Consider the following 284,491-nt stretch of genomic DNA (forward strand, 5'->3'; position numbering starts at 1 on the left):
TGCCACCAGCACCCACTCCTGGCTGTCACGTTTCTCCCCTTCTGGGACTCTCGGGTCACAGCTTTCCTCCTCAGTCCCAGCTTCTGGCCATGGGAGAGAGCAGCACCAGGAAGCTTTTACTGGCATGGGATGGCTTCCCTTTCTCTAACCTCTTTTGGCCCTGACATCCCTACAATTCTAAGCCCTCCTCTCATTTTGGAAGTCTGAGCCAACAAACCTTGCCGAAGGAGATAAAATAATAGAATTTTTTAATAAATTTTTTTTTCCCAAACAATTTTTGATCTTCACTGCACAGGAGCCACTGGTGGAGAGGAAAGTCCCTTCCCAGGGCCCTAAAAAGTGTCCAGGGTAGACTTAGGAGAAAAGTACTCCTCCAGTGTCAGGAGGCCGAGGGGGACTAGGATGAGCAGGAGCCTTAAGCCAGCCTGGTCCTGACTGAGGCTTCCCCCCAAGGGCTCATGGGACCGTGCTCCCTTCCTTGGCCGAGCTTCCAAGGGCTCCGCTGGTGGAAGGTGGTCTGCAGGCAAAAGCCCCTCTCAGCCCACGGAAGGCCAGGAGACAGGAGGTCAGCAGCTGCTGGGAGAGGTGGGGGGGGGGCACCCCAGCCTTGGGATGGGGAGGAATTGATGGCCAGAGTCGGGGAGAACAGAATCCAGGGAGCCACCAGATACGCCTTTCCCGGACCGCAATAGGTCAGGGCAGCCCAAGAGGCAGGGAGAGGTGGTCTGGTCCCACGGGAGAAGGGGAACTGGGAACAGAAAGGAAGGCAGCAGGGCTGGAGGCGGGAACTGGGGCCAGAGCCGCAGCTCCGGGGTAGGGGTGGGGGTGGGGGTGGCACTCCCCACCGGCCGCTTTAGTCTCAGCACCGCAGTCAGAGGTGATGGGGCGCCAGGAAGAGGAGGCAAAGCAGAGGGGTGGGGAGCCGGGCGGAGAGCGCCGGGCCGCGCGAGTCCGGGGGCGCCTGGCAGGCAGCGCCGGGGCACGTCTGCTCCCCGCGCCGGTCCTCGTCCCCGTAGCCCCCCCAGTAATCGTCCTCCGTGGGCGCGTCCCCGCCCTGGCGCCCCCGCGGGTCTTCGGCGGGCAGGTCTCGGTAGAGGGTGGAGGGGTCGGCGGGGGGCGCGCCGGCCTCGGCCACCCCGTACAGGTGGTTGGAGGAGCTGTTGCCGCGGGCGCGGCTGCCGGGCCGCGTGGGGGCGGCGGGCGGGCAGGTCTGGAAGTCGGCCTCGCGGAGGGCGCGCAGGTCGCGGCCCTGGCGCTCCGGCGGGGTGGCGCAGGTCACGTCGGAGCTGGAGACGCGCGCGCGCTGGAACCAGGCCCAGAGCGGCCGCGCGCGGCAGTCGCACGCCCAGGGGTTGGCGTTGAGCCGCAGGAACTCGAGCGCCGGCAGGTCGGCGAGCGCCTCGCCCGGCAGCGAGGCCAGGCTGTTGTTGAACAGGTAGAGGATGGTGAGGCGGCTGAGGCCGCGGAAGGCCGCGCGGTGCACGCCCTGCAGCCGGTTCCCATGCAGCAGCAGCCGATCCAGGCTGCCCAGGCCGCGGAACACGTGCTCTGTGAGCAGCCGCAGGCGGTTCCCGTGGAGGAAAAGATGGCTCAGGTTGGCCAGGTCCGCGAACAGGTCATCCTGGGGAGGGGTGGGGGGTAAAGGGGTGGGGGCGAGAAGAGAGTGGTCCTGAGGCAGAGTAGGGCTCCTCCAGGGGCGTGGGGGTGGGTGTGGGGTTCTGGGATCAGGAAAGGGAGGGGAAGCACTGGGGCCGGGAGAAAAGGGTTTGACTTTTCGATTCAGAGTCTTGGGTTCGAATCCTGCCCCTTCTACCTAGTTGCAGTGTGGTTGAAATCAGTGGTCCCAAATTTTAGCATGCATCAGAATCCCCCGGGAGGGATTGTTGAAAACCTAGATTGCTGGGCCCCACCCTCAGAGTTTCCCATGAATGGGGTTAGGCCCGAGAATCTGCATCTCTTTCCAAGTTCCCAGGTAATGCTGCTGCTCAGCGGGCTACACTCTGAGAACCAGCGGCTCTGTTAATCATGCAGACTGGAGAACCAGATTTCCTGGTTTCACATCCCGGATCTGTCATTAACTGTGTTAGGCAGAGTGCTCAGTAGCTCTGTGACTCAGTTTCCTCATCTGTAAAATGTACAATAAATGAAGCAATACGTTTAAGAGTGCTTATAATAAGGTTTCTATGTGACCTAGCCATGCTTGCTGACTCAGCCAGGCCAGGTGGCCTCCCTGCACCTGCTTACTCGTCTTTGAAATGGGGAGGGTATCTTCCTCAAGGATTTGTTCTGAGAACTAAGATAAGGAACATACATGCCACGGGTGAGGCACTGAGCACAGAGCCTAGCACACAAGAGTGAGCTCAGTGGCTAAGCCCACAGGCTCAGTAGCATGAGCTCCAGGTTCAGAGCCAGCTTGCTCTCTTCTTAGTTGTGTTACTTTCAGCAGTTATTTAACCTAGTCAAGCTGTGGTTTCCTCAGTTTGCATAACTGGGATAACAGTATCTCATCCTCAGCAGGCTGAATGAGGGTTAGATAAGACTGTGCCATAGGGAGCCAGGTACAGTATACAGAGGGCATATGGTTGGCTAACAAGACATGCTACTTATTATAACAATAGGGGTGCAGTTAGCATTAGGTCTCAGCCCTTTTTCTCTCAGAGAAGTACCCTGGGACCAAAGGTTCTGCTAATGAGCTGAGTTATAAAGGGGACCCAGTATCTGCTCCAATCCCAGAGGCAGCAAGGCAGGAGAAGGATGCTGCAGAGCTGCCACTGTATATCACTCCATCTCCCCACCCCCCATCTTAGAGGGGTGTCCCATGTCAGTGCCGGAATTTCACTGGAGCTGTGGTTCAGAGTTGATGTGGGGTGGGGGGTGGGGTGTACTGGGGTAGGGGGAGACCCAAACTCTGCATTTTAACCGGTTTACCAAGGTATTCCAATGATCAGCCAGACTTAGGAGCTAGTGCATAGGGACCCACCATTTTTCACAGAAGAGAGCACTGAGACCCAGAGAGGTAAAGGGCTTGCTAGAGAGGGGACCAGCACCCCAGGTCTCAGAGGCCACAACCCTGAGATGCTCTCCTCATGCAGGACACCGCTGTGGTCAGCAGGGCCCAGAAGGTCTGGTTCTCAGGGACCCTCTATGGTCCCGCCAGCTCGGCCTGGGATCCTGTTTTCCTGGGAAGATCCTCCCCTCCCCGCCTCCTGCGGAGTCTGGTTGGAGGCTCTCAGGTGGGGGGAGGACGTTGACTCCCAGCCCACACCCCCAGCCTCCACCTTCCTGTGCTCCTGCGTGTTCTCGCCCCCTCCCATCTGGCTTCCGCCCTCTCTGCTCCAGGAATTGAGTCTGCCAAGCGCCCTCCTCTTGGCCACATTGAGATCCGTCCCCCTCAACCTTCTCAGCTGCCTCTGACACCAGCGTTCTCCGCCCCCTACTGCCACCACCCCGATTCCCGAGGACTCAGGGCTCCAGCTGACTCCCTGCACCTCTCTGTCCCAAGCCTGGACTAACTGGGCCTGGGGACCCGGTCCTTCTCTTCTCACCTTCCAACCTATGTAGGGACTGGGCTCTGAATCCCTTCCACTCAGACACCCAATCAGGATTTCTCTTTTTTATGGCGTGTCAATAAGAGGAGGACACACCCAGAGATACGGGGTCAGAGGATCAATATGGGGCAGGGTAATTTGCATTTTGGGGACTTCAGGATGTCAGCAAAGGTCTGAACACCTAGGGAATTCAGGCACCTTTGACCCACATCTGTAATCTGCAGGCCACAGAATTCCTTGCTTCCAACCTCTTCTCCTCTCCTTTTGTTCTCTCCGAGGGTCCTGACTCTCCCCAATCTGAGCCTCAGACTTAGGGTCCATTCCAGCCAACTCCCATCCCCTCCAAGCTCGTGCCAGGGCTGCTACTTCCTGTGCTGCATCTTGCAAATCTGGTCCTTTCTCTCTCCACCGTTAAAACCCGTTCTCTGTGCATTAATAAGCTCTTGACTTTCACAGCCCTGGCCCTCCCCCCTCTCCCTATCTCCCCTCTCTCTGGACTGAGAGCTTCTGCTAAAGTCATCCTCTTCCATTTCGAAAACCACATTTCCCTCACCTCCCCCGGCCAGTTCACAGCTCTCTGCATCCATTTGGAATCTCAATGCAGAATCCCTGCTCCCTACCCCTCACCCTTCCCCAGACAGCATCCTGTTCTTAACCTTGCCTCCCTCCAACCTCCCAGCTCCTGGCGCAGGCACAAATCAAATTAGCTGCTGGGCTGTGTGACCTTGGGCAGCTCCGTGCACCTCTCTGGGCTTCAGTGTTTTTCATCTGTGAAAAAAGGGACTTGGAATAGTTATCTTTAAAATCCCATCCTCATCTGATATTTATGAGTCGGTGAGTCCTGGAATGTACCTAATTCATTCAACAAAGCTGTACCGAGAGTCTACTATGTGCCAGGCCACCCCTGCTCTCAAAGCTCACCAATCTATGCCGGGTGTCATTGTCCTCACTGGCATCAGCATCATTGAGCAACTGACTTCCTGAGATCTTACTAGGTGCCAACCTCTGTGCTGCATACAGGTCCCAAGTACTAACTAAATCACCATAGCCTTATGAGGTGGGTAATATTATTATCCCCATTTCCGAGATTAGGAGAGGGAGGCTCAGAGAAGTCAAGTAACTTGCCTCAGAGTTCAACAGCCCATGCAATGGAATGGGAATATGAACTTGAGAGGCAGAGCTCTGCACAACACCATTGAAGTCAATATAGAGCCGGGTCAATTATAGGCTGGACTCCTTACTAACCTCCTGACCTTGGGTTGGTTTCTTAACTTTGCAGAGCCTTAGTGTCTTCCACCGTTTCATGGAAGGAAGTAATAGCTACTGTAAACTGGGTTTCAAGCAATATTTCCTTTAAACTTCACAATCAACCCCAGAAGTACAGGTCATTATCTCTATTTTACAGGTGGCTCTATTGAGGCTCAGAGTAGTTAAGTAACTTGCCCAAGGTCACACAGCAGATCGGAAGTAGGGCTGAGATTCAAACTTAGGTCTGTGTGAGTGCAAAGCCTACTCTTTTTTTCTCGCATGGGCAGGCACTGGGCATTGAACCAGGGTCTCTGGCATGCCAGGCAAGAACTCTGCCTGCTGAACCACTGTGGCCCGCCCAAAGCCTACTCTTAAACACCAGGCAGGCTGCTGTAATAATCAACAGGGAGAATGGGTGTCTTTATCATCTGGCTTCACTCAAGTACACTCCATGGCGTCAGGGACACTATTTTGGCCAATCTGAATGAAACACTGTCTTACACGTTATAGGTGCTCAATAAATGCCTGCTATGGAATGAACTCATGTGGCACAGTGCCTAGCCTATAGCAGAGAGCCAGGGAGAGCCCCCGCTCCACCCCATTTCCGCTTCTCCCTGCCGTGTCCTGAAAAGCTTCTTCCAGAGCTCCCTTCTCGGAGCAGGCCTGGCTCCATCTTGGGTCACACCTACACCCTGTGGCTCTCACCCCAGCCCACATGTTTCCGCACCTGCCTGTGGCATCTCCCAGCCTAGTTCCGCCAGGCAGTTCACAGGCAGAGGTTGTCTCTTTCACTCCCCCATATAAAGGGCCAGGTGTGAAGATGCTTCCTTCCCATGATGCCCTGGGCCGTGCACGCCAGGGGTGCCTGGAGTAACCACTTCCCATTTCAGAAGACCCCACCGTCCATCTGAGGTTTACTCTGCCCAGGTCTGCCCTGAACCCAGGTCCTGTCTGCTGTCCATGGCGTGGGAGTCAATGGAGGGTTGCATCATGCAAATCATGAGTGATTCAGCTCTGAACTAGATGCTTTATATATATGTACTCATTGATTTTTTACAGCCCTCCTTTGAAAGAAGGTATTATTTTTATTATTCCCAGTTTAGAGTTGAGGAAACTGAGGTTCAGCAAGAGAATGCAACCTGCCTAAAGTTAAATCCATCAGAAAATAGCAGGATGGGCGCTCTGACTCCAAGTTCTTTCTTCTTGCACAACTATTATCTACTGATAAGGAGGTTAGGGTCCCAGTAGTAGCACTAGTTCTAATAATCCTAGCACCCAGCTATAGGGAGTGCAGCCCTGTGCTAAATAAATGCCTTATAGTTTCAACCTTACAAAACTTCTTAGATAAGTATTATTATTACGTATTCTTATTATTAGCATTTTACACATGAGGAAATGGAGAGGGAGCGAGATCAGGTAATTTGTCTGAAATCCTATAGGCGCCAGCACTGGTCTGGCAGACTCCAAGGTGGATGCTCTAAAAAGCAGGTCCCCTCTGCTGTACCTCCGGGTACCACCCCCTGCACCGCCCAGATAGACCCTGAAATGGCGAGTTTCCAGGGATGAAAATGTCCTGGAATGCGCTCAGACCAGGCAGGCTCCAGCACCAGCTTTTCCCAGCTGTGTGGCCTCAGGCAAGTTCCCAGGCCTCTCGTAACTTCCATTTCCTCTCGTGTCAAATGGGGATAACTGTCCTGACAAGTTGTTCTGAGGCTCAACATCATGAGAAGTGCACAGACAATGGTCAGAGACTGTTATGTTTAGAGGCCACTGTATCTGTACACGGTTTTCAGGGCCCCTGGCCTCAGTTTCCCCATCCAAAAGAAGAAGGTGGAAACAATCTCCTGACAAGACTGTGGCAATGAGACCAGGTGGACGTCTGTCCTTTGTTAAACTGAGGAGTGCTAGGCAAATTTAGGAAGAAAAGAAAACAGAGTGTCCTGGGACCCCCCCCAACCCAGGGGGCTTCAGTGTAATTCTCAGGTATAGGGTCCGAGGCGGGCCGCTGCACCAAGGCAAGTGTTAAATGAGCTCGGTTGGCTGGTTTTAAGTAGCATTTTAACAAACATTGCTACAGTGCTTCTTGTGTGCCAAGCACTAGTCTAAGTGCTTTCCAAATAATTCCACACATTTAATCCTTGTAAAATCCCTATGAGATGGATGCTGTTACTACTTCCCCCCATTTTTTTTTTGTATGCTGTATGGTAGGGGTCACATTTCATTCTTTTTCCATGTGACTGTCCTTTTTCAACCATTTGTTGAAAAAGTTGTGTTTTTTGGGGGGTGGGGGGGGGGGGAGGGCGTGGACCCGGAATTAAACCTGGGTCTCCAACATGGCAGGTGAGAATTCTACACTGGCACTCCCTACCTCCCCCCATTTTACAGCTGGGAAAACTGAGGCCCAGGGAGGTTAAAAAAAATTGTAAATGACAGAGTTGATAGCTGTAAAGCACCTAGTGTGTCCACTAAGTGGCTGCGCCTGCTATTATTATGATTATTTACACAATAATAATGTACGATCTATTTTTCCAACCTGCTACACACTTTACTTCCTGTTTCTGCACTAGAATGCTGGCTCTATGAAGAGCATTCACTCTTGTATTCTCAGAACCCAGCACATAGTGGGTGCTCAGGAAATTATTAATGCTATTGTTAGTACAAAGACCACCATCATCACCCACCTGACTGCCCAACCAGCAGGTTGGTGCTGGTCAGGCACCAGCCCCAGGTGAGGAAGAGGAGGCACCTTCCAGGTTTACGTGAGGAACTGGGGGAATTTGGATACCCTCTTTCCCTCCCAGCCAGAGACCCGCGTAGCCACTGGAAGATTTTTTTTCCCAGAGTGGTTTGGAAGGTGTGTTATTGTTTCCTGGGGAAATGGAACAGGAGGATTTGACTATGAAGCAGTCAGCATCGCAACAACAATAAAGAATAATTAAATCAATAATAATAACAATAAATAACAATTACTATTATTCCTTCTGTTTTTTTTCGAGCGTCCTTTTCTACCGGCTTAACAGGGTTACCTTTTTTTTTTTTCTTTCTTTTCCCCTTGCATGGAGATGACAGATTTAGGGGATAGGAATCTAGAAAGGATAGGGTTTCCCCTTGTCCATTACCCAGTGAGTATGGGTCCCCTGCTCCTGCATTGTTGCCTTCTGGTCTCACTTTCCCCTGATGTGGAAAGATTTGGGGGGGTTGAGTGAGAAAGCAGCCCCAAGGGCCTGTGGGCTGAGTGTCTGGAGAAAGACAGCATCCCCCAGAGGTAAACAAGGGGGAAAGGAGAAATCATAGAAAGAGACACATACATACACCCAGACAGACATGGGGGTGTGTGTGGAGTGGGTGTGTGAAGGGAGACAGACAGAAGAGGAGAGAGACAGATGGGGGAGGCAAGTCAGTGAGAGAGGTAGAGAGGGACCGAATGGGATAGACAGACGGACAGAGGCAAAGGGAGACAGATGGGGGTTTGGGGGAGTATGAAAGAGGCAGAGAGGAACCCAAACAGGGGCAGAGAGACAAGAGAGACCAAGGAAAGAAGAAACCTGGGAAAAGTGAGAGGGTCAGAAACTTAGAGAAGGGGACAGAGAAACAGAGAGATGGTGAGAAGGAATGCCTGGGGAGAGAGAGAGAAGTGTCCTTCAGGGCACGCTGGAGGAGAGGGAGGAAAGCAGGGAGAGGCCTGGGGGTATGGGGGTTTGGTTGGGGTCCCGGGCAGGCTCACCTGTAGGTGGAGCAGGCTGTTCTCCTGGAGGTAGAGGTACTGCAGGCTGACCAGGCCGCGGAAGATGTTGCCCGGCAGGCTGCTGAGCTGGCAGCGGTACAGATGCAGCGACTGCAGCCGCTCCAGGCCCCGGAAGGTGTCGGGCTCCAGAGAGCGCAGATGCCGGTTGTCGCCAAGGTCCAGCTCCTCCAGCGCCTGCAGGTGGCGGAAGGTGCCCGGGTAGATGGTGGAGAGGTTGTTGGAGAACAGCCAGAGGGTGAGCAGGTTGGGCCCGAACGTGCCCGGGCGCAGCGCGCGGATGAGGTTGTTCTGCAGGAAGAGTCGCTGCGTGCTGGGCGGCAGGGACAGCGGCACCGAGGAGAAGTTGTTGGCCTGGCAGCTCACGGTGGGCGGGGTCGAGTAGCAGGTACAGAGCATGGGGCAGCTGGGGGCCACCGGCGGCAGGGCCAGGAGCAGCAGCAGGAGGCACGCCGAGGCGGGACCTGTGGGGAGGGGTGGAGGGAGAGGCCGCGCTGGGGGCTGGGCCAGCGCAGGGACCCGCCCACTCGCTTGAGGACCCCCGCACCCCCAGCTCTAGGGCTCTGTGTTTCACCCGTTGGGGTGGGGTGGGATCCTGGGGGAAACCGCAGCGGCGGGAGAGGCCCCGGCCCCTTCCCCCCCCCCCTTTTTTTTAACATGGGCACGCACCGGGAATCGAACCCGGGTCCTCTGGCATGGCAGGCGAGCATTCTTGCCTGCTGAGCCACCGTGGCCCGCCCTTCTTCCACTTTTTGAGGCTGCTGGCATGTATGTTTAAAAATAAAGGACATTCCCTGAGGACACCATAAAAAAGCACCGTGCTACATTTAAAGTTTGACAAACGATGATCTTTCAATCCTGGCTGTTTCCACTGTGGTGTGTTAGAACTTGCTGGGAGATAATGTCAAAAGAGATGAACAGTTAGGCTTTCTCAAACTCGGCGTTGACATTTTGGCTGGATAGTTCTTTGCTGTGTGCGTGTGTGTATGGGGCCGGGGTGAGGGGTGGGGTGGGGTGGGGTGGGGGAAATCTTATGTAGGGTGTGTAGCAGCATTTTCCCTGGCCTCTCCCCACTGGAATGCCAGCAGCATCTTCCCCTGGTTGTGACGAAATGAAAGGTCTCCAGACATTGCCAAGTGTCCCTGGGGTAAAAATCGTCCCACACTTGCTGGGATGAACTCGAGACCCTTTGTGAATCTAAAACCCCTGCAAAAAGGCCATCCGGCTGCACTGGGTGACCAGAGCCCTCATTCCTCACATTTCTGCAGCTTTCACCCTTGAGGAACCAGAGGGACCCTCTCCAGGCTGGACGGGCCCTTGGAGATCAGGGTCAGTGGATCTAAGTGGGAACACAACCCCTTGCGACAGAATGAGCTGGGGGTCCTGGAAAGAAAGTAGCTTCCTTGGCCCTGCCCGTGCAGTATTAGAATCCCTGCGCATCGACCCTGGAATCTTCATTTTTATACTCCGCTTTCTTTTTATATACAAGGTCACTTAAATATTTTTTTTTTTCCAAATAACTTTCGAGAGTCAGATATGGGCCAACCCTCTTATATAGAGGTAGGGGCCTAGGAGAGCATTAAAAAGGACCCGGGCTCAAAAAGTGGAGTCCTGGCCCCTGTATTCCTGAGCCCTGGCAGCAGAGTGTGGGGACCTCTCCCCTCCCCCCACCCCAGCCCCCACCACCTTCCAGCCCTCTTTGCAGCAGTTAAAGCTTGACCTCTACCCTTTCTCCTGATTTCCCGATGACTCCTGGGGTTTTCTGCCTTAGCACCTTCTGCTCAGGCTATGTGCTAGGCCTGAGAAGGCAGGGGAGTGGGAGACCCCGTGCTTGACCCCAAGGACATGTGGTCCAAGGCCGGGGTGGGGTCAGGCTGAATCCTGGGTGTTTTGAAGTAATCTCTGAGGCTGCGAATAGCACATGCTTCCATGCCTGTTTTGTGTGTGATATCTCTCTGCTGAGGTGGCCGCGCGCGTGTGTGTGTGTGTGTGTGTGTGAGAAGGCGTGCCTGTGTGTGTGATTTAGGATATGGGAGTGAGCCAGGTGTGCACATGGCATCCGCAGGCCCGAGTGTGGGGGGTGATGCCATAGATACTTTGGGGGCCTCCTCGCGTGGGGACACCCCAGAGGCACGGGGCGGGGCACCACCACGCCCAACGGAGGTGGGGTTCCTGGCTGCTGGCACTGCCCGGACGCCCACCGTGCGTGTCCCGGGCCCCTCCCGGCGCCGCGCGTGCGAGCGTGCGCTGGCTGTGCTCCCCGTGTGTGAGTGCCGAGCCCCGTGCGTGTGTAGGCTGGGTGTGATGTAATACTCAGTGACACAGCGGCTGCTGTTCCATTCGTTCACACCACCTCCGCGTTTCTCGGCCCTTCTCACCCCTCCCCCGTGCGGCGTTTCACGATTACTTTCTCCTCCCCAGTTTTCCAGGGCCACGTGGGGTGGAGGAGCATGTCTCTCACCCCTCATCCCTAGCAGGCAGGGGTGGGGTGAGGGATTGTGGTGGTTGACCCTGGGTCGGTTTTGTGATGGCTGGAGGCTAAGGCTCAGAGAGATTTCAGAGCTGGGCAGGTCCTCCCGGTTCATCTGGTTCAACATCTTGTTCTCCTGGGGCCCAGAGAGGGCATGCACTTTGCCCAAGGTCACACAGCAAAGGGTGGCAGGATAAGGACCAGAAAGGAATCTCCTGATGCCCAGTCAGGGCACTTCCCTTCCTGCCTGTCACCCTCTGAGCTCTGCTTCCCCTAGGACTTAACACCAGAGAAAGCTGAATCCTTCTCTGATCCCTTAATCCTACCCTTTATCCACAAGATAAAGAGTGTGAGCTCTGATGGCCGTCAGCCTGCCTGGGAGCATGACAGAGCCCTTCTTTGGGGTCCCAGGGCTGCCTGCTATCCCAGGAGAGACAGAGGAAAGGACGCAATCCCAGAGGCCTCCAGAGTCAGGGACCACTCCCCTGGCTTCTGGATCTTTTCCAGCCTCAAGGATGAGGCAAGGGCTGGCAAGGGCCCCCACTCATCCCTCCTACCCAGACCCCTGGTCCCCCACTTGCCCACATTAGGTGGCTCCTATCCTCTCTCTCTCCTATTCTGCCTCCCTTTTGTCCCAACAGTCTCCCAGCACTGCCCACCTCCCCCAGCCCAGGGATGGTGCTCCCTGTAGGCTATTTGGGGAGGGGGTCCTGAGCTGGGGGGCCCTGCCATGGCAGCTGCTGTGTAACGGTGACTCTGTTGCCATTTCTGGCCCTCGCCGCCTTGCAGAGCAGCTGTAACCCAAGGAGCCTCATCCATAATTCAGGCTGCGGCTCTCACTGGAGGCAAGGAGGAGGGGAAGCTGGGGGGCTCGGGGTTTCTCTGCCCCCAGGCCCAGCTCCGGCGCTCCCAGGCAAGGACAGCGGGGGGGATAGCCTGGCAAGCTGGGCCTTTTTCTCGCCCCCCCCCCCCGCCATGCCCTTCACCCTTTGGGCACTGTCCCTCCTGGGTACCCTTTTCCTCTTGCTACTGTCCCCTCCCCACTCGTGCCCCCCAGGGCTCTCCATCACTGCTCCTCCCTTCAAGTCCTGGTCTTTTTTTCCCTGAGGACCACAGCTCCCATTTTCTGAATTCTTGGGGGAGGCTGGGGCAAGATGCACAGGAAGGCAAAGCAAGAAGGGGAGATAAGAACAAACCTCTCATTTCACCATGGAGGGCTGGCAAGGGGAAAGACTGGTTTCTGGGTGAGCAACCCAGGCCTCCCGACCCAGGCTTGGAAATCTGCCTTCAGTAGCTTTCTCAGAAACTTCATTTCAGCCCCCCACTTTCCAGGCAGGAGGAAGTCCTTTCTAAATTCCTCCTGCACCCCTCTGCTCACCCCATCCTCTTGCTTTCCTTGTCTTCCTATTTTTCTAAAACCGGCAGGTGATGGTCAGAGTTGGAGGGAGTACCAAGCCCGGAAGGGAGGAAACCATCTGTTATTAAGCATCTACTGTGTGCCATTTTTATATCAGTATCCTTACCCATAGAATACAATGTAACATAATATGACCGCCTGTGAGATCAAAATTACAGCCCCAATTTGCAGATGAGGAGAGGTTAAGGAATATAATGCGTTTGCTTTAGGTCGTGTGGCTAGAAGAAGGGGAGTCCCGGATTGGATGGAAGGGGTATCAGGTCCATGTGATAAAGGATTTACTGCCTTTTCTTTGGGAGACCTTGAACTATCCATGGAAACCACCCCTGGGGTGAGAGATGCCTCCATTCAGGTAAAGGAAGGGTGGAAATCGAGCCCAGGTGCATGGGGCTGGGCCAGCCACGCTGCTGGGTCTGTTCAGGGTCAAAGCAGGAAAGAGTCCCAGCCTGCATCTGAGGCTCTCCTCTCCTCGGCTTCAGGTTGTAGCTGTTCCAGGGGACGATTTATTTGGAAGTCAAGAAGAGATGCACAGGGTCCTGAACTTATGGCCAGAACTGACCAGGGAAAGGAGCGGTCAGAAGTCAGAACATGGAATTAATCCCAGATGTCTGCAGGGCCCAGGCCCAAAGAGTATCCATTCCCCGAGAGACCACAGTTAAGGACCCTGAGCTATCAAAACCCTAGATTACCAGGGCTCAGAAACAAAGTTCTCACCCCCAGGAGCTACCCTTTAGGCCAGAGATCTCTGTCAAGGAAGGAGACTTGAAGAGGAGGCAGATGAACCCAGAGTAGAGGGCAGAAGCCAAGTGGCACCCCACACGCAGGGTGACCGGTCACCCGAGTGGGCCCTGTCCAGGGTGCTGAAGGGGTTAAGGCCTCTGGTTCTGGAAGGAGTGGCACAGGGTCCCAGAGGAGAAGCAACAACTCGATGTCCAAAAGGCTGCTTCAGGGAAAGACCAGGGCCTGTTGGGCAGATGCTGAGGGGGTAGGGGCTGAGGAGGTGGGAGCCAAGGCACGGACGGAGGTGGTGGTGATGCCAGTGACGCAGGGGCCTGGGGAGGCACTGACGCGGGCGATGGAGGTTTAGAGCTGCTGCAAACAGCTTCTCACTCCGACAGAATGTAACACCCCAAAATAAGCAGCCACCGTGGCGACGGCGGCGGGATCCGACAGGCCCAGAGATATAAATGGCAGCACGGAACCAGCCGGAGTGCCCACCTTATGAGGCTGCCAGCCCACTTGCATGTCCTCACCCTCGCCCCCTCACAGTTGCTCCCAGGACCTGAGCACAAAGCCCCTGGTCTGACCCACCAGCCACTCCCTGAGAGAAACCATGTGATAGGCAAACACTTTGGGAATGGAGGGCTTTGCACGTGGAAGTGATTACCAGAAGCCTCTTTGTCTTATCCTTGGGCAGATTCCCTCTCCCTATTCCTTTTTCCCACTCCCTCTCTCAGCCTCCAGCCAGATCTACCCATACCCCTATGCCTCTCCCATCTCTAGCTCCCTGGCCCCAATCCTAACCCCAATCCTTGACCCTCTTCCTTTGGTCCCAGCACCTCTCCAGCCACCATCCCCATCTGTCTCTGCTTTCTGGGTTTCTCTTCTTCCCACCCCCTTTTTTCCATTCCAGCTCCCAGGGTCCCAGCCCTGATTCTTTGTCCTGTTGGCCCCACCCGTGGATCGTGGATCTTTGTCCATGGTCCTCCTCCCACATCAGTCCTAAGGTGTGCTCCCTTTTCCTTGCTCCTTCCTCACCTCAATCCCACTTCTCTGCATGCCTCCCCACCCCCAATCTTTATTCCTCATCCTCTTCCCCATCTCCCTCTCCCCTCTCTGCTCCCCTAATCACTTTCTCCATCTTTGACTTCCCCGTCCCAACCCCCACCCCACCCCCAATTTCTGGCCCACACCCTTGTCTGTTAATCTCTGGGACTATCCCCTTTCTAGCGTCCTCCATCTGGCCTGCTAGGAGGGCCATTTGGATTCTTCTCTATACCCCCACCTTCTCTGAAGGCCCCCTACCCACGCCACCTGTCCTCCCAGGTGACGGAAAGTGCTGAGGCACCGGGCTCGAGGAGTTGCTGAATCGGCGCTTCCCCAGCCGGCCTCAGTCTTCTGCGTCTCCCGGAGCAGTTGGAGCCGGGACAGCGGAACCTGAGCCTCCCTGACCGCTCCGAGCTCGGTCCGCCTGTCCCCCGCGACCCCGCTGGGTCCTGAGCTCCCGGGCAGGTTCCGAGCTGGACGTCCCTCTCCAGCTGGCGGGCAGGGGCGGGGCCCGAAGCTCTAAGGTCTCCCCTCCCCAGGCTGCCCCACCCGCATCACTGCCCCACCTTCGCGCCCCGGGGGATGGAGCGCCCTGCTCCCCTCCCCGAGACGCCCATCGCACCCTGGCCTGTCGGGGAGCCTACCTTGCAGCAGGCGATGGAGACCGGGCAGCATCTTGTCTCGACGCTCGGGGGAGGGGGCGGCGGGGGGGAGGGCGCTCCCACTCGCTCCCTGAGCCCGCCAAACGGACGGCGGGGACTCCGCGGGGCTCCGGGAAAGCCCGGGAGTCCCCGGGCGGTGTGGCCGGGCCGCGGCCCTCTATCCTGCGCCCTCCGGGCTGCGGGGTTCGGGAGGAGCCATGGGCCCCGACGGGACGGGGCGGGGCACAGCGGGGGCGGGGAAGGCTGGTGCTGGCGGTCGACACCCGGTGCCCGGGTCCCACAGCAGCGCGGTCCGCGGGGCAAGTCCGTCAGTCCTTGGGTCCGTGCGCTCCGGCCGCTCGCCGAGGGAGAGTGGGGACAGCGAGGAAGCTCTTCCCAACCACCCCCACTCCTTCCCGCACTCTCTGGCTCCTCCCTCGCTTCCTGGCTTCTGACTTAACCCTTTCTTAGCCACTAGGAGGCGGGAGTGGCAGTCTCGCCCCCTACCATTGCAGCCTCCTCCCTTCCTTGGGGAACCCCGGGGGACCGTCTTAGATCATCTTCGTAGTGCCACGCTTCTAGAGAAATCCCTTCTTGAGGGTCATGGTAATGGAAGAGAACCTCGTGGACTTGTCTGGTTTCCCTCTCCCAACTTTCCCAGGAAGATGGGCTCCTGGGTTACCATTTCCCCTGCCCGCCCCCTCCCCCCCCGCCCGCCCCGACGTCTTTGCCCAAACCTCCAATGTGTCCTCCCCCCACCCCCAACATTACCGGAGGGCTCCCGGCCAACCAAGATTCCCTTTTCCCTTCCGTTCTCAACCCCCAAGCCCAGAGTGCGTGTGACTGCAAGAGTAGTATATGCAAGAGTTGTGAGTGCAAGTGCTGTGCATATAAGCGTGCGCGCGCGCTCAAGGACGCGTGTGCAGGTGTGACTCTAGTGCTTGCATGCAACATTTAACGCGCCCAGGGGAGCGGGGGCCACGTGAGTGTGCCCACGGGGAGCTGCTGATTGCCGGTCAGCTTGCATCTCAGCGCTGGTGGGAAACAGGGAGTTGTGCAAGGATTCGGTGCGCGCGAGCTTGGGGATGGGCGGAGAGGGTTTATGTGCAAGGGTGTGTGGACGCCCCTCAATGCATTTGCGAGCGGACGCAAGTTTGGGTGTACTTGCCAGTGTGTGCGGGAAGCGTTCTAGAGAGGGTGTGTCATCGCCAGCGGGTTGGAAATCCCAGGTGGGCCTTCACGCGAGCGGGCTCTACCCCCTCTGAAAAGCGGTGGATTCTGGTCTCACAGGGACCCTTTGCGCCCCTTGTGGACGCGTTCCGCCGACCCAAGATCTGTCCGCCTCGGTACAAAGGCAGCAGTCTCGTTCACTCTGGCCTCGACCCGGCCCAGGGTATCCAGCCTTCGGCCCTCGAGAGCCACCTCGGCGCGGAAAGGCGCGGGGCCCGAGGGGCAACCGCTTCGGGGACGGTCGCCAAGCGGCGCGGGCGGGGTTGGGACTTCTGGAGCGGCGCGTAGGGCTGGTGCCAGGGCCATCTGCACGCAGCCCGGCTCTGCCCGCGGAAGCGTGGAGCTTGGGAGACTACCAAGCAAGGGAGCCACCGCCCCGCCGCCTCGCTCTCAGACCCCTCCTTTCCATTTGTGCCAGGGTCCAGCACAGTGCCTGGCATACAACGGGCGCTTTGTAAATCCTGTCTCATTCTTCCCGTTCATTCTCTGCCGCTTCCATAGTCTCATTCTTCCTTTCTTCTCTCTAGATTTCTCTCATTTTCTACGTCCCTCCATTCTTATTCATATTTCATGGTCTCCCAATTCTCTCCATCCCTCCCTCCCTTCCTTTCTCCCTTCGTCTCTCGCGGTCCCTTTCTCCCTCTATGCATCTGTCTGTCACTGTTTATTTTTTTTCGGTGTCTTTTTCACTCTCTCTCTCTCTCTGTGCATGTCTCCCTCTCTCTTTTTTTTCCTAATCTTTGGGGGTCTGGTCCCCTCTGTCCCTCCGTTTCTGCATGTGTCCCGGTGTATCTCTCTCTCCTCTTCTCCCCCCTTTCTTTGCAAGGTTCGGGCGCTCTTGCACCTCGACTCTCGGGCGCCCCCTGCAGGTTCCAGACCCGCTCCCAAACGCCTAGATTTCCTCTCCCGCCCCTCCTTTTCTAGCTCGGGTAGGAGCAGACAGCGGTGTCTCTGGGGCTCCCGTCCCCCTCCCATCTACAGAAGGCCCGAAGGTGCCCGAGCGTTTCCCCAGGACCCACCCCGGCGGGGCCCGCGCCTGGGGAGCGGGGTGGTGGTGCGGAGGGCTTGGAGGGGGCGGCGGGGAGGGAGTGTTGGGGGTAGCAGGGTGGGATTTGGCGTCCTTCCCCGGAATGAGCCGCGGCACAATCTGTCGCTGGGTTTGTTTGCCGAGCTGCCTCCGGAGCGCAGTGGGGCTGGCTCCCGGGGAGCGAAATATCACAAGATGCGGAGACAGACGCTGAGGGGCGGGTGGGCGGCGGGCTGACTCAGGTGTGCTGTCATCGGCTCCCCGGGCCCATGCTCTTCGGAGAGGGGTGAGGAGGGGGGACCCGGGGCTCCCAACATGGGCGGATATCCCAAGCTGAGAGGGAAGCCCTCGTCCCGGGGTGAGTTTGGGAATGGGGTGCTTCTGCCAACCATCCCTTGCTCCTGCCCTCTCCTTCAGGCCCGGGAGCCCCAGGAGACACCCCCAACTTGTGTACAACCTTCCGCTCATACCCCATTAGGCAGGTGTCACGATTTCCTATAATTATCTGCTGACTCACCACTTCCCCTCCCCACCCCCATTAGACTGCTAGCTTTTTGAGGGCAAGAAACTCCTCTGACCTGTCTTTGTGTCCGCAGCAGATGCTTCGTGGGCACTTTTTTTTTCTTTTAAAATATTTTTATTGAGAAATCTTCACACACACACACACACACACACACACAGTCCATACATGGTGTACAATCAGTGGCTCACAATATCATCACATACTTGTGTATTCATCACCATGATCATTTTTTAGAACATTTGCATCACTCCAGAAAAAGAAATAAAAAGAAAAAACTCATACATACCATACTCCTTACCCCTCTGTCTCATTGACAATTAGTATTTCCATCTGCCCAATTTATTCTACCCTTTATCCCCCTTATTATTTATTTATTTTTATCCCCATTTTAAAAATTCATCTGTCCATACCCTAGATAAAAGGAGCATGAGACACAAGGTTTTCACAATCCCACAGTCATATTGTAAAAGTTATATCTTTATACAATCGTCTTCAAGAAAGAAACATACTGGAACACAGCTCGACAGTTTCAGGTACTTCCCTCTAGCCTCTTCAATACACCCTAAACTAAAAATGGATATCTGTATAAAGCGAAAGAATAACCTCCAGGATAACCTCTTGACTCTGTTTGAAATCTCTCAGCCACTGACACTTTATTTTGTCTCATTTCTCTCACCCCCTTTTGGTCAAGCAGGCTTTCTCAATCCGTTGATGCTGGGTCCTGGTTCATCCTGGGAGTCCTGCCCCACGTTGCCAGGGAGGTTTACACCTCTGGGAGTCATGTCCCATGTAGCGGGGGAGGGCAGTGCCGAGTTGGCTGAGAGAGAGGCCTCCATGGGCACTCTCCCCCATTATTTAGTTATTTTTAATCCGTATTTTTTATTCATCTGTCCATACCACAGATAAAAGAAGCATCAGAACAAGGCTTTCACAATCACACAGTCACTTGCAAAAGCTATATCATTATACAATCTTCTTCAAGAAACATGGCTACTGGAACACAGCTCTACAGTTTCAGGCAGTTCCCTCCAGCCTCTCTAATACACCTTAAACTAAAAAGGGGTTATCTATATAATGTGTAAAAATAACCTCTAGGATAACCTCTTGGCTCTGTTTGAAACTCTCAGCCACTAACACTTTATTTTCTCTCATTCCTGTCTTCCCCCTTTCAGTGGAGAAGGTTTTCACAATATCTTGATGCTGAGTCTCAGCTCATCCTAGGATTTCTGTCCCACATTGCCAGGAAGGTCCACACCCCTGGGAGTCTCCATGGACACTTTTGAATGGATGGAGTGGTCTCAGTTTGCCACATATCTGAGGAAATCCCACAATATCTCACAATACATTTGATTTCCCTGTGGAGCATTATCATAGAGCACTCCAACTTCTTGTCCTCCCTGCCACGCCCCCCATGCATGTTTACAACCCCACTCCACCCTGTACCCCAACATCTCCACCTTCCCCTGGCAATGCCAGGGGTATCAGGCCCCTCTTCCCGGTGTGATGGAAGGCATCCTGGCCTGAATTGCAAGTCCTGAGTTCTCTCCTGGACTCGCCTCTGGTAGCTGTGTAACCTGGGAGAAACCTTTCTCCCCGTGGGCTTCAGGCTCCCTGTCATTGAAAGGCACGTCTTGGACTCGAGGCCCTTGCAAATCCCGTTCTAGGTTTCAGTGGTTTTCTCCTTCCTCTGTGGCCCACAACAGGAAGGTACCTAATACGGACCCTCTGCCCTACAGCCCATGTCGCCCCCACCTGCCATCTCCCTGGGTGTGATGTGGGCCCTGGGGGTGGGATTTCTAGGTAATCCGGCAGACTCTACTCTGGGCCCATCAGTTCTTCTGTTAACCACCGGATCTACCCCTGAGCCTCTGTTACTGAGATCGGTGCCCATCTCTGACAGGTTGGAGGTTGAGTCTGCATACGTCACTCCAGAACCTTCCCGCGGTGAGCTCCATGTCCTGCTCTGTCCAGCCCGAGGGGCACAAGGCTCCTTTCTAAGCCTTTTTCTAAAATAAGGAAGAAAATGTAAACTAGACTCATTTAAAGGGCAAGGGTGACAAAAGATGCTTCTGTTTCCCTCCCTGGCTCCTAGTGCCTCTGTCCATTTAGTCCATCTTTAATAGTAACTGGCATTTATTAAGCGCTTGTTTCATGGCATGAACTTGTAGGCATTGGCTTATTTAACCTTCAGGACACTTCTGGGAGGGAGAGTCTATGAATAGCCCCCTTTTACAGATAGGAAAACAAGCTCCAAGAGACAGCACAGTCCTTAGACCTGAGCAAGTTAGGTCCTCGCTGAGGGTCTCCAGCTTTAGAGGGCTCTGCTGTGCCTTTTCTCCAGCCCCGTCCCTCCCCATGGGGTGGGAAATCCCTTGGACCAAGGGGATGTACTCTCTGAGACCCGGCATCCCTCTTCTCTGCCACACTTTGGGTCTCCAGGACCCTGGAATCTCTTGCTCAGATGGCCGGTTGACTTCCAAAGTCCATGTGGGTCTCTTCTCGGTCCACTTTCCTTCTGTGTGTGCAATCCAGCCGAGGGGTGGCCGAAGGACAGCCCTTTGGAGGGATGTGATTCAAGCTTGGACGCACGTGGGTGGGCTAACCACATGGCCTCTTGTTCAGGTCTACTAGTTAGAAGGCTGTGTTCCCTTGTGTCTGCTGGAGTTCCCTTCCCCGTGAAGAGAGTCTCCATCTCTCTCTAGACGGAGAACTTGCTGAGTGCAGGATCTGTGGTTCCCTAGCCTTTATTTCATGCACCTGACACGGCTCTGGTCTAATGCAGGCACTCAGCAAATGCTGCTGACCTATCAGACATGCGTCTTGTAGGGGAGATGCTAAGCAAACAATAGTGGTACAAGATGCCCAGGATCGTGTCGAGGTCCAGCAGAGGGGATGAGGTCTGGGATAGAGGGAGAAGGGTGGAGCAGGGTTGGAAAGACCAATCGGGAGTGGCTGTGAGATGAGTGCTTAGACTCAATCTGGAGACTAACATTATCAGGCAAAAGACTCGGATAATACCCTCTTCCTTATTGCATGAACACCTCATAATGACGCGTGCTTACGGTACCTCCTTACTGTATGACCCTCTATGGGAGGCATTTTTCTCATTTATATAGTGAGTTGACCTGATGGAACAGTCCTTGTTTCCATCAAATTCTGTGGTTTAAAGTTACTGAATTTGCAAGATAGAATAAGCGCAGGCGTGCGGGGTATTGGGGAGGTAGGGGTGGGAGGAAACCAAAGAGAAGAGCCACAGGCTCCAATAAGGGGGACAGGGACTCCCCTGCCCAGTCCCACCTTCACTGCCCAGTTCATTCTCCTGTGGTACGATCTAGGGCAGTAGCTTAGTGACAGATTTCTCTACTTCCCAGCCCATTTTCCTCAATTAATCTCAAAATTAATCCTCGCAAGCTGTAGTTCTGGCCATGCATCCTCTTTCCCAGAAACCTGCAATGGCCAAATCTGGCTGGCAAATTGTTACTATCCACTGACTCTAAAGTTTTTCTCACTCAACATATAGCAAAAGCCCCAAGGCTTCAACAGATAAATTGGTGAAGGATATCGATAATACGTCCCCCAAGAGGATGAGCAGAGAGTAAACAAACATTTCGGAAATAGTTCAACCTGTTAGCCATCAAAGCGATGGAAAGGAAAGCTGTATTGAAGTAGCAGCTCCTATTTATTAAATGAGCAGCATTTTACAAGCACCATCACCCAGTGCTGGCAAGGTTGGAAGAAGTAAGAGCTCCTACATTTCTAGAAGCAGTGTGCCAAACGGGGAAACAATTTAGTAAAATGTAACAAGAACTTTGGAAATATTATAACCTTTTGACCTGCAAATCTTAGTACTGGGAACCGCTCTTTAGAAAATAATTCGATAGACAAAAAAAGCTCCAGGCATGCCACGGGCATTGTCTGTAAACCTTCTGCATTTTTCCAGGTAGTGAGGTGGTTAAGAAAATCCTGGTTGTTCTAGTCAATGTAATATTATACAGCCACAAAATGATAATTATAAAAAATATGCAGAAGCATGATAACTGTTTATAACATCATGTTTGTGGAGAAAAAGCAGGATACAAAATTTGCATGAGCGCTGTTGTTGCAACCACATAAAATAAGCATTCGTGTTGACAGAGTCTGGGCAAGAAGATGCAAAAATTATTTAAGGCTGAGAGAATGATGGGTGGTTTTTCTTTTTGTTTAGGAGTGCTCTTTGTTAATGTTGTTGGAATACTATTTCCACAACAGAACAAGTTCTAAAAAAAAAAAACCCTCCTTTACTGCTTGTGGAATAAAGGCAAAACTCTTTAGTGTTTTAAAAAGAGTTTTATAAATAATTGCAATGACTATGTTTACTAAGTGCTTACTACACCCCAAGCAGTGAGATGATCACATTAAATCTTCACAACAACCCTGGGAAATGAAAACTAAATTATCCTCATTTAACAGATTAGGAATCTGAGATCTAGTGAGGTCAGCCCATTTGTGTAGTTTTGCACAATTAGCAACTGACAGAGCTGGGCTTCAACCCCTGGCTGTTTGATTCTAGAACTTACACTCATCATCCTAGGTGAGCATTTTAAAACCTTCAGTCATTAATGTATTACTATTATGATTTGGGAGATACCTGCAGCTTTTTTTTTTTTTTTTAACTCAGCTCACTTTTAAACACCTCAATGTCTATTTTAGCATATCTAAAGCAATAATCTTAAATTCTTGGAGGTGTAAATCTCCCTGACATTGTGGGACATGACTCCCGGGATTGAGCCTGGCCCTGGCATTGTGGGATTGACAAAGACATCATGACCAAAAGAGGGAAAAGAAATGGAACAAATAAAATATTCAGTGGCTAAGAGATTTTAAATAGAGTTGAGAGGTCATTTGGGAGATTATCCTTGTACATTATATACATATTCTTTTTTAGGTTCTGTTGTATTAGAATGGCTAAAAGGAAATACCTGAAACTGTTGAACTGTAACCCAATAGCCTTGATTATTGATAATGATTGTATAACTAAATAGCTTTTACAGTGTGACCCTGTGATTGCGAAAACCTTGTGACTGACATTCCCTTTATCCAGTACATGGGCAGAATAGTAATAAAATAAAGATAAAAATAATAAACAATAGGGGAGATGAGAATGGGGTGGGAAGTTTTGGCTGTTCTTTTTAATTTTTTAAAATTTTCATTTGTTTGGAGTAATGCAAATGTTCTAAAATTGTTTGCAGTGAGGTATGCACAACTAAATGATGATACTGTGGGCCACTGATTGTACACTTTGGATGATTATATAGTTTGTGAATGTATGTCAATAAAATTGCATTAGAAAAAGAATCACCTTTGAGTCATCTGCCAACAGTGCAGATTATATTTTTCAACTAAAAACTTTAAAGGTGTTAAAAAGTGACCTAAAAATATCAGACCATACAACACAGTGACCCCTATTGTAAATTATGTACTACTAGTTAATCGAACAATTATAAAAATGTTCTTTCATGAACTGTAACAAATGTACCATGGCTCACGCAAGGTGTTAATGTTAGGGTGCTATACGGGAACTCTGCATTTTATGCATGATTTTTCTGTAAACCTATAGGTTCTCTAATAAGAAAAAGTCACCTGAGATGATCCTGTGCATCTTTCTTTGAGAAAAAATGAGCTACATTATGCCACGATCTGTCTCAATATCCCATTCCAGTCTTACTTCCTCCACAACTCCCTGCTATAGCCATTCCTGAGTTGGGGGACCTAGTCCTCTCTCCCTGAACTTTCTCAGTCCATCCCCAGTGGTACACTCAGATCTATACCCCTTCCCCTTCAGGCTAAGTGGTTTTCCAGGTCTTACGTGAACCAAATCCAGATCGAAGCCATTAATGGAGAGAGGATGCTATTGGGGTACTCCAGTTCAGGAATCTGTCCACCAGAACAATCAATTCTCCTTTATTAAGTTTCTACCATGTGCCAGGCACTATGTTAGAGACTCGGTATATGTTATTCCTGTTGGTTCTTAACTCTGACTCTGTGAAGTAGATAAGATTATTTATTTCTACTTTATATGTTAGGAGGCTGAGGCTGATGGGATGAAGGCATTTGTCCAAGTCACACAGCGTGGAAGTAGCAGAGCCAGGATTCAGATCTAGTTCTCTTTTTGTTTGTTTGTTTTTGTATGCTTATGGCAGGGGTCACATTTCATTCTTTTTCCATCTGAGTATCCTGTTATTGCAGGACCATTTGTTGAATTTTTGTTTGTTTGTTTTTTTTTCTTTTGTTTGTTTGCTTGTTTGTTTTGGGGAAGTGCATGGGCCAGGAATCAAACCCAAGTCTTCCACATGGCAGGTGAGAATTCTACCACCGAGCTACCCTCGAACCCCCAGGTCCAGTACTCTTTAACCTTAAAGAAGTCCTTGACCTCAGCCACTCTGGTTCTAGGTCTTACTAATGATGGAGGTTACTTAACACACTGGCAGCTATCTCCACCTGCCCTTCAAAGAGGGCCTGTGAATTTGTTAAATTAATGCCTGCATATCTGTTCAGGTTTGCTAGCTGCTGGAATGCAATATACCAGAAACAGAATAGCTTTTAAAAAGGGGAACTTAATAAGTTGCTAGTTTACAGTTCTAGGGCTGAGAAAATGTCCCAATTAAAGCAAGTCTATCAAAATGTCCAATCAAAGGCATCCAGGGAAAGATGCATTGATTTAAGAAGGCCGATGAAGTTCAGGATCTGTCTCTCAAGTGAGAAGGCACATGGTGAACAGTCAGGGTTTCTCCCTCGGCTGGAAGGGCACATGGCGAGCACGGTGTCATCTGCTAGCTTTCTCTCCTGGTTTCCGGTTTCATGAAGCTCCCTGGGAGGCGTCTTCCTTCTTCATCTCCAAAGGTCGCTGGCTGGTGGACTCTCTGCTTCATGGTGCTGCAGCATTCTCTGCTCTCTCCGAATCTCCATTCTCCAAAATGTTTCCTCTTCTATAGGATTCCAGAAATTTATCAAGACCCACCAAATGGGTGGAGACATGTCATCACCTAATCCAGTTTAACAACCACTCTTGATTAAATCACATCTCCAGGGAGATGATCTGATTACAGTTTCAAACATACAGTATTGAGTACGGATTATTTTGCCTTTACGAAATGGGATTTTGATTAAAACATGGCTTTTCTAGGGTCCACACATCCTTTCGATCCAGCACAACATCCACATACATGCAAAAGAATGTAGAAGGTGTATCTGTTCTTCTATGGAGCAATATTAAAGCTACCGAGTGATCAAAGCAAGGTGGAAAACAACGTAAGAGTCATTTTCCACTTGTGCAAAAAAACCGGTGGGGTTCTTTTACACACACATGCTGATACATGCATAGATTTTTCTAAGCATACACAAAAGCTGGCAACAGTAGCTGCCCTGCATTTTATACTGGAAGGACTCTGGTTGATAGGGGACGGTGGGTGGGCTGGTTTTGCAGCAGTGTTTGACCAGCTAGAAAACTGCACTTGAGGCTCAGGTTAATTTAAGGTGTCTGGAGACACTAGCAATGGAGATCATGGAAAAGTAAGCTCCTCCCTATATCTCTTCTTACCCACACACCCATACCAGCCACCCATAGGCACTGCCTTCAATGGATGGGTTCACTTACTTTTTTACAGTGTAACCTTTTGAACTGTTTCTCTTATTTTAAATATGTGCCATATATTAACTCTTTAATAATTTAAATTTTAAAATTAAGAAAAGAAAAATTTCTTGCTTGAGGCAAGGCCTACTTAAGAAACAGAAGTATTCAGGGCTGTAGGTGGGGCACCAGCCTCAGGGGACAAAGGTGGGTATAGGTAGGGCTTCAGCATCAGGGGACAGAGGCAGGTGTAGGTGGGACCTCAGCATCAGGGGACAGAGGCAGGTGTAGGTGAGGCTTCAGCATCAGGGGACAAAGGTGGGTATAGGTAGGGCTTCAGCATCAGGGGACAGAGGCAGGTATAGGTGAGGCCTCAGCATCAGGGGACAGAGGCAGGTGTAGGTAGGGCTTCAGCATCAGGGGACAGAGGCAGGTATAGGTGAGGCCTCAGCATCAGGGGACAGAGGCAGGTGTAGGTGGGGCTTCAGCATCAGGGGACAGAGGCAGGTGTAGGTGTGGATTCAGCATCAGGGGACAGAAGCAGGTGTAGGTGTGGATTCAGCATCAGGGGACAGAGGCAGGTGTAGGTGGGGTTTCAGCCTCAGGGGACAGAGGCAGGTGTAGGTGGGGTTTCAGCCTCAGGGGACAGAGGCAGGTGTAGGTGAGGCCTCAGCATCAGGGGACAGAGGCAGGTGTAGGTGGGGTTTCAGCCTCAGGGGAGAGAGGCAGGTCTAGGTGAGGCTTCAGCATCAGGGGAGGCAAGTGTAGATGGGACACCAGCCTCAAGGGACAGAGGCAGGTATAGGTGAGGCCTCAGCATCAGGGGACAGAAGCAGGTGTAGGTGGGGTTTCAGCATCAGGTGACAGAGGCAGGTGTAGGTGGGGTTTCAGCCTCAGGGGACAGAGGCAGGTGTAGGTGGGGCTTCAGCATCAGGGGACAGAGGCAGGTGTAGGTGGGGTTTCAGCATCAGGGGACAGAGGCAGGTGTAGGTGGGGTTTCAGCATCAGGGGACAGAGGCAGGTGTAGGCGGGGCTTCAGCATCAGGGGACAGAGGCAGGTGAAGGTGGGGCTTCAGCATCAGGGGACAGAGGCAGGTGTAGGTGGGGCTTCAGCATCAGGGGACAGAGGCAGGTGTAGGTGTGGATTCAGCATCAGGGGACAGAAGCAGGTGTAGGTGGGGGAATGGCTTAAGGTTCTCTGATATTATTAAATTAATGTATTTTGTATATGGTAAAACATGTCTTTTTTAGGGTCCAGAGGGTAGAATGTGCTGGTTTAACTGTAATCAGGTCATCTCCCTGGATGATGTGATTTAGTCAAGAGTGGTTGTTAAGCTGGATTAGGTGATGACATGTCTCCATCCATTGGGTAGGTCTTGATAAGTTTCTGGAGTCCTATAAAAGAGGAAACATTCTGGAGAATGGAAAAGATTTGGAGAGATCAGAGAATGCTGCGGCACCATGAAGCAGAGAGTCCACGAGCCAGCGACCTCTGGAGATAAAGAAGGAAAACACCTCCCGGGGAGCTTCATGAAACAGGAAGCCAGGAGAGAAAGCTAGCAGATGATGCCATGTTCACCATGTGCCCTTCCAGCTGAGAGAGAAGCCCTGACTGTGTTCGCCATGTGCTCTTCCATTTGAGAGAGAAATCCTGAACGTCGTCAGCTTTCTTCAACCAAGGTATCTTTCCCTGGATGCCTTAGATTGGACATTTCTATAGACTTGTAATTAGGACATTTTCTTGGCCTTAGGACTGTAAATTAAAAACTTACTAAATTCCCAGTTTTAAAAGCGATTCCATTTCTGGTATATTGCATTCCAGCAGCTAGCAAACTAGAACAGGGAGGCTTCTTCCTGGCCTCTTCCTAACCTTTGGTGCTTTGCCCCCAAGCCTTGGTACTTCTCAGGCTGCAGTTGCATCACTTCAACCTCTGCCTCCATTGACACATAACCTCCCATCGTCCGTGTGTCTCTCCTCCTCTTCATAGAAAGCCACCATCGTATTGGATTAGGGCCCACCTTGATTCAGTATAACCTCATCTTAACTCGAATACATCTGCAAAGACCGTATTTCCAAATAAGATCACATTCACAGGTTTCGGAACTTAGGACTTCTACACATCTTTTGGGGAACACAATTCAACCCATAGCAGCTTCAGAAGGAGGTTTTGGTTAAGACATATTTCAGTACCTTTCTTGAGCCCAAATGACTTCAGCTCTCTAGGAATTTGCTTCCTTATCTCTAAGATGTGGATAATACAAACTTCACAGGGTAGCTGTGAGGGGGAATGGAACAAGCACTGGGTGGTATAAAGGGGTAAGATATGACAATGGGGGAGATTCCTCCATGAACTTGGCATGAAGGGAAAAGCTGCCCCTTGAAGGTTAAACATCTAAAATCAACACACAGTGGGAGTAGAGGAAATGTCCCTCATCAGTTGGAATACTAATTGGGTACAAGTTAAAGAAAATCCTATCCCGACTGGCTTAAACAATGAGAAGTATTATTTATCACCCATGGCAGGAAGTTCAGAGGTACAGATCTGCAGGGTTGGTTGATTTGGTATCTTAGTGATGCCATCAAGGACCCAGGAATCTTTCCAGTCTCTTTGCGCTTCTGTCCACAGTGCCAACTTCATTCTTAATCAGATGGTCCCATCCTGATTCTAAGGTGACTACTGAGACAGCAAAAATTGTGTGTCTCCTTGTTCATCCTTAGGAGGAGAAAGTGGAACTTCCTCATCATAGAATAATTCTTTTGCTTCTGTCTGGGATATCTTAGGTCAAAACCCAGAAGAGACAGAGTAAACAAATTCATAGAGTCAGAAACTAGAATATAAGTTACCAGGAGCCAGGATTTGGGAGTAGGGAATGAATGGGAAATTAATGCTTTAAATCCTATGGAGTTTCTATTTTGGGTGTGGTAGTTGGGTTCAGGTGTCAACTTGGCCAGGTGAAGGTGCCTAGTTCTGTTGCTGTGGACATGAGCCAATGGCACATGAACGTCATCTGTTGCTAATTACATCCGCAGTCGGCTAGGAGGCGTGCCTGCTGCGATGAATGATGTTTGATTTAATTGGCTGGTGCTTAAATGAGAAAGCGCAAGATAGCACAGCCTAAGCAGCTCAGCATACCTCATCTCAGCACTCGCAGCTCAGCCCAGGCCTTTGGAGATGCAGAAAGGAATCACCCCGGGGAAAGTTGTTGGAACCCAGAGGCCTGGAGAGAAGGCCAGCAGAGACCATCCTGTGCCTTCCCACGCAAGAAAGAACCTCAGTGGAAAGTTAGCTGCCTTTCCTCTGAAGAACTATACGTCAACTAAATAAATCCCCTTTTATGAAAGCCAGTCGGTCTTTGGTGTGTTGCATTCTGTCAGCCTTAGCAAACTACAATATCGGGTGATGGAAAAGTTTTGCTAATGGATGACAGTGATGGTGGTCCAACACTGTGTATATAATTAACAGCACACACACATATATATTCACTAGTTATTCAATATATATTTGAATGCAGTTACAGGGGAAATTTTAGGTTGTATATATATTACCAGAATAAAAATAGAAATTAAAAAATACGTAGGTCTGTACAACACAGACAGGGAACCTAAATGTAAACCAAGGCTAATGGTGTAATTATATTATATAATACTAGTCTTTCATCAATTGTAACAAATGTACCACACTAATGCAAGGTGTTAATAATGGTGACCAATTGCCACCAGAAGAACCATATGCACCAATTGATTTATGTGGGGGTTTCTGAACCGATCCCTGGCAAGGCGTGTACCCAGTCCTGCAGATGGGATTGAACCCCAAGCCATACTATTGCTGGACAGTGGGGAGGGGTAAGCAGTACTGGGGGGAGGCCACCCACAGTATCCTCTCTCCTAGACCCTGAGGTCCAGGTAACAGGTTCTTGGCCAGTCACTAAACACAGCTAAAGAAAGACCATCCATTCATTGGTTGATTATTTAATACTTTACCAAATGACTACTGGGTGCCAAGATCCAGGTGCTGGAGATTTACCAGTGACAGGACAGATCTCTACCAAGTCCTGGCTTCTTTCAAGGGTTTGCTCAGACCTCCTTTTCAATGAGGATTCCCTAACTCGCCCCCTTAAACTTGTACCCTCTTGTACCCGGCACTCCCAAATGGCAGTCAAGTCCCCCTACATTCTGCTCCATTTTTTCTTTATTTCCACAGCACTTAAACCTTCTAACATATTAGGCTGTTTATTTATTTATTTATTTATTAGGCTTGTTGTTTGTTGTTTGTCTTTCCCTGTTAGAATGTAAACGCCAGGAAAAAAAGGAATTTTATCTTTTTATTCACCTACGTATCTGCAGTCCCTGGGGCAGTCTCTGGCATACAGTAGGCACTCAATAAATGGTTATGGCACTCGTCGAATTCGCCCTCTTTTATGTGACGCGCCTGCACTCGGATACCAACCCCAAAACACACATGTAATTCGTTTATGTAATCCCCCAAACAATTATGCAATTATAGATTTATAATTTTCTATGAAAGGAAATTACTTGCGCAGCTCCCAGGAGTCGGAGACAATGCCCTTCCAGAAGTGACATTTGAACCATGCTGTCAAGGACGAACAGGAGTTGGGTGGGGGTGAGGCAGTGAGGCACAGAGCCTGGGGGGCGGGGGGGGGGGTGCAAGGATTTCTGCTAGAGCTGGTCTTGGGCCTGAGGACACCTGAAGTTTCCTGGGCAGAGGTGGGCCGCCCACGGAGGACCCTAGGGGTCCCTTGCAGAGCAGTGACAACAGATAAGGCCCAGGAGCACAGGCAACCTGTCCAAGACTTCGGATCGCTTTCACAACAAAGGGAGAAGCGTGACAGCTCCTCCTAGGGCCACCAGGAGCTCAGCCCTGCAGTGCAGGCAGCCGTGGTGCGGGTGGGGTGGGAGAGTGTGTTCCCAGAGAGAGTCCCTCCCTCTGTGCCCGGGCGCAGGGGTCCTGCGATGTTAGCGCCGCGCACGCGGCTGCGTGGACTCAGAGCGACAGCTTCCAGATCTCAGCCCCGGGAGGGAACTCAGCGCAATGTCATTTCTCTTCTCCGGTGGAGGAGGGGGCTCCGAGGAGGAGGGGCTTATTCGAGGACACGCAAGGACAGTGTTTTAGAGCTGGACGGAGGGTTGGGGTGGGGGAGTGTTGTGGAGGAGGGGTCGTCACGATCATAATGACCATTGGCCCCTTGGCCTCAATTCTGTAGACTGAGAGGGCCCCCGAGCCCTCCCTAACACATCCCTGACAGGTGCCTCCTTAGCCGTCGTTGTTGCTCACTCTGATGGATGCTCCACCGGCCCCGCCCACCAGGGTGGATCTCCAAGGGGCCTTCTGTCCTTTCCGAGAGAAGTAGGGTACTCTTTTTATCAACACTGACGCACTTTAATAAAGTCCAAGACAGTTTCATCCATTCCATTTTCTTGGAGCTTCCGCTCTCTGAGAGCCCCTCGGGCTAGGTCCCAAGACAGCCTGGATTTTTGCGTCTTTCTCAACAGCCTTCATCAAGCCGGTGTCCCTGCCAGCGGGTCCAGCCTTGCCTCGGGTGCGTTCTCTGCCTCCCTGGACAGTCCCTGCAGATGTGAGGCTTCTGAGACCCACGCTCTTTTCCATGGTCTTAACCCCAGAGTCTTGCAGTCTGACCAGGGTCTCTTCACAGATCTCAGGCTCTCCCTGTCTCCAGCCCTAGAAAACGGTAGGTGGGTCTACAGATGAGTTCAACCACATGTGGGCCAACCCCTGCCCTTTGTGGACCCCAGTCCGTGGACACCACTGCATACAGATCCCACCTTTTGCACTGAGCTCAGCCAGAGATCAGTTCACTCCAGCCCCAGCTGCCTGGCTAAGGTGGTTGTCACTGACCTGTCGCCTGGTGGCACAGATTGCGCTTGGCCCAGGTCTGCTCTTTCAGAAGCCCGGGGTCTCTGCCCTGCACCTGTCCCTCTCACTTACTCAGGTGCTGGGCTGGAGCCTAATCAGATACATGTCAGTGGCACCTTTTCGGTGTGATTTGCCCTGAGTGCAGATACCCATCAGGTATGGGCTAATGAACAGCTGATAACGCTACTACTGTTTCTCTTGGGAGGTATCGTCTCACTGGGGATTCCAAAACCAAACCAAAAGGAACGGCACGCCCAGCCCAAAGCACTCTGCCTGTATCACTTCAGGCTGGGGGTGAGGGGTGGTGAGAAGGGGGAAAGGCACCCAGGGAGGGGACTAGAAGACACGGAAGTGCATTGCAAACTGTAGAGTGCTGTGTAAGTACAAGAAAGTATGCTGCCTCTTCCCTTTCCTCTGCCAAGAAGCAGCATCCCCTGGAACGTTTTGCTCTGAAGGATGGAAACTGAGGCTCAGGAGGGGGTAAGGGGAGAGGCAGGCAGGGGCTGGGGCCCACACTGGACCCTCACCTCCACAGGTGTATTTGGGTTTTAAATGGGAGGAAAGGAAATTATGCTTGCTTTTGAGCTATAGGGAAATTTGTGCAGGGCTCTTGGGAGCTTCATGGGCTTTGCCCAGAGAGGATACCGCATCCCCTCAAGAGGCAGATCCTCCAGGCCCCCCCAAAATGCAGCTCTCGAGAAGAACTGTGCTGGGTTCTCCTTACACTGGAGAGGGTGGGTGAGGGCTCTTTGGGATATAAGGAAGTGTTATGAAAGCAGAGAAGCTCCAATTCCTAGCGGATCCCAAAGGAATGGTCCGTGAAAGTGGGAAACCATTAAGTGACTTGGCATCTTAAAACCAAGAGCGATTCAACTTCAAAGATTGTTAACACACCTTGCAATGCTGTTACTAGGAAGGAGCTCTGTTTAATTAAGTCCCACGCTGTGGGTACATTTCTTAAACAGAACTTTGCTTTTTCAAATCCCAGGGAAGTAGGATTGAAGTTGGCTGCTCTCCACTGGTTTTAGGATGAAGTCAAGGATAACGGTTTATTCAGAATGGGAAGCTAACTCAGTAAGAAGGAAGGAACAGGGCAGGATCTTCCCAAGAGTTGGTCTTGAACAATATCAGAATCATCCGTCTCTAGGAGCAGGGCCTGGTAATCTGAATTTCATTTTAAAACTGAGGTTTATCATACATGTGGAGAAGGGACAGAACGTACGTGTATAGGCTGACGGAGTTTTTTTTCTTTTTAATTTAATTTATTTTGCATTATCCAACCAAAACAGCATACAAACATGAACATTCCTAATATACAAGCATTCCATGTGTGGTGTACAATCAATGGCTCACAATATCATCACATAGTAGTATATTCATCACCATGATCATTTTTTGAAACATTTGCATAACTCCAGAAAAAGAGAAAGAAAAAAGAAAAACTCATACATACCATACCCCTTACCCCCTCCCTTTCACTGACCACTGTATATCCATCTATTCAATAAATTTTAACCTCTGTTCCGCCCATTTTTTTCTATTCCCCTTACCACTCCCTTTCATTGTTCACTAGTATTTCAATCTACTCAATTTATTTTAACATTTGTTCCGCCTATTATTTATTTTTAACCCATATTTTTTATTCATCTGTCAGTATCGTAGATAAAAGGAGCATCAGACACAAGGTTTTCACAATCACACAGTCACATTGAAACTGTGTGACTGTGAAATGAAAGCTATGTCATTATACAATCATCTTCAAGAAACATGGCTACTGGAACACAGCTCTACAGTTTCAGGCACTTCCTTCTAGAGTCTCTAATACACCTTAAACTAAAAAGTAGATACCCATAAAATGTGTAAGAATAACCTCCAGGATAACGTTTTGACTCTGTTTGAGATCTCTTAGCCATTGACACTTTATTTTGTCTCATTTCTCTCTTCCCCTTTTCGGTTGAGAAGATTTTCTCAGTTCCTTGGTGCTGAGTCCCAGCTCATTCTAGGATTTTTGTCCCACATTGCTAGGGAGGTTTACGCCCCTGGGAGTCATGTTCCACATAGAGAGGGGGACGGTGGTGAGTTTGCTTGTCATGTTGGCTGGAGAGAGAGGCCACATCTGAGCAACAGAAGAGGTTCTCTTGGGAGTGACTCTTAGGCCTAATTTTAAGTAGGCTTAGCCTATCCTTTGTGGGGATAAGTTTCATATGAACAAACCCCAAGATTGAGGGCTCAGACTATTGATTTGGTTGTCCCCACTGCTTGTGAGAATATCAGGAATACTCCAAGTGGGGAAGTTGAATTTTCCCTCTTTCTTGTCATTACTCCAGGGGGACTTTGCAAATACTTTTTTTAAAATTTATTTATTTATTAATTTAAAAAAATTAAGAACAAAAACATTAACATATCATTCCATTCTACATATATAATCAGTAATTCTCAATATCATTACATAGTTGCATATTCATTATTTCTTAGAACATTTGCATCAATTCAGAAAAAGAAATAAAAAGACAACAGAAAAAGAAATAAAACAATAACAGAGAAAACAAAAAGATTATACCTACCATACCCCTTACCCCTTGCTTTCATTTAATCACTAGCATTTCAAACTAAATTTATTTTAACATTTGTTCCCCCTATTATTTATTTTTATTCCATATGTTCTACTCGGGCTGACAGATTTTTAAAAAAATATATTTTTATTGACAAATTTTCACACACCTACATTCCATACATGGTGTACAATCAGCGGCTCACAATATCATTACATACTTGTGTATTCATCACCATGATCAGTTTTTAGAACATTTGCATCACTCCAGAAAAAGAAAGTAAAAGAAAAAAGAAAAGACTCCTATATCCCATACTCCTTATCCCTCCCTCTCATTGACCACTAGTATTCTCATCTATTCAATTTATTTTACCCTTTGTTCCCCCATTATTTATTTTTTATCCTCACTTTTTTCTACTTATCTGTCCATACCCTGAATAAAAGGAGCATGAGACACAAGGTTTTAACAATCACACACTTTTACATTGTAAAAGTTATATCTTTATACAATCATCTTCAAGAATGAAGGCTACTGGAACACAGCTCAACAGTTTCAAGTACTTCCTTCTACCCACTCCAACGCACCATAAACTGAAAAAGGATATCTATATAATGCGTAAGAATAACTTCCAGGATAACCTCTAGACTTTGAAATCTCTCAGCCAATGAAACTGTCTCATTTCTCTCTTCCCCCTTTTGGTCAAGAAGGCTTCCTCAATCTCTTGATGCCAGGTCCTGGCTTATCCCAGGATTTCTGCCCCACATTGCCAGGGAGATTTACATCCTTGGGAGTCATGTCCCACATAGGGGGAGGGAAGTGAGTTCAGAGAGAGGCCACATCTGAGCAACAAAAGAGGTTCTCTGGGGGTAACTTTTAGGCATAATTTTAAGTAAGCTTAGCCTACCCTTTGCAGGAATAAGTTTCATATGAGCAAATCCCAAGATCAAAGGCTTGGTTTATTGATTTGGTTATCCCCACTATTTGTGCAAATAGGCTGATGGATTATTATTATTATTATAATTGGCATGGGCAGGCTCTGGGATAGGCTGATGGGTTTTTACATATGGTTACAACTGCACAGCTGCCTCCCAGATGATGATGTAGAACTCTTCCCACCACGCAGAAGACTCCATCGTACCCTCCCCTGACAGAAGTAATTAACCCACCTCTCCCCCACCAGACGTAATTAACCACGATTGTGACTTTTATCACCGTTAATTAGCTTTGCTTGCTTTTGAAATTCATAAGAATACCATCATATATTTTATATTCTTTTTTGTCTGGTTCCTTTTGCTCAACATCCTGTCTGTGAAATTAAACTATGTCGGCATATGAATAAGCTGTTCTAATTGTGGAGCGCCAGTTCAATGTATGGCTAGAAGGCAATTTGCTTATTCATATGCCTGTCGATGGTCATTTGAAAGGATTCCAGTTTGGGGCTTCCATGACTAAAGTGGCCGTGAGCATTCTTGTAATGTCCCCAGGTAAATACAGGCACTCATTTCTCGTGGGCTAACATCTAGGAGTGAGATTAATTGCCTGACAATAGGGTAGGTTTCGGGGTTTTGTAATGTGCCAGTTAGGCTAGGCTGAATTAGCATGTGTGTTTTGGGTTAGGGTGGGCCACAAGGGAGATTTTTGGTGGAATTTGGCAGGGGAAGACAAGCATTCTGTAGCTCACATACCTTATAGGCTCGGAGCAGAAGCTGTTCCTCCTTTGGCTTCTTCCACTGGGCCAGGTGTGTATGTATTTGGCTCCATGGCAAAGGATCGCAGCTTCTGCAAAATACCTACATCACCCATGACAGAGTAACTAAAATGGACTCAAGTCAACACAACAAGCAAACACACCAACCTCCCCCTGTCTACGTGGGACATGACTCCCAGGGGTGTGGACCTTCCTGGCAACGTGGGACAGAAATCCTAGAATAAGCTGAGACCCAGCATCAAGGGATTGAGAAAAACCTTCTCTACCAAAATGGGGAAAGAGTGAAATGAGACAGTGTCAATGGCTGAGAGATTCCAAACAGAGTCGAGAGGTTATCCTGGAGGTTATTCTTACGCATTAAGTAGATATCACATTGTTATACAAGATGTAATGGAGAGGCTGGAGGGGAACTGCCTGAGAATGTAGAGCTGTGTTCCAGTAGCCATGTTTCATAAGATGATTGCATAATGATATAGATTTCACAATGTGACTGTGTGATTGTGAAAACCTTGTGTCTGATGCTCCTTTTATCTACCTTATCAACAGATGAGTAGAACATATGAAGTAAAAATAAATAATAGGGAGAACAAATGTTAAAATAAATTTAGCTTGAAATGCTAGTGATCAGTGAAAGCGAGGGGTAAGGAGTATGGTATGTATAATCTTTTTTTTCTGTTTTTGTTTTATTTCTTTTTCTGTTGTCTTTTTATTTCTTTTTCCGAATTGATGCAAATGTTCTAAGAAATGATGAATATGCAACTAAGTGATGATATTGTGAATTACTGATTATATATGTAGAACGGAATGATCACATGTTAATGTTTTAGTTCGTTTTTTGTTAAATGTTTTTAAATTAATAAATAAATAAATTTAAAAAAATTTTCAGGGCTTTTTGGTCCATCCTCATGGGATTCCAGTTTGTGGGCTCCAGCCTGCTCCCCAACTTTGCTTCCATCTTCTGTCCCCAGTTGTCTGATCTGTGGACTTCAAGTTCTAGCAGTAGATGGAAAGAGCACAGCCTTATGAGACTGCTTCACCATCTCCCACAATTAAGGCCAAGTCCCTGTAACAAATCCATGTATGTAGTGGTTGAACCTGGCTGATAGAGTAGGTGTTTGTTTAACTCTGCTAGAAACTGCCAAACGTCTTTCCAAAGTGGCTGTGTCTCTTTACTCCCTCTAGTTGCCCTGCATCTTTGCCAGAACTTGATATTGCCATTCTTCTCAAGTTTATCCATTCTGATGGGTGAGTATCTGCATTTTTAAACAAACCCCCCTTGTGATTTCTTCTGAAGAATAAAGGTTAAGAAACTGGCTTGGGGAAAGACCTTGGAATTTGAAAGAAACCAGTCAGATTTTGAATTGCATCTTGCCACTTTCTGGCTGTAGGATCTTCGTTTACTTTCTATCTCTCTGGGCTTCAGCTTTTTCATCTATAAAATGAATTATTAATACTTGCTAACAAATATTGAGTGCTTACCAGATGCCAGACACTATTCTAAGCACTTTACATGTATTAACTCATTTAATTCTCTGAACAAATGATGAGTTGGGTGCTATTATTATCCTCAGCTTAGAGATGGGGAAACTAACTTAGGTGATTTGCTCCAGCTTTCAGAGTTTAGAAATAACAGAGCTGGGATTCAAACTCAGATAATCTGGTTTCCAAGTCCATATTTTTCACCATCCTGTTGTCCCTTCATCATAAGGGCATGTGAGAAAGAAATGATTACAAGGCTCTGTAAAGGGCAGTGCAGATAATATGCATTGAGAAATTTATTTCAGTTCTATTAAATAGGCAAAAATCAACCTAAACAAACAGACAAGCCAGTCACGGTCATGACAAATGCATCCAGAGAAGTGGATCTAGAAAAATCCAGCATTGTCCAGAAAAAAGGACACTCATATGGCTCTTTACCTTGGATGGTCTGGTCCTTGGTAGGTGGGAAGCTATGGAAGGATATGCCAGGCTTTACTTAAGTGTCAATCCATCACCTCCCTTCACTCTGACTTTGTACTGAACAAAGAACCTTCTGGTATTGATTTCCTTTCCCAAAAGTCTGTCCTTCCTGAAAGAGATTGTGCTGACCGGTCAACCTCAGGATTCCCGTCTTCTGGGTGGTTTCATTTCTCAGTGTCAATGAATAAATTGCATTTCAGGTTTATCAATCAGTCTCTCATGAATTCGTTTAGTGTAGGTCATTTCCTCAACCCCCAATCAGAACCAGCTGCTATTTCCCCAGAGATGGGCTGCTAAGGAAACACCACCAGGGTAGTATAACATATGTCCAAAGAATGGTAGGTAAAGGAATGCCATGAGAGGCATTAGGAGAGAAAGATAATTTTTGTGCCTGGAAGGCTTCCTGGAGGAGGATGGCATCAATGGAGGGAGAGAGGCACTGGAGTTATCGTAATTAAGACAGAGGCTCTGGAATCTGTTTTCCTGCATTGGAAGTACAGAACTTCCCACCTACTGGCTGTGTGACTTGTGTGACTTCATTTCCTAAGTCTTGGGTTCCTCATTTTGAATTTTAAAGAGTGTGTCATGATAGCACCCCCTTTATGTGCCATGAAGATTCAATGACTGCATATTTACAGAGCAAAGTGCCTCCACAAACAGCACTCAGGAAATCGTGGTAGTTACTGTTGCCTTTATTCATATTCGAAACCATGGGATGTCTTCCTTGAGAATTTTAGGTGGAGGGGGACACAAATTTGAGAACTGCGGTCTCCCTGATGCCCCAGAAACCATTTTGCCTCAAAGCAGGTGGGTGTTGAGTCTGTGCTTGCTTTAAGACTTGGAGGGCAGAAAGCTCTTTGCAGTGTATGGCTCTTTCCTTGAGAATGGTCACAGCCTGTCCTGTGGTTTTGCAGCCCACAAGGAGAGCTGCATATACAATCCATAAGAACCCATCAGCTTCGGGAACTTCCGTGGTTTCTGAGTCACCGTCAGGGCCTTTCAGCTTCCAAGCAGAAACTCCCAGGGCAGACTCGCTGGGTGGACCTTCAATGCCCTCCCCTGTGCAGGGAGGCTGGGGGGAAGTAGCAGCATCTGGGGGCAGCAAGCTGCAGCCCACCATGGCAGATCCCTGCTCGGTTTCAGCCTCTGCTGGAGTTTTGGCACTCCAGTAAGTCAGGGCTGAGAATTTTCAGCAGTTGTTTCACAGAGGAAGGAACTGAGACCTCCGGAAGGAAAGATGCTCAAGATCACCCAGCTAGGCTGGACCCCAGGTTTCCTTCTTCTTTGTGCAGTGCTCCCTCTACAGATCCTCATTTCTTTGCAAACTTGCTTCTGGTTAATGGGCCAATGCAGGAAGGAAGTTGAGCCTGTCCTTAGTGCACCCAGAACATTTTGTTCTAGCAAAATCTATGTGGAGAGTCAAGTTGCCAATACAGAGTTGTTTGATGAACGTGGAATTAGAGCTGGAGGGAGAAGGTGGGTGGGTAGCTCAGAGTGCCAGGCATAGTGGGACCTGGTGCTCCATTTCTATTATAGGGATGGGCATGGAAGCGCCTCATGGCTGATGGGGGCTGGGGGGGGGCATGTTCTCTGGATGGAGGGGGAGGCTGATGTGGTTGCATCAACCAGACTGAGCTGACTGAGCTGCCTGCCCCACTGTCCAGAGCCTCTTTGGGTGTCCTTTCAGATGCTCCTCTGTACTTGCTTGAATCACATCCCCCCCACAAAATATGGTCACATTCCAGTACCTTATTTGGAAACTGAGTCACTGCGGATGGAATTAGTGAAGATGAGATGATCCTTACGTAGGGTGATTCCTTAATGTTATATGACTGGTGTCCTTATAAGAAGAGGAGACAGAGACTGACCCCAGGGTAAGGAAATGTGAAGATGGAGGAGGTAGAGGGTGGAGTGATCCATTTACAAACCAAGGAATGCCAGAAATTGCTGGCACACACTAGAAACTAGAAAAGGCATGGAAAGATTCTCTCCTATGGGTTTCTGATGGAGCATGGCACAGCTCACACCTTGGTTTCAGACTTTTAGCCTACAGAATTATGAAAACATGAATTCCTGTTGTTTTAAGCTGGTCTTTTGTTCCAGCAGTTTTAGGAAACTGAGACACCTTCAAAGAGAAAGGTCTTCTCAAAGTGAGGTTGCCAAATCTTCATTTAGAGCAACATAGTAGCTCCCCATTCGTGTCAGAACTGCTTTGACCGCACTGGCAGACATGCTGAGGAGTTTAGCTCTAAGACCCCTTCTGCTTTCCTGTACGCTTTGGTTCATTTGCAGACTTCCTTTGCGGAGCTCACAGTATGATCAACCAGTCCATGCTGCAGACCAGCCAAGATGGTCATGGATGGAGTGTGTGGGTGTGGGGGGATCATCCAGGATTACCCTGATGAGAGTTTAGGTATTTTCCAGAGATTAATCCTCTAAGACAAAACTTCTTAAACAGATGACTGTTCACCCATTACTCGATGATACAGTGATTCTTCTTTCTTTCTTTTCTTTTTTGTTTTAGGTTAGAAGTAACTTGATATCCTTCTCCCATTTGACATCCTGAGTCACTCTTTGTTTTCCAGTAAGTAAATAGTTTTTGTTAAAAGCAATCACTGCTATTTCTTAAGCAGCTGGTGTTACTAGCTGGGAATTTTCTTGTGCCATCTTTTATCCCTACAACAACCTGATTCTCACTTTACACATAAGGAGGCTGACGCTCAGGGGCATCAGTAATTGGCTCATTATCAGTGTGCTTTTTTTGGGGTGGTGGTGGTGGGCATTTCTTCAAGACGATTGCAAAGCCTTCACCAGCGGAAATGAAATAGAAAATGTTTGCCTTTATCTCTTAACTTCCAAAACGGGTTCTTGAAATTCCTTTCCGGACCGTAGTAGAAAAAAACCAAGCTGTTTTGATTTCCATAAGCCCAGATTTTGAGAGGACAGTTTTTTGTTTGGTTTTGTTTGCTTTTATCTTGACCTATCAGAAGTCAAAGCTCTTTATAGGAATGGCTCACAGTTGATTCACATACGAAGATTTGGAAAGGGATTGAGAGGGAGGAAAGAGCACGTGGACTGTGCTTGGAGAGTGGTGATAGTGGGGCTGGGTCCTGGTAGAGAGGTTATTTGGTGGAGAGAGGACAGTGGCAAGGAGGGGCAGCGTTTGCAGGTGGTGGCACGGAGAGCCAGCTGTTGCTTGTGCAACACGAATACTTGGGTGGGATGGAAGAGACCCAGTTCCATATTCCCTCTTCCCCCAATGCAGTGTCACATTGGTTGGTATCCCCAGAGTCTGGACTGGCCCTCACCATCTGGTTGACTGAACTTCTGGCATCTGCAGAGTTTTTTTTTTTAAATTTATTTATTAATTAAAAAAATTAAGAACAAACAAACAAAAACATTAACATACAATTCTGTTCTACACATATATTCAGTAATTCTCAATATCATCACATAGTTGCATATTCATCATTTCTTGGAACATTTGCATCAATTCGGAAAAAGAAATAAAAAGACAACAGAAAAAGAAATAAAACAAAACAGAAAGAAAAAGATTATACATACCATACCCCTTCCCCTCACTTCATTGATCACTAGCATTTCAAACTAAATTTATTTTAACATTTGTTCCCCCTATTATTTATTTTTATTCCATATGTTCTACTCGTTTCTTGACAAGGTAGATGAAAGGAGCATCAGACACAAGGTTTTCACAATCACACAGTCACATTGTGAAAGCTGTATCATTTATTCAACCATCCTTGAGAAACATGGCTACTGGAACACAGCTCCACATTTTCAAGCAGTTCCCTCCAGCCTCTCCATTACATCTTGACTAACAAGGTGATATCTACTCAATGCATAAGAATAACCCCCAGGATAACCTCTGGACCCTGTTTGGAATCTCTCAGCCATTGACACTTTGTCTCATTTCACTCTTTCCCCTTTTGGTCGAGAAGGTTTTCTCAATCCCTTGATGTTGAGTCTCAGCTCATTCTAGGATTTCTGTCCCACTTTGCCAGGAAGGTCCACACTCCTGGGAGTCATGTCCCACGCAGACAGGGGGAAGGTGGTTCTCTGGAGAGTTTTGATCAGGTAAGTATGTCTTCAACTAGGCACCAAAGAAATAAACTTTAGCAGCAGAAGGCTTGGAAGTAGGTAATGCCCCAGGTGAGACATGAGGAATGTCTGAATAGGGTAGTGGGCAAGGATGGATTGGCAAGATATGCAGGGGGAGATTTGATAAGACACAATTCATTGGTCTAGGCTGAATTCCAAACACCTTCCCCGAGGCTTCTTCTCCAGCTGCCAGTCTTGCTGCTCCCCTCACCAGTCTCTGCACCCAGCTGGTTCTTGAATGTTCTTGTTTGGCTGCAGTGCTGTGCCTTTGAATGAGCTGGCACCGTGCTGGTCTCTGCCTACAAGGCCATTCAGACCGCTTGGGTTTTGGCTGTCTCTGCACACTGGGCAAATCAATCGATCAAAAAGAGCTAGGAAGAGGATGCTGGGGGAGATGGTGGAACAGGATAGGTCAAGTTCACCCCTGTTCCAAGGAACACCTAGAGAAGGGACAGAAAAATGACCGGGACAGCGATTTCAGGGTGCATGTGATCTGAAAGTTCTTCTATACCACACAGGGAGGTCCTGGTGGAAAAAGCTGAGCAACTGACATGCAGAGAACCGGAGGCTATCCAGCTGGTGCAAACAGCTTAGCATACCCCTTTCCAAACAGAGGCTCAGAGCCCTCAGGAGTGCACAGACAGGGAGCTAAGGGCTAGGAAGTAAGCCAAGCTGCATTCCTTGAATGCAACACTCATGGGCACCCCAAACCCGAGACCTGTGCTGTCCCCTGCGACCCCTGCACCCGAGGCCCACACACTCAGGCACCCCAACCACCCTCGCCCCACCCTCTGGGACCCGCCCACTTATGCCCTGTCCCTCGCCCACAGGCACTCTACTGCACATCCATGCCACCACCATCCCCTCCCCCCTTCCTCCCCCCTTCCCCCACGCTGGGCTCACATGCATATCTGCGCCCTGCATCCCCTATCTAGGGCACTTCTGCTCTGGGCCCACCCGGAGACCCACACACGTGCATACCGGCGACCCCCCCTCCCCCGCACCTGCGCATTTGCATCCCGCACCGCACTCCCTCCGCCCCTGTGAACCCTCCATTTCTATGTCCCAGCCCCCCCCAAATTCCCCCTCACCCCACAAGTGTGCCTCCGCACCCCGCCCCTCCCCTCAGCTACACCCATTCGCCCCGCCCCAGCCCCCTGCCCCTTGCGCACTGCGCACCTGCACCCTGTCCCCCACTGTGTCCCGAATTTCGCACCCACGACCCCCACACTCTATACGCACACCCACAACCTGCCTGCGTGCCTGCCGCCATGCACCCCCCCCACAGCCCCCGCTCCACCTCCTGCCATGCCCTGCCTCAGTGTCCCCACGCTGCATCCTGCACCTGTGTTCTGAGGCCTGCTCCAGCTGCCACGGCCCACACGCCAGCCCCCCACAACACCATATCCCACACCCCATGCTCCTGGGCACCAGTGTAGCACCCCTGCCCCATCCGTAGTCTTGTGTCACAACCCACCACTATTCCACCGTGTCCCGCCCCATACCCCGAACCCTGCTGCAGGCCTGACATGCAGATACAAAGCTTTAGACAACTGAAGGAAATCAACTTCCAAAGTAACCCTATCAAGAGAATTGCCTGCATTGACAGCAAGAAAATATCACAAAGTATATGAAGATACAGACAGAGAGAGCCCAGCCTAATGACCAAATTAAAACACCAGAGGAGACACAGACTTTGGAACAACTAATCAAAGATGCTCAGACAATACTAATAAATAAATTCAGTGGGTTGGCTAATGACATAAGAGATCAGGAAGATACTAGAAGAGCATACAGAAGAATTTGAAAGAATAAATAGAAAAATAGCAGATATCACAGAGATAAAAGCTGTAGATCAGATAAAAAATATATCAGAGACACACAACAGCAGAATTGAAGAGGCAAAAGAAAAATAAGCAGACTAGAGGACAGGACAATTGATTTTGAATGCACAAAAGAACAAATGGCAAAAAAGATGAAAAAATTGGAATTGGATCTCAGGGAAGTTATGGACAACGAGAAGTGCAAAAATATAAGAATCACTGGTGTCCCAGAAGGAGAAGTGAAGAGTAAAGGGCTAGGAAGCACAATTGAGGAGATAATGGAGGAAAACTTCCCAACTCTTATAAAAGATACAAATATGCAAGTCAAAGAAGGCTAATGAATCCCAAATAGAATAAATCCAAATAGGCTTACTCCAAGACACATACTAATCGGTCTGTCAAATATTGGAGAGAAGCAGAAAATCCTGAAACCAGCAAGAGAAAAGCTATCTACTATATAAGGGAAACCACATAAGACTGAGATTGGACTACTCAACAGGCACCATGGAGGTGAGAAAGCACTGGCATGATATATTTATGATGCCGAAAGACAAAAACTTCCAGTCAAGAATTCTGTACCCAGCCAAATTGTTCTTCAAAAATGAGGGAGAGATTAAAATTTTTCACAGACAAACAAATGCTGAGAGAATTTGTCAACAAGGAACTGGCTCTGCAAGAAATACTAAGGGAGTACTTAGAAAATCCTGAGCAGTCTACAACAAAGGTTCTTGAGCTAAAAAATAAATTCAGCAAAGTGGCAAGATATAAGACGAATTTGCAAAAATCAGTAATGTTTCTACATGCAAGCAATGACCTAACTGAGGAGTCAATTCAGGAAAAAAATTCCATTCAAAATAGCAACTTAAAAGAATTAAAAAAGAATCAAAAGAATCAAATGTCTAGGAGTAAACTTAAACAGGGATGTAAGGGCCTGTACACAGAAAACTATAAAACATTGCTAAAAGAAATCAAAGAAGATCTAAATAGGTGGAAAGACATCCTTTGCTCATGGATAAGAAGCTTAAATGTAGTTAAGATGTCAATTCGACCCAAATTGATCTACAGATGAAATACAATACCAATAAAAATGCCAACAGCCTTCTTTGAAGACTTGGAAAAGATAGATACTAAATTCATTTAGAAGGGAAAGAGACCTTGGATAGCTAAAAATATCCTGAAAAAGAACGAAGTAGGAGAATTAATACTTTCTGATTTCAAAGCTTATTATAAGCCACAGAGGTCAACATAGTGTGCTACTGGCACAAAGATAGAAGTATTGACCAATAGAATCAAATCGAGAGTGTGGAAATAGAGTATTAAATCTATGGTCAACTGATCTTGACAATGCCCCCAAATCCACTGAACTGTGACAAAATAGTCTTTTCAATAAGTGGGCATGGGAGAACTGGCTATCGATAGCCAAAAGAATGAAAGAGGACCCTTACCTTATACCCTATGCAAAAATTAACTCAAAGTGGATCAAAGACCTAAATATAACAGCCAGTACCATAAAACTCTTGGAAGAAAATATAGGGAAACACTTTCAAGACCTAGTAATAGTAGATGGGTTCCTAAACGTTACACCCAAAGCACAAGCAGGAAAAGTATAATAGATAAATGGGAACTCCTCCCACCAAATACTTTTGTGCTTCAAAAGACTTTGTCAAAAAGATAAACAGGCAGCCAACTCAATGGGAGAAAATATTTGGAAATCACATATCAGATAAAGGCTTGATATCCTGTATACATAAAGAAATCAAATAACTCAACAACAAGAGAAAAAAAACAACCCAATCATAAAATGGCATAAAGATATGAATAGGCATTTTTCCAAAGAGCAAATACAGATGGCTAAGAAGCACATGAAGAGATGCTCATTTTCATTAACTATAAGGGAAATGCAAATCAAGACTACAATGAGATACCACCTCACACCTATAAGAATGGCCGCTATTAAACAATCAGGAAACTATAAATGTTGGAGAGGATGTGGAGAAATTGAGACACTCATGCACTGCTGGTGGGAATCTATAATGGTAGAGCCTCTATGGAAGACAGTTTGGCGTTTTCTTAGAAAACTAAATATTGAGTTGCCCTATGACCCAGCAATACCACCACAAACAGACATTTGCACACTGATGTTTATAGCAGCATTATTCACAATTGCCAAAAGATGGAAACAATGCAAGTGCCCATCAACAAATGAGTGGATTAAAAACAATGCATTATATGCGAAATGATGGAATATTATGCAGCAGTAAGATGAAATAATGCCCTGAAGCATATGGCAACACAGATGAACCTTGAGGACATAATGCTGAGTGAAATAAACCAGACACAAAAGGATAGGTACCATATAATGTTGCTTTTATGTCCATGGTAAAGGTAAAACTCAGAGGCTTATGGTATAGAATATAGAGGACATAGAGATATTCAGAAGCTGGAGATGGGCGAACAGTTAGCTAATGTGGTTGAACTTATATGTAAAGGAACGGACAGAAGTGAAGGCAGTTCATTTGTGGGTCTATAAGTAATATTGCCATTTTGAAGGTGAACATGACTGAAAGGAGTTGCATGGAGCCATGTAGCCCACTGATTAATACTACAAATATAAATAAATTCCTGCATGAACTACTTCAAATATATGATTATTGTACAAAGAGCGTACTAGAGGGTCATGGGAGAAAACTGCTACTGCATGCTATGGACCATGTTTAACAGGAAAACATCAACAGTAGCACAGCAATACTAGAGTTAAGGGGAAGTTTAGATTTTTATTTGTTAAGGGTGTGCTTATTGGTTATTTTTCTCTTTGGAGCCATGAAAATTGTGTAAAACTGAGAGTGTTGATGGACTGTGGACTTTGGACATTATACAGATGCCTCATGGATGCAGGTGGCTGAAGGAAACACGAATACGTGGAAAGGTGAACTGTGGTGTATATGTGTGATTGAATATTCTGCTGTTACAGAAAGGAACGAAGTCATGAGGCATGCCACGTTGTGAATGAACCCGTGGGACATTGTGTGATGCCACAGAAGCCAGAAACAAGAGAGCAAATGTTGTATAGTCTCATATAGAAAATACTTATAAGAAAACCGGGGCCTAGATTGCAAACTCTTATGGCGGTCACATCTAGTCCAGAGCTGAGATTTTTGAGGGGCTGTGCTATCTACATATAACCTGGTAATTCCCCGGAACTTTGGGTAGCTGTGTGACACCCAAGACTCAGAGTAGAAGTTCTGCAGATCTGAAAGTCAGCATTGCCACATATGACAGCTGTTAAAAAACTGAAAAACAGATCTAACTTCAGTTACAGATAAGATTGAACCTGATCAGGTCAGGATTAAGGTAATTCAGAATACAGGGATAAAGAAGACATTTCATTTTAAAGCTTCACCTACTCTAGGAGACCAAAGGAAGAGAGGTTTATTTTGTCAAGAACCTAAATTTTCTGCACATAATCCAACTCAACCTGTTTGGATAGCTCATTTAAATAACCTAAACACAGGAACCCCGGAATGAGAATGAGGGCTTATAAATCTGTATAGATTAATGTAATGCCTGGATGCATCCTAAAAGTAGATTGAGCAGGTAATTTAAAAATATTGACAAAGTCCCTTGAGGGATGGGAGAAAAAATATGGAGCTATTAAACTTTACCACCAAGGAAACCCCTGATACTGTCTCAAACATTAGGAATTCCCAAGTCCAAACCCTTGATCTTGGGGCTTGCTCTTGTGAAGCTTATGTAGGTAGTAGAGAAGCTTAACAGAATATTCTGCTATTACTTTCTGTAACAGCAGAATATTCGATCACACATATACACCACAGTTCACCTTTCCACGTATTAGTCAGTGCATCCTTCAGCCACCTCCATCCATGAGGCATCTGTATAATGTCCAAAGTCCCAACAGTCCATCAACACTCTCAGTTTTACACAATTTTCATGGCTCCAAAGAGAAAAATAACCAATAAGCACACCCTTAACAAATAAAAATCTAAACTTCCCCTTAACTCTAGTATTGCTGTGCTACTGTTGATGTTTTCCTGTTAAACATGGTCCATAGCATGCAGTAGCAGTTTTCTCCCATGCCCTTCTATTATACTCTTTGTACAATAGTCATATATTTGAAGTAGTTCATGCAGGAACTTATTTATATTTGTAGTATTAATCAGTGGGCTACATGGCTCCATACAACCCCTTTCAGTCATGTTCACCTTCAAAATGGCAATATTACTTATAGACCCACAAATGAACTGCCTTCACTTCTGTCCATTCCTTTACATTTAAGTTCAACCACACTAGCTAACTGTTCACCCATCTTCAGCTTCTGTATATCTCTATGTCCTCTATATTCTATACTATAAGCCTCTGAGTTTAATTCTTGTGAAGCTTATGTAGGTAGTACAGAAGCTTAGCCTACCTAGAGGTATGCCTAAGAGTTACTTCCAGATGATTTCTTTTGTTGCTCAGATGTGGCCTCAGTCTCTCTAAGTCCAACCCTGCCAGTGAAATCTACCCCCTCCATGGGACATGACATCCAGGGGTGATAGTCTCCCTGGCAGCATGGGAGATGACCCCAGGGATGAGTCTGGTCTTGGCACCGTGGGACCAACAATTCCATCCTGACGAAAGGGGGTAAAGAATTATAACAAATAAAGTATCAGTGACTGAGAGAGTTCAAATAGACTTGAGAGGTTACTCTGGGGGCTATCCTTACCCAAGCTCCAGCTAGACATTGCTGCTTATCATGGGTTGCCAAACCCCGACCAAAACCATTCCTGCCAACCCGAAGAACACCTAGGGCTTTATTTGAGCATCTGCAAAGGTTCCATGCACTATGGTTACTTTCCAGAAACCTAAAACCTCCAGATGGGTTCCTAGGCCTGAGAAGTCCTGAAACCTTGAGGGGCCAGCCTCTCCAGAGCATCAGCTAGTTCCATCTCCCTTTCCCATATTATTGATAGCCCCTTCCAACATGAAAAAGTTAAAACAAGCATAGTCCAAATACCCCTAGAGAGTGGGAGAAAGATCAAAGGGGAAGATGGAGTTATACAGAGAATATAGGATTTAACAAATGAGTTTGACTGCTGAACCATTATATTGCTATTTCTTTCAGTCTCCAGGGTCTTGGAGCAGCTAGAACTAACAACCTAAAATTGTGGAATTGTGATCCAAACTAAACTCTGAAATCTGTTCTACAACCGATTGTTGGGATGTGCTTTGAAATTTATTGCTTTTTTGTATACATAGCATACACAAAAAGGCAATAAATTTCACAATAAAGTAAATATATGGGTTGAAAAAGAAGGAAGGAAGCGAAGAGACATGGAAAGAAGACATCGATTGCCCCTTCAGTCCTCATTATAATAACTCATCTCCCTGATGTTACTTGTTAATCCTCCTCAGAGCCAGGTATGCGAGGGGACTGAGCAGCATCTGCCTCTGAAAGCTGCTGGAACTTGAACCAAATAAAGCGGGAATGGTTCAGAGATTATCCTAATATTCTATTCCAACAGCTGCAGTCAGTGCAAGAGGCATTACCTTCCGCAGATACTGATGGGGGTGTGGGGTGGGGGAAACTGAGCCGAGAGAGCGCTAAGATGAGGTGGACGGTGCTCTGGACGCCCTGTCCCAAGTCCCGTGCTCCAGGCGTGGATGCACTGATCGCCATGTGCTGGACCTTCCTGACTGCTCCTGCAGATTGACATTCTAAAAATCTCTCTCTCTGCTTTGACTTTTCTCTATTCCATCCTTACTGATCTCCTAGGTCCTCAGGAGACGAAACTGTAAGCTGGAGCAGGAGATGGGGTTTGAATTAATTTCAAGGTCTTTGTGTCTTGCAGTAAAACAGAGAATCTTGCATCTTAGGTCTTGTTTATCCTGGGCTGCTATATTTTTATAGTCTTTTCCATCAATTAATTTTCTGTCTTTTTTTTTTTTTCTTTAAGAGATTTTTCTTTTTTCTCTAAATCCAAATATTCATAATGAAGACTTGGAGGAGCACAGGTTTGGGAGTCAGGCCGACACCTCCACTTTGCAGCAGTGACCTTGGGCAAGCTCCTTTGCAGTCCTTTCCCAAAGCTGCTCCTCAGCTCTCTCTCAGAAAGGAGAGCACACACTACATATGGCAGCATGCCTACTGCAGAGCACGTGCTCCACAGGACATCACAAACCCAACTCACAGGACATCACAAACCCAACTCATATCTCTTTTATGACAAACACTGTGATTAAGATGCTATTATCAATACAGATGGAACAGCCAAAGACCTTGCCTCTGGCCATGTGACCAGTGGCCATCTGCGTATGGAACCAAGGTTTGGTGGTAACACACCCCGATGGTCACAGGCATTCTTTCAGAGGTGATATAGAAAACATTTCTTGGTTCTGGACTTCCACTGTCCTAGCTGGATGACACTGAATCACTGTCCTATCCTCTATTTCTTCCTCTTTTTTTTTTTTTGCATGGACAGGATGCAAAATCAAACCCAAGTCTCTCTCTTTTTCTCTTTTCTTGGACAGGATAGAATCGAACCCGGGTCTCCAGCATGACAGGCAAGAATTCTGCCACTAAGCCACCATTGCACCACTCTTGTTTCTTCCTCTTTCGCACAGATAGGTATTCTTGGAATAGCTTCAGTCCCTGGGCCACTGAAGGGGCTGGGGGTGGGGGGGCAACCAGGAAGCTGGGCAGGGAGGTCTGCAGACTGCATCTAATATTCAAAAAAATCCCCCCACAAATTGAGCTTTTGATGAGGAAACAGACACACAGGCCAATGGGGGGGGGGGGGGTAGGGCGTCAGACTCATTTGCTCAGGGCCGACAAGGTAGCAACACAGCTGGTTAGAGTGGCTATCTCCTGCTGATCAGACGCTCAGATGGGCAATTATATATAGCTTTGATTAATAAAAAATGGGGCAAGGAATGAATACTTAATCAGTGCAGTCTGGGCTGGTGGACTCTCAGAGTCTGAGCCGCGAGTGAGGCAGGGAGCAATCAAAGGGTTCCTTGGGGGTGAGAATGCAGGGCATCTCTTCAAGGGATGCGCCTTTCAAACCGCTTCTTGGCTTTCTCATTCGGTGGTTGGGATTGTCTTTTGGCAGCGCTGGGAGCATGAGGGTTGAGCTGGTGGACCTAAGGGTGGGTGGGTGGGAGGACTACGTTTTGCGCCCACCCAAGCGGTCAAGGTAAGCAAGCGCGTGGAATGGGGAGTGTGTGCGCCCGCGCGCCTGCATGTGGCTGGCTTGTCTGCGCGTGGCGTCTGCTGAGAGTTTGCGGATCTCTCCGGGAGACTGCATGCGCGTGTGAAAGTATCAGAGCCAAGGCAAAGGACAGGCAGGGAAACCGGGAGGGTGAGCGTGAATCGGGGGACATGAAGAACTACTTCGGGAGTTAGAGCGAGAGAAGAAAAAACAAAAAACAAAAAAACAGAAAAAAACAAGACCCAAACTCAGACCGAGCGCGCGAGACCGAGAGCGAGGGAGAAGAAGGAAGTGAGGCAGAGTGAAGGGGAGGGGTGGGGGCCCGAGCCCGCCAGACCTGTCCCGGCCCCTTCCGGGCGGGCGGAGGCGAGGAGGGACCTGGGAGGGGCTGCCAGTGGCGCGAACCTGAACCTGAAGTGGCTGGGGCGAGAGCGGCAGCCGGCGAGGAGCGGGTCCGGTAGGACGCGGGGGCGCCGAGGGTCGCGGGGCCTTGGAGCTGGTAGGGGGGCTATCGCGGCCAGAACCCCCGGGGTGTTTCTGTGGGAAGTGCCCTTGTGTGTGTGTGTGTGTGTGTGTGTGTGTGTGTGTGTGTGTTGGGTGAGTGGGTGGGGTCGTGGGGACAGCCTCTGCGTGCTTTCCCAGAAGCTGATGGGTTCAGGACGTGCGTGGGGAGGCCCGGGCGTGGGTGCCCTAAGTACCACGCTCTAGTTGGGAAACTTCTGGGGACTCAGCTGTCTGGGTGGTGACCAGCCATGTGGCCTTGGACAGGTTGATGAAACCTCCTGCCCAGGCCGGAGACAGCCAGGATTCGGAAGGCTACGGGACCGGAGCAGCCCTTGCCAAGGAATTTTCCAAACTGCGTCAACGCCGAGACCTCGCAGCCCCTGTGCTCAGCCCAGGGGCCCACAAGCGGGACTGAGGGATCCACTGCGCCTCAGGTCATGGCCGGCCAGGGCCTGTGCTTCCACCTGGCCACGCTGCTGACCGGGCTGCTGGAGTGCCTTGGCTTTGCCGGCGTCCTTTTTGGCTGGGCTTCTCTGGTGTTTGTCTTCAAAACAGAGCGCTATTTCGAGGAGCTGTGTGAGCCGAGTGTGGGGCTGACTCACAATGCCACGGGGCTGACGCGCAATGCCACGGGGCTGACGGGCAATGCCACCAGGCAGCCTGGTAAGGGCAAGGATGAGAAGCTTCTAGACAAGCTGAGTCTGGTTCCCAGGCTGTGGGAAGCGAAAGAAAGAACGTGACCCCCCTCTTTGCCCTGCTGGCCCTCTAGGGTGAGAGGCAGGGAGGGTCAGCCCCAGACTTGGTCTGGGAACTGCCTGGGGAGGCAGGCCCAGATCCCATGGGGATGGATAGGGAGACTCATGTTTTAACTCAGCTTAAGGGAGAACTTTCCTCTGGGCAAGCTCTCCAAGATGGAAGAAGCTGCCCTGTAGGGGAGTCTGGACTGGATACCCACCTGGTGGGAAGGCTGGCTAACTGGGAAGTTGGTCGGTGCACACTGGGCTTCTGAGAACCCTCTTTCTCTCCTCAGACTGCAAAGTTCAGGATGAGAGGTTCTCTCTCATCTTTACCTTGGCATCCTTCACGATCAACTTCATGACATTCCCCAGCGGCTACATCTTTGACCGTTTTAAGACCACCGTGACCCGCCTCATAGCCATGTGAGTCCCAAAGGCCCAGCCTGGGCAAGGGATGGGTGAGAGGACTCCTTCCAGAAGCTTAGAGGGAGACCCAGGGCGGGCAACTGGGCAGCCCTGGTGACTCCTGCACCCAAAGCTCCCTCACATGGGAGAGGCTCAGCAGCTTGGTTAGGAACAGCCCCTCGTGTGGACTCTGTCTCTTGGGGCCACCCACTCCCTGCCCCCTCTCACCACCACCTCTCCTTCCTGCTCTTCACCTCCTTCCCTGTTCTAGAAGAATGTGTTTCCTGTATGATATGCTGAACTGAGCAGAAGTCCCGACCTCCATCCTGCGAGGGTTGGCCTGGGACAGAGTTACGAAATTGGCAAAACCTAAAATTACCACCCTGCCTTCACTTGGGGGGTCCTTGTACTTATGGCCTGCAAGTCCTCACTTTCAGGCTGCGTCTTCATCCAGTTCATTCCCTGTCACTCCCCAAGGGCTTAGCAGTTTAAGTTTTCTGGGTGTCTCCAATGGGGGGAATTTGAGGTCAGTGTTTCCCACACAGAGGCATCTCACTCAGGCTGTGCTCCTGCATCTTAATCTTTGGGCTCCACTTGCCAAGGTGCATCAAGAAGCAGCAGCTTGCTGGAGGCTGATAAGACCCAGAGCAGGTGCCCCCTGAGAGGCATGTGAGAGCTTAGGTGTTAGAGAGAGGGGCAAAAGGCCTGGCTGGACAGGGAGTAGCCTGTGCGTAGAGTCACTCTTTAAGCGTTTGGGGACATCATGACTTTGTTTTTTCTCAGTCTCTCTTGGTCTTTGGCCTGCTCTCTCCTCCTTTTGCCTCCCTGTGCCCCCTTCCTCTTCTCCAGCCTTTCTGTGTGAGGGCACTACATGTATTACCCCATGCCTCACCAGCCCCTCAAACCGCTGAGGGCTCCCTGTAACCTTGGGGTGTGGTCCTGAAATCAAAGCATCCTGGAACTTTAGACTTGGGCTCTAGATCAGTCATTTTATAGAAAACCACTGAGGCCCAGAGAGGGACAGCTCCTTGCCCAAGTTCATGTAGCCAGGAGGAAGTAGAACTCAAGCTTTTGATTTGCAGACCAGGCATTAGCCCCCTTCTCCAAGGGCACCACTTTAGGCCTGTTTGGGACTTCCAAGAGGGAAGGTCTTGGCTCCACCGGGTCTGCCTCCAGCTAAGCCCCGCAGGACCTCCTACACCCGTCACTGTCCTCAGCTGAGTTTACTGCTCAGGCCTTCCCAGCCTCCCTGGCCTTGGACCTCGGGTTGGGCAAAATTCCACCAGTCTCTGAGGTCAGGACCACATCTCAGTCCCAGTGGGGCTTTCTCACCTGGTACTGAGTTTGGGGCACAAGAGGCATCAAAGCCCATAGAACTCCCTGGCTGCAAATGCAGGAGGCAGCTCCCAAATTCGGAGCTTGGGCAGGCAGAATGCTTTGTTTTCTCCTTCCTTGACAACATCCTGCTCCTCTCATTCTGTGTTTCAGTGTTCTCTACACCAGCGCAACACTCATTATAGCGTTCACCTCTGCAGGTAATTGTGCTGTCAGGGGCGGGAGGGTGGCATCGGGATGGGAGCTCTGGGGCATCTGGTGGCTGAGGCGGGCTTAGGAACTTCTGGGAAGAACACAGTGACCCCCATGGCTAGCCACAGACTTGAAGCTGGAGACAATTTTGAGACGTATTGAGTTATTGCTGCTCTGGGAAAACAGTTTAGTCTATTGAGAAATGTGAAAAACAAGAACTTTGGAGGGACATTATTCTAGTTTGCTAGCTGCCAGAATGCAACACACCAGAAACACAACAGATTGGCTTTTAATAAAAGGGGATTTATTTAGTTAACATTTAGTTCTTCAGAGGAAAGGCAGCTAACTTTCCACTGAGGTTCTTTCTTATGTGGAAGGCACAGGGTGATCTCTGCTGGCCTTCTCTCCAGGCCTCTGGGTTCCAACAACTTTCCCCGGGGTGATTCCTTTCTGCATCTCCAAAGGCCTGGGCTGAGCTGTGAGTGCTGAGATGAAGAATGCTGAGCTGCTTGGGCTGTGCTACATTGAGCCCTGTCATTTAAGCACCAGCCAATAAAATCAAATGTTCATTGCAGCAGACATAATCAGCAAAAGATTAGGTTCACATGCCATCGGCTCCTGTCCATAGCAATATAACTAGGCACCTTCACCTGGCCAAGTTGACACCTGCATCTAACTACCACAGACATCTTCAGATAATAGAATTTATTCAAAAGATTACTTCTCTTCCCCTTGTATCTGTTAAAATGTTCTTTTATGAATGGAATAAGGATATGAATGAAAGCTGCTTTGAAAACCTCCTTGCTTAGCAGGGTAAACGTTGACAAACCTATTGCAGCCAGAGGTTTTGTTTTCAAATTTTACTGGTCTGTAACATCCCACAGTCTGGGAATTACAGTCCTGTTCACCCCTCCTTCCTCCACCATGTGGAGGAGAAAACAGAGGCCAGAGAGGGTGGCCTTGCACAAACTTGCGCCAGGCTGCAGAACCAGTTAGTGGAAAGTGCAACTGGGGGAGGGGGGCAAGTCTCTTTCCTAACCTCTAGATTAGGCTGGCTGCAGGGTACCTTCCAGTAGTACCCTGCAGTGTCAGGTTACGCGGTTCAGTTTTGGGGTCAGCAATTGAAAGTACAGAACTCTAGTGTACTTGTGGGACTTAGCCTATAGGACGGCGGCTTGGAATCGTCTCCCCTTGTGCTCGGCAAACACTGACAGCGAGTGACCTTGACCAGACAGGTCTGAGGTAGTCTGGCAGCTCAAACCCATTAATGAAAGCCACTTTCCTTAAGCAAGCTTCATGCTTTTCAAATGGCTGGAAGTGGAGGTGGTTGCTGGGTGTGTTTCACTCGACAGTTTTGAATCATTTGAGCCATAATCCCCCACCTTTCTCCATAAAAGAGGGCTTTTTGTTTTTTGGAAAGAGCCTTGAGGCCACAATGACCCTATTTTGGAAGGAACCCTGGCCAACCTTGAGTGCCTTAGGGAGCGTTGTACATTTTCTAAAGATAGAAATTGACTTGCAAACAGTGTGAATGCTCTAAAATTAGCAGTTTATGGGGCTTCTCAGTTATAGAACCGTAGTTACTTAAGAGGACGTGTGAGCGAGGGATATACAGCTGCCAAGTTGACAAACCTTGAATCACCTGGTGGAAAAGTTATCCTCTTTCTATTTCCCTTTCAGTCCTGATTTCATGAAAGAAAGTCTGGATTTGGGGCTAGTTTGACTTTAACACGGCTTGGGAATGGCAAGTCTCAGGGTCTGAACTTTCTAAGGACAACTGTATCCACTTAGTGTTTAGTAACACTGTTTTCCTTTCATTGTTTGTATTTCTATGGTGATTTTCCATTCATGACCAAGCAACACAAGTATTTCCCATTTACAGTAGTGATACAAAGTTTCCTTTAAAGATGGATTTCATTTGGCTGAAAGTGAGTCAAATTAAAGAAGAAAGTTCAATAAGTAATGGGGTGTGGCCAAAATTTTGACAGCAGTGGGTGGTTTGGAAAAAACTAATGACTCAAGGGCTTTCCCAGCCCTGACGCCTTAGCTATTTCTGCTACCACCGAACATTTATGGGATTTAGTGTAGTGATTTGTTTGCATGGCAGGCTTTTCAAGGGTAAGGAGCATGTTACATTCTGTCCTGCATTTCTAGGAAGTGCTCAAAGTTGATTGAAAAAAGGGAAGGCAATGTATGGTCATCTTATCATTCCATTCTCATGGCAACCTCATGAGGTATGGCCAGCCGAGACGGTTGTCCCCATTGAACAGATGAGATGACTGAGTCACAGAGTCAGAAGCCAGCTTCTAGGTCCTGAGCTTGGGGGCTGCGCCTGGGTGTGTCCCCGAGTCCAGGGTTCTCTCCCCTCGACGTCAGGGGTGAATAAGAGGGGCTGCTTGTTGTGCAGCCCGGCCTGCCGTGGGCTGAAGACCCTCTGTGTTGGGGGAGAAGGTGTCTCAGGAGACCTCGCAGGACATTGGGGGGCCTTGGCCCATACCTCAAGACCCCTGAAGGAGATGAGAAGCCTGGCTAGAAGTGTGGCCCTGACCCTCGGGTTGTGGGGGATTTGGAGCAGGTGGGAGCCAAGGCTTCCTGGAGGAAAGGGAGTGCTTGAGTTTGGGGTTCCATGCTTGGATGACACTTGTGACACACCAATCTCCTGGCCACCCCTACCCCACCCCTGTCTTTGATCATTCCAGACACAGCTGTGCTTCTCTTCCTGGCCATGCCCATGCTTAGTGTGGGAGGAATCCTGTTTTTGATCACCAACCTGCAGGTAGGGGCCCGTCCTTATGGGGCAGGGGAGAGGGGAGAGTGGAGGGAGGGAGAAGCCCTTTGCTATGACTGACTTTCTCAGATGGGACTGGCCCGAACCTGGGTGGGAACTTTTGGGGTAGAGGATGGGTTTGGGTGCAATGAAGACCTGACACAAGCTGGATGCTCAAGAAATAATTGTTTCGTGAGTAAGTCAGTCATTCAGCCTGGTTGTGTATTCTCCAGATTGGGAACCTCTTCGGCAAACACCGATTCACCATCATCACCCTGTACAACGGGGCGTTTGACTCTTCCTCTGCAGTTTTCCTTATCATTAAGGTAAAAAAGAGCAGTCGTCAGCATTTGCTGAGCACTTATTGATGCTGGGCGCTTGTATTATGAGCTTTACACGTGTTCTCTCCATCAGCTCTCTAAGGAGGTGTGGTGGTTTGGAGCTGCCCAGACCCCAGGAAAAAAACCACGTTCTTAAATTTAACCCATTCCTGTGGGTGTGAACCCATTGTAAGTAGGCCTTTTTGATGAGGTTGCTTCGGTTAAGGTGTGACCCAACTCCGTCAGGATGAGTCTGAATTCTATTCCTGGAATGAAATTCAGACAGAGAGAAAGCCAGGGGAATCAAGAAGCTGAAGGTCAAGGGAAGTTGGAAGAGAAGGGAGAGGCCAGGAGAAAAACCATATGCATTACCGTGTGACAGAGAAACCTAGAACCAAGCATCACCGGCAGCCAGCCCCAGAATGCCAGTCTTCACGAAGAGAGCATCATCTTGACCTTTGTCTGGGCTTCTAGCCTCAAAACCGAGAGCTTGTCAGTGCCCATTGCTTAAGTCAGCCTATTGCATGGTATTTGCTTGAGTGGAAAGAAAACTAAACAAATAGGTACTATTTTATTTCCATTTTGCAGATGAGACCTCTGAATCTCAGAGAGGATAAGATGCTTTGCTAGGAGATCTTGCAGCTAGTAAACTTGATACTTGAACTTGAACCCAGGCCTGTCTGTTCTATACCCTGAACTGGTGACCATTAAACTCCTTCTTCACACTTACCTAGGATTGGGGTGGAGATTGAGGGAGGACATGGCTTTCAGTGGACCTTCCCTCTCTGGGCAGAGGCTGAGCACGCCTAGGAATGGGGTGGTTGCTGCCATGAGCTTTTGTTTGGACACGGAGGTGGGAGGTAGTGTGAATAGGGTAGCAGGAGCAGACACAGAGGCCTCTCTAGCTCTCCTAAGAACCGATGTTGGGAAACGGGGGGATGGCCTGTGACCAGGGCTGTTGGTGGCTTTCCCAATAGACATTCTACTTTCTTCATTGCTAACAGCGAGCATGCTTTTAGTTTCCTTGCTGCTAAAGCAAATATCATGCAATAGGTTGGCTTAAACAACAGGGATTTTTTGGCTTATGGTTTTGAGGCTGAGAGAAGTCCAAATCAAGGCCTTATCAAGGCAATACTTTTTCTTGAAGACTGGCACTCTGGAGCTGGCTGTTGGTGACCCTTGGCCCTGGGCCATAGTTGCTTCCCCTGGCCTCTCCCTTCTCTTCTGGGTTCTGTCAAACTTCAGCCTCTTGGTTCCCCTGGCTTTCTCTCTCTCTGTGTCTGAATTTCCTACTGTTTCATAAAGGACCCCAGGAATAGGATTAAAGACCCATTCTGATTAGGCTGGGCCATACCTCCATTGAAGTAACCTCATCAAAAGGTCTTACAGAAATGGACTAAGTTTAAGGACATGTTTTTCTGGGGTACACTGGTTCAAACCACCACACATGTAGTGATGTGCCCAGCCCAAGGGGTAAATCCTTATTGATCTAAGCCAACTGTGGCACTCCCTCTCCCCCTTGCCAATGATAGGTAGAGGTAAGCATATGGTCGATTCCTTGTTAATGATGTGAAGGTGGTATATACCAGAGGACTTCAAAAGACACTTCCCTCCCTGATGGAAGGTGAGAGCAGAGCAATACAAAATCCCTCCCCCTGTGTCCTCCTTCCTGCACTCCTTTTTTTAAAGACTGGGGAGAGTGTGATAGCTGGAGCTGTGGTAGCTATCTTGTGATTATGAGGCAACAAGCCAGAGGATAAAAGCCACATACACTGAAGATGGCTGAGTTAAGAAATAAAAACATGAAGGTTCTTGACACCCTAAGCTGCCCAACCTGTAAGTCATTCCCCAGATCTGAGCCAAGTTTAATCCCCAGGAGTGCCCTGGCTTGGAGAGTCACCCAGAGACTGAGCCCTTGGGGCACTTACTCAGTATAAGAGAATCTTTCCAGACTCTTCCTCCTTCCCTGGGGTGTGCTTTCTCATTTCTCTTTTAGAGTTGGAAGGGAAAAGAGCACTGGAGCAGGAGCTGGATTCCTTATTTAATCTTGTTTACTTGCTCTGATTGGGCAATTTAAGTGTCTTTCTGGACCTCACTTTCATCCTCTGTAAAATGAAGAGGTTGAGTTAGATCAGTGGTTTTCAAACTGGGTTCTAAGGGATTCTCAGGGGTCCCTTGGATGTTCTGTGGGTCTCCAAGGGAAATGGGAGAGGATGACTGGGCAGCTGTCTAGTGGTCTGTTGGATGAGTTAAATTTTCGTATAAAATATGGTTTAAGCTAAAGGACTCTGCTCTTACTGAGAAAAAAAAAGTGCTCTGGGCTAGAAGATCTGAGGAGCCATGCTAAAAGCCTCTGCGAGGCTGTGGGAGTAGGTGATGTGATGACGGCACTGCTGCCGGGTGGGATCTGGGGTGAGGTGAGGGTGTGTGTGTGTGTTTGCATGCCAGGTGTCCTAAATCAGCTTCCGGGATAGTTAGCAAAAGCCTGTACTTGGAAACAGGGGTTCCAGTCTATACCTCTTGCACTGAAGTTGCCCAAGTGTATCTTAAAAAACTCTTTTCTCATTGTTTTTAAATTAGAGAGGTTGTAGGTTTCCAGAACAATCATGCACGAAGTATAGAGTTCCCAGATACCCCATACATACTGACTCTCCCCTCTTTTTTCTGCAGCTCCTGTATGAACAGCACATCAGTCTCAGGGCCTCCTTCGTCTTCATCTCTGTCTGCAGTGTCTGGCATGTTGGGCGTACTTTCCTCCTGATGCCCTATGGGCACATCCCCTACCCGCTGCCCCCTGACTACCGCTATGGGTAAGGACCGGGATCTGGTAATCGTGGGCAAAAGCCCCTCATCGGACCTGCGGTGGGAAGAAGGGAATGGGGCAGGCGTGTGTAGGGTTGGGTAGAGGAAACCCGTCACAGGTGAAGGAGACTGGATCAGGTGTGCATCAGTTAGCTAACACTGTGTAACAAACTACCCCCAAACTCGATGCCCTAAAATATTAAAGCATTTAATATTTCCCGTAAGTCTGTAGTTATGGTAGCTGGGTAGGCATCTTGATCAGGGCCCTTCTATGATCTTTTTTTTTTTTTTTTTAAAGGAAAGACAGAGAGAAGGAAGGAAGGATAGAAGGAAGGAAGGAAGGAAGAAAGGGAAACATCTTTAAACATTTTCTTGTTTTATTGTATTCTGTTTCTCCGTATTTGTTACATGGGCTGGGGCCGGGAATCGAACCGAGGTCCTCCGGCATAGCAGGCAAGCACTTTGCCCGCTGAGCCACCGCGGCCCGCCAAATAAATTGTCAATGGCTGAGAGATTCCAAACAGAGTCGAGAGGTTATTCTGGAGGTTATTCTTACGCATTAAATAGATATCTCCTTTTTAGTTAAGGTGTAATGGAGAGGCTGGAGGGAACTGCCTGAAAATGTAGAGTTGTTTTCTTTTTTTTTTAAAGGAAAGACAGAGAGAAGGAAGGAAGGATAGAAGGAAGGAAGAAAGGGAAACATCTTTTAAACATTTTCTTGTTTTATTGTATTTTGTTTTTGTTACATGGGCTGGGGCCGGGAATCGAACCGAGGTCCTCCGGCATAGCAGGCAAGCACTTTGCCCGCTGAGCCACCGCGGCCCCCCTTCTATGATCTTGATAGAGTTTGCTTATGCATCTTGAATCACCTGGTTGGTCAGCTAAGGGGTACCTGGTCTAGGATGCCCTCTCTCCCACGGGGTTTGTCTCTTAGTCATTTGGGGTGATGGGGCTGTCTAAATCGTCTGGCTGTCATCCTCGCAGGCTAGCTTGGACTGGTTTATATGGTGGTTTCAGGATTGGAAGGGAGAGTGCAGAGAGGCACAAGGTTTTGGCTTGGAATTGGCATATCACTTCTGTTGTGTTTCATTAGTCAAAGAAGTTCATGAGGCCAGCCCAGATTCAGGTGGTGGGAGACATAGTGGCCTGATGAGAAGAGCCTCAGAGCCCTATTGCAAAGGGTGGAGATACAGGGGCAGGTGATGGAATGCCACTGATTATTTTTTTATTTAACTTTTTAAATTGTATAATATACGTATATACCAAGCAAAGAAAGAAAAAAGCAACAATTTTCAAAGCATGCTTCAACAAGTAGTCACAGAAAAGATCCCAGAGTTTGTCATGGGCTGCCATTCCATCATCTCAAATTTTTCCTTCCAGCTGCTCCAGAACATTGGAGACTGGAAGGAATATATATATATTATATAGAATATATATATATAGAAGGAATATATATGTATATATTGTTACAATGACTTTCTTTTCTTTTTTGTGGAAAATAACATATATATAAAAAAAGTAATAAATTTCAAAGCACATTGCAACAAGTAGTTGTAGAACAGATTTCAGAGTTTGGTATGGGTTACATTTCCACAATTTGAGGTTTTTACTTCTAGCTGCTCTAAGATACTGGAAACTAAAAGAAATATCAATATAATGATTCAGCAGTCATACCCATTTGTTAAACCCTACCTTCTCTGTATAACTCCACATTCTCCCTTGTTCTTTCTCCCACTTTTTAAGGGTATTTGGGCTATGCCTATTCTAACTTTTTCATGTTAGAGGGGGCTGTCAATAATATTGATGGGGGATGGAACTAACTGATGTTCTGGAGAGGCTGGACCCATCTGGAGGTTGTAGGTTCCTGGAAAGTTGTACTAGTGCATGGACCCTTTGTAGAATCTCATATATTGCCGTAGGTGTTCTTTAGGATTGGCAGGAATGGTTTTGGTTGGGATTTGGCAAGTTATGATAGGTAGCAATGTCTAACTGAAGCTTGCATAAGAGTGACCTCCAGAGTAGCCTCTCGATTCTGTTTGAACTCTCTCAGCCACTGATACCTTATTAGTTACACTTCTTTTCTCCCCCTTGATCAGGATGGCATTGTCGATCCCATGGTGCCAGGGCCAGGTTCATCCCTGGGAGTCCTCTCCCATGCTGCCAGGGAGACTTTCAGCCCTTGGTGTCATGTCCCATGTAGGGGGGAGGATGCCACTGTTTTTGTAGTTGATCACACAAGGAGTAGAGGAAGAGAGTTCATTTGCTGTGCACCAGCGCTGTTCCCAACCCGAGGTGCTCTCTGACTTCATCCTTGCAGTCATCCTCTCAGGTAGATATCTCCATTTTCCAAATGAGAAAGACAAGGCTCAGAAAAGTTAAGTCTGAGCAGCGTTCTCACAGCCAGGGAGCTCTGTTCTATTTGTTCATGTTTCCACTGGTTCCAAAGTCTGCTGCACGTTAGAGTCCCTTGGCGATCTTTCAAAAATGTGGAATTTTGGCTCCCACTCCCGGAACTTATGATTTAGTTGGTCTGAGTGTGACCTGGACTTTGGGATCATTGAAAGCTTCCCAGGTGATGGAATTCTGGAACCACCGCACTGTTTTCTCCAGCCCGAACCTCAGGCTTGGCTTACGGTTCTTGGGCTGAATTGCGGGGTTGGGGTGGGGGCTTCTTGTTTCTCCAGCCTGTGCCCTGGGAATGGTCCTGGACAAGAGAAGAAGGAACCAGTGGAGACCAAGAAAATAGAGCAACAGTCACAGGAGCTCCTTTCATTGAAGGATGGTGAGCTCTGCCCATCAGCCCATCTCTGCTTCCACTCCTGGCCTTTTCCTGTGACTGGCCTGGCATCTCATCTCCAGAACTCCCTCAGGGCCTCAGAACCAGAAAAAGTCAGGCAGAGAAAGAGCTTTAAGGGTCCTTTTGTCAAACCCCCCACTGTGTAGAGGATCCAGAGGAGGGCAGGGCTTGCTGAGGTTTCTACAGAGTTTTTAGCAGAACTGGCAGCAAAACTAAGTTCCTGGGTGCACACTTTCTTTTCTCTGCCTCCTCTGTTTTCTTTCCCTCTTTTCTTTTTCTCACTTCATCATATCCCCCTGAAGTATGCCTTCCACTATTTGCCTTCCCTTTCCTCTTTCCCACTCCTCCCTGCGTGTCATTGCACTAAATCTGGCATACTTGTCCCATTTAGTCTCCTGTGTCTTCCCTCGCTCACTGTTCTATCTCCATCACTGCCTCCTTTCTCTCCCCTATGTGTTTTGGGTCTTTGCCTTCAAACACCACAAACCACTGCTGGCTAATTAAAGGAGAAGTCATGCTAGGACTCAAACACTGCCCCAAATCAAGGGAAAACTACCTTGCCAGGCCCTGGGAAGAGTAGAACAAGGATGCCTCTGGGATTGCCATTTAAAATCACGACCAGTCTACCACTTTAGGGAGAATGACCTCATTGGCTGGTCATGGATCTCGAGGTCCTGCTCCAGGGTGAGTGACAGAGCTTAGTTTACTCTCCCCTGTGGGCTGGGTAGAAGAGGGCAAGCAGATTTCTAGAGGAAACTTGGAGTGCTGTTACCAAAAGAAAGGCAGGGGGTGGGGAGGAGCCCAAAACAAGAACTGCCCATCCCAAATCCTCATCTCCCTTGATCTAACTTTCTCCTCTCCTTGTCTTTTCTTTTCACCATTCTGGCTGAGAAAGTATTAAGGGAAGACATGTCTTTGAGTCCAGGGTGGAAAAGGCAGATTGGATTTTGGTGGACAGGGTGGGTGTGGGGTGACGGTGACATGATAGTGAGAAGTAGCAGGCAGTTTGGAGAGCAAACAGATGAGTCCTGAGAGACATGGATAAAAGACAGACCCCGGACTGACCCGTTAAAAGACATGTACACTCTTACCCCCTGCTCTGGTTTGCTAGCTCCCGGAATACGATAGGTCAGAGTTAAAAAAATTCACCTTTTAAAAAGGGGGAATTTATTAAGTTGTTAGTTTACGGCTCTATGGCCTGGTAAATGTCTCAGTTAAAGCAAGTCTATAAAAACGTCCAAATTAAGGCACCCAAAAGAGGTTACCTTCACTCAAGAAAGGCCGATGAAATTCAGGGTTCCTCTCCCAACTGGAAAGACACACGGTGAACATGGCAACATCTGCTAACTTTCTTTCCAGACTTCTTATTTCATGAAGCTCCCCCAGGGGGGCGTTTTCTTTCTTCATCTCCAAAGGTCTCTGGCTGTGTGGGCTCTCAGCCTCGTGGCTCTCCTGTGGCTTTCTCATTTCTGTAGGCTCTGACTCTCTCCAAAATGCTTCCTCTTTTATAGGATTCCAGTAAACTAATCAAGACCCACCTGGCAAGCCCCATCCCCATGGAGATAATCTCATCAAGTTTCCAACCTACCATGCTAAATAAGGTTTAAAAGAAACAGCTGCTCCCAAAACATTGGATCAGGATTAAAACATGGCTCTTCTAGGGCACCTAATCTTTTCAAACCAGCACATACCCAATCCCACTTTTCCTTGTAATTCATGCCAGTTCTTCTTCTCCCCAACAGAGATGCCAGGAAAGCAGCTGGAAGCCGGCTCTTTCTGGAGGTATGCTTTCTCTCGGCGCTTTGCCTGGCACCTAGTATGGCTGTCTGTGATACAGCTGTGGCACTACCTCTTCATCGGCACTCTCAATTCTCTGCTTACCACCTTGGCCGGTGGGGACAGGAAACTAGGTATGTGATGGGGCTGACTCCCCCTCTGCATATCTGCTGGAGACTGAGTGTCTCCAGGGGCACCGGGAATGGGTACTGAGCCCCTCAGGACCATATGCTTTAGAGAGGGGTCTGGCTGTACGGGCGAAGGGACGGCCAGGGCAAGGGCAGGCTGGGAGAGTCCTCCCCTATAAGACAGCCCTAGTAATTTTGTTCCCATCACCCAACCCCTCTCTGCCTTCTGCAGTCAGCACCTACACGAATGCATTTGCTATCACTCAGTTTTTCGGAGTGTTATTTGCCCCCTGGAATGGTTTGCTTATGGACTGGCTTAAACAGAAGTACCAGAAGGAAGCAAGAAAGACAGGTGAGACCTGGGTCCCAGAGCATTTTCCTTTACCTCCATGCCCAGCTTCTTCTCTGTTACTCTTCTCAGTGCCAATGATGTGACAGTTGTAGTACCAGGTATAGGGTGGGGACTCAACAACAGACAAGCCAGATAGTCCATGGCAGGCAGTGGAGAAGACCAGCAATCAGGTTATTGCAATCATGGAATAAACCTTCAGGGACCTGTGAGGGCACAGAGAAGAACATGTACGCTGTTCTAGGTAAGGATGGTGTTGGCATCAGGGAAGGCTTCCAGGTGGAGGTGGCATCAAAGCTGAGACCTGGAGGATGGGTAAGATGAAGGGGAGGGGTCTGAGAAAAAGGAGCCAGGAATGCAGTGGGGCCATGTGATGAAGAAGAGAGCAAAACACTGAGGAATTGGAAAGGGGTTCAGGCTGGCCAAGGCACAGAGTGGCGGGAGTAGGGGTGGTAGAGAAGAGACTGGGGGTCAAGGGGCAAAGATGTGTCTGTCCATGCACCATGGCAACGTGTGTCTTTGATCCTTGGAGGAAAAGAGGGATGCTGAGATAGATATTTTAACTCGTGGGGATAGGAGAGTGGGGCCAAAAGTAGATAGCTATCACCATATAATTTCATCTGTATATGTATGTATATCAATCAGTGTATCTTTAACAAATACATCTTTTTTTACTTAAACATAACCATAAAAAATCATCACACTTAAAAAAGCCACAATGATTCCTTTTTTGTTTTTTTTTAAAATAATTTTCACTGAGAAATCTGTACCCACATACATTCCATACATGGTGTACAGCCAAAGGCTCACAATATCATCACATAGTTGTGTATTCGTCACCATGATCATTTTTTTTAGAACATTTGTATCGCTCCAGACAAAGAAACAAAAAGAAGAAAGAAAAGCGTACACATACCATACTCCTTACCCCTCCCTCTCATTGTACTTAGAGCAATTCCATCTACCCAATTTATTTTACCCTTTGTTCCCCCTATTGTTTTTTTATTATCCATACTTTTTCGCTCATCTGGATAAAAGGAGTATCAGACACAAAGTTTACACAATTACACAATCCCATTCTAAAAGTTACACCATAATGATTTCTTAATATCATGTGCTATATAGTCACTGCTCATATTTCCCCATTTGTTTCAAATCCGTCTCTTTCCAATACATACAAATATGTCTCTTTACAAATTAGCACCCACACACAGTCCACACAAAGTATTTGATCATGCGTTTCCTATCTTTTAAAATCTGTAACTGTGTCCCCCTTTTTTTCTTGACATCCATTTGTTGAAGAAACTGGGTCTACTGTCCCATCGAGTTTCCCACATTTTGGATTTGGCATCCTTTTGGTGTTCATGTGAAAAATATGTCTTTGGGTATTTCCCGCAAATGAGAAGTAAGATTGAGGGCCACAGAGACTCAGTTTATTATTATTATTATTGGGAGAAAATCATTCAGAGGTGGAGCTGTGGGCTTCCTAGGGTCTCCCATTATCAGATATCTCCCTGGTATCTGTTGTCTGTCTTTTTATGATGTTGGGATTGATCAGTGGGTTCAGGCAGTACCAGTCTGAGCCATTCGTTATAAAGTGTCCCGTCACCCGTATCCCTGATGATTTTAGCAGCCATTGATGCTCAGTGCCTAGACCCATTATTTCATTAGGGTTGCAAAATGGTGATTTTTTTTGCTATTTCTATCTTTCCTTTTGTATTTAATAGCTGGAATTCCCCCAGAGAGAAAAGACTCTTCCTCACTATTTTTTTTACCCTAAATCACAACTCAGACAGGAAAGACAGAACAAAGGCTTGATTTTCTTCTCTATTTACCAGTTTGCAGAATAATGAATTGGTGCCCTAGCAACCTCCAGTGGTGGCTACTAGCTGTTTCTTTTTGAAAGTCTCATTTTAAATATATTGGGTGTGTTCCGGTCCATTGCCAGCATGATTCTTTTAATATATATATAATAAATATATTAACTTTTAAAAATTGCATAATATGGCATATATACAAAATGAAGAAAGAAAAAAGCAACAGTTTTCAAAGCACTCTTCAGCAAGTAGTTACAGAACAGATCCCAGAGTTTGTCATGGGCTACCATACCATCCTCCCAGATTTTTCCTTCCAGCTGCTCCAGAACATAGGAGGCTGTGCATAACTCCACCATCACCTTTGATTTTTCTGTCCCACTCTTTAGGGGTATTGGGGCTATCCCCATTCTAACTTTTTCATATAGGAAGGGGCTGTCAATAATATGGGATAGGGGGATGAACCTAGCTGATATTCTGGAGAGGCTGGCCCCTCTGCATTTCAGGACTTGTCTAGTCCAGGGACCCATCTGGAGGTTGTAGGTTTCTGGAAAGTTACCCTAGCACATGGAACCTTTATAGAATCTTATATATGGCCCTAGGTGTTCTTTAGGATTGGCTGGAATGGTTTTGGCAAGTTAAGATAGGTAGTAATTTCTAACTGAAGCTTGCATAAGAGTGACCTCTAGAGCAGCCTCTTGTTTCTATCTGAACTCTCTCAGCCACTGATACTTCAATAGTTACACTTCTTTTCCCCCTTTTGGTCAGGATGACATTGCTGAACCGATGGTGCCAGGGCAGGACTCATCCCTAGGAGTCATCTCCCACACCGCCAGGGAGACTTTCACCCCTGGATATCATGTCCTTATAGGGGGAGGGCAATGATTTCATTTGCAGAGTTGGACTTAGAGAGAGTGAGGCCACATCTGAACAACAAAAAGAGGTCCTCTAGAAGTAACTCTTAGGCATACCTATAGGTAGGTTAAGCTTCTCTCCATACATAAACTTCACAAGAGTAAGCCTCAAGATCAAGGGCTTGGCCGATTGATTTGGGTGTCCCTAATGTTTGACACAGTATCAGAGGTTTCCCCAGTGGAAAGTTTAATAGCTCCATATTTTTTCTCCCATCCCTCAAGAGACTTTGCCAATACTTTCTGATTATCTGCCAGCATGATTCTTGATGCTCAAATTGTCCCATCTTTGGCCATTGGGAGCTGTGTCAATCTGGCCTTGTGTCCTTTTGATATCATCCCATTCGTTTAACATGTAATCTTTTCTTTCTAGCACAATAAGATGTTCAGGTTCACTTCTCTGGGGATATTTCCTGCCCCAGAGCTTAAATCAGCCATTTCTCCAAATAGCCTTACGTCCCTTCAATGGGAAATGATAGTTCGAGACTACAATCTGGATGCCAGGGTTTCTAACTGCTCTTGGGTTGTCATTACTTCTAGGGCTTGGATAGAGTTAAGTTACACATAATTTTTCGGAAGGGAAAAAGACATCAGGGATAGTTAGCATTGATTTTTTTTTCTTTTAAAAAAACCTTTTTATTGTAGTAGCATACATGCAACTCAAAAGTTCCCATTTTAACCACTTTCAAGTGGACAATTCAGTGGTATTAATTACATTCACAATACTGCATGACCATCACCTATATCTGTTATCCCAACTTTTCCATCACCTCAAATGGGAACTCTGCATTTGTTAAGCATTCACTCCCTGTTCTAGTTTGCTAGCTGCTGGAATGCAACACACCAGAGTCGGATTGGCTTTTAATAAAAGGGGATTTATTTTGTTAGTTCTTCAGAGGAAAGGCAGCTAACTTTCCACGGAGGTTCTTTCTTACGTGGGAAGGCACAGGGTGATCTCTGCTGGTCTTCTCTCCAGGCCTCTGGGTTCCAACAACTTTCCCCGGGGTGATTCCTTTCTGCATCTCCAAAGGCCTGGGCTGAGCTGCCAGTGCTGAGATGAGGAAGACTGAGCTGCTTGGGCTGTGCTACGTTGAGCTCTCTCATTTAAGCACCAGTCAATTAAATCAAACACCATTCATTGCAGCAGGCACGCCTCCTAGCTGACTGCAGATGTAATGAGCAGCAGATGAGGTTCATGTACCATTGGCTCATGTCCACAGCAACAGAACTAGGTGCCTTCACCTGGCCAAGTTGGCAACTGAATCTAACTGCCACACTCCCCATCCCTCCCTGCCCCCTGGTAACTTGTAACTACTTTCTGCCGCTATGAATTTGCTTATTCTAGGTATTTCATTTATGCAAGATCATACAATATTCATCTTTTAGTGTCTGGTTTATTTCATCCAACATGATGCTTTCAAGGTTTATTCATGTTATAGCATGTCTCAGAACTTCATTCCTTTTAAAATCGGAATAATACTCCATTGTGTGTATATGCCACATTTTGTTTATGCATTCATATGTTGATGGACCCTTGGGTTGTGTCCACCTTGTGGCTATTATGAATAATGCTGCTACCTATCTAGCTATGTGGTTACTGTGAAGAGATGGGCCTTTGTCTTTCAACCTGGGAAAATTGTGACGTATTTAAACAAAAACACCAAAACTACTCTTTTTTTCAAAACTACTCTTTGAAAAGCAGAGTTTTCCATCAAGTGGCTTTGGCTGGATTCCAAATAGCTTCTGTAGGACTGGAAAGGACACTTGGTATAAATGCCATTTGCAGACCTCACGTTTGTTTCTGCTCACTCCCTTGTCATTTTAACCAGCACAGTAAAAGTAGCATTGATATTTTAATTCAGACTTTACTTCCTTGATTTTACATGTGTATTTCTTTTCTTTTACTCTGAAAATATTCTGTCTTAATAATAGAGTATATATTGTAGTATACATATAGTAAAATAATATATGTAGCATGTGTATATTTATGTATTTATCATTCTATATTCATATACTATATATTTATACTTTATATATTACTAGTATCAACAATATCATTATTATTAATAACAATATGATTGCTGAATGCTGTTTTTCCTTCCTTCCTTCCCCCTCAGGGTATATCCTACAAGACATGTACAGTCAAATTACTGTTAAGAACCATCAATCTGATATAGAGTTATATTTATTGGTTTTATTTTATTTTGTTTCTGATTTCTGGGATTGCCTTGCTTCCTTTTTTTCCCCTATTATTTTTATTTAATTTTTTTCCTTCAATATTTGCATGCCAGTCGTTTACATTGTTCCAAAGCCAAAACCATGAAGCAAGATATATTCAAAAGAAGTTTGGCTTCCAGCTGTGTCCCTGCTCTCCTTTCCTTCTTTCTTTCTTTAGGTAACCATTTTTATTATTTTTGACATGAATATTATATATATATTTATATGTAGAATATTTTCAGAGTAAAAGAAAAGAAATACACATGTAAAAATCAAGGAAGTAAAGTCTGAATTAAAATATCAATGCTCCTTTTATTGTGTAAATATATATATATACCTTGTTTCCCTGTTTCTCAGATAAGAGGAAGCATACCGTGCACGTTGTTTTGCAACATTCTTTCTTTTTTATAGTTGAAAAAAATTTTTTTAATTTTGAAACAGTCACAGATACCACACGTTGCATTTCATTGTAATGTCTCTGCCATGTTTTTTTTTTTTTTGCAGCTTCATTCAGTGTTTTAACATAATTACATTACAATTAGATAGTATTGTGCTGTCCATTTTTGAGTTTTTGTATCTAGTTCTGTTGCACAGTCTGTAACCCTTTAGCTCCAATTACCCATTGTCTTACCCTGTTTCTAACTCCTGATGGTCTCTGTTACCAATGACATATTCCACGTTTATTCTCTAATGTCGGTTCACATCAGTGGGACCATACAGTATTTGTCCTTTAGTTTTTGGCTAGACTCACTCAGCATAATGTTCTCTAGGTCCATCCATGTTATTACATGCTTCATAAGTTTATTCTGTCTTAAAGCTGCATAATATTCCATCACATGTTCTTTTTGTGTAACTGTCTGTTCCAGAGGTTATTCTATAGCAAGGACCTCTGGTCATTCCTTTGAATTACCTGCCTAGCTTTTGCCTAGTTCCTGCCTAGACACCTGTCTAGTTGCTGCTGAGTTACCTGCCTAGTCCCTACCTAGTTACCTGCTAGTTCCTGCTGCACTACCTGCCTCGTTCTCCCTTTTGTGGCTGTAGCCCAGCTGATGCAGCAAAGCCTTTATGGTGGCTGTTTAAATAGTTTCCAGGGTTTTGCTATAACCAGTAACCTTGCTTGGGATGTCTGGCCACTATTTGCAGAACGGGTTGCTGAGGGCAGGAGCACATGCAGAACCTGTTAGGAGGTCATTGACTATTCCATGAGTGAGGTGACAGTGGCTTAAAACTAGGGTGAGTCAGCGGGGCTGGAGAGGAGAAGATGCCCTGGAAAGACATTTAGGAGGGCAGCGGTCAGCATCTGTTGATGGCTTGCAGATGCTCAGTGCCCCGGCCTTAGGAGGCATGTGGGAGAAAGAGAAAGAGGACTCAAGGCTGGTGTCCGGGTCTCTACAGTTAGCTGATTGGGCTCAGGGTGGCTCCCCACTTTTCCCCTTTCTTGCCCTCACCCCCTCCCTGCCTTCTATCATGCTCTCCTCCACCTAGCCCCTTCTCTCCCTCTGGACCAGGTTCTTCGGCTTCGATGGTGGCCCTTTCCTCGGTGGTGCCCTCCCTGTCCCTGACGTCCCTGCTGTGTCTGGGCTTCGCTGTCTGTGCCACGGTGCCTATTCTCCCCCTCCAGTATGTCACTTTCCTCCTGCAAGTGATCAGCCGCTCCTTCCTCTATGGGGGCAACGCTGCCTTCCTCACAATTGCGTAAGTGGGCCTGGAGGAGTGGTACGATTTGGTGGGGGGGGACACAGCGGGCCATGGAAGCATGGTGGAGTGAAAGATGTTGGGGCCTGGACGCGGTCGGAGGGCAGGGTTTTGGAGGCCAGTGTGGAGAAGGTGATACCTGGAGGGGGTGATGCCTGGAGGTGAAGGCTGGTGGGAGGGATGGACTGGTTCTGGACTCGAGCCTTGGCTTCCGCTGTTGCCTCCCATTACCTACCTGCTGAACTCCTATTTACCCTTCAAGGGCCCTATGTTACTTTATGTGTCAACTCTCCAGGGAAAGAGTTGGAGAGAAAATTTCATCCTTGCTTTTTTGCCCACGGGCATTCACTGCTGGCTTCCTTTGACAGTGTGCACACATTGCCTGGCATGCAACACCGTTTATGTGTCCCTCAGTTCCTTGGAGATCTCCCTGGGGGCACACGACCTCCTTGGTGTCCTGTAGTTCGAAACTCTCGGAAAGCTGGACGTGCTGTGGGGGTGGGGTGGGAGGGTGGGGGGGTGGGGTGGGGGGAAAGGCAGACCTGGGACAGGGGAGTTGGAGAGCAGGTGGCTGACAAAGGTCCCCCGAGGCCAGGCCCCTGCTTGGGGAGAGGGTTACCGCTGCTCAGCAGAGGCTGCCCTGCTTCTCTCCCCAGTTTCCCTTCAGAGCATTTTGGAAAGCTCTTTGGGCTGGTGATGGCCTTGTCAGCTTTTGTCTCCCTGCTCCAGTTCCCGATGTTTACCCTTATCAAGGGGCCGCTCCAGGATAACCCATTCTACGTAAGTACCATGTGGGGTGCGGGGTGCCAAGGACAACCAGCCTGGGGTGACTCCGAGGGGCCCCAGCAGGGGGCGCCCCAGCACCTGGCTGAGGGGTCTGATCCAGGGCCCTCCAGGAACAATTTTGCTTCTCAAACTGGGGTTCCCCGGAGCTCTCGCCTTGTCCTGGGGGAGTCAGTGAAGCCCACCGGATGTAACAGCGCAGCTGCCCAGGGAATCCAGGATTGCCCAGAGATTTGGGAAGTCCATGTTCTTTTTTGCGTGGAAACAGCTAGGCACTTTCTGGGGTAGAGTGCAAAACCCTCGCATGCTTCAAGTCAAAACTTAAGACTTCAAAGATGTTTCTTGCTTGCGGTGAGTGCTGCCGACTTTTGGACGCCCCCACAGGCTGCAGCACACCTTGGTTTCCCCAGCCGGCCGGAGAGGGGAGCTGGGTCCCTGCACCTCTGCCTCCCTGCTCAGCACACAGCCCTGGGAGCCAGGCTGAATTGGGCGGCTTTATTATTATTATTAATATTATTATTATTTTGCTAATGAAGAAACTGAGCCTCAAAGAGGAGACACAGCTTACTTTATAGTGCACAACTGAGCTTGAATTCGATACTCTGACCACTGCACAGCTCTGTTGGCCTCTTTTTTTTTTTAATAAAATTTTTTTTTTATCATCACAATTGATATATTTTTTTCTTTTTTGTGAACAATAACCCATATGCAAAAAAAAAGCAATAAATTTCAAGGCACAGCGCCAGCCATTAGCTGTAGAATAGATTTCAGAGTTTGGTATGGATTACAATTCCACAATTTTAGGTTTTTACTTTTAGCTGCTCCAAGTACACTGGAAGCTACAAGAAATATTGATATGATTCAGCAGTCGTACTCATTTGTTAAACCCTACCTTCTCTGTATAACTCCACCGTCACCTTTGCTCTTTCTCCCACTCTTTAGGGGTATTTGGGCTATGCCTATTCCATCTTTTTCGTGCTGGAAGGGGCTGTCTAAAATGTGGGATAGGGGGATGGAATTAGCTGATGTTCTGGAGAGGCTGGCCCCTCTACATTTTAGGACCTATCTGGTCCAGGGACCCATCTGGAGCATGAAGTTTTCTGGAAAGTTACCCTAGTGCATGGAACCTTTGTAGAATCTTTTATAATGCCCTAGGTGTTCTTTAGGGTTGGCTGGAATGGTTTTGGTTGGGGTTTGGCAGGTTATGATAGGTAGCAGCGTCTAACTGAAGCTTGCATAAGAGTGACCTCCAGGGTAGCCTCTCGACTCTATTTGAACTCCCTCAGCCACGGATACCTTATTTGTTATATTTCTTTTCCCCCTTCTGGTCAGGAAAGCATTGTCCATCCCACAAAAGTGCCAGGGCCAGGCTCATCCCTGGGAGTCATCTCCCAGGCTGTCGGCCTCATTTTAAAAGGATCAACAAAGGGTGGGAAAGAAGTTTTAAACTGCTCGCTGGTCGGGGAAGGGGCAAAAGTTAAAACCCAAGAATTACTTGCTTGTCATATCAGATGACCCGGCCCCGGGACCACCGCTCACTTTCCCCTTGGATGTGACCTTGACCGGTGCCCTCTCTGGGCTTCTGTTTCTTCACTGGGAAATGGGCACATTATCTTACGCTTCCCGGACTTCACTCCACGGGGCAGGATGAAAAGAACAGAAAGTTCTCCTTCCAGGACACCGGAAGGAAAACAGGCATCAGGCAGGTCCTGGGTCTGGAAATGAGATGGGCCGGGCGACGTCAGCTCACTGCTTTTCCTCTCCTTCCAGGTCAACGTGGTCCTGGTTCTCGCCACCCTGCTGACCCTCGTGCACCCCTTCCTGGTGTACCGGGAGTGCAGAGCCCAGAGAGAAAGCTCCTCCGCCGCCTCCTAGTTTGGAAGCCCTGCCTCTCCTGCACTGAGGATGGATGCTTCTCCTCCTCCTTCCGCAGCTTCCAGAACCCTTCGTGTCCAGAAAGACTTTGCCCACCAAATCTACCTTTCTCAAATAGCCGTCCGTTTTTCTTAGGAAAAAAAAAAAAAGACATTTTTTTAAAACTACCAGCTGATTAGAAACAATCGGCAAGAAAAGAATTCCCGTTGCTGAACTGGTTGATATCATACAGACCCCAAGCGGAGGCACGTGGAGGTTCTCCGGGGGGTTGGAGTAGGGGTGTCGTCCTGCACAAGACCTTGGCAGGCCCTTGGGGTAGGGGAAGGGAGGCGGTGGGGAGGGGGAGGGGCACGCTCCCTACTTGTTAAGCCTGAGGCCTGCGTGTGCCTGGGTCTTGCCCCATCAGAGAAACTTCCAGAGAAGAGCCTGGGGGGCTGTGACCACCCAGTGGGGGCAGGAGACACTGGCAGCAGCTCTCCCTCCAAGGCACACCTCGGCTGAAGAACTGGCAGTGGGCTTTGGGGGAGAAGAGGAAAAGACTGAGAGTCCCTGGGTCTGAGCCCCCAGATCTGCCACCACTGGCCACTGGCCACTGGGCTGACTCAGCTCCAGTCTGTGCATCGGTTTCCCCATCTGTAATAAGAGAAGGGTAGGCTTGAATTGGGGAGCTAACGCTGGAGGCGTTGAGAACAGTGACAGGAAGGATTTTGGAGGAAGCTTCTTTTGGGGGGATGTTTTCCTCTTCAAGGGGATGGTTATTTACTTGGGGCATTTAAAAAAAAAAAAAACATGTCTATGGGGAATAATTTTATAGAAAAATAAAGGTTCTCTGTCTTAGGGCAACTAGGCTTTGGACCTGGTGTGTGTGTGTGGGGGTTTCCGAGAAGCCCCTGTCTCCTGCCCTGCCCCAACCCCAGTAGAGTGATTGGAGAGGTGGGGGGTGCAGGGGTCTGGCTGTGGCTGCTGGACTCGGGGTGGGGGGGGTTGGGTGGGACAGGAGCAGTCGGTGTCGGATCTGCCCCCCCCCAAGGAATCCCTTCCTTTACCCTCTCTTCCTCCCCCACCCTTAACCCTCACTAGAAGCCTACTTCCCATGACATACCATATCTTCAGGTGGAAGCACTAGGTGGAATCAGAAGGTCCCGATTTGAGTCTCAGCTCTCCCACTTAGCAAGCCCGTTAGCCCACCTGAGTCCCAGATCCCCTCCCCTGGGAGGTTCCATGGGTCATTTCTGTCCCTGAGAGTGATTGTGAGAATGTAAAGTAATTGCATCGGCCGAGCGAGGTTGGGGAGCACCATGCCTGTTGGTTCCTTCATTTTACTCGTGGCACAAGGCAGGAGAAGGGAAGGTGCTGGCGGGGAGAGAGAAGGCAGTGGGTGAGATGGGAGAATTAGAACACAACAGGTGTTTCATTCCACTTAGCCAGGAAAAAGGGACTGGGAGAGGACAGGGGAGGCTTCCAGAAGGATGGAAGGAAGGGTGCTGCCGGGCAGATTGATCCATCCATCCCTTCGTGCATGCACTCATTCATGCATTTGTTCAAATGTTTACTGAGCACCTACTATGCATCAGACCCTGTCCTAGATGCTGGGGATTCAGAACTGAACGAGAGCTTCCATTCTGGGGTCTGAAGCTTAGCTCTTCCTTCTCCCTGTGCCACCAAGGGGCAGTTTCTGGGGAGGGGGCCGGTCTAAGAACTTGGGTCCAAAGATAGATACCAGCGTTCAAATAGATGGTTTTGATGTGTTACCCTGTACAAAAACTTTTAAAAATATTTTTATAATTATTAAATATATATACAAAAAAGCAATAAAGAATATATATACAGCCAAGCAATAAATTTCCAAGTACAGTTTAACAAGTAGTTATAGAACAGATTGTAAAGTTTGGTATGGGTTACAGTGCCACGGTTTTTAGGATTTTTCTTCTAGCTGCTCCAAGTCTCTGGAAACCAACAGAAGTATCAATATAATGACTCAGCAGTCATACTCATTTGTGAAATCCTATCTCCCCTGTTATACTCCTCCTTCTCTTTTTTATTTTTGTGAAAAATAACACATATACGGAAAAGCAATAAATTCCAAAGTACATCACCCCAAAACTTTAAATGGCCCCCCCTCTGCCGTTGGCTCCCCTCCCAACCTTTCCCCAGCCCTCTTCGGCTCCCCGCACTTCCCAGGAGGAAAGGATCCATTCCTGTGGACCAAGCACCCCCCCAGGATCTGGGTCTCTGGGCCCGTGTACCCCCCTGCTCTTTTGTGGGAGTGGTTCATTCTGTTCCAGCCTGGGAAATCCCTTTGGTCCACTGGGGTCCAGCTCAAAATGCCATCTCCTCTAGAGCTTTTCCCTGGGCTCTCCAGCACCTCCACATGCCCCACACTTTGTCACACCCTTCTTGGTGACGACACCCCCTCTGCCCACCCCCTAGGATGCTCACGCCTCACCTGAACAGCAAGCTGCAGGAGGCAAGGCTGGGTTCCACCTGAACCCCTGACCCACGGGGCTCACCATCCACGTGGGGTCATTTCCAGCTCCTCAAATGGGTGGTAAGTGAAGGAGTGACTTCTCTCCTGTTCTTAGGGGGAACAGAGCACACAGGGAGGCAGTGCAATAGAAAGAACATGGACGGAGGGCCAGGCCAACCTTTTCTTTTCCCCCAGCTCTATCACTTGCTAGCATGTGACCTCAGGTGGGTCGCTGCACCTCTGCACCTCAGTGTCTTTATTGGTACAGTGGGAGAGATCGGCAAGCCACCCTGGCCTGTTGTAAGGATTAGAAATTAGGCCAAGGGAAATTAGACTCCAGGAAAGTACTCAATAGGCCATCGCAAATAACAGATGAAGTTAAAAGAGAATGCCTAATGTTCATCAACTGATGAATGGATAAATGGAAGGTGGATTACCCAAGCAATGGAACAGTGTTCGGCCTTCAAAGGAAGGAAGTACTGATACCCGCCATGACATGGATGAGCCTCGAAGACATGCTAAGTAAAAGAAGCCAGCCACAAGAGACCACATACAGTGTGATTCCATTTATATGAAATGTCCAGAATAGCAAATCTATAGAGACAGAAAGTAGATGAGTGGTTGTTTTGGGCTGTTGGGGAGGAGGGAATGGGGAGGGACTGCTGTGATAGGTACAGACTTTCTTTTGGGGATGATGAAAATGTTCTAAAATTGATTGTGGTGGTGGTTGCACAACTCTGTGAATATTCCAAAAACCATTGAATTTTATGCTTTAAATAGGTGAGAGTCATATGGTATGTGAATTATGTCTCGATAAAGCTGCCATTAAAAAAAAGTTGCTTGAATTTACCAGGGATTGCAGAGAACGTTTATACAGAGAGAGAGAGAGAGGGAGAGAATTTTGGGGAAGACAGTTCAGAGGGGAGCAGGCAGGAAGGGGAGCTCTTCACAGCTCTTGTAATTTGGCCCCCAGGGTCCCCTTCTGCCACTTCTTTCTGAAATGAGACCAACTGCTCTTTCAAATGAGGAAGCCAAGCAACTCGGGGGTTTCACAAGTTTTTATTTCATTTTGCACCAGACTTCCAGCCCAACGCTTCTTTCTGGCTACCAGCCTCAGCAGGGAGGGACCAGAAGCAAATCTGTCCTCACCTGCCCCACGGTGCCAGGCTCAGCCTTCCCTGGGGCAGAAGACGCTTCCCCTGGGGGACAGGGCCTGCCATTTAAAGAACATTCAACAGCACCCACTAGGAAATTTGCATGGTTCTCCTCCTTTAATCCCATTTAGCCAGGGAAGTAGGTACAATATGATCAGAGCCGCTATACAGATGAGAGACTTAATCTCTGAGAGGCACGACGCTGTCCCAAGCCATCGAACTAGCACTTGTGGAGTTGGTATTCCCAACCTGTGACTCCAAAGACCACATTCACTTAAGAATTTCCTTTATTTTACACTTTTTTCTCCTGATCTAAGAAACATATGGTTGTAAAACAGATCAGAGAACAAAGCACCGCCTGAGAAAGCAATCCCCCTCATAAATGGTACCCCCAGAGATAGCTGTGGTTAACGTGTGCTTATGTTTCTCCCGGTGATTTGACTATATCTGCATATCGTCAAAATTCTCTTAAACCTGTTTCTTGACATCATCCAATATTTTGCAAAAAAAGTAATTTTAAATGGCTGCTTCTTCGTGGCTGTGCTGCACCTTATATATTGTCCACTAACCCCATCCTTGGGTCTCCCTTTTTCTCAAGATGCCCATACAGGGAGATCCTGGATGAGAGTGAACCAGAGGCTATACATATTTAAGAATAGAACTCAGGAGTGGGCAGGCCACAGTGGCTCAGTGGCAGAGTTCTCACCTGCCATGCTGGAGACCTGGGTTCGATCCCCGGTGCCTGCCCATGCAAAAAAAAAAAAGAAAAAAAGAACTCAGGAGTGTGAAATACTGCCAAGGAGGGCTTGGGAGTTTCCAGAGAGTGTCTCTCCATGAACTGTCATCCATTCATCTGGTGCTAAGTGCTCTTCAGCTGAGGTGCCGGCTGGGGTTTCCAAGAGGCTGCTGACCCTCCTTTCCCAATGCAAACCCTGGGCCAATGACAATGACATATATGTCCCGGAGATACTTTTCCTGCCAGCCCCTCAGGAGATGATTCCCAAATGTGCTGGGTGTGACTCTCAGGTCTACAGGCAGCCCTGAGTCCTTTGTCCAGCCTTCCTTGGGAAGGATCCTTTCCATTAGCCTTCAAAGGCACAAGCTCTGGTGCTTTCTTCAGCCATGAGGGACTCACGGATGGGACGTGATTGACCACATCTGGGTGGGCTGCAGACCTGTGTCCCTGCCATGTTGGAGTTGACTCACTGGGAGAGTCATTAAATCCAGGGCTTGTATTCACAGCAGACGCTACACCAGGAGTTTTGACTTTGTAGTCTTTCAACTCAACCATTTGTGTGTAGCCCCTCACTCTCTGCTGTGGGCAATGCTTCCTCTCCTGCCTGAAGGCAGACTTGAGCCATGCATGTGTGGGAAGGGCTCTGAACTTGAGGAAACCCTCAGCCACACAGAGCCTCAGTTTCTCCACCTGTAATGGAGATAACATGCATCTCGGGGGCTTGTTGGTAGAATCAGAGAGAACATTAGGGAATAAAAGGGAGAGGCGTCTTGAGCTCTGGAGTTGAACTGTCCAAGTCCCCTTCCAGCTCTGTCCCACATGAGCCCAGGGAGCGAAATCCACAGTGCCTCAGTTTCTCCATTTGTAAAATGGGGACAACAGTAGCACGTACCTCATGGAATTGTAAGGATTAAGGGGCGGGCTGGGCCACAAGTGGCTGCTTGTCTTGGTTACTGTTGGTGATGCCCCACGAGGAGAGCAGAGTGAGATGTGCCCACATTTCACACCTGCTGGGCTCTGGAACGCTACCACCTGTGTTCAGAAGAGAAAATGGGCCTCAAATGATTTTCCCAAGCTTGTTTCTGCCCAGCCTGGCAACACAAATTCTTCTTTATAGTCTGGGAGGAAAAAAACTTCAAAAGCAAAAATAGTGACTTTCTAATGACCCCAAATCTTGAGCCCAAATCAATGAGAAATATCAATCTTCATATTAAACTTTTGCACGACTCTGTTTCCCCAGCAGCCAGGGCAGAACATGCACGTACCCAGAAATGTCCCTCGTCCAGGGTGAGGCTGAGCTGGCTGGTGCTGGGGAAAACAGCTCAGGCCTTGGAGTCAGATGGTCACAGGGCTTGTTCTCAGGCTCGGCATCCTTGAACGAGCCACATGCTCTCTAGGTGCCTTAGTCCCTCCCCTGCAAATGGAATTATAGTATCTGCTTCAGAAATGGGGAGGACCAAGAGGCTCTATTTAACAGCCCTTGGCCCTGGCACTCAGTAGGTTCTTAATTAAAAGTAGCTATTAACTTTTATTATGTATGCTGAATCATGTGAAAGGCCAAGTGCATGGTTTAAAAGTGATAGAATTTTATTTTTCTTGCCTGGAATGTGTCCCACCTGACCCATAGTTAACCCACAGTTCCTTCAACTCTCAGCCCAGATGTCTCTTCTTCCTTTCTTTCCACATACCCAGTACAGGTTTCCCACATGGAGCTTGTCACCGTTGCAATTTAAGTTACAATTTTAAAAAAGTAATGTGTGGTGGGTGGCATGGTGGCTCAGGGGCAGAGTTCTCACCTGCCATGCCAGAGACCTGGGTTTGATTCTTGGTGCCTGCCCATGTAAAAAAAATAATAATAATGTGTGGATTCCACTGACAGTGGACTACATGTGGGCAGTGACTGCTACTTTTGGGGGGAGAGGGAGAAAGGGATGGAGAGAGAGAGAGAAAGAAAAAAAAAAAGAAAAAGAGGAAGATGAACAAGAGAAAGAAGGAGAGAAAGAAGGAAAGAAGAAAGGAAGGAGGAAAGAAAAGGAAAAAGGAAATGAAGAAAAATGGAAAGAAAGAAGGAGCCAGCTTTGACCTTCTATCAGAAATGTTGGTCCCCTCCTCTCCCACTTGTGTAAAATGCCTGGTGACTTGAGCTGAGAGACCTTGGAGAGGGATGGGCAGGTGTGGGGGTGGCACTTTGGGGGAGGAGATGAAAGGATGGGAATCTCAAGTCTGAATGCTTCGGACTTACAGCTGGCCAAGATAATGTGGCCTGTCTAGGAGGAAGAGACTGAGGTGCCTGCCTCCCTTCTTCTGTGGTCCCCCCATGCCACCTCCAGGTAGCCCTATGAGAAGCTGCTGTAGGGTCAGGGGACTTGTATGGCCTGTTTGGTGCAGAGGCCAGGAAACCCAAAACTTACACTAACAACCATGGTCAGCTCGTGTCTTCCCTTCATTTCCACCGCATATACCAGTTGGAAAGTCTACTTAGAACCATAGGCCCTGGAGACCTGTAACCAGCCTTTCTTGCCTGCTGAGGGTCAGAGCCCCATGCCTGGGCTCTTCCCACCGATTCGATCTCCTCTCATGGCTCTGAGCTCCCAACAGAGTTATAATCTAAGTGCTTGTGAGTTAGCACCTCAATGTAAGCAGAAGATGCTCAGAAAATCTCTGCTGTAGATGACAGATCCATTAGAATTCTTTTCCAAGCTCCACCATTTGCTAGAATATGAACTTTGAACTTCCACTTAACCTTTCTGAGCTCTGTGCTCTATTCCTATAATGGGGATATATTTGGGATTATTGTTGGTTCGTTGAGAGTCTCCCATGTTATTGCACATCTACCTTCTCAGTTCCTCCTTCCCAAAACCTATGAGGTGGTCGTCATGAACTTAATTCACAGATGGGGAAACTGAGGACAGGGGCAAGTGATGACTTGCTGAGTTGTCCAACAAACCAGGAATGAAGCATAGGTCTTTCTAAATTCAGGGACCATATTCTTCCTTCTTCCTCCTTCATCACTAGCCCCACTCACGTAAGAGAATGAACACTAATGCTTTGAGTCAGTTATTCAGAACCATGAGAGCAGTGATGGATGAAGGGTGAAGTGTAGACTCTGGGTTCGAATCCCAGCCCTGACACTTATCTTTTAAGTTACTCAACCACTCTGAACTTCAGCCACTTTGTTTGAGAGGTAAGGATAGCAATAGAGCCTCCCTCACAGGGTTGTTAGAAGATTAAATGATACAGAGCACTTACAAGCTTAGCACACACAAAACACTTTCTGAAAGTTGGTATTGTTATTATTAAGATTCCTGCCCAAGATCTCATTTCAGGAAACATCTGCCCAGCTCAATCTCTGGAGAACTTAAACCAAAATAGCTTTTTGCCATTCATTCATTTATTCAGCAAACATGATTTGAGCTCCTACCATGTTTCCATGAGGGTGGAGGCAGCAGAGTTACATAGAAGGGTAAGGCAAGGCTCGTGGTCTGCTAGGGAAGCAGCAGGAAAACAGATACAATGAAGTGGAATGGGGCTGGGATTGGGTTAAGAAGCTGATCGAGGTCTGTCTCTGGGAGTGGGTGGGTAGGCTTTATAGAGGAGGCAATCCTTGACTGATACTTAGACAAGGAGAAAGAGTATGTACAGGGGTTAGGGAGGAAATGCAAGTCTGAGTAGATGGAATGGCATGTGCAAAAGGATGGAAGCCGGAGACATCATGGCATGTTGGGATGATGGCAAGGTGTCCCACATGGTTAGAGCACTGTACGTGTGTCGGGGAGCTGAGGCTGTGGATCAGGGGTTCTCAGCAGGATGGGGATATGATTTTGATCCCTATCCCTGTGGGACATTTGGCAACTTCTGGAGACATTTTTGGACGTCATTACAACCTGGGGCAGGGGTATAGCTGGCATCTAGTGGTTAGAGAACAGGGATGCTTCTGAACATCCAATGATGCACACGTCAGCTACTCACAGCAAAGAATCATCCAGCCCCAAGTGTAAATAGTACCAAGATAAGCAGAAATAGGTAGGGGCCAGATCATGAAAGGAGTGTTTGTCCAGGAAAGTTTTGGCATATGAATGGCTTTGGGTTTTAGAAAACTTGTGTTGGCAGCATGTGGACAGCACATTGGAGTTGAGGGAGGGTGGTAAGACTGGGGGCAGAGAGCATTTTGGGGGCCATTACAATGATCCAAGTGGAAGATGGGTCAGCAGGAGACAAGGTGAGTATGTAGAGGAAACAGAGATGGGGAGGGTAGACAAGGTGGTGGAGAAAGAGCACCATGACTCTTGCATGTGTGGGTGATGGAGCAGAAAGAATGAAGGCTGGCCCCAGACTCCTGGCTTAGGAGCCTGGGTGGAAGGAGATGACATCTCCTAAGAAAGTGACCATAGTCTTTGATATGTTGAATTTCAAATGCTCATGGGACATCCAAGTAGAGAAGCTTATTGAACAGCCAGATATGTGAGTCTGCAACTCAGGAGCAGGTATAAGGCTAGAGAGAAAGATTCAAGGATGATCAGTATGTATTTGGAATCCCTGAGCCACAGGGGTAGATGAGTTAACCTATGGAAGGTGTGTATAGTTAGGAGAGCAGGGTACCCAAAAGACCAAGTGATCACCAATATTTAACTGCCCAGAAGGTGAAAAAGAGTTCATGAATAGAAACTGGGAAGAAATGGCTGGAAACGTTGCTAAGGAGCCACATCTCAAGAAGGAGGAAGTGGAGAGTTATCAATTACTACACAGGTCAAGTAGGCTAAGAACTGAAAACTGTCTGTTGGATTTGGCAATTGGGTGGTCATAGGGGACCTCGGCAAGAGCAATTTTGATGGAGCAACGGGATGGACAGAAATCAGATTACTATGGTGTGATGATTAAGCAGAGGTTAAGTGACTTACAACCAAGTCTACATCATTCGTTGGAGGAGCCTGGCTTTGAGGCCTTATTCTTTGGTTTAATCCCTAAGCCATCCACATCTCAGCTTAAACTCTAGCCATGGAAGGCCATGGTTTGGCCCCTTGGAGTGCGTTCCCACTTCTCCTTTATCTATCCTATCCTACTGTTAGTTCTTATGCTTGCTCCAAGTGCCACCTCCTCAACAAAACCCTCTTTTCCTGCCCTCACCGTTATTGTCCAATAGCAATGATAATTTGTACCTTCCAACAATCTAATTTCTATAAGTTTCCACTCAATACAATTTCTTGCTTTCCTTACTAGCTACTTTAAACCTCCCAAAGAGTAGAAATTACCTCTAGGTACTTATTGAATGAATAAATGAATGAATGAATTACTCAGAAACAGAGCCTCATCCAGGCTCATGGAGGTAGGGCTTAGGCATACTCGTAGAATTGAAATAAATGAATGGACTTATTATCTGTCCTAAATTCAGCTGGGCTTTCTCAGGGTGCAAAGTTCAATTTACTAATTGATGAACTAACTCAACATGTAATGGAAAATCTCCTCCTAGAAGCTGGGCACAGTTCTAGGCAGTGAAAGTGAGCAAGATCCCTGTTCTCAGAGAATTTACTTCTCATTGGGAGAAGAAGATGATAAACAAGAAACAATACATAAACAAGACCATATTATTTTAGTAAATGCACTGGTGGAAATATATGAGATGAGTTGAAACTAACGAGACTGGGATGGGGTGAGTGTCTTTAGAAAAAGTTATCAGAGAAGGCTCCTCTGAGGAGGTAACATTTGAGCTGAAACCTGACAGTGATAAGGAGCAGTATAAAGGCTCTAGATTGGTCAATGAAGCTGGAACCACTATAACAAGTATCAGACCATTGAGCTCAGACCAGTAGACAAGAGCCAGATCATGGAGAGCCTAATAAGTCATGGTATAGAGTTTGGATTAATTGTTTGTGCAGTAGGAAGACACTGAAAGGAAAACATGGAGGCAAAATGCTCTGATGAAGTTTATCAAACATGGTAGGTGAGGGAGGTGGCAGTAGGATGGAAAGAAGTAGATGGATTGGAAATACATAGAAGGTAGAAGGTGGGCCAGGGGAGATGCTGGCTGCAGACATAATCCCTCTGTCAAGGATGGAGAAAAATCTTACAGAAGGAACAGGAAGAGCCCTAACTAAGTGTCAGGGTATCTGTGTCCAGTTACCCTGGACCCAGTCACTTTCCACGTCTGAGACATGGTGGCTGGACTGGATCTTCTGGAAGAGCCCTTCCAGCTCTGACACTCTTGGTCTATGTCAACTGTTTGGATATCCAATAAGGAAGTGTCAGAGGAGCTGCTATTGAGGCTGATTGCACAGAGCAACGGCCCAGGTCCCTATCTCCTGGGCTACTCACCCTGGGGTGGCGTTAGCACTTTCACCACCTCTTATCTGCCCCATGGGGATGTTGGCCAAGCCCAGTTAGCAGTTGGTTGTTCAGCCCTGGAGGTCTGGCCCCTGGAGTTCATCATCTCTCTGTGAACAGAACTTGAAAGTGCAAAAGACTACCTGGTGTCTTGTAGTCTGAATGGAAGCATGGTGGAACCTCTGAACTGAAATGAACCTCTTCTAGCTCTATGTCCATCTTTCCTGCTCTGTTACTCTTGAGTTCTTTATCAGTAGGTCCTCAAGCCCATACCCTCCACCCCGAATTGCACCAAATTTCATCCTGGAATCCTGGGAAGGAGATGGGCCTTGGGATCTGTATTAGTTTTTCATTGCTATCTAACAAATTATCACAAACTCAGTGACTTAAAACAACACACATTTTCATAGGTCTGAAGTCTGGGCACAGTGTGACTGGGTTCTCTGCTCAGGTTTCCACAAAGCTAAAGTCAAGATGTTGGCTACATTGCGTTCTCATCTGGAGTTCAGGGTCCTCTTTCAAGTTCACATGGTTGTTGGGACAATTCAATTCCTTGCAGTTGTGGGACTGAGGTCCAGTTTTCTTCCCGGTTGTCAGCTGGGGGCCTCTCTTGGGTCCATGGCTGCCTGCATTCTTGGCTACATATCCACTTCCATTCTCAAAGTCAGCAATGGACAATTTCTCTCATGTCGAGTCCTCTTCAGGCTTTGAATCTCTGACTACAGGAAAAATCCAGGCCTTTTAAGGCCTCACCTGATTAGATCCAACCCATGCTAGACAATCTCCCTCTCTTGAAGGTCAACGGTGCTGTATAATGTAATCTAATCCTGGAGCAAAACCCATCATAATCACAGCCTAGGTATTATGCAGAGCATGTATTACAAGGCTCAAGCAGGATTTCATTGGTGAAGAAGAGAGCAAATCATCCTCTAAGCAAAGCTTAGAGGTTCTAAGCTTCCCAGCTGACAACCGGGAAGAAAATTGGACCTCAGTCCCACAATCGCAAGAAATTTTTGACATTTTAGGGGGTCAAAAAAGAAACTCATGAAGATTTTGACCCTCACTCTAGAACCATCCCATCATACGTTGTCTATGATTGTAGAGTTCATGGCTCCTGGAAACCTATCCATAGTTTCCAGGTGGAGATACCCTGGTGCAGGGTGTGAGGAGGCAGCAGATGGAGGTGAAGGCTGGATTGGGTTGAGTGCGGTATCTGAAGCTTCCTTCAAGCTGCAATGGTCTTTGGTGGTGGCCACCTTCTCCAAGGTGACTTCTGGTTGGTACCCAGCACACACATGCCGTGTAGAGTTCACAGCAGCCCACACTTGAAGCAGGGCAGAGCCCTCAGTGCTCGGCATGCTCTACAGCAAGCTCTCTCATCTAAATTTGGGATGAACCCCTGAGGATGAGATCAGTAAAGGTTCAATGCAGGTGGTCAGATCTGTTGCAGTGTCCCATAGAAGTGCTGATAAAGAGATGTATGACTGAGTCTGTTTAGGGACATCCAAGTTCTATAGGAACTTTGGGGCCAGGAAGAGTATCCTTGAAATCCAGTTTCCTGCAGTGTTCCTCCAACACTTCTTGGGGGAAGGGGCAGGTCTGAGACTGGAACAGGCATGATGGCCATCCTAGCTCAAAGACATTGCATACGAAGGCTTCTAGCTTTCTGCTTCCATTCAAAATCTGATCTACAGAGCAAACTGTAGCTTATTTTTTATTTTTTTTATTTTTTTACATGGGCAGGCACTGGGAGTTGAACCTGGGTCCTCGGGCTTGGCAAGCAAGCATTCTTACCTGCTGAGCCACCGTGGCCCGCCCCAAACTGTAGCTTATGATGCAGGGAGAGAATGTGCTGATCAGGGGCCCCTTGTTATTTAGGTTTATCAGTGCCATTGACACCAGATATAGACATCAAACTCTCAAGAGTTTAATTAATACAGTTGAGTCCCAAAGACTTTGACTACTTCTGAGCATAATGAGAGTAGCTGTCCTTTATTGAGCAATTACCAAATGCCAGTTCCTGTGATGAATGCTGCCATCAGTCAGGGCTATTCGTGGCAGGCAACAGAAACTCTCCCTGGCTGATCTGAGTAAAAAAACAAAGCATTTTAAAAGGAATTGGGGTAGTTCATAGAATTATAGGAAGGGCTAGAGAACCAGGCTTGGGTCCAAAACCAGGCAACAGAATCCAGCTGTTTCTAACAGCCAGACCTTGTGACGGTAAGGGTGATGCTAGGGATGCTGTAGGGCCTGAACCCTGCCTCTACTCAACACCCCTATGGCCATTGCAACCCAAGAAACTTGATGTTGCCATCATTACTTCCATAAGAGGCCTTCTTGGTCCTTATTTTGTGTGTGTCACTAGCTACAGATTCGAAGCCTTGAACAGATGCTTATATTTGGTACAGCCTAGTCATAGGACTTAGTTGCAAAGGAGACTAGAAATCTACGTGGTACTTTTGTATTCAATATTGGGATACCTGTGTCCCAAGACCCATTGGAAGAGGAATTCCAGAAACCACAAGAAGGGGTGGGATGGCTGGCAGCTCCCAGCATGTCTGCCACACACACATTCTCTCATTTGCTCTTTCTAACTACCCAGTGTGGTAGGGCTTGTTATCTCCACTTTATGAACAAGGAAAACAAGGCACAGAGAGGTTAAGAAACATGTCCAGGATCGTGTAGTTATTATTTGGTAGACCTTGGATTCAAACTGTCTGACTCCAGAAACCACACTCTCAAACAGAGCACTACAACTCCATTGAATGTTGACAAAATGGAATTTCCAGGGTCGCTGAGCTGTGGGTTTCAGACCCTGGATGGTGGTGACCTAAAAGAGAGACTTCCGTCAGCTGGTGGAGTGACTGAGCAGCCAACTGACCTTCCAAGACTCAGCTCCATCTTGCCACTCTCTGATTGTAATAGCTCTATCCAGTCCACAAAGTGATTCTGCACCGAGGACCTAGGGACGGGAGAGAACAGAACTCAGCTCACAGTTCATGTAGAGGAGACTCACTCCTTTGATTCCTGCCTCTGTCTCTTTAAGCTCCATTCCTTGGCTCAAGGAAATCCTTCTTCCTTATCTTCCCCACCTCTTCATAATGTAGATAGCATTAACTTTAGTTATGGATAGAATAACACTATCCTGTGCATATTCCTTGCTCGTCTCGCCTCCATACCTTTGCTCATGCTGTTCCTTCTACTTGGCATGCCCTTCCCTTCCATTCACAGCCAATCCATCCAGACAGGGACCAGCAACTTGTTTTCATGAAGTGTCCCCTGCTCTCTTCTACTATGGACTTCCTTTTGAAAAGACGGAGTGCTTCCAAACTTGGTTTTGAATTCTTTTCCTTGGATTTTTCTCATTTTACCAGTTATATGGTAAGCAAAGGAGGGCAAAGACTATACACCCAGCCGGCATAGTTTTGGATGCACAACAGACAAGCACATGGAAAGGGAGGGAAATCATGTGCCAGAGAGAACTGGATTTGAATCCCAAACCCGATTTTTACTTGAGCAGTTTACTTAGCCATTCATTTATTCAATAAATATTCATTGAGGGCCTATAATGTGCCAGGCACTGTACTAGGCAGTGAGACCACAAAAGTAGGTAAACAGACATTGTCTCTATGTCATGGAGCTTATAGTCTAGGGAAGGAGATAGATATTAACCCACCAACTGAATAATCTTACACAATAGGTAAAATGACTCGCTGAGACCAGCGCCACGGAGGACAAACCCAGGGAGCTATGAAAAGTTATAGATTCAGCGAGGGCAGGGAGCAGAATGGGTCAGGAGCTACACTGAGCCTTAGTTTCCTCAACTGGAAAATGGAGCTATTATCCACCTTGCACACTGGGTTTTTAAGGATTAAATGAGACAACATGCAATGCACAGCATTTAAAAGATTTGCAGTAAAGGTTACCGCAATGAAGCCGTTAAGTTGACCAAGTGAATAGTTAAGTTCTGAAAGTAAAGTGGAGTTAGGTATACACAAGTACTTCCTGTGCCTGGGGATTCCCAGAGAAGTGAATTCCAGACCCCTTTTCAATCAGGAAAATCAGTTTCAAGCTGGGAAACTCTTGAAAAACAATGCAGACGTTTGCCTTCCACTCTAGATCTACTAGCCAATCAGAATTTCCCAGGGTGGGGTCTGAGCACATGTATTTGAAAAAATCTTAATAAGATTTCTTCTGAAATTACTGAATTAGCACACATTTGTCATAGCCGCTGAAGCAATGCAAAGTGATAAAAAGAAGGAAAACAACCATCTTCTTCTCTTTGTCTTCTCTCTCCTCTCTGGCTCTTGGGGATCACCAAGGTCAAAAAGCTGGTGGGAGCTCTTTTTAGCATTCCAGCTCCATGGTCCTTGAATGTAAATTCAAAGATAAGCACTTACATTGCAAAGCTATTCTACCAAACGTTTTTCTTTTTGCTTTCTTCCTTTATTAGAGAAATTGTAGATTTACAGGACAATCATGCATAAAATACAGGGTTCCCAACTGCCAGCCTATTATTACCACCCTGCATTGGTGTGGCACATTAGCTAAAATTGATGAAAGCACATGTTTATAGCTGTGCTATTAACTACAATCCATAGTTTAACTTAGGGTTCCCTGATTGCATTGTGCCGTTCCATGGATTTAATTTTCTTTTACTCTAGTAGCATACATACAATCTAAAATTCCCCCTTTTAACCACATCCAAAGATGTAATTCAAAGTTGTTTTAATTACATTCTCAGTGATGTGCTACCATCACCACCGTCCATTACCAAACTTTTCCATTGTCCAAAATAGAAACTTTTTATGTCTTAAGTCTTGAATCCCTATTCCATACCCCCACCTTGTCCCCTGGTATCCTATAGTCTAGACTTGGATTCCATGAGTTTGCTCACTTCATTACTTTGTAACAGTGAGGTCCTACAATATTTGTCCTTTTGTGTCTGCCTTATTTCACTCAGCATGGTGCCTTCAAGTTTCATCCATGCTGTAGCATGTAGCAGAACGTTACTCTTTTTTATGGCTGAATAATATTCCTTTACATGTATACACCACATTTTGCTTCTCCATTTATCTGCTGATGGACACATGGGCTGTTTCCATCTTTTGGCAATTGTGAATAATGCTGCTCTGAACATCGATGTGCGAATATCTAATTGAATATGTACTTTCAGTTCTTCTGGGTATATATCTAGAAGTGGAATTGCTGAGTCATTCTATACTAAATTTTCTGAGGCACTGCCAAACTGTCTTCCACAGTGGCTGTACCATTTTACTCCTATCAGCAATGAGTGAGTGTTCTTATTTCTCCACATTTTCTTCAAAACTTGTAATTTTCCATGTTTTAAATGTTTTTTTATTTTAAAATATAACATATGTACAAAAAAGCAATACAATTTGAAGTACATTATAACAAGTACTTACAAAATAGGTTTCAGAGTTTGGTGCGGGTTACAGTTCCACGATTTCAGGCTTTTCCTTCTAGCTGCTCCAAGACGCTGGAGACTAAAATAAATATCAATATAATGATTCAGCAGTCATACTTACTTGTTAAATCCTGTTTTATCTGTTATAATCCTCCTTCTCCTTTGAGCCTTCCCCACATATTTAGGAGCATTTGAGCTATGGCTGTTCTAACTTTCTCATGTTGGAAAGGGGTGTCGAGAATATGGGATAGTGGGATGGAACTAGTTGATGCTCTTGGAGAGGCTGTCCCCTCTGGATTTCAGGGCATATCTGGCCTAAGAACCATCTGGAGGTTGTAGGTTTCTGGAAAGTAATTTTAGTGTATGAAACTTTTGGAGAATCTCAGAAAGAGCCCTAGATATTCTTTAGGGTTGGCAGGAATGGTATTGGTTGGGGTTTGGCAAACCATGGTGATTAGCAATATTTAGCTGAAGTTTGCATAAGAGTAGCCTCCCAAATAGTCTCTCAACTCTATTTGAACTCTCTTAGCCACTATTTCTTATTCTGTTACATTTATTTCCCCACTTTTGGTCAGGAAGACTTTGTTGATCCCACGGTGCCAGGGCCAGTCACCCGTTGAGTTATGTCCCATGTTATCAGGGAGACTTTCACCCCTGGATATCATGTCCCATGTAAGGGGGAGGGTAATAATTTTCTTTGCAGAGTTGGGCTTAGAAAGAGAGAGGCCACATCCAAGAAGCAAAAGAGGTTTTCTGGGAGTAACTCTTAGGCATAATTATAGGTAGGCTTAACTTCTGCTACAGAAATAAGCATCATAAGAGCAAGTCTCAAGATCAAGGGCTTGGCCTATTGACTTGGGAGTTCCTAATGTCTGAGACAGTATCAGGGTTTTCCCTGGTGGCAAAATTTAATAGTTTCATGGTTTTTCTCCAGTCTTTCAAGGGACTTTGTCAATACTTTTTAATTATCTTCCCCCAAATACTCTGGGATGTATACAGGTATTACATTAAGCTATACAAAATTAGAAGCTCTGGCTTCCATTCTGGGTTCCATGTGTTTGAATTGTTTAAATGATCAATCCAGACAGGTTGAGTTGGATTATGTGCTACAGAAAATTTAGGTTTTGGATGAAATAAACCTCTCTTTCTCTGGTCTCATACAGTAGATGAAGTTCTAAAATCCAATGTCATCTTTTACCTTGTTTTCTGAATTACTTTAGTCCCTACCAGATTGGCTTCGTTATCTCTAATGGAAGTCTGATCTCTTTTTCAGTTTCTTTAACAGTTGTTGTATGTAGCAATGCTGACATTCGGACCTGCAGAATTTCAACTTGGAGTCTTTGGTGTTTCAGGGAATTACCAGGTTATACATATATAGCACAGAATTTCAAAATCTAGAAATAATGTTACCGCTCTGGCCTAAATGTGACTGCTATAACAGCTTACAATCAAGGCCCCGATTTTCTTATAAGTATTTTCTAAAAGAGACCATAAAATATTTTTTGTTTTGTTTCTGGCTTATTTTGCACCGCGTAATGTCCCCAAGTTTCATTCACCTCGTTTCATGTCTCATGGTCTAGGTCCTTTCTGTAGCCATACAATATTCCGTCATATGTATACACACAGTTTGCCATTTTGCTTCTCAGTCAATGGATCCTTCAGTCCCCTCCATCCACTGGGCACCATGGATAATGTCCAAAGTAAACAAGCCATGTTTACATTATCTTCACTTGGTTGTACAATCATCAACACTTTCAATTTTAGACAGTGTTCATGGTTCTAAACAGAAAAATAAGAGATAAACACACGCTCACCAGATAGAAAATCTAAACCTCCTTTTAACTCTTGTCCTTCCCCATCAATGATTTACCCCTGTTATTGTTATGGTACTCTTGATGTTTTCTTGTCAAACATAGGCTAAAGCATGCAGTAGTAGTTTGCCCCTTATACCCCTCTATTATTTACTCTTTGTACAAGATTCATACCTTTGAAGTAGTTCATGCAGGAACTTGCTTATATTTGCAGTGTTAATTGGTGAGATACCTGGTTCTATGCAACCCCTTTCAAACATGTTCACCTTCAGTATGGCAACAATATGACTTACAAACCCACTGATGAACTGCCTTCACTTCTATCCATCCCCTTACATTTAAGTTCAACCTCATTATCTAATGAGGTTGAACTTAAATTATCTAACTATTCACCTATCTCTAGCTTCTGTGTATCTCTAGGTCTCCTAAGCCTCTGAATTTACCTTTACCAAGATCATAATAGTTCAATCATGCAGTATCTATCCTCTTGTATCTGGCTTGTTTCACTCAGCATTATGTCCTCAAGGTTCATCTATGTTGTCATATGCTTTAGGACCTCATTTCATCTTACTGCTGCATAATTTTCCATCCCATGTATACACTACATTTTGTTTGTCCACTTGCATGTTGATGGGCACATGGATTGTTTTCACCTTTTGGCAATTGTGAATAATGTTGCTATGAACATCAGTGTGCAAATATCTGTTCATGTCACTACTTTCAGTTCCTCTGGGTATGTACCAAGTGTTGGCATAGCCAAGTTGCAGGGCAACTCAATGTTTAGTTTTCTTAGGAACTCCCAAACTGTCTTGTACAGTGGCGGTCCCGTTATACATTCCCACCAGCCACGTATAAGTGTTTCTGTTTCTCTACATCTCCAATATTTGTTGTTTTCTGTTTCTTTAATAGCAGCCATTCTTATAGGTGGGAGGTGCTATCTGACTGTAGTCTTGATTTGCATTTCCCTATAGCTAATGAAAATGAGCATCTTTTCATCTGTTTTTTAGCCATTTGTATTTCCTCTTCAGAAAATTGTCTATTCATGTCTTCATTCCACTGGATTGTTTTTCCTTTTGTTGTTGAGTTGTATGATTTCTTTATGTGTATAGGATACGAAACATTTATCCATATGTGATTTCCAAATATTTTCTCCCATTGAATTGGCTGCCTCTTTACCTTCTTGAGAAACTTCTTTGAGGCACAAAAGCATTTGATTTTGAGGAATTCCCAATATTGTATTTTTTCTTGTTGTTGCTTGCGCTTTGGATGTAAAGTTGAGAAAGCTACCTACTATTGCTAGGTCTTGAAAATGTTTCCCCATATTTTCTTCTAGGAATTTTACGATACTGCCTCTTATATTTAGGTCTTTGATCCACTTTGAGTTAATTTTTGCATAGGGTGTAAGGTAAGAGTCCTCTTTCATTCTTTTGGCTATCTATATCCAGTTTTCCCATACCCATTTATTGAAAAGACTATTTCGTCCCAGTTTAGTGGATTTGGCAGCCTTGCTGAAGATCAGTATACCATAGATTTGGTAGTCTATCTCCACACTCTTAATTCAATTCCATTGGCCAATACTACTATCTTTGTTCCAGTACCATGCTGTTTTGTCCACTGTGGCTTTATAATAAGCTTTAAAATCAGGAAATATTAGTACTCCCACTTTGTTTTTATTTTTTAGGATGTTTTTAGCTATTTGAGGTTGGTCTCTTTCCCTTTCAACTGAGTTTGATAGCTAGCTTTTCCAAGTCTTCAATGTAGGTTGTTGGCATTTTGATTGGTATTGTGTTGAATCTATAGATCAACTTGGATAGAATTAACATCCTATCTACATTTAACCTTCCTATCCATGAGCAGAGAATGTCTTTCCACCTATTTAGATCTTCTTTGATTTCTTTCAGCAATGTTATGTAGTTTTCTGGGTACAAGACCTTTACGTCCCTAGTTAAGTTCATTTCTGGATACTTGATTCTTTTCATTGCTATTTTGAATGGAATTTTTTCCTTAATTGTATCCTCAGTTAGGTCATTGCTGTAAACAGAAGCATTACTGATTTTTGCACAGTCATTTTATATCCCACTACCTTGCTGACTTTGTTTATTTGTTCAAAAAACTTTGCTGTAGATTTTTCAGGATTTTCTAAGTATAGTATCATCTCATCTGCAAATAAAGTTTTACTTCTTCCTTTCCAATTTGGGTACCTTTTATTCCTTTTTCCTGCCTGATTTGCTCTAGGTAGAACTTCTAGTACAATGTTAAATAATAGTGGTGACAGAGGGCATCCTTGCCTTATTTCCAATCTTAGGGGAAAGGCTTTCAATCTCTCACTTTTGAATACAATGCTGGCTATGGCTCTTTCATAAATGTCCTTTATCATATTGAGGAAGTTGCCTATGACTCCTACCTTTTGAAGTATTTTTATCAGAAAAGGATGCTGAATTTTGTCAAATGCCTTTTCAGCATCAGTTGAGATGATCATGTTATTTTCCCTTTCAATTTATTAATGTGCTGTATTACTGAGATTGATTTTTTTTGGGGGGGGGGATTGATTTTCTTGTGTTGACCCACTCTTGCATTCTTGTTATAAACCCCAACTTGGTCACAGTGTATAATTCTTTTAATGTGTCATTGGATTTGATTTGTTAGTATTTTACTGAGAATTTTTACATCTATATTCATTAGGGAGCTGAACTTGGAGTTTTCCTTTCTTTCTTTTTTCTTTTTTTTTTTTTTTGGCTTTTATAAAGGGAGTTTATTAAGTTACAAGTTTACAGTTCTAAGGCCATAAAAGATGTCCAAACTAAGGCATCCAGAAAAAAATAATTTGACTGAAGGAAGGCAGATCTTTCAAGGCACATGGCTGGCATCTTCTGGTCCTTCGGCTTCTCATTTCAAACAGCTTCTCTAGGGGCATTTTCTTTCTGCATCTCCAAACATCTCTATCTGTGTTAGCTCTGAAGATTTTTCCAAAATGGTTTCCTCTTAAAGGACTCCAGTAAAGGACCCACCAATGGGTGGAGACACAACTCCATGGAAACCATCTAATCAAAAGGTTCCACCCACAGTTGGGTGAGTCACATGTAGTTTTCCTTTCTTATGGCATCTTTATGAGGTTTTGATATTAGAATGATGCTACTTTCATAAGATGAGTTAAGTTCTGTGTTAGGGCTCTCTAGAGAAACAGAACCAACATGAGATACTGGTAAATATAAGATTTATAAAAGCATCTCATGTAATTGTGGAAATGCAAGAGTTCCAAATTCCTAAGGCAGGCTACAAGGTTGACAACCCCAATGAAGTGTCTCAATGAATTCCCAGGAGAGACTTGCTGGTTGAAGGAACAGTGAGGATTCTCTCTTTTTCCTTAAAAGCCTTCAACTGATTGGATTTTCCCATTGTGGAGAAACGCTTTAGTTGATCACAGATGTAATCAGCTACAGATACAAATCAAATGACTGATGATTTAATACACACCAACCTTCTGGTTTATCAACAAGCCATGAAATATCATTGCAGTAATGGTTATGCCAGTGCTTGCCTGGCCAAATGACTGGACACCATCACCTGGCCAGACTGACATCAGAACCTAACCATCCCAGGTAGTGTTCCTCGTTTCTCAATTTTTTGGAAGAGTGTTAATTCTCTTTTGGAATGTTTGATAAAATTCCCTTTGAAGCCATTTGGCCCTTGGCTTTTCTTTGTAGGAAGAGTTTTCAGGACTGATTAAATCTCTTTACTTGTGATTGGTTTGCTGAGATCTTCTATTTCTTCTCAAGTCAGTGTAGCGTGTTTTTGTATTTCTAGGAATTTGTCCAGTTCATCTAAGTTGTCTAGTTTGTTGGCATATAGTTGTTCATAGTAACTATTTCTTTATTATTTTTTATTTCTCCAGGGTCCATGGTAATGACCCCCTCTCATTTCTGATTTTGTTTATTTGCATCCTCTCACTTTTTTCCCTGGCCAGCTAGCTAGAGGTTAATCAATTTTACTGATTTATTTAAAGAACCAATTTTTGGTTTTGTTGATTCTTTCTATTGTTTTTTTTCTCCAATTCATTTATTTCTGCTTTATACTTTGTTATTTCTCTTCTTCTATTTGCTTTGGGGTTAATTTGCTGTTCTTTCTCTAGTTTTTACGGTTAAGCAGTTAAGCCCTTGATTTTTCTCTCTCTTCTTTTTTAATATAGGCAATGAGGGCAAAAAATTTTCCTTTCAGCACAGCCATTGCTGTAGCCCATAAGTTCTGATATGTTGTATTCTCATTTTCACTCATCTTCAGATATTTACCAATTTCTTTTTTGACTTGCTAATTGTTTAAGGGTGTTATTATTATTTTTTTATTAATTAAAGAAAAAAGAAATTAACACAACATTTAGAAATCATTCCATTCTACATATGCAATCAATAATTCTGAACATCATCACATAGATGCATGATCATCATTTCTTAGTACATTTGCATCGATTTAGGAAAAGAACTAGCAAAACAACAGAAAAAGATATAGAATGCTGATATAGAGAAAAATATAAAAAAAAATAATAGTAAAAAAAAAGAAAAGGAAAAAGAAAAAAAAAGACAAACAAACAGACAGACAGACAAAAAAAAAAAAACCTATAGCTCAGATGCAGCTTCATTCAGTGTTTTAACATGATTACTTTACAATTAGGTATTATTGTGCTGTCCATTTTTGAGTTTTTGTATCTAGTCCTGTTGCACAGTCTGTATCCCTTCAGCTCCAATTACCCATTATCTCGACATTCGAGAATAAACTTGGAATATGTCATTGGTAAGGGTGTTATTTAATCTCCACATATTTGTGAAAGTTCTGGTTCTTCCTTCAGTGGTTAATGATTTCTAGCTTCATTCTGTTGTGATCAGAGTAAATACTTTGAATAATTTCAATCTTCTAAAATTTATAATAGGCCAGTATATGATCTATCTTGGAGAATGTTCCATGAGCACTAGAGAAGAAGGTATATCCTGGTGTTTTGGGCTATAATGATCTATATATGTCTGTTAGATAGTCTAATTTATTTATCAAATCTTTTAAGTTCTCTATCTCTTTGCTGATCCTCTGCCTGGTTGTTCTATCTATAGAGGAGAGTGGTGTATTGAAGTATCCCACTATTATTGTGAAATGTCTATCACTCCCTTCAGTTTTGCCAATGTTTACCCCAGGTACTTTGGAGCTTCTTGATTGGGAGCATAAACATTTATGATTGTTATTTCATCTAAGTGAATTATTAATGTGTAGTGTCCTTCCTCGTCTCTTATGATGTCTTTTCTTTTAAAGTCTATTTTGTTTGATATTAGTATAGTACTCCTGCTTTCTTTTGGTTACAGCTTGCATGGAACATCTTTCTTCCTTCCTTTCACTTTCAATCTATTTGTATCCTTGGGTCTAAGATGAGTCTCTTGTGAGCAGCATATAGCTGGACCATATTTCTTAATCCATTCTGCCAATCTGTATCTTAATTAGTAAGTTTGGTCTGTCAACATTCAAAGTAATTATTGTAAAGGCATTCTTGAATCTACCATCTTATACTTTAGATTTTATCTGTCAGAGCTATATATTCATTTCCTGCCCTCTCTTTTTATCCTTTAAGTTATTCTTGCTGATATTCTTTAATTCTGTGCCCTCCTCCAGACCTCTCTCTCCTCCTTTTTTTTTCAACTGACCAAACTCTTTTTCATATTTCTTGTAGGCCAAGTCACTTGTTGACAAATTCTCTCAGCCTTTGTTTTTCTGTGAAAATTTTAATCTCTCTCTCACTTTTCCCCAACTCTTTTATCACAATAAAGTGTCCCTCTTTATCTCCAATAACATTTTTTTTTGTTTTAAAGCTTATTTTTTCTCTCTCTCTCACTTTTGAAGTACAATTTAGTTGGATAAAGAATTCTTGGTTGGAAGTATTTTTCTTTCAGGATCTTCAGTATATCATACCATTGTCTTTTCACCTTCCTGGTGTCTATTGGATAGTCTGAACTCAGTCTTATGTGGTTTCCCTTGTACGTGGTGAGTCACTTTTCTCTTGCTGCTTTTGGACCTTCCTGCTTCTCTTCAATATATTACAGAATGATTAGTATGTGTCATAAGTAGGCCTGTTTGGATTTGTTCTATTTGTGGTTCATTGGTGTCTTCATTTACTAAAGCTACCAGAATGCAATATACCAGAAATGGAATAAATTTTTTTATTTTTAGATTTAAGATGTTGCTCTGAGCATACTTTAAAAAAAATTACTTATTAATTAAAAATTTTTTTTAGATAAAACAACAAACAAAAACGTTCGTAACATATGATCATTCCATTCTACATATATAATCAGTAATTCACAATATCATCACATAGTTGCATATTCATCATCATGATCATTTCCTAGAACATCTGCATCAATTCAGAAAAAGAAATCAAAATAAAACAGAAATAATCCATACATTCCATACCCCTTACCCCTCCCTTTCACCAATCACCAGCATTTCAACCTACTAAATTTATTTTAACATTTGTTCCCCCTATTATTTTATTTATTTATAATCCATATGTTTTACTTGTCCATGGATAAGGTAGACAAAAGGAGCATCAGACACAAGGCTTTCACAACCACACAGTCACAGTGCAAAAGTTGTATTATCATACAATTATCTTTAAGAAATATGGCCACCGGAGCACAGCTCCACATTTTTAGGCAGTTCCCTCCAGCCTCTCCATTACCTTAACTAAATAGGTGGTGTCTATTTAATGCATAAGAATAACCTCCAGGATAACCTCTCGACTCTGTTTGGAATCTCTCAGCCATTGACACTTTATTTTGTCTCATTTCACTCTTTCCCCTTTTGGTCGAGAAGGTTTCTCAATCCCTTGATGCTGATTCTCAGCTCATTCTAGGATTTCTCTCTCACATTGCCAGGAAGGTCCACGCCCCTGGGAGTCATGTCCCATGTAGAGAGGGGGAGGGCAGTGAGTTTGCTTGTTGTGTTGGCTTGAGAGAGAGGCCACATTTGAGCAACAAAAGAGGTTCTCTTGGGGGTGACTCTTAGGCTTAATTTTAAGTAGACTTAACATATCCCTCACGGGGTTAAGTTTCATATGAACAAACCCCAGGATTGGGGGCTCAGCCTATTGTTTTGTTTGTCTCTGTTGCTTGTGAGAATATCAACAATTCTCTACTTGGGGAAGTTTAATTTCCCCCCTTTCTCACCATCCCCCCAAGGGGCTTTGCAAATACTTTTCTAGTCACTGTTCAAATCACTGTGGGATTTATCTGGGCATGACTCTGGACAAACTTACAAAATTTTATGCCCTACTCAAGGTTCCATATACTTATGGTGTTCAATTAAGCTTTCCACATTACTTATAGCAGGAGCTGCACTAGCCAAAATATAAATTTTGTACCAAATAAACAGTTTTTGTTTTAGTCTCACACATAAGTTAAAAAATTTTAATATTAATTACCATCTATTTTCAGCACCCTGCAGTAATGACATTCCTTTGTTCTTCCTCATGCAAAAACATTTTTAAATTTGTACATTGAGTCACTATCATTATACACTCTAGCATTCCTAGATTATATGATCTCAGTTTTTATCATCTATCTCTCTTTCTGATTTCATTTGTGCCCCCAGGCCTCCTCCCTCTGCCATTCTCACATTCAGCTTCATTCAGTGTTCTAACATTATTCTGTTATAGTTAGGTAGTACTGTGCTATCCATTTATGAATTTTTACAATCAGTCCTGTTGTACAATCTGTATCCCTTCAGCTCCAATTACCCAATATTTTACCCTATTTTTTATCTCCTGATTGTCTCTGTTACCAACCGAAATTCTCCAGGTTCATGGAATGACTTTTATAAAGAGAATCTATTACATTAGAAGTTTATAGCTCTAAGGTCAGAAAAATGACCAAACTAAGGTATCCATGAAAAGATACCTTAACTCAAGAAAGGCTAATGTCTGTCACATGGGAAGGCATGTGGCTGGTATCTGCTGGTCCTTGCTTCTGGTTCTGTTGCTTCCAGCTTCTGATGTCAGTGGTTTCCTCTCTAAGCATCAGTGGGCCTTCACTGAGCTCTTCTGGGACACAGCTCTGGGATCTGGCTTGCTTAACATCTCATGGGAAGGCACATGGTGACATATGCTGGGTTGCTCATGTCTAGGCATCTGCTCTCTCTGTTTTCACTCTAGGCATTTCCAAACATCTGTGTCTCTGTTAACTCTGAAGCAAGTGTTCTCTAAACATCTGGATCTGAGGTTTCTCTAAAATGTTTCCTCTTTTAAAGGACTAGTAAGACTCACCTTGAATGGGTGGAATCACATCTCCAGCTAATCAAAAGCTACACCCAGAACTGGGTGTGTCACATCTCCATGGAAACAGTCCAATCCAAGTTTTAACTCTAAACAATGAGGGCTGTCCCCACAGGGCCAGACCGGGAAAGAAAACATAGCTTTTTGGGGGGTACATAAGAATTTCAAATGAGCACATTGGGCTTCTTTGATTTGCATCTTAATGTCTTTTATAAGGATTGGGAAGTTTCCTCCTATTATCTCCCCAATTAATTTTCCTAGCTTTTTACTTTTCTCTTCTCCTTGGGACACCAGTGATTCTTATATTTGTTGTCCATCATTTTGCTGAGACCCAATTCCAATTTTTCCATCTTGCCATTTTTACTTTTGTGCACTTGAATTCAATTGTCTTGTTCCCTAGTTAGCTTATTCTTTCTTCTACCTCTTCAAATCTGCTGTTGTATTTCTCTAGTGTATTTTTAATTTGGTTTACAGTTTCCTTCATCCCTGTGATCTCTGCTAGTTTTCTATTTAGTCTTTCAAATTCTTCTTTATGCTCTTCTAGTGTCTTCTTGATCTCCTTAAGTCATTAGCCAACGCACTGAATTTATGTAGGAGATTTATATGAACATTTTTGACTCATTGCTTCAAATTCTGGTGCAATTTGGTTGGTGTTTTAATTTGGTTATTTGGCTGGGCCATGGCTACCTGAATCTTCATATGCTTTGTGATTTTCTTTGGCTTCTAGGCATTTGACTATCTTAATAGGATTATTTTGAAAGTTGATTTCCCCCTCAGTTGTCTAAGGTCTTGTATTTGCTTGAGTTTGCACTGAAGGTCTTCTTTTGCACAATTTGCACAGTAATTTCCTGCTAAACCAAAGCCCAGACCTCATGCAGGGGATGCAACTCTACTTGAGGATCTGTTTAAAGCTAGACACATGGGCAGTTTTTCAGACTGTACTCTCCATTTCTTCTCAGAAGATGGTGCTCTTGGGGGCCTCCTCTTCCCCTCAGACCTGCCTCTCCCTGACTGTGGCAGATGGCTAAGGTGGTTGGAGACCTGGTGCAATTTCAGTCAGTCTTGCTGATCCCAGTGTGTGCTGAATGCTGCTGACCCCAGGGCTGGGGGTGGGCAGTGTGCACCTCAGTGGTAATTCTGTTTATGGGCCCAGTGAGTCTGGTGACCCCCAGATTCCCACTTGGAATGACTATAGGGGTGCAGGGCACAGGGGTGCAAGGTACAGGGGTGCTGTATGGGGCAAGATGCAAGGAGTACAGGGGTGTGGCACAAGGGTGGAGTGCAGGGACACAGGACAGGGCATCAGGATTGTGCATGGGGCAGGACGTGGGGCACAGGGGTATGGGACAAAGTGGTGCCAGATGAGGCATGGTTTGCTGCCTTGTTCCCACCTCTTTGTCCATGCATTCCTGAAGGTTCTGGGCCTCTGTATGGAAAGGGGTGTGGTAGGCTCTGTGCACTACCTGGATGGTTTCTGTGCACAGGAAAAAGGAGTTTTCTGACTTTTGAGTTCCCCAAGGGATCTTCCAGCTGTGGTGCTGAGGGGGTTGATCTCCCAAGCTAGCTGTGGGGGCAGGCACTTTGGGCACTGCCTCTTATTGCCAATGGGGTCAGAACTGAGCACCTTACCCCATTCTCTCCTTCCCAAATCCCTCCACTTTTTCATCCAAGACTTCCCTATATAATGTAGGAGACCCTTTCAAGTCACTTACACCTTGGAACTGCTGACCTGGTCATTTTTGGTCACTTCCCTAGTTTTTCCATAGAGCATAAGTGAACTCAGCCTATCCTAGTCTGCCATTTCCCCAGAAACCCTATATATTTTTTAATAGTAGTCATTCTAACGGGTGTGAAGTGCCATCTCATTGTGATTTTGATTTACATTTCCTAATGGCTAATGATGTTGAATATCTTTTCATGTGCCTCTTGGCCATTTAACTATCTTATGAGGAGAAATGACTAAGTTATTTCCCATTTTTAAATTTAAATTTAAATTTTTATTATGGTAACATATACTAAACAAAACCATTTTTAAATTGGGTTGTTTGTCTTTTTGTTGTTGAATTGAAGGATTTAGTTATATATTCTGGATGTTAAACCCTTATTGGATGTGTGGTTTCCAAATATTTTCTCCCATTCTTTAGGTTGTCACTTTATTTTCATGTTAAAGTCCTTAGAGGCACAAAAGATTTTAATTTTGACGAGGTACCATTTACCTATTTTTTTTCCTTTATTGCTTGTGCATAGGGTGTAAAGTCTAAGAAACCATTGCCTAACACAGGGTCCTGGAGATATTTTCGTACATTTTCTTCTAAGATTTTTATAGTTCTGGGTCTTATATTTAAGTCTTTAACCCATTTTGAGTTGATTTTTATATATGGTGTGAGGTAGGGGTCCTCCTTCATTTTTTTTTCCAATTTCAAAGGTAAAAGTGTATGTTTTCTATATACAGACAATTAAAAATATTTTAAAATAAAATTAAAAAAAAATCCACACACATACAGTTTAACCATATTATACAATCAATTGTTCTTAACATCATCACCATGATCATTTTTAGAACATTTGCATTATCTCTCTTGAAGACCTCAAAAGTTTTGTTAAGAGCCAGTAGAGCAGACATTGGGACCCTTCATTTTAGGGTGGGCTTTGGCCAGTGAACAAAAGCTATTCTGAAGGTGAGACGTATATGTGCTTTGGGTTATCGGCCTGATATCATGGAAAAGTTTTCAAATTTAAATGATTTCTAATGTACTCTCATTTACTATTTGTTTGTTCCTTTCCTATAAAACTTTCATGTCTACATTTTTGTATTGCATTTTGATGGAAAATAAAATTGATTTCTCGCCTCAAAAATAAATAAATAAATAAAGACCTGTGATAAAGGTAATTGCACATGGCTCATTCTCAGATAGACCATGTCTTAAGTTGCAAAACAAGTCTCTATAATTTAAAAGAATATTGAAATCATACAATGTGTCTTCTCATATAACAATAGAATGAAGCTAGAAATCAATAACAGAGGAAGAAGTGGAAAAATCACAAACATGCAGAAATTAAACAATGTACTATTAAACAACCAATGGGTTAAAGAGAAATTAGGAAATATATTGAAGCAAAGTAAAATAAAAACCCAACATACCCAAACTTATGGGTTGCAACAAAGTCAGTGCTTAGAGGAAATGTTATAGCTCTAATTGCTTATGTTAAAAAAGAAGAAAGATTTCAAATCAGAGATTACTCAAAACTGGAAAAACTAGAAGAAAGGAGAGCAAACGAAACCTAGTGAGAGCAGGAGAAAGGAAATGACAAAGACAAGAATGGCCATAAGTGATGATAAACCAATAGAGAGAATCAATAAAGACAAAAGTTAGTTCTTTGAAAAGAGCAATAAGATTGACAAAACTTTAGATAGACTGGCAAAGAGAAACAGAGAGAGGACACAAATAAGTATAATCAGTAATGAGAAGTGCAGCATTATCATCAGCCCCACTGAAATGAAAAGGACAATATGAGATACTACGAACGACTGCCTACCAGCAAATTAGATAACCTAGATGAAAAGGACAAATTCCTAGAGACACGTGGACTTCCTACACTGACTCAAAAAGAAAAAGAACTCAACAATCCAATAACAAGCAGATTGAATCACTAATCAAAAACCTCCCAATAACAACAAAAAAAGCCCAGGACTAGATGACTTCACAGGAGAATTTTACCAAACATTCCAAGAATTAACACCAATCCTGTTCAGACTCTTCCAAAAAGTTAAAGAGAAGTCAACACTCCCTAATTCATTCTATGAGGCCAACGTCACCCTCATACCAGATAGATATATCAAAAGAAAAAATTACAGGCCATTTTCTCCTATGAACAGAGATGCAAAAATCCTCAACAAAGTACTTGTAAATTGAATCCAACAGCGCATTAAAAGAATACACACCATGATCAAGTGGTTTTTATCGCACCTTTGCAAAGGGTGGTTCAACACAAGAAAATAAATGAACGTAATATACCACATTAAGAAATCGGAAGGGGACAGACACATAATCATCTCGATTGATGCAGAAAAGGTATTTGACAAGAGCCATCATCCTTTCTTAATAAAAATGCTTCAAAACATAAGAATAGAAGGAAACTTCCTCAACAAGATTAAGGGTATATATGAAAAACTCAATGGTGAAAGACTGAAAGCTTTCTCTCTAAGATTTGAAACAAAGCAGGAATGCCCACTGTCATAGCTGTCATTCAACATTATACTGGAACTTCTAGCCAGAGCAATTAGGCAAGGGAAAGAAGTAAAAGGCATCCAACTTGGAAAGAAAAGCAAAACTTTCCCTATTTGCAGATGACATGATCCTATATAAAGAAAATGCTGAAAAATCCAAATGGTTTTCTTTGAAGCTCGCTTAAAAAAAAAAAACTTCACAATATAACACGCATGTCTCTTCAAGGTAATAGAGATTGGCCCAGTTCTTTTAATAGCCACTAGCCACATAAAATTCTGTAGAACAATTGGAACACATTTTATTCAATGCCCTACTGATGGACGCTCAGATTGTTTGCATGTATTTTGCTTCTACAAATAGTGAAGCAATAAATAACTGTGTAAAAGGAATCTTATTTATTGATGCTTTTATTTCCAAAGGATAGTCTCCAAAGAGTGAAATTGATCAAGGGATATGTGCATTTTTTATTTTAATCGATATTGACAGTTTTGTTCCCGAAATGTCTGTGGCAATTCACATTCTCACAAATAAAACAAGGTTGTTTTGTATATTTCGGAAGAACTCTCTAAGCGATTCTGATAGGCCACCCAGATTATGGGCCCACATGGCCCCCGGGGTTCCCAAAAGGGGTGTTGAGAGAGAACTGGCAGTGAATGAGGGATGGGCTCCCCAGGGAAGTGAAGAAATGGTTCTTATCAGCTCTCTTGTCTCCGTCAGCATTGGGCAAACCCTCCTTCCCCAGGGGACCTTCCTCCGTGGTCCCTATATAAAATGTCATTGTCTCTGTCAGATGCAGCAAGGGAGGATCTGAGCTTTGGGAACTCCTAAGGACCCAAGCAGACTTCTGGGAGGTGAGTGCTTTCCTTGCTGTGGTAGGGCTGGTTCTGGGTCAGTGTTCAGTCTTCTCAGATGTGCCCAGCCGAGGCTGACAGGTTCTGAATGACTGGCTTTCAGGTCATGTGGGTGTGAGTTGGGAGAGGATTTCAGAGGTAGGTGACAGCTCTTTCTGGCTGGGATAGCAGAGGGTGGAGGAAGTGAGGGATGTATGGCTTTTTAAAGTTTTGCACTCTGTAAATGCTGTGTGTCCCTAGGAAGACCAGCAATTATTGGTTCTCAAGCCTCTCTTGTTGCATGGACTCTGAGGGGCCAATTAAGTTCAGAAAATAAATGCAGCATTCCCTTCTTAACTTCCATGCCCCCAGGAAAACCACCGTGACTGCTCATCTTCTGCTTTATTCTATTCAGAAAGAGATCTCAGGGTCTTGGAGGGTCAGGCATTGGGCTCAGCATTAGCCTACTCATCCTGACTTCTGTTCTCACCTTCTTTTTCTCCACTGCACTCTGGAGGCTTTGTAATGGTGTGGCTGTGGTGTGTGTGTGTGTGTGTGTGTGTGTGTGTGTGTGTGTGTGTGTGAGAGAGAGAGAGAGAGAGAGAGAGAGAGAGAGAGAGAGAGAGAGAGAGACAAACTGTCTTCTCCATTGCAGAGTAAAGTCAAGATGAAGCTCACCCTACTTCTGGCGCTTCTATTTGGGGCAGCTTCCGCTCTTCATCTAAGTAAGTGTCTTTTGTCTTCAGTTGTTATCCCTCTGTTTTGCTCCTTTTCATAATAGATGGGGTCAGAGTCACATGCCTATATCCTTCCATGGCCATGTCTTATTTCAGGATCTCTGCACATTTAAAGGACCAGGGACACCGAAATTGGGAATGATGGGTCTCCTCAGGGCATTTGTTATGTCAGCAGTTTTGGTTCTACTATGACATTCCCAATTTTGTCCTTTCTATCAAGTGCTAATGATGGCCACAATAATAAGAATGGCTTTTACTTTGAGATGACACAATGTACTGTGCTGAGATTTTCTCTGCTTTATCTCCTCTAATCCCCATAGCATCCCTATGAGGTAAGAAGGTCTTGTATACCTACTTCACAAATGAAAAAAAAAAAAAAATAAAGCTAGTACACGATGGATCCAGTACTCAAACCCACAGCTGTCCACCAGGACCTCATGTGGGAAGTTGGATTCTTCCCAGGAAGACTTGGTTCCAGGTCCCTCCCTTACCACAATTTCCCACTTTGACACCTAGGGCAAGGTGGGAGCTGTCCATGGTTCTGGGAAGGAGTGGGAGAAGATGTGAAGCTTTGTGTTTTTCCCTGCTAGGGGCTGAAACTCCCAACTATAACAGCCCCTTGGAAAAGGAGACCCTGCCAGAGGATGAGGACGTGCCAGAACAGGAGGCAGAGGATGCCCCCACTCGGGAGTTAGCACTGCTGGAAGATGAGGAGGAGGACTCTGGTAACGAAGATGCCCTTGAGAAAGAAGAGGACGCGGAGTTGGGCTCAGTCCCGGGTGAGATGGACAAGGACTTTCAGTGCCCTCGGGCAGAGGACACAGTAAATCTGGTGGGCATCCCTGGATCCAGGGCCAATCAATACATCCTGGTGAGGCCCCAAAGGAGTTTCACTAATGCTCAGGTGAGTGTCCTGTGGCTGACAGAGCTGAGGTCTGGGGTCAGGAGAGGGGCCATATCTCCAGCCTCTGTATCCCTGATTATTTTCCATATGGAGAAATATGGACATCTGGGGGTGTCCGCAGTATTTGAAGCCTGAAGAGGCATTGGGGTCAGAAATGAGGACCATGTGGAAATGGAAGTTACATTTTGGTCTTTAGCCTTCAAGAGTTGTGGGGCTGAATTTTGGAGGCTTAGAGACCTGAGACTAAGGTGTCCTCAGTTCCCATTGGCTACCACTCCATTCTTCCTCTTTCATCCTGTCTTGCAGGCTGCTTGCCAGAAGTGCTTCCGGGGAAACCTCGTGTCCATTCACAGCACCAGGTTTAATGTCCTACTCCAAAGGTCAGTCAGACAGTTCAACTCTGCCCAAGTCTGGATTGGAGGCAGAGTTGTAGGCTCGGTAAGTGGGGTCACAGCTCTAGCATGAGGAGTAGCCTCTGGTCCCAGCTAGAGCTCAGCTTGCTATAGATTTGTCTATAGAGACTCTCTGCTAATGCTTCCCCTTCAATGACCCTCTGAAAAATTGGGGTGGGTATTGAAGGAGGGGACATTTGGGTGAAATACCTGAAGGACTGCCTGGCATTGGGAAGAGACAGGATTTAGAGTCAGGAGGTTTGGATTCAAATCCTCTATCTTAAGACTTAGGCCAGACTGTGGGCATGTTTCCTTGTCTTGCCAACCCCTTCCCTACCACTTAATAGGACCAGAGTGAATGGAATGCATATAGAATGTGGTGATGTTGTCCAGTAGCCATGTTTCCTAAAGATGATTGCATAATTATATAGATTTTGCAGTCTGACTGTGTGATTGTGAAAACCTTGTGTCTGATGCTACTTTTATCTATGGCACGGACAGAGGAATAAAAATGTGGATAAGAAATAAACAAATAATAAGGGGAAGAAAGGTTGAAATAAATTGAGCAGATTGAAATGCTAGTGGTCAAAGAAAGGGAGTGGTAAAGGGTAGGGCATGTATTTTTTTTTTAATTTGTTTTGCTGGAAAGATGCAGATGTTCAAAAAATGATTATGGTGATGGACACACAACTATGTGATGATATTGTGAGCCATTGATTGTAACCATGTTAAGAATGTTTGTATGCCAAGGATGTTTGTATGCATGTTTGTTGTTTATAATAAAAATATATTTTAAAAAAGTTTGCCTGTTCCAGGGATGAGCTGTGTCCTTCTGGGATGTCTGCAGATTTAAAAAAAAAAAAAAAAGAGTGTGGTGGTGTTGACCTCTGTGAACCAGTGTTGCATTGACCAGGACGGTGTCCATCACAGACCAGTGCTTTAGAGCAAATGGTCCAGCAGTTGCAGGATGACCTAGCAGGGACAGTTCCAGCTCTGCTTATCTGTCTTTCCTTTGCCCCATGCCCCAACCCAACTCTTTTCCTCCTGCCTCCTTAGGGTATATGCAGACACTTCAGCTGGATTGATGGCAGCTCCTGGAATTTTTCATTCTGGGCCTCTGGTCAGCCTTCGGTCCGCGGTGGCGACTGTGTGACCTTGTGTACGCGAGGTGAGAAAGGGCTGAGGTCAAAAAGGATGGGGCAGGTCTGGGAGGTGGAAGGTGCCCCATGGAGGAGGTGAGAGGGAGAACCAGAGCCTCTGAGGCGGCCTGGATCTTAAGACTCTATCTCCACTGAGGAAGGGGGTAGTGGAGGAAAGACCCTCCCGGGGCCTGAGTTGGAATAGAGAAGAGGCTGAAGGTCCCTTCTGGTTCTTTTTTCACAGGTGGCCACTGGCGCCGAGCTTCCTGCCAGAGGGCTCTTTCATTCATCTGTGCCTACTGAGCCAGTCCCAGTCAGGAAATCAGAGGCACTCCTTCCTGGGCAGCTGCGTCCTCTCCCCTGCCTGCTGCCCCTCTTTCCACCACCCAACAATAAAATTGTTTTCCTGAAACTCACTACTTTCTCTTGTGATCATTGATCTACTCTCCTTAGTCCCATCCCTGAACTTTGTGCCCTGTAATCCCAACCCTTCTCCACTCCACTGTGTCTCACAGAAGGGGTCGGAAGTTATCACTATAAAGAGGATGGAGGGTACAAGGGGATCTTCCTGAAGACAGAAGGATGGGTTCAGGTAGCTTTCTTTGTAGAACACCACTGTTCTAGTTTGCTAGCTGCTGGAATGCAATACACCAGAGACGGATTAGCTTTTAATAAAAGGGGATTTATTCGTTAGTTCTTCAGAGGAAAGGCAGCTAACTTTCCACTGAGGTTCTTTCTTATGTGGGAAGGCACAGGATGGTCTCTGCTGGCCTTCTCTCCAGGCCTCTGCGTTCCAACAACTTTCCCCAGGATGATATCTTTCTGCATCTCCAAAGGCCTGGGCTGAGCTGTGAGTGCTGAGATGAGGCATGCTGAGCTGCTTGGGCTGTGCTATGTTGCACTCTCTCATTTAAGCACCAGCCAATTAAGTCAAACATCATTCATTGCAGCAGGCACACCTCCTGGCCGACTGCAGATGTAAATCAGCAACAGATGAGGTTCACGTACCATTGGCTCATATCCACAGCAAAAGAACTAGGTGCCTTCACCTGGCCAAGTTGAAAACTGAATCTAACTACCACAACCACTTACTGGGCCCCCGCATAGAAAGTGCTGCCTGGACCCACCCATACTTCTCAGACCTTTCAAGGTGCTAGGTCAATTCCCAATTGCCTGGATCTGTATCTCCTTTTCTTCTCCCAGAACGTGGCTGGCCTCAAGTGCCAGGAAATTAACATGCCCCTTGGAATACTCTATGATTCACTCTTTGAGCTTAAGGTAGACTAATTCTAAAGCATGTATTGGACACCATTTCCCAGCGGGATTTACCTTCAGTTACCTGCTGAGGTAACTGGCTTTATAACATTTCTTTCCTTGGCTACCTTTCCTCCCCCATATCAATTCTCTGCTCCCCTACCAGTGTCCCCTGTACCTCCCAAATAATCTGCTTACACTCAAATCTTGGTCTCAAGGATCTCCTTTCTGGGGAAACCCAGTAGAGGACAACCTCCCTTGTGTCAGACGTTATATAAGACTTGGGCATATGTCCAGACACAGTTCTCTGACATTCAGGAACATGCAGTTGTTTATAATATAAGGACAACGATATCCTCAACTGAAAGGGGGAAGAGAGAAATGAGACGAAATAAAGTGTCAGTGGCCAAGAGATTTCAGAGTTGAGAGGTTACCTGGAGGTTATTCTTACGCATTATATAGATATCCCCCTTTTCAGATAATGTGTATTAGAGAGGCTAGAGGGAAGTGCCTGAAACTGTAGAGCTGTGTTCCAGTAGCCATGTTTCTTGAAGATGATTGTATAACGATATAGCTTTCACAATGTGACTGTGTGATTGTGAAAACCTTGTGCTTGATGCTCCTTTTATCTATGGTATGGACAGATGAGTAAAGCATATGGATTAAAAATAAATAAATAATGGGGAAACAAATGTTAAAATAAACGGAGTAGATTGAAATACTAGTGATCAATGAAAGGGAGTGGTAGGGGTATAGAAAAAAATAGGGGGAACAAAGGTTAAAATATATTGGGTAGATGGAAATACTAGTGGTCAATGAGGAGGAGTGGTCAGAGGTATGATACGTATGAGTTTTTTCTTTTTTCTTTTTCTGGAGTGAAGCAAATGTTCTAAGAAATGATCATGGTGATGAATATACAACTATGTGATGATATTGTGAGTCATTGATTACATACCAAGAATGGAATGTTCTTATGACAAGAATGTTTGTGTTTGTATGTTGCTATGTTTTGTCAACAAAAATATAAAAAAATAAAGTGGGTCTCCTGCAGACCACACACACACACACACACACACACACACATGAAATGGAACAGCAACATCTACTACTTGTCACAACTTATTAAGCATCCACAGATTTCCCCACTGCTGCCGCAAGCACTAACACAGATGATCTCCTATGACGGAGAGTTATTATCCCCATTTTACAGGACTAGGCTTTGAGAGGTTCTGACCTGTTAAAAGACTTACCCAAGGCTGAACCTCTGATTAAGACCAATGCTGGGGCTCGGCTCTATCTGTCCTGAATCAGATTCCTTTACACCACTGTGCTTCTACGACTGGAGGGTGGCAGCTCTCCTCTCTTGGACATGCTCTTATGGGGATGGAACACAGTGGGGTGGTAAGATGGGCTCCTTCACCTTTGAGTTCATTTGGGGCATGGAACAAGCTTGAGATCAGAAATGAGAAAGGAAGGAATTCCAAACCCATCTGCACTAGAGAGATGAGCAGAAAGAAAAAGGACCATGCCCAGAAGCTCTTTTCTTCCAGAACTCCTCAAGTTCACGGAATTTCTGATGCAACCAGGATCTTAGGGAGAGGCAAATCAAGCACTTTAATCTTTCTTTTTTAACTTTTTAAAATATAACATATATAGAAATCAAAGAAAGAAAAATAATACTTCTCAAAGCACTCTTCAACAGGTAGTTACAGGACAGATCTTAGAGTTTGTCATGGGCTACCATACCATCCTCTCAAATTTTTCCTTCTAGCTGCTCCAGAACATTGGAGGCTAGAAGGAATAAATATTTTTTTTTGTCATCACAATCGGCTTTTTTTTCCTTTTGTGAAAAATAATATATATATAAATACAAAAAAGCAATAAATTTCAAAGCACAGCACAACAATTCATTGTAGAGCAGATTTCAGAGAGTTTAGACATAGTCTAAATATGTAGATTAAAGATGCTAATCCTGATTTATAGGACTATTTTAAGAATTGAGTAAAATAATGGAGGTAAAAGCCTTAATGAATCACCGTGTCTGGTCCATGATGGATCTTCAAAAATGTTATCTCCAGTTTTATATCAGACAAGAATTATTGTGGTTATATAAAAGGCTGCTTGGAATCATTGCAATGGGTTTTGCTAAGGGGGTTGGTGCAAAGAAAACAGGCTCAACTGTGACAAAGAATAGGCTGCAAAAGATGGAGAGTGAGAGGAACCTTGGAAAGGCAGTTACGGGGTGGGTAAAGAGCTAGAAGTCCCAGGTTTGGGTACGCTTCTGACTTGCTGCACGATCTTGGGCAATTTATTTAAACTTTCTGAAATACTGTTTTCTCTTTTGCAAAATGGGATGGTTCAAAGGAGACACTGTGTATGAAGCTTACTGTGATATTGGACTATGTCCTAGCCACCCACTTAAGTGGTGTCCCTAAGTGGGGTCCCAGGATGGGGAGAATTATGAGGAGAGGGTATAGACCTCCACCTCCTCCCCATCTAGGGAGGTTTGAAGCTTGAGATTGGGAGATCATGTTTTTGGGCCCTGGGATTGGCCAATCCCCCCACAGTTAGGTAGATAAGCCGAAGCTCTGGTCTATTGGGCAGGGAGATAATGGCCAAGGCCGTTATTCTGCAATTTGGCCCAGAAGTGGCCTCTTAGATATTTCTCTATTTGTAGGCCCCTTGGTTGAGCAGAGGAGAGAAAGAAATCCAGGCTTTTTCATACTCTGGGCTACCTGAAGCTCTGAAGCGGTGGGCTGGAATGTGGGGTACAAATAAACACTCCCCAGCTAGGATGTCACCAAGTTGGGTTACCCATCCTGATTAGCCCACTAGCCTTTGGCAGAAGGTTTTGGAGTCCAAAAGACAGAAATCCAAGTTCTCCCCCTTCTTGTATGACCTTCACAAGTTGCTCTCCCTCTCTGAAGCTCATTTTTTTCTCAGCTATGAAGAAGGGATCACAATACATTCCTTGTGGGAAGGAGTTACAGGTGAGGTTTCAGGGATTTGATGTCCAGAGAAGAGCTCAGCCAGGCTGAGGTTTGTCCTTGCACTTCCCCACATCTCCCCTCTCATTGGTGTCCCATCAGCTCCCTGAAATTCTCTATTAACTTGGATTCTGACCAATGGGAGCACTGTTCCAGGGGTTAAGCAGTATTAGTCAGGCCAGGGAACTTTAAGGGACATTAATTTTTTTTTTTTGAAAATGAAATTTTCTTGAAAGACTTGTCTTTAATAAACAATATGCTAACAGTGTCAATTTTTTTTTACTTTACAAGGAAGAAGTTTCAGTTATTAAAGCTAACAGATTAACCCAACAAGTGATCAAAGTGATCAAATATATAAAACTAATGAAAGAAAACTGTGAAAGACAAATGAGATAAATAATTGTAAGGAGGAAATGTGAGATATAAAATAAAATAAAAATTCAATTTTAAGAGAAAAATGATACAGTAAATGATATAAACACGTGTTTGTTGTTTGATCATTAAAGAAAATGAAAAAATATAATGAACTTTCAAGTTCTTTCAGTTTGAGTCCTTAAACTTGGCCAGATTGCAACCATGATGGTTTATTAATTAAAGAAGAACAAAAATTGATAAAATTAAGGCAGGTATTTAACTATGGTATTCCAGTAAGTGACTTTATGACTTAGTTGGTGCTGGATGTTTTTTATTTTCATTTATTTATTTCTTTATTTATTAACATTTCTTTTTTATTGTGAAATACAACATATATACAAAAAAAGCAATAAATTTCCACGAAGTTTTTTTAAAACTTTTTTATTGTATAATATAACATATATACTAAGCAAAGAAAGTAAAAAGCAATACTTCTCAAAGCACTCTTCAGAAGTGGTTACAGGACAGATTCCAGAGTTTGTCATGGGCTACCATACCATCCTCTCAAAATTTTCCTTCTAGCTGCTCCAGAACATTGGAGGCTAGAAGGAATAAATGTTTTTTTGTCATCACAATCGACATTTTTTTCCTTTTGTGAAAAATAATGTACATATGTACAAAAAAGCAATAAATTACAAAGCACAGCACAGCAATTCCTTGTAGAGCAGATTTCAGAGTTTGGTATGGGTTATAATTCCACAACTTTAAGTTTTTACTTTTAAAACTTAAACTGCTCTAAGATACTGGAGACTAAAAGAAATATCAATTTCATGATTCAATCATATTCATTTGTTAAAAGGTACCTTCTCTGTATACTTCCACTACCACCTTTGATCTTTCTATCCCTGTCTCTAAGGTATTTGGGCTATGGCCATTCTCACTTTCTATGTTGGAAGGGGTTGTTGATAATATGGGATAGGGAGATAGAACCAGTTGATGTTCTGGAGAGGCTGGGTCCTCTAGGTTTCAGGACTTATCTGGTCCAGGGACCCAAAGAGGTTGTAGGTTTCTGGAAAGTTACCCTACTGCATGGAACCTTTGTAGAATCTTATATAGAGCTGTAGGTGTTCTTTAGGATTGGCAGGAATAGTTTAGGTTGGGGTTTGGCAAGCTATATTAGACAGCAATGTCTAACTGAAACTTGCATAAGAGTGACCGCCAGAGTAGCCTCTCGGGTCTATTTGATCTCTCTCAGCCACTGATACTTTATTAGTTGCACTTCTTTTACCCCCTTTGGTCAGGATGGCATTGCTGGTCTCTTGGTGCCAGGGCCAGACTCATCTCTTGGAGTCATCTCCCATGCCACCAGGGGGATTTTCACCTCTGAATGTCATGTCCCATGTAAGGGGGAGGGCAATGATTTCACTTGCAGCATTGGGCTTAGAGAGAGAGAGAGAGAGGCCACATCTGAGCAAAAAAAGAGTAAGGGACACTATAAATAATGATGCCTGGGCAACAGGCAAAACCTCTGGGGCCTCCTTGAGCAAAGTAGGATGAATATGGGCAGCCGTCTATAGCAGTCAGCCCCACAAACCCTTGCATTGCCAGCAGAGAGCAGGGTCCAGGATTACAGAGCAAGCTTCTGGTTATCAGCTCTACTGCCCTTACCCCAGCCTGGGGCAATCCTCCTCTCCTTATCCAACTTCCCCAAAAGCCCAATATAAGGACACGCAGCAGCCAGAGGTCCTGAGAGTGGAGGTCTCTGACTCTCAGAGAGGTGAGTGCTCCCTGGCTGCCCAGGGAGGAGGGATCCAAGGCTTGGGAGGAAAGAGAACCCTTTACAGCAAATACCCAGGAGGTATTGACCCTGACCCCGAGTAGATCTGTTCCTGTAGGGTCAGAGGTCTGGACTAAGTGCGGTCCTGGGAAGCAGCAATAGAGCTGTTAGGGAAAGGGGACTTTTGTATCTGAACTGCCTTCCCTCCACGTCCTTTTCTTGATTGTCCAGCCCAGGGTCTGTTCATTGGAGGAGGAGGAAGAGGTGGAGAAGGAAGAGGAGGAGAGGAGGAATCTCTCTGATTTGTATTTTAAACAATCAGTTAATTAAAATAAACATTGATTGCATTTTTTCCATGTGCCAGGAACTGTGCTATAGCCAGGGACACGCCCCAAGGAGGGAAGGTGGAACGGTGTGTCCTGCCATAAGACTGAGTGGACATGAAACACACCTTGATCCTGCCGCTTCTGCTGGTGACTGTTTCTGCTCTTCATCTGAGTAAGCCCCCTTTTATTCTTCTAGTCCATCTTTCTCTCTCCTCCTCTTTCTTGCACCTTTTGCTCTCATGGGGCCAGGGTGAGAGCCTCCCCTCCTCAACTGACCCAACTTATATCTGGTAAGCTTTCTCCTGTGCTCAGAACTATTATCTGAACTTCCTCTCGGGGCCCTTCCACAAGGAACAGACACCCTATCTCTTAAGGCTGGTCATTTCACCAGGCTTCTCCAAGGTGCTTCCCCTCACGCCCCGAAACACACACCTGTGGTGTCAATCAGAAGTCAGATTCTCATTTATTTGTGGGTGTGACCTGAGAGATGTCTCCTCACCCAATAATGACGAGAGTGCTTCCAGTCTTGTCTCCAGGTGGCGCCCCTAGGAAGACCCTCCCCCACCACAGTGGAGCGGTAGGTCCCTGTCCATGGTTCTGGAGAAAGGACGAGCCCGATTGGGTGACCAGTAACCTCTTTTCTCAGAGAACAATGCCTCCCAAATGGAGAGCCTAGAGACAGAGACAGCCCTGAGCCTGGATCTGGAAGGTTTAGGGCAGCAGGAGGGGGAGTTGGCCCTGTCCGAGAAGGAGATTCTGTCAGAGGCAGAGGACATTGAAGCTTCGGGGTATGAAGATGGCTTTGAGGATGAGGAGGACGTGAAGTCAGACCTAACTGCTTTAGAAGAGGACTTGCAGTGTCCCAGAGAAGAGGACACAGTTAAACTTCTGGGCAGCCCTGCATGCAAGACCTGCCACTATCTGTTGGTACGAACCCCCAAGAGGTTTAAATGTGCACAGGTAAGTAATAGTAAGATTAAAGATAGAGGGGCTGGGAGAGGAGAGAAGAGATTCATCCTTATGATCCACGTTTATTCAGATCAGTGGCTCTCAAAGTCTAGTCTCCATCTAGAATCATTTGGTGGTCTTGTGAAAACAGAGGTGTCTGGGATCCACTCCCACAATTTCTGATTCAGCCAGCCTGGGATAGGGCCTGAGAAGTTGCCTTTATGATTAATTGTTGACAATATTGTGGTACCAGGACAACACTCTGAGAGTCACTGATTTAAACAACAGATTTTGTTGATACTTATATACCTTTGTTAAGTACTGGTTTCTTTCACTGTTTTACTTGAGCTTTGTCTCAGGGCCTTAGAATCTTGTAAATGGGAGGTAGATAGCACCAACCTCTTAGAACTGTGATGCAGATTAAATGAGATAATGCATGGGAAGCATTTGGAATAGTCCTGAGCCAGAGAAAACTCTCAATAAGGGGTGGCTTTAATTGCTATGAGTATTATTATTATTTCCTATAGGGAAGGTCCTGACAACAGATAAAGGAGCAGGAGATGGGATTGGGGTGGACCAGTGTAGGTCCCTGATTTTTGACCTGAATAGACATGTGGGGCTGTCTCCTGGAGACTCAGGGATTTGAGCAAAATGAGAGTGAATTCTCTACCCCACCCCTTCTCCTAATCTCCTTCCTCTTCCTGAAGGCTACCTGCAGGAGGTGCTACAGGGGCAACCTTGTCTCCATTCACAGCTACCGCTTTAATAAACGAATTCTATGTTCAGTCAGAGGACTCAACCAAAATCGAGTCTGGATCGGAGGCAAACGCAGGGGCTGGGTAAGTCTGGGGCCAACTCCCGGAAGGTGTGCTTTCTGACTACCTTAAAGGAACACCTACTGGTGCTGAGACCCAGCCCAGCAGCTGAGGTATCCCCAGAGAGATAAGCTGCTGGAGCGGGCTTGTACTGTCCTGGAAAATCTGGAGGTGTGCATCTGTTCCCAGTTCCCTGTCTAGTGACTTCCTGCTCGCAGCTTGAGATCAGCCACGGTGGGGTATTTACACCAAGAAAATTGGCAATTGCCACACATCAGAGTTCTCCCTTGTCTGTCCGACTCTGCCTTCCCATCTCCTTCCAGAGCTGGTTGTTAGACATTTAGCGGCATACCACTGGAGTCAGGAGACAGGTTCCAGGCCCAGTTTGCTCACTTACCAACTGAATGAATATCTTGGAGCCTCAGTTTCTGCATTGCTAAATGGAAACCTTCTTTTGTCTAGATGGTTCTGGGAAGATGACTGAACAAATGCTCTTTATCTTTCTTACTCAAAGTGTGGTCCTGGGCAGTATCAGTAGTTTTCTGGAAATGCAGAATCTTGGGACCCATGCCAAGATTCTGAATCAAAATCTGCATTAAAAATATTTTTATTGACAAAACAACATTCAAACATAGACATTCTTAACATACAAATATTCCATACATGGTGTACAATCAGTGGTTCACAATATCATCACATAGTAGTATATTCATCACCATGATCATTTTTTTAGAACTTTTGCATCACTCCAGAAAAAGAGAAAGAAAAAAGAAAAACTCATACATACCATACCCCTTACCCCTCCCTCTCACTGACCACTAGTATTTCCATCTACCCAATATATTTTAACCTTTGTTCCCCCTATTATTTGCTGTTTTTTATTCATATTTTTTACCCATCTGTCCATGCCATAGATAAAGGGAACATCAGACACAAGGTTTTCACAATCACACAGGCACATTGTAAACGTTATATCTTTATACAATCATGTTCAAGAAACAAGGCTACTGAAGAAAAGCTCTACAGTTTCAGGTACTTCCCTTTAGACATTCAAATAAAACATAACCTGAAAAGGGATAGCTATAAAATGTGCAAGAATAACCTCCAGGATAACCTCTTGACTCTGTTTGAAGTCTGTCAGCCACTGACACTTTATTTTGTCTCATTTCTCTCTTCCCCCTTTCAGTTGAGGTTTTCTCAATCCCTTGATGCTGAGTCCCAGCTCCTTCTAGGATTTCTGTCCCACGTTGCCAAGGAGGTCCACACCCCTGGGAGTCATGTCCCACGTAGAGAGCAGGAGGGCAGTTAGTTCGCTTGCCATGTTGGCTGAGAGAGAGAGAGAGGCCTCATCTGAGCAACAAAAGAGGTTCTCTGAGGGTGTTTCATAGGTCCAACTTTAAATAGGCTTAGCCTATCTTTTGTGGGGATAAATTTCATAGGAACAAACCCCAAATCTGCACTTTAATAAGATCCCAAGGAGATTCGTATGTACCGTAAAGTTTGAGAAGCTTGTTCTGTGTGAAGTCTCTAGACATTGGTTCCTCTTTTATTTTCATAGTCTGAAAAACCTCAGGGTTTCTAAGACATCCACCCCTGGCAGGGCAAATAGGAAGGAGAGCCAGCAGTGGGCTGTCCGCCTTCCTGGACTCTGCCTTCTGATCCAGCCTATCATTTCTCTAGTTCCTGTGGTGGAAGAAGTTTCGCTGGCTGGATGGGAGCTGTTGGAATTTTCAAAACTGGGCCCCTGGCCACCCTAAGCATGGGCATGGTTCCTGCGTGAACCTAAGCACCAGAGGTGAGGGGGGCCAGGCCCCAGGGTAAGGTGAAGGGGTGTCCAGTGGACTTTTACGTACTGCCCCTCTGAGTTGCCTGAGCAGACGTCTCCTCACAGGCAGGAGAAGCAAACTCCTGCCTGTGAGGAGGGCTGAGTTATAGGAAGCCCTCAAAGCAAAACCAAGGGGTGGGGGTGCTCTGTAGAGGGCAGACATGGGCTCTCCATTCTCACGGGCAAAGCTGGGCGTGGGGAATCCTTTACATCTTTTGGTATGAGGATGACCAATGGGAGCGACTGATGTGACAGATAATAGCAGCAGATGCAGAGATGAGATGTGGACCGGAGATAAAGACGTGAAAATGAGGGATGGCTGAGGGATAAGATGCCAGCTTGAGTGACAGATGTGAGCCACAGCAAGGGTGTCAGTCTGAGACCACGTGAGCTGGAGAATTAAGGCCGTGGCTCACATCCCAGTTCTACCACTTGCTGGCCGAGATATAAGCGAGTTATTTACCTCCTTTAAGCCTCAGTTTCTTCATCTATGAAATAGAGGCAATGACAGTGCCTACCTCTTGGAGTTATTGTGAGGATTAAATACGATAATCCATGTAGGGCATTTAGCACTCTGCATAGCTCATGGCAAGCACTCAATAACTGTTGGCCAGGAAGGGTATGTGGGAAACATATGGGTGGCAGATATTGATGATGGCAAGTGAAGGAGACATATGAGGTGCCAGAGAAGGCAGGGAGAAGGTCACAGGCCAGATGCAGATGGCCACCTGACATCACTGTGCTCTCTGCTGCTAGGGGGTCGTTGGAGACGAGCTCGATGCAACAGGCGTCTGCCCTTCATCTGCTCCTACTAAACCAGTGGCCCTGGGACCCTTCCTTGGAGCCCCCTGCTTTCACGTGTTTCTGCTGTCCCTATCCCAGCCTGAGCCCTGGGATCAGCCTCCAGCCTCTTTCAGCAATAAATCTAGACTTCCGGTAGCACTTCTTGACTCTTGTGTCTTCATCGCTCACCTTGGGGGACTCCCCAGGTTGTGGAAACCCTGGGTGTGCTCACTCCTGTGTGGTGGGGCACTGAGGAAAGTGAAAAGCAGTACAGCAGGGTGGCTTGGAGGGGACGAGATGGGGGTGTCACGCTGATTAGCCACCGGACCATGGAGGCCATCCCAGGGACTGGGTGGTGGTCTCCCAAAGCCTTCGCAGACCTGGCCTGGAGGGTCCCACCCCCTCCACCCCAGGCTCTGGAGGGTGATGTCGTTTGGTGGAGGGGTGGGATAAGGCAGAGGGAAGGGAATTGGTCCTTCTGCTTTGCTTGGATTCAGCATGGCAGGCGGGGGTGGGATGGCTTTCCAGAATGGAGGCGCTGGGGTGGAGTGATCAGATCTCATCTGGGGAACACCGCGTGGAAAGGAGCTCTTAAGCCTGCCTGCTCCTCCAGCCTTTTGCCTGTTTTGGCCTCCAATCTTTTCTTTTCTTTTTTGTCTTTCTGCTTTTAAAATTGTTTTTTAATTGACAAACCAAAACAACATACAAACATTCTTCACATACACTCCATACACGGTGTACAATCGTTGGCTCGCAACATCATCACATAGTTGTGTATTCATCACCATGACCATTTCTTAGAACATTTGCATCACTCCAGAAAAAGAAAGAAAAAGAAAAAATAAAAACCTCATACATACTATACCCCTTACCTCTCCTTTTCATTGACCACTAGTATTTCCACCGACCCAATATATTTTAACCTCTGTCCTCTTTATTTTTTTACACTCTTTACCTCTCCCTTTCATTGATCACTAGTCTTTCCCCATATTATTTGTTGTTAATCCATATTTTTTACTCATCCGTCCATACCATAGATAAAAGGAACAGCAGACGCAAGGTTTTCACAATCACAGTCACATTGCAAAAGCTATATCATTATACATTCATCTTCAAGAAACATGGCTACTGGAACATAGCGCTACAGTTTCAGGTACTTCCCTTTAGCCACTCAAATACACCATAAACTGAAAAGGGATATCTATGTAATGCATAAGAATAACCTCTCGACTCTGTTTGAATTCTCTCTCTTCCCCCTTTGAGTCAGACGGTTTTCTCAATCCCTTGATGCTGAGTCCCAGCTCATCCCACGAGTTCTGTCGCACATTGCCAGGGAGATTTACACCCCTGGGAGTCATGTCCCACATAGAAAGGGGGAGCTGGTCTCTAATCTTGGCCCCCATCTCTTTTCTCCTAGTCACCTCTGTGTGAGCTCAAAGCCCCCCAGCTTCTTCTGAGACGTGTTCCCCATCCATTTTTAGGAGGGCAGCTCTCAGCCTCTCCCCACTCACCCTGTCTCTGTAAGGGAGCAGAGACATTTGTCAGAGTTCTCTTCTACCAGTAGGGCTTTGGAGCCAAAGTCGGTATGTCTTGTAGGAGTCTGGTTCTTATCGCCACGTCTACAGCCCCAGGCGTCAGCTTCTCTCTCTTGCTGTCATTCCACTTTCCCAGATACGGGGAGACACTGGGACATGGTTTGTGTTCCTAGCTTTGTCCTGGGTAGGGTGCTAGATTCCAGGAAAGACTCGGAGTTAGTGAGGCAGGAAGCTGAGGCGAGACTAGGTATGAAGATGGCAGAGAGCCCTGGGTTGTGGGGAAGAGAGCACACTGGTGAGGAAGACTTCCCCGGGATATAGTTCTACACAAGGCCTAGGGAGAACACTCAAGTACTTTTGTTGTGTGCATGCATATATATGTGTATATGAATCTCGGTGTGTGTGTGTGAATCGAATTTTGTGTACTTGGGTATGTCCCTGTGTATATGTGACTATATATGTAGATGCACATGCATCTATGTGAGTCAGTGTGTATTTGTGGGTTAAGTATGCATGCATTTTGCCTATTTCTGTGAACTTATGGATATGCCTGAAGAGTTGCGTACATCTGTGAATGTGTTTGTCTATGTGGTTTTGCATCCTTGCATTACATGCCTGAATACACATGTGCATACATAAGTGAATACCTCTGTGTCTCTGGCCAGTGTGTGCGGGTGGGTATGTGTGTCAAAATGTTTCTGAACATACCTGTGTGTGGGTCTGTTTGTAAGTGTATATATATATGTGTGTGTGTGTGTGTGTGTGTGTGTGTGTGTGTTTGGACAGGCATCCTCTGGGATGTGGAGTTTCAGGAACACAGTTTGACCCATGTGTTTTATTTCCCAGGGTGCTGGAGTTGAGGACACAGGACAGGATCAGAGGACCCTGGTAGAAGTAGAGGGGGAGGAGACAGCAGTGACGGCTGTCCTTGAACCCAGGCAGGCCTCCGGCAGTAGGAGAAGGGACACCAGCATTGGAATGGATCTCTCCACTGCTGGGGCCCAGACTTTCTCTAGATGAAAAATCCTGTGCCCAGTAGAGGGGTCTGTCCATCTGTCAGCCAGAGAATGGGTTTAGGCCACTCCTAAATACAGCAGGTCAGGCAGTTATTTTCCCCAAGAACATAGAAGAGTAGCTGCTGGAGACTCAGGTCCCCAACTGGGACATGCTCTTGCTAGCTGGCGTGGCAGTGAGCCAATTCTTGGTGCTCTGCTTCTCAAGGAACTGTGGGGTCTGGCCGTGAGGCTGGGAAGAGATAGGCAGCTCTGGATTGGCATTTCAGAACAATGGCTGGAGGATGAGCCCCCTTTATTGGATCCACTTCTCTCCTTGATGGGGAATGGACTCTAGTCAAGCCCGGTAGCCCAACAATCTGCCAGCCAAGCCAGGGGTGAAGGTGGGAAGGGAGGGGGGGGTGGAGCTCAACCGCTTCCAAGCCAGACCTTGCTTGAGGCAAGCCATGGTAGATAAGAGTAGATGACTGCCCCTCAAGCTCCACCATTGTCTGTTCCAGGGCCTAGAATTCAACCATTATATGTTAATTTCTTTGGCTTTCAAGTCTTAAAACAGCCCTTGATTAAAAAGCAAATACTCTTTTTTTTTTTAACATGGGCAGGCACCGGGAATCGAACCCAGGTCCTCTGGCATGGCAGGCAAGCATTCTTGCCTGCTGAGCCACCGTAGCCCACCCACAAATACTCTTAAGAGAAGAAATGCCTGAGACTGTTACCTACTAATTCTCCTAGGAGATTGGCTGGCAGCTTGCTGAGAAAGGGTAAGGGGTGTGGGACAGTTAGTGGAAATGAGGGAAGAAGGTATTAAAAAGGAGGCAAGGAAGCAGACAGTGCTGTGTTCATCATTTTCTCTCCCTGAGGCCCCAGAAAGACTACATTTCCCAGTATCCCTTGCGGTAAAGTTGGGTTCTACAACACACAGCTGAATTCTTACCAATGGCATGTGATTGCCAGTTATGTAAACTGACTCCAGGCCTAATGTTTGAATGATTTCCCCATGAATCTCTAGTTTTCACTTTCCCCGATGATCTGGGGATCCGTGCACCTCAGATGACACAGTTAGCAGATGGAGGGGGGTTGAGCCACCTGCTCTGCAGAAGTAAACCTTAAGCATCTGGAGTTCACTTGTAACCACAACAAAGCTTGTTTTTTCCTGATGAACACATACAGAAAAGAGGGTGCCAACAAATACAGCCCAAAGGTCAAGTCCCCAGACTCCAGAATTATGAAGTTCTGGACTGAAGCTCTAATTCTACCACATATGTTTCTTAACCTCACCAAACCTCTGTTTCGAAGGTTGAAGCAAACAGTGCATTTCACCCATGGCTCGGCAGTGGTAAGTAGTCAGTAAATGTTAGTTTTTCTGCTAAGTCATGAAAGAAGCAGCATAGCGTTATAACCACGGGTCCAGTTGTAATTTCCACGCATTGCAAATTTCTTTGGCTATGCAACCAGGCTTCATAGCAAATAATAGCAACCTCTCCAGGGTGGGTGTGATTATGTGGCTGAGTAAATCATGAGGCAACAAAGACGAGTTAGTTATCGTTATCACCACTAACATTAAGCCGAAGTCTAACACATAGAAGGGAGAATTAGTTCAGATACGGGGATGACAAAGTCAGGGCGTTCACACACTTGCTGGCAGGCCCAGGAGAATTGCTGCTCCCCCGGGGGGGCCCAGCCCAGTCTGTAGGAAAGGGAGGGGTTGGGGGAGAGGGTCTCCCCTGGACAGCCGCCTCCATCTCCCTCCTCATTAGACAATACCCCAAGGACCCAGCCTTGGCCTTGCCTTCTGAGGTCTGGATGCAGCAGGAAGTGTGCTTGGGGGAGGTTGGAGAATATGCTGCTGCCTTCACCCAAGCCTCTGCTGGGAAAGTGCAGTCTGGTCAGATCTCCAGACACTGACTGATTCCTGGGGCTGGCCCTTGGGAGATATTATCTCACCATTCTGAGGGTGGAGCTGTGGTTGGAGGCAGAGAGAAGGAAAGGGCAACGGGTTTTTTTGTAGGGTGGGGGTCTCACCCCCTCTCCCTCCGAGCTGGGGGGTCATTGGGGTGAGGCCTTTGTAAGCACCCTTTGTTGCCTCTCTAGAACACCTCCCCAAGCCTCCCCCACCCCATGTCCCTGTCCCTTCTGTGAAGGGACCAGCCCTCCATCTACCGTCAAACTGTGCTCCTGCTAAGATCTCAGCCACCTTCCCAGAGGCGGATTTGCCATGAGCTTAAAGAAACTCAGGCTTCAGCATCACTCATTTGCCTGTGCCCCTCTAATATTTAATTTTATATCATTATTTGTTAAAAGCCCCAAAGTATATATGCTTTGAGCCTCCCAGAACCTGGTTTTGTTCCCGAGTTCTGCCCGGCTGGGTTTTCTGGGCCTCTCAATGCAGGACGCCCCAGAAAGGGGAAGGGGCAAGTCTGGGCAAATGAAGGGAAGGGGTAGACTTGGTGCCTTCCCCACAGCTGCTCCAGTTTCCTTTTCTTGCCCCTTTCCCTGAGAAGGAGGATGCCTGGATTCTCTTTCATGCACTGTGTGACACTGGACAAATCATTTCTCATCTCTGTACGTAAAATGCTCCCCTAGTATGAAGAGGGTGAACAGATGGTCTCTAAGTCTCCTTTAGCTTTTAGTACTGGAACCCCAATGCCTTTTAGGACCCTGTGGGGGGAGGCTTAGGTGAGAAGCATTTCCCCTTGGAAACAATGAATGAGCTGGAGCCTTTTCACCAATATATTAAATGAGGAAGCACAGGACCTCAGGTCTCCAAACACCTCCCACCCTGGGGATGGCCTGATTTGTCTCCCAGAGTGCAGGGGCTGAGATGTAGGGGTGGGGTGGGGGGCCCAGATGTATGAGAGTGTGGGGTCCGGATGTTCATGTGCAGGGGGAACCCCAGAGGGAAGATACCAGGGGTCCCTTTTCTGGTTTGGGGACAGAGCTTTGGGGTGAGATAAGGAAAAAAATCTTGAACAGTAATGCCTCGTTTCCTCCTGAATTTGGGGCCTCCCAAGTCAGAGGTGAGACCCCATACCACTGTCTAACTGGTCCCCCTCAAATGGGGCTTGAGCTCTCGCGGGACCGGACTCATTACTCAGATGCTCTCTGAGCCTCAGTTCATCTTCAAAGCAGGGAGACTCACATCTCCTTTGCAGAATGGCTCAAAGGATTACGTGAGATGATGGGTCTGAAAGTGCCTGTCGCTGGGCCAGCCTTTGTGGCCACTCCTTCTTACTGTTAGGGTTGCAACTCTTCGGGAGGGGCTCTGTCAGGTGCCGCTGGCTTGGGGTCCTGGGAGGCAGGGGGTGGCGAGGCAAGAGCTGGAGGTGAGCTGAGGTCTTGGCAGGGGTCCCAGCCCCTCTGCCAGGGCACTCTGAACCTGGCCACCTGGGCGCTGACTGTGGTCGCAGGGGGTGAGGAGTGGAAATGGGGCCCCTGCCCCCGTGGCCCAGGCCGGGTTCCCTGTTGGGAGGCCTGGAGCCCAAGGGCAAGCTTGGGGCCCCGAGAAGAGGCCCTAGTGGCCAATGGAGAAGGCCCCCGAGTCCGTGGACTGCTTCTCCTCCGTGGCCTGGTCACTGGGGTACACTGGGTTGGCCGAGGCAGCGACCTTGGACGTGGGCTCACCCACCTGCGGGCAGAAGGGTTGGCATTATCTTCTCTGAACTATGGGAAGTCCTTCGTGACCCCACTTGACAGACTCATCCTGCATCTCAAGAGGAACAGATACCTGAGCTACCCATGGCAGGACCCTTCCTGCCCAGAAACGGAGAGGGGGACGAGGAGTGGGTGGGGATGTTGACAACGGTGACCCATAGACCAGCCCCCTCCTTGAGATTCTCTGCAGAATCCACTCTTGGCCACGTGTCCTCTTCTCTGGGGCACAAATATGCATTGAGACTCAATGAACTCTATTGCAGAAGACCCTACAATGTGGCATGGAGAGTTCTGAGATCCAGGGCCCCTCCCTGCCTACCACTCAGCCTCCCGCGGGCCCCCTGCTCACCTCTTCAAACTTCCTGGCTTTGTACTGGTCAGCTCCCTTGAGGAAGTTGAGCAGGATGATGTCACAGAGGACAGTTCCCTAGAGGAGGAGAGGCAAGGTGGGCTCTGAGGGGCTGCCCAGGATGGGTGGGAACAGGGACTCAAGGAAATGGTAGGCTCAGGTGGCCCCCCGAGCTGCCTGGGCAGCAGGCGCGACTGCCCTCAGGCATATCAACAGGCAAGGGGTGGGGGCAAGTCCTTCAGAGATGCCCTGAATGGGGGTTCTACTTAGAAAGACTATCCAGGGACTCTGCAGAGTGTCACTACCTCCCTCTCTCCATCCTGGAGGTGACCCCAGACTCTGATGTGGAGAGATAAGGCGGGAGGAGAAGCAGAGGGACTGAGAAGTAGAAGTCCCTGGGGAGAGGGGCTATGTCCCTGTGCTGCCAGTCGGCTCTGTTCCTTGTCAAAGCTTTTCAGGTTGGGTGGTGCAAGGGTGGTTCAATGGTAGGATTCTTGCCTGCCATGCGGGAGACCCGGGTTCGATTCCTGGACCATGCACCTCCCAAACAAACAAACAAAAACAGAAAAACAAACAAACAAACAAAGAACAAAGTTTTTCAGATCTACAGGAACCCTGGAGTCTCCTCCCCAACCTTCAAGGTGAGAAACAGTAACTCTGTAACAGCTAGAGCCCCCTGAAAATGAAGAGGTTGCTTCTGGAGGTAATGAGCTCTTCATGCATGAAGGGGTTCAAGCAAGGGCCAACCCGACAGGGAAGTAGTGGAGGAGACTGAAGCACCAGGCAGGAGGTTGGGTTTTACATTCTAGGCAGAAGCAGCGTCACTCCCATGTCCACCAGAGTTGAACTATGGACTCTGGAGCTACACTCTGGACCTCACCCTGACTCGCCTCCATCAGAGCCCGGAGGAGCTGGACTTACCACTCCCACAGAGGTGAAGGCTGCCACCGAGCTGATGATGGTGGGGATGATATTGAACTTTCCAGCCTGTGTACACAAAGACCAAGGCAGGTGGACAGAGGGTCCAGGAGGGTGGCGGTGGGCCTGGGACTGACCTTGGACTCCCAGCCAGAGAGACTGTGGAGCCAGAGGGGTTACTGATGGATCAGCAGGGCCCCACTCCAACATGGCACAGGTGAGCAGATGGGTTTTGTCACCAGCTGAGAGTCTCAGAGCTGGTCGGTGGCAGAGCCCTGTCCCCCGGAGGAACCCCTTTCAGGGCCTAAGAATCGGTCTGGGTCACCTCCCCTGTCCACCCTGTGTACCCGTCCCAAGGACTCACGTTTCCATACACTAGCACGTCGAAGCGGATGCCAAAAGCCTTGAGGAGCGTGCGGTACTCGCTGCCGTTCTCCATCTTGTAGTACTTGGCAAACCTGGAGGCCAGAGGCAAAGGTGGGTGCCTGTCCTTCCTGCATGAACCTTTAAGACTTTCTAAAACCCTATGGCCCTCACGTACAGAGCTCCCCTTAACGATGCTTTGATGATACACCTGCCGTGGACCTCCGTGACCCTGGAGAAATGACCTTGGGGACTTGTTAAAAAGGCAGATTCCCAGGCCCCGTCCTGGAACTCTGCATCTCTGTAGGCAGGGCTCGGAAATCTGCCTTTTAAATAACCTCCTTAAATATTCCGAAGTGTATGAAAGTTTGAATGACTGCCGGACTCTAAGCTTCTTGGGTTCCATTTGTCTGGGTACCTCGGAGCCCGGCTCACTGCCATGCTCCCTCTCCACAAGCTTCTCAGTCTTCCTGGGTTCAAATCCTGGTTCAGCCACTTACCGGCTGTGCAATCTGGGGCCAGTTACTTAGCCTCTCTGAGAATCGATCTCCACTGTGAGTGGGAATGAGACAAATACCCTGCTTCCTAGGGTTGCCGGGGGAATTGAATGAAACCACTCACACATCGGGTATTTAGAACGGGACCTGGAACAGTAAGCACTCAGCAAATGCTCGCTGAGTGACACTGGCCGTTACTATTGCTGAGGAATTATACCTACATCTGTAAAACAGTCTTAAAAAGGGGGTTTGGACACCTCATTTCATTTCACCCTTGCAATAAACCTGTGGAACAGGGATATAGCAGCTTTAATTTTCAAATGAGGCTTCAACGGGGTTTAAATGACTTGTCCAGTGTTACTCAGCTGGCTGGGACTCAAGACTAGATTGGTTCAAGTTCAAGTTCTTGTCCCCTCTCCCTCCCTTTCCTTGACTGCTAGATGCCAGGCACTGTGTTGGGAGAATTTATAAGAAAGATCACACATTTAACTCTCATCCCAACGTGGTGAAGTGGGCATTCACACCCCATTTTGAAGATCCTTGTAGGGTGAAGGGATTTGCCTTATAGTTTCATAATTACTAAGTTGTACTGGACCCAGGATTCAAATGGTTTGAGTCTTTGGCTTCTAAGCCAGTGTCCTTTTCCCCTGCGTGTTCCTGCCCACCAAAGGCAGAACTTTTTTTTTTTTTTTTTTTTTGGCATGGACAGGCTCTGGGAATCAAACCTAAGTCTCTGGCATGGCAGGTAAGAATTCTGCTACTGAGCCACCATTGGACTGTCCAAAGGCCAAATTTTTGACATTAGTAAAATGGACTCCCTCTGCAGCTGTCAAATGGGCTCTGATGTCTGTATCTCAGAAAAGTAAAGACCAAGTGAGACGATGGGTGTGAGAGGGCTCAGCAAGCTCCACGAGTGGGGTGGTAGTTGCTGTTACTCTGTGCATCCCTGTCAGTGTTTCTGGTTCCCACAGATTCCCAAGGCTTGTCTCAGGCCTCTCCCAGCAGAAAAAGTTCTGAGAAATGCATCCACCGAGCATGCCCCGTGGATGACATGCTACCCCTCTCAGGAGAGCCACATTTGAAAATACACAGCAGGGAGAAGGGGCTGCTCAGTTCAGATGAATCAACAGTGGAGGGGTCACCGGTCTGGGAGGAAGGTATCCTGTGGTGGGGGCACATCATCTGAAATGACAAAAGAATGCTCCCGCTGTCTGCTATGGCCGTGGGAACTTTGGAGAAAAGAGTCGAAATCCTGGCTCTACCACTTGCTAAACGTGCAGATTTTTTGTTATTTAGCCCTCAGGGTTCCAGTTCCTGTGTCTGTTGAGTTGGAGTGCTCATATGCCCCCTTGCGGGTCTGCTAGTGAGAACAGCCAAATGCTTACTGAGACCCACCCTTCGAGGTGGGCACCATCCGCATTTTGCCGGCCCCTCCATACCCATCTCTGCCTTCTCTGAGCAGCTCTGGGACCTGGGAGCGTGGCCTGCAGGGACAGCTTCGACCAAGCTCCCTTGTCCTCTATCTCCAGGTGGGTTCAGACAATGCAAGGCACCACCAGGAGATCAGAGGGTGGGAGGACAGAAAGGAGAAGGCAGTGAGGCTCCTGGCTTTCTCTCTGCTGGGCAGAGGCTGTGATCCCTTACCTAAGGTCACGGTCTACAGGATGACCCTGTCCTATAGCCTCGGCCTTCTCTGGGTTCCTGAGAGTGCTTCCTAGGTGATAGCTGCTTCCCCGTGTGGTCAGTCCTGGGTTGCTTCACCAGCCGTGGTGGTTCCCTTTATCCTGCCTGCACCCTTACGAGTAATTTGTTTTCTCTCAGGACCCCAACTCTTAGCACCCCCATCTTATAGAGGAGGGAGTCAAGCCTAGAGAGGTTTATCTGTGTTGGGGCAGAGCATGGAAGCATGGGCAGCACCCTTTCTGCCTCTGCCTGTGGCCAGGTACAGCCAGCGCCCGTGCAGTGCATTTGAGTGCACTCAGTCTGAGTGTCGCATTTGCTGTCCCAGCATAAGTAAGGGATTTTTTGGTAAGAGGAAGGTTCCTGGAGAGCCTGACCTGGGAAGTTGTTTCACCATGAGCTTTGCAACTGAAAGGCATTGTAGGAGAGGCAGGAGGGTCCCCCCAAGAGGGTGAAGGCAAGAGTGAGAATTGAGAGGCTTCCAGAAGGAAGGCTGGAAGAATTGCAATTGCTTACCCTGAAGAAGAAAAGGCTTGGGGGGGGGGGGGGGCAGGGGAAGAAGGAGGGGCTAAGCCATCGCTATAAATATGCAAAATTATGGTCTGAGTGAGGGGAAGAGAGCCTCCAAAATCCAAAACACAAAAAATGGAACGAGTTTAAGTTGCAGCAGCAGGAGGCACAGACACCAGAAAGGACACCATTTCTATAGAGATGACGAGGGCTGAGAACTTAATTCTCCAAAGAGGTTACCCGGGAGAGTTTAAAGCCTGGGAAAGAAGAATCCAGAATGGGCAAAGGCCCCGGAAAGTCCCCACTGTGGCTTTCAGGTTGGCCAGAGGGGCAATGAACACTAGAGATAGGTGTAGATTCCTTGAAACACACAGCTCAGTCAATCTCATGAAGAAGGCACTGTTGTTGACCCATTTTATAGATGCCGAAAGACCGAGATGGTAAACCAGATGGATCCGCATGGCTGACCCCCAAGTCCGTGCTCTTCACCCCTGAACCGTCCTGCCTCTAGGCTGCTAAGCACCCAGGCTGCGCTTAGTGTGCAAGTTTCCAAGGCCTTCTATTTTCTGTCTTCTGTTTCGTCCACTGGAGAGATTCAGGCCCCTGTCTTAGAGAGGTGGCCGCTGATGCCCATGGAGGTAAGGGGTGGGATGGGGGCAGGGGCACAGGCGTTTGGGGCACGGCAGAGGCTGGGGCTGGAATCTTCAAGTCTGTCTTCCCTGCTCAAGGCTGCAGCCATGAAAAACGCTCTGACATCGACTGGGAGAACAAAAAGTCGACATCCTGGGCACTGCCGTTTAGCGCGAGGGCTGGCTAAATTTATCCTGGGAAGGAATGTGAAGGGAACAGGGAGAAAAATCAACGCGGACTTGGTTTTTCTCCAGCACCTGCCTTCCAAGAGGCAATAAGCCTGGTAAGATCATTATCTCACCAGCCACCCACCCTCAGAGGAGACTTGGCAGGGATGGGTTCTCTTCCCGGGCGGGAGGCAAGAGAACAGAACTCAGGGAGGGAGGGCCCAGGCTGCAGACAGGGGAAGCCAGTTGCCAACTCTGGATTCCACTGTGGCCGGTGGAGACCACAGGATCTGGCCCAACTCTGGGGCAGAGAGCAGCTCTCGGTGGTCACCGAGGTCTGATTTATCTCCTTTCTTGGCACACATTTCCCAGCCTCCTTGCATCTACCTCTTGCCAATGGCATGTGAATGGAAGTAGGCTCATTGCCTCTGCACTGAGGTGTGTAAGGGCATGTACCTCTCTGTCTTTCCTCACTGATGGCCAGTTGCAAATGAGACAGGGGAGAACTGGGAGGCCCGAGGGAGACTGAACCAATAGCTGGAAGGAGCCCAGATCCTCAAATGACTGCACGGAGAACTCCACTCCCCTAACCCACAGTGGACTGTACCACAAGCAAGAAGCAAACCCTTGTGTTAAGTCACTGAGACATGAGGGCATGGGTGGGGCCTGTTTGTTACAGCAGCTAATAATGCTAACTCAACTATTACAACCACCCCTCTGCCTTAATTTTATAGCTGAGAAAAAGGAGACTCAGGGAGGAGATGCGTTTTGCAAAGGATATATAATGAGTTAAAAATTGAGGCGTCATTCAGGATTGGACAGAGAAGGCCAATTCCCATGATGCTAAGTTCCTAGGAATAAGCCATCTAAGGAAGTTTTAGGAGATCTGAGTTTGGTTCCCAAGGCTGTCAATCAGCTTTTTTGATGGTAGGCAATTCACTCCACTTTTATGAGCTTGATATAGCAACTCAAACACAGGAGTAAAAAGAGCTGTGGGTAGGATGACATGAGATAGAACCTACATATATTAAGTTCTTTAAACAGGTCCCTTTTCTTACTTATCCTAAGACGAGGATAAAATGCAATAACAAGATCTCCATTTACCCACTAGGTGCTGCAGGCCGGGATTTATGTCACCCTCATTTAATACCCATGACAATCCATGAGGCAGGTCTTGTGAAACATGCCTGTTTCACAGATGGGGAAACTGAGACTTAGTAACATGCCAAAGCTCAAATGCCTCGGAAGTAGTGTTGTCTGGATTGATGACCTCTAGGCCACATGCCCTTAGCCATATACTCCTGCTTGCTGAGGCAGTATTAGTAGGAATAGTAACAGCCAACCTTCAAGGAGCGCTTACTATGCACTGGGCACCGTGCTAAGTTATTTACATGTATTAATCCGTTTAATTCTCATGACAACTGTGTACAGTTCAGTAATGCTGCTCTTTCCATTTAACAGGTGAAGATTCAGGATAAGAGAGGTTAAAAAGTTGTCCAAAGTCACAGAACCAAAAGCCAGAGGGTGAAGCTGGGAGTCAAACCCAGGCCATCTGATCCCAGAGACCACACTTTTAACAAGCATTCTAGACTGTTCTATCTGCTGCCTGGTTGCTAGTGGGCCCTGAGTGATTTCTTTCAGGTCTCCAGTTGGCATCACTGTTGCATTTTCCCAGTGGGGTCAGTATTCAGAGTCCTTGGCTGAGAACAGACAGGAGGCACAGTTTCTGTCCTAGGAGAGCCACATGGCCTCACAGGCAGTACCTTTGTCTGAAAAGGGGAAGGGTAGAGCTGCATGATACTTGGGCCTTGATTTTTCCCAAATGCCTTGGTTCTAACCTCTCCAGTTTTGGTTTTCTTAGCTGGGAAACGGGGTCAGTGAGAATGACAGCACTGTCAGACACCTTGGCTTAGAATCCAAGTCCCTCACTCCAGCCCAGTCCACCTTCTTCACCTCAGCTTCAAAACTCCCACCCTGCCATGCATTTCAAATTCCAGCCACACCACACTACTTGTTATAAACCCCTTTTATTTCCTGAGCACACATCATAGAAACAGACTTCTATGCCTTTGCCCGTGCTCTTCCCCTCTCCTGGAATGCCCTCCTTCCCTTCTCTACCTGGAAAACTCCTATTCATCCATCAGGGCCCAGCACAGATGGCCTCTCATTCCTTCAATGTTCCACAAGGATTTAGAGCACACCTACTACATGCCAGGTACTGCTGAGACATTGATGAGCTCTGCTCCCATGAGAGGGAGAGAAATGTCAATCATATAATCCCATAAATGATTAAAATCCGAGATAAGTGCTGGGATACAGAGGAGCACCATTTTAAGAGCACATTTAGTAAAAGCATTCCATCTAGCCTGGGGTGCCAAGGAAAGCTTCTTTGTGCAAGTGACACGAAAGCTGAGACTTGAAGGATGGACAGGCAAAAAGCAAGAGGGCCAGGGGTGCGGGCAGCTTTCTGAGCTGAGGGAACTTGCACGTCCCTTGTAAAAAGCCCTCTCATGGAAGAGGGCGTGAGGATTTGGAAGAAGCTGAAAGAGTAACGATGGGCTGGGGCACAGAGAAGAAGAGAAATGGTCCTAGCGACTTTTCACTCATAGCTTGAAATTGACAGTGGTGGAGTATTTACACCATGGAAATTGGCAAATGTCACAAATCACGCCTTCGCTTTCTTCTTCCCCAGAAATGTGGTTTATCAGTGTGGAATTGAAGCTGTGCAATTCTCCTGGGCTGCCTTTCCTGCTCTGCTTAGGTCCAGACCTCTTCTGCTGTACCCAATCACACTGGATTTAGCTCATAGTCTGTGTATTTATCTTCCTCTTGGACTGCAAAACTGATCTCACTGTCTCTGTTTGCTCAAAAGCCTAGCACAGCATGAGACCAAGAGAAGAGAGGATAATAAATGCTCTTTGGGAGAATATATGAATCTCTGAGATTCTATACATCTCAGAAGTGGAGGTTAGCACTGCCTGGCTTCCAGATTTCTTTCTCCTGCCTTGGGTTTCTATAAATTCTCCCAATTCTGCAGGTCGAGCTGATATAAGGTGGTGACAACGGGCTGTTTCTCCCAAACAGAAAACATTTAGACCTGGTAGCCAGCTAGGTGGGAACCTGTCCCTATAGAGGGGAAATAGGGCAAAGAGTAGGGTTTGTGGGGTAGTCACTCCTGCTAAGCACCAGGCTAGAGGCTTCCACAGCCATTATTTCATTTAGGCCTCATGATGACAGCTCAAAACAGAATTGTTGCAGGCTTAGATGGTTTGAAATGAGGCAGCTCTGGGCTTGAACTGGGCTTGCCCCTTGAGTAAGTTTATATGGCCTTAGAAAAATAATTTCACCTCTCTGAATCACAATTTCCCCATCTGTAAAATGGACACAATAGCATTAGCTGTAGGGTTGTCGAAAGGATTGCATGAGCTACTGGATGGGAAGGCTGAGCCCAATACTGAAGCAGAGGTTTCAATAGACATTAGCTACCCATCATCAAGCTATGAAGTTCTGATTTCTGGAAGTCTGGAAGACCCAAGACTCAGACAGGCATGGCAACTGCCCAGTTAGCAAGGGGCACAGCTGGCATCTGAACTCAGGCACTCAATTCCAAAGCCCCTGCCCTGAGAAAGGTGTTGGGAAGGAGAGTTCATTGGAGTCTGGGCAGGTAGGGAGCTCATTAAGCTCGTGCCTGGGAAGCTGAGGAATGCACAAGCCCTGCTGTAACTATGAAGATGCCTGAATAATCCGAGGAAAGAACTGAGTCTGGACATCTGCCAAGAGGGCAGGGGCAGAACTGGAGCTGTCCGGGCTTGGAGGTGTCCCTGATGGACCCAACTGGACAGGCCACCAGAGCCCAGACATTCGAAGGAAAGGGGATGATTTCCTGAGGCTGACTCCAGTCCACTTGTGTCTAGATCCAGTCTCCAGCCTTCCCACCCTACAGGTTCCCTCCACAGTCCTCATTCCCCTGCTCCCTTCCCGTCTGGTATCTGGGGGGCAGGGGGCGGGATTTGCCCAACATGAGACCCTGGCAGGGGACCAGAGGGCGGGAGGGAGAGCAGTTGGGGCATTTATTCCTCCTGCTATTTCCATGTTTGCCTGTGGTCCTGCCAGGTGCTCCGTCTGTTTGCAATTGCTGCTCCTGTCAGGGACCCCAGATCTCAACCAGGCTCCAGTTCTCCCCAGTATGGCAGGTCTGGGGGTGGTAACAGCTTCCCACCTCGGGAGCCCCTGGGTGTCTCTACTTCCCTATTGGTTCCTACTCTGTAAGCGTCTTCACAAACCCCTACTGAGTATGCTTTCCCAACAGGACTTTGCTGAGACACCTGCTCCTTGACTAGACAGGACAAGAATCAAACAGAATCAAACTGAACAAAGATGAGGCCTGAGGTGTTTTGTGCATGTGTGTGAGTATTCCCTATGCCATAATAGCCCCAATAGATAAAGACTGAGCCAATTACCATAATAAATAATTTGTTGGATGTGCTTCTGCAGGGCAGGGCTGGGCTGAAGCGACATTCCAGTGTAATAGATCTATAAATAATAGTGCATGCTGCAGCAGCCTGGGTTTCCCAGTCTTTTCCCAGACACCCACATGCATTGATTCAGGCTTTTAGCATTCAGACGGGCTCAGGAATTAGAAAGTCTAACAGGCCCATTTTAGAGAGGTGGAAATTGAGGCCCATGGAAGGGATGGGACTTGCTCACAGTCACACTGAGAATTTGTGCCAAGGCCCGAACCCCGACCCAGGAGCCCAGGTCTCCAGATCTAACACCAGGCCACTTTGCTTCACTATTGCTTCATCTTAATTATCCTTGGCTTGCCCCAGCACAGAATATTTTTTTTTTGCATAAACATCTTTGGTATTTGGGTTCAGGTTTATCATTTCCACTAGATTAAAAATCCCCTGAATAACAAAACAACAAAAAATTCCTTGAACAGAGGAACCGGTTCCGATTATCTCTGTATCAACCGTAAAGCTCAGCCTTTGATATAATCTGGAATTTGAAAGAGACCTGCAACATTCTCCCTTCAATGTCTTGAAGGGGTTTCCCTGCTGTGACCTGAATCTCCCAGTGAAGGGAAACTCACTACCTGCAGGGACAGCCCAATTTTAGCTTTGGATAGCTCCAATTCTCAGAAGAGCTTCCCCATGCTGAGCTGACATTTGCAGTGATCAACGCTTGCTGAATGGCGAAGGGTTTTTATCACGATGTACAAATCCCTTGGAAGCGCTCAGACATCTGTTTAGAAATGATCCATCCTCCCAGAGAGCGGTGGAAATTCCTTCCTAAAGCAGGGACACGTAACTGTTATAGCAGCAGGAAAAACAGCAACAAACTTGTGGGATCTGGGTTTGACTTGTAAGGGAAAACTTGGGCCTGGAATTTGGGTTTCTAAGTGAAGGAGGGAGTGTTTTCAGCAAAGCTTTTGCCTGGTGGGAAGTAGTTTTGCCAGCTGAAATACACGTTTACAGTTGATTTTACACCGATAGGGAAATATCTCCTGGCAGACTCATTGCATCGAGGGTGGGGCAATATCCCAAAGTGTTTATTTACTGCTATTCTAGAAAACTAATCATCCTCAAAGGCAGACATTAAAAGCCTATTTGCGGTGTTTTTTCTTTAATGTGTTACCGTTAATTTATCTGTAGTTAACGTGGTGGGGAAAGTTCAATGTATATGGAACCAGAAGATGTATTGGAAAGTCAGGTTATCAGATGAATGATCATGGGAGGTATCTTTTTTGACCTCAGTTTCCTCATCTGTAAAATGGGGATAACCCGTCCTCTCCTACCAGGAGAACTGTAATTAAAAGCACAGGCTCTGTGGGGGGGTGCAAGGGTAGTTCAGTGGTAGAATTCTTGCCTGCCTTGTGGGAAACCCGGGTTTGATTCCCAGTCCATGCACGTCCCAAAAAAACAAACAAGCAAAACAAACAAACAAAATTCAACAAATGGTGCTGCAATAATGGAATACTTATATGGAAAAAATAATGAAATGTGACCCCGCCATACAGCATACAAAAATAAAAATTAAAACAAAAAAGAATAAAAGCACAGTCCCTGCAGTCAGGATACCAGGGTTTGAATTCTGGTTCTACTAGAGTGATCTGTGTAGCCTCGGGCAGGTGAATGGACCCCTGAGCCTCAGGTTTCCCAGCTATAAAAGACTCCCTCTTCAGAAGGTGGTTAAGGTAACCCACACAGAGCATTTGCTAAATCTCTGGCTCACTGGTTATGCTCCATGAGTGTCAGCCAGCATTTTCACCCAACAATATTGGTTGCTGCGAATATAGAACAGGCATGAAAATTATAAAGGGCTATATAAATTCAGGGTTGCTTTTATCTCACCTCCCATTCTAACCCAAAGAAGATGAATACAAGAATGAATCATGGAAAATTCAAGCTCAATAAGCCCCAGTTGAAGAGGGTCTTCAAGTGTTTTTGTAGAACGGAGGAAAATGACTGCTTTTAAAACCTGGCTTCTGGAAGGAGCAAAATCCAGATTGTAGGAGGAATGATCAAAGCCAAGGGCACACTTCGAGGCTGTCTCTGTCAATTGGCCTAAGATCTTGCTGATCTGTACGTTTCGGCATGAAAGTGGAACAGGCGCCAAATCTCAGAGCTTCATGAAAGCTGCTGTGGGTACATTTTCAACACCAAACCATCACTAGAAACACCTACTGCTGAGGAGTCTCTAGCAGCTGAACAAGTGTTTTTTGTCCCAGACACCAAGAGAGGAAATCCAAAACTGCATTGCCTTTTCGAAGCAAAGCTGGCTTCACTCTCGGAGGGGAAAAGAGAATCAGACATTGCTAAATGCGAGATTTCACTTCTCTCCTTTCACTCTGGCAACCATCATCACTGCTACTCTTTATTTAGTTTGCCAGCAGTGTGATGCGGGAAGGTGTGCTAGAAGCAATGGAGAGAGATGAGGTTCCCGGCTTGCAGCTCCCACTTGCCTCTTAGTAGGCTGGGTGATCTTGGGCGAGTCATAAAACCTTCCTGTGACTACTTGAGAGGAGGGAGGACAAGCTGTGAAGCCCAAATCAGAAGCAGGAGGGAAAAGGCTTTGCGAACTGAACTCTAGGGGCTCTCAATCTGAGATTCAGGGATGGGCTTCCAGGATGTTCAAAGCCCCAGAATGCATAAATATTAACTATATGTTAATTTAAAGGGCTGGAAGGAAACTCACCCAACTGTCCAGGGGGTTACCCTCTTGCCGGAGAACAGGACTGGGGAAGCAATGGGGGTTTTCTGTGTCATGACTCTGCATAGTACAGTATTGCTCTTAGAAGGTATTTATATTTTATGTGTAGAGATAAAGTGGTTTTTAAGAAAGAAAGTTGCTTGCAAAACTGTCAGGTCTATAAACACATGTATTTTTCTTGGGCAATGATGCTATTGTCAGGGGCATGAAAGGGTTAGGCCTTCAAAAATCCCAGAAGGGGTTCTTATTTTCCATTATAAAGGAATATCTGAAAAAGTCTGTAAATGACAGAAGAAAGTACAAATCACTTTATTAATGGTTTCCTTGGGAGAGCAACACATTTTAAAATAATTATTAATTCTTTTCATGGTATTGTGATTATTGCTTTTTTTTTTTACCATGGACATTTATTATTTTAATAATAATAATAAAGTTTGTATTTCATTTCCCAAATGAGTGTTAGACTCTGGTCTGGACTCCATACTTTGAGACAGTCCCTTTATTACATGCTCCTCGAATTATGCAATGTGAACGTGCCATTTCTTTCCTGCTGAGACACCGACTGATACAGTATTTTAAAAGCCATTTGCATCATCTCTGCCTATATACTCACACACCCACTCACAAACTCACATGCACTCAGACTCACACACACACCCACTTACACAATGCCACTCCCACTCATGGACACACTCACAGGCACCCATATTCATACAAAGTCACACTCACTCATATACTCACATGCCCTCATATGCACATTTACATGCTCACACATTCACAGACATCCACTCACATGCATGCTTACATACATACACTCATAAAGACACGCACACACACACAGACACACAACTCAAACTCACTGAAATACTCACACATTCATTTACACATTTCCAAACTCAGGCACACATTCACTCACACACTCAAACAGCATTGCCTGCTCCCCAAAAACGGGGCTCTGGTTAAAATTTCAGAGAACCAAGGATTCCCATTGGAGAACACCCTTCCTTGTCTAAGACAGAGTGCTGCTTCCTGCTGCCAGGAAACTCTCACCAGTTCTTATTTTTAGAAATGCTGCACCTTGTCTGCCACCAATCCAGATGAGCCCATCAACTGTGCTCTCAATGTATAAAAACACTAAGTTAAAGCAGCCCCTGGAGTATTTAGCCAAGCAGAATAAACCTAGGAGTAAACAATAAAATCTTTCCACCAAATTTCACGTGAGGAGAGAGCAGAATCATTCAGAAGATCATGCAAATAAAGATGAATGTCAATGGATAGCAGTTGGTACATTGAGTAGGAGTTGACTCGATACGAATTACCTTTCCAATACCTGGGCAATCTGATGATGGCTGGAGATACCCCACGAGGCAGCCCCTTGTCTGGAGCTGTGTGGCAGAGAGAGTGATGTGGTAGTTGGCATCAAAAGACCTCCGAGGCTACTCTCTAAGATGCACCTATGACCTTGGGCAAGTCACTGTCCCCTTCTGAGGTTCTGCTTCCTCATCTCTAAAACACGGGCCTTAGTCTAAGTGCCTCTTAGGGGTTTTGAACAGCTATATGTTCTCGAATTCTGATTCTTTTCGTGCAAGGAGCTATGGAAAGTGTGGGGACGTTTGGAAAGGAGCTGCAGAATTAGTGATGCAAATGCAAGTCTCTAGCTGCCTCTGGATGTCTGAATTGGCAGATTAAAACCAGGCTGAATGTTGGTTGAATAATTCCATTCCCTCCAGAGCAAAACTGCAACAGTTGGAAGTTGAAAAATCTGGCCTCCGCTGCAGAGCGAGAGACACGTGAATTTGTTCGGGAGACCAAAGGCCAGGCTAGGAATTCTGCCTCCAGCATCTGCTAGTCCCTTGGTCTCTCTTCATTTTTAAGCAGGGAGGAGAGGACCAACCACCTCGAGATGTCTTTGGGAAGATCTATACATGAGAACATGCTTAGCCTTCTTGTATGGGATGGAGATCAGTTAAGAAACTATGTGTGAATCCAGGCTCCCCTGCTTACTCGCTGTGTGACCGTGGGAATTACTTAGCTCTGTGACCCTCCACTTTCTCCAGTGTGACAGAGGGGACCAGGAGCATCTACCTTGTAGGGTTGGAGAGGAACAAATAGGAGGCGGCACACAAAACCCTTTGCACACAGACATGCTTGGCAGAGGGCAGGGAGAACTGTTTTCTCATAAGTAGCTTTGTGAAATTCTCAAGGGCAGCACAAATTGTCCTGAATGATAGGAACCTCCCTGTGTCCTCGGCTGAACTTGGCTCGTGACCCTTAGCTCTTATCTGAGGATTCGAAAGGTAGCTTTGCAGCCTTCTCAACATGGGCTCTTAGCTTAATCTTGGGTGTTGGGGTGCCAGTGGCTTGAAGGCAGCATGAGGGCAGTGGGTGGGGTTCCAGGTAGAGGGCTTGGAGGGTGTGGACAGAGTATGAGAGGTTCCTCCATATCAGTATGATTCCTTGGGCCTTCTGGAATTTCTTAAGATACAAGGGTCAAACTGAGCAGCTTTGTTCCCTTCCTACTTCTGACTTGGAAGTCTTTGGTGAGGGAGTCAGCCTAGGGTATTAAGAGAGACCCACAACTCTCAGATGGTCTCCTTTAGGACCCCTAGAATTATACTGCAGGGTCTTTAGACACTTATAAAGACACGCACACACTCACACACAGACACACAACTCACACTCACTGAAATACTCACACATTCATTTACACACTTCCAAACTCACTCAGGCAGCACATTCACTCACACACTCAAACAGCATTGCCTGCTCCCAAAAAAACGGGGCTCTGGTTAAAATTTCAGAGGACCAAGGATTCCCATTGGAGAACACCCCCTCATCTAAGGCAGGGTGTTGCTTCCTGCTGCCAGGAAACTCTCACCACTTCCTGACTCCCCGAATACAATCCATACTTATTTAGGGCTAGGTCTATCTCACATCCTGCTGTGCCCACAATAGGGTGTGGCAGACATAGCACAATAAATTGAAGATTAAAAAAACACCCCTCCAAACCAATTATTAAACGAAAGATGTTCTAAAACTTGGGGTCTTCATAGTAATTCCAGTCTCTCTAATAAGCTTGCCTGCCAAATGAGTTATTTGGGGGTCCAAAGAATTCCCACTGGCCAGAGGGAAGTTATGAAGATGAAAACTTGCCTTCTGGATCATGAGAATTTTATTAATATGTTACTATTTTAAGCACCATACAAATATCCTTTGTATTGATTTCAGTGGGATGCACTGACTGAATAAACATGCCAATTTCTGCCAGTGAGCCAAACAGTATTTTTAACCTGCTTTAAAATATGTGTTGTTTCCTATGTTTTTTTTTAAGTTTGGAGTTGATTACGACAGCGCTTTCAATTTTTAAAAATTCTTCTTTCCAGAGACGATACATATATATATTTTAAACTAATTAAATATAAAGCTTAAAGGGAATGAGTAATTATTTTTTAAAGTTGCAATTAAAAGTGAAAAAAGGCAAGTTTTTTTTTTCTTTCTTTCTTTCTTATATACACCATTCTATTGGAAAATATCAGAACAATGAATGGAGACATAAACACCAAAGAAATGTGCGTAACAATTCTTTGGACAGCTAACTGAAATGTATTCTTATATGCATTTTTTTTTTCTGATCAGCTGCTATTTCATCTGTTTATCCTGTTTAGTGTACACAACATTGTCTGGTTAATCAGGGCCTTCCAGAAACTTCTGGATGTTCCAAAATTAGGGGAAAAACAGAACAGAGAGCTGAGGTGTCTCACACATGGGCTCACGGGCTCCTCCAGCCAATGATACTATAGCCATTTCAAAGATGGGGGAATTAGGATGGGAGAAAGTCAAGGACTTGCTCAAGGGCTTTCAGCCATTCCCAAATAATTTATCCCATGCTTCCTTTCTTTCTTTTTTTTTTCAAAATGGAGCAAACAAAGGATCCCTTAAGTACCAAGGCCCCTGGGAATATAAACTAGATGACATTTAATGACTGGTTTGAATTCTTGTTTGGAAAGTCATTGAAGAAGAACTATGATTATCATTACTGTTTGTGACCCAGATCAATACGGTTTTGACTCGTATTGGGGCCTTTTTAGAAATAGAAGTCTCCTGCTTATGGACAGAAACACAAAACACCATATTGTAAAATGGTAGCAGTTATTCTCCATACTCTGTGGCTCGAGAAACCTTAGAAAATTCAGACACAGGAGAGGGAATGGGGCGATTTGGGGGTGTAATAGTTAGATTCAGTTGTCAACTTGGCCAGGGGAAGGCACCTAGCTTTGTCGCTGTGGACATGAGCCAATGGTACCTGAACCTCATCTGTTGCTCATTACATTTGCAGTCGGCTAGGAGGTGTGCCTACTGTAATGAATGACGTTTGACTTAAGTGGCTGGTGCTTAAATGAGAGAGTTCAACGTAGCACAGCCCAAGCAGCTCAGCATACCTCATCTCAGCCCTCACAGCTCAGCCCAGGCCTTTGGAGATGCAGAAAGGAATCACCCCAGGGAAAGTTGTTGGAACCCAGGGGCCTGGAGAGAAGGCCAGCAGAGACCATCTTGTGCCTTCCCACGTAAGAAAGAACCTCAGTGGAAAGTTAGCTGCCTTTCCTCTGAAGAACTAACAAAATAAATCCGCTTTTATTAAAAGCCAATCCGTCTCTGGTGTGTTGCATTCCGGCAGCTAGCAAACTAGTTTCAGGATGAGAGGTAGGAATTGGAGGCCAAAATCACAGAACCCTAGCATTTCAGGGGACCTTGGTTATCTGGTCCAACTGCTAAGCTGGAGCACAAATTATTGGCGTGATCCCTTCCAGTGACAGGGAACTCATTATCTCACAAGCGGTTCATCCCTCATCGAGGGGCTGATTGGTTGGAAAGTTCTTCCTCATTTTGAGCCGAGAACCAATGGGAGAAGAATGTGAGACCTTTTCTTCCCAATATGCATTGCAGTCCTTGGCTCCTTACCCTGACACACGGTGGGGTTTACCTGAAGTTGTAGCCTGGGGAGATGCTGCTCTTCTCAGAAACACCATCCAGCCGGGTGAAGGAGTATTTGGGGATGCACTGGTCCCAGGCCTTGTCCAAGTCGCACACCCAGCCAATTTTAATGCTCAGAACTCCGCCCTGAAGAAAGGAGTCAGATATGAGCTCTTCTATAGCCCTCTGCCCCAGTGCACAGCCGGGGTGGAGGTGGGGAAGCGTGACACATGGCTTCTCTCCATTCTAGGGTCCATTCTCTCCATTCTGGGGTCGGGAGAAAGGAAAGCAACTTGACTCCTTCCAGGTGACGTGAGACCCCTTAAGCCTCTACATCCAACTTTTGGAAACACTGCTCCTCTATCTGCAATGCAGGAGGGAGAAAGAGGCCACGGAGCCACTTTCCCATCACGTGGGCCTTTTCAGAGACCCGAGGCCCCTCCCTGCAGATGATGAGAGAACGGGAGTGGGACACGGAGGCTTGGGGGTGGGGGTGGGGGAGAAGCAGGACTGCTCAGGGCAGGGGTGGAGACTCGGGGTTGTTTCCTCTCTGCGGCTCCCTTTCCCCGAGTTTCCCACCTGCCTCCCCAAGGGCCTCAAAGACCCCGGACAGGGCTGAGCTTCCGGGCTCATGAAGAGTAGCCGAGTTCTTACCGTTCTGGCCAGTCTGGCAAAGTCCTGCCCAGCAAACTTGACCACATCCCCCACCCTCAAGATGGGGCAGAAGGGGTCCTTGTCAGGGTGGAAGCGGCATGTCTTCATGTCGTCAGCTGTCAGGTTGGGAAGGAGGTTCCCCCTGGGGAGGATGAGAGGCAGGAGGCAAAGCCGGTCATGTTAACTTGGGTCAATGACAGCCCGGCACTGATTCGTCCCCAGCCTTCCGAAGTCTCGGAGTCCCTCCACGCCAGGTAGGAGAACCTGAGACCCATCTCCCAGACACTCGCCCTCTCTCTCACTTCTTTCCCTGCGTATTTCCTGTTACCCCTATCACCCTCCATCTCGTGTGTGCGTCCCGTCTAATCTCTACAGCTCCCACAGGACTGGAGTTGCGATTGATTACTGTTCACGTAAACGTAGTCCCTGGCATTTTGCTTTGCGCACGGTCCAGGCACACGCAGCAGTTGTTGAGGGAATGGGGCTGAACTGACCAGGAGAAAGGGGATACCTACATGGAGCCTAGATGAGGGGAAAAAGAAATGGGATGAGTCCCTTGGGCCTCCAACCTCTGGAGCTATCTCTAGTCCCAGGGCCAGCTTGAAATCGTCTCTCCCCTGATCCCACCGAAACTCCCATTTGGGTTTTGAGCTTCCAAGGCAAGGAGGCTGACAGAGAAGAAGGCCCCAAGATACGCCTGATACCTGGGGGTCAGGGTCAGCTGGGACGCTGGGGACAGGAGAGGAATAGATGAAGAGAAAGTGGGGAGAGCCACGGAAGATCGTCCACTGTTCTGAGAAAAGAGGGGATAGGGTGGGGGGTGGGGTGCATCTTGGCTCTAGTTGGGGAGCGAAGACTCACTTTTCGAAGTTGAAGAGGGGGAAGCGGATGCTGTTCTTGATGAAAATTGTGAAGTTCTCTGCTTCCATCATGATGGGCCTGTAGGTGAGAACGGGAGCCCTGAGCTTCACAGGAAGAAGAGGGGGACAGGGGAGTTTTCACCCCAGGAGTGCCTTCCCTGGTGGAAGTCTCCCAAAGGGCACACGGTCCCGGCCTCTGCGTCTCATAGATAGGAGCTGGCATTGGGAAGGGCCTGTCTGGGTCTGGGGGTGAGAAGGAGGGGAGGGTGGCAGGTGAGACAGGCTGGGGTCGGTGATATCCAGAGGTCACCACTGCACCCCAGGAATGCTCACTACTCAGGGGGAGCCTGCCAGACCCTCAGAGATGCAGAGCTCCCCAGCGCAGGCAAAGGGGAGCTGGGGAAGTGTCTTCTCCCCTCCCACCTATTCTTGTCCTTACATTTCTACCGTGTCCACTTCAGTGGGGCACCAGCCCTGGATTTCACAGGTCTGGAGCCCGGAGCTGGCGTTCACGCAGCGGCCAGTGAGGATCCCTGGAACGGTGGAGCCGTGCTGCTGGGTGATTGCCTGCCTCTTTGCCACTCTCTTCCCAGCTCCCATCCCTCCTCATCAGGGACTTACCTCCCCCGCCCTCCACCCCCCACATAGGGACCCTGGATGGTGGAGGGAAAGGATAGGCAGAACGGGGGAGCTAGCTTGTTGCACTTTGGCCCTGCAGAGCCCTCTCGCTCCTTTCCTCCTGACCCCCAAACTTGGCTAAGGGGAGGTAGCATGCGCCACGTCCCAGCCACCCAGTCTTCTCCTTGTTCTCCAATCGCAGAGCACTCTTCCTTACCCCTGAGCTTTTGCTGCAGCCCGTTCCTTCTGCCTGGAATGCCCTTTTAAAATCCTCTCCCTCCCCGGGGCTCCCGCAGTCCCGTTCACCTTGCTGACAGACCTTGCTGGCACACCTGTCTGTCCACCACTCTAGCCTGGGGGCAGGGGCCACGTCACGTCTGTAGCACTGCTGGACCTGGCACAGAGTTTGGGCTTCTAGAAATGTCTTCAACGTGATGCAGAATAGGCCAATTTCCATTCCCTCTCCTGCGATGATAGTTCTCCCAGAGGAGAGTGCTGCATTCCTGGGTCCTGCCTAATGTTCTGGGGGTGTGAGGGGGTGGGGAAGGGGCTGCACTCACCCCCGTCCGCGAAGTGCTCTGGCCGGCACTGCCTGTCTGACACACACCGGTACTTCTCCTCGCTCTGTGGGGAGACACGTCTGCAGGTGGTGGAGGGCCCTGTACTGGCCGCGGGCGAGCCCCTTGGCTCCCACTGCCTCCCCACAGCCGGTAGAGGTCTTAGCATCACAGCTCCAAGGCTGGACTTTGGGTCTCTGCTCACAGCCCCTCCCTGCCACCCTCACCCCCCACCCCCGATGTTTGCTTCCTTGACCTGCTTCCCATCCCTCACCTCCGGGCAGAATCCTTGCATCTGGTTTTCAGTGGCGATCATCTTGGTGATGATGACAAAGACAGAGGTGCCCTTGGGAGGAGACGGAAGGAGAGGGAAAAATGCAACATTGGGGCATATACTATTATTGTCCCCACTCTACAGATGAGGAAACCAAGGCTTGGGTTAAACGATCTGGCCAAGGTACACAGGGCTAGGAAAGGGTGGAGCAGAGATCCAAATCACACTTTTCCAATCGCCCACGTGGCACCTCTTGCTCCCTCTGTGGGTTGCCTGTGATCCTAGTGCAAATTGTGGACAGTCTGGGGAGGCACCCAGCTTTCCCGACAGCCAGGACCATGTTACGGAAGGCAGGCTCCGTTTCCCCACCTCTTCCCGAGGCAGGGGAAGGGGTTCTCCGGGTCACTGACGCTTCCTGTCCTGTTTGGAAAACCCATTTCCTCTCCTGACCCATCCCCCTCCTCTCCAACCCGCCCAGGTCTGCACATCCACACACTGCCCTGGGTCCGGGGCAGGCAGGGAGCCCTACCTGGGGTGGGGTCACATAATCTGACACATCCATCACTCTGTTGGCATAGCAACCGAAGCCCTTCACCTTGGTCACCACGGAGGACTCGATGGCAGTGTCCCGCACCTGGTATGCCTTCTCGTGCAAGAAAACCCACCTGGGTGGAAGAGCAGGGGTGGAGAGAGAGAAAGGAACATCCACGGGGGCAGAGCTGAGGGTTCCCCTTCCTGCCAGCATTAGGATAATATGGGTCAGCAGGCAGGGGACAGTCTGGGCCAGAAGCATTTGACCCAGGAGGGAGCCCTTGGCTGGACTAGAGCAAGCTTCTCCAACTCTTCTCCACTTATCTTTTTGTTTCACCATTAGGTCCCGATGAAATATTTGTGTTTTATTTGCAAAAAGAGAGAGATCGTTTGCAAATAACAAGAACCCATTTGGGACTAATAGAGTCAACCCCAGCTGATAACGGGGGTGGGGGGCCCTTCTTCTCTCTCGGCAGGTATCCAGGAGAGAGAAGGGGCCGGCTGCCTGGAGCTGCCCCGAGGCCCTGTGCACCTCAGGCTTCGTTCACGGCTCTATCCTAAGTGCCCAGCGTCCTGCAGGGCCTCAGGAAACAGGGGTTGAGTTAGGAAGGCACTTGGGAGCTGAGGCTTGGCAGTCTCCATCTGTTCGAGCATCAGATGAAAAGGACAGAGGAGGGAGGGAAGGAATCCTGTGGCTGGGCCCTCTCCAGGGCAGGTAAATGGAGTTGGTTTGGAATGGGGTGGAGAGGATTGGAAGAAGGGGTGTGTGTGTGTGTGTGTGTGTGTGTGTGTGTGTGTGTGTGTGTGTGTCTTGGGGTGGAGATGGGGGGTGGAGATGGGGGGGTGGAGCCCTCTGCCACCGCCCTTATTTCTTGGATTGTGCTGCCACCCAGCGGGCATTCACCTGTCCTGACTTCTCCCTGTAGCTTAGAGCCATTCTGGGGCCATGGGGATCACACAGTCTCTTCCTTTTATCCATGCCCCACCACCCTCCCCAGACTCTCCCTTCGCATCCAGAAAGGCTTGCAGACAGCTCTTTTCCTTGCATCTCTGTGATTCGGGATGACTGATCCTCTTCCTTGGGGCTGACGGTCCTGGGGACTTGACGTCCCTTAATACTGCTCTCTCACCAGCACTCACAGCTGGTGCCACAGGGACCCATTCCCGTCACATCTGTTCCTAATGGTGCAGTGGATGCTGTAAGTTGTTACTATCCCATTTTACAGATGGGAAAACACCATCAGATACGTTTGGGAGGTGCGTGGAGGCTCTCAATCAGTTGCTGGTTCCTAACCTGTGATGGGTTCAATTGTTGCTGCCTTCCAGCAGGCAACATCCTGGTGAAAGAGTGGTTAACGAGTAAAATGCTCTGTGGACACCAAGCCTTCCGGGAAGTCCCTAGAGCTGTTTGCTTTCCTTCTATTGGGTTCTTTTCTTGTGGAGGGGGTGGGGTTGAGTCTAGGTGGAAATCTCATCCACCGTGGTCCATCCTAGTGTGCCTTTTACAGAAGATGGCTGAGTTATCCAAATGAGCTGTATCAGCCCCCAGCCTGGGGTCTCTGGAGGGAGAAGAGTGAGGACCAGAGCCAGGCTCTCTCCTGCTAGCTGGGAAGGCACCACCGCCGCCTGCCTCCCGCTCATCAGAGTGGACGCTGCTGTAGAAATACCCCCTTCTGCAACCTCAGTGGACACAGGCACTGGACACACCTCTGAGTGCTGACCTAGTGAAATGGAGCCCCGTGGCACTGCCTCCTGCCCCCTAAGGCCTAGCAACATTTGCAGATGAGAAGCAGAATTGGGAATATTATCATCATGTGGCTGACAGGGCCCACGAAGTGCTTTGGGGGGACCTGCTCATCCATTCCTTACCACAACCTAATGAGATAGCTCTGTTTTTGTCCTCATGTTACAAATGAGGAAATGGAGGCACAGAGAGGTGTGTTAAGTTGCCCAAGGTCACACAGCTAGGACCTGGACTCCATACCAGGCAGTCTGCTCCAGAGCATTCCTGTGCTTGCAGCAGGCACACTATAAGATCTCCAGCCGTGGCCCCCTGGACCCCAGTCCCTGTCTTGCTGGCCTCTGGTGCATCATCAGGAAGAAGTTCTCAGGAGAAAGGGCCCTGAGGGACTCTGAGGAACAATTAACCAATCTCCTCCCTCCTCTTCGTCCTTCAAGGCTCCTTTCTTGCCCCCACGGGGAGAAGAAGCCACATTAGACTTCTCTCTCTAAGTTAAATAACAAGTGGAAGAATTTCAGTGGCCCCAAGGGGCCCGAGAACATCATCAAGGCACTGCGAAAAGAGGGGATGCTTCATTTCCAGAAAGGAGGGGCTGGGTCTGTCTCTGGAGGCCAGGGCTAAGGAGATGGGGCAGGACCCAGCCTTCAGTTCTTGGCATTCACTTCACTGCTCTGACTTATTATTATTTTTTTTTCTCGTGTTCCTGGTTTATTATTTATAGAGCGGAAAGCGGGTGGCAGATCCTTGGCAGGTGGGATGTGCAGGAAGGAGACCAGAGCAGGCATCCCGGCACCCTCCTGTCCATTCCTGGGGAGTCAAGGAGGAGACCAGGGAGTGGGTGTGACGGGTGTGTGCTTGCGTGAGGTGGGGAGCAGAGGGGTGTCTTAAAAGGGTGTGAGCTGGGCAGAGGGAAGGGGGAGGTGTGGTGGGGGGGATGTAGGAAATAACAACCGTCACCATCTATTTCGGAGTCACCCATCTCAGGCAAGGCACTCGACACATTTTACCTCCCCTTCCCATCACATCCCCAGGAGGAGGTACTCTTTGCTCCATTTCCCAGATGTGGGGACAGAGACACTTAGAGACTCAGAGAGACTCATCCAAGGATACACTCCTCGTGAGCCATCAGAGTCAGGCTTCAAAGCAGGTTTGCAATGCTCCCCCTTGGGCCTTGGGTTTCCCCATCTTGGACCTGTGGTGAGGGGACGGGGTGGGGCTGAGAAGAAAATCTCTCTCTCTCTTGACCTGTAAGAGGGGGATTTGAAAAGATCTTCCCATCGGATTTGTCACCTAGTGAACTGAAGAGGTGCCTTAGGATGCTACCCTGGGATGGGAGGATGGTGTGGGGACCCAAGAAGGTTGAATTACAGGACCCTCTCTTTAAATCAGGGCAGCTTCCCCCTTCTAAATGCTTTATGTACTGGGATCTACAAAAGCTATGAAATTAGACTGAATATGGGAACCAAAGGAGGTGACTGTGCAGATGGTGAGTTTGGGGGTTGGGGCTTGCAGAGGGGGCACAGGGCAAGGAGAGCAGAGGTGGGGTCAGGTCAGAAATCACCAGCATAGGTCTCAGTGGTGAACCGAGCCTCAAAGGGTTGGGAAACACCCTAAGCACCGGTTTGCAGGAAGGCAGCTTCCTCCAGGAAGACTCGGGAAACTAACCATAGGCCAAACACCAGCAGGGGCTTCCAGGCACTCGGACCCCAAGGCTTTCTTTCTGCTTCATCCATAAGTTCCTACAGGATCCATGGATCGGATCTGCTCTGAGGAAGTGAATTAACCCTACAGAGCAGCCCGGTGATTGCTACCTGGGCACAGAAACACCAGGTATATCCCAGCCTCTCGGAGCACCTGGGGTGGGTAAAGGAAACCAGTGATGAAGCAGTGTCAACCCCAGACAAGCAGTGAGGCTAGAGGAGTGAGTGGGAGTTGTCCTGAGTTTGCTAGATGGTGCATTTCTGTGAGTGCAGAAGAGAGGTGGTTAGCTCATGCCTTACCTAAGGCTATACCATCTTGCCTACCTGGCAATATGGAAGAGATTCAAGAAGTGTTTAAGCATTAACACCTCAGTATTAAAAATCCTTCCAAATTCTACTGAGGGGGTGCACGGGTGGTTCAGTGGTAGAATGCTTGCCTTCCATGCGGGAGACCTGGGGTTTAATTTCCAGAATACGCACCCACTTCCCTGCCAACATTCTCTTGAGTCCAAGCCACCATCATCTCTCTCCCCAATCATTGCACAGCCTCTTAACAGGCTTTTCTGCATCCACTCCTGCCCTCTCTAACCTCACCATCAATGGATCAGCCACAGTCATTTCTCCAGCCCAAAAGTCTTGTCTTTCTCTCTCTCACACACGTAAACATACGCGCATGCTAGAGGCTTCGGTAGCTTTCCATTACTTATTCTTAGGTAAAAATGAAAGCTCCTCGAGGGTGTCTGAGCTCTGGCCCCTGAATATGTCCCCAACCCTAACTCACAACCCCGGCCTTTGCCCCTCTACTCCAGCCATAATGACCTTCTCTTCTACCTCCTATTTGCCAAGCTTTTCCCTGCACAGAGAACCCCTACCTTCCCTTCTTACCCTCTGGGTTCTTCTTATAGATCTTGACATACATGGACTCTCTCCAGAAAATCTTCCTTTAGTTACCCAATCAGGTCAAATACCTCCATGTTAGGCTCTCCTGTCACTGTGAACCTCTTCTTTAAACCTGAGCCACAGTTGAGATTTTACATTTGTTTGCAGATATTATTTGCTTAGCATCAGTCTCTTGCATTATACTGTAAGCTCCTCGAGGACAAGGGCTTTATCTGCCTTGCCCACCATTTGAAGCTGGGGGTGTACAATGCCTGGCATGAAGACCCGCTCAATAAATATTTGCTAAACGGATGACAATGGATTCATGTAGTTACGACGGGGCATGTGCACGGAGATGGGGTTTGGGGCAGGGGGGTGGGCTGCAGAGTGAGCTGATGTAATTGGAAGGAGCTGCTCCTTGGGGAACTGTCAGACTGAGATAGATGGGGTTGGGTATCAAAATGCCAAAGAGCCTTTCCTGCTCGGGGGCAGGCTGGGCTCCAGCCCTGAGCATGGGATTGTGATAAGAGACACAAGGGCGGTGGGGGCAGAAGGGGCTGCTGGTCCAGGAGCCAGCTGTCTGTGTCCTCCATCCATCAATGTCCCTCCTGGGACCAACGGAGCCAGGCGAGGCTGGAATGTGCCGAGGCAGCTTTTGCATTCACTGAGACCAACATACCATCTGTGATTATAAACAATCACAGCATCGAATACACACGTGAACATGGAACATTCAAAAACCAACTCTGAGCCAAGCCCTGGAGGTGGAGACATGCAACATTTGCAAACATTTTATTTCAAAAAACTCAAAGTTGGGAGGGAACCTCAAGGCCTTTTACTTCTTTCTGAAAGCTCGACTCTCTTCTCTAACATACTCGAGGCGCTCCTGATGTACAGCCTCGCCTATAACACCCACATAATCAAAGCCCACTGGCTCTCACAAGCACATGGAGCAAAAAATCGCTTAAGACACACTTTTCTGCCCACATCCTCACACTTGCCCCGGCTCATGTGCACACAGAATGTCTTCTTTGACTGCCTGAACTAACTCATGTCACGACTCCATGTCTCTTACACACATGCACACACACACACACACACACACACACACACACACACACACCCATTGTCTCGAGGAAAAGCATGAGAGTAGAGACCTGCACAAAGAAAACCATCAACGGTTCTGCTTGTATTCCCTGGTGCCCACCAGTTTATGGAAACGATCACAAGAAGAAAAGAACCTGTGTTTTCTCTCCTGATCATTGTCTGCTCCATGGCTATTTGTGTGTGTGTGTGTGTGCACGCGTGTGGTGGTGGTGGGGTGCCTCCAAGAAGTGGGGGTCTAGAGGGACTTTAGTGGGAGTTTTGAGACCTTACTGGCTCTTAAGCAAATCCCAGGATGGGGTATGTAGCACAAATTTGGGTATAAGCAGGGAAATTTGTGCTTTCTGACAAAGGGGAGCGTCTCTGGATTCTTGAGTGGGGGAGGGGGTCCCCAGACTTTTTTTTCAGAAGAAAAACTCTTCAGTAACTCTTTCCTCAGTGTAATTTGCCCAAGAGCAAGGGCTTCTCCCCTTTCCAAGCTCTCTCCCATCTCCCCGGGGCCAGAAGGGGAATCCCTCATTCTAAAATAAATCCTCTCGGCTGACCCTCCTTCCCACCCCATCACCAACCTGATCAACCTGTCACTATGTCCTTTGTTTCTGTGGCTTCCCATCCCCCTTCCCAGGCTCCCTTGTCTTTTGAGACCCCAAAGAGTTGACTGAGAGCAGTAGAAGGTGGGGTCCGCCTATTTCCTGGGGTGGGTGTGGGGGGGATGAGGAACAGGAGATGGAGCACCTGAGACCTCTCCTGGTGGGGGCAGTGCCAGGGTAAGGACCCCATACCTCAGAGGGTATGTCTTGGAATTGCTCTCCAACTCTGGAGCATTTACTGGGGAAAAAACAAACAAACTCGGCTGGGGACCAGTCCCTGGGTGTGGACAGCCGGGGCTGGTCCTTTAGGACAGTTCCACTGAAGGCACTGCTCCACAAGAGGAGAGGCCAGCAGGCTGGATCATGGCATGGTGCGGGGTGAAGGGGGCGAGACCAGGCGACCCTCCCCTCCTAGGACCGAAAGGGCCACAGACTCACCCCACAAAGTAGGAGATGATCAGAAGCTGAACCGCCCGATTGATGATCCCAATGGTCCAGCTCTTCACAACCACCGACTTGGTGGTTTCATAGGTGAAGAAGTCTGAGATGCAGTTCATGGTGAGAATGCCCAGGGGCCACCCAGAGGGGGCCTAACAGCAGCCTCAAGAGGGAGAGGTCCTCAGCCCAGGGAGACAGAGATGGAGGCCTGGAGATGAGGGGTGGGGGGGATGGTGCAGCTTAGAGGGGTGCGGGGAGCAGGGACCCCGTTCCTTTAAGCTAGGCAACTCTAGCTCAGGGTCCAGGCTCTCTCTGCACTTGACGTTCTAGGCTGCCAAGAGCCCAGGGCCAGGGCGGGGGAGACCCCCTTTTTGTTTGTCTCCACCCCACTCCCCTGTGATGTCACGGCAGGGGTGGGGTCTCTAATCCTGGGCTCCTGATTGCCTGGGATGCAGCTGGTTAGGTCCCTCTGGGATTCGTGCTTTATCTGCACTCTGTCTACCATCTCTGTTCTGCTCTCTTACGCTGCATCTTTGTCCTAGCTCAGCAGCTGCTTCATGCTCTCCCAAGTCTCTTACTATGCCCTATCCTCCAGCCACCTAACACCCTGCCTGAATGGAGCAACCCCTTCATTTCTGAGTGTACGCCTAAAACCACCCAATTCAGCAGCCATACCCACTCCCCTCCCCCAACAGCATGGGTTAGGGGGAGGGGTTTATTGCATATTTCCCTGGGAGGGGGTGAGTAGAGAGTCACATATTTCTAACCTCAGTTGACAGTGGCTGAAACTCTACCTGCAGTAAAGCAGTTATCACATTTTTTTTTTAAAAAAACTATCGGTTTAGTTATTTGGATCATTTGTTAGATTACGTGCCCCTTGACAGCTGGGGCTGTTTTCATCTTGTTCACTGGTTTCTCAAAGCCTGGAAGTGTGTTGGGTTAATAATAAGTCTTCAGTACGTGTTGATTGAATTCAATGAACTTATGTTGCTAGGTTGTGTTGCAACAGCCATTTCCCAGAGATTGAAGCCATGAGATCAGGGGGCCATGGTGTATTTCTGTTGTCCTTTATCACAGCAAGCTGGTGTAACTGAAGTCAGATTGTCAGGGAAATCTTGGGTTTAAATATTCTACCCTAATGTCTTCATATAAGACACTTCATCAGCTATTCTGAATGTGGAGTAATCGCGATTCAAGAAGACCTGGGTTCTGGCCTCCAGGTTTCTCATTGAGATCCTGGGCAAGTCCCCTGAAGGTCCCACTTTTCTCATCTGCAGAAGGAGTTGGATTAGAGCAACATTTCTTCTCGGTCTGGCCTTCCCTGGTTTTGTAAGACGCACGGTGCGGCTCGGTTTCCGCGATCCCAGGCTGATGGGATTTCAAATCCTTTCCGGCTCTACGGTGCATGTGACACCAGCGCTGGAACTTGACACCGCCGATTGCCAGCCTCTTCCGGGGGGGCCTATCAATTGCCGTTTTGAGTGCGGCTTTTGGGAGCAGACAGTGAAATTTCAAAAAGAATCCAGCCCTACTGGACCGGGGATACAGCCAGAGAGCCATATGGTCACAACACCAACGCCCGCATTCTCTGTGCAGCCAGTGGGAGGGGTCGTTTCTCGCCACAGCTCTTTAAATCTTTTCCTTCAGGTTCCAGAGACTCCTCTCCGCTCCAAAGCAACCACTCTCGTGCAGTGGAAGGACGTGCAACACCGCAGCACGGACACACGCATACGTGCAAAGTCTTGATAAAACAAAACTATACAATTTCCCTTTAGAATCCAGTCCTCCCCTGAAGAAGGGGCTGTAACTTCCTAAAGAAGCACTTCCCTCCTGGAGTCAGATTCCATTCCCCTGCCACCCCCCCGGGGTAAGCGGACTTCAGCCCCCAAACGACTCCCTCGGGTCCTCCAGAGCGGCTGACACTCTATGGGACCGCCTCACAGGCGGTCCGGGCTCGCGCTTCTCTAGCCCGCTCGTCCTCTCTATGGTCTAAGCGCGACTTCCGGTGGCGGGACGCGGGGCCGCGCACGCGGGAAAGCTTCCCCTGCGTCCCTCTTCCAGCCCCCAGGTTCCCATCCCCGTTTCCCCCTCCCCCTGCGCCCCCCAGCGCGCCCACCGCCCGTGCCGGGGCCCTCGTGAGGTGGCCGCCCGAGGAGGTAGGTGGCCGGCGTCCCCGTCCCCCAGGGAGGCGGGCTCAGCTCCCCCGCGGCACGCTCGAGATGGACCGTTCCGTATTCGAATCCGCGGGCAGTGGGCGAATCCATTTTGGGGGGAGGGGGAGACGCGGGTCTGGGGCCGCGCCGCGCGGGTCGCTCGGGGAGGGAAACTCTGCAGCCTGAGCTGGGTTGGGGGCCCGGGCAAGGTGTGGGGTCCTGGCAAGCCCTGGAGTTCCGCTGCTCGTTGCCATGGCGCCCAGGGGAGCGCTTCGAGCTAGGGTCGGGTTGGGGTGGAAGCGCTCCTTCGGGCCTCGGTTCTCGGGCCGGGCCTGGCTCCTTTACCCCGCAGAGGCTGCCTGAAGCTTCCCAGGCAGGGGAGATCCTGAGACGTCCCAGGGCCAGTCGCGGGTGCCACCTCGGCCCAGCCCCGAGCACAGTGATGTCTTTCGTGCTGGTCTGTCCTTTTGAATTTAGGTTCCCAACTTGCGGAACAACTGGACGCGCACCGAGGAGTTGGGACTCAGCTCCCAGTTTTTTTTTGGCTCCCCCTTGTGCAGCCTAGGGCTTCGTGCCCAGGCCAGCGGGCCAGATCAGCATGGCAGAGACCCTGGAATTCAACGACATCTATCAGGAGGTGAAAGGCTCAATGGTGAGAAAGGCTTGAACTTTTAATACGGTTGGAAGTGGGGTAGAGAGTTTGTGCTTTAACAAGGGCTTGCTTTGATAATGTGGTTAGTATGGAAGAGGAGGATTCAAAATATTATGTGTGTCTGGTGCTTCTCCAACGAGGAACGACACTGAGAGGGACTCCTTGGATCTCAGGGTTAGAAAGGATTTTATAGGTTGTTCGGTTCCAAATCCCGCTGTTAGAGATGAGGCAGTTAAGGACCCACAGGGCTTTGGGTGCCAGAGTGGAGATGAGATCCATTCTTCCTATTTGTCTGTTCTCACTGGCCCTGACGACTTCTGGTGTTGCTCCTGCATCGATAAAGGGCATTGGGTGGGACCATGCATGGCACCCAGTGTGTACCATCTCCACCTCTCTGGGCCTGTTTTCCCGACAGAACGATGGCCGGCTGAGGTTGAGCCGCCAAGGCATTATCTTCAAGAACAGCAAGACGGGCAAAGTGGACAATATCCAGGCTGGGGAGCTGACGGAAGGCATCTGGCGTCGTGTAGCTCTAGGCCATGGACTTAAACTGCTCACAAAGAACGGCCACGTCTACAAATACGATGGCTTCCGAGAATCGGTGAGATGTCCTAATGCAAATAGCCTCCTTTTTTGTGTTATCTTGTATATTTTTGAACTTTTAGAGAGAGTAGGGACTTTCCGATAGTATTGCTATTTTGAGCTTATTAGAGCTGGGCCATTGAGGCCGTGGAACAGTCAGGGTTCTGTTATGCTGTTCAAGTCTGGTGAGTTTCTTTAAGATTTCCTGCTGTTTTTATTTAGATGATTTCTACCTGTTTTCTTAATCCAGGTTGAGAAGCTTGGCTTGATGCTTTTGTTTTATTTTTCCACTTGGAGTTGCTTCAGATTGGAAGACTTTCTTTATCTTAATTGCCACTTCCTTTAAAGTAACACCTATACAAAGTTTAAGAAGCTAGTACTATTAAGTCTCATAAACAGGAATGTCAGTTCATTACTTTACTCTTCCTCTAGCCTGCGATCCATTCCCTGTATACAATCTCTTTAAACTACTTTACAGCTGAGATTAAGTTAGCATGGATTTTTGACACAGGGGGTACCGGGACAGTCTCTTGTGAATACGTAACCCTAGCCTATTCAAGGCTGTGTTGAGGTTCTCTTTCTCCTCTATCCACAGGAGTTTGAGAAACTCTCTGATTTCTTCAAAACTCACTATCGCCTTGAGCTAATGGAGAAGGACCTCTGTGTGAAGGGCTGGAACTGGGGGACGGTGAAGTTTGGCGGTGAGTTTTAGGAGAGACTGGTTTATAGGAGAAGGTAGGATGAAGGGTTTTGGTCTTTGACTCGTTTTGCTCTCTGTCCTGTGCCACTGTCTCCGATTTCTGGTCAGTCCATGCATTCATCCTGCATTTTATGGATATCGCCAGTGTGCACAAAATAACCCCAGTTCCCCTTCCTCACGGAACTTACGGTCTGGTGGAAATGCTCTTTGTTCAGGGGAGGAGCATGTGGCTTAATAATGCCTTCCCTATAGGGCAGCTGCTTTCCTTTGACATCGGCGACCAGCCTGTCTTCGAGATACCCCTCAGCAATGTGTCCCAGTGCACCACGGGCAAGAACGAGGTGACACTGGAATTCCACCAGAACGACGATGCAGAGGTCTCGCTCATGGAGGTGCGCTTCTACGTGCCTCCCACTCAGGAGGATGGCGTGGACCCCGTTGAGGTGAGGCCGCCCCCACTTGCCTTGGGAGCAGATGGTAGTGAGCAGACTTGGGCTGACCTGGGGACAGGAGCTTGCCTGATGACCAGGGTGTGCTTTTTTTTAGTTTTTAAAAAAAATATAACAAACAAACGCAAACATTCTTAATTTAAGATTATTCCGTTCTACACATATAATCAGTAATTCACAATATTATCACATGGTTGCATATTCATCATCATGATCATTTCTTAGAACATTTACATCGATTCAGAAAAAGCAATAAAAAGACAACAGAAAAAAATTCATCCATACCATACCCCTTACTCCTCCCTTTCATTGATCACTAGCATTTCAACCTAAATTTATTTTAACATTTGTCCCCTCTATTATTTATTTTTATTCCATATATTTTATTCGTCTGTTGATAAGGTAGACAAAAGGAGCATCAGACACAAAGTTTTCACAATCACACAGTCACATTGTGAAAGCTGTATCATTATACAATCATCATCAAGAAACACGGCTACAGAGCACAGCTCTACGTTTTAAGGCAGTTCCTTCCAGCCTCTCCATTACATCTTGATAATAAGGTGATATCTATTTAATGTGTAGGAATAATCTCCAAGATATTCTCTCGACTCTGTTTGGAATCTCTTAGCCGTTGCCACTTTGTCTCATTTCACTCTTCCCCACTTTTGGGCAAGAAAGTTTTCTCGATACCTTGATGCTGAGTCTCAGCTCATTCTAGGTTTTTTCTCAATCCCTTGATGCTGAGTCTCAGCTCATTCTAGGGTTTTTTTCAATCCCTTGATGCTGAGTCTCAGCTCATTCTAGGATTTCTGTCCTACGTTGCCAGGAAGGTCCACACCCCTGGGAGTCATGTCCCACGTAGACGGGGAGGGTGGTGAGTTTGCTTGTTGAGTTGGCTGGAGAGAGAGGCCACATCTGAGCAACAAAAGAGGTTCTCTTGGGGGTGACTCTTAGGCCTAATTTTAAGTAGGCTTGACCTATCCTTTGTGGGATTAAGTTTCATATGAACGAACCCTAAGATTTGGGGCTCAGCCTATACCAGGGTGTGCCTTTGCAGGCCTTTGCCCAGAATGTGCTGTCTAAGGCAGACGTGATCCAGGCCACCGGAGACGCCATCTGCATCTTCCGGGAGCTGCAGTGTCTGACTCCCCGTGGCCGTTACGACATTCGGATCTACCCCACCTTTCTGCACCTGCACGGCAAGACCTTTGACTATAAGATCCCCTACACCACAGTACTGCGTCTCTTCTTGCTGCCTCACAAGGACCAGCGCCAGATGTTCTTTGTGGTATGCAGAAACCGCTAAGGGTGGATGGTCCTGGTTTTTGCCTGAGCCTTTGGTGGATTGACCTCGCCAGCATTCAGGGTTTTACATTGATTAATCAGCAAGAACTTGGGGCGCATCGATTGTTGCTTACCCTCGTCCTGTCTTCCTTAACCAGATCAGCCTAGATCCCCCCATCAAGCAGGGCCAGACCCGTTACCACTTCCTGATCCTGCTCTTCTCCAAAGATGAGGACATCTCCTTGACTCTCAACATGAACGAGTGAGTGTTTCCCTGGACTAGTTTCCCACCGCGGTCCAGGCAGGAGACGAGGCATGCCCGAAAAAGGCGGCTGTTGTGTTCTTGACCTCTGCTCTCTGTGTCTGTAGGGAGGAGGTGGAAAAGCGTTTTGAGGGGCGGCTCACCAAGAACATGTCAGGATCCCTCTACGAGATGGTCAGCCGTGTCATGAAGGCCTTGGTGAACCGCAAGATCACTGTCCCAGGCAACTTCCAAGGGTGAGGGTGCAGGCCTGGGCATGGGAAATGCTGTGTCTCCTTGGTGAACCCTTCCTGGGGTGGGGATGCAGCTCTTAGAGAGACCTGGTTGCATCCTTGTGGTCATGCTTGGTATCAGTCACCTCCCGACAGAGCAGCTTCGTGAGACTTGCTCAGTTGAGGGCCTGGCCGCATGGGTTGCCACTGCCAGGTGTGCCCTTTGACTCTGTGCCACCCTGCTGGTGAGGTTGGCACTGAGTAGGCTCCCTGTCCCCTCCACCAGGCACTCGGGAGCCCAGTGCATCACCTGCTCTTACAAGGCCAGCTCAGGTCTGCTGTACCCACTGGAGCGGGGCTTCATCTACGTGCACAAGCCCCCCGTGCACATCCGCTTCGATGAGATCTCCTTCGTCAACTTTGCCCGTGGTACCACCACCACCCGCTCCTTCGACTTTGAAATTGAGACCAAGCAGGGCACTCAGTATACCTTCAGCAGCATTGAGAGGTGAGCGCCTTCGCCAGCCACTTCGGGGCATCCTGGCCCTGATTCAGCCTTGCTACGAAGTCTCGCACGGCCTGGGGCTTCCCTCAGACCTGTGACCCATTTCTGACTTCTTAAGCTTTGAGTTGCGGTTTTCTTCTGCTTTGGTGGGATTTGATCCTCTCCCCAGGTTGCTCAGTCTGTGGAAGCTTCTCGTTATTTTCTTTCTGTACTTAAAAAAAAAAATGTCTTCCGTATTACAAAGCTATACTTGTTCAATCCTCGCTCTTCTCTTCCACTCCTCTCCCTGGTGGAAACGTTATCTCTTTCTTTCCTGGAATGAGCTTCGTGTCTGAGAACACAGTAGCTAATTTTTATTGAGCGTTGGCTTCTTCACTGTGGATTAAAGGTTTTACAAACATCTTCAAATTTAATCCTCACAAGCAGCCTATGAGGTATGAAATACACACCAGTAAAAAGATAAGAACACTCTCTCCTCCATCATTATTTGGTAATTAGATATACTTCTCTTCTTTTTTCCCCAGAATTCCAGAGCTGCACAGGTTTCTTTCAGGACTATTGTCTGACTCTTCTTTGCTGCTGTTACTTTTGGGGGTCCCTGACCTCCCCAAAAAATAGGGTTGGATAATGTGGTCAAGAGTCCAGAACCTATTGTCTCCTCTGGCCCATGGGTACCAGGATATCATTTAGTTCACCCCTGCTCTGGGGTGAACTGTCTGGTAACGTGGTGTGTCTCTCCCCGCAGGGAGGAGTATGGGAAGCTGTTTGATTTTGTCAACGCAAAGAAGCTCAACATCAAAAACCGGGGATTAAAAGAGGTACGTCTCTGTGTGTGGAAAGGATGAGCCTCTTCCCCTGTCCTCTCTATATGGGAAAGAAAGGGACAGGGGTTTTTCTGGCTTCTTTTTTACTCTTTCTTTTCTTCTTGCCTTTATAGAAAAAAGAGGTGCGTGTGACCCCTTCCCCTTCCTGGTGCAGGTTTCCTTAGCATGGTCTTAGATCAGTTTTTGTAGCCCATCAGGAGCTCCTGGTGGGGCTGGGAGAGGGAGGAGCTTGGACTAACCCAGCTGGCAGGAAGTGCTGGGGCGCAGGCCCTGCATGTTGGCTGTGTGTGGATAATCCAGCCCCAGGGTTTTTTGGGAGCTGCTTTTCTGATCTTACTCACAGGCACGGGGGCGTGTTGTCGAGGGTGCAGCGGTTCTGGGCAGAGGGCGAATTGGACCCTCACGCCCAGCTCTTCCTGGTTAGGGCATGAACCCCAGCTACGATGAATATGCCGACTCGGACGAAGACCAGCACGATGCCTACCTGGAGCGAATGAAGGAGGAGGGCAAGATCCGGGAAGAGAATGCCAATGATAGCAGTGACGACTCAGGAGAAGAAACTGGTGGGCAGTGTGGAGGGCAGGGGGCAGTCAGACTGCTCTCCCTGAGCCAGACCTGGGCTCACCCTGGGCCAGAGCTGGGAGTCTGGGTGAGGGGGCGGGGTTTCCACCAGGACAGAGCTGATGCAGCCCTTACTCTCTTTCAGATGAGTCATTCAACCCAGGTGAAGAGGAAGAAGACGTGGCAGAGGAGTAGGTTTTGGTTGCGCCTTGTGGGGGTGAGATGGTGGCCTGTAAGCTTAAGAGTCGAGAAGATTTGTGGGCATTTCTCTTGTCCCAGCATTAGCCACTGACCCAGGGCAGAAAAGGAGTGTCCAGCAAGGTCACTTGAGAGGTGCTTCAAAAATAGTCAGGGCCCTTGTACGTGCAAGGCGCATTTTGAAGCTAGCACAGCACAGTGGGGAGAGATTGGAATGGGAGTCAACTGGGTGGCTTTGGGTAAATCATGAAGGCTCAGCTTCATCATCTGTAAAATGACAGTAAGTCCCTCCATGCTTTTTTTTGCCAAGACTCTTGATTGTTAGTGTCAGAAATACAACTCGAACTTGCTTAAGTGTAAGAGAGAATTTTATAAGTTCACGTAACTAGAGAGTGCAGGGATATAACTTGTATCAGGCACTACTGGACCTGGCCTTCAAAAGTTGTGGGGAATCTGTTTGTATTTCTTGCTTTTTGGCTTCCTTATTTCTAGGCAGCTTGCCTCATGCAGTCGCAAGTGGACTCCAGCAGCTGTGGGCAGGCTTAGTCTTACTGGTTTAGCATCCAGTGTGCCCCTTCTCTCAGAGCAATGGTAGTGAGCAGTGTGGTCACATACCCTTTCCTGAGCCTGAGATAACAGGGTGTGCAGGGCCTTTAGAGCCTGCAGTTGGGGTGAGCCCCTTCTGAGTATGGGAGAGGCAGTTTCAACAGAAAATTGAGACTGTATTAATCCACAAGTATTGGGAATGAATATTTGGGCTGCAGAAATACTGATGTCTCCTAGCACTGCTTGCCCCATCCTTAGGAAGGTGAGTGAGCAGAAGCTTATGAAAGTTCCTTGAGGACTTTGCAGCACCCACAGGTGTAAGCATCATCTTTTGAGGAGTTCTGTCTGTATTTGGGCAGGTGTTAACTACGTGGGTGGAACTGAGGCTGGCCTTTCCCACTTCTGGTAGCAACAGAGTTCAGCCTTCATCAGCAAAGGCTAGAGGGTAGATGAAGATGATTAACCACAAGGAAGTGCTGACGTGCTGGACGAGTATGAGGCGACGTTTCTGTCTGGGAGTGTGGGATGGAGAAGGGACCGGGTTAGGCGATGACTAAGGAAAGCAGCTAGAGCCCATTGGCTTGTTTGGTTTTTAACATATTGAGCGAATAACCAGTTACCATGGCTAGGACTGGGGAGAAGATGGCTGAAGCCCCCTCAGCAAAGGGGAGGAGGCAGGGCTGGCGATCGGTGGTAGAGGCTGCCCTGCGGTCTTTCTCCCTCTCTTCTAGGCAGGGGTCTTTGGATTTGTGTTCCTCCTGTCCTGAGGCTGCAGGGTGCTGCCTTCCCTTCCTGAATCTGAGTCCCGCTCTTTTTGGCAGATTCGACAGCAACGCCTCTGCCAGCTCCTCCAGTAACGAGGGCGACAGTGACCGGGAGGAGAAGAAGCGGAAACAGCTCAAGAAGGCCAAAATGGCCAGGGATCGCAAGAGTCGCAAGAAGCCTGTGGAGGTGCAGACTTGGCTCTAGACGGGAGGGTGTGAGGGGAGCCATTCTCCACTTCCCATCTGCCGCCAACAGAACTTGCCGATCGGCCATCCTGGGGCTGCTTTTGTGTAGCCAGTGATTAGGGCATTGAGGGTTATCTTCTTGGAAGTTTTTCTCTCTGGTCCTTGCCCTTGAGGTAAAGTTTAGCTCCTGGGCCATGTGAATCAGGGGTCAGGCCCAGAGAAAAGGGGGCCCCTACGGAGCTAGGCACTGGAATGCTGAGGGGAGAAGCCGTGCTGTTGCCCACCCTCGGGAAGCTCTTTGTGGCCTGCTATTCTTTGGTCCCCCTTTTTTTTTTTTTTAAACCCAAGTAGGTAATCTAAGTAATAGCTGTGGGAGAATGGGGGGGGCGGGGAGTGTCTGGGAAGTGGATGTCTGGAGGCATTTGGATCCTCCCTCGTGTAGGCGAAAAAAGGCAAAGACCCCAATGCGCCCAAGAGGCCCATGTCCGCCTACATGCTGTGGCTCAACGCCAGCCGGGAGAAGATCAAGTCAGACCACCCCGGCATCAGCATCACCGATCTTTCCAAGAAGGCGGGCGAGATCTGGAAGGGAATGTCCAAGGAGAAGAAAGAGGTAGCAGAGACAGGGGAGGGTTTACAGGGCTGGCGAGAAGGGCTTTATTGGGGTGGGGTGGGGTGAGGGTCTTGTAATTGGGACAGGGGGCACACTTGGGCCATTGGTGGAAAATTTCTGTAGAGGATGTTTTGCCTCCATGGGGGAAGAGGTCTCATTCTCTGTTCTACCCTCTCACATGTGTGTGTGTGTGTGAGTGACAGGAGTGGGATCGCAAGGCTGAGGATGCCAGGAGGGAATATGAAAAAGCCATGAAAGACTATGAAGGGGGCCGGGGCGAGTCTTCTAAGAGGTGAGTCTCTGGAACAAAATGGCATCTGTTTTTTTTTTTGGCAGAGATTTCTGCAGGTCAGAGTTGAAAGTGGAGATGTTACAGATATTTGACTGGCAGTACTTCTCAAAGCTGGGGGTGGGCAGCTTCCCAAGCAAGGTTAATGTGCTCTCGGGGGTTGCTGAAGCCACCGGATAAACATGGACTATTTCCCTGGATGGTCGATTTTATTTGAAGGTGTAAAGGAACATTTTTGTTTGTTTGTTTTAATTATAATGGAACATAATGCAAAATGTGCATGTATTTGTTCAAGATGATAAGTTTTGCAGGTGGAACTGCTTCAAGCTGTGACCCATTTCTTCTGGTGTATTCATTTAGGATTCTCTCCCTGGGACACTTTGGACTAACATGGCTGACAGTTTATGTCGTGTGAATTGGGCAACATTGCCTGGATTGGGAAAGGGCCCTCTTAAGACCAGGAGAGGTTTGGCCTAGGCGATGATGGGAAGGAGCCTGAAGGCCGACCCCTTTTTTCCCCTCTTGCTAATACAGGGACAAGTCAAAAAAGAAGAAGAAAGTAAAGGTAAAGATGGAAAAAAAATCCATGCCCTCTAGGAGCTCATCGTCTAAGTCTTCATCCAAGCAGCTAAGTGAAAGCTTTAAGAGTAAAGAGTTTGTGTCAAGTGACGAAAGCTCTTCAGGAGAGAACAAAAGCAAAAAGAAGAGGAGGCGGAGTGAGGTGTGTGGGAGTGTGTGGTGAGCGGCATCCGGGGGGATGTTCCTGGGCCAGGTGTTGTGGTTGGTCTGTAAGCGTAAAGGAGGTTGAGTGAATGAGTGGAATTCTGAGGTTCTGAAGGCGGATGGAAGGTGGATTGGGGGCCCTTCGCTACTGAGAAGTGGCTGGGAGGGCAGCCAGGACTCAGTACCCTTCCCCCTAAGAGGCCTTTGATTTTCAGGATTCTGAAGAAGAGGAACTAGCCAGTACTCCCCCCAGCTCAGAAGACTCGGTGTCAGGATCCGATGACTAAAGAGGAGGAACATTCTCTTTCTCTGCTTGTCCTGTCGCACCACCAGTCTCCCATCCCTGCTTTAGTACCAGTTTTCTCCTGACAGGAAATGTAGTCCTTGGAGTTCTGTGCCATCTGCACAAGCTCTCCTGGTTGGACGCACTTCACTGGGGCAGCAGGGGAGGCGTCTTACTCTGCTCCCTCATAAGGTTGGCTCTTTATAATTTGGGAAGACACTGGGTGGGAGGCAGGGCAATGTGGGGTCCAGCTCCTCAGCCTTAGGGATACTCGCTGCTGCTTATCCTGTTCAAGTTGCTGCAGCAGGGGTCGCGTGAGGTTAGGCCTGTAGCTCCTAACTGGGGCATATTTCTACATTTATTTTGTATTTCTGGTCTGTGAAAAAAAAACATTTAATAAAGGGAACTGACTTTGGAAACCATGTTTTTATGCTTTCTCTCTGGCCCTGTTGCATTGGCCCTACTACTGTTGGTGTTGTCTCCTGCAGTGCCCTGATTGGGCAGGCCTGCTGGCCAGCTGGGAAGCAGGTCTCCAGGTACATCCTGTCCTGTTCCCGACTGGCCAAGCATTGGTTTTCAACCTCTTCTGCCAGAATGGGCCACCTGAGAGTATAGAAATGAGAGCTGATGTGATTAGGAAGTCTTGCTCACAGTTCCACTCCATTAGCCAGGCTGATGGGAGGCAGTTCCTGGCTCCATCCTTCATCACCTATGAGTCAAGGGTCTTCCAAGATTTTAGGTAATTCAATCAGGATTGATCAGCCTCCCTACAAGGGTAGGGGTGAGGGGGAGTGGAAATCTGAGCCTGGAGAGTTGGGGGAGGAGGAGTGATGGGTGTTGGGGGGCGGTGTGCGCGCCTCATGGGGGTGCAGGGAAGGTGTGAAATGTGTGAAGCTTTTGTTCTTACTGGAGGAAGGAGGAATCCTAAATTTGGGGGTTGGAAAGTACCTGTATCTAGGAAGAGAGCCTAACAGGAAATAAATAAGGAGGATTCGTGGGAAAACAGCTGCTAAAGTCCTTACGGTGGGTATAAATGTGAATTTACGCACGTGGGGCGGCCACGTTGCTTCTAGTCCCGGGAGGACGCAACAGGAAACCTCGCTAGTCCTCCAGCGGGTACCGTCTTCGTAGCCGTGACTCTATGGCACTGCAATGTGCACAGGCGGCTTGGGGCTGAGTCCTGGGCTGTCCTAAGGCAGTCTCCTGTCCTCTCTAGGCAGCCGTCTCGGTGGCCATTTTGCCCAAAGCTCTTAGCTACCGAATTGCGTCAGTTTCGCCGGGGCTTGGACCCGGGGCGGTCCCTTCATTCGCAGGGTTCATGAATAATTGAGCACGGGGCTGCCTCTGTCTGCATCCGGCCGTGCGAGCGCGGCACCGGCTTCCCACTCGCGGCTCTGCTTTGGCTCATGAATATTCAGGAGGCGCTCCGGGGGCGTGGGCCTGGGCGGGGCCGGGGGCGGGGCCCCGCCGCGGCTCGCACTAGCTCGGTCCCTCGGTGACCGCGGTAGCAGCGGCGGCGCCGGCGGGGCTTGGCGTCGGGGCGCCGAGCCGAGCGGAGCCAGATCCCTGGGGAGCGCGTGAGTGACCGGGGACGGGCGGGAGCGCGAGGGAGGGGCGGGGTCCGGGGCAGGGGCGGGGGAGGGGCATGGAGGGGGTGGGTGCCTGCCCGCCCGAGCCCCGGCTGGAGCGGAGGGGGCTTCGCCGGGAAAGTTTGCCGGGGCCTGGGGCGCGGGGGTCGCAGGGCGCCCGGGGGGAGATGAGTCGCGTGTGTATGGGGGCGGCGGGCGCACGGGCTGGAGCTCGTGCTGGCGGAGCCAGAGGGGAGGGGGAGGGGGAGGGGGCGAAGGCTTGGGGCGGGGCCGGGGGCGGGCGTTGCTGCCGGGGCGACCCCCCCCCATCTCCCCTTCACCCGGGGCCCACACTGCCCCTGCTCCTTCGGCACGCCCCCAGCCGCCCAGCCCGCCCCCCACCCGGGCTGCGTCCCCAGACCGTCGTCTGCTCGCCGGCTGCTTGGTATCCCGCGCACAGGTCCTCCGCCTCTGTCGCCCCCTCCTCTTTCTCCGCCCGCTCCTCCTCCTCCTCCTCCTGCGCTTCGGCTGCCGCCGCCCCCTCTGTGTCCAGAGCTTCCCACTGGGCCCCTCCAGACGGCCCCTCGCCCCGGGCTGTTCCGTCTTGCCGTTGGTCCTCCCTCCTCCAGCAGTGTACGCGCTGTCCCTGGCGACCTCTCTGGCCCGGCATCTGGCCGGAGATCCCAGGGTCCGTAGGGGCGCACCCCCCACCCTTCCCCCACGCACCGAGACCCCTCGGGGCTCCCGCCCGGGGCTGGAGCTGCCCAGTGCCCCCCACCCCCACCCTCAGGCCTTCTGGCGGCCTTCACTCCCAAGGGTGGGCTCGTCTTCCCCGGACTCGGGAGGTTGGGGAGTGCTCACCGCCGCTGTGATTCTGCAGCTTCTGACTAGGGCCTTGACCACCTGGGGTCCCCTGGCCGGGGTCTCGGAGCCGCTGTGGGCCGACCCCCATCTGGGCCAGCCCCTCACATCCTGGAGGAGCTTATCAGGCCCCCAGCTGAAAGTATCTGTCGTTTCGGGGCCAGTTCATCCCCATTGGTAATCTCCCACACCATGTCCCTTGTAATAACGTTCAAGGACAAGGAAACAGTCTTGTGTTTTTAAATTTTATTTTTTCTGCCACGAGCCCTTCCTCCACGCGCACTTGGTTGCCGCCCTGCACGGCCATTCTCCCAGCCCCCCACGGGTTGGCCTGGGTGCTCCTTGGCAGACTGACCCTGCTGGCAGTCTTGGGTTCCCCTCTACCCTTCTCACACCCTCTCCCATCTCTGAAGCAAACTGGGGCACCGCCAAGGTGGGTGGGGTGGGCTTGGCAAAGGTTGGGCAACAGAGGTGGCTTCTTAGAGTTTGGGGGTATCTTCCCAGACGCGCTGGAATGGGGATGTCTTTCAGGGAGGACATGCTTCCTGCTGGGTTGTCCTCACAGGTTGCACGTCCCAGGTGATAGAAACCCTTCCCCTTCCTTTTGAATAGAGGGCCAAGGCTCTGAGTACCAGGGTGGAGTGCTGGGGTGGGGGGGGGGGGCTCTTGTGGGTGGGATGGGAACTGAGGAGGTGGTGGAGTATCTGGAGGACAGGTAACATGGCCCAGGCGGGCGTGTGGGAATGAAGAAATGGTCTGGGAATGCTGGCAGCTTGGGGTCTGGGGAGATGAGGTGGTTCCCGGGGATTTTGAAGCTTCTTGGTGACATTGCAAACGGAATAAGAACAAAATGGCCAACATTGACTGGGCCTCCTTCCTGTGCACTTGGGTTGTGCTAAGCGGTTTTGCATGTCTTATCTCACTTAAGCCTCCAGGCAGCCTTACTAGCCCCCATGTTCAGATAGGGAAACTGAGGTTTAGAAAAGAAAGCCACCTACCCAGGGTCTTGCAGCTAGAAAGTGGTGGAACCAGGCCTGGTTTGAACCCTGGTCTGTTAGATCCCTCAGCTCCCGTTACAGGTTTGGAGAAGGGCTACCCAAATGACCCCTACCCCAGAGCTGCTGTCTCCCCCCGACCCCCACCCTAAGACCCCTTCATGCCAACACTGGGTTGGTGAGAGGCCCACATTCTGCCTTGTCATTGGCTGTGACTGTCCCACCCTGACTGTCCTAGAAGGGGGAACCCCAGGGAGTTTTCCTCCCAAGCCACCCCACCCCCCGGATGTTCCCAAGCCCTGTCCCATTCTCCTTCCTCTTGGCTGGGCTCTGGAAATCCAGTGGGAGGCCATTGCTATGGCAACAGGACCAGGCCCTGGCTTTACCTCATCAAATTCCAAGCTGAAGCCAAAGCGATTGAGAAATTAAAGAAAAAAATGTATTCCAGATGTTTACTTTTTATTCCTTATTTTTCCGTGTTTGGATGAGACAGCTCCGAGGGAGGCGGGATTGGGGCAAGGATATGGAGGAAGGGAGGGTGAGTGGGGGGGGCAAGAGGGAACCACTCCCAGCTGCTGGAAGGAGGGCGGGAAGGAGGGTGAGAGGGAAAGGGGAGGCAGGCGGCGGGGCGGAGCCCCAGGTTGGGGAGGAGCGGGTTTTTCCCGTCTCCCATGAGGTGATTCACGGGGAAACTTCAGACCTTGCGGCCCTCTTGCTCTGCCTGGGTAGGTACGTCCAGTGGGGCTGCGGGGTCCAAAGGGGGCCTTGGGAGCTGGAGATGGAGTGTCTTGGAAAGCTTGCAGGAGAAGGGAGCCGTGGGTGCGTCCCTGAAACTCTTTAGGACTTTGGGGTTGGAGGCAAACTTGGGAGTTATCTAGAAAGAGTGGAGGACTTGGCTGTTAGGAATCTCCCATACTTCATTCCTTCCTACCCTTTTCTCAAGGTCCCTCCTCTGTCCCACACTCCACTGTCTCCTAGAAGTAGGAGACGTCCCTCAGCTAAGCCCACTGCCAGCACCTAACTTCTTTTACCTTCTTTCCCCCCGCCCCCCCGCTGTTTTCCTGGGTCTTCTGCCATCCCGGCTCACGGCCCCGTTTCCTAATCCTCGTACAGGGTCTGCCGCATATGACGAAAGTGTCTGCTCTCAGGGAAAACGCAGCCATGGCTTCCCCACCGCCCCAGGAGATGGAGGAGGAGCTGGCGCCTGCTGGCTCTGAGCCAGGTACTGATGGGTGCAGGCTGGAGCGGGTGGCTGGGGAGGAGGGTGCCGGAGGCATCCTGGGACGAGTCTGAAAGCTTCTCAGCTCTGGGACTGTTTGAGGTCCTCAGAGTCCCAGCAGGTAAGAGCAGACAGGGGTCTTGGTATGTTTTCCGGTGGCCCAGAAGGAAGAGGCGGAGTGCCCCTAGGTGGGGGTTGAACCTAGGCCCCGGGGCTCCCTGTCTAGACTCTTTGCTTACACTAAGCCGAATGAGGGTGATATAGGATTCTGTGCGAAGGGCTGTGAGTAATTTCAAGGTCTTGTATTTGGCATTGGAATGCCTTATATAAAGGTAGGTTTCTGGTCCTATTTTTCCTCTGTAGCAGATTTTCTTCTGTTTGGCTTAGGTCAATAATAAGTTTGCATTCCTGGTCATACACCGGATGATGGTAGGGAGGTGGCCTGGGGGCTACTGGGGGTGGGGAAGCTCTGCTGGGATAAAAAGTTTGCTGTTAATGATAATAGAGTAGCATTCAAGGGGAAGGACTAGACTGAGGAGATGGTGGACTGACTGATATGGACAGGAAGGCATTTATTTACTGACTTGTTTGCTCATTCATTCATTCATTCATTCATCTTCATAAATTCATGAAGAATTCAAGTTCTTCACGATAAGAACTTGTCTTAGGTGCCAAATGGGGTACAAGGAGAAATGAGGTACCAGTAGGCCCTTAAATGATTTTCGCTTATAAAAGAAATAGGCTAAATATTTTGGGAGTTTGGAGCAGAGAGTAGGTGATTCTGGATTAGGTGTGGGGAATCAAGAAAGACTTCACGGAAGAGGTGGCATTTAACTTCTGTGAGGAGGGTGTGAACAATCTGAGATTGAGGGTCGAGAGATGAGGTGGAATGAGAAATGCAAGAAGTTCTGCCTGGCTCTTTTGATGGTCTCCCCCACTTTCTTTTTGGTAGGTGATCCTCGGGCCAAACCCCCAGTCAAGCCCAAACCCCGGGCCCTGCCTGCCAAGCCAGCCCTGCCTGCCAAGCCTAGCCTCCTGGTGCCTGTTGGTCCTCGGCCCCCCCGGGGACCCCTGGCTGAACTGCCTTCCGCCCGGAAAATGAACATGCTGGCCGGACCCCAGCCCTACGGTGGCAGCAAGCGTCCCCTTCCCTTTGCACCAAGGCCTATGGCTGAGGTTCCTGCTGGAGGAGAAGCTTCCCAAGAGACTGGGAAAGAGGAGGCACCCCCCTTAACACCTTCTGCTCGATGTGCTGCCCCAGGGGGCGTGCGAAAGGCCCCTGCCCCTTTCCGCCCAGCCTCGGAGCGCTTCGCAGCCACCACAGTGGAAGAGATCTTGGCCAAGATGGAGCAGCCGCGGAAAGAGGTCCCTGCCAGCCCTGACCGCCTCTGGGGCTCCCGCCTCACCTTCAACCACGATGGTAGTTCACGCTACGGCCCAAGGACCTATGGAGTGGCCGCCAGCCCCCGGGATGATGATGGTGGGAGCCTCTCCAGGGGATGGCCCCAGGAGGCACCAGCCAAGTCTCCCACAGAATGCCAAGAAGAGCACACCAAGACCCCCGAGGACAGGTGAGGGCGGGCAGGCTGTATGTCTTGTAGCCTGGTCAGGTGGCTGAGGACAGGGTGGGTGACCCCATCCTAGGGAGTGGGCTGCAACCTTTACCTTGTGGTTAGTCATATGCTCTGAGTGCAGGCAGAACCCTGCCTCAGGGTCTTAGAGCATTTTCCCAACAGATGGTTTTATCATTATGGTATTTACAACTGTGATTCTGATCTCAAAGCTGAAGCAGGTTTATAGGAGAGTTGACAAGTACAGCATGAAATATTATTTTTTAGTTTCTACATATACTGAGAGCCAGGCAACAAAGCAGGTATTTTCCAAACATCACCTCATTTAATCCGCAGCTGTAGTGTTTGGTGAACAGAATATTAGATCCGGTTTAGAGATGAAGAAGCTGAGGCTTCAAAGTGATTTCCCTACCTCCCCCAGCAAGAGCTGGGATTTGACTTCAGGTCTGTTTGATTTTGGAATCTATTCTGAACTGCAAGCTCCAGCTGCAGAGTGCTGGGTCCTAGGGCTGGGGTGTAGCCGGGTGAGTAGGAGGGCTCCGAAGGGGGAGATGACACACGCACATACCTTACACTTTGCTGCTGAGTCCTGGTAGTGTGAATGCACAGAAATTACCGGAATGGAAACCGTTGCTCCAGCAGAGTTGGCGTGGGTATATAGATAGGCTGGCCCTGTGTGCAGGGCATTGTATGGAGGGGTGGAGCTCTCGGGAGCCATCAGCTGCCAAGGGGTGGGGGGTGGGGGGCATTCTCCAGGACAAGGAGAGCCTGTCTGAGACGCAGAGACCCCCAACCCTCTCCTCCCCTACTTTGAAGGGAAGGGCTGATCCCTGCTGCGGGGAAGCTCAAGGCCCCTGCCCAGCCCATCAGCCTTGCCCTTCTCTCACCTGAAGGTCCCTGGGACAAGCCCCGGAGTTAACCCTTCCTGTGTCCCAGATCTGGGCATGGGGAGGTCACACCCTTGCCCAGGCTGGGTTCTGCCCTCCGTCCTCCTTCCCTCCCTCAAGTCGGGCTTTAGAGGAACAGCTTTAACCTTGGAAAATCACTCTTCCCCCATCTCCTCCCCCCTGCAATCCTTCAAGAAGTATTGGCAGGGCAGACGGGACCAGCTGTACTCTCCCTGGCTGGAGGAAAGCCTTAACTCCTTATGGGTTGGGGGAAAGAGGAGTTATCTTTTTGGGAAACCCTGAGAAGCAAGCAGAATGCTTTCCTTAAAGAAGCAGGAGAATTTAACTCTTTATGTGCTGAAGGAGCATAGACATTCTTTTCTGGGGCAGTTCCTTTAGGGAAATTGGGTAGTTCTGGGCAAAGATCAGTAGGTAAAATGCCTGGGGGTGTTTAGCTTTTGGGGGCTTTTAGAGACTGCTTCGCTCTTCTCCTCTACCCTGTGATAAGCATCAGCATTCCGTGCCTCCATTTCCTGTCTTTCTCCCTTGCAGGAGCCCCCCTTCCAACCTGGCTTTCAACGGGGACCTGGCTCAGAGCTCGGCCAGCTCTGAGCCACCTGCTGACGTGAGTTATCCTTCTGTTACGAATCCCAGTCTAGCATTTTAGAGCTGTGCGGGAGATCATCTGTTCCACCCTCCTTGTAGTTCAGATGGGGAAATGAGGCCGGTCGAGGGGGTGGGGGTGACTTGCCCAGGTTAGCTCAGCAGATTGGGGCCCAGACTTCTCCCCTCAAGCCAGTGCTTTCCCATCACCACGGTGCTAAATGTGGTTCAGGCCTGTAAGAAGTAAAGGTAATAATCGGAACAGCTACATTTATGAAGTTCCTCCTGTGTGCCAGGTGTGTCCCAGGAATGGTAATGGACTTAATCCCTATGATATCTCTAGACAGAAGCCCTGTTTGTAGGCCTTCCACAGTAAACGATGTAGTAAAGGTTACCTGATGTCATGGTGTGAAGGGTGGACCTTGTTCAGAGAGCCTTGGCCAGCTGGAGGCTGCCCATCTTCCCTGTGATGAGAACCGACTCCATTCATTCACCCATCCCACAAACGTTTCCTGGGTGCCGACTGGGAGCTGGGTGCAGGAGAGGCTGCAGAGAGGGAGCGCCTCTCCCAGTTGGGGGAGGCCGACACACACACTGGTGTCATGCAGACTAGCAGACAGGTGGCTGGGGAACTGTAAAGGTGGACAGCGCTGGGGCGAGGGTGGTGGGGGAGGGCCTCCCTGAGACGGTAGCATGAGAAGAAGGTAAGGGAGTGAGCCCTCTGGATCCTTGGGAACAGCATTTTTGGCAGAGGGAACTGCAAGTACAAAGGCCTTGATGTTTCCCTGGCAAGGGAGCCGGGACGTCTGGATCGCAGTGAGAGAGGAAGAGTTGGGTGGGAGTTGGGGACTGAGATGTGACAGCTGGATTGCATCGAGCATTGCGGGCTGCTACTTTGCTTTGAGTGGAAGGGAAGAAGCCAGTGGAGAGTTTGAAGACGAGGACTGACATGAGCTGACTTAGTTTTAAAGTGTTACCTTGCCAATTGAGTTCACAATAGGTTACAGGGAGGTGAGAGATGCAGCAGTTGTCCAGGTAAGAGGCTGCTGGAGTCATCCAGGGAAGAGATGAGCTGCCTTAGACCCTGGAGGTAGCCTGGAGGAAGTGAGAATAGATAGGATTTGCAGCTAGATTGACGTGGGGTGAGAAAAAGTATGGGATTGGAGATGGTTCCAGGGCTTTTGGCCTGACACATCAGAAGGATGAACTTGCCATGTCTTGAGACGGGGAATTCTTAGGGTCGGGTAGGATGGGGGTTTGGTGAGTGGAGATTTGAGGAGCTTGGTTTTTTTTTTTTTTTTTTTTTATTAATTAACGGAAAAAAAGAAATTGAGGAGCTTGTTTTTGAACTTGCTGGGTTTGAGAGGCTTTTCAGACACATCTGCATGGAAATTTTGAGTGGACAGTTGGATGTTGAAGTCTGGAGTTCAGGGGACCTGCATGAGCTGGAGAGGGAGAAGTGGAAATTGTCAACCTATAGAAGGCCGTAAAAATGTCAAAAGCCTCAAGACCTGCTGTACCCCAAGGGAGTGGGTGAAGGGACAGGGGGGCAGAGGCCCCAGGATGGAGCCCTTGGGACTCCAGCATTTGGAGGTTGGGGTATACAGAAAGCTCCTCCAAAGAGACTGGAGAGGAATAACAATGAGGTGAGTGTTGGGTCCTGGAGGCCAAGCGAAGAGCAGCGTTGTCGTTGTCGAGGATATGGTCAGCATGTCACGTGCTGCTGGCTGCTCCAGGAAGGTTGAGCACTAAGCATTGGGTTTAGCTACGTGGAGGTCATGGGTGACACCTGTTAGCGCATTTTCAGTGGCAAGGTGGAGAAAAAAGCTTTTCTGGAGTGGGTTCAAGAGAATGGGGTAAGGACTGTAGATAGTGAAAATGGACAATGCTGTCAAGCAAATAGGTGGTAGCAAGAAGGAGATGGGATCTGGACAGTGGTTTGAGACAAGAGGAAGTAGAGCAGGTGGGAGGCTAATGGAAATGATCCAGCAGAGGGAAAAATCGATGATGCGTCGAGAGAGGAGGGGCCGGCCTTAGCTAAGGAAAAAGGTTGTGGGAGGGGAGGCCGAGTGCCTGGGCCCATGGGCTGGTAGCGTGGGGCGAGAGGGTTCAGGGGTGCGGTTGTTGTCTGCTGATGCTTCTCTGTATCCAGGGAATAGGAAGCAAATCCATCAGCTGGGCAGGAGAGAGGGTGGGAGGAGGTGTTAGAGCTTGGAGGTGAGAAGTGGAGAAGTCTGGGACAGTGGGAAGTGACAGAAAGGAGGGACTGTGGTAGATTGCTGGGCAGCTCTAGGACCCGTTTGAGGTAGGTGGTTGTTGGTGGCTGTGAATCTGAAGTGAGACCAGCCATCGTGGTTGCACGGCTTCCTCTCACTGTCTGCTGGGTTCATGGAGAGCTGCCTGCAAGCAACGTGATGAAGGAGCGAGGGAGTTGAGGATTGTGCCAAAAAATGACTTCAGTGATGGTGAAGAAAAAAAGAGAGACGTGTGGGCACGTGGGGAACAGAGGACAGTGGAAAGGAAGCAGGAATATGGGGACTGCGCTCCCCAGAGGAATTGCAGAGTTGAGGGTGTTGGACAAGTAGAAAGGGGTGAGTGAGCTGGACACTCGGGAATTGAGGTTATGGAGAGGTTGTGGTTATTGGGAACGAAAAGGTCCAGGGCATGGCCCTGGGAGAGGATGGGCCCCAAAATCATTGTGGGAAAGTAGGTCAGGGACCAGGAAGCCAGGGTATTGGAAGGGTTCCTGGTGGCTGTTGACATCACTCAGAATTTTAACAGGAGCAGCGTTGGGGAGCACTGCAGAGAGCCAGGAGCTAAACTTTCCAAGGAATTAGAGGAATGGCTGGGAGTCTCTAGAAGACTTCAGAAAGAAGGGGGATGTGGGTGATTTGGTTTGAGCTTCAAATGTAGAGTATTGCAGAGAGAAGAAGGCTGGAAGAAATGAGGGGGGCCTTGAGAAACAAGCTGGACTCCTTCCCCAGATGCTGGGGTGATGCACAGCCCCACTGGAGAGAGACCCTCTGGGGAGGGTCAAGTTTAGGTAGAGCCAGACTCACTTCATTGGGGTCAGCAGAGTGGAGTGGCTAAGGAATGCCAGGTGCTCGATGCCCTCCCCCCACCAGCCCCCTTCTGCTCCCCAGCATCCTCCCCTCCCCCTGCCTTGCATCTTCCCACAGTTTCCATTCTGTCTCCTGAGTCCTGTACTGAGAGGCCACGTGCACACGTTTTATTTAATCCTCACCTCACTCTGTGGGATGAACATTGCGTTCGGGTCAGCCCCATTGTTTTTAGATGGGGAAGTGAGACTCAGAGAGCTCATTGTACGGCAGAGCTTATGGCTTGCAGGGTGTGCAGTGCTGGTGACTCCAAGCCAGGGTCTTTTCATGACCGTCCATTTGCCTTTGCCTAGGTCCCAAGGCCTTGGGTAGCGTTGGCAGCTGTGGACACACAGAGTAGGGTTGGGGGACTCCCCACCTCAGATACTACTGGGAACTGGTCTGGAGCTGTCGCTGGGCTTAAGGTCCTGTAAGCAACATGCCCCATGTGCCCAAGTGGTCATAACGCTCAATTTTTCTTTTTCCTAAAAGCAAGTGTTCTTGATCTATGAACCACAGACTCTTTGGAGGTCCTTGGATGAGCTTGGTATGAAGTGGTCTGAATGATACCATGAGAATAAGGCTATGGGTATTTTATGGTTAAGGTGGCCTAAAAGAGGGGCCTGTGACCCTAAATTTTAGGATCCCTGCTCTAAACCCTCTTTGGAGCCTCTCCCAGCTTTCCTGAGTGGCACTCCCTCTGATCTCCATTTTTCTCTTTCTGGTCTCTGGGGTGAAAGGTGAGGGAGCAGTTGACCTGGGGGTCTATATGGAGTAGAAGGGGACTTCTCTCACCCAGCTGAGAGGTGAGTGATAGCTCTTGACTTTTCTCTTGCAGGTTCCCAAGCCCTGGGTCTCCTCGAGTCCAGGGCCCGCCTCAGAGAATAGAGGCTCCAGCAGCCCAGGCCTCCCTGCTGAAGTCTCAGGACCATTCCCTGGGTCTCCCTGTCTTCAGACACCTGATGGGAGTTCTCCCCACCACCCTCCGCCTCCAGAAGCCCAGAGTCCTGCAGCTTCCAGCGTTTCTCTCTGCCTCCCTATGACTCTGGCATCCCCAAATCCAGCCCTGCCTGACGAGGGCTCCTGCCACCCCCCTAGTCCTGAACTTCTTATTGAGGGAGCCCCAGAGGCCCCAAGACCCCGTAGCCCTTCCCCTGAAAAGGTCTTGGGGAGCCACAGCCCGGAGCCACCCCCAGCGCCCTCACCCCGGCCTCTCAACGAGGTGGGTGAGTTGCCGAATCTCCCTCGGACGTTTCCATCTGCAGGGGAGGCAGTGGCCGAGGGAAATGCAGACCCCCGACCCGTCAGCCTGGCTCAGCGCCGATTCTCAGAAGGTGTGCTCCGGCCACCCAGCCAGGACCAGGAGAAGCTGGGGGGCTCGCTGGCTGCCCTGCCTCAAACCCAGGGAAGCCAGTCAGCTTTGGACCGTCCCTTTGGAGGTGGGTCAGAGTCCAATTGGAGCTTATCACAGTCCTTCGAATGGACCTTCCCCACAAGACCCTCAGGCCTGGGCATGTGGCAGCTGGACTCCCCTCTTCCCTCCCCCATCACTGAAGCCCCTGAAGCCACTGAGGCTGCTGAGTCTACCGAGGACTTGGCCGTGCCCGAGAAAGAAATTTCTGAGCAGCGGGCTCGGTCAGTTCCAGAGAGGCCAGGAAGGCCTAGCTCCTGGGTGCAGGGGGGCGACACCGATGTTTCCTCAACCCAAAAGGGCAATGGGGAGAGCCAACCTCAGTCCCCAGTGGTTCCCCTTGAGCCCCTGCCTACAACGGGGGGCCTTCTCTGGCAGGCTGAGGAGAGGTACGCAGAGCGGGAGCTCCTGGCCGGGCAGGAGTCCCCTCTCCTGGTTGCCAGGGAAGCAGCCCTGCCTGTCCTGGAGCCAGTCCTGGGGCAGCAGCAGCCAGCACCCCCTGACCAGCCCTGTGTCCTCTTTGCCGATCGCCCTGACGCTGGGCAGGCACTGGCCGTGGAGGAGGAGGCCATGGTCCTCGCCCGAGCCGAGACCACCCAACCCAGGACAGGGGCCCAAGACCTCTGTAGGGCATCGCCTGAGCCCGGGGGTCCTGAAAGCAGTTCCCGCTGGCTGGACGACCTCCTGGCTTCGCCACCTCCCAGCGCTGGCAGTGCAAGGCGGGGAGCTGGACCTGAGCTGAAGGATACACAGAGCCCCAGTGCCTGCTCTGAGGTGAGGGCTTGGGTAGGCTTCTTTATTTCAACGTGGATAGTTATGTATCAGGACATGGGGATGCAGTGGTGAGCAAGGCAGCTGTGGGCTGCAGCTCGTACCGCGGTGGTCTGGGAGAGCAGAGGAACCTGAAGGCAGTAGCTCGATGGTTAGGGTTTTGCGAGAATGCATTTCCTGATTCCAGCATTCGCTAGCTCTGCAGTCTTGGAAATGTACCTTGATATCTAAGCTTTGGGGGTGCCTGGGTAGTTGAGTGGTAGAATTCTTGCCTGCTTTGTGGGAGACCCGGGTTTGATTCCTGGCCCATGCACAGCCCTCCATTCCCCCCCGCCCTCCAATCCCTCCCGCCCTCCAAAAAAAGTTGTGAACCTGTAAGGTTCAGAGTCCTTTAACGGTAGTAGCACATACCTTTAGGAGTTGTATTGCAGGTAAAAAAGATGTGTAAGACCTTTGGGGCAATAGGTGGTGGTTAGTAACTGTTTGGTCTAATATGAAAGGCAAAGACAAAATAGCGTGGCGACTTAGAGCTTGGAACCAGCCTGCCTGGGTTCACTCCTGGCTGTGCTGTTTGTCCAGATGTGACCTTGCACAGGTTACTTTTTCACTGGGCACCTCGTTTCCACACCTGTCAGGTGGGAGTCTCAGGGTGATTGTGAGGAGTAAATGAGTTATACTATAGATCAAGAACTGTGAATAGAGCCTAGTTTGTTCTAAGCGCTTCCTAAGTGTTGGCGTTAATGATCGTCATCGCCCGTTTAACTCAAGACCGGTCTTGTAGACAGGTGCTGAGGCCCAGAGGGGACAGACTTATGCAGAGTCACCCAACCAGTTAGTGGCTTGGAACTGGCGTCCTGACTCCAGCCCAGTGTCCTTTCTCCTACCAGGCTGCCCGAGTTTAAGGGCAAGGGCCCAGGTGGCTTTTGAAATTTATTTTTTGAGGCTGGCCTGGGCTGGTGGGGGGCGGGTTTGGAGGCCAAGAGGAAGAGGTGGGGGTCTGGGTTGAGGAGGAGGAGGAGGAAGAGGAGGTGCAGCCCAGCAGCAGGAAGGGGTTAAGGCTTTGCTGGCTCCTGCAGTAGGTGTGTCTGTCCCGGGATGTGGGTGACTCAACTGGCTTCTGGGCGGAGCCGCCAGAGCTGCAGCTGCTCCGGAGGGAGCAGGGCCAGCGGGCAGCCAGAGCCGAGCTGTCGGACAGGTCGGGACGAGGGAGCCGCCCAGCCCTGTCCCGGCGCCCCCGCCGCACCCAGCCGCTCCGGGGTGGGGGCCATGGCCCAGTGTGGGGACAGGGAGCCCAGCATGTCCGTCCTGGGGCGGCTGCTGGCCAATGCGGCCCTACGGGATGAGGCTGGCCGACTCCGCAGCCCTGAGCCTGGGGCTCACCCGCCCTCAGGGGTGAGTCAGACAGAGGGGGGGTGGGGGGTGCAGGGAGTCCTGGCAGAGTCTTTTCCCTGTCCCAGTGCCTGCCCCTCCTGCTTCCCCCAAGGCAGAGGTGAGAAGTCTTCCTGGAGAGGGCTAAGCAGGGGGGCCGGGTGAGTGTGTGTGTGGGGGGGTGCTTTCCTTAGAGGGGAAGGGCCTGGGAACTTACTGGGCAGGTGTTGGGATCCTGCCTTGGAAAGGAGTTAGCGGGGAACTGTCGAGTCTCACCTGAGTCTCACACTTCCCCCATCTCTGGTGAAGACCACTGCTCCCGGCAGGCCTTTTGCCAGGTATTGCTCAAGGGCTGTAAATATGACGAGGTCACATCGATTGAGTGCCCGCTGCATGCTAGGCACTAAGCTAAGTACTTGGCTTAAATGAACTTGTGTAATCCTCTCTTGCTGCAGCCCCATGCGCGAGGAGTTTTCCCTGTTTAAAGTTGAGGGCCCAGAGTGGTTAGAAGTGATTTGCCCAAGGTCACGTAGCTGGGATCCAAACCCAGGCTTTCTGCTGCCTTAGGTGTGGCTTCCAGGCCCAAGGCAGGGCTGACTCTCCTTCTGTATCGATTTCCGTCCCAATTGACTAAGCACTATTTCTTTGTCTGTCTGTTTCTCTCTTTTTTTCCCCCTGACTCTTAGGGACTCCTTGGCTGGGCCCAGAAAGATCTGCAGAGTGAATTTGGAATTGCAGTGGAGCCACATCCCAGCAGTTTCAGCCCATCCAGCTGGTCTGAAGACACTTCTCAGGGCTATGGCCTGGGGGGCACGAACCCTAGAGGAGACTCAGGGCCTGGAAGGAGTGACTGGACCAGCAAGTATGGACAAGGAGCCGGGGAAGGGAACCCCAGGGAGTGGGCCAGCAGACCTGGCATTGGCAGTGGAGATAAGAGCGAAGCCTCTGCCCTTGGGGGGCCCCCAGTCCAGGCCCGGGTGATTGTAAAGCCAGGCCAGTACCAGGAGGCTGAAAAACAGGACTGGGAGTTCAGAGAGAGCGCTTCTCAGGGTACTTACTCCAGCCGGGACGCAGAGCTCCAGGACCAGGAATTCGGGAAAAGAGATTCCCTGGGCCCTTACAGCAGTCGAGATGCCAGCCTTCAGGACCAGGAATTTGGGAAAAGGGATTCCCTGGGCTTTTACAGCAGCCAGGATGCCAGCCTTCAGGACCAGGAATTCGGGAAAAGGGATTCCCTGAGCGCCTACAGCAGGCAGGATGCCAGCCTTCGGGATTGGGAGTTTGGGAAGAGAGATTCTCTGGGTGCTTTCGTCAGCCAGGATGCCGGTGAGCAGGGTCAGGAACTGGGGAAGGAAGACCCACTTGGCCGTTTCAGCAGCCGGGATGCAGACGAACAGGATAGGGAGTTTGAGAAGAGAGCGCCTCCCCTCGGCACCTCCGGCAGCCAGGAGGCAGAGCGGCAGGGCCAGGGATTCGGGAAGAGTGCCTGGGTGAGTGACTATAAAAACAGTAGCAGCGGCTCCACAGCTACTTTTGGCTCCCAGGACAGAGGCTTTGGAACGAGAGGCCTGGGTGCCAGATTCGGCCCTGAGGAAGCCCAGCAGCAGGATGACGAGTTTGAGAAGAAGATTCCGAGCGGGGAGGCCAGCCTTGGGGAGGCCAGCAGGGATGGAGGCCGGCCGGAAGGGCGAGAGCCTGGGGGCTTGTTGAGCCCTAGCACCCCCCAGCCCCCGGATGGGGTGCTCGGGCAGAGAGAGCAGAACAATTGGCAAGGCAGCGACGCCAGCCAGAAGGGTGGAGGGCTGCTGGGCAGGTGGCAGGAAGGGACCCCGAGCCCTGGCAGCACTGACCTGGGAGACAGGGAGATGGGGGAGCGAGGCTGGGCTGGTGACTTCAGCCTCCACGTCGCCCCCCAGACCGAAGCGCGGTTCAGCCCGGGGCAGCGAGACTGGAGCAGCGACTTCTGCATTGATGACTCCGAGAGGAGCCACGAGTTTGGCATCATTGGCGACGACAGGGCGAGCGGCGCTGGCCCGAGCCCTTCCGGCAAGATGGGAGGTGGCCACCTTGGACCTCCCGGGAAGACCACCGAGGACTGGGCTGACCCTCTGGGCCTCAGGAACTTGGAAGTGTCCAGCTGTGTGGGTTCCAGGGAAGCCAGGGAGGGTGCCGTAGGACAGATGGGCTGGTCAGGCAACCTGGGCTTGGCAGACATGGGCCTGCCTAGCCATTTGGAGACTGGAGGGACTGAGGAGTCCAGGGGGATTGGAGCTGGGGAGAAGAACTGGACTTCAGATGTTGGAGTGAGGAGCAGAGATTTGGTTGGGGCAGGGGAGGTAGGAGACCACAACCAGGCCAGAGAGAGTGGTGTGGGGCAGACCGACTGGTCCGCTGGGCAGGCCAGAGAGTTCCTTAAGTCACGGGAGCGAGGAGTTGGACAGGCAGACTGGACACCTGACCTCGGGCTGAGAAATGTGGCCCCAGGGCTGGGCTGTAGCCCTGGAGAGCTCAGAGAGCTCGGGGTGGGTCACGTGGACTGGGGCACCGACTCAGGCCTGCGAAGTTTGGAGGTGCCCTGTGATCTCGAGTCTTCAGATTCCCTTGAGCCGCGGGGATGCGGGGTGGGGCAGATGGACTGGGCCCAGGACCTGGGGGTCCAGAACGTGGAGCTCTCCGGGGACCTGGGCGAAACCAGGGAGCATGGCGTGGGAGAGGCCAGCCAGTGCCCGCAGCTTGGCGTCAGGAGCAATGGGGGCCTGCCCACCAGCCCGGAGGCCAGAGACCCCTCAGAGGCCAGGGAGCTGGGGGTTGGTGAGACAAGCGGGCCAGAGACCCAGGACGAAGAAGGCGCCTCACCTTCCTTGGAGACCCGCCCTGAAGACCTCGGAATGGAGACTGGAGAAGCCCCCAGCTTTGTATCGAGGTAAGGAAGCCCCATCCCAGTGAGGGAGGGAAAGGGAGACAGCTGTCTGAAAAATCAGAACTTTTTTGAGGATGGAAGAGACAGCTTTTCCCAAGAACATTTAGGGCTTGGAAAATTGAGGTATTTAGGATTGTGCTTTTTTTTTTTTTGTCCTTTTTTTTTATTGCAATATTGTCATAGTTTTTGAGTGATGCATGTAACATTTGAGGTGTCACTTGTACAACCCAAGTGTCAGGTTCTCTTGCTGATTTTGTATTGTGACCGTGCTGGAGGAAGGAGCCCATCACATCTGGGATGGGCTCTGGTGGGTTCCTCTCCTGTGCATGGCACCTGTTCTCCAGACCTCTCAGCCCAGAAGCCACAAATACTCCTGGGCCAGGGAACTTGGACGCTTTCACAGGATCTAGGAAGGAGGACTCTGTGTCTTCCTGAGCTCAGCCACTCCAGACAGCGAATTGGGGTGGACGTTGGTGCCCATTGATTCTCTCCGAGGTTAGGAACTTGTTCCGTCTTGCTTGCTCTGTCATAAGGCATGGGAGAGTCACAGTTTTAAGAACCTGAAGGACCTTGAGACCTGGCTTCTCCTGACCCCATGTCCTTGGCCTTCATGGTCAAGGTTGCTAAAAGAGAACTTTCCAAAGGAACAAACTAGGTAGTTTTATGAGCCGACCCGTCTTTTTTTTTTTTTTTTTTTAATTATTTGAAACGAAGTGTGATGGTTTCACACCTAGAAAAGGTGCTAAAAAGGCATTGCGTGTATTTCCTTAGCAGTTCCATCCACTGGGTTTTGGCTTTATTCTCTTGACTGGTTGGAAGATTTTTCCACCCCGGGAGCAGGAGTTTCTCGCTGGGCGTGTGAGGAAGAAGGGAAGCGAGGTGTTGGGTGGGGGCTGCGGTCTAAGTGGAGAGGGCTCACAGTAGAGGGAGGTGGGGGAGAGGGACCAGGAAGGCTGTGGAGAGAATCCGGGTGTGTTGGAGGGGTCTGGAGGAGAATTTGGGGTTGAGGAGCAGGTGGAGGAGAGGAGGGCCAACAAGCAAGCGTAGGTAGGTCTGTAGGGGCTGAAGGTGAACTCTGGGCTTCTCAGAAGACTGCAGGGCAGGAGAGGGGAGGGCGTGGGGCTAGGAGGCAGGAGGGGTGTGTGATCGTGGAGGAGTTGTTGGATCTTTCTGAGCCTCCGTGTCTAACAAGGAGACGCAGGAAGCTCAGCGTTCCGGGTCCAGGGGACAGTGCAGACTTCGCGTGATTGCCCCCAATTTCTCCCTGCCCATCACTCCCAGAACTCTGCACTCCCCAATGCTCAGCCTCACGTCTCACCTCATGGATCTTCACAGCTGTGTCGGGAAGCAGGAGAGGGGTTTTTATCATCTCCGGTTTGCAGATGGAGAGATGGTGTAACCACTTAAAGTCACAGAGTCAGCACTAGCTGTCTGAGACGTATCGATGTTAGGCTTTTAGGTGCCATCCCTGCTGTCAAGAAGCTTAAATTGTATGGGAGAGGGACTCACAGTCCTTCCCATCTGATGGAGAGGACTTGGGAGACGGTGAAACAGAGTCCTCAGAGTCCTCGGCACTCAGTTGTCTGAGCTGTGGCCTCCGTCTCACCTTTCAAATTTAGATTTTCCTGGCTTTGTGAAGATAAACTGGCCATTGTTGACATTATCCGACTTTAGGGTGCATCTGGGATACCATAAAGGAGCAGAAAATGTGCCTCCCTCAAACTTGGGAAGCAAACAGCTGCTTTGAGGGGCTTGTTTGAGTTCTGTGCTCTAGGGTAGCCGTTCCCAAAAATATGTTCTAAAGACCACCCGTTTTTAAGTAAGTCTGGAAAATGCTGCAATCTCTGTGGCCACAGAGGGGTGTATATTAGCTGATAGTAGCATATTGAAGTGTGAGAAGCACACCAGTAAAGAAGCCTGTTTTCCTATCTTGAATGCACTGTTTCCCAGATTTATTTAACCAGTGTCCGAGGAGTAAGTGCTCTGAGCATCTGACTTAGGGAAGCTCTGTACTATGGAAGCTTCCTTTGGCAACGGGAAGTCGTTGGGTATAGCTTGGCGTAGTCTGGCTTCGGGCCCATCTGCCCAGGTTTGAGTCCTGACTCTCTAGCCAGCTCTGACCTGGGGCAAGGGCCTTTCCTGTACCTTAGATTCCTCCCCTGTAAATTGGCAATCATGACAACACCCGCCAACTGTCGTGTGCTTGTCATGAGGGGTAAGAGTTAATGGGTAGGTATAAAGTGATAGAAACCTGCCTGGCAGGTGTTGATCACCAAAGAAAGGGAAAACTAGCTCCCTGTATTTGTATCTGTTTTGCAAGTTTGGCTGTGAGGTGTCCCTAAAGTGAGGCCCTTGGGGGTGTTTGTCGCTGTCCCTGTGTTGGACGAAGGTCCCTTCATGCCCTCATTGGCCGGACACCTCCTCTAGGCCACCCCCTCCTAGTGGGAGTGGAACTCCTGGGACCCCCTGGAACTGGGGCACTGTCCTCTCTCTGGCTTTCTGGTCATCTCCTGCACCTCTCCTCTGGCCCTGCCCATTTTGGGGTCTTTGTAGACTCCTAGAGGGACTCCTTTGTAGAGCTCCTTCTTTTGGGGATGGGAGAAACTGCGGCCCAGAGAGGCAGTATGACTTGTCCAGGGTCCCGCAGCTTGTGGCTGTGGGCACCTCCATGTGCCCTTGGGCCCCAGCCCTGTGGCCTCCTCCCTGACTGCCCTCCCGGTTCCTCTGAGGTCAAGGCCAGCGGCTGCCCCATCAGATACATGCTTCCAGCCTCAGCCCTGAATCTTCCCTCAGTTCAGGTCTGGGACTTTTTTTATGCAGCTCTCCCACATGCCCGCCCCTCCCACCCCGCCATGCGCACACCTACCTGGGATGGGGTGGGTGAGAAATTGGGTCGAGTCCCAGCCTTCAGGATGCTCAAGGTCGAGGTAAAGCGAGGGGTAGAGATGTATAAGGTCAGACATGTCTTCTCAGGTGATCCAGGAACCTGCATTGAGGACGAGGAGGATTAGCATAATTGATTGTGGTTATCAAGTGCTGACCATGTGCTAGTGCATATTTCTTCTGAGAAACCCAGCCAGGTGTAGGTACTTAGATTATTTCCTTTTACCGATGAGGAAACTGAGGCTCAGGGTGGGTAAGTAACTTTGCCCAGGCCGCAGGTGGAGAGAGTGGTGGCATCCAGGTACAGACAGAAGGGGCTGGACACAGCACCCCCTGTCCCTAACCACTGCGCTCTCCTGTCTCCCTGTCAGGGAGGGGCTCAGGTGGGGGGTGTTCTAGGCATTCAGAGGTGGGGAAGCTACCCCCAAGGTGCGGTGAAGGACAAGTGGGGTTTTAGATAGGCTGGCAGGGCTGGTGCTTGCTGCATTCCCCAGGCCCTCCCTCTCGTCGTCGTGGTCATGCCCAGAACCCAGCTCCCTCCGCTGACCCCGGCCTAGATGTTTTCTCTGGTGTTTCTGCCGCTGATGATGTTCCATATCCCTTTACTCTCTGAGCCTGCCCTCAGCCTCTCTCTGCTCCAGCCCAGGGAGGGGCTTCGGGGCGGGGCCTCCTGGGACCGCCTCTGGGGTGCGGCCACCCCTCCCCCAGGCCTGACTCGGAGCTGGCTGGCCGAGCTGGCTTTTGGCCCTCATTCAGTCTTTACTGTGCTGCCACCACCGCCTCCTCTCATCCCTCCCCAGACCACTTTAATTTCCATCTGTCAGCAGCTTGTGGAAGGACGGATGGATACACGTTCCCCCCCCCCCCCCCCCCCCCCCCGCCCCCTCTCGTCTTCTGGCTCAGTGTTGACTCACCTGCCTCCTCCCCTCTCAACCCCAGTCTGGCTTCCGGGCACTGCTCCACCACCTCCGGCCTTTCCCAGGCCTGGCCGAGGGCATGGGTGTGATCGTGCGTGTGTGCGTGTGTTGGGGTACAGTTCCTCTGTGCTCAGAGGTATGTTTTGAGTGAGCGGCAGGCCGAGAGCTCCCGGCTCCTGTGTGAGTGTGAGTTAGTGCCAGTGTGCACGTGCTGTGTATGTTTCGAGGGAGTGGCAGCAGAAGGGGTATAAGCTGTGTTGAGGTCCAAGGTGACCCAGATTCTAATATACTCAGCAAATCTTTGCTCAGTCCCACTCCTGGCCAGGCCCCTGGCCAGGTGCAGGAGGTGCAGGCAAAAGCACCCCCACCCCCCAACTTTGCCCTTGAGGCCTACAGGACTGGCAGGGGGGCACTCCAAGAACAAGGAATCGCAGAACTCTGAGGCAGGGACTGGCAGGTAGGACCCAGGGCCTGCCGAGCTGGTGAGGAGGGGCTGGGGAAGCAGGACAGGTCGACCTCAGAGAAGAGCATTTGAATTGCCCAAAGAGTCAATGGCATTGCAGCTGGGGAACTTTCTGGGCGTGGGGACAGCTCGTTCAAAGACCCTGCAGTGTGCGGGCCCAGTGGGTCCCATGAGACTGGGGCCCAGGGAGAGGGAGGTAGGGGCAGGGGCAGGGACTGAAAGGAGGTCCAGAGTAGGAGAGCCGAATGGCTGATACCTGCCTCGTCCCAAGAAAAGCATCCACCGGTCTGGTGCCCTTGGGAGGAGATGCGCTGTCATCAACAGCAGCGGTGGCAGCTGGAATAGTAGCTGTGTTTAGGAGGCATGCGCTGAGCTCAGCTTTAGGTTCCCGGTGGAGGAAACCGAGGCTGTGAGAGGTGCAGGGATTGCATGGTGGGTCTGGAATTTGACAGCTTTCTTTCTCCGTGTGCTGTGTTGCTCAGACCTTTGATCACGTGTGGGAAGGAGAAGAAGGGAGGCAGAGAGGGGAGGGTGGACATGTCCTGTGACATGCGTGGGCTTTGGGAGGGGACGAGGTAGCCTCAGGGTCCACCTAGTTCTTTGTGTCTCCTTTGCAGCCCCAGTGGATGCCCAGCCTTCCCCACACCCCCCGGCTCCCAGGGCCTCCTGGAGGAGATGCTGGCCGCCAGCCATTCCAAAGCAGCGGCCCGTCGAGAGCCGGTGGTCTTGGGCCTGTCAGAGGAGGAAGGACCCATGGCTGGCTCTGCCCAAGGGGAGCTTCTGGAGCCTGGCAGAGACCCTCCGCCCTCCTGGAGGCCACAGCCCGATGGGGAAGCCAGCCAGACGGAAGAGGTGGATGGCAGCTGGGGCCATGCAGGAGCCGGGCGGGGCGAGCAGAGGCTGACCAGGACCCCTCGGCGGTCCTCTCAAGGCCCACCCCCCAGCACCCCCAGTCAGGACTTCTCCTTCATCGAGGTCAGTGGATGGTGAGCCCAGGGCAGTGGGTGGACTCTCGTGGGCCTGTGCGGGTGTTGGAGCCAGAACCTGGCTCCTGGAGCTTCCCCCCGCAGCAGCTCGGAGACCCGAGCAGGCTTAGCCCAGGGAGGCAGAGTGGGCTGTGGGGGCATCGTGCGACGCTCCAGGGTCCTGGAGAGAGCAGCTCTGGGGCGGCGGGGCAGACCGAGGGACGGCGAGGCAGTGGTGTTGCCGTTGCCCCTTGCAGGACACCGAGATCCTCGACAGTGCCGTGTATCGGAGCCGTGCCAACTTGGGGCGCAAGCGTGGGCACCGCGCCCCTGCCATCCGGCCGGGGGGCACCCTGGGCCTGTCGGATGCAGCAGATTCCGATGCGCGCCTATTCCAGGACTCTACGGGTAGGGCCAGCGTGCTGTGGGACGTAGACGTCTGGGGCCTTAGGCCCAGGTCGTGAGAGGTGGAGGAGGTCAGTGGGGTCTGCCTCGTGCTTAGCCCCCTGTCCTGACCCTTGCAGAGCCACGGGCTTCTCGGGTGCCATCGTCGGATGAGGAGGTGGTGGAGGAGCCTCAGAGCCGCCGGACACGGATGTCCTTGGGCACCAAGGGGCTAAAAGTCAACCTCTTTCCTGGCCTAAGCCCGTCAGCCCTGAAGGTACCATTTAGTCGGTCAGCAAACACAGCCGGCCATCTGGTCGACTCGCCAGTCTCTGTCCCGCTTTTGTGCTCTCCCTGCCATCTACGCATTCCCCCATCCTCCCTCTCCACATTCCTTCCTCATTCCCTGGTTAATGGAAGCTCTAGAAGCTTGTTCCGTGTGCTGAGTGGGATGGAAGAAGAGAGGAAGCAGGACCTCGCCCCCGAACCTTGTAGGGTAGTGGGGAACCCAAGGCATGGCCATGCAAACTTGGGTGGAAGAAGTTTAGGTGGCACTGTGGGGTACAGATAGGGCCTGGGCCTGTTCAGCAAGAGGTTATTCCATAACAGTGGCATGGCAGGGGATGGGAAGGCAGACTAGGGAAGGCCCCACATGGACATTTATTTCATCGTGGCTCTCCAGGCAGAGGATAAGAATGACACTGAGGGGGTGGACGGGCAGAGAAACATTCCAGGCAGAGGAACAGAATGAGCAAAGGCTCAGAGGTGGGAAGAGTGTCTAAATTCAATTCAGCAGGTTCTTTCTGAAGACCTACTGTGTGCACGGCATGACTTAGCTCTGGGGGGAAGCTAAGCTGAGTCAGACCCAGACCTTGTCTTTAAGTGACCTCCCCGTCTATCGGGGTAAAAGGACTGGAGGGGCATGTGCTGGATTCTGGGGGCTGCACACTCTTGGGGGAAGGTTCAGCCGTTGTGCATGCCTGTCCTCTCTGTCTGGATCTGGACTTGGCTCACAGGCTAAGCTGCGTTCCCGGAACCGCTCAGCTGAGGAGGGGGAGCCGGTGGAGAGCAAGTCGACCCAGAAGGAGGCTGTCGTCCAGCGCTCCAAGTCCTGCAAGGTCCCTGGGCTGGGAAAGCCCCTTACATTACCTCCCAAACCAGAGAAATCCTCAGGGTAAGTAACCTCAGTGCGGGGCGTTGACTGACCCCACTGTTTTCACCTGAAAAGGGATTCCCCACTTTACAGAACAGGAAAACTGAGGCCGATAGAGGAGCCCAAGGTTACCCGAGGTTGACTGTGTTAAGTTGGTGGCAGAGTTCCCGTTGCAGCATCCAGACCCTAAGCCACCTCCTCGGGTCAGAGTGGAGGTTTCTGTCCTTCCCATCTCTCCTCATTTTGTTCAGCTTCCTTAAAAATTTATGACTTTTCCGCCCTCCCCTTGTCTACATGGGACATGACTCCCAGGGGTGTGGACCTCCCTGGCAACGTGGGACAGAAATCCTAGAGTGAGCTGAGACTCAGCATCAAGGGATTGAGAAAACCTTCTCGACCAAAAGGGGGAAGAGCAAAATGAGACAAAAGTGTCAATGGCTGAGAGATTCCAAACAGAGTAGAGAGGTTATCCTGGAGGTTATTCTTATGCATTAAGTAGATATCACCTTGTTAGTCAAGATCGTAATGGAGAGGCTGGAGGGAACTGCCTGAAAATGTAGAGCTGTGTTCCAGTAGCCATGTCTCTTGATGATGATTGTATAATGATATAACTGTCACAGTGTGACTGTGTGGTTGTGAAAACCTTGTGTCTGATGCTGCTTTTATCTACCTTATCAACAGACGAGTAAAACATACAGCATAAAAATAATAACAGGGGGAGCAAATGTTAAAATAAATTTAGTAGATTGAAATGCTAGTGATCAATGAAAGGGAAGGGTAAGGGGTTTGGTATGTGTGAATTTTTTTCTGTTGTCTTTTTATTTCTTTTTCTAAATTGATACAAATGTTCTAAGAAATGATCATGATGATGACTATGCAACTATGTGATGATAGTGTGAGTTACTGATTATATATGTAGAACGGAATGATCGTATGTTAAGAATGTTTTTGTTTGTTGTTACATTTTTTTATAAAAAAGGAAGAAGTAAACCTAAAAAGAGGAAAAAAAAAAAAAGCTGTGTGACAATAAATGCTTGTTTAAGCCAAAAAAAAAAAACATTTCTGACTTCGGCCCTCTGCCCTCCAGGTCGGAGGGGTCATCGCCCAACTGGCTGCAAGCCTTGAAGCTGAAGAAGAAGAAGGTCTGAGAAGTCACTGAGGTGCGGGCAGGGCAGGCTCCTGGCCTCGGGTCCCTTTGGGCCTGGGGGCATGGGGTTCAAGGGTGAATCGGGCTTGCCCTGGGCATTTGGGATGCCTGTACCGACTCTCTTTCCAGAGCAAGATCGGGAAGAGGCAATTGGGTGGGTCCTTCGGCCTCCCCTAGATTTTGTCCAACAAATCCAAGCCTGGGATGGAGAAAGACGAGGAGGGTGTCCGTCCTGCCTGCCTCCCTGGGCTCAGGGGCTATCTCCCATGTGCTTTGGCTGGCCTGGGCATGGCTAGCCAGCCTTTCTGGTCTGGGCCTCCTGGGGGCAGGGTGGTCAGTCTTAGGTCCACCAGCAGGGACCTTTCTCACAGCTGGGTGGAGCCAGGATGGAAGCTGCAGCCCCCTCCGCCTCTGCCTGCTGTGGTCCCCTCCCCTGAGCTGCTTTTCTTCCCTCCTTGTTGCAGGTCCTTCCCATCCGGAGTCTCAGGCAGTGCCCATTCCTGTGGGGTCCCTGGGCAAGGAGCTGGCTGGAGCCCTACCATGCCCCGGGCTGCAGCCCCCTGTCCCTCCCGCCACCTCTGAGGAGCGTCTGGGGAGGCACATTTATGCACTTTGTATCACCCGCCCATTTCTCCCTCCCCACACCTTCCCTCAGCCTGGAGTCAAGTCATTAGTGGTTGAAGGTTTGGGTCCCTCCCTTACTCTCTTCCCTCCTTCCTCTCTGCTTCCTCCTCCAGCTTCCCTTGGGTTTTCTTTTGATACCGATTTATAGCATTTTTTATAAAAGCCTGATTTTTGTAATAGGCAGAGCCCTGCCCCAGCCCTGCCCCAGTTCCCCGTTCACCCTACCAGGTGCCCCACAGAGACCAATGACATTTTGCCACTTGAAACAATAAAGTCTTTTTGGGAATTGGTGCTGTTCAGGCTGTATGTGTGTCATGGCCCTCCCCACCCAGGGCTGGAGTTGGGAAATCTTGGCTCTATCCCTGGCCCCACCTGGCTTTCACTCTGGGATACTGAATGTGTCACGTGTGCTCTCTGGGCTCAGTTTCCTTATGAGTAGTATGTTGGTTACAGTAGGCTGGTTGCCAATACAGAAAACCCCCAGATCTCACTAGCTTCACACAAGAATGTTTATTTCCCACCCATGGCATAATCAAGGGTGGGTTGGTGGTGGGGGAGCTCTGCCCCCTCACGGTCATTTAGAACCCAGGTTCTTTCCCTGTTGTGGCTCCAAGGTTTTGGAGTCCTCTGCTACCACCAATGGTGAAGGGGTACCTCCTAGTGGAGGCCCACATTCCTTTGGCCAGAATTCAACACATGGCGCCCACCAACTGCTGGGGAGCTGAACTGTAGTTTAGCTCTTGTTGGTTGGAGAGTGAGGACCGATACTGGTGAAAATTCACCCTTCTTGCTGGGGGTTGCTTCCTGGGACCTCCTTGGGGTCCTTTCAGGTCTGGTATTCTGGAATGAATGGCCCCTAGTCTTAGCATTCTCCGAAGCCTGGGGAGGTAGATGCTGGCCTTCCCCACCCAAACCCTGGCCATTGATATCCTACTGTCTCATAGCCCAGCTCTCTGTTTTTCTGGTTTTCCCAGGCCTGAACACCTCTTCCAGGGCTGGCGCCAACTTTCTCTGGGGTTAATAGGAGAGGTGGCTCAGCCTCAAGGGAGTACCTGCATTGTAACAGGTCAGAGCTATGGGTGAATAGAAGTTATGAACACAGTGAGCTCTTGCCTTTTTAGGAACTGTGGTGGATTGAGTTATGTATCCCAGTTTATATGGTTTGGTTCACATTCCTGTGGGATCCATTGTAAATAGCATCTCTTGAAGATGATATTTTGTTTAAGGTGTGGCCCAACTGAATGAGATTGGGTGTTAATCCAGATTACTGGAGTCCTTTATAAACAGGAAATTCAGGCATAGGGAGAAAGCCACAGGGAGAAGCTGGAAATCAGTGGGAACTCAGAAGAGAAAGGAGAGGACATGGCCATTTAAGGGGAAAGCCAAGGAACCCACAGCCGGCTGGCCAGCCTGAATGCTACCCACCCCAGGAGAATGAAGCCAACCAGCCTCCAAAATCGTGAGCCAATAAATTCCCAATTGTTTAAGCCAACCCATTGAGGTGTTTGTCATGGCAACTTCAGGACAACTAAAATGGACTTAGTTTTTTTGGCGGGTGGGGTAGTGGGATTGGGGTGGGGGCATGAGCCTGATTTGAGAATTTGACCCAAGCTGTGGACTCTTCAGCACAGTGCACATATACACAATTTTACAAACCATTTTCAGGTGTTTCTTGGAGCCTGGATGTCCTTCCCTGACCTCTTAGGTCAGCCATCCTTAACCTTCACTATACATCGTGATCGCCTGGGGTGCTTATTAAATATACAAATTCCCGGACCCACCCCTGGGATTCCAATGCAGGATGTGTGAGGAGGGTGTGCCCAGATACCTGCATTATGAGATGCCCTTAGCAGTGGAGGCAGCAGGACAAGTGGGTGCCAAACTGTGCCCTGGGTGGGTCTGTGCCAGCCCTCCCAGAACCCAATGGAGCTGAGCTGGCATGAGTCCTGATCTCTCCTGCCCCCAGTTCCCTGTAGGATTGGCGGAAGCCCAAGCCAAACACTTAAGACTCATTAGTGAAACAAATGGAGCCTGGACTGATCCCAGTGCCCCGGTTCTGGGCTGGGAGGGAGAAGAGGCAGAGGCCCTATTTCTAGGGAAGTCAGAATTGAATCTGGCTTGTGGGTGGGAGAGTCCCACACTCCCTCTTTGGTCCAGGGCCTGTGTTGGGAGTCTGGGAGAAAAGGGCTACACACATGAACTTTGCTCATACGGTCAGGTGTCTGACAGCCTGACTGGGCGGACGCTCCCTGGGAAAACTATTCTTGTCCTGCAGCCATTTCTCAGAATGTTCCTGGAGTTCTTGGGAATAGTCTCAGAGGGGCAAATGTTGGTCTTTGGAACCTGAATTTGGATTTTGGTAATAGCCCAAAAGTCAGTTGCATGCTCATTTGGGGAATACTTGGGGCAGTCAAACTGTCTGATCTTTGGTGAAAGGTGGCTCCAGAGGGGGTTTTAGAATAATTAGATGAGCTCTGGAATCATCACCGGAATAAGTGTGCTGCCTTTCAGAGGATCTCTTTGAGGACAACTTCATACATCTATAAAAGAGTCAAACACTTTTCTTACATGTTAGAAAGCTGAGCTGTACCTCTTGGAGTTCTTGTTGGTAATGGTCAGAGAGAATATATTCCAGTGCCACGGCCAGCAGAGGGGTCTCCCACCATCTCTCCCCTAGTGCCTGCTTCTGAGACCCACCCACATATGAGCTGGATGTCAGGACATTGGAGAAAGCCAGTAGTTCCTGGCTTTCTCTCTCCCCTTCTTCACGAGCCAGGAGTTGGAATTGGTGTTCGGGATGGGTTTGGGTCCAAGAACAAGTGGCATTTCCCTATGGTGCCCTCTGTGTTTTGGTGGCGGTGTTTGGGGGGTGTTGTGGGGAGCCTTCCAAGGGGCTATTGCCCACTATTTGACCCTTCCCTGTTCTGACATCCTGTCCCCCGAATGTGGCCCAGCCTTGGTCGTAGCTGGTCCCTGAGCCGGTTAGAGATGGGAACCCGGCTCACAGCAGAGGCAGCTCTGCTCAGGAAGTGAGCAGGCTGGGGTTCATATCCTGCTTCTAACACCTTGTTAGGCGGGGCCCCTCTTTGAGCTTTGGTTTTGAAAGGGGTGCAAAAATAGAGGATCTGCTTTATAGGACCCATTTGAGGTCTTCAAGGTGACAAACGAATGTGCCTGGGAAAGCAACTGGTCCTGCCTGGGTTTTTCTTTTCTTTCATTCTTTTGTTTATTTAGGGGGGCTGGGGATCATTTGTGGCCCTCTGCATGATCCAGTGCTGGCTAACGTCTGGCTTGAAACCTCTGTATGTGATTTTTTTTAGGGTTGGACCCGAAGTGTAGTCTCACCTGGAAAGAGCCCCTGCAGCAACTGCCCGGCTCCCTTCCCTTCCCTGCTAGCAAGTGCTGATCTTAGATGGGGAAAATGCTGTCAGATTTCAGAGGCACACCAGCCTACCCTTGGGAGAGAGCCAGGTCCTCGAAGCCAGGGCTCCCTGGATGCAAGGTGATAGAGTGGGTTTTAATTGCTGTCCAAGGAGCAACTCTAATTGTACTTTTATTTATATAACACTGTCTCCAAAGGACCAAACACTCATTCATTCATTTTTTGAAAATAAAATTTATTGACTTTTTTTTCCTGACGACAGAAGCAAAGCGTATTCATTATAGATCACTTAGAAAATACAGAGAAGTGAAATGAAGAAAAGAAATCGGCTGTAACCTCACCACCCAGATGAACTGCTGGTATTTTAAAAAAGATAAACTTATTTTTAAAAACGGATTTTTATTTACAGATCAGTTGTGAAGATAGTACAGTTTCCTCATACCCCACACCCAGTTTCCCCTCATGTCAACATCTAACATTTGTAAGGTACGCTTGTCACAATGAATGAACCAGTGTCAATACATTATTATTAACTAATTACTGTCTGTACTTCATTCACATTTCCTTAGCTTCAACTTGATTTTCTTCTGTTCGGATCCCATCCAAGATACCATGTTATACTAGTAGCCATGTCTCCTAGACTGTAATGGTTTCTCGCATATTCCTTGTTTTGGGTAATCTGATAATATTTGTTCTAGTTTGCTAGCTGCCGAAATGCAATATACCAGAAACAGAACGGCTTTTAACAAGGGGAATTTAGTAAGTTGCTAGTTTACAGTTCTAAGGCTGAGAAAATGTCCCAATTAAAACAAGTCTATAGACTTGTCCAGTTTAAGGCATCCGGGGAATGATACCTTGGTTCAAGAAGGCCAGTGATGTTCAGTGTTTCTCTCTCAGCTGGAAGGGCACAAGGCGAACATAGCAGTGTCTGCCAGCTTTCACGTGACTCTACCAAAAAGCGACTCTCTCCCAAATGTTTCTTCTTTTAAAGGATTCCAGTAAGCAACTCCACCTTCACTGAATGAGACACACCTCCATGGAGATCATCTAATAAAAAATTACCACCCACGATTGGGTGGGTCACATCTTCATGGAAACAATCAAAATGCTCCCACCCAGCAATATTGAATGAGGATTAAAGGGCATGGCTTTTCTGGGGTCCACCACAGATTCAGACCGGCACAATGTTGAAGAGTACTGGCCAGGTATTTTGTAGAACATCCCTCAGTTTGAGTTTGTCTGATGTTTTTCTCGTGAGTAAACTGGGGTTTTGAGTTTCATGTCGGAGGTAGCTCCTATCAACATGACTGGTCTCTGTTGATGCTGATCTTGACCACTTGTGATGGTTTAAAGCTATGCGTACCCCAGAAAGACACGTTCTTAAAGTTAATCCATTCCTGTGGGTGTGGAGGCACTATAGGTAGGACCTTTTGATGAGGGTATGGTTAAGATTGGCTCATCTCAGTCAGGATGGGTCTTTTTTTTTTTTTGGAGATTATATAATGCATTCTTTTTTTTTTCCCGTTCTACATATATAATCAGTAATTCACAATATCATCACGTAGTTGTATATTCATCATCATGATCATTTCTTAGAACATCTGCATCAATTCAGAAAAAAATAAAAAGACAACAGAAAAAAAAAATCTATTACATGCCATACCCCTTACTCCTCCCTTTTATTGATCGCTAGCATTTAAACTAAATTTATTTTAACATTTGTTCCCACTATTATTTATTTTTATTCCATATGTTCTACTCATCTGTTCACAAGGTAGATAAAAGGAGCATCAGACACAAGTTTATCACAATCACACAGTCACACTGAGAAAGCTATATCGTTATACAATCATCTTCAAGAAACATGGCTACTGGAACACAGCTCCACATTTTCAGGCAGTTCCCTCCAGCCTCTCCATTACACCTTGAATAACAAGGTGATATCTACTTAATGCATAAGAATAACCTCCAGGATAACCTCTTGACTCTGTTTGGAATCTCTCAGCCATTGACACTTTGTCTCATTTCACTCTTCCCCCTTTTGGTCGAGAAGGTTTTCTCAATCCCTTCATGCTGAGTCTCAGCTCATTCTAGGGTTTTTCTCAATCCCTTGATGCTGAATCTCAGCTCATTCTAGAATTTCTGTCCCACATTGCCAGGAAGGTCCACACCCCTGGGAGTCATGTCCCATGTAGACAGGGGGAGGGTGGTGAGATTGCTTGTTGTATTGGCTGGAGAGAGAGGCCACATCTGAGCAACAAAAGAGGTTCTCTTGGGGGTGACTCTTAGACCTAATTTTAAGTAGGTTTGACCTATCCTTTGTGGGATTAAGTTTCATATGAGCAAACCCCAAGATGGGGCTCAGCTATAGCTTTGGTTGTCCACACTGCTTGTGAGAATATCAAGAATTCAACTTGGGGAAGTTGAATTTTCCCCTGTTCTCACCATTCCCCGAAGGGGACTTTGCAAATACTTATCCACTCACTGACCAAATCACTCTGGGATTCATCAGGGCATCACTCTGGACAGATCAACAAAATCTCATGTCCTACCCAAGGTTCCATGTACTTATGGTGTTCAACCAAGCTGTCTACATAAGTTATAATAGGAAATGCACTAGTCGAAATACAAATTCTGTACCAAATAAATATTTTTTGCTTTAGTCTCACACAAAAGTTGAGATTTTAAATATTAATTACCATCTATTTTCAGCACTCTGCAGTAATGACATTCCTTTGTTTTTCCTCATGCAAAAACATTTTTAAAATGTGTACACTTAGTCACTATCATTATGCACTCTAGGCATTCCTAGATTATACCATCTCAGTCTTTATCATCTATCTTTCTATCTGATGTCATTTATGCCCCCAGCCCTCCTCCCTCTGTCATTCTCACAATCAGCTTCATTCAGTGTTTTAACATAATTGTATTACAGTTAGGTAGTATTGTGCTGTCCATTTCTGAGTTTTTATATTCAGTCCTGTTGCACAATCTGTACAGGATGGGTCTTAATCCGCATGAAGGAGTCCTTTATAAATGGAGTGGAGAGAGGGAAGAGGGAGGAAGGTAGGATGGGGAGGAGGTGGGTGGGGAGAGAGAAAGAGAAGCATATATGCACCACAGCAGCAAGAAGCTGCAAGCAGTGAAACCCAGAAAAGAAAGGAGAGACCAGCAGACCATGTGGCACCATGTGCCTTGCCACGTGGCACTGGAAGCAAAGACACTGGCAGTTGCTCTTCGGGAAGAATGCATTGCTTTGATTTGGACATTTTCCTGAACTCTAACCGTAAGTGAATAAACTCCCATTGCTAAAGCTGAACCATTTTATGGTATTGCTTTGAGCAACTTAGGAAACTGAAACATCACCTGCGTGAGGTAGTGCTTGTCAGTTTCTCCACCGTAAAGTCACTCTTTGTCTCCTTTTTCTTTACTGAACTCTTTGAATGGAAGTCACTAATTTCCAGCATTTTCATGTATTACTTTCAATTGGAACCCAGCCCCCTACCCCTAAAACAAAAGCAAAATTCCAATTGGCATTTGTTAATTCATGATACCTGTCACTCTTGCCAGGAGCTGGTCTCTGGGTTCCGGTTTTGCCACCTTTCTTAATTTCTGGGGATCTTAGCATGGGTGCATATTACCACTTTAAATGGGTCTGCGCCTTGGTTTCATCATTCAGTAAAGACAAAATTATTGAGCATTTACGACACACGTGGTGCTGAGTGCTTTCCATGCCTGATTGATCCACATGCAACCCTGTGATGGAGGGGACGCTGCTGTCTTTGTGCTGTAGATGTGAAATAAGTTGCACTGAGTTTCATAGCTTGCAAAAAGCAGAGCTGGGATTCAAACCTTGGTCTGTGATTCCACTCACTGCTATTGACCTTGGGTAAGTCATTCACCTCTCTGTGCCTGTTCAATAGGGACACTAACAGCATTTTCCTCATAGGGGCATTGTGAGGATTAAATGAGTTAGAATAGTGCTTGCCTCTGGGTAACCACTCTGGGAGGGTTATTGCTATTTCTATAACTATGCTGTTCATTTGTCCACTCATCTACCCATCTCTCCTGCTTTCCCTCCATCCATCCCTCCAACCATCTACCCATCCACCATCTATCCGTTCACATGACGTCCACTCTTCCCTTCTATTATCCCTTTCTCCTACCCACTATCCATTCATACATTCATCCATCAATGTTATTTCTGTCTATCCTCCATTCATCTGTCCATCCATCCATCCATCTATTTATCTATTATCCATCCCATCTTCCATCCCTTTCTTCTTCCATCCATCCGTCCATCCGTCCATCCGTCCATCCATCCATCCATCCATCCGTCCATCCATCCATCCATCCATCCATGAACAGCACTTCCTTCTCTGGGTCTTGGTTTTCCCATCTACAATGGGCGTTGAACCAGAGTAGGTTCTTAAACTTTCTTATGCCATGGACTCTTTTGGTAGGCTAGTAAATGCATGAAATGAAATACATAGTATTATAAAGGAAACCAACTATTCTGCTATATGAACCTATATTCCCCACCGTGGCTTTATCTGCAGATATTCTGGTTAACAATTTTAACAGCTGGCACGTTTTCCTCATCACAAGTCCTTTCACCCTTATACTAAAACATAGTTATCAAGATATTAAAAAAACAAATTTGACATAGTAATACAGATGTTTGTATGTTAATGCATTAAATAACAAGATCTAGTGGTGGGTCCAATTGCTACTACAATTTTAAGGTAGTAAAAGATATAAACAATATTTTGAGAATTGTGCCATAACTGTAATGAGATATGAAAATACCTGTCATTACACTTGATGACAAAGTTTCAGGTACCCCTAATTCTACTGTGGTTTGTTTTTAAGCCTACGTTTCTGTAATAGATTAGCTAAAAAGAATTTCCCCCAATGTAGATTCACAGATTGAACTGGAGGCAGCCGAGCTCTGTGAATCCTAGTCTACCCTGAGGGTCTCCTGAGGGATGACAGTGTTGGGGGGCTGTGCGCTGAGGTTAGTGACCCCAGGACAGGCCTCCTGCAGGGCCTTTCGAACCTGGACCGGTTTTCCCGGATTGCTCTGTCCTAGATGGTTCAGAGAAATTGGCTGGCAGCTCCCAGCGGGAGTCTTTGCCCTCACTGATCAATGGCTGCGGCTGCGGATCTATTGACCCAGCCTTTTGTTTTCGGGAAACAGCCGGCCTTTCTCTTGTTAACCCCTGCCAGCTTGGCTCCAGACAGGACTCTGCATTAGGGTGAGACCCGCGTCAGGAGCAGGCTTGGGTATCACGGATGGACATAGGCAGAGGGGCTTTAAGGGCACACACCAGTGGCCAGGTGCTACGCTAGGTCCTTTAATCTAAATGCTTGGTTCATTTAGTATTTTTCTTTTGTCTGCTGTATGGTGGGGGTCACATTTCATTCTTTTTCCATGTGACTATCCTATTATTGCAGCACCATTGGTTGATTTTTTTTTTTTGGTGGAGGGAAGTGCACTGGCCAGGAATCGAACCCAGGTCTCCTGCATGGCAGGTGGGAATTCTACCACTGAACCACCCTTGCACCCCCAGTTCATTTAATCTTTATAAGAATGCAAGGGGCCTCTCCAGGCTTAGAGTGCTTGTTTGTGCCATCCCACAGCTGGCCTCAAAACCCAGGTCTGTCTGAACTCCAAAGGCTGTGCTCTAGTCAGGGTACTGGAAGCGTCCAGCTCTCTCCTATCCCCTCCATAAGCCCCCACCCCATATTTCTTCAGAATCACGGACAGGTCAGGGGCTGGTTTTACCCAGTGTAAGATAGAGCCGTTGACTCAAGTTCTGGGGTGCTGGAGAGGTGGGAAGGGCCTCTCTGGCCTACGTTTGCTTTATTTTTCGGACCCCAGCAGCCTATGCTATCATCACCAGCAACTCATACCTTTGGATTACCTACTGCCCTGCCTTAGGCTTTGGTTTTAGAATATATGCTACCTATGGGAGTGCTGACTCTTCTGGACCCTAAAGCCATTCTTAGGTTCGTGCAGGGCGCAGGGAGGAGCTCCTGAAGGGGTAACGGAGTTGAGCATCCTGCCAAGGCAGGCTGGGGCACTCAGCTAAGTCTCCAGTCCAGTGCCGAGGACATTCACGGAGCTGTTTGTTATTTGTGCTAGGAATGCACAGATGGGTCAGATACAGCCCTTGTCTCTAGGGACAAGGTAACTACAGAAGATAAGCAAAAATAGACAGTCAGAGAGATTATAATATCAACCTATGCACAGGGTTAGCCTGTGGGGGGCAATTTGCTGAGAAGTTTACAGGGCTGGAAGGCAGAGTCAGAGGGTCCGAGGAAGGGGGAGGGAACAGCACCCCAGGGAGAGGAGTGACCAGCTTGGGCAAAGACACGGATGTGAAAATGGGTGAAATTCAGAAGATGGGAGTTGACTGTGGCCATGGCATGAGGCTGGAAGAGGGAGAGGAAGTGGGCCAGGGTGGGGATTGGGGGACTGGATCAGGCAAAACCTTGGCCGCCATGATTAGCCCCCACATTTTAGGATGAAAAGGTGCTGGCTCCTGGTTCTGGCCCTGGGAGGCCAGGGTCGGGGAGCGTCTCATCTTCCTGAGGCAATATCTTGGGGGCATCTTCTTGTCCCCAGTGCTTTGATAATTCTGGGCCCCTAGTCCCCCATGCTGGCCATTGGGGCCACACCTAAGGAGGGACCACCCCTGGCCTTGGGCCCCTGCTCTGTGAGAGCCTTATCCCTGGCCCAGCTGCGTGGGTCCCAGTGGCTAATCAATAGGAAACCCTCTCTGCTTTCCAGAAATTCCCATTTGGACGGACATAATTGCACAGATAAAAATCACACCCAGTGTGTCCTGATGGGGAAACAGAGAGGGAAAGAAAGTCTCCAGGAGAATAGCACCTGCCCTTAAGGCCCTCGCTGTCCCTGGGGAATTGGCGGGGCCAGCTCCTCGCAGGTAGCTGCAGTTGGCTGCTCTCCCATGCTGCCTCCCTGGGTCACTCTCCACCCTAATGCTCCCTGCTTTCCTCCTGCATGCATGGAGCCATTGGACCAAGCCTTGCTGAGATCCTGCCCCTTCTGGCACTGAGCCTGGGAGTCTGAAGAGAAGAAGGAAGTAGGGGCAGAATGGCCCAGAGATGGAGGTGGAAACAGCCCCAAGGGGGGAGCTCTCAGGGGTTCTCCAACCTCCATCTACCTGCTGGGCTAAAGAGGCCTGGGAATCTTCTTTCCTGGGGCAGGAATGGAGCATGGGGAGTTCCTGCTAGATAATTAAAAACAATGCTTTTTATTGAGGTGTAAACTATGTAAAGGGTGTCAGGTGTTGAGTTTGATGACTTGTGTAATCACCACTTAGGCTACCTTCCTTGTGCCCTTTTGCATCCTCACCCCAGGCAAAGGCTATTCTTTTTTTTTTTTACTTTTTAAATTTATTAATTTAAAAAATTAACAACAAACAAAACATTAAGATATCATTCCATTCTACATATATAATCAGTAATTCTTAATATCATCACATAGTTGCATATTCATCATTTCTTAGAACAAATAATTTGCATCGATTTAGAAAAAGAAATAAAAAGACAACAGAAAAAGAAAGAAAACGATAACAGAGAAAAAAAAAGATTTTACATACCATACCCCTTACCCCTTGCTTTCATTTATCACTAGCATTTCAAACTAAATTTATTTTAACATTTGTTCCCCCTATTATTTATTTTTATTCCATATGTTCTACTCTTCTGTTGACAAGGTAGATAAAAGGAGCATCAGACACAAGGTTTTCACAATCACAGAGTCACATTGTGAAAGCTATATCATTGGGCAACGGTTATGCTGATCTTTGATTAGTTCTGACTGTCCTTGAGTGTCACATCCATACTTTTTAGGAAAATATATATTTTTATTGTGACACGTTAACACACATACATTCCATACATGGTGCATAATCAATGGCTCACAATATCATCACATAGTTGTGTTTTCATCACCATGACCATTTTTTTTTTAGGAAATTTGCATCATTCCAGAAAAAGAAATAAAGAGAAAAAATAAAGAATAAAAAACCAAATGCATATATACCGTACCCCCTTACCCGTCCCTTTCATTGACCACCTGCATTTCCATCTTTCCAATTTATTTTACTCTTTATCTCCCCCATTATTTATTTATTTTTTATCGTCTCTCTATACCCTGAATAAAAGGGGCATCAGATACAAGGTTTTCACAATCCCACAATCACACTGTAAAATTTATATCTTTATACAATCGTCTTCAAGAATCAAGGCTACTGGAACACAGCTCAGCAGTTTCAGGTACTTCCCTCCAGCCACTCCAATATACTGTAAACTGGAAAGTTTATATATATTTATATTATTATTATATGTTATAATGCATATATAATATATATATATGCATATATATAATGCATAAGAATAACCTCCAAGATAATTTCTCGACTCTGTTTGAAATCTCTCAGCCACTGAAACTTTATTTTGCCTCATTTCTCTCTTCCCCTTTTTGGTCAAGAAGGCTTTCTCAGTGCCTCGATGCCAGGTCCTGGGTCATCCTGGGGTTTCTGTACCACATTGCCAGGGAGATTTACACCCCTGGGAGTCATGCCCCATGTAGGAGGGAGGCACATATGTACTCTTGCATCTGGTTTCTTTGACTCACCGTTAAGCCTGGGAGATTCTTCCACTGGACCCTCCAGGAAACAGGCAGCCAGGCCAGGGCAGATCCTCTCCAGACTGTCTTCTGCATATGGCTCTGAGCTTGGGTCCTCACTGGAGATCAGAGTGTGGAGGTTTTAAAACATGACCTCCAATTTCTTTGACACTCCTCCCGTGAAGATTTCCCAGCCACTGGGTGGGCTTGTGACTCTCTCGACAATATGTGTATGTGGAAACGATGCCGTGGACTTCCTTGGGTGATGCAGCCCCCACCTTATGCATCAGTCCACTGGTGCTCGGACTCCCGAGGCTGTGGGGGAGCCAAGTCACGTGGAGAAGCCGGTATAGGTGCTGTGGTCATCAGTCCCAGTCTTGAGTCCATCCAGCCTAGGACCCTGACACATGAGGGATGAGACCCAGAACATCCTGGCTTCCAACTGTCAAATTATTCCCGACCTTGGAGTATTCCCAGTTGAAACCCCAGACATTGTGGAGGAGAGACATGTCATAACCCCCACCCTGGTTGTTCCACTCACCTTTCAGTTAGTGTCCTGCCTAAATCCCTGACCAACAGAATACATGCACATAGTAAAATGGTTGCTTTGAGCTGCTAAGACTTGGGATTTTTTGTTACGCAGCAGTGATAACTGTAACACCTGGTAAGAAATTATTAGAGTCTGGAAGGGAATGTTTAACTTTCTCATGGATGGGAAATGGCAATACACTCTGCTTTCCTGAGTCCAGTCCCTGCTTCACAGCCTTGTTTCCACCTCATCATCTTGCACTTTGTTCAGGGCTTCCCTGATTGGTGCTAGGCCATTTGTCAACTTATTCTTTGCCTTCCCCATCCCAGAAAAGCAAAAGGCATCTTTTGGTAAGGGTGTGATTCCTCTCATAGTCTCTCATAAACTTCTGAAGAGGGAGCACAAGCAATTTTGGGGAAGCACATTGCTTAACATAGCACAAGGCACATGGTACTCAAGAGCTGTGCGGGTCAAAACCATTATTCGGGATTTGCTTTCTCCCTGGCCTCTGGATGGCGACAACCCTTAGGAGAAAGGACTGCTTTGATACCTGACTTTTATTTTTTCAGAAAAATACATTTATTCACATATTACACAATAAACACACATCCATTACCCAAAAACAACATAGCAAATGTTGAAAGCTCACTTCTCTAGATACTCAACGATCTTCTTTGAGAATATTCCTTATTTAACTAAAATAGATGTGATATTTACTTTTTGTATCTAAAACTCTGAATTGATCTCTTTAACCAGAGCTAACAGTCTAATTAACTTAAGAGAAAAATATAGCACTTTTCAAAGTATATGTTGGATTTTTCCAGCTCTGAAAAAAAGAGAAAAGCATTTCACTAAAACAAAATTTAAAACAGTCATTTCATAAAAATGCAGCTCATCGCTTACACACTCCGACAGGGCTGGGTAAAATTCCTTAACATAAATTTGCTTACTTTTCTCTAACAAGAATAAAATTAATTTTATACCATTTGTATCTTCCTGAGTATATATAATTCTATAAATTTATACTATAATATATAAATATATATAATATAATATAATATATAAATATATGTATATAATTCTATATATTTATACTATAATATATGTAATGTAAAGATAATTCATATTAGCAATGACACATTCATTGAATGTGATTGTGACCATACAGTCACATATTTCCTTATCTTTCTGTGCTCATTGGGATTATATTATAAATCACATTTTAGCTTCTATGTATTTTGTGCCTAAACTATTCGCCCATGAGCACTCTAACATCCCTACTTATATTTCAGGAAAAATCTATATTTATCTACTTAAGATTATGAGAAATTTCTCAATTCATTGACCAGTTCCAAAAGTTAGGTAGAAAAAGAATTTAAACCATCAACTGGAAAGTTACAGAAGATAAATTACTTTCAGGGCTTCTAAGCTTTAAAAAATAAGGAAAAGAAAATATTCTCTTGACTGGGAGAATATAGCAGAACAATTTATTATGATGTGATACCTGGCTCTTGTGACTCTTTCCTGGGGGCTCCTCTGTGCCAAGCTCTTTATCCGCATAGTGAAACATCATCCTTGCCGTATGGATGGAGTACAGTATGGAACTTAAAATTATGGGTTCGACCTGGTAGTTCTGCCACTTTCTAGCTTGTGATAGTGGAGAAGTTATTTTACCTTCTAAGTCTGGATCCCTTCTTTTATAAAGAGGGCATAATAATAAATAGACCCAGTTTGGTCCAGGGCTGCAGTGAAAACAAAAAGGTAAGGATGAACATATGGCATTTTCTCAGTGTGTAGTAAGCCTTCAATAGATGTTAGCAAAACCACAACAACAATAAGTAAACAATGAGGGGGAGGGCTAATAGGACAGGCGTTGTTAGTTGAAATTCTTAGCAGGTGAAGAAAAGCCTGAGGGCATAGAGCTAAACAGGTGGAAGAGACCTGGTGCTGATTTGTGGCTGTTGCTGAACTCAAATTCCCGCTACTTTCTGTTGTTGGAGCAGGGCCTATGGGTCTGGAGCTCATGCAGGGGTTGCAGAGCTTTGTCACTCTCCTTGTGTCACGGTCACAACCTACCAAAGCATGTCCTCCAGTCTCCGGGTGCCTGGTCATGCTGGCCACTGCCGAAAGGCTGCTGGGGCCTCTTAAGGGCCAGTTAGGTACAGCGGGCCTGCTCTGCCTTCCAGAGGGCTCTGTTTTGTCTTGTTTTTCCCTTTCCCTGTGATCCATACGAAGCTGTCTTTGCTGCAAACAAAGAAGAGTCTGACATTTATTTTTTAATTTTTAAATTTTTTTGAAAATACCAAAAAATACCAAACGCAAACATTCGGAGTTTTTGATCATTCCCTTCTACATATATAACCAGTAATTCACAATATCACCACATAGTTGCATATTCATCATCATAATCATTTCTTGGAACATTTGCATCTATTCAGAAAAAGAAATAAAAAAGAAAACAGAAAAGAGTCATACATACATACTATACTCCCCATTCCTCCCCCTCACCGATTACCAGCATTTCACTCTAAATTTATTTGAACATTTGTTCCTCCTATTATTCATCTTTATTCCATATGTTCTACTTGTCTGTTGATAAGGTAGATAAAAGGAGCATCAGACACAAGGTTTTCACAATCACACAGTCACATTGTGAAAGCTATATCGTTATTCAATCATCATCAAGAAACGTGGCTACTGGAACACAGCTCCACATTTTCAGGCAGTTTCCTCCAGCCCCTCCACTACATCTTGAATAACAAGGTGATATATATTTAATGCGTAAGAATAACCTCTAGGATAACCTCTTGACTCCGTTTGGAATCTCCCAGCCATTGACACTTTACATTGTCTCATTTTACTCCTCCCCGTTTTGGTCGAGAAATTTCTCTCAATCTCCTTATGCTGAGTCTCAGCTCATTCCAGGATCCCCGTCCCACATTGCCAGGAAGGTCCACACCCCTGGGAGTCAGGTCCCACGTAGACAGGGGGAGGGTGGAGAGAGAGGCCACAAGAGAGGCTTGTTGTGTTGGCTGGAGAGAGAGGCCACATCTGAGCAACAAAAGAGGCTCTCTTGGGGGTGACTCTTAGGCCTAAATTTTAAGTAGACTTGACCTAACCTTTGTGGGGTTAAGTTTCATATGAACAAACCCCAAGAGTGGGGCTCAGCCTATACCTTTGGTTGTCCACACTGCTTGTGAGAATATCAAGAATTCAACTTGGGGAGGTTGAATTTTCCCCCGTTTTCAACATTCCCCGAAGGGAACTTTACAACTACTTTTCCACTCACTGATCAAATCACTCTGGGATTCATCGGGGCATCACTCTGGACAAACCAACAAAATCTCATGTCTTACCCAAAGTTCCATGTACTTATGTTGTTCAACCAACTATCTACATAAGTCGTATTAGGAGATGCACTAGTCAAAATATACACTTTGTACCAAATAAACATTTTTTGCTTTAGTCTCACACATAGGTTGAAATTTTAAAATATTAATTACCATCTATTTTCAGCAATGACATTCCTTTGTTCTTCCTCATGCAAAAACATTTTTTAAATTTGTACATTTAGTCACTATCATTACACACTCTAGGCATTCCTAGATTATACCATCTCAGTCTTTATCATCTATCTTTCTTTGTGATTACATTTATGCCCCCAGCCCTCCTCCCTCTATCATTCTCACAATCAGCTTCATTCAGTGTTTTAACATAATTGTATTGCAGTTAGGTAGTATTGTGCTGTCCATTTCTGAGTTTTTATATTCAGTCCTGTTGCACAGTCTGTATCCCTTCAGCTCCAATTACCCAATATCTTACCCTATTTCTATCTCCCGATGGTCTCTGTTACCAATGAAATAACAAATTGGCTTTTAATAAAAGAGCATTTATTTTGTTAATTCTTCAGAGGAAACGCAGCAAACTTTCCACTGAGGTTCTTAATACGTGGGAAGGCACAGGATGGTCTCTACCAGCCTTCTCTCCAGGCCTCTGGGTTCCAGCAACTTTCCCTGGGGTGATTTCTTTCTGCATCTCCAAAGGCCTGGGCTGAGCTGGGAGTGCTGAGATGAGGAATGCTGAGCTGCTTGGGCTGTGCTACGTTGAGCTCTCTCATTTAAGCACCAGCCAATTAAGTCAAACGGCATTCATTGTAGCAGGCATGCCTCCTAGCCGACTGCAGATATAATGAGCAACAGATGAGGTTCACGTACCAATGGCTCATGTCAGCAGCAATAAAACTAGGCATGTTCACCTGGCCAAGTTGACAACTGAGTCTAACTACCACAGCCATAATCCCCTATCCACCCACTAGCTCCACTGGATATCATTAATCTACTTTCTGTCTCTTTAGATTGGTCTCAATAGATGTGACATTTCATATAAATGGATGCGTGCGATATTGTGGGTTCTTTGTGTGGCTGGTTCCTTTTAGTGAGCATAATCTTTGCAGGGTTCATGCATGTTGTACCATGTATCAGTAAGCCATTCTTTTTATTACCAAATAATATTCCATTGTACGGAGAAACCATATTTCATTTATCTGCTCATCATTTGATGGGCAATTGGCTTGTTTCCCCTTTTTGGCTATTACAAATAATGCTTCTATGAAAATTCATGCACAGGTTTTTGCATGGACATATGTTTTCATTTCTTTTGGGTGTTAGGGGTGGAATTTCTGGGTCACATGTTTTAAGAAACTTTCAGACTGTTTGAAAGCAGCTGCAGCATTTTACATTCCCACCAGCAATGTCTGAGGGTTCTAGTTTCTCCCCATCCTGGTTGATACTTGTTATTATCTACCCTTTTGACTGTAGCCAGCCTAGTGGATGTCGAGTGGTATCCTCTGTTTTTTATTTTATTTTTTTAATCTTATGGTTTTGATTAGCATTTCCCTAATGACTAATGAAGTTGAGTACTTTTTCATGTGCCTATCGGCTATTTGTGTATCTTCTTTGGAAAAGTGTCTATTGAAATCTTTTGTCCATTTTAAAATTGGGTGGTTTGTCTTTTTATTATTGAATAGTGAGCGTTCTTTACATATTCTAGATTTTTGTGTTTTAGCCTGTTTTTTTTTTTTTTACTTTTTGTCATTTTATTTATTTTCTCAACAAAACTGCCATGGTACATAAAATTGTCAATAATCCTATCAGATAAATTATGTGATAAATGAGTAAAACAAGTAAATGAACCTCACAGAAGTTATGTTATTCACCTAACTTCATAAAACAAATAGATACATAAAGGCATCAACTCCAGGATTTTTTATTCCAGGATTTTCTGGGCTAAAATCTTTGCACTGTGCAGTAGGCCAATTTGCTTCTCTATATCACAAATACCACGGTTAGAAAGCCAGAATAATCCCAGAGAAATTAGAAGTATGCTTGACACATCCTCATTTTATACTATGTTATAGTTCTTGCTGAACTGCAGTTTTGCTTTGAGCTCTTATGGAGTCAAAAAATTGATTTCTAAAAAGTCCTTCCCAAATTGGGCAACCTCAAGATGATTTTTAACCTATACTACATCATAATTTTCCTTATTCAAAATTCAAAACTACTTCGGATGGTTTATATGGTGTGTGAATATAACTCAATAAAATTGTATTAAAAAATCGAACTAACAAGTTTATTTTAAGTGACAATTGTACAGAAATTGAAATAAAAAATCCAATTTTAAAGAAATGGCTCAAATATCCTAGTTTATTTTTAAGAATCTTTTAGGAAGGGCCATTTCACAGCTTCCCTGTTCCTGAATTTACTTGACTGGAGAATTGTGGCAGAAACCAAACATTGTCTCATCCGCACCCCTTGGAAGTGACAGCTCACCTACATTTCTGCTGCTGGTGAAATCAGAAGGGACTTCTGGTTCCATTTTCAATTCTCTTTCCTTCAGCTTTGCCTAAGTTAGTGGATCTCAAGTAGCATGGAGTGAAGGAACATATCAGAGTCACCTGTGGGACAGTTTCAACCTTCATGTGTCCTCGCTATCTCCTAGAGTCTGGTGAATTTTCCTCTTTCCTCTGAGCCCCCAGTTTTCTTTTTAAACCACTGTCCTAAAAGGAAAACTTCAGAGTAATGCTGGCATGCCACGAAATGGCCCCTAGGTGGCAGCAAAACTGAGGTGACGTTCCAGGGATTGGTGGCAAAGACCAATGCTGCTTCTCAGAGAAAGAAAAGAACATTCTCTTCTCGCGGGCAGTGGGCAGCAGTATGTGGAGTTGGGATGGAGGGTCAGTTTGTTCTTTGCCAAAGCCAGGAGTGTAATGTAGCGAGAGGCACTTGTGTTCTGGGGTGGATGGAAAGGTCCCAGTCTCCAAAAAGGATCTTAGCAGCATGAGACACCGTCTATTAAGCTCTAATGATGAGCCAGGCGTGGTACTGGGCATTTTATGTTCCTTATCTCATTGAACCCACACAATAGCCTTATGGGTTACATTCAGCTCAGTTTAATTTTCCAAATGAGGAAAGTGAAGTCAGATGGATTAAGTCATTTGCCAGCTATCACCCAGCTTGCAGGGGCAGACATAGATTCCAACTCAAGCTGTCTGCCTTCAACACCTGCATTCTTAAAACCTCCTCCATCGTACCCAAGCTCTTGAATTCAAATCTCGTTGACATTGATTTCTACATGGTCAGTTTCCATAGACATCTGCATGAGAGGCAGTTGAGGGGTAAAAGAAAGAGCCCCGAGCATGCTTTCAGAAAACTGGCACTGAGAAGTACTCCAGCACTCACAGGTCCTATGTGATTTTGGTCAATTACATCATCTTTCCAAGACTCAATTTCCTTCCTGGACAATGGAGTTTAATATGCCTGCGTCACTGGGTTATTGTGAGGGTCAAATGAGATTTTCACTGTGACTATGATTTGTCACCTCTAAAGTTTGAAAAGTCAGGGATTGTTATTCTTATGACATTGTTTGCTGAATTCAGGTCAGATCCTGTAATTAACAGCCCGAACTTAGAAAACAAGAGCTCCTAGTCTTAGCCAAGAAGTTCAGCCTTGACTCACTTCTTCTGAGCAACACTGAAGACAATAGAAATGGGGTACCACCCAAGCATTGTATTTTGGAGATTAATCTCAGCCCCAAACACTGTCTATACCTCCCCAGCCTCCATTGCCTCCTTCCCCATCCCCTGTCTGTACTGCCTCATCTGGCTGATTAAGTCTTGACATTCTGCTTGGCCATTGGCAGGAGCTGTGCAATTCTTTGTGGCTGAGACAGGACATGTTCATCAAATGTCCACACACTCTCCATTGACATTAGGTTGAGGCCAATGAAATGTGGGCAGAAATGATACATGTCCCTTCTAGGCTGAGGCAGTTGAGAACCTGGTGCTCCCCTTTCACCTCTCCTTTTGCCTTTTGTGGGTCACCTGTTCCAGGCTGCACACCTAGAAGGTGGGGGACGACCACTTGGCTCCCATCAGTCTGTGATGGAAGCAAGGAATAAACTTAGGAAAGAAAAAAAAAGAAAAAGAAGCACAAGGTCATGTGTGCCAAAGTGTACGTATCGACAATTAACTAATATATATTAAGACTAAACACTGAAAGTGAGTGACATTTAATTTAGAAGGTTTATATTATAATTGTTGAGAGTTTATTCAAGTTAATTGCTCATATCTAATACAGTACAGAAATGGGAGAGAAAAAAGGAAATAAGCCTCCATTGTAATAAGTCTCTGAGCTTTGGAGTTTTATTTGTTAAGCAGTTACTCTATTATTATCCTGACAAATACTTTTCCTGCTATCGGTCCATATGGAGAGGAGGATGGAGGTCCCTAGGCCAGGCAGGGCTGCATGAGTAAAGATAAGCCTTGCTAAATGGAGAATGAGCAAATCAGTGTGGATGGAGCTGAGGTGCCTTGTCCTCAGGACCCTATAACATAGCAGTTAAGGCTCCATGCTGTGAGTCCTGCTGTCACTGATTGGCTGTGTGCCTTGGACTCATTACTTTCTTTGACTCTTGGTTTCTGTAGAAGCTAGGGTTCTCTAGAGAAACAGAACCAGCAGGAGATATCTGTAAATGTAAGATTTATAAAAGTGTCTCATGCAACTGTGGAGATATAAGAGTCCAAGATCCATAGGGTAGGCTGCGAGCTGGGAGCTCCAGGGAAGGTCCTTAACAAATTCTCAGGAGAGACTGGCTGGCTGAAGCAGGAAGAGTGACTGTCTCTTCTGAATCCACCTTAAAAGCCTTCTAGTGATTAGATTAAGCTTCACTCATTGCAGAAGACACTCCCTGTAGCTGATTGCAGATGCAGCCAATGTGGTCATGATTTAAGCCCATGAACTGTCTTCACGGCAACAGACAGGCCAGTGCTTGCCCGACTAGACAACTGGGCACCACCACCTGGCCAAGCTAACACATGACCATGACCATCACCGTTTCCTTAATGGGAAATCAGAGACAGTAATGGCACCTAGACACGGAGTTGTGAAGATTGAATGAATGCTTAACTCAGGGCCTGTACTAGGGAAAGTGCCCAGTGAACATTAGCAACGTTAAATATTAGCCATTGTTATGATAAGGGAGGACTGGGAAGCTGATTTCAGGACAAAGGAAAGTGTTCTCTATTCTTACAGCACTCTGGTGCCTATGATGGTAAATATGAGAAGACAAGGTGATAAATGCTTTGAGGTCATCCATCCATCCATCCATCCACCCACACATCCACACATCCATCTATCCATCATCCAATCCATCCATCCATCCATCCATCCACCCATCCATCCATCCATCCACCCACACATCCACACATCCATCTATCCATCATCCAATCCATCCATCCATCCATCCATCCACCCATCCATCCATCCATCCACCCACACATCCACACATCCATCTATCCATCATCCAATCCATCCATCCATCCATCCATCCACCCATCCATCCATCCATCCACCCACACATCCACACATCCATCTATCCATCATCCAATCCATCCATTCATCCATCCATCCACCCATCCATCCATCCATCCACCCACACATCCACACATCCATCTATCCATCATCCAATCCATCCATCCATCCATCCATCCACCCATCCATCCATCCATCCACCCATCCATCTATCCATCTACCCCTCCACCCACCCACCCATCCATCCATCCAATCCATCCATCCATTCATCCATCCATCCATTATCCATCCATTCATCCATCCATCCATTATCCATCCATTCATCCATCCATCCATTATCCATCCATCCATCCATCCATCCATCCATCCATCCATCCAACAGACTAAAAATAAATTAATATATATATCATTTTCTGAATCTGGGGGAATTCTCTAACCAACAGGGCATTACAGCCTAAAATACTAAGAGTTATTGAAGAAGCCCCTTTAAGGGTCTGCTCTCTCCTAAACTGGAGCTACAACAAAAAAACAGAAGTCAGGAAGGGAGCCAAGGCCATAATATCTTGTTAGGAAGGCAGCAACAGGAAACCAGCATCGAGGTGAAGTACGAGGAGCTTGATGGGGAGTAGTAGGGGAATTTCCAACCTAGCACATGATAGCCAAAGGGTCTCCTGCCTGCAGTCCACTGGGCATCTGGCCCAGTGAGAGGAGACAGGGATGGTGGAAAGCCAGGCTCTGCTTCAGCAAGGTTAAATCTCAGAGCCACAGAAAGTGGGACACACCACCATTAATTTCTTTTTTACATTTTTTTTATTGTGAAATATAACATATATACAAAAAAGCAATAAATTTCAGAGAACAGTGTGACAAGTACTTATAGAACAGATTTCAGAGTTTGGTATGGGTTACAGTTCCACAATTTTAGGTTTTTCCTTCTAGCTGCTCCAAGACACTGGAGACTAAAAGAAATATCAATATAATAATTCAGCAATCATACTTATTTGTTAAATCCTATCTTCTCTGTTATAACTCCTCCTTCTCCTTTGATCCTTCTCCCATTCTTTAGGGGTATTTGGGCTATGCCCATTTTAACGTTTTCATGTTGGAAAGGGGTGTCAATAATATGGGATAAGAAGATGGAACTAGTTGATGTTCTGGAGAGGCTGGCTCCTCTGGGTTTTAGGACTTATTTGGTCTAGGGATCCACCTGGGAGGTGTAGGTTTCTGGAAAATAATCTTAGAGTGTGAAACATTTGTAGAATCTCAGTTAGAGCCCTAGGTGTTCTTTAGGGTTAACAGGAATGGTGTTGGTTGGGATTTGGCAAATTAGAATTTTGTTAATTAGAATATCTAGCTGAAGCTTGCCAAAGAATCACCTCCAGAATAATCTCTCAACTTTATTTGAACTCTCTCAGCCACTGATACCTTATTTTGTCACATTTCTTTTTTTACCCCTTTTGGTCAGGAAGGCATTGTTAATTCCGCAGTGCCAGGGCCAAGCTCATCCCTTGGAGACATGTCCCATGTTGCCAAGGAGACTTTCACCGATATTAATTTTTGCTGCAGCATCTTTGGAGGTCCATTTGGGGTCTTAGGAACACATGGCAGAGTTGTAATGACTAGTCAGGGTGGATATGGTGCGGTTTTGCTTGCCCGGCATCCTTACCCTATCTCCTGGTTACTGAGCCCATTCTAATGCATATGGCTCAGTGGGTTGCCTCCATCCAGGCTTTACCAACCACAGTCTCAATTCTCCCAGGCTGCAGTGCAGTTCAGGGGTGAGTATGTGACCCAAATTGGTCCAATTGGGCTTTGATTGCAGAATGTTTGTTTGAACTATTGAGTAATAGAATCTCTCTTTTCACTGGACTCACAGCTGAAAGGATATAGACCTGGAGCTTCTGGAAGCTAGTACAGGGAGAAAGAAATAGCAAAACATGGTGTTGAGAGGACACAGCCCATGTCTGTAAGCCCTTGGATCCAACCACATCTGAAGGCTGACTGAGCTTTCAAGTAATTTGAGTCCTGGATCTCCAAGGAGCATTTTAGCTCTCTGAACGCTATCAGACAAGAGATATCACCACCAGGATGCATTTCCATTCTCCATCATTTCATTTCCATTTTCCATTCTTCCACTAAGTCCACTAACATTTATGGAAAAACCAGTCTGTGCAAGCTTCTGAGCTGGGCTCCTGGGATAGAAAAATATGTAAGACCTGAGTCTCACTCTCCAGGAGTATAGAGGAAGTGACGAATGAAACTAGAACAGAAATGAAATAAAAACAGTGTCATGGGAACTAAGAGGAAGAAAGGAGACGGAATCTCAGAGGAAGAGTCAAGGCTGGTGAAGGGAGGTAATGTTTGTTCATCCAGCTACTTGTTCAGCAGGTATTTAATGAGCTTCAACTATGTGCATTCACTGTGCTAGACACTGGGGAGGCAATGGTGGCCCCAAACAGATATGGTCTCTGACTTCAAGAGGTTGAATTCTACTGGGATCAAGGGCTCCAGACTTCTCAGAATAATCTGTGGAGTAGGATGGGAGCATTATTCTATGAGAACAAATAACAAAGGAACCCGACTTGGCTTTGGGATCTTAGGGGATGCTTTTCCCAATACAAAATGTTTGTGCTCAACAGAGGAGCAGGAATCAACCATGCTGAGAAAAATATGAAAGATGCACACTTGACAGCATCTGCCAAGGTACTGTGGCTGGAAGGAGCAAGATGTGTTTGAAGAACTAAAAGGATTCATGTGTCTGGATCATGGGGAAAAGGGAAAGAATTATGTGAGATGAAGCTTGGGAGAAATAGATCAGGAGTCAGTTTCTGCAGGCCCCGAAGGCCATTGCTGGTCTATAAATTTTGAGTCTCTGTCCTTGAATTGAGTCCAGAAGGGTGTTCTGGTTTGCAAGCTGCTGGAATGCAACACACCAGAACTGGAATGACTTTGAAACAGGGGAATTTAATAAGTTGCAAATTTGCAGTTCTAAGTCTATAAAAATGTCCCAAACTAAGGCATCCAGGAAAGATACCATAATTCAAGGAAGGCTGATGGGTCAGGAACACCTCTGTCAGCTGGGAAGTTACTTGGCTGACATCAGCTGGTCTTTCGCTCCTGGGTTCCATTGCTTTCAGCCTCTGTTCCTGTGGGGATTCCTCACTTTGCTTCTCTGGGGCTGGTTTTCATCTCTTGGCTTCCCTTGGCTCTCTCCGGGTTCTAGCTTGCTTGACATCTCAGGGCGACGTCTCCTGGCCTCCAAACATCTCCAAACATCTGTGTCTCTATTCTCCAAGTACTGGCACCTTGTCAGCTCTCTCTGTCGGCTCTGTCATTTCTGAGGCTTCTGTCATTTCTGTCTCTCTCCAAAATGCTTCCTCTTTTAAAGGATTCCAGTAAACTAATCAAGACCCACCTGGAATGGGTGGTGTCTCTATTCTCCAAGTACTGGCGCCTTGTCAGCTCTCTCTGTCGGCTCTGTCATTTCTGAGGCTTCTGTCATTTCTGACTCTCTCCAAAATGCTTCCTCTTTTAAAGGATTCCAGTAAACTAATCAAGACCCACCTGGAATGGGTGGAGTCACATCTCCATCTAATCAAAGGTCGCACCCACAATTGGGCTTGTCACGTCTCCATGGAGGTCATCTAATCAAGTTTCCAACCTCCAGTGCTGAATCAGCATTAAAAGGAACAGCTGCTCCTACAGGAGTGGCTCGGGATTAAAACATGGCTTTTGGGGGGTACCTAATTCCTTCAAGCCGGCACAAAGGGGGAATGGCAGTCCAGGAGAAAGAAACAATACGTGCAAGGCAAAGCGGGATGAAAGGGTGTGGGCTTTCAGAGAACAGCAGAGAGTCGTGTGTGCCTGGAAGGCCAGGACACAGAAGACCTTGATAGCCTCGTTGAGAATCATGATGTTTTCACTTTCCCTGGCTGCCTTCCTGAGCAAGAAGGCAGGTTGGAGGGAGCTGGGGTGATAGGGAGCGACACAGAAAAGCGGCTGCACCTACAGGTCATTGCCATCCTATGAGGCTCACGCCACACACCTGTCAAAGGGCTTCAGCATCCCCGTGAGGCTGAAAGAGGAAACTGCTCTCTTCTCTCCCTTGTCACAGGTGATGGAGGGAGAAGGAGGGAGAGAAAAAAAAAGCCTCTGGGGAGAAAGGGGCTTCGTTCTCCTCCTGCTTCCTTCTCCTGCACTGGGATGCAAGTGAGTGAAGTGTGAGATCTCTTGAGTCAGGCTGGAGTCAGACTTCCTGGCTTCTCGTGTCCTGACTCCATCACTTCCAGGCTGTGTAACTTTGGGCAAATGACTTAGCCTCTCTGTGCTTCACTAGTAAAATGGGAATAATAAGTGTGCCTACCCCATCGGATTGTTGTGGAGATTCAATCAGTGAGTTCAGAACAGTGTTCAGAACAGTACTTGGCATTGTAAGTATGACTACTAGGTTTACTCACTTCTCATAAACTCACTCCTAGAAAGGAAGAGTGTTTTCCTGGCTTCATGAGGTTATGTTAAGACTGCAAAAGGACATTAGGCATGAAAGGGCTCCGTGAATGTTAGTTGTTGAATTTTCAACTTAGTTCAGTCCTAATTCTGCCACCCATTTGGGAAGTCACATAAGCTCTGGGGCTTAGCTTGCCTCTCTATAAAACGGACCAGCTGGCTCTTTCAGGTTCTGCCTGCCTCTGGAGTCATTGTAAGATGAAAATGAGGTAGTAACTTTACACCTCTGTAAAACTGGAAAGCCCTGCACCAGTGTGAATTTGTATATACACACCCATAGAGATTAGAGCTAATGTTTGTGGAGTGCTCACCATTATCAGGCATCCTTCTAAGGGCCTTGTATGTATTTCTCATTTAGGCTTTATACCAACTCTGTGAGGTGGACCCTACATTCTTCATTGTTTAGGGAGTATCAGAGCGGCTAAACAACTTGTCCAGTCAGTACACGGCTGAGCTAGAATTTGCATCCACCCATCGAGCATGGGCACTCAACCCCAGGGACAGGGCTGTGTCATAGAACTTTCGGGATGATGGACATTTTCTGGATCTGTGTTGAGCATGTGAAATGTGACTAGTGCCATTGAGGAACTGAATTTTTAATCTAATTTAATTTTTAAAACCTTTTATTATGAAATAGCATACATACAGAAAAAGCAAATTTCAAAGTACATTGTAACAAGTACTTATAGAACAGATTTCAAAGTCTAGTATGGGCTACAGTTCCACAATTTTAGGTTTTTCCTTCTAGCTGCTCCAAAACACTGGAGACTAAAAGAAATTTCAGTATAATGACTTAGCAGTCATACTCATTTGTTAAATCCTATCTTTTCTGTTATAACTCCTCCTTCTCCTTTGATAGTTCTCCCAATCTTCAGGGGTATTTGGGCTCTAGACATTCCAACTTTTTCATATTGGAAAGGGATGTTGATAACGTGGGATAGGGGGATGGAACTAGCTGATGTTTTTGGAGAGGCTGGCCCCTCTGGCCTAGGAACTATCTGGAGGTTATAAGTTTCTGGAAAGTAATCTTAATGTGTGAAACTTTTGTAGAATCTCAGATAGAGTCAGGTGTTCTTTAGGCTTAACAGAAATGGTGCTGGTTTGGGTTTGACAAGCCATGAAAAGTAGCAATATCTAGCTAAAACTTGGAGAAGAGGAGCCTTCAGAATAGCCTCTCGACTCCATTTGAACTCTCTCAGCCACTATATTGTTTTGTTACATTTCATTTCCTCTTTTTGGTCAGGAAGGCATTGTTGATCTCCTGGTGCCTGGGCCAAGTTTGTCCCTCGGATTCATGCCCCACATTGCCAGAGAGATTATCGCCCCTGGATGCCATGTCCCACATAGCAGGGAGGGTAATGATTTTACTTGCAGAATTGGGCTTAGAGAGAGAGGCCACATCTGAGCAACAAAGGAGGTCCTCCAGAAGTAACTCTTAGGTATAACTATAGGTAGGTTTAGCTTCTCCGCTACATAAGCTTCACACGAGCAAATCTCAAGATCAAGGGCTTGGCCTTTTGACTTGGGAGTCTTTAATGTTTGAGACTAAATTAAAATTTGAATTTGGGAAGTGGCACATGGAACATATTATCATGTTGAGCAGATTTTCTTAATTTCCTCAGGCTGCTGTAACAAAGTGCCCTGAATGGTGTGGCTTAAACAATATATTGTGTCATGGTGCTGGAGGCTGGAAGTCTGAAATCAAAGGCCATGCTCCCTCTGAAACCTGTAAGCGGAATCCTTCCTTGCTTCTTCTAGCTTCTTGTGGTTTGCAGGCACTCCTTGGTGTCCTTGGTTTATAGGGACAGCACTTCCATTTCTGCTTCTGTTGTCATGTGGCCTTCTCTCCTATGTCTGTCTCTTCTCGTCTTAAAAGGACAACAGTCGCGTTGGATTGGGAACCTATCCTACTCCATTATGATCTAATTTTAGCAAATTCTATCTGTGATGGCCATATTTCCAAATAAGGTCACAATCTAAGGTACTTGGAGTTAAGAATTCAATCCATCTTTACTGGGGACACAATTCAACCCATAACAGTCTACCTTCTGGCCTCCCCAAATACACGTCCATGTGCAAAATGCATCCACTCTACCCCAAAGTCTTAACTTATTCCAGCATCAACTCTAAGTTCAAGATCTCATCTTCATCAATAAGGGTGAGACTTGGGGTATGGTTTATCCTGGAGCAAACTTCCCTCTCCCTCTGTGAACCTATGAAACCAGAAAAACAGTTTATCTGCTGCTGAAATACTGGACTGGGCACAGGAGAGAGATACCCAGCCCAAAAAGCAGAGATTGGCAGGGAAAACGTGGCACAGGTTCTGAGCAAGTCTGAAACCCTGCAGGGCAAATTCCACTTGATTTCAAGGCCTGAGAATAATCCTTTTGGTTTCATCCTCCCTCCTATAGGCCTGCTGGGGTGGTGGTCCCAGCTCCTCCAACTACCACAGCTGCTGCCTTCTGATTTATGTGTTGAGACTAAATTTCAGACAGCATATAGAGGAGAAAGCAGGTTCTGAGAGAGGATTCTCCAACTTCTCATAGCCACTGAGCCAAGCAACTGTAATGGTAACTCACTGCTCCAGGCTTTAATTCTGGGTTTCAAGCCAGTCCCAGCTCTCCCCTGTAGGGCCTCTAAAAGAACAGGCTGCAACTGCCCCTTCCTGAGAGTGACAAAGGGCAGGGGATTTTCCCCAGGTAGGAACCGGACCTCCCCCTTGTCTAATGGAAGGTGGCAAGGGAGAGTGAAGTCCCCACCCTCTATCCACCCCCATCCTTCCACCATCCCCGATGTTTAGGACTTCAGCTTCCCCAGCAAGAGAGGGGGAAGAGTTGGAAGTGGCAGCTGAGCTGAGCCTCCTGCATTGCCTCTGTGAGCTGGGGAGCCCAGCTGGCTGGCTCTCAAGGCTTAATTAGCTGAAATAACTGTGAATAATCATCTCTAAATGATAGTGGTTAAAGCTCAGGTCTTGCTGCTTTTGATTATTCAGGCATTCAGCCGCCTGGCGTGACCATCCCATTGCCAGCCCAGCCATGCCAACAAGTCTGCCAGGCTGAGCTGGGCGACTCCTGTGTGCCCCTGTGAAGCCATCCTGCTTCCATCGCCCATGGGACTGTGGAGGTTTGGCTCAACCTCTCCAAGGCCAGCTCTGCCTTGGGAAAGATGGAGCTAATATGTTCCATCTCAGCAGAATGTCTGGGAGGAGTCAGTGAGAACCATCCCACAATGGTAAAGCACTCCCAGAGACAAACAATTAGGAGGGCTGCGTGTTGCAAATGGACACTGGCCTTCAGTGCTGAGCTGAGGCATGCACTTCGTGCCTCTAAGCACGTAAACAGGGAGCACTCACTTTTCTTTTTAATTATTTATTTTTTATTGACATATATTATACATTCACATACCATGCGTTTTAGTTTGCAAGCTGCCGGAATGTGATAGACCAGAAACAGAACGGCTTTTTAAAGGGGGAATTTATTTAGTTTCAAGTTTACAGTTCTGAGGTTGTGAAAATGTCCTAATTAAAGCAAGTTATAAAAATGTCCAAATTAAGGCACCAATAAGAGGTTACCTTCACTCAAGAAAGGCAGATGAAGTTCAGGGTTTCTGACTTAACTGGAAAGGCATGCGGCGAACACGGCACGGCAAACATGGTGACATCTACTAGCTTTCTCCCCAGGCTTCTTGTTTCATGAAGCTCCCTCAGGGACATTTTTCTTCTTCAGCTCCAAAAGTTTCTGGCTGTGTGGGCTCTTGTGGTTTTCAGGATTTTGAAGCTTTTTCCAAAATGGTTCCTCTTTGAAAGGATTCCAATAAACTAATCAAGACCCACCTGGAATATGCAACTATGTGATGATATTGTGAATTACTGATTATATATGTAGAACGGAATGATCAAAATAGGAATGTTTGCATTTGCTTTGTGTTTTTTGGTAGTTAAAAAAATAAAATAAGAAAAAATTAAAAGGTCATAGATATTTCAAAACTCCGCTTCATAAGGATTATGCCATTTTGCATTCTTTTAAATAATATGAGAATACCTGTTTCTCCACAGCCACATCAAGAGTAATTCTTTAGTTTTAATCCATTGTCCTTTTTATACATTAGAAAATGAATGCATGTGGATGCAATTTTAATTGTTATTTCTCCTATTAAATGATGTAGAAGTTACTGTAATATGTTTAAGAAGCATGTATTTTTTGTTTTTTTTTTGGTGAATACTCTGGCATGTCTGCCTATTCATGAATAAATGCAGCAATGCTCCATTTAAAAAAAAAAAAAAAAGACCCACCTGGAAGAGGTGGAGTCACATCTCTTCTAATCAAAGTTGATACCCATAATTGAGTGTGTCATATCTCTGTGGAGATGATCTAATCAAGTTACCAACCTACAGTACTGAATAGGGATCAAAAGAAATGATTGCCTCCACAAGATGGATCAGGATTAACACATGGCTTTTCTAGGGTATGTAATCTTTTCAAACTGGCATACCATATGATCATCCAAAGTGTACAATCAGTGGTTCACAATATCATCATATAGCTGTGCTTTTATCATCACGATAGACTTTTTTTGTGTGGAAAATAGCATATATACAAAAAAAGCAATACATTTCAAAGCACATTGCAACAATTAGTTGCAATTTTCAGTGTTTGATATGGGTTACAGTTCCATGGAACACTCCCTTTTTAAGGCATTTTGGAGGAGTAAATAAGCCTATGCACATGCTACATTTGGCTCAAGTGTCTGGCAAACAAGAGAGGCTCGGCACGTATTATGACTTCCTGCCTGGGTTTTCCTATTTTCTTTTTTTCCAGCTGGCTCATTGGAAACTTTCCTAGTGCAGGTTGTGAGAGAAGGATTTGGGCAGGAGGTTCAAAGGAGAAGATATCTCAGAAATAAACCTCCTTCGTAGGCCTTAGCATCACTTTCTCTGAGGGATGCAGAGTTTAGGGGCTGCTGGGGCTTGGGAAGTGGGGGAGGTCAGAAAAATTTGCAGCAAGGGAGACCTCTTTATGAACAGGCTTTGCAGTAACCTTTTCCTCTAGACACTCAAGTGAGAGAGAAAAGCACGGGGACACACAGGCTACTCTTCAAGATATAACTATTAGGTCAAATAAAAAGAACTTGCCATTTTTCTAGGCCAAAAAGCTGATGGATTACAAACAAGACTTTTGATATAAATAAGGCCATTTCGTTTTACCTTAATTAATTAATTAACTCACTCTGCATTAAGCAATGTGCTGCTTCTGTGGGTTTATTTAAGGGCATGAGAAAAAAAGTATAAATATCCTGATGATTTAAATAGCCTGCCAAGACATAATATGAAAGAGGCTGTCAGGCAGGCTATAATTAATTGCCAAGTGAGTTATAAGACAATTATTGGTGTAAAAGTTGAGAGGTTGAGAAGGTCATCCAGAGCAAATGGGGTTGAACAGGGGGAAGTGGGGTTTGAGTAGGATCTGGACGAAATGGTCAGCAGCTTTCATAGGATCTGAATGGTGCTCTTAGCAGAGGGAAATGGAATGACTAAGGTCTGGGATCTCTGGAAAACCCCAGGGCAGAGAGGCCATGTCTGTGTAGACATTTCTCTACCTAATACAATCCCTGAGACAGAGCATGCACCAGTAAATATTGGGTAAAAGAATGAATGAATGAATGAACACATGAAAAGTGTGTAGAGATGAGAGGGCAAATCAGTTGTTTGGGTGGTGTATTAGTCAGGATTCTCTAGGGAAATAGAATCAACAGAAGGCCTCTGCAAATATTATGAGATTTTATAAAAGTGTCTCACAGAAGTTTGGGAATGCACGAGTCCATGTTCTGTAGAGCAGGCTGCAAGCTGGAAACTCTGGTGAAAGTTTTCAATGAATTTCCCAGGGGAAGCTGGCTGGCTAAAATAGAGATGAAAATTCTCTCTTCTGACTGCTGAGGTAGTCACTTCTTTAAAAGTTTTCAACTGATTGGATGAAATGTCTCTCATTGCTAAAGACACACTCTTCAGTTGATTGTAGATACAATCAGCCATAAATGCATCTAACTTACTGATGATTTAAGTCCACAAAATGTCCTCACAGTAACAGGCCAGTGGTTGCTTGACCAGACAACTGGACAGAAGTTGACACATGAACCTGACCATGACAGTCCACCCCTTGCCAACTTGGAAGCTATACACATCACCTTAAACCATACCCAATATCTAAATAAAAAACAATAACACATATTTTTCACCTCACAACTCTCAAATGTTCTGTAAATGGCTGGAAATAGATTAAATCTCTCCAGAATAGGGTGCAAATCCTTGGGCAATATTCGTTATTGAACTTAACATTCTATAATTTTAATACTATGACATGAATAATACAACTTATGCCATATGATAAGGGGATGTGGTAGAGAATAATACAAAGATATTTATTTTATGTGCAAATACAAACATAATCATAACAAAACAAGGAAGAAATATTCATACCATTATAGTTTTTGTTTCTATAACTGGTCAGATGGTCATAGTTGATATTTATCACGATTTTCTTCCATTACTCATTCCATGTTCCTTTTACCCTCAGCACACACCTCAACTGGTCATGATTCTTTGCCTGGTGGGGTGACCCAAACCTTCATTCCTGCAGTTTCAGAGCCATTGGCAGCCCTGCCTGGATTGGGTTGTTGCAGTTTTCCATTGACTTTAATCACAGGGCACGGTAGTACTAAGAGATGTCTTAGGAGATCTCTTGTACTCCAGGAAACTCTTCATTACCTCCATTGTGTAGTTGCAGTTCTATTTCCCTTTGATAGTCAGGGTCAGTCACCTCAGCCAGCAGAGTAATCTCCTACTTTTCCTGTTGACTCAGGCATGAGAAGCCCAAAGTGGTCAGGTAGCAATTTTAATTGCCAATTCAATGAAATTGTTGTGTCTCCTGGTGGAAGCAGTCCTCCTTTTGTAAATAAAACCTGCAGACCAACAGAGCTTAAGGTTGCAGGGACAGGAAGCAAACATTTCTCTAGTGGATCAGTAGATGCGACCCTTATTTCCACCCCTTGATTCCTGGACCCACGAAACCTGGCTAAGGGAGAAACAACACCACAGAGTGGAAGTTGATTTAGAGTATATACAACCTCCTGGAGAACACTGACATAGCCATACAAGGTATGGCTATCTAGTTGGTGCTGTCACTGAGCCTTTAAAAGGCCATTCCATTGCTCTATCAATCCATCTGTTTCAGGATGATGGGGAACATGATAAGACCAGAGAATTACATGAGCATGTGTCCATACCTGCAACTTCATTTGTTGTGAAATGGGTTCCTTGATCAGAAGCAATGCTGTGTGGAATAACATGACAGTGAATAAGACAACCTGTAAGTCTACAGATGATAACTGTGGCAGAAGCACTACATGCAAGGAAGGCAAACCCATATCCAGAGTATGTGTCTATTCCAGTTAGAAAAAATTGCTGCTCCTTCCATGATGGAAGTGACTCAATGTAACACCAGGTAGCAGGCCAATCACCTAAGGGAATGATGCCATATTAGGGATTGAGTGTGGGTCTCTGCTGCTGACAGATTGGGCACTGCACATTGACTGTAGCCAGGGTGGCCTTAGTGAGTGAGATGCCATGTTGCTGAGGTCATGCACAGGAGTGGCTGGGGAAAGAGGCTAACTGGTAGCTACAGAATGGGTGATCTTATCCACTTGATTATCAAAATTTTCCCCTGCTGAAGACACCATCTGATGAGCATTCACATGGACACAAATATCTTTATGGTTTTTGCCCCTCAGGAAAGCAATCCACAGAGATCTCATTGTCAGCAATTTTCCAATCATATTCCTTACAAGTCCTTGATAAACCATTGGCTACAGCCCATGAATCAGTACACCACTGCACTTACAGCCAGTTCTCCTTTTCAGCAAAATGAACAACCAGATGCATTGCTCAAAGTTCTGCCCACTTATCGCTGTCCTTCAGGGACATCCCCAAAAGGGGCTGCAGTTCTAAAGCTGTCCATTTTTGGGTGGTACCTGCATATCATGCACAACCATCTGTAAAACTGGCCCATGTTTTCTCTTCCTCAGTCAGCTGATTGTTAGGAAATCCCCAAGAGCCTATAGCTGTGGGCTGGGAAAGAGAAGATAATGTGACAGAAGCGGGGCCATAGGCTTTTAGGCCACTTCTTCATATGACTTAATTGTGCTTTCAAGATGTGCTGGAGCTCTATCTGGTATACACTACTTCCATTTTATGATGGAGTGCTGCTGTGCATTATGATGGAGTGCTGCTGTGCATGCTCAACTTTATGGCTTGGTGGGTCAGACAACACCCAGCTCATCATAGGCAACTCAGGTCTCCCAGTAACTTGATGGTCCATGGTTAAGCATTCAGTCTCTACTAAGGCCCAGTAGCAAGCCAAAAGTTGTTTCTCAAAAGAAAAGTAGTTATCTGCAGAGAATGGCAAGGCTTTGCTTCAAATTCCTAAGGGCCTGTGATGTGATTCTCTTATAAGGGCTTGCCAAATGCTCCTTACAACATCCCTATTTGCCACTGTCACTTCCAGCACCATTGCATCTGCTGGATTACATGGCCCAAGTGGCAGAGAAGCTTGTACAGCAGCCCGGACCTGTTGCAGAGCCTCCTTTTGTCCAAGTCAAAACTAGTAGCTTTTCTGGTCACTTGATAAATGAACTGGAGGAGCACACCTAAATGAAGAGTATGTTGTCTACCAAATCCAAATAGGCCAACCAGGTGTTGTGCCTCTCTTTTGGTCATAGGAGGGGTTGAATACAAGAGTTTATCCTTCAAATCAAAAGGGATATCTCGACATGCCACACAACACTTGACAGCTAGAAATTTCATTGAGGTGGAAGAACCCTGTATTTTTGTTGGATTTATCTCCCATCTTCTGACACGCAAATGCCTTGCCAATAAACCTAGAGTAGTTGCTACTTCTTGCTCACTAGGTCCAATCAACATGATATCATCAATGTAATGGACCAGTTCTTGTGGGAGAGAGAAATGATCAAGGTCCCTATGGACAAGATTATGACATAGGGCTGGAGAGTTGATATATCCCCAAGGTAGGACAGTGAAGGTATATTGCTGGCCTTACCAGCTGAATACAAACTGTTTCCAGAGGTCCTTACAAACAACAGGGGGAAAAAACCCCACTTTCCAGATCAGTAGCTGCTTACCAGACACCAAGGGATGCACTGATTTGCACAAGAACTGATACCACATCTGGAACAGCAGCTACAATTGGAGTCACCATCTGGTTAAGAGTATGATAATCCAAGACCCATGTGTTTTCTGCACAGGCTAAATAGGAGAGTTGAATGGGGGATGTGGTGGGAATCACCACCCCTGCATCCTTCAAATCCTTAAGAGTGGCACTAATCTCTGAAATACTTTTAGGAATCTGGTATTGCTTCTAGTTTATCATTTTGCTAAGTAGGGGCACTTCCAAAGAGGCTTCCAGACTTCCGGAGAAGATGGCGGCTTAGTAAGACACGCGGATCTTAGTTTCTTCTCCAGGACAGCTACTAGGGGAGTAGAAACGATACAGAACAGCTCCCAAAGCCACAACAGAGAGAAAAAAGACAGCGTACCCCATCCTGGAACGGCTGGCTGGCTGAGAGAAGCCGCTCGGGTGAGATCACCGAGGCGCGTGGGCTTCACCGGGCGGGGCGGCAAGCGGCCGGAGTCACTCCCTTTCCCCTTCCTGGGCCAGCTGGGAGAATTGGAGAGGCGGTCCCCTGAAACCGCGGCAGCTGGCGCCCACACCACGCGCGGCCCCCCGGACCAACTGAGAGAATTGGATCGGAAATCCCCAGGCCACGGAGAACAGTGACGGGTGGGGGAGGCCCCTTCCAAACCCGTGACTCCCCGGGAACCTGCACTCTCCCGGGCGGGCCGCTGCCGCTGGCGCCCTCCCACCACGCTTGTCGCCCCGGGCCAACTAGGAAATTCGGACGGGCGCTTTCCCGGGCTGCGGCGGCCAGCAACCCTCCCCGCGTTCGGACCCCGGGCCGGCTTGCACTCTTCCAAGCCGCTTCGGCTAGCGAACCTCCCGGATGGCAAGAGTTTTCCAAAGTTAAAGGTCCCACAGCACCTTTTACTGGTGGGACCCGCAGACAAACGTGTGCCACGAGTGCCACCTACTGGGCAGGATAAGAAAAACAGAACCCAGAGATTTCACAGAAAAATCTTCCAAACTTTTGGATCCAATACCCAGGGAAATCTGTCTAAATGCGCAGACGCCAGCAGAAGATAACGGATCACGCTCAAATAATTGAAAACATGGCCCAGTCAAAGGAACAAACCAATAGTTCAAATGAGATACAGGAGCTGAGACAACTAATGCTGAATATACGAACAGAAATGGAAAACCTCTTCAAAAACGAAATCGATAAATTGAGGGAGGACATGAAGAAGACATGGGCTGAACATAAAGAAGAAATAGAAAAACTGAAAAAACAAATCACAGAACTTATGGAAGTGAAGGACAAAGTAGAAAAGATAGAAAAAACAATGGATACCTACAATGATAGATTCAAAGAGACAGAAGATAGAATTAGTGATTTGGAGGATGGAACACCTGAATTCCAAAAACAAACAGAAACTGTCGGGAAAAGAATGGAAAAATTTGAACAGGGTATCAGGGAACTCAAGGACAATATGAAGCGCACAAATATACGTGTTGTGGGTGTCCCAGAAGGAGAAGAGAAGGGAAAAGGAGGAGAAAAACTAATGGAAGAAATTTTCACTGAAAATTTCCCAACTCTTATGAAAGACCTAAAATTACAGATCCAAGAAGTGCAGCGCAGCCCAAAGAGATTAGACCCAAATAGGCGTTCTCCAAGACACTTACTAGTTAGAATGTCAGAGGTCAAAGAGAAAGAGAGGATCTTGAAAGCAGCAAGAGAAAAACAATCCATCACATACAAGGGAAACCCAATAAGACTATGTGTAGATTTCTCAGCAGAAACCATGGAGGCTAGAAGACAGTGGGATGATATATTTTAATTACTAAAAGAGAAAAACTGCCAACCAAGACTCCTATATCCAGCAAAATTGTCCTTCAAAAATGAGGGAGAAATTAAAACATTCTCAGACAAAGAGGCTTCCATTTGGCCTTTCTTACCACAATAATCTTCACTCCATGAGTCAGGGAACTAATGTGAGGATTCTGCCAGTTGCTGAGTATGTCTCTCCCAACTATGAATTCCAGAATTTGGGAAATAACCACAGAAACGGTCCAGAGACCCATTGCACACACCATGAGATGCACCTGAGCTAAAGCTCCATTGTTTTAGTTTCTGTTTATCACCTGATTTTCATAAGTCTCTACTCTGACTCGTGGATCACAGTGATGCTTTGTATCTCCTATAATTAATGTCATTTCTGAGCCACTATCCAGTAATCCCCCAAATATATTATCATTTTCTTTACCCCAGTGCATAGTTACCCTGGTAAAAAGCCATAGGTCTCTGGGGAAAGCTGGGAGGAAGATTAACATGTAAATTTTTGGCAGTGTAACAGGGTCCTTCCCCAAAGGGTACTGGTCTTCCTCTCATTCCAGGGGCTTTGGGCCAGTGAACTAGCTCAAGTCTGGAAATTGATTAAGGGACCGTGACTCTGTGTAATTCAAGTTAGATTTCTGTGCACTTGACCTAGAACTCTTCTGCTTATGCAGATCAAGTAAGAATTCAGTAGACTGCCCAACTGTTTTACCTCTAGGTACCCCATACTCTACTAGCCAACACCCACAGGTCTCTACATTTCAGATTATTTCAGCTGCTACTTTGAGTCTGCTGTCCACTATGGTAGCCATGCCTACCTTGTCTTTGGTGATTAAGTGATGCGACATGGTTTCTGCCAATGCGAGATCTGATTATCCCCATTGTGTTTAAGGATTCCAGCTCAATGACAGCAGTTCCCATAGAAATATCTGACCTACAGAGAGGGATGACTGCTCTTCAGAGCTCTTCAGAGATGATGAAGTTAGTCTCACAAATTTATTTCTCACAAATTTATTCCTCACAGTCCTGGTGAAAAGTATGTTTCTGGACATTCCTGGGATGGGTGAGCATGTTTTACCTGGTAAATGCATTCTAACATTCCAATCTCTCTAAACCTTTGGTTCCCCTCATCTGCATTATACCAGGGCAGTTCTGGCATTTCTTCCTCCATTAATGCCTGCCACTTTTTGGTCTACGTTTCAGCCAATCACCCACACTAATTGTTAAAGCCCTTTCTAACCCCTTGAGCTACCACACTGTACCCAGAATCTTTGCTTAGAGGGTGCATATAAAAAAATCCAGGCTGATCTAAATTTATATTCCTTCTGCCATTATACCATACCCTCATTATCCATTCCTACACACATTCCCCTAATTTCTATGTATGTAAATTGGAAGACTCATGCAGTTCTTTTGGAGTATAGCATACCTCCTCATGAGTCACACTCTGTACCTCATCTTTTGGGGCCTGTTGAGACTTTAGTTATAAGTTTGTAAGAAAAAAAGGGTGGTTTTGATGGGTTATGAAAAGAATTAGAAGTTTCTTTGTCAATTACCTTAGGGTATTCTGTTGCAGTTTCATCTGATGAAACACAGTAATCTTTCCAGACAAAGAACTAAGGGTTACTACCTCAGGGGAGGTGGTTACAGGTTTATCAGGTACTGTAAGGCTAATCTCTTCAAGTAGGGGTTGGATGGCAGATTTCTCAGAGCAGACTGGAGGTTGGACAGATGTTTCCTCAGGGGAGCCCACTACAGGTTTATCTAACAAAGACTCAGCAGAATCCAGGGTTCCAATGTCCCCGCTGCCATCATTATCAACCCATATGTCGGCACTCTGATTTCTAGGATCCCATTCCTTTCCAATCAGTATCCACACTGTAACAGCAGACACCCTACCAAGTTGGAAATTTAGTTTATGTTTTAACTCTGCCATTGCACAGTGAAACTCTGGGTCTGGTTTTGCAGAGATCTCAAATCCGTGGCTATAGGAAATAAGATTTTCTTTCAGGGCACACATAGAAATTTCCAAAAAGTGCTTAAGTTGCCCATTTGAGCCTTTAGGTTATGTCTTTCTTTTATAACTGCCTCTAGATATCTAGGTACAACTGGCCAACATCATTATACCTCTTAACTCCACAAAACTTTGTTAAGGTATCAAAAACACTTGCACCCTAAGTCTTGCCTCATATGAGCATATGAGTAGCAGCATCCAATGGTGATATTTTGTGTATCTTTATTGTTAACTCACGCCATGGACTGTCAGCGCCATCTTGATTATTGAAAATAGAATCATCAGTGTCTTTAAATCTAATCAAAGTAGAGAACCAATTATGAAAACCAATTTTTTAAGATTCTGATTCTCAAGAGCCACCCCCAGAACCAAGCTGTATCTGTCAGTGTTCTGTAGGGAAACAGAACAAGCAGGAGATATCTGCAAATATTACGAGATTTTATGAGTGTTCTATGCAACTGTGGGGCTGCGTGAGTTCAGATTCCACAGAGCAGGCTGCAAGCTGGAAACTCTGGTGAAAGTTTCCAATGAATTTCCCGGAAGAGGCTGGCTGGCTGAAGTAGAGGTGAAAGTTCTCTCTTCTGACGGCTGAAGTAATCACTTCTTTTAAAGCCTGCAACTGATTGGATGAAATGCCTCTCATGGCTGATAACACTCTCCTCAGTTGATTGTAGATGTAATCAGCCATAAATACATCCAACTTACTGATGATTTAAGTCCTCAAAATGTCCTTGCGGTGACAGGCCAAACAGCTGGGCACCATTACCTGGTCAAGTTTGACTCATGAACCTAATCATTTCAGGGGGATAGTGAGAGATAAGATAGTAAAGGTTAACTGTGGAGAGTTTTGAATATAGAGGGACTTTGGATATTACTCAGAGGGAAAGTCAACAGATATATATTATGTGTAAAGCCAGAAACTAGATGTTAGAAAAGATAAAATCCCTCCAGGATCTCATAATGTGCTAGTTTTAAGTTGTTATGGTCCTGGGAAAGAGATCCCATCCTGAATTCGTCAGGATAGGTTAGGTTATGTTGCAGTAGCAAAAATCCTTGACTCTCCACAGCTTAAAGCAACAAAAATTTACCTGTTGCTCACTCCAACATTTTCATTCCAGGTCAGTGGTAGCTCTTTCTTGCAGCATCTTCACTCCAGGATTCTGATTGATTGAGCAGCTTATACTGAGCCACTACTGACTTTGTAATGGAGGGAAAATAAACCATAATGAATTACATGCAGGATCTTTTGGCTTCTGCTCAGCAGCGACACATTTCTTTGGCTAAAGCAAATCGTATGGTCAAGTCAGATGTTAATGGTGTGGGCACGAATAACCAAGGGAGTAGAAGAAAATATTTTTGAATGATAAAATTACAGTTGCTCCTTGAAATTTCGTCTAAAGTAAGAGTCAATAGGCTATGGAGATAGATATCTGGGGATTCATTATTCAGTGAATGTAGCATCTGAGCTTTGTAACTTTTTTCAGTAGTACAGAAACCATTTCCACCTGTAGCTAATACTGGCCAAGTTTTCCACAGTTGAATATTTTTTATATAGTAGGACTAGCTACATAATTTGCAGGATCCAGAGGGAAAGAAAAAAAAGTGGTTCCTTCTTGCTCAAACATTGTTAAGAATTTCCAGACAGTGACAGCATTAAACCAAGCATGGGGTCCAGCACATGAAGGACCCATGAAGAGGGTCCTGTTTATATAGTAAAATCCAGGATGGTCAAAGACACCCTCTCCTCTTTCTTTTCACTCCGACATCCCCCTCTTTTTTGTGTGCCTTCCTCTCCTCATTGTTCTCCTGGTCAAAATAAGTTTGTCCTTGTTGCCCTGACAAACTTTTCCCTCCAACTCTCCAACTTAAGTATATGCCTATGTTTTGAAAAGTCCTTTGTGCACTGCATGGAAGACTAAAAGGATAAGTAGGAAATGGAAGACCCAGAGAGCAAGATGCTCCCAGCAATCCTACAGGACCTCCACAGTCTGTCATCTACTCTCCACAATTACTTCGCACCTCCATTCTCTCTAAACTTCAGCCCTGCCCCCCTCTCTCCTCCTGTTTATCCATCATGTGAGATCCACCATCTTCCCAAATCCACACTTTCACACCTTCCTATGTCTACCCCAGCCCTCTGGAGAAGCAGAGATTCTGCCCTTCCATTTAGACTAATTCTTCCACCTCTGCTTTGGATTCCTCCCCACCTTAGCCTATTATGTTTTTCTTTGCTCCTTATTTCAGCTGTATTGTTTCCATTGGCTTAAAAAAATGGCTTTTTTTCCCCTCTCTAAGCCAACTTGGCAGGTGAACTCACCATCCTCCTCTCTATGTGGGAAATAACTCCCAAGGGTGTAAATCTCCCTGGCAAAGTGGGACCAAAGTACTGGGATTCACCAGGACCCAACATCATGGGAATGAGAAAGCCTTTTTGACCAAAAGAGTGAAGGGAGAAATGAGACAAAATAAAGTTTCAGTGGCTGAGAGATTTCAAACAGAGTTGAGAGGTTATCTGGATGCATTACATAGATTTCCCTTTTTAGTTTATGTTGTATTGGAGTGACTGGAGGGAAGTTCCTGAAACTATTGAGCTGTGTATCAGCAGCCTTGATTCTTTCTTTTTTTTAATTTTTAAATTTAAAATATATATATCAAAAAACACAAAGCAAATGCAAATATTCATAGCTTTTGATCATTCCATTTTACATATATAATCAGTAATTCACAATATCATCCCATAGTTGCATATTCATCATCATGATCATTTCTTGGAACATTTGCATTTATTCAGAAAAAGAAATAAAAAGAAAACAGAAAAAAATTCATCCAGTACCATACCCCCTCCCCCTCCCCCTCACCAATCACGAGCATTTCACTCTAAATTTATTTTAACATTTGTTGCCCCTATTATTCATCTTTATTCCATATGTTTTACTTGTCTGCTGATAAAAGGTAGAGAAAAGGAGCATCAGACACAAGGTTTTCACAATCACACAGTCACATTGTGACAGCTCTATCATTATACAATCATCTTCAAGAAACATGTCCAGTAGCCTTGATTCTTGATGATGTTTGCATATAGATGTAACTTGCATCTAGTGTGACTGTGTGATTGTGAAAACCTTGTGTCTGAGTAAAAAAAATATGGATAAAAAGGTAAATAAATAATAGGGGGGATAAGGGGTAAAATAAATGGGGTAGACGGAAATATTAGTGGTCAATGAGAGGGAGGGTAAGGGGCATGGATGTATGAGTTTTTTCTTTTTACTTCTTTTTCTGGAGTGATGCAAATACTCTAAAAATGATCATGGTAATGAGTACAACACTAAGTGATGATATTGTGAGCCATTGATTGTACACCATGTATGGACTATATGTGTGTGAAGATTTCTCAATAAAATATTTTTAAAAAGTAAAAAAAGCAAAAAAAATGGCTTTTTTGAAATATGACTCATATACTATACAACTTGCCTGTCTAGCGTGTATAATCCAGCTGTTTCTTAGTATATTCACAGAGCTGTGAAATCATCACCACAATTTTAGAATAGTTTCATCACACTTTCAAAAACTCCATACTTCATTAATAGTCACTTCATTAAAAGGCACTCCCAAAAAAGCTTCTCACCTGTCCCTGCTGTCTTCTATCCCAGCCCAAGACCACCACTGACAGGGTTCCTATATATTTAGATTTGCCTATTTCAGATATTTCATATAAATGGAATCATGCTGTATATATTCTTTGTAATTGGCTTCTTTCACTTAGAATAATGTTTTCGATGTTCATCCATGTTGTAGCATGCATCGATACTTCATTCTTTTTTTTATCGCCAATATTCTATTGAGTGGATACACCATATTTTATTTATCTATTCATCATTTGATGAACTTTTGGATTGTTTACCATTTTGGCTATTATTAATAATACTTCTATGAATATTTGTGTGGACATATGTTTTCAATTCTCTTGGGTATAACATGTAGGTGTGAAATTTCAGGGCCATACGGTAACACTATGTTTAACCTTTTGAGGAAATGCCAGACTGTTGTTGAAAGAGGCTGAACCATTTTACATTACCATTAGCCGTGTATAAAGGTTCCAGTTTCTCTGCATCCTCACCCACACTTATTATTATCTGTCTTTTTGATTAGAGCCATCTTAGTGGATATGAACTGCTATCTAATTGTGGTTTTGATTTGCATTTCCCTGAGGGCTAATGATGTCAAGCTTCTTTTTCATGTGCTTATTGGCCATTTGTATATCTTCTTTGGAGAGGATCCTTCATCCATTTTTAAATTGGGTTGTTTGTCTTTTTATTATTGAGTTGTTAAATGTTCTTTATATATGTTAGATCCATATCCCTTATGATTTGTAAATGTTTTCTCCCATTCTGTGGGTTGTCGTTCACTTTCTTAATGGTGTCCTTTGAAGCACAAAAATTTTTAATTTAAAGGAAGTCTGACTGATCTATTTGTTTGCTGTCTTTGGGCTTTTGGTGTCCTTTTAAAGAACCTATTCCCTATTCTAAGGTCATGATAAATGAAAACCTTTATTTTCTTCTAAAAGTTTTAGCTCTTACATTTAGGTTTTGATCCCTTTTGAGTTATTTTTTTATATGGTGTGAGAAAGGGATCCAATATCATTCTTTTGCATGTGGATATACCGTTCTACTAGCATCATTTGTTAACAGACTTCTCTCCCCCATTGAACTGTCTTGAGACCCTTGTCAAAAATCAATTGACCTGGGTGCATGGTGGTTTAGCAGTGGAATGCTCACCTTCCAAGCAGGAGACCTACACACCCCCCCTTCAAAAATTCAATTGCCCTTAAATGTGAGGGTTTATTTCTGGAGTCTCTATACTGTTTTATTGATATATATGTCTATCTTGATGCCAGTACCATAAAATCTTTTAACTGTAGCTTTTCAGTAAGTTTTGAAATCAGGGAGTGTGAGTACTTCAATTTTGTTCTTTTTCAGGATTGTTTTGGCTATTTTGGGTCCCATGAATTTTCATAACGATTGTAAGATTGACTTATCAATTACGGAAAAGAAGCCAGCTGGAATTTGAATGGGGAATGCATAGAATCTGTAGATCAGTTTTGGACATAATGCCATCTTAACCATATTGTCTCACGGTCCATGAATGATGGCTGTCTTTCCTTTTATTTATGTCTTCTTTCTTTCACTAATGATTTCTAGTTTTCTGAGTATAATTTTTGCACTTCTTTGCTACCTTTATTTTTAAGCAGTTTATTCTTTGATGTTGTTATAAATGGAATGTTTTTCTCAATTTTATTTTCAGATTGCTGATTCCTAGCATACAGAAATACAATTTAGACTGGCAAAGTGGATTAAAAAACAGGACCCCCATCTATATGCTGTCTACAGAAATACAATTGATCTTTGTATATTGATCCTGAGATCATTTATTAGTTCTCATAGTTTTCTTATTGGGCTTTTTAGGATTATCTATATACAAGATCATGTCATCTGAAATAGAAGTAGTTTCATTCTTCCTTTCCAGCTGGACATTTTTTTATTTCATTTTCTTACCTACTTGCCCTGGCTAGATTCTCCAGTACAATGTTGAATAAAAGTGGCAAGAGGGACATTCCTGTCTTGTTCTGATCTTAGAGGGAAAATATTCGGTCTTTTATCATTGTGTTAGCTATCGGTTTTATATTAATATTACTTTTTCAGTTTGAGAAAGTTCCCTCCTGTTCCTAGCTTGTGGGGTGCTTTTTTATGATGGGGTGTTGAATTTTGTCAAATGCTTTTTCTGCTTATTTTGAGATCCTTATATTTTCTTCTTTATTCCACTGATAGGGTGCATTATGTTAATTGATTTTTCAGCTATCAAATCAATCGTTCATTCCTAGAATAATACCACTTGGTCATGATGTTTGCATGCATAGATTGTTATATTTAGTTTGCCAGTGTCTTGTTGAGGATTTTTGTGTCTATACTCATAAGAGATACTGGTCTCTAGATTTTTTTTCCTTGTGACTTTTTTTTTTTCATTTTATTTTCTTAATTTGTTGCATGCCCTTAGGAAGATTTTCAAAGACTTTAAATGGTTGCTTTAAAATTATTTACCCACTTATGGTTGTTTCCTAGGAAGTAGGTCCATAGGACATCTCATACTGCCTTTCCAGAGGTCCCTGCTGGCTTTCAAACAAGCTCAAGTCCCTATCATTAAAAAATAAATTCTATCCCATTCCAAGCACTGCTCTATTTTTGCTTTCACTATTAGAGTTCTATATTTCCTTCTTTCCAACTTGTTCCTCAATCACTCTAAATGGCTTTTCTGGGCTCATCAGTCCTGAAAAAAATCAGCTTATCCTCAGATCACCAGTGACATCCCCATCTCCATATCAATCAAGTATTTTTCATGTTTCATTCTATTTTGTCTACCAGCAGCATCCTGGCTCTGTTGATTGTTTCCCCTCTATTGAACAGTCCTCTTCTCTTGACTTCTATGACTGGGACACCCCTGGATTGCCTCCTACCCTTCTGATTGCTTGTTCTCAGCTTCCTTTGCAGGCTCATTCTCTTCCATCAGCCCTTAAGGAAGGGGCGCCTCAAAGCCAAGGCATGGACTTTTGTCTTAGTTATCCACCATTGAGAAACAAATTGCCTTCAAATTTTGCAGCTTAGAACCATGAGCATACACTATCTCACAATTTCCCTGGGTCAGGAGTCCAGGTATGATGTAGCTGGGTGTCTCTGGTTCAGAGTCCCTTGGAAAGTTGCAATAAAGGGATTGCCTGCTGCTGCAGTCTTCTGAAAACTCAACTGGGACTGTCAAATCTGCTTCTAAGCTCCCTCGCATGGTTGTTACAAGATTCATTTCTTTATGGAATGTTGGACTAAGGACCTCAGGTGCTCACTGGGTTTTGGCTGGAAGCCTCCCTCTGTTTCTGGCCATGTGGGTCTTTTCATAGGGCAACCTACAATATGGTAGCTGGCTACCTTCAAGGTGAATGCTTGAGAGTGAGGCAGCTAATATGAAAGCCAGTCTTTTTGGTACCTAATCTTGGAAATAACATGTTATTACTTTCGTGGTATTTTATTCTTTGGAAGTGAATCGCTAGATCTAGCCTACATTCAAGGGAAGCAGACTGCACAAGAAATAAATACAAGGAAGTGGGGATCATCTTAGAAGCCTCCAACCACAGGCTTTAATTTCTTATTCTTGACTTTTTTCCTAGACAATTGCGAGTACCTCTAATCTTCCATTTCAAGCCCTACGAGAGAGGATTGACGAACTTATTCTTTCAAGTCTAGATCTCTTCTCCCCAGACTTACATCCAATTGATTAACTAATCATTTGTCATATCACTTGGATTTCTCAAAGGTTCTTCAAAAGAAACATGTCTGAACCTGGACTCCTGGGTTTCTCCCAAACCTGGTCCTGTTGCATGATTCCCTTTGTGTTGGTTATGATACAGGCTAAGATGTGAGACAGAAAGATAAGGCTTAAAAAGATAGATGTTTCTCTCTCAAGTAAGAAGGCAGAGGTAGATGGTTCATCCACCTCTCCTCTACATGACATTTACTTACTTTGCCATCCCTTCTGGTGTTGATTTCATCTGCATGATCATGGGCAATGTACTAGTCACATATCTATATTCCAGCCATTGGGAAAAGGGAAAGAAAGGAAATGACGAGTACATAAAATTTTATTTTCAAAGGATGTGACCAAGGAGAAGTACACATCTACTTCTGCTCATACCCCCAGCTAGCTATAAAGAAGTTTAGGAAATCTAATCTCTAGCTAAGCAGCCATGTCCCCAGCTAAAACTTGGAGGGTTTATATTACTGCTTTACTCTGTGTTTCCCTCAAAGCAGAGTCTAAGGCAGAGGGCTTATATGCTCTTATTTTATTAAGGAGTAAAGTCTCAGAGAAAAACTGTAAGTAACAGGAGAGTAAAGCAGGAAGGAGGTAGGGTTTAAGCTGAGGATGCACATGGGATTGAGACAGGCTTCCTGACCAAAAGTATAAAGAGAGAAATGAGACAAAATAAAAATTTTAGGAGCTGAGAGATTTCAAACTGAGTCGAGAAGTTATCCTGGAGGTTATTCTAATGCATTATATAGATATCCTCTTTTTCGTTAATGGTGTATTGGAGTGGCTAGAGGGAAGTGCTTGAAACTGTTGAGCTGTGTTCCAGTAGCCTTGATTCTTGAAGATGATTGTATAATGATATAGCTTTTACAATATGACCATGTGATTGTGAAAACTTTATGGCTGATGCTCCCTTTACCCAGGCTATGGACAGATAAGTGAAAAAATAAGGACAAAAACTAAACAGATAATGGGGGGTGGTAAGGGGTAAAAGAACTGGGAAGATTGCAATACTCGTGACAAGTGGGAGGGAGGTTAAGGAGTATGAGATATATATATTTTTCTCTTTTCTCTTTATTTCTTTTTCTGGAGTGATGCAAATGTTCTAAAAATGCTCATGGTGATGAATGCACAACTATGTGATGATATTGTGAGCCATTGATTGTATACTTTGGATGGACTGTATGGGCACGAAGATACCTCAATAAAAATATTTTAAAAAGAGGACTGTGATGCAATCATTAAAGGGAAAAAGAGAAAATAGATATCGAGGTTCAATGCCCAGTTTTCACCATACCCTCTTTCTCCTATTCACTTGGTTCCAGCAAGTGAAAAACACTAGACATCCTGACAATCTCCCTTTTCCTTCTACCCAAATCAATCCCAAATCTCTCTCAAATCTTTGGTTCTCATTATTTTTTGACCTCCATACTCTTAATCCAAGTTTCTATCATCTTTCATGGGGACTAACGGCTCAGAATTGGACTTTGCATTCACTCTTATCCTCCTTCCTGCCCAATCTCCATATGCAACTGCCAGAGTGGCTTTGCCAAAGCGACGGTTACATCATGTCTCCATGCCCTGCTATTAAACCCCTTCTACAGCGTCCCATTGCAGGGAGGACCCAGAGAGAACTCAAGGCGGCCCATAAAACCCTGTGTGGTTTGGCCCTTGGCCTCTTCTTGTAACACAGGGCCCATTGTCCTCTGTTCCAGTCTCATGCGCCATCTTCCAGCTCTCAGCTTCTCCATGCTACAAGATGCTGCCGGACCTCTGTGCACGCTCTGTCCCATGCCTGCCGCGTTCCCTGGCCACCCTCTTGACCCACCTGCCTTCTCATTTTGCAACTCCCAGTGCAGCTACCATTTCCTCGGGGGAGTCTTTCCTGACTAAGTCAACCCCCTATTACATCTATGTCTGGTCCTGGATTTCCCAACAGGAAGTCTAAGTATGCATTTTGGGTATTAGGGAAGCAGGGTCACTTCCAATTTTTTATACGATGCTGTTTGTTTATTTATTTATTTATTTATTTCACATGGGCAGGCACCAGGAATCAAACCCGGGTCCTCTGGCACAGCAGGCAAACATTCTTGCCTGCTGAGCCACCGTGGCCCACCCGCTGTTTATTTTTTTATGAAACAAAAAAGTCATAGGAAAAATAAGATTCTTTTTGGGATGTCTTTATAGTTATCTATTGGTTCTGTTTGGCTTTATTTTAAATGGACTCTGGCGGTGTGATAATATTTTCGGTACTTACAGTCCCTGAAAGGCAGATGCTAAAGCTCTGAATGTGGATATAATCCTCCTGTGATATTTTCGGCAGTTGCAGCTTTACTTTTTTATGTCATTAGTTAATAGGCGTCGGTCTCTCTAACAAAGCTCTAATTCTGTCAAGGGCAGAGGACTTGGTGTTTGACTCAGGGTTCCCTCCAGAGGAGACACTCAGTAGGAATCTCTCAAGTGAGTAAGTACGGCTGTCCCCTCCCCTCTCTGGGCTGAAGTTCACCCATCTTCCAGAAAGGCCAGTGCCTCCAAAGTGGAAACATGTATTTCCATAGCAAAAAAGTGGGTGTGAGAAAGCACATACACATGTTCAAAAGATAGTATGTCGGGTGTCCACGGAGGCTCAGCGTGCAGAGTTCTCGCCTGCCATGCCAGAGACCCGGGTTTGATTCTTGGTGCCTGCCCATGCAAAAAAAAAAAAAAAAAAAAAAGTGTGTGTGTGTGTGTGTGTGTGTGTGTGTGGGATGCAAGGGTATTTCAGTGGTAGAATTCTCGCCTGCCATGCGGGAGACCAGGGATCAAGTCCCAGCCCATGCACTTCCCCCAAAACAAACAAGCAAAACAAACAAAAATTCTATAAATGATGCTGCAACAATGGGATACTCACATGGAAAAATAATGAAATGTGACCCCACCATACAGCAAACAAACAAAAAGAAAGTATGGTTAATTAAATCTCTGCATGGCCTCCAGGGTTCCAAGACTGGAGGAGACCATGGGTAAAGAATATTTCCATTTATACATTTTGTGCTTGGGCTAACACAACTGTGCTAAAATTAGTGAAAGAGGTTTTTTTTTTAACTTTTTAATTCTATAATATAACATACATATAAAGCAAAGAAAGAAAAAAGCAATAATTTTCAAAGCACTCTTCAACAAGTAATTACAGGAGAGATCCCAGAGTTTGTCAATGGGCTACCATACCATCTTCAGATTTTTCTTTCACTGCTCCAGAATATAGGAGGCTAGAGGAACAAATATTTTTTCATCACTACAATCAACTCTTTTGTGAAAAATAACATATATACAAAAAAGCAGTAAATTCTAAAGCACAGCACCACATCAGTTGTAGAACAGATTTCAGAGTTTGACATGGGTTACAATTCCACAACTTTAGGTTTTTACTTCTAGTTGCTCTAAGATACTGGGGACTAAAAGAGATATAAATTTAATGATTCAGCATTCATATTCATTTGTTAAATCCTATCTTTACCGTATAACTCCACCATCACCTTTGATCTTTCCATCCCTCTCTTTAGGGGTGTTTGGACTTTGGCCATTCTAACTTTTTCATGTTGGAAAGGTCTGCCACTACTATAGGGTAGGGAGGTGGAAATATCTGATGTTCTGGAGAGGCTGGACCCAGTGAGAGACATTTCGATACAAAGTTCATTGAGGGAAAACGTCCAGAGAAGGGGCTTAGGAGAAGAGCTGAGGCCATAGGACATATCCGAGATGTCCTACAAACCTTAAATGGTAGCTGAACTGAGCAATTATCGGGTCTTAGGATTGCTATCATGCAAGTAACCACAGGGTGGCACTGAGGCCCAGCAATAAGACTGCCTGTCTCCAGGGGCCTGTCAATTTTTTTCCCTTATCAATTGCAGCTTTTTTCCTCTCTCAAAAAGTCTTAGTCTCTTTCTAGACTGTAATTTCCCTTTTAAAACAGGTACAAATATTTTTCTCCCTTTCACGCATTATCCTTACAGAGTGACATGTTTGAGGAACAATCATGCATAATATTGAGTTGGATTCAGTCTCTCTTGTTTTTACACCTGCACCACCCAAAGAGAAAATGACAAGTCAAGAGCATTTCTTTTCCTATATTCGTGTCATAACATGATGTTGGATTATTACGGTGGAGTGGTTTTAACCGCACTGGGGGAGAGAGCCTGTAGCTCAAAACATGGAACTGAACTGAGGGGGCTTGATTCTCCAGGAGATGGGGGTGGGGTGGGGTGGCTCCCCCCGCCAGCTGGGTTATTTTAGGACCCTCTCAGCTTCAAAATCATCAGCTGGTTTGACGGTGGGCAAATGCCCTTTGCTAAGGGTTCTTGCAACCCCAAGCTGTAAGATTCTGAGTGTGTGTGTTTGGGTGCAATTCCAGCTGCCACGAGAGCTCAAAGGAAGGAGAGGTCTGGACATGTAGCCCACGTGAGGGGGTTCAGTGGTCCAATCCCTAGAGCTGGGAGTTTTGGGGCTCAGGGGCAGGCCGATGCTGAGTACCAGTCATGTCCACCAGAGGTCAGCATTGCCAAGGAATCGGCAGCACAGGAGGCAACCAACGGGACTCAGGACATACCCCGAAAAAAAGCTAGGTGCCCCCATCTGTGTCGTGTTCATTTCCCCCTCTCTAATCAGCCCTTGGCACTGAGCAAGGGTGGGAGATGCTATCGCACTGGTGTCATGCCTTCTGGGCAAGGGTAGATTGGCATTGGGTACCTGCAGTAAGCAGAGGCAGCTACCCTCTCTGTGCTCACACAACGCAGCCCATTATCCTAGGCCTTGGGCAGGCAAAGCAGGCACCTTCACGCCTCAAGAAACTACGATGGAGAAGTATCATTAGAAGAACAAAGAATAGGGGATAAAAAAAGACTCCACAGATAATTCCAGGATCCTGCTGGTTGACTTCGTGAGTTCTGTAACCAACCATCTTAGGTGCGAACCTCACATCCAATACTTAGAAATCCGGGGACCTAGACAGGTTTGTTAATGTCCTTGTGCCTCAGTTTCCACATCTGATAACCGGGACTTGATCATTCCCTTTCATCACCCTCGATACCCCCTATCCCATTGGATTAATTGAGGATGACATGAGATCATTATAAATAGGCAGTGCTTACTGAACATTTATTCTGGGCCAGACATGGAGCTAAGCATCTTATGATTCTGATAACCACAGTATGTTATTATCCCATTTTACAGTTGACGAAACTGAGACTAGGAGAGGCACAGCGTGGTGGAAGCAGATTTGAAACCAGGAATTTGGCCTCCAGAATTTACGCTTTCAATCGTTGGCTGTCATTAGAGCAGTGCCTGTTGGCATGGAATCAGCACTCAAAAAAAAAGAAAAAAAATTATTATGATGACTACTGTTGTGGAGTTGTTTTGGCTTGATCCCTTGTCTGTGTTGCACAATCCCAGGGCGCGATGATCTGGCAAATTCTCCTTTTACCTTGAAAGCCAGTCGGCAAACAGCCCCAGGTGAATTTTTCTCTATTTAACCTCACAGTCCTGCAGACAGACTGTTTAAAAATGAGCCCATGCTGTGATGTAGGAGAAAGCAAGTTCCATCCAGGCGGTCCCTCTGATGTCCCCCTTCAGTAAAGCAATAGCAGGCCAGATTTGGGTGCAGACCCCAGCCCCGCCTCCGGAGAGCCCAGTCTTGCTGAGTTCTGTGGTTTCTAGGGTCAGAGTCCAAGGTTTGAATCCTCTCTCTGTGACTCAGAAACCACTTAGTCTATCCTGAGGCTGTGATGTAACTCCCTACCACCTTGGTTTAAAACGGGCATCAAAATGTAATTTATAGGGGCAGTGCAATGATGGCTTGGTGACAGAATTCTCGCCTGCCAGGCCGGAGACCCGGGCTAGATTCCCAGAGGCTGCCTTATGCCACCCCCTTCCCCACCAAGAAAATAATAATGTGATTTACTGGGTGCACTAGTGGTTCAGTGACAGAACGCGTGTCTTCCATGCAGGAGACTGGGGCTTGATTCCTGGGCCATGCACCGAAAAGAAAAAAATGTCATTTACTTTATGGCATTTTAGTGAAAGATGCATTGAAATGTGCTTCTGCAGTACCGGATAATAAAATATGCTTGCATTATTGCGATAAGTTTTACCTGTTACTAGTAGCTGTGTTTATGTGTGGCTCTGATTTAGGGGAGGAGAGAGAGCACATCCCTCCCTGAGCCTTGTGACAAACCACCTACAACTGGAAGATGCAAATCTGAGATGTTCCCTTAATGCAGGCCTTAGGTCTGGACATCTGGGTCTGTTACCTAATGAGCCTCCCGGTTCCAACTCACCCTCAGAGATGCTCCCGAATGAATGTCCCAAAGTTTTGATCGGATGCTTTAGCTCGGTGTCGTCCAAAAGGAGAATGGTGTGTCATGCAAACAATTTTAATTTTCCTAGTAGCCAGATTAAAAAAATAAAAAGGAAGAGGTAGAATTAATTTCAAGAATATATTTTATTATATATGATTGCTATTAAGATCAGCATCGTACCATTTTTTGATGTTATCAATGTACTGAATTGTTGAGATCGTTTGCATTCTTTTAAAAAAGTATTTATTTTTAATTGATATCTATTATGTATTCTCAGAATATCCAGAATGGACGATATGTAATCATCCAAAGTGTACCATCAGTGGCTCACAATATCACCATATACTTGTGCATTGATTATCACGCTCAACTTTTTTTTTCTTTTTTCGTTGAAAAATAGCATATGAAAAACAAACAAAAAAAAGAAAATAAAAAGAAAAAAAAAGAAAAATAGCATATGTACAAAAAAGCAATAGATTTCGAAGCAGAGCACAACAATTAGTTGTAGAGCAGATTTCAGAGTTTGGTATGGGTTATAATTCCACAATTTTAGGTTTTCACTTCTAGCTGCTCCAAGACACTAGAGACTAAAAGAAATATCAGTATAATGATTCAGCACTCATACTCATTTGTTAAACCTTACCTTCTCTATGCAACTCCACCATCACTGCATTCTTTTTTCATACTAAGTGTTTGAGACCCAGAGGTCAACTCCATTCTCATGGGGCCACATTTCCAGCGCTCAGTGGCCACATGCAGCCAATGGCTAATGTACTTGGCGGCAGGTCTACCTCTTTAGTGGCCCCTTAATGACCACAGAATGCTGGTTGACTTTTTCCAGCCTCATCTCATTTGAGCCCCAGGGTGTTTAAAGGTCTTTCTCTCTCATCTCTGTACCTTTGCCCGTACTCCCTGCTCCTTGGGTGCTTTGCCTCGAGCCTCTTGTGGACTGCTTGCACCAGTCCCAGGAGTACCTACTCTAAGGACTCCCATCTTACAGATGCGATAACTGAGGCTTTGCAACAGGTTCCTTGTCGAAGGCATTGTGACTGATAAGTCACCCCACTGGTCTCCAGATGCCAGCACTTGTGCTCTGAACCACTCCCGCTCTATGGAAGGTCAAAGTTCCGGGGAAGCGCTGAAGTTTTAAAGTGGAATGGGAATGAGTGAGTTTCTGGTCACCAGAGGTATTCAAGAAGCCGCTGGAGGGTTTGGGGTGGAGGGGCAGCTGGGTGAGCCTGGGATGTCTTCCCTTGCCCAGAAAGGGCCTGCTTCAGGCAGCCTGGATGGAGCCCATGGTCTCCAGTGCCGGCTCTGGCCCAGGGCAGAATGCTTGATTTCCCCCTTCTTTAGCTGTGCAAACTCGGTCGGTCCTGGGCAGCTTCTCGGCTGATTGCATTGATCTTTCCCGGAGGCCCCCACCTCACATCCTCCCATTGTCATCGCTGATACGGCACCTCATTAAGTTAGACTCACTGTAATTATTTTTGGCAATGCCGCGTCTTTCTCCAGAAGGCTGGCCGGGCTGGTGTGAGCTGAGCCAGGGTCCCATTCACCTCTTCCTGCCCTCTTTCCTGCCTCCACTCAGCTTCCTGTCCTCGCCGCCTCCACCCAAGCCCCTCCTCTTGGCCCAACAAAAGGTTCCCAGGAGAGAAGCTTCCTCTGGATGGGGTCTTCAGGGATGGGAGGGAAAGACAGGGTGGCTCCGGGGACGGCTGGTAAGACACCTGGACGAATCCGTGTCCCTCTCTGAACCTCACTTGCTCCGTCGCTGAAGCCAAGTCTATACGCTAGATTAGCAGGCGTAAACTTTTCACCATCAAAGTCCGCTTGGCTTGATTTCCTGGCACCCCCCTTCCTGCCCTTCCAACTGAGTTCTCTATTTGGAAGGATTCTGTTTATCTAACCCACCCCGTTTATTAAACAATCATTCATCTTCTCATCTTTTATTCATCAAAGGCATTCTTAGCAGCACCAAGTAACCAGAGTCACCACCCTGAGCAGTTAAAGTTCAAGCTTGAAGGACCAGCCCTTGACATTTAGAGAGTCTGGGTTATCTTATTACAGGGGTGCTAGGTCAAGATATTTTTAGAGATACTGATGCTGGCCCTGGGCTACCTCCGCACCCATTCCCATCACTGTCTTCTGGGAGTCAATGGCCTAAATGACTTTTAGGAGATTTTCCAGTTTTAAGGGAGAACCCCCCCCCCCCCATCCAGGTGTCTCAATGAAGGCCCTGCCCGCTTCTGAGATCTAGGAATGGTCTAGAAATGGTGGTCTTACTGGCTGGGGTGCATTTTATGAGAGGTCTGTAGTGCATAGCGCCCTGGGCTAAGTAATGGGGGTGGGGGGGTGGGTGAGTGGGGGTGGGGAGGTAGGGGAAGGCTTTAGAACCCCATGGCTCACATCTGCTTGTTGGGGACAGGAACTGGTACATGGCATCATGAGTGGATTCTGATCTGATCTTGCCTGTCCACTGACCTGCTCTACTGAGAGGGGCCAGTTTGCATTTTGTCTTTTGACCTCCTTAGCAAGAAACCCAATTCTCCAACCACTGGGGACATGGCTGCAATTCCCAGATTCACGGAAAGCTAGACTCAGCCCATCCAATGCACTCCCATACAGGGAGGGAAACCGAGGACCAGATTTGTCTGGTCAAACGAATCACTCAGGTTTCAGCTCAATGTCACTGACCCCAAGAGGTCCCTCCCAGGCTACCTTGTCTGGAAATGCCCTTTTCTTTCATTCTCCATCTCAAAACCCAGTTTAACCTTCTCTGTAGTGCTTATCACGAGCTGAATCCATGGCTTTTGTTTAGCTGTCTCTTCCCCATTTCTAAAACTTAAGTGAGGGAGAATGGGAGATGGTCTGAATTGTCTGTGCACCCATCCAGAGCTTATAACAGTGGTTGGCTCGTGGAGGCTGCTCCATAAATATTTTCTGAGTGAGTGAATTATTAGCCAAGATGGAACCCAAGGCTCTTTGAGCCAGTGAGCTTTTGGGCGTTCTCTGTCCCCAGAGTTCAGGGTTCCATTGCCTGGAGAGTTTGAAGTGGTGCCAAATGGCCAGAGGGTGAGGGGTGGCTGAGGGTTGTGTGTGCCGTCATTGCCAGGAGGCATCTGGCCATTTGTTTTTGGTCAGATAAACTGCTAAAGTGGGTCTTGTGTGTGTGTGTTCAGGGGCTGGGATAGGGCTGGGTGTGGCTGGAGAAAGGGGAGGGGGGGGATTCCAAATTGTGGCCTGGGCAGCCAAGTTTCATCCTGCCTCCTTCCCTCTCCACCCCTCTTCTTCCCCTCAGATAACACCACCAGCTGTTAGGGACACAGCTGTAGCGGCCTCCTGGGAAGGAGAGAAAAGGGCCCTGTTGCTTCGGGTGGGTTCGGAAGCTGTGGACTTCAAAGCAGACCCGTGAAGTGAGGGGGAGGGGCGGAGCCCTGGGAGGGAGGGGAGGTGAAAAGTCAGCGAGGGGCAGAGAAAAGCAGTGCTTCCACTTTGATGTCTGCAGCCCAGCGCTTTGGGTGGGGTGTGGGCAAGCAGGTCCCAGACGGAAGGTTTTTGGTTTTTTCTCCCCTCATCCCAAAGGCCCAGAGAGATCCAGTTAACCGCTCCTTCCTGACCCCATGGGGGACAAGCGTGCTTGTGCAGACTTCCCTTCCCCACACGTAAGTGAATACGCTGGTGCAAGCCCATGCACGTGTGTCCTGAGCACACTCACACCCCTGGGCACACACTCACTCCCTTGGCCCGCTCACCAGCACCTGCAAGCCTGAGCTGCAAGCTACCACATCGCACATACAGACACTGCACTCAGAGAGCATGCACAGACCCGCATATCCACAGACCCGGCGCCAAGCTAGTCTCTGCTTTCCAGGCTACGCTCAGCTGTTGGTGTGGGAGTGCCTATTGAATCTCTGACTCCAGCAGCCTCCAAGCAGTCTGGGCTCGCTTCACAGGGCAGCGTGGCAGGCTTGAGGCATCGCCCTGCCAGATGCCATTCATCGGGTCGAGATGCCCTGAAGAAATCACCCGGGAGAAAGAGAGACGTCCCCAAGGAAACCCTCTCCAAGGCAAACCAGCCCGAGGAAGCTGCCCGACAGCCCTGCCATAGCTGTTGGCTCGCCCAAAGGCTCCAGATAGATCATTCTGATTCAATTTAGCAGAAAGGCGTCTTTGTTAATGCAGTGGACTAGCCACTTGGGGTGACGACCCAGGATTCCCGGACCTGGCTCCTGGATGAATTTCTATCACTTTAATTCAACAGACTTTTACCAGGCGCCAGATCAGGGGGTGGGGTGGGGGGTGGGGAACAGAAACAAAAGGCAGGTCGCTTCTGCCCCCAGGCACTCTTAAATTCTGAGACCTGGGAGCACACGGAATCAGCCTTCTATTGGTCCAGCTAATCTTACATCTTTCCTGGTGGATGGTGCAATGTGGGGCAGGGACAGATGAGAACAAGGCGCTGTGTGAGGAGTGAGGCTGGTGGGTTCTGCTCATTTTAGGCTGCCATAGCTGGGGGCACTGGACCATCTGGCGCCAGTTAGCTCTTGGCTGGATGCCATATCTTATCAGCACTCCATGCCCTCCGGCCCCTATCAGTTGGCCCTTAGTCCTATTTCTCTCCCATTGCAATGAATTCTTGTGAGATTAGCTGCTTCTCTGCCAGCACTGGGACAGAGATCATGGAGCCAAAGGAACGAAAGAGTTATATCTTTATCATCTCCCACACTGGGTCTCCAGGTTCCCATTTGACACAGGGAAGCAGCTATGAGGAAAGGAGAATGCGATCTGATTTTCAGGGACCCTCCCAGCTGCCTTGCTCTCCTCCCTCTGTAGTCCTTGCTGCAAAAGGCATGGGTGCCTGCATTTTTCTGGGAGAACCAGGGAAAATGTGGGAACCCTGGAGGGGGTAGGGGGGATGCTCAAACTTGGTCTTAATCTTCAGATATCCTGAGCAGAAATTTTTATTTGTTCCAGGGCCACCTATTGTGATCTGACCTGAACCAAACTGCTCCTGCACAAGTCTTAAGTAGAGATAGGCACTGAAGGAATTTGATGGGGTTGAAAGCTAACCATTTCCAACCAATCTTGGCTATTTGGGTAATAATGGAAGTCATTTGCCACCTGCATAGATTCCTATTAGATCACAGGCAAGCAGGTCCTCTCCCCCTCCCAGTTCCTCCTGAGTGTGTTGGGTGTTTCATGAAGCCTCCAGCTCTGTCTGGGTCCTTTTGGATGCCCCCACTACTATTTTGCAGACAGCCCAGATTCCCAGAGGCAGGTTATTCAACCAGCTCAAGCTCTCGCTCTTTCATTTATTACCGCACCTCCCTGTGCCTCAGTTTCCTCACCTGTAAATTAAGGGTAATGATTGTCCCTCCTTCCTAGTGTTCTTGTGCTGATTGAAAGAGGTAAGTGTCCTACCCATCGTCAGTGCTCAGCCCTGTAATTTTCATGAGAATCACTGACATGTTAATCATTTTCCCTTGTCTTTAAGGTAAATGTCATCCAAGGCTCTCAGGATCCTTCTTAATTTTCTCTCCAACCTCCTATCCTGTATCTCTCTTTGGGTCTCCCACCCTAAGGCAGCCACCTTGCTTGTTTTCATTTGTCTATCTTCGCATTTTATATTCCTTCTTCTGGCCCATCTTTTTTGCTGTTCTCCCACCTTCTATTTTTGGCCAATTCTTATTCAAACGGAACCAGCTGGAGGCCTGAGGGCATGTTTTCTTTGTCGTGCCCTATTTTCTTTTTATTGAATTAATTTCCCAAGAAAGCATATTAATGCTGGGTTCTGCATTTCTGTATAGCAGCCAAAGGCTGCTCAGGAGGTTTCTTTGTGATGGAGGGTGTATGCTCCAGTTTACCACAGACTCTACGACTCCTTATTGCCTCAGTATGCCTTCTGAATGTATGCACACTCAGCCTGGTCCCTGTGGGCATTTGAGTTTGAGACCCCAGCTTTAAGACTTTACTGGAAAATGTTCTGGCCAACTCTCTCTCCTGACAGTGGCTTCTAGCTTTTTAAGCCTTTTGACATGGATGTGGCCAAAACTTATCTCTTGATTTTGCTCCATATCACCCCTGCCCAATTTTAGGGGGCCTCCTCAACTTAGGGCAGTGGTGGAAAGAGTGCATATTCTTTATCTTACTTTGTGTCTGTTTCTTTCCTCCCTGGCCAGAGGACCTGGAGAGGTGACCCATGGGGTAAAGTGTGTTTCTATGGGACTGTGTCCACAGCCGCTGCCCCTTTCCCTACCTCCTCCTGCAGCCACAACCTCCTGACCTCCACGTGATCTCATATAAAACTTCCCAATCCTCGAAGAGCAGAAAAAACAGGAGAAGAATGAAAGAACCTCAGAACTGGAATGTGTCTATACCCTCCCCACATAGGACTGCATACTCTCATTCCTCTGAGTTTGGACCCCTCTCTCTGCCCGCTCCCTAATTCATCCATTCACTCACCTGCTCATTCACTCAACAACTCCTTACTGTTTGCCTGCATAGGCCAGGCACAGCATTAGGTGCTTGGAGAAGGAGAAAAGCAGACAACCAAAGTAACAGAACTCACCCTGCGACCTTGGGCAAGACACCTACCTTGTTGGGCCTCGGTATCCCCACAGTTAGTGACTTTTTCAGGGATGCTTCAGTCTGGGATTTCGTTCATCCAGGAGCTCTGTGTGGACTGTCTAAAATTTCCAGTGCAATCTGCCAACTGCAGCTTACGGATGACTGATGGATTCAAGAGAAATTCCCCTATACAGTGTCTGCAAACCAAACAAATTATTAAAGAGATAGACAAAGCCAAAGGGTAAAGGAGGTTGATATGAGGGAAAGTGTAGGAAGAGGGACTTACAGAGAAGCCAGATCTGGGTGGGGGCTGGGAGCACAGGACGGGAGCAAGGGACCAGACCTGCTTGCCAGGAGGGCTTGCCAGATGCTTGGCCTGTCTTGCGAAATCTCACACCCTCCTTCACCCCCCACCCATCCTCCCTCCAGTTGAGACTGGATTTCAATCTGCATAATTTGACCTATTTAGAGGGGGTGGGGGTGGTGAGAATAGGAGGGTGGAGAAGGTTGAGGAGGGGTTTGCTTCACAGGGCAAGCAGGAGATAGTGGCTGGAGGAAATTTCCTGGACAGAAATTCTTGGGACAGAGGCTGGCCTAAGGTGGGTGGCGGTCAGTGGGAGGAGGCGGGCCCGGAGGAGGGCAAGCGTGCAAACCACAGATAACAGTCTGCCCAGCACGGCAGGGGTCAATTTGGTCCACTTTGCCCAGGGACAAGAAGGGGGAAAAAAAAAAGTGGGCTGTAACTTAAAGATCTTAAGATTCACAAGGGAAGGGCTGGTCTGGAGGTGGGAGGAGAGAGTGACAACCAAGGAGGAGACAGAGACTCAGGAGGACCTAAGGAAGTGTCTTAGCTAAGGCTGGGGCTAGGCAGGAGAGGTTGGAGGGAAGCCTGCAGAGGAGAGGTGTCCTTCAGAGTTAGGAGACGCGAGGGGCAGCTCTTCTCACGCTCTGGGAAGGGCTCTGTGCCCTCCAAGGCACCTCCAGCCCTTCTCGCTCTCTGAGACTCAAGCTGGAATCTCAGGGTGCTTGCTGAGTTGGAGACACAGCCACTGAGCTGGTAGCCCCTGCCCAGCATGGAGGAAAGTGGCGATTTCGACAGCTACTATGGGGCGGACAACCAGTCCGAGTGTGAGTACATGGACTGGAAATCCTCCGGGGCCCTGGTCCCTGCCATCTACTTGCTGGTTTTCCTCCTGGGCACCACGGGCAACGGCCTGGTCCTCTGGACTGTATTTCGGAGCAGCCGGGAGAAGAGGCGCTCGGCGGACATCTTCATCGCCAGCCTGGCTGTGGCCGACCTGACTTTCGTGGTGACCCTTCCACTGTGGGCCACCTACACCTACCGGGACTACGACTGGCCCTTCGGCACCTTCGCCTGCAAGCTCAGCAGCTACCTCATCTTCGTCAACATGTACGCCAGCGTCTTCTGCCTCACCGGCCTCAGCTTCGACCGCTACCTGGCCATCGTGAGGCCGGTGGCCAACGCGCGGCTGAGGCTGCGGGTCAGCGGGGCCGTGGCCACGGCCGTCCTGTGGGTGCTGGCCGCGCTGCTGGCCCTGCCGGTCATGGTCTTCCGTTCCACCGGGGACCTGGAGAACACCACCCAGCTGCAGTGCTACATGGACTACTCGCTGGTGGCCACCTCCAGCTCCGAGTGGGCTTGGGAGATAGGCCTGGGCGTCTCGTCCACCGCCGTGGGCTTCGTGGTGCCCTTCGCCATCATGCTGACCTGTTACTTCTTCATCGCCCGGACCATCGCCGGCCACTTCCGCAAGGAGCGCGTGGAGGGCCTCCGGAAGCGACGGCGGCTGCTGGGCATCATCGTGGTGTTGGTGGTGACCTTCGCTCTGTGCTGGATGCCCTACCACCTGGTGAAGACGCTCTACATGCTGGGAAGTCTCCTCCACTGGCCCTGCGACTTCGACCTCTTCCTCATGAACGTCTTTCCCTACTGCACCTGCATCAGCTACGTCAACAGCTGCCTCAACCCGTTCCTCTACGCCTTCTTTGATCCCCGATTCCGCCGAGCCTGCGCCTCGGTGCTGTGCTGGGGCCAGAGCAGGTGCGGGGCTGCCTCTCCCAGCAGCAGCGGGGAGAAGTCGGCCAGCTACTCCTCCGGGCACAGCCAGGGCCCTGGCCCCAACCTGGGGAAGGGCGGAGAGCAGACGCCTGAGAAATCTATCCCCTATAGCCAAGAGACCCTTGTGGTTGACTAGAGCTGGGACCCGAGAGAAGCCTGGGGCCCTCTGCCCCGCCCTCACCTTTGGCCTCATGCACTGAGAATCAGGTAGAGTGATCGCGCCTCTAGCACGCCACTCCCTCCCCTTATCCCTGCCTCCAGCCTGGGTCTCCCTGGCCTTTTCCTTCTTTCTTTTTCCCCCCCAGAGCTTTGTGGTAGAGGGCAAGGCATTTGAACCTGCAGACGGGCACTCCACTGCTTAGTATCTGTGAGGCTGACCTTGCACGAGTCTCCTTAACTGCTTGCAGCCCCAGTTTCTCCATTTGTATAAAAGTGGGGTGGTCACATTGACCCTGAAATGCTGATGGGAGAGTTCTTGGTCAATGAAAGCTAGTTTCTTGCATCTCCAGCACTCTGTTCCCCCTCCTTTCCTTTTCAGTTTTCCCTCACCTCTTCCTCCTTCCTCTTTCCCTCTGTCTTTGCAATCTTTTCCCTGAATCCTTATCTTCTGGCTCCAACCCCCTTTCTCCCAGCTTGTCCCCACCCTGGCATCCCTCCTTCTCCCCCTTTTTACGTCCTCTTTCTGAAGGGCTGCTAAGGGTTAAGTATCTGGAAGTTTGCAAAGACTGACCCTGTTTAAGCTCGTTATCCTGTTCCCTGGACTGGGGTGTGCTGTGTGTTAGCAAACACACACAACTCCTTCTCACAGCCCCTCCGTGATGCCAGTTAGATATACTTTCTGCTTATTTCCTCAAAAGTTTGATTCTTTGTTTTCTGTGGGATTGGAAGGCCATGGACTGGTGAAACCATGCCCCTTGGTTTTGTTATATGAATGGCAGGTTGGGAAGGGAGAACAGAGAACAGAGAAAGAGCAGAAAGAGGGATTTCTCCAGTGGTTTAAACACCACTTGGCTCCTCAAATCTTCATCCCTCCAATTTCCTTTGAAACTGAGCTGTGGGTCTTTTCCTTGTCTCTCCAGCCCCCCCGCCCCCCCCCCCCCCCATCATCCCAGGCTAGTGCTCTTGCGCACTGATGCTTCCTGGTGCCAAGAGTCACTTTTTTGGGGGTGGGGATGCTTGCTCTTCGCCTGTGTATAGGTAAAAGTATGGATGTGCTTACCCCACTCCTGCTCTCCACTTCAATCCACCCTTCACACAATATCCTTGAGGGAAGAAGGGACACAGGGAAGCAATAGAAGATAAAAGTGAGTCCGTCCCCCACTGGATTTGGGGGCTCCAGCGGCTGGTCCGTGCTTTAAGAGAGAAGGCTGTATTATCACTTCCAAAAAGGGCTGGCCTCCAAGCCTTGAGGAAATTGCTCCTGAGCCTTCCCACATGCCACGATGGATTTAGGAGCTTGGTTAAATGCTTCCCTTGGCCCCCTTTCCAGCCTCCCCACCTTGCTTTGAATTTATGAGCATTTCCCTATCATTTTCCCCTTTCCCAAGGCTGGTGGTCCCACACCTGAAGAAGCCACCTCCTTGCTGTGGGGCGAAAAGCTCTGGGTGGGCTTGGGCTCACCATTGGATGGGAGCTCTTGGCTTCTCCTGTGGATTGGGGGCTGGGAACAGCAACTGCAGCTGGCAGGGTAGGGCAGATGGCATGATGTCCATGATGCCAGGGAGACCTGGAAGAAGAAACGGACCTGCAGGGACTCTGTGAGCTGGGGGCAGGGTATGTGTATTTTGGGTTTTGTTCTGGGAGGACTTCAGACATGAAGACAAGACATGAGCTGTGCTGGCAGGAAGAGCCCAGCTTGTTGTAAATGGATGCCTTGACTGTTGCTGGGTTGGTGCCGGCTCTGAGAGCTGAGGGAAGAGGAAGGAGAAGGGGCTTTTCTCAGCTTAGTCTCCCCAGCCCAGGCAGAAACCTTCCTCAGAGTCATCTTTCTGCCCAGGGTTGTTTCCAAAGCATCCAGACAGGACTGGAAGGTGTTTCTACAAGGGAACTGGGTCTCTTCTGAGACCCTCCTGCATGACCTGCAGAGACTTCCTACGTGGAGCTTCTCAGGAAAGAAGGTAGAGGACACTGCCTGATGACACGTTGCTTCCTCATTGCCCACCTGCCCTTTCTGTAGAAAGTCTGTGCTATTTTCTGACCCCTTTAGTCCTTGTGGTTCATCAAATAAATTGGTTTTGTGTAACTCCTGCGTCAGAAGCTTCTTCTCACAAAGGTGTCTTGGGATGAGGAATGAACCCTCAGTTTGCGAATGGTTTAGTAGATGGAGGTGGTGTGAGCGTGGCTGGTGGGGGGAGGCAGGAGCGGGTGGTGGGAACTAAAAGGGGTGGGGGGAGTGAGGTGGGAAACTGGAAGGGATGTTGTGGGGGGAGGGAAGTGCGAGATGATGGAGGAACAGACCAGGAAAGGGAAGGATGGGGAGCTAGATCATGGGCAAGGGAAATAAAGGCACAGGAGCATCTGAGTTTAATGCTCTGAAGAGCTACAGAAAAAAATGAGCACCTGTTTTGGAGTCCAGAGCACATGCTCTGGACCAACACTTTTTCCCGTGGAAGTAGACCTAACCATTTCATCATTCATTCATTCATTCCTTTCCTCATTTGTCATCCCCTATTGACCCGTTCGTTCATTCATTCATTCATTTAATATCGAGTGAGCATCCACCCTGCTTGAATCTAGGCCAGAAGTTTGCATCCCTGGTCTCCCAACAGAGCCACTCTGATAGTTTTGGAAAGTAACCATTCCTTGATGTCTTTATCAAGATACCCCTTTGGAATTAGAATATCCTGGACTGGCCCTGGTGTTGACAATTCCGAAGAATTCCTTAGATGATTTCTCAGGGAACCAGCTTTGGGCATGTCTTCTTCCAGATAGATTCTGCCCAAATTAAAGTAGGTGCAACAGACTAGAGAGCCAGAGAAGATAGTCCCTACATGAAAATCCACTTTGGGAAGAAAGGGCTGAGATGGTTCTTTGGGAAAATATTCAGTCCAGACATGCTCGCCCATCTCAATAAAGACCTCCTGAGTATTAATGATGCCTCCAGAGGACACAAAGGCTATCGCTGAAATAGAACTGATAGTAAGGGGAGAGCTGACATCGTTTGCAATTCGTGGCTGTGCTAAGCATTTTCCAAGCACTATTCCACTGAACCTTCGCAGTTGTTCTCTGACAGGGGCATTTTTCCCTGGTTTGCTGATGGGAAAACTGGGGGGGCAGAGAAGCTAGTTAGATCTCTAGCAAGCACATGAAGAGCCAGGCCTGGGACCTGCTGAGTCCACACAACTTCAGAGCCCTTGCTGTTTGCTGCTGCAGAGTCGCGCTTCTCCCAGGGCACAATGAGACATCATGGGATGGTTGGGGAAAAGTGAAATCTCATCTATGAGGTGCCTGGCACTTATGGAGTGTGCTCACAGAGCAGGGGCTGGGGAAGGAAAGGAATGGAAAAGAAGTGGTGGGAAGTGCTTGAAAGACAGATAGGGAGAGAGAAAAGAGAGGGGAGAAAAACACAGAGAGAGAGATAGAGAAGGCAAAAGAGAGAAATGAGGTGTGAGAGAAACAAGCAGACAGACAAAGACAGAAAGAGTGTGAGGAGAGAAGAGAAGGAGAATGAGGAGAGAAACAGAGGTGGAGTCAAAGAGAGAGATAATAACAGAGAGAGGGAATGAGGAGGGAGGTGGGAGGAAATTGGGAGGCAAGGAGGGATACTGAGGACATGATATCAGTGCTTGTTTTCCTTCTTCTGAAGTACACTGAAGGAAATCCCTGAAGGAATTTACAGCTATAACAAGTTATTTGAGTTTATGTTGACAGATGCTCGTAAAACATCTCCAAATCTCCTGGGATATTTGAGGTCAGTTATCCAAAAAATTTTGAGTATAGAGCACTTACTCAATAATCCATTTATTCATACATATCTTCCTCTTTTTTTTTGTTTTTTTTTGGCATGGACAAGCTCTGGGAATTGAACCTGGGTCTCTGGAATGGCAGGTGAGAATTCTGCCACTGAGCTACCATTGCACCACCCCATGTCTTCCCTTTTAAACTCACTCATTCAATCATTTGCTTACCCAGTAAACCTTAGTTTATTCCTTACTATGTGCCAAGCACCCATACTGGACACTGAGGAGCAAATGGTGAATAAGACGTGGTGGGGTGGTGGGTGGTGGAGACTGACAGCTAAATAAGTGATTACAATGAAGCATGGTAGGTGCCAAGAGAGGGAATGTACAAAGTGTTTTGAGGGCCCATATAGAGACAAAGGCAGGGTGTCAGGGGAGACTCTGGTGACAGTTTGTAAGGACCCCGCTCTCCAAAAGATGGAAGGTGTGCAGTTAGGGGCGATACACTGAGCATAGGCAGTACCCAGGTGCTGGATAGGGGGTTCATTCAGTTTTCCACCCAAACTTCCATTAATGGCCCATGGGCCATGCAGAGGCACAGAGGAAAACTTGCCCAGGTCTCAGAGGACGCATGATGAGCAGATTGGGGGCTGGAACCAGGGCTGGGTCTCTAGACAACTTTGGGGAGGTCAAGGATATTTTTCAACCTTTTTTTTATTGTACAATATAACATGTATACAAAGCAAAGAAAGCAAAAAGCAATAGCTTTCAAAGCAGTCTTCAACAAGTAGTTACAGCACAGATCCCAGAGTGTATCATGGGCTACGATACCATCATCTCAGATTTTTCCTCCTAGCTGCTCCAGAATATAGGGGGCTAGAAGGAATAAATATTTCTTTTACATCATCACAATTGACCTTCTTTTTTCTTTTTTCGTGAAAAATAATATATGTACATAAAAACAATACATTTCAAAGCACAACACAACAATTAGCTGCAGAGTAGATTTCAGAGTTTGGTTTGGGTTACAATTTCACAATTTTAGGTTTTTACTTCTAGCAGCTCTGAGATACTGGAGACAAAAAGAAATATTGATTTAATGATTCAGCAATCATATTTGTTTGTTAAACCCTACCTTCTTTGTATAACTCCACCATCACTTTTTCACATTGGAGGGGGCTGTCAATAATATTGATAGGGGGATGGAACTAACTGATGTTGTGGAGAGGCTGGGCCCTCTGCATTTCAGGACTTATCTGGTCCAGGGACCCACCTGGAGGTTGTAGGTTTCTGGAAAGTCATCCTAGTGCATGGAACCTTTGTAGACACTCAGGGCGCATAAAATCAAGTGCCCAAGAAAACAGACTGTGGGTGGTTGAACTGAGTGTCCAAGTTCCAAGTTATAAACAGAGTGTTAGATTATCAGAGCAATGTGTGTTTATTTATTCAATCAACAAACCCTTGTGCAGTGGCCACTATGTACCTGGGACTGTCTTAGATGCTGGGGGTACGTGATAAGCCAGGCACCATCCCTGTCTTCAGGGAGCAATTGAAAGTCCCTTTGAGTCCTGCCTTCTTGCTGAATAGATGGGTACACTGAAGCCCAGGAAGGAGGAACAATTTATGAAAAATCATTTAGTGGGATGGTGGCAGAGATGGGACTAGAACCCTTGCTTCTCACAGCCAGGCAAGAGCATGTTCCATAGCTCCAGGCTTAGAAAGGAGAGAAAATCTCTTATTGATACTATGAAGAGCAAGTAGCATGTTTAACACTTACTTCATTATTGGAGAAGTTGTGGGTTTACTGAACCACATAATTTATTTTTGAATAGTTTAGATATACATAAAAATTGCCAAGATGCTGCAGAGAGATCCCCCCACATCCAGTTTCCCCAATTCTTTTTTCAATATTTTTATTGATGAAACAACATACAAACACAAACATTCTTAACATACAAAGATTCCATACATGGTGTAAAATCAGTGGCTCACAATGTCATCACATAGTTGTATATTCATTACCGTGATCATTTTTTAGAATATTTGCATCACTCCAGAAAAGAAATAAAAAAAAAAAATAAAAACTCTTACATATCATATACCTTACCCCTCCCTCTCATTGATCTCTAGTATTTCCATCTAACCAATTTCTTTTATCCTTTGTTCCCTCAATAATTTGTCTATTTTTTTGCCCATAATTTTTACTTATCTCTACATATCTTAGCTAAATGGAGCATCAGACACAAGGTTTTCACAATCACACAGTCACATTGTAAAAGCTATATCATTATACACTCATCTTCAAGAAACAAGGCTCCTGGAACACAATTCTACAGTTTTAGGTACTTCCCTCTAGCCCCTCAAATATACCATAAACTGAAAGGGGATATCTATATAATGCATAAGAGTAACCTCCAGGATAACCTTTCGACTCTTTGAAATCTCTCAGCCATTGACACTTTGTCTCAATTCTCTCTTAGTTGTTTTGGTCAAGAAATTTTTCTCAATCCCTTGATGCTGGTCCCACATTGCCAGGGAGGTTTACACCCCTGGGAGTCATGTCCGGTATAGTGGGGGAGGGCAGTGAGTTCAGTTGCCATGTCGGCTTGGAGAAAGATGCCTAAGTGGCTTTTCTCTTGATTTAGTGCTTGTCCTATTACTGCAGTCTTTCAGCTGATTTCTGGAGCTTTAAGGGATATTTCTGCCAATTCTTTTTTTTTTTTAATATTTTTATTGTAAGCAACAAACATACAAACCTTCTTGATATACAAATATTCTTGACATGGTGTACAATCAGTGGCTCACAATATCATCACATCGTTGTGTATTCATGATCATGATCATTTTTTTAACATTTGCTTCTCTCCAGCAAAAGAAACAAAAAAGAAAAAAGGAAAAAATTCATACATGCCATACCCCTTACCCCTCCCTCTCAATGACCACTAGTATTTCAAACTATCAGTTTATTTTAGCCATTGTTCCCCCTATTATTTGTTTATTTCTTATCCGTATTTTAAACTCATCTGTCCATAACATAAATAAAAGGAGCATCAGACACAAGGTTTTCACAATCACACAGTCACATTGTAAAAGCTATATCTTCATGCAATCATCTTCAAGAAACATGGATACTGGAACACAGCTCTTAAGTTTCAGGTATTTTCCTGTAGCCACTGTAATACACCATAAACTAAAAAGGGGATATCTATATAATGTGTAAGAATAACCTCCAGGGTAACATCTCGACTCTGTTAGAAATCTCTCAGCCAGTGACACTTTATTTCATCCCATTTCTCTCTTCCCCCTTTTGGTCAAGAAGGTTTTTTCTCAATCCCTTGATGCTAAGTCCCAGCTCATCCCAGTATTTCTGTCCCATGTTGCCAGGAAGGTTTACATCCCTGCAGTTTCCCTGATTCTTAGCATCTTACATTGGCATGGAAAAGTTGTCACAATTACTGAACCAATATCGATGCATTAACTAGATTCCTTACTTTATTCAGATTTCCGTAGTTTTCACCTTTTTTTCTATTCCAGGATCCTTTCTAGGATACCACATTGCAACTCATCCTGTCTCCTTGGGCTCTTCTTGACTGTGAGAATCTGTCAGATTTTCCTTGATTTTGATGATCTTGACAGTTTGGAGGAAGGCTGGTCAGGTATTTTGTTTCCTATACTTTTTTTTTTAACAGGTATTTTTAACTTCTATATATGCACACTAGGGGAGCTAGGTAAGGATACATGCTAGGTGAGGCTAGAGAGATAGATAGGAATCAGGCAATTCCTGCTCTTCTGGAGTTTAACAATCAACACTGAAGTGCAGTTAGCAAGTAGAAACAAATAAGGAAGTGTTTATTGCATGGGAAGCCCAGGACACTGTGGACATAAACACCCGGTCTTCCTGGGACACTGCAGAGTGATCCCAAGACAGGGCTATTCACAAGGATGCCTCCAACCCTTCTGGGCTCAGGTATTCTCCCAGACATAAAGCTACCCTGGGGCTCATTTTCTTGCATGAATGTCTGAAAACCTGGAGACATGAGACAAACAACTTTTCCTGCTCAATAAACATCTGACTCCATACTCTTCTGTACTTCATTATTTAGTTGTGTGATACATCTTTTGCCTACCTGGGGTTACTTCTTAACTGGATGATGGGTAATTACAAACAGATTCTCTAAAATTGCGTGACATACCCTACTTTAGGTGGAACCCTAGTACTCTCCCATCCCATGTTCCTGAGCACTGGAAATGCACCTCTGGAAAGATTCTGCAGCCCTGTTCCCTGTCTGCCTCTGTCCCATGAGTAGGTCCTCTACTGTAGGATGTGTTTACACATCTTTGCATTCTCAGTGCTTGGAAGGCAGCAGGTGTCAATGAGCATTTACTTAAGCAATTGAACGACTTGATAAAGAAAGTGCAGGAAGAAAGGTGAGAGAAAGGAGTTTTTGCTTGAAGTAAACAAGTTGATGGCTTTGCAAAGAGCTCTGAAAGATGGAGTAGAGACTGGTGTTAGGAGAGAGGCACTGGGATTGAAGAGTGCGAAGATTATTAACTAACTGGCCCAATTAAACCAAGGAGCCTGGTCCTTTTGGAGCTTGAAAACCATAGAGTCAGAATCTAGGATGAGTTGGGTCATGTCTGGGGGCACTTTTGATATTTCTGTAAGTGGACTTCCTCAAGCTGTGGTTTTGCTGTGACCAATTCAATGTTTATGCTGGAAATAAAGCCTTCCAGTCTGTTTGGCTGGGTTATGTATGGTGTGTAAGACTGGTTGGCTTCCTGGGGAAGTTATCAGTGAGCCAAGTGGAGCTGGCCTGAGTCAGACAGTTTCTGGGAATCTGTGCTTGGACATCTACTGTTCATTGGAGGAAGGACTCTTGTGATGATGGAGATACACTGATTAAAAAGAAAATAAAATTCTGGACTTCCTCCTCTGTGCAAACACTCAGAGAAAACTTCTCTTCCGACCCCTGTGAAAATCCGGACCAAGTTTAAGGTTCAAGAGGATAAGGCCATATTTCTTCTGGATCTGGAATATGTCCATAAGTTCAAGAAGTCTTCCTGTCTGGGGGGTGAAGTGACTTCTGATGAGTTAAGAGGGACACTAGTGTCTCTCTAAGTGGTTGGGACAGGTCCTTTTGGCAGAAAAAGAACTTTGGCAGCAGGGACAATAATGGTCCAGAGTTTGGGAATTGTCCTCCCAAGGTATCAAGATTGAAGAGCATGAATTCAGTCCTTGCTTTTAGGAAAACGGACACACCAATATGGTGGCTAGTTGGTTTCCAGGATGAGACCAGGATATCCTGGGGATCCAGCTGGCTACAAGCTCAGAACTGGAGGGTGCTTTCAGGTTGTCAGGAACCTTGGAAGGTGGTGGTTATTTGCTGTGCTAATAATAAGTTATTTTTATGTTTGGTAAAAGCAACACAGCAATTAGCAAAGGAACTGACTAAAGATAGACACTGCAGGCTGGAAAAGGAAGCAGTTTCCAGTCTGCTGGTGTCAGGAGCTCAGGCAGCCCAATATGCTGGCATGAGGAGCACAGTATAACTGAGTTGGAAAGGCTCGTTTCCTACCCTCCCACTTCACCAGTGAATAAAGCGAGGTCCGAAAGCTGAAGTGACTTTCTTAAGGTCGCTGCAAAGCAGTGACTAAGTTGGTTGTCTTGTTTGTCTTGATTCCCAGGCATGCTTGCTTTTCATATCACCAAGTCACCTCTTTTCTATTCTGCAGATTGTTTGGGAAGAGATACTTGTCAGAATAGACCGACAAGCAATTAAGTGAGGCTTTGACTTGCCCAAGGTGTGTCCACTAACTGACTTAACTCATCTTTAGCAAAATGATGATGTTTGTGACTCTGTTATTTCTCTTTGTTTTATTTATTTTTTAAAAATTATCTACTTATTTATTTTTGTGTCCATTCTGTTATGATCACAGTCAGACAGATAAGGTTTACATCCCAATTCTTCCACTTCTTTGGGTGTGTCATCTAGACCAGTGCTTCTCAACTTGAGCATGCAGAAAAATCATCTGGAGATGTTCTTAAAATTCAGATTCTGAACCACAGGCCAAGATGGCGGCTTAGCAAGGTGTGGGATTTAGTTCATCCTCCAGAACAGCTACTAAAAACCAGGAACAGTGCAGAACAGCTCCTGGGGCCATGTCAGGGACCGGACACACAGCATACCCCAATCTGGACCAGCTGAACCGGCTGCGAGCCCCCCTAGAACCATGAGTTCCTCAAGTTGCAGTGGCCGGCACCCCTCCCCCACAGGCTGCTTCCCAGAGAGTAAAGGAAAGAGAATTTACCAGCAGCAGGAGCTGAGCAAAACTAAGCTTCAAGTGGGGAATTAATTTACAAATTCTGACTACTAAAAATAGGCCCCCAGCTCAGGTGAACCTGGTCAAAGCGAGGTCGCTGATTTTTGCCCTGGCACCAAGGGGGCAAGGCTGGTGGAAAAAGAAAAAAAAAAAGAAACAGAGGTTTTTATGGCTGCATTTCTACAAAGGCTTGACTGCCTTTGGATATAGCAGCAGGGCTTCTCAGGCTGCAACTGCCCTAGGCGTAGACAGAAACAAGCTTGTTTGAGAGATTGTCTGGAGCCTGTTCCTTCCCCAGGGGAGGGGTGAGGCCCAACTCAGGTGGAATCCCTCCCTCAAGAAATTAAGACCCCAGAGCTTGGTAATTTGAAGCCATTAAAACCAGCCTACCACCTCTCCTCTGTCTCCACCATGCCCCCAGCAGGGACAGTCTGCCAAAGTTAAAGGTACCGAACCATCTTATGCTGGTGGGACCAGCAGGCAGACAAGTGCCACATACTGGGCAGGATAAGAAAAACAGAGTCCAGAGACTTCACAGGAGAACCTTTCAACCTGCTGGGTCTCACCTTCAGGGAAAACTGATGCAGGTGACTCTTTCCTCCTGGCAGGAGTCCAGTTTGGTCTGGGAAAATCCGGCTGGAGTCTATAATACCTAAGCAGACCCTCCTAAGGGTGGGAGGAAAAAGGCACCATACAAGTAGGGCAAGAAACAAGAAAACAAGCATTGAAAAATTCTCCTCTGTTTAACAAAACCTAAGTTACTGGTCCAGAAAAAGCTGAATTGGATGTCAAAGAACAGACAGACAGCAAATTCATCCAGCAAGAAAACTCTAGGTAAAAGAAGTGAAAACAATCTCCAGAGTAAACTGATTAGGGTAATTAAATGCCTAGATGCCAAAAATAACAAATCACAGTAGGAAAATTGAAGATATGGCCCAGTCAAAGGAACAAACCAACAATTCAGATGAGATACAGGAGTTGAGACAATTAATTTAGAATGTACAAACAGACATGGAAAACTTCATCAAAAACCAAATTAATGAATTGAGGGAGGATATAAAAAAGGCAAGGAATGAACAAAAAGAAGAAATCAAAAGTCTGAAAAAATGAATCACAGAACTTATGGGAATGAAAGGCACAGTAGAAGAGATGAAAAAAACAGTGGAAACCTACAATGTTAGATTTTGAGAGTAAGAAGACAGGATTAGTGAACTGGAGGATGGAACATCAGAAATCTGACAAGCAAAAGAAAATATAGGGGAAAAAATGGGAAAATATGAGCAGGGACTCAGGGAATTGAATGCCAATATAAAGCACATGAATATACGTGTTGTGGGTGTCCCAGAAGGAGAAGAGAAGGGAAAAGGAGGAGAAAAACTAATGGAGGAAATTATCACTGAAAATTTCCCAACTTTTATGAAAGACTTAAAATTACAGATCCAAGAAGTGCAGCGTACCCCAAAGAGAATAGATTCAATAGACGTTCTCCAAGACACTTACAAATCAGAATGTCAGAGGTCAAAGAGAAAGAGAGACTCTTGGAAGCAGCAAGTGAAAAGCAATCCATCACATAAAAGGGAAGCCCAATAAGACTATGCATAGATTTCTCAGCAGAAACCGTGGAGGTGAGAAGACAGTGGGATGATATATTTAAATTACTAAAAGCAAAAAACTGCCAACCAAGAATTCCATATCCAGCAAAATTGTCCTTCAAAAATGAGGGGGAAATTAAAATATTTTCTGACAAAAAATCCCTGAGAGAATTTGTGACCAAGAGACCGGCTCTGCAAGAAATACTAAAGGGAGCACTAGCGACAGATAGAAAAAGACAGGCGAGAGATGTGTGGAGAAGAGTACAGAAAGAAAGACTATCAGTAAAGGTAAAAATAAGAAAAATTAGATATGACATATAAAATCCAAAAGGTGAAATGGTAGAACAAAGTAGTACCTGTACAGTAATAACACTAAATGTTAATGGATTAAACTCTGACTCAAAAAACACACAGTGGCAGAATGGATTAAAAAACAGGACTTACCTATATGCTGTCTACAGGAAATACATCTTACACCCAAGGATAAACATAGGTTGAAAGTGAAAGGTTGGGAAAAGATATTTCATGCAAATAGCAATCAGAAAAGAGCAGGAGTAGCTATACTAATATCCAACAAATTAGACTTCAAATGTAAAACAGTTAAAAGAGACAAAGAAGGATACTATGCATTAATAAAAGGAACAATTCAACAAGAAGACATAACAATCATAAATATTTATGCACCGAACCAGAATGCTCCAAAATACATGAGGCAAACACTGAAAAGAGAAATAGACACATCTACTATAATAGTTGGAGACTTCAATCCCACAGTCTCATCAATGGACAAAATATCTAGACAGAGGATCAATAAAGAAACAGAGAATTTGAATAATACAATAAATGAGCTAGACTTAACAGACATTTATAGAACATTACACCCCACAACAGCAAGATGCACCTTTTTCTCAAGTGCTCATGGATCATTCTCAAGGATAGACCATATGCTGGGTCACAAAGCAAGTCTCAATAAATTTAAAAAGATTGAAATCATGCAGAACATTCTCAGATCATAAAGGAATGAAGTCAGAAATCAATAATAGACAGAGTGCCAGAAAATTCACAGATATATGGCTCAACACCTAACTCATAAACAACCAGTGGGTCAAGGAAGAAATTACAAGAGAAATCAGTAAATATCTAGAGGCAAATGAAAATAAAAGCACAACATATCAAAACTTATGGGATGCAGCAAAGGCAGTGCTAAGAGGAAAATTTATTGCCCTAAATGCCTAAATGAAAAAAGAAGAAAGGGCAAAAATCAAGGAATTAACTGTCCATGTGGAAGAAGTAGAGAAAGAACAGCAAACTAACCCCAAAGCAAGCAAAAGAAAAGAAATAATGAAGATTAGAGCAGAAATAAATGAAATTGAGAACATGAAAACAATTGAGAAAATCAACAAAGCCAGAAGCTAGTTCTATGAGAAAATCAATAAGATTGATGGCACCTTAGCAAGATTGACAAAAAGAAGAAGAGAGAGGATGTAAATAAATAAGATCAGAAATGGAAGAGGAGACATAATGACAGACCACAGAGAAATAAAGTAATGACAGGATACTATGAACAATTTTATGCTAATAAATACGACAATGTAGATGTAATGGACAACTTTCTAGAAAGGCATGAACAACCAACTCGAGAAGAAATAGACGACCTCAACAAACCAATCACAAGTAAAGCACTTGAATCAGTTATTAAGAAGCTACCCAAAAAGAAAAGTCCAGGACCAAATGGCTTCACATGTGAATTCTACCAAACATTCCAGAAAGAATTAGTACCAATCCTGCTCAAACTCTTCAAAAAAATTGAAGAGGAAGGAAAGCTACCTAATTCATTCTACAACGTCAACATCACCCTCATACCAAAGCCAAATAAAGATATTACAAAAAAAGAAAACTACAGACCAATCTCTCTAATGAATACAGATGCAAAAATCCTCAACAAAATTCTAGCAAATCGAATCCAGCAACACATTAAAAGAATTACCATATCAACAAATCAAAGCAGAAAAACCACATGATCACCTCAATTGATGCAGAAAAGGCATTTGACAAAATTCAACATCCTTTCCTGTTAAAAACACTTCAAAGGATAGGAATAAAAGGTAACTTCCTCAAAATGATAAAGGGAATATACGAAAAACCCAGAGCTAACATCCTCCTCAATGGGGAAAAACTGAAAACTTTTCTGTAAGATCAGGAACAAGACAATGATGTTCACTATGGAACAAGACAATGATGTCCACTATCACCACTGTTATTCAACATTGTGTTGAAAGTTCTAGCCACAGCAATTAGACAAGAAAAAGAAATACAAGTCATCAAAATTGGAAAGGAAGAAGTAAAACTGTCACTATTTACAGATGATGTGATACTAAATGTCAAAAACCCCGAAAAACCTACAGCAAAACTCCTAGAGTGAAATAAATGAGTATAGCAAAGTGGCAGGTTACAAGATCAACACTCAAAAATCTGTAGTGTTTCTATACACTAGTAATGAAGAATCTGAGGGGGAAATCAAGAAATGAATTCCATTTACAATTGCAACCTAAAGAATAAAATACTTAGGAATAAATTTAACTAGAGAGACAAAAAACCTATACAAAGAAAACTGCAATAAATTGTTAAAAGAAATCACAGAAGATCTAAATAGATGGAAGGGCATACCGTGTTCATGGATTGGAAGACTAAATATAGTTAAGATGTCAATTCTACCTAAATTGATTTACAGGTTTAATGCAATACCAATTAAAATCCCCAAAACTTACTTTTCAGAAATAGAAAAACCAATAGCCAAATTTATCTGGAAAGGCAGGGTGCCCCAAATAGCTAAAAGTATCCTGAGGAAAGAAAGTGAAGTCAGAGGTCTCATGCTACTTGACTTTAAGGCTTATTATGAAGCTACAGTGGTCAAAACAGCATGGTACTGGCATAAAGACAGATATACTGACCAATGGAATAGAATAGAGTGTTCAGATATAGACCCTCTCATCTATGGACATTTGATCTTTGATAAGACAGTCAAGCCAACTCACCTGGGACAGAACAGTCTCTTCAATAAATACTGATCCATATGCAAAAGAATGAAAGAGGACCCATATCTTACATCTTATACAAAAGTTAACTCAAAATGGATCAAAGACCTAAACATTAGATCTAAAACCATAAAACTGTTAGAAGAAAATGTAGGGAAATATCTTATAAGTCTTATACTAGGAGGCAGTTTCCTAGACCTTACACCCAACGCAAGAGCATTGAAGAAATAAATAAATAAATGGGAACTCCTCAAAATTAAACACTTTCTGACATTAGTGAATAAACTTGGAGAATTTCATTGGTAAGAGAAGCCATCAGGAGATAGAAATAGGGTAAGATATTGGGTAATTGGAGCTGAAGGGATACAGATTGTGCAACAGGACTGAATGTAAAAACTCAGAAATGGACAGCACAATACTACCTAACTGTAATACAATTATGTTAAAACACTGAAGCTGAATGTGAGAATGATAGAGGGAGGAGGGCTGAGGGCACAAATGAAATCAGAAAGAAAGATGATAGAGACTGAGATGGTATACTCTAGGAATGCCTAGAGTGTGTAATGATAATGACTAAATGTACAAATTTAAAAGATGTTTTTGCATGAGGAAGGACAAACAAATGTCATTACTGCAGGTAATGCTGCAGTAAAATAGATGGCAATTAATATTTAAAATTTTTAACTTATGTGTGTGACTAAAGCAAAAGTTTATTTGGTACAAAATTTATATTTTGACTAGTGCATTTCCTAATATAACTTATGTAGATAGCTTAGTTGAAGACCACTAGTACATGGAACCTTGAGTAGGACATGAGATTTTGTTGGTTTGTCCTGAGTGATGCCCCGATAAATCCCAGAGTGATTTGAACAGTGAATAAAAAAGTATTTGCAAAGCCCCCTTTGGGGAATGGTGAGAACAGGGGAAAATTCAACTTCTCCGAGTTGAATTCTTGATGTTCTCACAAACAGTGTGGACAACCAAAGCTATAGGCTGAGCCCCCAATCTTGGGGTTTGTTCATATGAAACTTAACCCCACAAAGGATAGGTCAAGCCTAGTTAAAATCGGGCCTAAGAGTCACCCCCAAAAGAACCTCTTTGTTGGTCAGATGTGGCCTCTGTCTCCAGCCAACACAACAAGCAAACTCACCACGCTCCCCCTGTCTACGTGGGACATGACTCCCAGGGATGTGGACCTTCCTGGCAACGTGGGACAGAAATTCTAGAATGAGCTGAGACTCAGCATCAAGGGATTGAGAAAACCTTCTCGATGAAAAGGGGGAAGAGTGAAGTGAGACAAAATGAAGCCTCAATGCCTGAGAGATTCCAAACAGAGTCGAGAGGTTATCCTGGAGGTTATTCTTATGCATTAAATACATATCACCTAGTTATTCAAGATGTAATGGAGAGGCTGGAGGGAACTGCCTGAAAATGTAAAGCTGTGTTCCAGTAGCCATGTTTCTTGAAGATGATTGAATAATAATACAACTTTCACAATGTGACTGTGTGATTGTGAAAACCTTGTGTCTGATGCTCCTTTTATCTACCTTATCAACAGATGAGTAAAACATATGGAATAAAGATGAATAATAGGGGGAGCAAATGTTAAAATAAATTTAGAGTGAAATGCTGGTGATTGGTGAGGGGGAGGGGTGGGGGGTATGGTATGTTTGAATTTTTTCTGTTGCCTTTTTATTACTTTTTCTGAACAGGTGCAAATGTTCCAAGAAATGATCATGATGATGAATATGCAACCATGAGATGATATTGTGAATCACTGATTATATATGTAGAATGGAATGATGAAAAGTTAAGAATGTTTGTGTTTATTTCGCATTTTTTTGTATTTTTTTAAAAATAAAAACATTAATTAAAAAAACACCTTCAAAAAAAAAATAAGAAAACCAAACTTAAAATCTTCAGAGAAATAGTGTTTTGAATTTTGAATAAAAAAATGGATAAAAAAAAATTCAGATTCTCATTCAATAGGTCTCGGATAAGTCCCAAGAATCTTATTTCAAAAAGTCCCCAGAAAATGCTGGATGCTTTTGGTCCATGGACTATACTCAGAGGAGTGAGTCCACTCATCAGTGGGCTGTTTTCTCATCTTAAAATGGAATAAGAAAAGTAGTTACCCCATAGGACTCTTTTTGAAGATTAAATGAGGGCTGAGGGCCTGGTGTAAATTCTGTGCATAAGAGGAAATCAATAGGTTTAACTTTTCTTCCATTCTCCCTTTTCCCCTCTATTGGTACAAGGAAAAGGGACTTAGTGAACTTCTTTTCACTACAGAGGGATTGGGGGAATCATTGCATCTAAATAAAGGGCCTAAGGAAGAAGGGAGTACTCAACTCAGAATGTGGCAGTTGAAGATTCTTCTTGTATTTAAAATATTTTCATCTTGGTGGTATCAAGAAAGTAAAACTAGAAACATTGGGCAGAAATTTGCATATAAAATTAATCGAGTTAGAGGTTTTGTTGGAAAGAATGATTTAAAATAATATTCTACCAATTTTTTTTTTTAAATTTAAATTCACAATGTCAGTACTCACTCAAGTCTCTGAGATTTAGCTTCTCTTTCTGGGGGTGTACGTGATATAATTTCACATTGGCAAGCCAGAGGCACAAATTCTGTCTTATCATTGCCTCCAGCTAAGACTGTGGACCCTGGAAAGTCATGTCACCTGCCTGAACATCAGCTTTCCCTTCTGTGATGTCAGGAGATTGCAAAAAAATCAGGACAACCACCTCAATTTTCCATTATAATGGATGATCTTTCTTATTTGATTGTAGCCCTATTCCTCAGAATCCTGGGGGTGAGAGCAAGAGCAGACCATAGAGAGGTGGAGAGGGAAATAATTGAAGACTTTGAAAGGAAAGGATGGGATCTATGGAAGGATTGACCTTTGCTAGATAGAAAGAGAAAATATTCCTTCAGTGTACTATCAAGAAGGAAGTAGGAGGGTATGGCAAAGAAAAAGTATGTTGGTAGACATGGGTGATGGGAAGATGGAGGAATCCTGCTTTTATGACTTCTGGTGTCTAAGTGAATTATAAGATGAGGTCACCAGCTAAGCATAAGACAGGGAAAGGGATATGGGAAGTTTTTAAGGAACAAAATATTATCTTGGACTATGGAACAGCAAAACTCCTAGGGAAGCATGCTCTGCAGATTCTCTACGTGATGTGTCTATGAATTTTAAGTGACGCCCCCGACCTGGCTGTGTGATTTTCTTGGTCAGCATTTAGCTGCTGTAGTATAGGCACAGAGAAGGTGCTGGAGTTTGCAAGGTGGTTGTGAAAGAGGACGGAGATGTGAGGACATCTGGGGTGCTTGCAAGAGAGTAATTATACAGTTAACAGTGGAATCTAATTAATGTAAGGAAGGTAGTAAAGGCAGGAGGTGGCTGCTGGATTGTGGGTAGGTGGCGGGATCAGTGGATTAGTGGTTAGGATAAAGGATGAGAAATGTGGGAGTGGACATTACTAGAGCAAGAAAGATGGGAGGTCAGGAAGTAGAGGTCAGGGATCAAGATTTTGAAATAGAGATTTTCGGTAATGACAGGGCTGATGGTGTGATTGTTGAGTGGGTGGCTGCAGTAGAGTGGAAAAGATGCTTATGAGGGTGGAGGACATCCGTAAACTGAGAGAAAAACTTGGATGAGTCACAGATACAGATACCAAAAATTTTGCAATTTTTTGTAGAAAAGGGGCAGTGAATATGATTGCAATCAGGAGCTAACATCTACAGATGACCAAGAGATGGGTAGAAAGTTCCCAATGAGGAGGACAAGAGTAAGAGCTGAAAATGGGGCCATGGCTAGAGCATATGACACCTCTGTGCAATTTAGGGAAAATGCCCCTACTCTAGGGGAAGCAGCCCGCCCCAGGATGCACAGCTTGGGGAGTGTATGAGCCCTTGGCCAGGGCTCAACCTTCTTGCATAGTCTGTCCAGCCATGCTTGGTAGCTCTGGTTAAATGCCGTAGGCATCAAAGAAGCCCCTCTCCCTCCCTTTTTTTTTTTTTTTTGGCACAGGAAATGGCCTGAAAGAGACAATGGGGAAAGCAAAATTAACCCTCTGATTGTACAGACAGGGCACCTGAGGCCCAGAAAAGGGAAATAACTGCAACACATAGGAAACTGTTGACAGAATTGGATCTAAACTGCTGTTCTGATTCTCTGTGCTTTCTGCACACACACCCCCCCCCTCCCGATAATGGAGCTGACATTTTAGCAAACACTTTAAAATTGCAAATTCCAAAACATGCTGTCCTTCAAAGTCACTTCTGTGGGAGGTGACAGACTTCTTTCTAGTGATGCTGCTATTGTTTTAACCATTTCTGGAAGCTCCTTCAGAGAAATGATCTTCGGAGCCAGCTTCTGAGTCAGGAAAGACTGCACCATAGAAGCTTATTTAATAGCAGAGTGAGGACCATCCTTCTCCTTCTCTAGTGTTGGGTCTGAGAGCCCAAGATGCAACCTGGGAACAAAGGCCTGTGTTCTCTCTTCATTTCATTTCAGCAAATATTTATTTTGCAGTTACCATGTTCTGGGTACATGGTGATCTCAATCTAGCTTTGCTATGAGGTGCATGCAGTGTGTACAGGTTTTATTTTTCAAGGCTGGGTGGGATGTGTGAGATTTGCATCCTTTAGTCTTTTTAGATGCAAACATCTTTCAATTTTTAATACAGAAAATTAATGTAATAAAGGCAATTTGGTAGATCCTAGAATCTCTGGAGAATGAGGTTTGGAAAAGAGCTGTCTTCAAACTACTGGGCTCTTGAGAGACCTCATTGTTTGCACCATGAAGTTCTTCCTGGTTCTGGACCACCAAGATTCCTGTCACTGATATCCCTGAGACCCTGATAATTCCCTGCCATATTCCCCACCTGAGGTCCACACAGCTTCTGCATCCTTAGGTCATTCTCTTTTAAAGTGGATTCTCACATGTGAGTGTATGACTGGGACCACACAGGCTGCATGTTGACACTAGTTGCAAAGGAGTCTGGGAAGTGGGTTCCAGCTTCTAACTTGGCAGGAGGTATTCAGATTGTGGGAGGAACCCCAGACATAGGAGATTTTTTCAAAAGAGAATGGACATCACACACATAGCAAAGGTTACCTATAAGTCTGGTGGTTTCCTTGGGCCCTTATGCCTAGAATTTGAGAGAGCTGGGGTGTGTCATACTTGGTCCATTTTCTAATCTTCATGAAGCATGATCATCAGGCAAGGGATCACAGCACAGTTGTGCTTTTCCTGTTAAAATTTAGAACTCTCTTTAAAACTAATGTAAAGAGAGACAGGAACTCATGTCTTCAAGCCCTGCAAATGGTTGTCAAGGTCAAATCCTCTCTCTGTGAACCTGTATCTATGAAGAAAGCTAAGACATTCTGCCAGGAAATGCTATTCCTCAATGATCCAGAATCCCATTTCTCTGGTCTCTAGAATAGTCAGAAAGATGACCCAGCCACTCCCTGCGCATGCTGAGAAGATTTCACATGACAATGTCATATGACATATGACAATGACATGCTGAATGCTTTCTGGGCATCAGACACTGGGTGAACCTGGGCAGAGGGTTTAGGTGGTGTTCTAGTTTGCTAGCTGCCGGAATGCATCACACCAGAAATGGATTGGCTTTTAATAAAAGGGGATTTATTTTGTCAGTTCTTCAGAGGAAAGGCAGCTAACTTTCCACTGAGGTTCTTTTTTTACGTGGAAGGCACAGGATGGTCTCTGCTGGTCTTCTCTCCAGGCCTCTGGGTTCCAACAGCCTTCCCCAGGGGTGACTTCTTTCTGCATCTCCAAAGGCCTGGGCTGAGCTGCGAGTGCTGAGATGAGGTATGTAGAGCTGCTTAGGCTGTGCTACTTTGAGCTCTCTCATTTAAGCACCAGCCAATTAAGTCAAACGTCACTCATTGCAGCAGACACACCTCCTAGCCAACTGCAGATGTAATTAGCAACAGATGAGGTTTACCTACCGTTGGCTTATGTCCACAGCAACAGAACAAGGTGCCTTCACCTGGCCAAGTTGACAACCGAATCTAACTACCACAGGTGATTTCAGCACTCTGCGTGCAGGAAACTCAGTCTAGTGTGGAAGGCTGACTGGTATGCATGTAATAATACAGGAACTCTACAGAATGCATAAAAAAATGGGTCTTGGAATCTTTTAACCAATGGGGTCATGTTCTGGGCCTTGTGAACCAGTTTTCTCACCTGCAAAGTGGAAATAAGACTTAGCTCCCTTGTTTCAAGGAGTAAATGGTATAACATACGTAGAGCAGCTAGTTCCTGGCACATAGGAGGCACTCAGAAAGCAAACACTGCTTCTTCTCCTCCCCTCTCCTCCCTTCTCTTCAATAGAAAGTATGATGGGATAGACAAGGTGGTGGTTATTTCTATTTGATGGATTCATGTTAGGCTCCTAATGATGATGGATTCTTCAGGGTGAAGAGGAGAAGAAGCAGCTTCAGGTAGCATGGAATACTGTGTTTGGGGAATGGTGGGCTCAGCAACTGGTTAGAGGTATGTGAGTGGAAGGGAGGGCTGGCTGGATGTGTTGCCAAAAATCCAAATATTCTCCTGCAAGTACAAGTGGTCAATGAAGACTTTTTAAGGTAAAGGACTGTTTGAATCAGCCAGAGTAGCTGCTATTTGGCTGGTGAAAATGTCCCTCTTTTATTTGGAACTGCCCTGGACTTTGCAGTTCTCCATGTCTTTGCATTGAGAGACAGGAGAGGAAGGGGTGAACTATTTCTTGTGCCCCCATTTCATCTGGGGATATATACGGTTGGATATCTTGAAGAGGTTCTCTCCAACATCATGATTTCCATAAAGAGCCACGGTAATACCATTTGTTGACCATCTCAATGCACTGGTAGGTATTTCACATTAATGATTTCTAATCCTTTTAGTAATCTTGTAAGGGAGTTACTATCATTTCCATTCTGCAGAAGAGGAATCTGAAATTTAGAAATATTAGGCAATTTGTTCAAGGCTGTGTAACCAGAAAAGGACCGTGCCAAGCTTCAACGTTGGGTTTGCCTAATTATAAAATCTGTATTGGTTCCACACTCTGAATCTCATTGGATGATTTTTAATTGACATGAATAGATCCAGATCTGGTTCCATAGGAAGGGAGTTTTGGGAGCTGACTTTCAGGGTGTGTAGAGATTCCTTAAGTTTCCTGCCTCTTTCTGCAGGTCTTTTTAATCACTCAGTGATGCCCAGATCCCTTCGTCTTTCTGCCTGTTGTGGTGTAGTGTGGTGAAATGCCTACAAGCTTTGGATTCATAGAGATCCCAGTTGAAATCTTGGTTCTGTCTTCACCATCAATTGGGACCTTGGGTGAACCTCACTTGCTGGCAATGTGGGGATGATAATTGTACCTACTTTACAGGCTGTTGTGTGAATAAAATGATATCTGTAGAATTCTGGGCACACAGATGCTTATGAGTTCTCTTCTTTGAACTTTTCTTTTTCTAACACTCCTGGGATGGAAGGGTATTAAGTCTTATTAGATGGTTTTTTTTATTATGATTTTGATATTCATCTTTGAAAGGCAGAAGGGGGTTGGATCTAAGGATGGTTGGCAATAACCAACGACCTTGAGTGAAATTAGGGGATAGAAGAAGGGAAGAAAGAACAGAGAAAGGGTTTATCAGAGGCAAAGTTCAGTGAATGCGTAATTTATTCAGGAATCAGGCCTAGATCTGTCCTTGAAAGCAGGTAGCTGATGGCCCTGGCAACCCCTTTTGATGTAGTCTGCGTCCCTAAAAGGTTGGATAAGCTTTTCATCAAGCCATGAATATGTTCTGGGTTCCAAGCACAACCTTTCCTTAAAGGGCAAAATGCTCTTGGGTGGAGAGGTGACTTTATTTGGGTTTCCCTGGAGTGGACGGCAGTTTAGCTCCTGGAAGGAAGTGGCCTTGGTGGCTCCTGGCCAGGCCGGTGGAGACCTCTGACCTTCTCCCCGGCCCTCAGGAACTTCTGCTTCCCCGGCTGGAGGAAGGAGGTTGGAAGGAGGGGAAGGCACCCGGAGAAGCAGCGAGAGGTTTCCGGTCAGAGATTGGCCATCAGGGAACCAAGGTGAGTGGGAGGCTCCTGACAGAAATGAGATTGTCCTGGGGCCTTTGGTGCTTTTTGTCACTTTGTGACCTTTAGTTCTCAATCACATCTTGAAGTCCCCGAGTGATAATATCAGGTCTTATCTCCCCATGTTGCTTTAGGAAACAAAGGTCCAGACAGGGGAATAGAGTTGTCCAAGACTGACAGCTGCGTCCTGAACCTTTCTTACCATACTACAACACTGCTCTGCTGTGTTATTTTGTGTAACTCATCCAGACTCGGATGGTGGCCGATTAATAAGAATAATAATGATAACAGAAGCAGCAATTAAAATTAATTGAGTGCCTTCTGAGCTAGACGCTGCTGAGCTTCATGGGCTTTATCTCATTTAATCCTGAGAGGGGTTAAGTGCTATTTTACAGCCCTTTTTTATTTTTAATTTTTTTGTCGGTTTTATGAGATTTTTAAAACTTTTTTTGTGAAATATAACATATATACAAAAAAAAAGCAATAAATTTCCAAGTGCATTTTAACAAGTAGTTATAGAACAGGTTCTAAAGTTTGATCTGGGTTACAGTTCCATGGTTTTTCATTTTTTTCTTCTAGGTGCTCCAAGACACTGGAGACCAAACGAAATATCAATATAATGATTGTCATTTGTTAAAATCCTATCTTCTCATTTGTTACTGATTTGTTAAATCCTATCTTCTCTACTATACTCCTTTTTATTTTTTGTGAAAAATATCATATATACAAAGAAGCAATACATTTCAAAGTACATCACAACAATTAGTTGTAGAGCAGATTTCAGAGTGTGGTATGGGTTACAATTCCACAGTTTTAGGTTTTTATTTCTAGCTGCTCTAAGGTACTGGAGACTAAAAGAAATGTCAATATAATGAGCCAAAACCCATGGTCATTTGTTAAACCAGACTTTTTCTGTAGCACTCCACCATCACCTTTGATCTTTCTTTCACTCTTTAGGGGTATTTGGGCTATGCCCATTCTAACTTTTTCATGTTGGAAAGGGCTGTCTGTAATATACAACCTCTTTTGACACATGAGAAAACTGCAACTCAGAAGGTTAAAATAGTGATGTGATAGTCAGCAAGGGGTGGCCAGGATTCGAACAGGGGTGTGTGGGACTCAGGGTCTCAGGGTTTCCCCATCACAATACCCTATGGCTGAAGGAGAGCTACTGTGTTGTACTTATCCCCACGCCTTCTGAAAGGCTTGAGATGTAAGGATCAATTAAGGATCAATTGTTCAGTATATTATTTTTCCATAAACGATGATGATTTTTTCTTCATTCTATGGCTGTGCATGGGTCCTGGTGCTGAGAATACATATTAGGCACTCACAACTGTTGAATCAATATTTACTTTCATGGGCAAGGAAGGACTGGTTTGGAAAGAAAAGGCATTAATGTGCTTATATATGATCTGTTGCCTCCCTTGAGTTAAAAACATATGTATATGGCAAGAAGATTGGTCATTAATTTTATTTCACATTTATCCAGCACATCAGAGAGAAGTAATGTACATTGCACGTGCCTGTGCTGCCAAGCATTTTGACACCTTTTTCCTCATAATCACTGCAATTGTCTGGAGAGGGAGGAACTGTATTGTCACTCCCATTTTACAGGTTAAATTTTGAGCCAACATAAATGGAACAGTCAGATTAAGGACCCAGGAGAGTTGCGCCCTAAATCCACTAGACCAAGTTGCCTTCCCGGTATTGGGCAAATAATTGGAAAGAGGGAGAACCAGATTTACTTCTGCTCCACATGCTGGGGTGAGACCTAAACAAACGCAAATGAGAACTCTCTTTTATTAATGTCTTCTGAAAGGTAGAGAACTGCTGCAAAGGAGAGGTAGAGTGGGAGCTCTTAAGACCTTTGGATAGCTCCAACACAAGGCATTAGGAGGCCTATGAATCCAGGAACATCTCTAAGGACCCCCACTGAAGACCCCTTTGTGCTCAGAAACATTTGGTCTCCCAAGCAAACAGTGCTGAATAAAAACTAATGACTAGAGGACCTCCTTTACCAAAAAAAATTAAAGCTGAAACCAAAGAACTGCCTACCAGGATTCTGGACTTGCAGAAATGCCTGTTGAGAACCAAGTGGGCTGTTGTCACCGACTCGAAAGGGAGGAGATTGCATGCTTCCATTCACCTGTGATGTATGGCTTGTTCAGCATCGGTGTTTTGAAATATTGCTAGTGTTTAGAGGACCCTTGTGCAACCTGCATATACTTCCAGGGATCTGGATCTTCAACTGGGCTCCCTCAAAGTGGGAAACGAAACGTTTTCCTTCTGTTCTTATTTATCTGTGTTAATTTCCCACCATTCCTTGTCCTTTCAAGAGAGATTGATGGTTTCTGCTGGAATGGGGTAAGCATGGGGAAGCCTATGGGAGTGGGGTGTTTCCAGCCTGCGAAATCTGCAGTTCTCCTGTCACCAGGCATGGGAAGAGGCTTAGAAGCAAGTTTTCAAGCTGTGAGTCTTAAGGCCAGGGGACTCGACGGACCAGATTGTGGGGGTGGGAGTCCCTGAGGGGGAGGGGCAGCTCTGGGAGGTCACGGGAAAGGTTTTGTGTCCTGGGAATGGACAGAGGTTGTTTTAACTGGAGGGTCACCTAAATGTAGAGGTTGTTTACTTAGTGGGCTGAGTCCAGTTGTCCTGGGGTAGGGCTGGTGAGTGTGTGTCTGAATGTGAGTGTGTGTGTGTGTGTGCACACGTGTGCTTCTTTAGGGTTGCTAGGCCGGGTTTGGACTGAACCCAGCAAAGCCTCTTTGAAGTGGAAATCAGAAAGCTCGGTCCCTCTTTCTTCCCAAAAAGGAGCTGAGAGCATGGTGGAGAAGGCATTTATAAGCTATTTTCTCACCTTCACACTGTCTCCTCCGTCCCAAATGGTGGCACAAACAGTGTTTTTTTGTGAGAGACCCCTGGCTGCTAGGCCTCTCTGGTTTCCATGGAAACTATAAAGACCACTGGAAGGGGGTTGGAGGGAGGAGGGGTGGGGAAGGGAGAGAGCCTGGAAGCTCCGGTGGGGGGAAGCTTCCTTTCCAGACAAAGGGGAGGAACAAAGGTTTGGGGGAAGGGAGAAGAGGGCAGCCATCGGGGATGGGATTTATTGACCTTGTCTTGTGGCTCTCTCAATTGACTTTTCAGGGCCAGGGGAAGAAAAGCTGAAGGAAAATCTTGAGGCCAGTTTTTGGGGGCGAGGATGATTCAAAGACTGGGGATAAAGATGCTGGAGGAAAAGCCCTTGCCCACCCCACTGCTTGCAGGATTTGAAAAAAAAAAATGATTTGGGCTGCCATTCAAGGCTCTTTCAGTATCTGACTTCACTGGAGCTGCTTAGTTTCCTTTCCCGGTGGAATCCTCTTTGTGATTCAGATTTCTTTCCCCAGCTGTCCCATAAAGCAGCGTCAACTCCCTGGGTGCAGTGAGCACATCTTAACTTATTTCTACATCTCCAATGCTTGGTGCCTAGAGCTGAGCTCTATAAATTGATAACTTGTGCTTGTCTGCTTTCACCCCTGAGTTTTCGTCTGATGGAGCTCCCTGATTCTTCCCTCTTCTCATACAAATCCCATCCCTTTTTCAATGTTCGACTCAAGTCCTACTTTCTCTCTGAAGTTTTCCCAGCCTACATTCACCACCAAGAGCTTCAAAAAATGAATGTAGGGCGGGCCGCGGTGGCTCAGCGGGCAAAGTGCTTGCCTGCTATGCCGGAGGACCTCGGTTCGATTCCCGGCCCCAGCCCATGTAACAAAAAACGGAAAAACAAAATACAATAAAACAAGAAAATGTTTAAAGATGTTTCCCTTTCTTCCTTCCTTCCTTCCTTCTATCCTTCCTTCCTTCTCTCTGTCTTTCCTTTAAAAAAAAAAAAAAAAAAAAAAAAAAAAAAAAAAAAAAAAATGAATGTAGTTTATTGGCTTGGAAGGGCATATTAATATCTGATGTTTACGATCACCTGTCAGTCCTGAATCAGGGTCTGTTTGTTTTTAGAGTGCTGGTTTCTTCCTCCTGCTTGAATGGGCATGGGGTTTGGATGACAAAAGTAACATCAACACTAATTCAGTCCCTATCACGAGTGCTTTGCATGCAAGATAGCCTTTGAAGTAAGAAAAAAACAGAAAAAGACCTGAGTCTGAGGCTTGAGCAAGACATGTTGACTTCTGGTTTCCTCATTTGGAAAACGGGGATAATAATAATTTCCACGCGTACCTCACAGGGTTGTTTTTTTTTTTTTGTTAATTAAAAATTTTTTTTTTAAATACCAAAAACACCAGACAAATACAAACATTCTTAACTTTTGATCATTCCGTTCTACATATAATTCAATAATCACTTATTGGTTCAATAATCAATAATTCACAATATCATCAGATAGTTGCATATTCATCATCATGATCATTTCTTGGAACATTTGCATCTATTCAGAAAAAGAAATAAAAAGACAACAGAAAAAAATTCATACTCACAGGGTTGTTTTGAAAATCATAGTGTGTGGTTAGTCAGGATGGTATTTTGAAACCTGGCAGCTGTCCTGGTGATGTGAGTTATGGTTACTGCTAGGTGTTCTTTGAGTGCAGGAAGCGTGTACTGATTTTAGTCTTTTCTGCCTGCTGCAGGCATATATGCCTCCGTTGCCTTACTGGAAACACAGTAAATGTGTGTTGAATTGAACTAAAGATTTGTAGAGAAAATGGCACTGGAAGCATTTGCAGAGTCCAGGTGGGGAATCCCACGGTATATAACCTACTGGAGTTTGGGGATCAGTAGGGGATTTTGCTAGGCTTTTTTTCTGGATAACAAAACCACAGAGGTCACAGCCCAGGGCACTGAAATTGTTAAGAGAGAATTGGGTGGAACGTGCAAGATGAAGATTAAGAAATCCTAGGGAGAGGGAGTTAGGGAAGCTGACTTTGAAAATACTTGGGCATCTACTGGCTGTCAGCTGCTTTCATTTATTAATCATCCCCTGGCGTAATTTTCCCTGCCACCTTGTGAAGTGGGTGTTATTATCCCCATTTTAAGGGCGAAGACACTGAAACTCAGAAGACTGCCTTGACCAGATCCTTTTTCACTCCCTGAGCCTGCACTGGGGTCTTGATGGAGCTAAGGTAAGACGACCCCTTGAAAGACCCACTGAGTCTCCCCGGGGGAGGGAAAACCAATAGGTGTGATGACTGTAAGAAAACATTTGGCTGGAAATCACAGCTTGGCATCCAGGAGTGAGCTCACACCAGGGAGAAGAAACCCTATTGTGTTTCCTGTGCGGTTGCTGGGGTGGTTTGCTCTCTGCAATCTCTGAATGTCTGTCTGTCCCATTTAACTCATGGACATCCATCATTGCAGGGCTCAGGATGGAGTGACGTGGAGGGGCAGGTAAGTTAGAGGGGAATGGGCAAGTCAACCCAGGATCACCAACAGCTGCCCTCCCTCGACCCCCCTCTTCACTTGGACCTCCAGGTTCCCAGGGGCAGAGATGCGTCTGATTAAGAGCCGTCTGTCAGGACATGCCCACCAGCTGCCGGGTGACCTCAGAGGCTGTTTTATGTCCAGCAACACAATATCAGTCACAACCTTTGCCCCAGGGGTGCCCCTGGAGGATGGAGCTTATGTCAAAGAGGAAAACACATCTTTAAATTAGAAACTAGCCTCCTCAGCCCACCCCCTGGCTCTTCCTGCAACTTCTGTGCTTTCCTGGGAAGCCTGGAGCTGGGTGTTTTCCCTGCTTCGGTTGAGTCAAGAAAGGGGCCAGATGGGAAATGTAAAAAATAGGGCACTGGGACTAATTGTTGTTTGGCGCCCATGAAAACATTTTGATTTCCAAGGAAGTGCCTCCAAAGTCTCTACTCCTTTTATAAAGATGGGGCTTTGGTGGGGAGGGCCCCTCTTATTTTCATTCCTCAACCCCTGCACATCGTCTCCAAAATGGCAGTCGTGAGTCACAAGTGGCTATTTACATTTGCATCATTTAAAATGAAGTAATTCCCGGAGCCTGCCCATGCCAAAAAATAATCATCATCATAATAAAATAAAATGAAATAAAATAAAAAATTCAGGTCTTCGGTTGCACCAGCCACGTTCCAAGTGCTGAATCACTGCAGGTGCCTAATGCCTACTGGGCTGGACAGTACAGCTATAGAATGTTTTCATCATTGGAGAAAGCTCTTGGGGACAGAGGTGGCCCAAAGCGGTTGGTCTCCACGCTGGCCGCATGTCAAAATCACTTGGAGAATTTAGGAAATGTCCTGGATGCCTGGCTCATTCACTGCAGCAGGGGTTGGCATCAGGATTTTTCAGAAGCTCGCCCAATCATCTCAGTATTCAGCCGGCACTGGTTTGGTGTATCTCCAAACTAGATTCCTTGGAATCTTCCCTAAGACTCTGATTTAGCAGGACTGGGGTGGGCCTTGGGAATCTGTGTTTTTTCTTTAATCTTTTATTATTTTTTATTTTTGAGTCTGAGATTTTTTGATGTATGTTAAGTAATCCTTTTTTTTTTTTTTTTTTTTAACATGGGCAGGCACCGGGAATCGAACCCGGGTCCTCTGGCATGGCAGGCTAGCATTCTTGCCTGCTGAGCCACCGTGGCCTGCCCTTAAGTAATTCTTTTTTATTTTTTTTTGCTAGTCCCTTATTTTTTTGTTTCATATTTTTATTGAGATACCTTCGTGCACTATACGGCCCATCCAAAGTTGCAATCAATGGCTCACAAAATCATTACGCGGTTGTATATTCATCACCATGATTGTTTTTAGAACATTTGCATCACTCCAGAAAAAGAAATCGAAAGAAAAAAACCATATATCCCATACCCCTACCCCCTACCTCTTATGGACCATTAATATTGCAATCTACCCAATTGTTTTCTTGCCACTTATCCTCAACCCCATTATTTGTTTATTCTTTGTCCTTTTTTTTTTTTTTACTCATCTGTCCGTACCGTGGATAAAAGGAGCATCAGATACAAGGTTTTCACAATCAAACAGTCGTATCATAAACACTGTATAGTTATACAATATATATATATATATATATATAGTTTTCAAGACTCAAGTCTACTGGAACACAGCTCAACACTTTCAGATAACAAGTAATTCTTATGGTATAGCAGATTTGGGGGAAATTGGTGCAGACTAGGGACAGAAAAGAATGCTGCTCACGAGGCACCTGCTGTGCTGGGAATTGTCTGGGGCGTTACCCAAAGGGCCCTGAGGGTCCTGACAGCCTCCAAAGTGGGCTTTACCTGTTGCCTAGGTCCCAGGTGAGGAACACGGAATTTCAGGAAAGCCAAAATCCTTGCCCTAAGTTGTCAGCCAGTGAGTGGTGGCACTGGCCTTGTCTGAGTGCTTGAGAGAGGGGACTCGACCTTTTTATTTTCTTTTTTACATTTTTAAAAACTTGTTTATTGCGTAGTATAACATATATACAAAGCAAAGAAATAATAAAAAAAGAGCGATAGTTTTCAAAGCACTCTTCAACAAGTAGTTACAGTTACAGGACATTCCAGAGTTTGTGACAAGTTACCCTACGATCCTCTTAGATTTTTCCTTCTAGCTGCTCCAGAATATAGGCTAGAAGCCTTAAATATTTTTTTTGTCACCACAATTGACTTTTTCTCCCTCATTTTTTTTGGTGAAAAAAATCACTTATATGCAAAAAAAGCAATACATTTCAAAGCACAGTACCACAATTAGTTGTAGAACATATTTCAGAGATTGACGTGGGTTGCAGTTCCACAATTTGGGGCTTTTACTTCTACCTGTTCTAAAATATTGGAGACTAAAACAGATATCAATCTAATGACTCAGCAATCATATTCATTTGTTAAATCCTATCTTCCCTGTATAACTCCATCATCACCTTTGATCTGTCTATCCCTCTCTCTCTCTCTTTTTTTTTTTTTACATGGGCAGGCACTGGGAATTGAACCCAGGTCCTCTGGCATCGCAGGCAAGCATTCTTGCCTGCTGAGCCACCGTGGCCCACCCTGTCTATCCCTCTCTTAAGGGGCATTTGGGCTATGGCCATTCTAAATTTTTCATGTTAGAAGGGTCTGTCACTAATATTCTGATGATATTTTGGAGTTCAAATGACACCTCTAGCTAGGTGTGCGACCTTGGACAAGTCACTAAATCTCTCAAAGCTGAGATTTTTGTAAACATTTCCTTGCAAAACAGGAATCATATCAGTATTCACCTCCTACAGATCTTAGAGATGTGGTGATTCAATGAGATAATATACACAAAGGGGGTTGCATGGCGCTGCTGGCATCTGATGTGTTCAAATAAACTTAGCCCTTCTGGAGATCACGAAGATAATGTCATTCCAGGCAGGTCTGCTTTCCCCTCCAAAATCCTTATTTCCAAGAGAATTTCTTGTGCAGGTCTCTCCCCCCTTGTCTAGGCTTTGTGTCTGCCCCTTCATGCAGTCTGACTGGAGCTGCTGGGTGAGGGGCCAGTGGACTCAGGCTGCCTATTTCCCTGGAGCTGGCTGTGCTACAGGCGTGCAAATACAATTTTAGCAGAATAAAAACAGTCATGGAAATGATAATAATGATCATTTGTAACGAAGCAGCAGCTCCGTTTCCTGAGAGCTCCTCGAGTGCCGGACGCCATGCTAAGTGCTTTATATATCAATGTTTTTAATCCTTACAACAAACCCATGAGGCAGATGTTATTGCCCTCTCTTTGCACACCAGGAAACAGATGCTCAGAGCCATTAAACACTCATCTGTGGTCACACAGCTCATGACTAGCAGAGCTGAGATTTGAAGCTAGATTCTGACTCCAAAATTGGTTATCTCGTGTTGTCACCCAAACAGGGAAAAAAAAAAAAAAAAAAAGACAGAGAGAAAAAGCATCCACAGAATGCAAACAGGGTTTTGCATGTTTCATTCTATAAGGCACTTCCATGCACATGGAATTGCTGGATTCTGACACATACCCTGTGTGATGCCAAGGTTAGCTCTAATCCTAAAGTTAGGAAAATGCGATCCCTGGAAGGTGCGAAATACCAGGATTGTCTGGCTAGCAGAGATGGAATTGGATGTCGACATTATGGTCTGATGGTTTCCACCTCTCTGCCCTTTCCAACCCAAGATCGCCTAAGGCAAATTCAATGTATTATTATTTTAGTATGGCTTTTTCTCATCCTTCTTCTAAAGAATCCCATGAATGATGATGAGCTATTTCTCTATTCCAAAGGTGGAAGTGCCTTGGGTTTAGCTAATCCTGAGTGAACACAAGAGGGGAATTATCTCATTATTCCATCTTAGTTTAATTCTTTCCCGGGAAGGAGGGAAGATGCTGTAACCTCCAAATTCCCTTCAGGGAAATGTTGGCTCTTGGGAAGCCAACATTCACATTAGTTCCCTGCAGTTCTCCACTTTCACAAGAGGAAAACCAGCTCATGGGCTCGGCAGGCAGCTTGGCAAGAGAATGGGGGCTGGAATCAGGCAGACCTATACATATATATTTAGATATTTTTATTAAGAAATATCCACACACACACACAGTCCAACAATATTATACCATCAGTGGCACACAATATCATCACATAGTTGTATATTCTTCTCTATGATCATTTTTAGAATGTTTGCATCACTCAGAAAAAGAAATAATAAGAAAAAAAAGAACTCATACATCCCATACTCGTTACCCCTCCCTCTCATTGACCCACAGTATTTCAATCTACCCAAAATTTACACTTATCTCCCCCAGTTATTTATGTACTTTTTATCCTTATTATTACTACTGTTTACTCATCTGTCCATACCCTGGATAAAAGGAGCATCAGA

General features: G+C 46.8%; 8 protein-coding genes and 1 long non-coding RNA gene across 18 annotated transcripts; 7 read left to right on the plus strand and 2 right to left on the minus strand.

The window, feature by feature from the left end:
* Nucleotides 1–231: 231 nt before the first annotated feature.
* On the minus strand, nt 232–14,867 carry RTN4RL2 (reticulon 4 receptor like 2). The gene is made up of 3 exons (XM_077115037.1): nt 14,837–14,867; nt 8,521–9,002; nt 232–1,621 (listed from the first exon to the last, which is right to left on the minus strand). The coding sequence occupies exons 1-3, from the start codon at nt 14,865–14,867 to the stop codon at nt 872–874; spliced, it is 1,263 nt and encodes a 420-aa protein (XP_076971152.1). The 3' UTR covers nt 232–871.
* A 35,960-nt stretch (nt 14,868–50,827) lies between these two features.
* Nucleotides 50,828–74,732, plus strand: SLC43A3 (solute carrier family 43 member 3). Of its 3 annotated transcripts, none has more exons than XM_077116228.1 (13): nt 50,828–50,939; nt 51,251–51,649; nt 52,017–52,146; nt 53,617–53,663; nt 56,355–56,431; nt 56,656–56,748; nt 59,413–59,552; nt 62,229–62,326; nt 64,084–64,251; nt 64,478–64,597; nt 71,045–71,231; nt 71,888–72,011; nt 73,785–74,732. In XM_077116228.1, the coding sequence occupies exons 2-13, from the start codon at nt 51,424–51,426 to the stop codon at nt 73,887–73,889; spliced, it is 1,515 nt and encodes a 504-aa protein (XP_076972343.1). In that variant the 5' UTR covers nt 50,828–50,939; nt 51,251–51,423; the 3' UTR covers nt 73,890–74,732. The 3 variants fall into 3 exon arrangements, with proteins under 3 accessions (XP_076972343.1, XP_076972344.1, XP_076972345.1); XM_077116229.1 differs by having other exon boundaries at nt 50,891–50,934; XM_077116230.1 differs by lacking the exon at nt 50,828–50,939 and having other exon boundaries at nt 51,645–51,756.
* Nucleotides 74,733–76,323: 1,591 nt separating this feature from the next.
* PRG2 (proteoglycan 2, pro eosinophil major basic protein) lies at nt 76,324–108,741 on the plus strand. The gene is made up of 7 exons (XM_077115038.1): nt 76,324–76,437; nt 105,125–105,185; nt 105,820–105,889; nt 106,492–106,805; nt 107,112–107,243; nt 108,254–108,365; nt 108,581–108,741. The coding sequence occupies exons 3-7, from the start codon at nt 105,832–105,834 to the stop codon at nt 108,637–108,639; spliced, it is 675 nt and encodes a 224-aa protein (XP_076971153.1). The 5' UTR covers nt 76,324–76,437; nt 105,125–105,185; nt 105,820–105,831; the 3' UTR covers nt 108,640–108,741.
* Nucleotides 108,742–114,688: 5,947 nt separating this feature from the next.
* On the plus strand, nt 114,689–119,557 carry PRG3 (proteoglycan 3, pro eosinophil major basic protein 2). The gene is made up of 6 exons (XM_077115039.1): nt 114,689–114,708; nt 115,073–115,206; nt 115,681–115,994; nt 116,690–116,821; nt 118,478–118,592; nt 119,379–119,557. The coding sequence occupies exons 2-6, from the start codon at nt 115,149–115,151 to the stop codon at nt 119,435–119,437; spliced, it is 678 nt and encodes a 225-aa protein (XP_076971154.1). The 5' UTR covers nt 114,689–114,708; nt 115,073–115,148; the 3' UTR covers nt 119,438–119,557.
* Nucleotides 119,558–124,730: 5,173 nt separating this feature from the next.
* P2RX3 (purinergic receptor P2X 3) lies at nt 124,731–167,277 on the minus strand. 4 transcript variants are annotated; one of them, XM_077116237.1, is made up of 13 exons: nt 167,066–167,277; nt 152,848–153,055; nt 146,394–146,529; nt 145,865–145,936; nt 145,594–145,657; nt 144,855–144,948; nt 144,417–144,494; nt 143,556–143,697; nt 142,912–143,048; nt 127,236–127,329; nt 126,875–126,940; nt 125,954–126,031; nt 124,731–125,578 (listed from the first exon to the last, which is right to left on the minus strand). In XM_077116237.1, exons 2-13 carry the CDS (start codon nt 152,964–152,966, stop codon nt 125,465–125,467), a joined length of 1,194 nt encoding a protein of 397 aa, XP_076972352.1. In that variant the 5' UTR covers nt 152,967–153,055; nt 167,066–167,277; the 3' UTR covers nt 124,731–125,464. The 4 variants fall into 4 exon arrangements, with proteins under 4 accessions (XP_076972352.1, XP_076972353.1, XP_076972354.1 ...); XM_077116238.1 differs by lacking the exon at nt 167,066–167,277 and adding an exon at nt 153,642–154,880; XM_077116239.1 differs by lacking the exon at nt 167,066–167,277 and adding an exon at nt 149,802–149,990 and having other exon boundaries at nt 152,848–152,947.
* Nucleotides 154,856–165,055, plus strand: SSRP1 (structure specific recognition protein 1). Its single transcript, XM_077116236.1, has 17 exons — nt 154,856–155,003; nt 155,478–155,652; nt 156,068–156,253; nt 156,830–156,935; nt 157,187–157,377; nt 158,444–158,674; nt 158,829–158,932; nt 159,040–159,168; nt 159,431–159,652; nt 160,395–160,467; nt 160,898–161,036; nt 161,180–161,225; nt 162,600–162,729; nt 163,171–163,341; nt 163,545–163,633; nt 164,165–164,351; nt 164,569–165,055. Exons 2-17 carry the CDS (start codon nt 155,599–155,601, stop codon nt 164,638–164,640), a joined length of 2,130 nt encoding a protein of 709 aa, XP_076972351.1. The 5' UTR covers nt 154,856–155,003; nt 155,478–155,598; the 3' UTR covers nt 164,641–165,055.
* Nucleotides 165,206–190,730, plus strand: TNKS1BP1 (tankyrase 1 binding protein 1). 5 transcript variants are annotated; one of them, XM_077116235.1, is made up of 12 exons: nt 165,206–165,375; nt 169,174–169,282; nt 170,232–170,850; nt 172,290–172,362; nt 176,277–177,623; nt 179,675–181,911; nt 186,789–187,146; nt 187,394–187,544; nt 187,661–187,797; nt 188,537–188,694; nt 189,761–189,833; nt 190,285–190,730. In XM_077116235.1, exons 2-11 carry the CDS (start codon nt 169,186–169,188, stop codon nt 189,819–189,821), a joined length of 5,238 nt encoding a protein of 1,745 aa, XP_076972350.1. In that variant the 5' UTR covers nt 165,206–165,375; nt 169,174–169,185; the 3' UTR covers nt 189,822–189,833; nt 190,285–190,730. The 5 variants fall into 5 exon arrangements, with proteins under 5 accessions (XP_076972350.1, XP_076972346.1, XP_076972349.1 ...); XM_077116231.1 differs by lacking the exon at nt 165,206–165,375 and adding an exon at nt 166,102–166,213; XM_077116234.1 differs by lacking the exon at nt 165,206–165,375 and adding an exon at nt 166,593–166,664.
* Nucleotides 190,731–250,266: 59,536 nt separating this feature from the next.
* On the plus strand, nt 250,267–252,831 carry APLNR (apelin receptor). Its single transcript, XM_077115040.1, has one exon. The coding sequence runs from the start codon at nt 250,740–250,742 to the stop codon at nt 251,880–251,882; it is 1,143 nt and encodes a 380-aa protein (XP_076971155.1). The 5' UTR covers nt 250,267–250,739; the 3' UTR covers nt 251,883–252,831.
* A 24,874-nt stretch (nt 252,832–277,705) lies between these two features.
* Nucleotides 277,706–280,478, plus strand: LOC143645945 (uncharacterized). Its single transcript, XR_013157212.1, has 4 exons — nt 277,706–277,759; nt 279,721–279,806; nt 280,042–280,071; nt 280,156–280,478. It is a non-coding gene; the product is annotated as an uncharacterized LOC143645945 (long non-coding RNA).
* Nucleotides 280,479–284,491: the final 4,013 nt, after the last annotated feature.

This window comes from Tamandua tetradactyla, chromosome 9 (genome assembly GCF_023851605.1).
Source record: "Tamandua tetradactyla isolate mTamTet1 chromosome 9, mTamTet1.pri, whole genome shotgun sequence".
NCBI classification, from domain to species: domain Eukaryota; kingdom Metazoa; phylum Chordata; class Mammalia; order Pilosa; family Myrmecophagidae; genus Tamandua; species Tamandua tetradactyla.

Coding starts and splice junctions, on each gene's coding strand:
- TNKS1BP1 (XM_077116235.1), top strand. CDS start 169,186: ATGACGAAAGTGTCTGCTCTCAGGGAAAACGCAGCCATGGCTTCCCCA. Junction 170,851..172,289: donor ACCAAGACCCCCGAGGACAG/GTGAGGGCGGGC, acceptor TCTCCCTTGCAG/GAGCCCCCCTTCCAACCTGG. Junction 187,545..187,660: donor CCTATTCCAGGACTCTACGG/GTAGGGCCAGCG, acceptor TGACCCTTGCAG/AGCCACGGGCTTCTCGGGTG.
- PRG2 (XM_077115038.1), top strand. CDS start 105,832: ATGAAGCTCACCCTACTTCTGGCGCTTCTATTTGGGGCAGCTTCCGCT. Junction 105,890..106,491: donor AGCTTCCGCTCTTCATCTAA/GTAAGTGTCTTT, acceptor TTTCCCTGCTAG/GGGCTGAAACTCCCAACTAT. Junction 106,806..107,111: donor GGAGTTTCACTAATGCTCAG/GTGAGTGTCCTG, acceptor CCTGTCTTGCAG/GCTGCTTGCCAGAAGTGCTT.
- SLC43A3 (XM_077116228.1), top strand. CDS start 51,424: ATGGCCGGCCAGGGCCTGTGCTTCCACCTGGCCACGCTGCTGACCGGG. Junction 62,327..64,083: donor GCTCCTTTCATTGAAGGATG/GTGAGCTCTGCC, acceptor TCTCCCCAACAG/AGATGCCAGGAAAGCAGCTG. Junction 64,252..64,477: donor CGGTGGGGACAGGAAACTAG/GTATGTGATGGG, acceptor TGCCTTCTGCAG/TCAGCACCTACACGAATGCA.
- SSRP1 (XM_077116236.1), top strand. CDS start 155,599: ATGGCAGAGACCCTGGAATTCAACGACATCTATCAGGAGGTGAAAGGC. Junction 159,653..160,394: donor ACCTTCAGCAGCATTGAGAG/GTGAGCGCCTTC, acceptor CTCTCCCCGCAG/GGAGGAGTATGGGAAGCTGT. Junction 163,634..164,164: donor CGGGGCGAGTCTTCTAAGAG/GTGAGTCTCTGG, acceptor TTGCTAATACAG/GGACAAGTCAAAAAAGAAGA.
- APLNR (XM_077115040.1), top strand. CDS start 250,740: ATGGAGGAAAGTGGCGATTTCGACAGCTACTATGGGGCGGACAACCAG.
- P2RX3 (XM_077116237.1), bottom strand. CDS start 152,966: ATGAACTGCATCTCAGACTTCTTCACCTATGAAACCACCAAGTCGGTG. Junction 143,049..143,555: donor TTGCCAGACTGGCCAGAACG/GTAAGAACTCGG, acceptor TCCTTTCTTCAG/GGCGGAGTTCTGAGCATTAA. Junction 125,579..125,953: donor AAGCCAGGAAGTTTGAAGAG/GTGAGCAGGGGG, acceptor TTCTGCCCGCAG/GTGGGTGAGCCCACGTCCAA.
- PRG3 (XM_077115039.1), top strand. CDS start 115,149: ATGAAACACACCTTGATCCTGCCGCTTCTGCTGGTGACTGTTTCTGCT. Junction 115,207..115,680: donor TGTTTCTGCTCTTCATCTGA/GTAAGCCCCCTT, acceptor CTCTTTTCTCAG/AGAACAATGCCTCCCAAATG. Junction 116,822..118,477: donor GAGGCAAACGCAGGGGCTGG/GTAAGTCTGGGG, acceptor TCATTTCTCTAG/TTCCTGTGGTGGAAGAAGTT.
- RTN4RL2 (XM_077115037.1), bottom strand. CDS start 14,867: ATGCTGCCCGGTCTCCATCGCCTGCTGCAAG. Junction 9,003..14,836: donor TCTCCATCGCCTGCTGCAAG/GTAGGCTCCCCG, acceptor CCCTCCCCACAG/GTCCCGCCTCGGCGTGCCTC. Junction 1,622..8,520: donor ACAGCCTGCTCCACCTACAG/GTGAGCCTGCCC, acceptor ACCCCTCCCCAG/GATGACCTGTTCGCGGACCT.